Source organism: Rhinatrema bivittatum, chromosome 1 (assembly GCF_901001135.1).
Source record: "Rhinatrema bivittatum chromosome 1, aRhiBiv1.1, whole genome shotgun sequence".
Taxonomy (NCBI): Eukaryota; Metazoa; Chordata; class Amphibia; order Gymnophiona; family Rhinatrematidae; genus Rhinatrema; species Rhinatrema bivittatum.
Window position 1 is genome coordinate 419031291 of NC_042615.1, and position 204213 is coordinate 419235503.

The following is a 204213-nucleotide window of genomic DNA, read 5'->3' on the forward strand; positions in this document are numbered from 1 at the left end:
GAAACGACCCACGCCTTGGGGATATAGGAGGGGAGAAACAAAATGTAGACAGCTCCAGAACCATAAATTACTTTGCGTGCCCCTGAAGAAATATGCCACTTGAAAGAAAAGGGTTACAAACGCATGTACATATCTCTTTTTTTAAAATATCTCCCTGCTTCAACATGAGAGTCCACACAGTAAGCATGTACAAAGAAGTCTGTGGTGCTAGCAGCCAGCCATTGGTCAGAGAGCTTTATTACAGCTCCTCCCTCTATTTACACAAACCCAAAACTCACTGAACTGGCAGGAAAATCAGTTCCAAAGTCCTCCTCTGCTGGCTTTGGTCTTACAATGCTGACCATCTGTCGTTTTAAAGGACTGAAAAAGCTCCTAGTCTCAGAGTTTTACACTTGGTGCAAACTGGAAGCAATGAAGGCTACAGGAAAGCAGCTGCCGAAGGTTTATGTGACCAGGCGAGTGCCACCGGAGGGGATGAAGATACTCCAGGAGTCTGGAATGTGAGTCACTGCTTATATTCAGTGGAGGTGTATGGTTAGAAGAAAAGCAAGGCAGACCATAAATCCTCCCTTTCTTTTATTTTATTTAACGAAATGTACAGCATTGTGGACCTCAAGTAGCAATAATAATTATAAACCTAAGAAGGTTCCCTTAGAAGCAGTCTGATTGTTCATATAGCTCGTACTCTAAAATAGGAGATGACCAAGAGCTTATTTAAAAGGAGCATGGCAAAAGCACTGGATTTTTAGCATGTCTTCTCCTGGCTAGAATAACTTGATTCACAGAAAGAGAATACAAATCAAAACAGATATTGAAATGCCAAAATGGCATAATTGTATTCAGATAACGTATATATAAGCATTTGAAATCCAATAATTGCTGCATTCGTGCCAAAAGAAATGTACAAAGGTCCTGCTGGAACTGAGCAATCTCCACCTCTCTGCAATCCCAGATGTCAAATGAATAACCTGGTTACCAGGATATTCATGCAACACTTACTCCTAGGGGAATTCTGCGCAAAAAATTTAAACTTTTGTGCACAAAAACTTAAAATTCTGCACATTTCTGCATACTTTATATTGGGTCAAAATAACAAAATACACATGATAATCTTTAAGTAATTAATTTAAAATGTAATACAGAAAAAAGTTATTACTTAAAGATGCAGAGTTTTGAATATTTTGAGCAGAATTTCCCTAGAAGTTCACTGTAAGAGTGTCTCTTCCACCCACTCTCCCTACTCCCCTGGCCAGTCTCCTTTCACTTTGCCCACTCAGGCCCCAACTCCTCCATCTGCCACTTTCTCTCCCTTCCCCCTCTAGACTCAATTCCTTCCACTCTATCTCCACTCCCAGAGTTTGACCCCTCTCTCAATACTGTCCCTATACACCCCCTCATATAGGCTCCCCTCTCTCTCACACACACACACACATCCCCTCATGCATACACACTCTTGTACAGACTCCTCCTCTGTCTTTTTCACACATACCCTCATATTTATTTATTTATTTTATTTTATTTTATATACCGGCAACCGTTTGCACATCGTGCCGGTTTACAGATAACTTACAAACAAGGATATATAGGCAAAGCCTTTACAAAGAACAGTTTGTAACAATAAACTCAGTAACATAGCAATAAACAAGATAAATAGGTGGGGAGGAGAGGTATATAGGTAGACAAGACAAAGAGAGAGGGAGGGGGGAGGGGGAAAAGGATACATGAGGAAAGGTATGTACAGGGGTTTGAGGAAAATGTGATAAACACATAGATTATTTACAGGCTAGTATAAGCGCAGAGGAACAATGATTGGGGGGGAGGGGCGGGTACTAACTGAAATTTTTGGTTTGAAGTTCATTGGGGGGGGGGGGGGTGCAGGGAATATGTCCTGAAGAGGGGGTGTTGGTGGGGGTAGGCGGTTGGGTGAGGATGTTTGTAAGGAATGATGAAGATTGTGATTGGGGGTATGCTTGGAGGAAGAGCCAGGTTTTGAGTTTCTTTTTGAAGGTGGGTGTGGAGGTTTCGGTACGAAGGTCAAGGGGCATGGAGTTCCAGAGGGAAGGGCCTGCTAGGGAGAGGGCCCGTTTGGTGGTGGACATAAGTCTTGTGGATTTTATAGAGGGGTGAATAAGGGTTCCACGGAGCGAAGATCGGGTGGGTCTGGTAGAGGTACGTGGGAGGAAGGGGGGGTTTAGCCAGTTGTAATGTTCATTAGTAATACTTTTGTGGATGAGGGTAAGGGTCTTGTAGGTAATGCGTGAATGAATGGGTAGCCAGTGGAGATTAATGAGGGTGGGAGTAATGTGGTCTTTCTTTTTGGCATTAGTGAGGATGCGTGCAGTGGCATTTTGGAGGAGTTGGAGAGGTTTGATGTGGGAAGCAGGGAGACCAAGTAGGAGTCCGTTACAGTAATCAATCTTTGAGAAAATTATAGATTGAAGTACTGTGCGGAAATCAGAGAAGTAGAGGAGGGGTTTAAGTTTTTTCAGGGTTTGAAGTTTGAAGTAGCAGCTGCTAAGAATAGATTTGATGTATGGTTTGAAGGTAAGTTGGTTATCAATTATGACCCCCAGGTTTCTTGTGTCAGAGAGAAAGTTAGGGGGGTGGAAGGTGGAGGGGAATGGTATGGGTATGGATGCATGTTTGGTGGAGATGAGGAGGAGTTCAGTTTTTTGTGGATTAAGGGCTAGGTGCATGTCAGATAGGAGTTGGTTTATAGAAGCGAGGATGGTGTTCCATTTTTGGATAGCAGTGAGTGCAGAATTTGTGAAGGGTATAAGGATTTGCACATCATCGGCGTAGATGAAGTGTGTGATACCAAGGTTGGAGAGGAAGTTTGTGAGGGGGATCATATAGATGTTAAATAGGGTGGCGGAGAGGGAGGAACCTTGGGGGACGCCACAATCAAGATTAACAGGAGGGGATGTAAAATTGTCAGTGAGTACTGTGTAGGTACGGTTGTGGAGGAAGGATTTAATCCAAGCCAGAGCAGTACCTGTGATTCCTATGTTGACGAGGGTGTTGATAAGGATGTTATGATTTACAGTATCAAAAGCGGCGGAGATGTCGAGCATGGCGATGAGATAGGAGTTACCCGCATCCATGCCTTTGATGATGGTGTCAGTAAGTGAGAGGAGGAGGGATTCCGTACTGAGGTGTTTTCGGAAGCCATGTTGTGTTGGTGGGAGTAAGTTGGATTGTTCTAGGTGGTCAGAGAGATGGGAGTTAACTAGTTTCTCAATAATTTTGGAGAGGAAGGGGAGATTGGAAATGGGACGGAGGTTGGATAGGTTGGAGGGATCAAGGGAGGGTTTTTTTAGGATGGGTTTGACCACGGCTTGTTTCAGGGAGCTAGGGACCAGGCTGTGTTCTAGGGAACAGTTTACGATTTTGGAGAGTGAGGAGGCTATTGTTTTGGGAATAGCGAGAAGTAATTTGGTAGGGATTGTTTCTGAGGGGTGGGAGGAGGGTCTCATCTTTTTTAAAATGTTTTCTATTTCTAGAGTGGAGGAAGGTTCGAAGGATGAAAGAGGGGTGGGAGAGTGGGGGGTGGGAGGGTTTATGATGTTAGTAGTGGGGGAGTTTTTGGTGTTGGGGTTAAATTTGGCGGTGATGTTGGAAATTTTGTTCTTAAAGAAGAGGGCAATTTCATTACATCGTGTCTGGGAGGAGGGGACTTGGGGGGTAGACACATTGGGTTTGGTGAGATTTGAAACTAGTGTAAATAGTGCCTTTGGGTTGAATTGGAGGGGGTGAATTTTTTTTGCATAGTATTCTTTTTTGGTTGTTTGAATGGCGTTTCTGTATGCATGCATAAGTTGGTAATATTTGGTTTTTGAGGCAGGAGTGGGGTGTTTGCGCCAATGTCTTTCTGCTGCTCTGAGCTGGGTTTTTTGGGTTTTGAGTGTCTGGGTATACCAGGGTTTTTTGGATGACTTGGTTTGTGTGATAGTTTTTTGAATGACTGGGCATAATTTGTAAGCGATTTTTTGGGTAGTTTCTGTCCAGGAGGAGATAGCACTATCTGCTGTCTCGAGGTCAATGTGATTAGGGATGGTGGAGCAAGCTGTGGCAAGGGTGTCTAATGGGCAGGTTTTACGAAATTGGAAGGATTTTGACTGAGAGGGAGGGGATGGAGATGGGGTTTGTAGGGAGAGGGTTGTGTTGATGATGGAGTGGTCGGACCAAGGGACAGGGAGGCATGTAGGGGCGTGTATGACTTTGATGAGAGTGTTCGTGAAGATAAGGTCAAGTGTGTGACCGGCTTTGTGGGTTGGGGAATGGATAAGCTGGGTAAGGCCCATTGCTTCTAAGGAAGAGATGACTGCTTCGCATGGTGGGGATTGTGGGATGGAGTCGACGTGGAGGTTAAAGTCGCCGAGGAGTATTGTGGGTATGTCGGGAGAGAGGGAGATGGTGAGGAATTCGATAAGGGGGGAGGGGTCTTTTTCTAGTAGACCAGGGGGGGTATAGATAAGGCAGATTTGAAGAGATTGTGATTTGAAAAGGCCTACTTCGTATTGCTTGGGAATATTACAGGTTTGTGAAGTCAGCTTGAGTTCTTTTTTAGCTATGAGGAGAAGGCCCCCTCCTCTTTTCTTTTTACGGGGGATAGAGAAAAAGTCATAAGTTTCAGAGGGGAGTTGATTGATGAGGGGGGTGTCGCAGGGTTTGAACCAGGTTTCGGTTACTGCGAAAATTTCTGGTTTAGAGTCTGTTAGGATATCATGGAGGAGGTGTGTTTTTTGTTTTAGGGATTGGGCGTTAATGAGCAGAAGAGAGATAAGGGAGATGGTGAGGGCTTGCGAGGTGGGGGATATGGGGATTGGGATCAGACGCCTTTTTTGAGTGTTGTGGTGAGAGAAAGGGGGAGGGGATAGTTTTGAAGTGTGTCCGAGTAGATAGTTGGGGGGAGAGAGGTAGGCATGAGGGGGCATTCTTGGGTAGAGGGCTAGCCGGGGAGTATTGTGAAGAGGGGCGGATTGTGGGATGTAAGCACATTAAAGCAATTGCACAGAACAAAACGGTTGTAGCAGATTAATGCAGAAGCAGACACTGTATTGGGAATGGATAGATTAATGTAATTTAGCAGAATAATTAACTAGAGTAATGTGAGTTAAGAGGAAGACAAGTCATTTAACAATACATAGCAAATACAGAATATAAAGCAAATTTACCAGAGTAGGGCAGTTAAATAACTTAGATAAATTAATTAATGCAGATTGACAAAACTTAATGCAATTGTACAGGTGTGGGTATGCATTTAGAGTGGGTGATTTGAGATATTCAGATGCTGTTACGTAAGTTTAATCAGAATAGTCAAGTTGAGGTCGCACTTACGTGTTTGATTTATCTGGTGGAGGGCTGAGCTTTTGTGAACAGTCTATGGTTTGTCTTCAGTAAGGGTGGTTCTCTTGGCGAGGATATTTGTCTCCATGTGATAGGCGTCGGCTTCTGGAAGTGTGTTCTTGGTTTTAGTGATATTGCTGGAAACAATCACGGAAAGACCAGTGGTGCTGTTCGGGGTGAGCGAGGGGCGAAACAAAGGGGCAGGCCCCTTTGTCACGCTCCTTCGTGCGCGCGACGCCTGGGAGAGGGGCGATTTAAATAGCCCCCGGTCGCGCCTCTGACGTCACCGCAGCGCCGATTTCGTGGGCGGTTCGGAGCGAGGGCTTGCGGCCCGGAACGAGGCCAGTTGGAGGCGAGGACTCGAGGCCCTGATCGGTTGTCGGCTGTAGGAGGAGGTTCGCGTCCCTGCTAGGTAGGTAGCGCCTGTGGACGGCTGCGAGGATGGCTGGTGATCGGCGCGGGAGCTCGATCAGGGAAGAGCGGAACAGGAGGCCTTACCCCGACGGGCTTCAGCGCCGATTGCGCAGGCCAAGTTCACCGCTGGGTCTCCTTGTGTCGCCGAGGGAAGCAAGAGGAGAGAGTCGGGGAGAGCGGCGATTTAAATAGCCCCCGGTCGCGCCTCTGACGTCACCGCAGCGCCGATTTCGTGGGCGGTTCGGAGCGAGGGCTTGCGGCCCGGAACGAGGCCGGTTGGAGGCGAGGACTCGAGGCCCTGATCGGTTGTCGGCTGTAGGAGGAGGTTCGCGTCCCTGCTAGGTAGGTAGCGCCTGTGGACGGCTGCGAGGATGGCTGGTGATTGGCGCGGGAGCTCGATCGGGGAAGAGCGGAACAGGAGGCCTTACCCCGACGGGCTTCAGCGCCGATTGCGCAGGCCAAGTTCACCGCTGGGTCTCCTTGTGTCGCCGAGGGAAGCAAGAGGAGAGAGTCGGGGAGAGCGGCGATTTAAATAGCCCCCGGTCGCGCCTCTGACGTCACCGCAGCGCCGATTTCGTGGGCGGTTCGGAGCGAGGGCTTGCGGCCCGGAACGAGGCTGGTTGGAGGCGAGGACTCGAGGCCCTGATCAGTTGTCGGCTGTAGGAGGAGGTTCGCGTCCCTGCTAGGTAGGTAGCGCCTGTGGACGGCTGCGAGGATGGCTGGTGATCGGCGCGGGAGCTCGATCGGGGAAGAGCGGAACAGGAGGCCTTACCCCGACGGGCTTCAGCGCCAATTGCGCAGGCCAAGTTCACCGCTGGGTCTCCTTGTGTCGCCGAGGGAAGCAAGAGGAGAGAGTCGGGGAGAGCGGCGATTTAAATAGCCCCCGGTCGCGCGTCTGACGTCACCGCAGCGCCGATTTCGTGGGCGGTTCGGAGCGAGGGCTTGCGGCCCGGAACGAGGCCGGTTGGAGGCGAGGACTCGAGGCCCTGATCGGTTGTCGGCTGTAGGAGGAGGTTCGCGTCCCTGCTAGGTAGGTAGCGCCTGTGGACGGCTGCGAGGATGGCTGGTGATCGGCGCGGGAGCTCGATCGGGGAAGAGCGGAACAGGAGGCCTCCCTTTCTCTCTCAAGCATACACCCTCACACAGGCTACCTATGTCTCTCTCTCACACACACCTGCATACTGGCTCCCTCTCTGGCTCACCACCCTACACATAGGTTCACTCTCTCTCTCTCTCACACTCACACACATACACGTCCCTTCACACAAGCTCTCCTTCTTACATATACACACACCTTCAACAGGCTCCCTCTTTCACAAATAAACAAGCACCCTCACACAGGCTCCCTCTCTCACAAACAAGCACCCTCACATACACACAATCCCTTTTTCACACACACACCAGCTCCCAATCTCTCACACATATACACACTCCTTCACAATTTCCTCACATAGGCTCCCTCTCTCTGGCATCCACACCCTCGCACATGCTCTCTCTCACCCCCAAAGCTCGCAGTCTTACACGCACACTCACTGAGGCCTGCTTCATCTTTGCCATGAGCAGAGGCCGGCCCACTTGCAGCATGCCGGGGCCTGCCAAATTCTGCACAGATTCTGTGCAACTGGAGAGGAGGGGAATTCTATGGGAATTCTGCACTCCGCAGTAACGCAGCATTCCCACAGGACTAAACACTCGTGGATCAGTTCCTTAATCCCAAATTAGTATTGCTGCTGGATTATCACAGCTTCTAGATGCATTCAGAAGACAGCCCCAAAAGTAATCTGGAATCTGTCTCCAATAACTGGGGTCAATCTGCAGACTGGCAGGTGAGACAAAACAGTTACCAGGATTGAAGAAAAAGAGAGTTGGATTTACTTAGACTGTTCCCTGAGACCAACCTTTTCACTGAGACAAGCTCTTCACTGTCCCACTTGTTCCCAGGGAACCTCCTGGAATAAAACTCCTTACTCCTCTCCATTCTAGAAGTGGTTCTCTGTCTCTCTAGAGAGGTCCCCATATCCCTTGCAGTAATATACATACCTGGGAACTTTTGATTTCCTATCACTCTGAGATTGTCGCCTGGGGGGCGGGGGTGGTAGCAGCATGAGCACAAACTTTCTCACAATAGCACACTCACATGTTCACTCACACACATACATTCACATACACACACACACACACATGTCCTCTCCCTCTATCATACACATGCACACTAACTTCTCTCCTTCTTCCACACACATACATGCACTCGCTGCTCTCCCTTTTTCACACACACGCACACACACACACACACACACACATTTCTGTCCCTCTATCATATGCATACATGCACTTTCACACACACACACACACATGCATTTCTCTTCTTTTTCTTCCACACACATACATGCACTCTCACACACACACATGCATGTTCACTTCTCTTCTTCCACACACAGTCCTCACCCCAAACTTACCAATGACAGCAGCCTCCTCTTCCAGGGTGGACAGATCTCCTTCAAGCAACTTCCCTTGCATGGGCCCAATATAGCTCCTCCTCTTTCCTACGCGCCTCCTTCTTGCAGCTGCATTGGCAATGGATCTCTTCCTTTTTCAGGGGTGGGGGGAGGGAAGTGCTCCTTGTTCTTCTGCATGTGTTCACTCGCAGCCCATCTTCATTCCGGCGTGGAGCCCATGCTCCTCCTCCTCACGCATATGGCTCGACAGGTCTCTTCCGTCCAGCGTGGGGCCCACACTCCTCCTCCTTCTGGGTTGTTTGGCCCCGATAGATCTCCCTTCAGCCGCACGCCCGGTGACTTTGTTTTCCAGGGCCTGCCTTCAGCAGGACCTGGAGTTTTCTGATGTTGGCCCAGAGACCCAGCAATTCCTTTAGAATTCCGGAGTCTCCGGGCCAAATCTGGAGACTTCCCAGGTATGGTCATATACTAAAAATACACACATCAACAGAGGTTCTTTAAAGTAGGTAATACCATCTGATTCAGCACTATATTTGGGGGGGGGGGGGGGGCAAGCTGAACAATTATCAGGACCTTTGCACCTATGATAAAACTGAGTGATTTCACTGAGAGAATGCATTAGGGCATCTGGCAGTGACTGGGCCCATTCCTAAGTTTTCGCCCTGCACCCCAGAATATGTAATGTTGACCCTGCTCAGAGTATAGAACACATCTCCTAACATACAGATGTGCTGGCTTAAAGGTGGGCTTCATGATTTTGTGTACAAGATTTCTAGACTTTTAATCAGGCGGCTGATTAAAACTGAGGAGTTGCTCTGGTTAATAGTCCCTGTGTGGTGCTCCAGCAGACATTTTACTTCTAGGTAGTTCCAACTTATTGGATTTATTTTCCAGCATTTTTCAATTCAGAATACATTTCCTTCTATGAGTTTTTCAGCACTCAGCTTCACTTAAACTGTTTATATTAGCTTCAGCAGTAACCAGATCTTATAGGATCTTTTGGTACTTGAGAAATGTAGGATATTTCAGAAGCTCCTGCTATCACTGCACTCACACTTCCAGGTGGGTTCTGACAAGGTTTCTATGCCAAAGTTATCATCACAGACTGGGCCATACTGGATGGTGTTTATACCATAGTTCCTCCCTTTGCAAGCCAATCCCTGGACAAGGCTTGCAGTGACATCCTTGATTGGCCTCTCCAACATGCCACTTGTGGTTTTTCTTACACTAGATGAGTTAAAGTGCATTGCTGTATTTTCAGGTGCATGATTAATGTGCCTTTCTGGTTTGCGATATGCTGTAGGAATGGCAGTGTTTATGCATATGTTTGCAGGATCTTATATTTCTTCCTTTAGCAGCATAGTGTCACCCCCTGTTGCCACTCATCCCATGGGCCTCCTTAGGAGCGCCGCCCCTTAAAGGCCTCATGGTGGGAACCAAGACTGCTGGCACTTCTGGATGACGTCACGCGGCTGAGTATAAAAGCCCCAGCCGTGCATCCCAGCATTGCCTCAGCTACGGGTCTCCTGCCTTTTTCACAGTGTGTGTTTCCGGTGTGTTCCTTTCTCCTGTTTCTTGCCTCACCTCGTCTCATCCTTGCCTTGTCCAGCCTGCCTCATCCTTGTCTCTCTGCCTGACCTGCCTTGTCCTGCTCCCCCTGCCTTGCTCCTAAACTTGTCTTGGACCTGGACTACATTGTACTCGCTGCCTGCCCCAACCCTTGGCCTATCCCTGGTGTTTTGCTGGTTGCTACCTGCCCAGATCTCAGCTTGATCCCAAACTCTCTTCTACGCTTTGCCCTTTTTGGAACCATCACCTAAATCCTGCTGGCCCCCAGGAACCCAAGGGCTCAACCTGCAGGAAAAGGTGTTGGTCAAGGTGAAGCTCCTGTTCTGTCCTGTCCCAGGACACATTCGCCAGCTGCTTGTGTGAACCTAGAAGGTTCAATTGCTAAGTTGTGCCAACTGCACCACAGCACAAGGGTCCACTTCCCTTACACATGGAGTGTGCCCTAATCCTGTGGTCTAGTAAGCTCTTACAGGCCAATACAGTACCGGCGCATAGAAAGCAGGTGCTCAACGCTGAGCGCCCATTTTCTTAACGCACGCCCAACCACCTCTCCCGGGGACCCAATGTTATATTCAAATGACCTGCTGCACTAAAAAGGATGCGCTAGGGAAAAAATGTGCATCCCTAGCGCCTCAGGTGCCTAGGAGACATGGCTGGAAGCCCATGTCTGACCTGCACTAAGCTCCCTCTCCCCAAGACCTGGCCTCAGATTGGTCCTTTTCACTGACATGTGACAGTGAAGGGATGACCAATTGGCAGTAAGTAAAGGAATGAATAAATCAATATTAAAGTGTCAGGCACTTTTTTTGGCCACTCAAAAATTTATGCTAGCTTTGTGCTGGCGAAAATTTCTGAGTGTACAAATGTGCGGATTGGGCACACATTTTATTTTTCTGCATTGAGGGGAATACATAATAGCGCTCATCAACATGAATTTACATGGGATGAGCGCTATTATCTACGTGGGCGGGTGGGTGCGCGTTTTGGATGCGCAAACCCCTGTTTTGCATTGGGGGTTACAAGCAAACACATAGGAGCCAACTTTTGAAAATAATTGGGGGTTGTTGAACTCAGTACAGGGCCCCAGCAAAAAGAAAATAAACCACAGTAGTTCATGTGTATGACTGACCAGCAGTCTGTATTTAAACATCCAGAAAGAAGCAGGTAATGTGGACATGGGGGAAGACTCATATGTCCATAATAATAAAGCTAGGGAAGCACTTTACAGTCCCAACAGTCATTCTTCTCCCCAACTCCAGCTCATCTCCAAGTCTCCTCCCCTCTCCCCACCCCATAGCCCATCTACACCACAGTCTTCCCCTCCCACTTTTGCCTCTCCCACTACTCTCAACTCCATTTTTCTCTCATATTCTCCTAATTTTGTCTTTATATAGAGTTTCTTTAGAAATCTGTCACTTTTTAGGGGTGTATTCTCTATCTATGACTAAACCTCCTTGGATATTTGCACTAAACAATACCCTTACCTCTTCTGTTGCAGCTGTGAGATTGAGCAGTGGGATTCAGATGATCCGGTGCCACGTACTGAACTTCTGAGAAAGGTTGCTGGAGTCCAGGGATTATACTGTCTCCTGACAGAGAAGATTGATGAGGAAGTTTTGAAGGCAGCAGGTACAGATCCACACATGGCCATTTAATTTTATTTTCCTCCAGAATAGATACTGGGGGTTAGCAAAATCTTCTTCCATACATATTTTATAAACAAAGATGCTTATATTTGTAGCTCTCATCCCTATCTATGCACTCCTAGATGAAAGTGGCCCTGAAAGAGGCTTTTAAAAAAAAAAAATAATTTGTCGAGTAAGATATATTGTGGCCAAGGGAGATTTTCGCATAATTGTTCAATCGCTTGTGTTCAAGTAACTTAGTGGAATAACTAGTATATTGGATTATCTAAGCATTTGCTATATGCAATGCAACCTTTGCAAAATGCCGCTGCTCGGTTGTTTACAGCAGAGCTTCTCAACCACTGTGTCGCGGAACACTGGTGTGCTGCAGCAAATCCCTACTGTGTTGCCCATGCCCCAAGTCCCAAGCTCAGTGCTCCGAGTCTCAGTGAACCCACTATTTATTTTTAATCCCAGCTGAGCCTAGGCCAAAGAAAGGAGACTGTCAAGTGGGCTTGGGCCCCGCGGCTGAAGACAGAAGACTGCTGCATGGGGCCCAGCTATGTGGCCCAAGAGAAGGCCGCTGCGTCAGGCTCGAGCCACACAGCTGAAAAGAGAAGGCTACTGAATGGACTTGGGCCACGTGGCTAAAGAAAGAAGGTTTCCGGTTGAGTCCAGGCCACGCACCTGAAAAAAGAAGTTTCATGGTCAAGTCCAGGCTGCGCAGCCGAAAAAAGAAGGTTCCAAATCGAGTCCAGGCCATACAACAAAGAAAGAAGGTTCATGGTCAAGTCCAGGATACGAAGCCAAAGACAAAATGTTGCCACATTGGGCCTGGCTACGAGGCCAAAAAAAGAACATTGCCATGCTGGGTCTGGGCTGAGTGGCCTAAGAGAGAACATTGTTGCATCGGACCTGGGCAGCACGTCCAAAAAGACAAGGCGACAAGGTCAATCCATGCTGTGACATTGGCGGCAGGGCCAAAGAGAAGAAACTGCTGCCACCAGCAAAATGCTCATTCAGGGAGAGATAAAGCATATGTGAACTTGTGTGAGTGTGAGCAGTAGTATATGTGAGAGGTTGGTTTGGACAGTAGCATATGTGAGAGGTTGTATGTGTACAGTAACATGTAAGAGGTGTGTGTGTGAGAGTAATAACATGTGTGAGAGCTTGTGTGTGCATGTGAGTGATGCTGCATGGGTCCAAGGAGGTAGCTGATGTTGCCTGCACATCTTAGGGCAAGAGAGAGAACATGCAAGAATATATAGGGGGGAGAGAGCTTGTGTATGAGCATGTGTGTGTGTGTGTATTTGTGTGTGTGTGTGTGAGAGAGAGAGAGATTGAGAACCTGCTTGTGTGTGTGAGTGTGAGAGAGAGCGATTGAGAGTCTGCTTGTGTGTTAATGTGAGAGAAAGAGAGAGATTGGGTGTCTGCTTGTGTGTTTACCTGTGAGAGAGGGAGAGGAATTGGGAGCCTGCTTGTATGTGTTCCTGTGAGAAAGAGAGAGAGAAAAAGAGATTGGGAGCCTGCTTATGATGGTGCCTGTGTATGTGAGAGAGAGAGAGATTGGGAGACTGCTTGTGTGTGTGCCTGTGAGAGAGGGAGAAGCATTGGAAGCCTGCTTGTGTATGTGCCTGCGAGATAGAGCAAGATTGGGAGCCTGCTTGTGTGTATGTGCCCGTGTGTGAGAGAGAGAGAGATTGGGAGACTGCTTGTGTGTGTGCCTATGAGAGAGAAAGAAACAGAGAGAGATTGGGAGCCTGTTGTGTGTGCGCCTGTGAGAGAGAGAGAGCGGAAGGTTGGGAGCCTGCTTGTGCTATGAATTCTTGCTATGAATTCTTGCTATGAAAATTGCTCTAAGCTTCAATGGCAAGAGGAAACATGGAAAAAAGGATTTGCATTCACAAAAAAGCGGGGAGTAGCTTGCTTGTTACGGCAGTTACTACCCCAAACCAAATAAGCCTGATACTTCACTTTCAATGCATATCCAGCATAGCTCTCTGCTTCAACGGCAGGGGAGAAAGTCTCATGATTTACTTTCAATGCATATCCAGCATAACTCTCTGCTTCTACAGCAGGGGAGAAAGTCTGATACTTCACTTTCAATGCATATTCAGCATAACTCTCTGCTTCAACTGCAGGGGAGAAAGTCTGATACTTCACTTTCAATGCATATCCAGCATAACTCTCTGCTTCAACAGCAGGGGGAATGAAGAAAAGTGGATCTATATACAGACAACAACCAACAAGGACTGAATTATTTAGTCTGGGTAAACAAATAAGCATGGGTATAGCTTGCTTATTGCGGCAGTTACTATCGCTAACTAATTAAGTTAGATATTTCACTTAGATGCAGTTCCAACACTGCTCTCTACATTAATGGTGGGGGTGGAAGGGAAACAGAACCAAAAGGTTACTAAGAGCCAAGAGTAACAGATAAGTATGAGAAAAAAAAGCAAAACTTGCTGGGCAGACTGGATGGGCCGTTTGGTCTTCTTCTGCCGTCATTTCTATGTTTCTATGAGAGAGAGAGATTGGGATTCTGCTTACGTGTGTGCCTGTGAGAGAGAAAGAGATATTAGGTGCCTTTTTGAGTGTATGCCTATGAAAAAGAGTGTTGCGAGCATGGACCCTTGGCCCATGGTGGTGTTGGCGCTAGCTATGGGGGAGACCCCCACAGGTCCTCACTGTTGGGAGGCGAGGCCGGACGGGAAGCAGAGGCTAGCAGCCGTTCCCCACAGGTTGAGACCTTGGGTGCTGGGGCCAGCTGGTCTTAGGTGGGCCCCTACGTGGATAATCCTGTGGTGCACGGCCAGGCGAGCCAGGTGGCGAGTCTCGTAGTCGGGTCCGGTCCAGAGGTCAGTGGCAGGCAGTAGCAGTTGTAGTCGGGTCCGGTCCAGAGGTCGGTGGCAGGCAGTAGCAGTTGTAGTCGGGTCCAGTCCAGAGGTCAGTGGCAGGCAGTAGCAGTTGTAGTCGGGTCCGGTCCAGAGGTCAGTGGCAGGCAGTAGCAGTTGTAGTCGGATTCGGTCCAGAGGTTGGTGGCAGGCAGCAGATGTGGTCAGAACAAGCCGGGTCAGGAGCCAAGGTCCGTCTGAGGGGCAAGGAGCAGTAACAGGAATGGGTACTGGAACACAGGAATGGATCAGGAGTGGAGAAGGAACAGGAGCTTCAGGAACAAGCAGCAACACAGGAACAATGTCGGAACGAGCAAGGAGACCAGAGCTTGCCTTAAATACTAAAGGCAGGTGACGTGATCACTAGGGGCACAGGAGTTTTTCCCGCCACAGCCCCTTTAAATTCCAATCGGTGACGCATGTGAATGCCTAGGGGCTGAGAAACACAGAGGAGAATGGCGGTGGCAGCAGCGTCTCTCGTGCAGCAGCGGTCGCGGAAGAGGGAGAGGCAGCGCGGGCCGGCAGAGGGACGTCCCCCACCGTGACAGGAGAGCTGGAGGGAGTGGCAGTGGCCAGCTACCGCCTAGGAAAGTGGGGCAGAGGTTGGGGCCCGGCGTCAGGAAGTAGATCCTCCACGGCCGGGAATTGTAACAGAGAGATTGGGAGCCTGTTTATGTTTGTGCCTGTGTTAGAGAGAGAGAGATTGGGAGCCTGCTTGTGTGTGTGCCTGTGTGAGTGAGCATGGCTGTGAAAGCCTATGTGTTACATACAGGCTCTCACAGGCACGCACACACACACATAATGGGTTTGTGAGGGAGAGAGAGCCTGTGTATGTGAGAGAGAGGGAGTGTGTGTGAAAGCATAGGGATGTGAGATGAAGTCTGTGAAGAAATGAATGTGTTATTGCCGTAACTACATCCTTTGGCAATGAATTCCAGAGCTTAACTATGCGCTGAGTGAAAAAGAATTTTCTCTGATTTGTTTTAAATGAGCTACTTGCTAATTTCATGGAGTGGCACATTTCTATTTATACTTCATGGCCTTTGATTTTGTTTCGGTGAGGGTGTCTTGTGTAACATTAATTCTTGCTATGAAAATGATACTATTTTTCATCACTGGCTTTTAAGGCATAATGGTCACCCCTTCTTTATTTCTATTGTAACAAAGATTTGCTCTTTATTAATTTCACCTGCATGCAGAAAGCAGTTTTGAATGTTAGTGCTGTAAATAATTTTTCATACACATTTTATTTTCACTACTGTTAGTAGATATTAGGCGATAATTTTAAGCAAAGCGATTAGCCAGTGTTCCCTTTAAGGACTGGTTTGCTGTGAGCATAAAAGTGATAGGCTATTTGCATCAAAGAAAGTAGTGCTCACAGGGTAATGTAACAAAAAACTTTAGCTCATGTTCAAAACATTTTGCACATAGCAAACCAATCCTTAAAGGGAACACTGGGAAGGAGATTGGGATAGCATCTTCAGGGGGGTTGAGTTTAGAGAAAAAAAGTGTGCTGTTGGGGTTGGTCCTTGGGGAGGGAAGGTAGTGCTGTTCAGTTTAGTTAAAAGTACATTTCCTGGCATTTTCATTGACATTTGACCAGTGACTAGCAGATATGAATATATGTGATGTAAAATTTGGTTCAGTGCGCCACGAGGATCAAGTAAACTTGAAAGTGTGCCCTGATATAAAAAAGGTTGAGAAGCTATGGATTATAGGATGTTCTATGAGAGAACATAATTTTCCAAGTTTTTATGAATTTCATTAGCTACCCATTACACTTAGGATACATTTTTAAATTGGTTGTACTGGTTTTCAAGACAATTAATGATGATGTTCTAGCTGTTTATCTAATTTAATTGAGAAAACCATTCCTTGGACCCCACTCAGATCAATCGTCACCAATTGGTGATTCCATCTGTAAAAGGGGCTCATCTAAAAAAAACAAAACCTGGAAATGTATCTTTTTAGTTGCTGGCCCGTTATTGTGGAAAGTTTTGCTCTTAGTTACATGTGAAATTACAGACCTTTACTCTTTTAGAAAGCAGGGTAAGACTTTCTATTTTACTCAGGCATATTCAGCCTTGACCTAGGCTTTTTTAGTGTTCTGTTTTATCACCATTTTATCTAAATTTGATGATTGCTTTATTAAATTCTGGTTGATTCAATGTAATCTTTTTATGTTGTTAAGGGTTCTTAAGTTTGTTGGACTTATGTTATCGAAGTTTGGTATATTCGTAATCTATTTAATTGTATCAAGTTTTATCTATGTATGTTTTTATAATTTTGTAATTCTCTTAGAACAAGTTTTATTGTATAATGCAGACTACAAATGGATTACAGTGGGCTCTGGTAGAATAAGACCTGTGAGACAGAGACACTCTCTCAAATGACATAAGTACAAAATGCCTTTTCTCTTAAATGATGAAGAAGCTGTAGCGATGGAGATTGAAGTGGTACTGGAAAGAAAGAAGAAACCCAAGGCACGCAGAAATTAAATTGTACAACCAATAGTCATACGAAAAAACTCATTGTGTTGGGTGACTCAGTCATTAGAGGCACTAATATGGGAACTCTTTTCGAGGGAAACAGTATAGTTAAAAGCCTTCCAGGATCATCGGCTGGTAGAAATGCTATTCAGATAGTGCAATCCAAGAAGAAAGTAAGGACTCTGAAGTTGATATTATCATCCATCTGGGAACCAATGACCTTGCTAGAAACAACATCCAAATAGTACAGAGAGATTTCCAGACTCTGGTGAAGCAGATTAGTCACACGGCGAAGACTGTTGCCTTTTCAGAAGTGTTACCTGTTCATGGAAAGGAGAAAGAGAGGCTAAGCCATATAGATAACTTCAATGCATGGCTCAAAACTTGGAGTAAGGAACAAAGGTTTGTATATATTGGAGGCTCTATGTCAAAGATGGATTACATCTGTCTGTGGCAGGAAAAAGGATCCTAAGAGATAAAATCAAATCCTATGCCATAAGGCATTTAAACTAGAGACAGGAGTGGCAGAAGGAAATTGGAATGTCACCCCCCAAATCTCAAAGAAATGGGTGAGGGGGATAACAAAAGTCAGTTGAATAAGGCACAAAACAAGTCCAAGAAGAGCAGTAAATGAAGGAGAGAAGATGGAAAGCTATGAGCACAAATGCTCATAGTCTGGGCAATAAAATCCCAGACCTGCAAGCCCTAATGGTGGAGGCAGACTTGGACATTGTCCATGGGTTCATGGATTCTCATGATTGGGATATGACCATACTGAGCTATAACTTGTTAAGGAAGGACAGAGAGTACAGAAAAGGGAGGAGGAGTAGCTCTTTATGTCAAAAACAATATCCAAGCAACTGAACTGCAAGGAATGTGGGGTAGAGAAGAAGCTTTATGGGCAGTCCTAAAACAAGATGATGGTGCATCCATTTTTACTGACGTTGTAATCAGGCCTCCAACTTAAACGGAAGAACTAGACAGAGATCTGGTTGAAGACATCCAAAAGTGGGAAAGAAGAGAGAAGTGTTGATTGATGGAGATTTTAATCTGCCGTATGTAGACTGGAGAATAGGGATGTGCAGCCATAAAGTTTTCGTTGCGTTAGCGATTCGGATTCGTGGAGGGTCAATTCCATTCCATACGGACGTATGACGCCCCGATGCGTTAATACGGCGAGTAAATTCGTGTCCCAGCTAAAATTAAAATTAACTACAACCCCCCACCCTCCTGACCCCCCCCCCCCCAAGACTATGTGTGACATAGTATGGGCAAAGGCTATCGGCGCCATTTTGAGTATTGGCATCGGACGGCCAGCATGCACGAGGTCGCTCCCGGACCCCCGTTGGACTTTTGGCAAGTCTTGTGGGGGTCAGGAGGCCCCCCGAAGCTGGCCAAAAGTCCCTGTGGGTCCAACGGGGGTCCCGGAATGACCTCGTGCACGCCGGCCGTCCAATGCCAGGACTCAAAATGGCGCCGATAGCCTTTGCCCATACTATGTCACAGGGGTGCCGGTGCCATTGGTCAGCCCCTGTCACATGGTAGGAGCACAAGATGGCGCCGGTGACCATGTGACAGGGACTGACCAATGGCACCGGTAGCCCCTGTGACACAGGCTATTGGCGCCATGATGAAACCGGCAAACGAGGGTGTGAGAATGCAGGGATGGCCTTTGGACTCGCCGCTGGACCACCAGGGAGTTTTGGTAAGTCTTGGGGGGGTCAGGAGGGTGGGGGGTTTAAATTTTTATTTAGGAGGCCGAATAAAACAGAAATCTGTTTAATACGTGGGGAGTCGCGATGCGTTTTGCCTCCCCACGTATTTAACAGATAGGACAAAATAAGTTGCGGATTACAAATACGTGGAAAACGGATGCACATCCCTACTGGAGAATCCCTTCTGTGGAATCTACCTGAAGTAGAGAAACAGTGGATGCCTTGCAAGGGGCTCTATTCAAACAAATGGTAATGAAACCCATAAGATTGACTTATACTCAACTTAGTGCTCACTAATGGAAATAATGTCTCTAATGTCTGGGTGGGTGCCCAGCTCAGCACCATCAAATGGAATGGTTTGATATCGCAAATAGGATACAGAGAAGTCACACAAAGACCCGAGGTTTGAATTTAAAAAATATGGATTTTGTTCAAATGGGAAGTACCTGGAGGTAGAATTAGAAGACTGGGAGAAAATGAGAGAGGTGGAACAACAATGGGCCAAACTAAAAGGAGCAATTACAAAGGCAACAAATCTATATGTTAGAAAACTAAACAATAGCAAGAGAAATAAGAAACATATCTGGATCTCAAAGGAGGTGGCTGAAAAAATAAAAGCAAAAAGAACAGCGTTCAAGAAATATTAAAGGATTCAAAAAAGAGGAACACAAGGAAGAACATCTGGTGAAACTGAGGGAGACAAAGAAAGTAATCAAGAAAGGAAATAGGCAAAAGAAAGGCTTGCCAAAGAGGTAAAGTGAGGTGACAAAACATTTTCAGATACATCAGAAAAAGGTCCAAAGTGAAATAATGAAATTGAAAGTTGGAAAGGATCAATGTGTGGAGAAAGATGAAGAAATGGCAGAAATTTTAAACCAAAGAAAACCCTGGAGAAGGACTGTCGCTAGTTACGCTAGTTAACAAGACAGTGGATGGGGGTGGAACAGATGAAACTCAGTTTACAGAAGAAAATGCATGGGAAGAGCTAGGAAAACAGAAAGTGGACAAAGCCATGGGGCCTGATGAGGTTCATCCCAGGATTCTGAGGGAGCTCAGATATGTGCTGCTGGTTCTGCTGTGTGACCTGTTCAATAGATCTGTTACACCGGTCGACCACCCAGGCTGTGACCGACTGTGCTTTCCCTCCTTCACGACGGATCGGTGGTCCCGGAGATGCCGAGAGGCCTTTCTCCACGGTAGGAGCGCTGCTGCCGCCGAAGCCACACCCCCTGTCGTCATCTGGATGCATGCAGCGACGTCAACACTTCTTTTAAAGGGTTCAGCGCGGGAAATACCCGGGGCCAGCTCCGGAAGTTCCCCACCTTGTGGGGTATTTAAGTCTGCTATCCTTGCTACAATTCGAGTTAGCAAAGTTCGCGATAGGATTGGAAAGCCTTCGGTCTGAGCTTCTCTGCCGCTTCCTTGCTGCCGCTGGAAGCTACTCTCTCTGCCCTTTGAGGTATTGCTAACTTGGGTATCCGCTCCTCGGGGGCCTGCTCTCCCTGCCTCGGTGCTGCTACCAACTTCTTCAACCTGGTGGAATTGCATACCAACAGCAACCATCTAGTGAGTAATCTAACTCTCACTCTATCTCATCCACAGTGCTGCCTTACTGGGAAACCTACAACGGAATTCCCCTATACCAACGGTGAGTTTGTTGCCGCTTTCAAGGAGGTGTTTGATGAGCCCGGCAGGCTGCCAGCTATGGGCGCAGATCTTCGTCTATGACAGGGCACTCGATCCCTAAGTGAATATGCTATAGAATTCTGTACCATGGCCACAGAACTAAACTGGCAGGGGAACAGTTTAAATACCATATTTCTGGAATGTTTATCTTCACAGATCAAAGACAAATTAGTGGCTCGGGAACTTCCCGTGACTCTGGAGAGGCTTATTAACCTCACAGGGAAGATCGACTGGAGGTTGCGGGAGCGAGCCCGGGAAGCCCATGGAGGGTGACGAGGGCATCTTCCAGACTCACTCTTCCGGCCTGAGGTATCTCCACTTCTCATCAAGGAGCCGATGCAACTGGGTCGGACCCAGGTTTCGGCGGCCATGACTGTACCCTACGGTTGGGGAGCCTTCTCTGGAAATGATGTTCCTTCTGCTTCATCTCCTTTGCCTGTTAAAATGATGCCACTTTGTTCAAAACTGGCTGAAATTATACCCTTCGGCCATGCTGCAGGATCACCCTTTTTCCTTTTGCCCGCATCAGTGGAACTCTCAGCCACCAGGGTTTCCTCTCAGGCTTTGATGGACTCGGGTGCTGGGGTGAACTTTATTCAGCAGGACCTGGTGGATCATTGTGGTTTCTTCACCTCACCAGTGGAACCCCCATTGGTTTTCTCATCTGTACACAGGAATCCTCTTCCGGGTGAGGTTACATGAATCACTCAGCCGTTGTCATTAAAAATTGGAACGTATCATGTTGAGCACCTTGCCTTCTTCGCCTTACCCAAGGCTGTGAGCCCTATAATTCTAGAGTTACCTTGAATACAAAGACACCAGCCTCAATTCGACTGGGCTTCTCCTGAACAGATTCAGTGGGGTCCTCATTGTGCAGGAACCTGCTTTGAAGTTTCAGAACCATTCCGGCCCATGAAGACGGCTACTGTCATAACGGAACCTATAACTCCCCGTGAAGGGCTCGAAAAGGATCCCGGAAGAACCGAATCTTCAGGACTACCTAACCCATTGGAGGTGTGTTATTAAAGCTCTGTTGTTAAAACTGAGAATAGCAGTCTGTTATTAACGGAGTTGCTGGAGATAGCAATCTGTTATTATTTAGAATAGTTGTGGGTGGATCCTTGGACCAGTGGCAGGTGACCATGCCCTCGGGGGAGATCCCGAGAGGGACCACTGGTCAGGCTTAGTGTAGGAGACAGACACACACTAATTCTTTTATTAGACAATATATTAAACCACCAGAGGTGGCAGTAGTGAGCTGGAAGCGCCCGGCTGGGCTGTAGTCCCTCAGGTACTGGAACAGCGATCCCAAGGTGGCTGAGCTGTAGAGAAACTAAGAAAGCGAGTAGATAGGATATGCAGAGTTCTGGGCAAGTCCTTGATGATAACACTCACGCCATAGTCTCTTGAGGCAGCCCAGGAGTTGGAATGCAGTAGGCCCTCGAGGAGCGAGTACCTGGTCCCAGGGAAAGCTCTGAGAGATAGATGGAAACTCACTAATATTGTAAGCAGCGATGACTTCTTAGCAGAAGTGATATTCAGGAGCTGGTCCGGGACATGGGCCCTCGAGGAGAGAGTACTGGTTCCGGACTGCGACCTGAAAAGAAAAAGAGAGAGCGAGGCCCCTAAGGAGCGGGTACCTCTAGTGAAGTCCGAGGAGGAGAGTAGCTAGGGTTGCGGAGAGCGAATCCCATCCGCAGCAACCTGGAGGAAGCTAGGTAAACCTATCCTTTACTAACTCGTCTTGTTAGAGAAACCTGAGCCCTTAAATATCTGGAGATGATGACATCATCTCAGGAGGGACACCCCTGAGTTTCGCGCCAACGCCGGTACATCAGTCGGGCCGCGCGCACGAGCCCTTAGGCATCTGGTCAACATGGCGGCTTGCAGCGTCGAGTCAGTCCGGGAACGCCGGAGGAGGACGGCCTGGAGACGCAGCAGCTAGCCTTCCATCAACCCCAGAGGGAGTTGCCAACGAGGTAAGGTGAGCGGAGCAGAGACGTCTGACAGAGACAGACACAACAAGGTGCTTGCACAGTTAAAAGAACAGTTGAACCACAAGACTTTGGAGAAAGAGGAACTGAGGAAATCTCATGGACAAAGCTAGCCAAGGCCTACTAGCCATTCTGGCTTATAAGGAACAGGAGATGCAACAATTACACACTCGCTTGCAACAAAAGAGTGCTCAAAGGGTTTCCATGGTATCATCATCAATCACCTCGGACTCCATGAACTCCATTCAAGAGACTTTGGAGAGACCTTCCTTTTTGCAGAATTCGGAGATGTCCAGTTTGGATGCTGATGATAGCGAACAGTATAGATTTTGAGTGTCTTTTTTGCGGGGTTTTGTGTTAGTTCACAATGTGTCTGGCAGTGAAAGGTGTTTGTGCTGCTGTTACTGTGAGGTGACACCAGAATTTGAAAATATCTTTTAGTATGATGAGCTGTAAGGGAAACATCCAAGCTCCATTGTTTGGGGGAATTTCAGTGGATGCACAGAGTTACAGAACTGGAGGTGCAGGATTTATATTGACATTCTGTCCCTTCCTATAAATTCCAGGCTTCACTCTCATAGCCATATAGAATTAGTTGAATGAAGCTATCAAATAATTTTATAGTAGTTTTACTAGAAGTGTGAAACTGGCCAGCCTTTTAAAATTACGCGGAAGACCCCTTGGACTTTTTTATTAACACTTTTTTTATAACCAATTTTAAAGCAGGATCCATGCTATAGAGGTGGGTGTGATGAAGAAATGTCATTTTGGCTCCCCCCCCCCCCCAAATTCTTCTGAATAGAGACGCCACTGATTTTCTGTGACCTTAAGCATTAGTACAAGAAGGATTATGGGGGGATGCTGGAGAGTCACACAAATGCATTGGCCCCCAGGCGCCGGAGACCCTTGGTGCACCACTGGGTGTGAGTCATATGGGGCCGCAAGCGGTGGCAAAGAGGAGTGGAGATTTGGTGGGCCATGAGCAGTGCCCAACCTGCTTGCAACCCAGAAAACCACACAGTCAGCGGGCATGATCGAGAATGAGGTAGGAGTTGGGGCCAAGACCGGGGGGGACGCAAGGGAGAAGGCTCGCCTAGGGCTCCAAATCCCCTTGCACCGGCCCTGCATAGAAGCAGCTGTGACTGAGAAATCATCCTCATTTGCATTTTCACAGAGCACCTCCTTTACTGAAGGAGTGTCTTCTGCCAGTCTTTGAAACAATGATAAACACTGGCAGAATTAGGTTACAACTAAGAGTAGCCAGCACTCCTATCTCAGGCTACTGACATAATCACTGCTGGGGGCAAGGGGCCAAAAGGGTTGAACGTTTGCTCCCATGCTGAACAACTGACTTGCACAGCATGAATTATTTTGGAAGGATGCAAGCAGAAAATCAAGTCTGTGCTTTAAACTGCCAGAAAAGAATCTTCTAAATTCACTCTGTAGCCAAGTCCATACAACTAGACTTCTACTGCATCCTTTGATTAAAACCCCTTTAATTTCATGCTTTTTTCATTGTACTGTGCCCACAAATCATTTGCCTTTGCTTGAGTTGCTAAACAATCAGCTAAACATTTTTCCCAGCTTCAGATATCAAGAGAAAACTCAGTTCTTAATACCAATACATTTATTGAATGAGGAACATTTTAACACTCAAAGCGAATGATATGGAATCAAGGATAGTTGCAGAGATAATAGAATCTGGTACAGCTTTGATGAGTATCTTTAAAAACCCAGTAGTCAGATGCAGACAACTGTAGCTGTAGAAAAAGCTGCGGATATTATTGGATGAGGTGAAAAAAATGATACTTCTAGGAACTTGAAGGATTCAGGAAGAGCTGTTAGCTTGCCGAGCCTTTTTCCAATTGAAAACCCCATAGGAAATGAGACAGTCCCAGGCTACTTTTGGTCAAGGGACCAATATGAAGAGGAAAGAGACAGAGAGAGAGAGAGAGAGGAAACAGGAACACATCCAATAAGAAGTTCAGAAACATTCAAAATATTAACCAATCAAGATGGAAAACTTGTACCCTGTAGAAAATCTAAATCTTGCAATCTCTCAAGATGACACAGGATGGCAGTATGCTAAAGAATCATACAAATACACTGTAGAGACAAAACACACACCATGAAATTAATTGACGGCAGATTTAATACAAATTTAAGGAAGTATTTTTCAGTCAGTACACAATTAAATGTGGTATCTGTTGGCAGAGGATGTGATTGAGGGTAGTAGAGTTGGATTAAAAAAAAAAAGATTTGGACAAATTTCTTGAGGACAGGCACATTAGCAATTGTTAGTGGTTCTCAACCTTTTTTCTGTCGGGACACACCTGATAGATAGTTTTCACATGCATGACACACTGAACACATGACTATCATAAGGCTAAATATAAATGTACACTTTGCATCCACAGGAACCCCACCCCCGACCCTCAGCAATGGGTATAAAGCAGAACTAGAACATTCCCCATACAATTCACCATACAAAAAATATATTCTGGTGTTATCTCAATAACAGCAACACAAACTCCCTCTACTACCAGGTGCACTAGCCCTACTTATAAAAAGACAGCAGTTCACCACCAATACACCTATTGAGAAAACACAACAAATAAGGTGAGGTATTTTACTAGTCTACATGCTAGTTAAATATCTCACCTCAGTCATGCACAAAAGAACAACTGGAATGGAAACCCAAAAAAGCCACTGGAGAAATGGAAACAGAAATATAGCACCTAACATAGTACCAGGATCTGCAATAATGCACACAAAGTAATCTGCACAAAGTTACACCTGCAATATGGCATGTATTTATTTATTTATTTATAACTTTTTATATACCGAGGTTCAATTAACAAGATTAATTATCACTTCAGTTTACATTACAACCAGCAAAAAATAACAGAGACAAAGGGCCTCATTTTCCAAGGAGTTACAGCAGGAGATAAATTCACAAATCACGCTAACAGCCGTTAATGCGAATGCAAATTTGTTATTCAGGGGGTGGAGTGGGGGCGGAGCATATGTAAAGCGGGAAACAGTTATCATGTGCGGCTCCTATCACGACTAATAGCTACAACCCATTCATGTTACATTGTGCGCTAGAGGCCAGTAAAGGTTTATTGTGGTGCATGACAATTCGAGAGAGAGAGAGAGAGAGAGAGAGAGAGAGAGAGAGAGAGAGAGAGAGAGAGAGAGAGAGAGAGAGAGAGAGAGAGAGAGAGAGAGAGAGAGAGAGAGAGAGAGAGAGAGAGAGAGAGAGAGAGAGAGAGAGAGAGAGACTTGCTATTATGCCTACTCCCTAGACAACTATTTGTATCCCTATGAGAGGCCCACCTAGTAACTCGAGGTGGGGATTAGGTATGAGTGTAGGGGGTTGGGGGTCGCTTTCACATTCAACATGAGACGTATGAACAGAACAGTGGTCTCCTGTGAAGATTTGATGGGCTTCGGAGTAAGGAAACTCACTCCACGAGGAGATTTGGGCAATGTTCTCTCAATCTAGCTTGATGGACACTCTACCTGGGCAACAACAAGCTAGGTGGAGTGAACATTGTCCAAATCTTTTCTTGGAGTGAGTGTCCTCACTCCGACGGCCAGCAAATCTTCACTAGAGACCACTGTTCTTTCTGTAGGTCTCATGTTGAATGTGAAAGTGGCCCCCAACCCCCTACGCTCATACCTAATCCCCACCTCGAGTTACTAGGTGGCCCTCCCATAGGGATACAAATACCTGTCTAGGGCATAGGCACTATAGCAAGTCTCTCTCTCTCTCTCTCTCTCTCTCTCTCTCTCTCTCTCTCTCTCTCCTCCCCCCCCCCCCCCCCCCCCCCCCGCAATTTGCGAATCCAGTTCCACAAATGGTGAAAACATTGCGTGATGCAATGTTTCCCTGCTGCACAAAAAATGCCTTATTTGCATAGGACACACCCCCTCATGTGTTACCACTGCGATATTGGAAAATGAGGCCCAAAGTCTTGTTTTACAATGAACAGGGTAGAAGTAACCTGGATAAACATAAAATGGGTGAAGCAAGTATAGAGAATTGGGTCTGTATAACTTGGGCAAAAAGCAGGGACATTAAATAGGGGAGGACTATGAAGGCCTCAAGTTGGATAGAGTACTCATGATGCGGATAAGAACCAAGGCTGAAGTGAGTAGTTATGGGAAGGCTTGTTCTCAAATGGAACAATCCTACCTATTAAAAGGCAACACTACTATTAAACCAAGCCCTAAACACCAATACACCTCCAATTAGGGAAACAGAAAAAGTCAAGCTGCTATAGATCCCCACATAGTTTTATAGTTGTAAAACTATATGAATAAATGTGTCAAAAGAGCTGATGAACAGAACAACATCTAACAATTAAAAACTTTAAAAAAATATTAAAAATTCTCTGAACACCAATAAAATATTTCAAAACAGCAGACACATCACATAATACCCAATAATTAAAATGACAATCAAGAAAAATGAACTTAAAAAGCCAGCTCTCCTACTCCTTTCCCTGATAGGCCACACCAGAAGCATCAGTAGCTTCTCTCATGGTCCTCTTCCTTAGGAACCACAACCAGTCTCTGTCTCTCTCTCACATACTCACACACCAGTCACACCCTCAGGACCAGTTTCTGTCTCTCACAAACACACACACCAGTCACCTCCCTGATCAGTCATTCTTACATGAATACACTTCACCTCTCTGACCAGTCTCTCTCAATCACACAATGCTCTCTCTTACTTACATACAGTTTTCACTCACACATGTTTCTCTCTGTCTCACATACTAGGGGTGTGCATTCGTTTTGAACTTATATGTAAAACGCTACTTTTTTTTTTTTTTTAACTTAAAAAAGTGATGAGGCGAAAACGATCGGATTTCCAACTTATTCAACATAGCTATGTTGAATACGTTGGAAATCGCGATCGTTGATCCTAAATAAAAATTTAAACCCCTCACCCTCCTTAATCCCCCCCCAAGACTTACCAAAACTCCCTGGTGGTCCAGCGGGGAGTCAGGAAGCCATTATTCTATTCCTTTGCGAGGAGCACGTGACGTCCGCGTCACGTCGGAGTGACGCGGCCGTCTCGTGGTCCACTGCGGTTCCACTCCCGGACCCCTCGTTGGACACAAACGGAACTTTTGGCCAGCTTGGGGAGGTCAGGAGGCCCCCCCAAGCTGGCCAAAAGTTCCGTTTTCAATATAAAAAATGTCAGATATCTGATTTCCTGATTTAACTTGAAATGACCTATTAGCTAGAAAAGAGGAAAACCATCTGAAAATATTACCATTGATCCCGATATCAAACAGCTGATTATATACCAGGGTATGATCCACGGTGTCAAATGCTGCCGTTAGATCAATTAAGATCAGAAAATAGGATTCACCAGTTTTAAAACCTTGTAGAACAGGATCCATTAGAGAAAAATGTAGAGTCTCAGTAGAATGTTGTTTCCTAAATCCAAATTGATTTGGAAAAAGAATATCTTGGTCTTCCAAGTGATTCACCAATTGAGATAGCACAACATTTTCAAACATTTTTGAGAGGAATGAGAAATTAGATATTGGACGATAATTATCCCAGTCGTCAATTCTACCAGTTTTATTTTTCATAATAGGCTCTATCACCACTTGTTTTAATCCAAATGGAACAATTCAATCTGAAAGTGATAGAAGACAATTTTCAAAGCCATTTACCTGGCTCAGTCTGGCTTGGAATATGTGTGCAGTTTCATAGCGCAAATACATTTAGTTGCATTTTTAGGGACAAGGGATAGCATTGGAAAATAACATGCATAGATTGGATTTTTAAATCTACATGCATTATTTTGCAGCAGATAAAGTAGGTGCAAGTAATTTTCAAGGGAAAGTGCAAGGTTCTTGCAACTAAGTAGGCTGTTTGAAAGTTGCCCACTCCGGGGCAAACCTTAATGAATCATGCACTTGGACTGTAGACTCTGGAGTATGTAATATTTTGGAACATTAAATGCCAAAATAATAATAATTGCATATACAAAAGAATCACAATTTTCCAAGGGGATGCAATAATTTTATTCAGTCCTTAAATATGTTCACTTTACCAAAGATAATGTTCACTTTACCAAAGATAATTTAGTTCCTCTATGCCAGGGGTGAGCAATTCCAGTCCTGGGCCCAGCCCAAACTTGCTAGCAAGTTTAAAAATTGTACTTGCAAAATAATAATTTATTCTCTCTGTAAATTGCAGGACCCAGCCTTAAAGTGGTCAGCACTATGTCTGTTGGCTACGATCATCTTTCACTGGATGCACTGAAGAAGAGGTAAAATAATCACAAGATATGTATGTATGTTTCTAATCTGGGCTGAAAATGTCATGTGTGATCTCCGAATCATATACTTTGACTGTTTTTCTCTGTAAAACACTGAAAGCAAATTATGGAGCTATTTCTCTGCACCCATCAGCTTCCCCCCTTCCACCATTTATTTTGTTATGAAAAACAATGCTCTGAGGTACAGATAGTGAGAGATGTGATATTTAGCACCAAATCCATGGGTACATAATATCTATGCAAAACTCTTTGGATAAAACTCTCAATGAAGAAAAAAGCTCAAGTACAAAGGGACAAAGTAGGAAGTTGGAGGAAATAAGAAGAAAAGGGATCTTCAGTATCAGCACAGGGAGGCGATCTCAGGCATGGGAGATCGCCTCCCTGTGAGAGGGAGGAGGACCAGGACTGGAGTGAGAACATAAGAACATGCCATACTGGGTCAGACCAAGGGTCCATCAAGCCCAGCATCCTGTTTCCAACAGTGGCCAATCCAGGCCATAAGAACCTGGCAAGTACCCAAAAACTAAGTCTATTCCATGTAACCATTGCTAATGGCAGTGGCTATTCTCTAAGTGAACTTAATAGCAGGTAATGGACTTCTCCTCCAAGAACTTATCCAATCCTTTTTTAAACACAGCTATACTAACTGCACGAACCACATTCTCTGGCAACAAATTCCAGAGTTTAATTGTGCGTTGAGTAAAAAAGAACTTTCTCCGATTAGTTTTAAATGTGCCCCATGCTAACTTCATGGAGTGCCCCCTAGTCTTTCTACTATCCGAAAGAGTAAATAACCGATTCACATCTACCCGTTCTAGACCTCTCATGATTTTAAACACCTCTATCATATCCCCCCTCAGTCGTCTCTTCTCCAAGCTGAAAAGTCCTAACCTCTTTAGTCTTTCCTCATAGGGAAGCTGTTCCATTCCCCTTATCATTTTGGTCGCCCTTCTCTGTACCTTCTCCATTGCAACTACATCCTTCCTGAGATGCGGCGACCAGAATTGTACACAGTATTCAAGGTGCGGTCTCACCAAGGAGCGATACAGAGGCATTATGACATTTTGCGTTTTATTCACCATTCCCTTTCTAATAATTCCCAATATTCTGTTTGCTTTTTTGCCTGCTGCAGCACACTGAACCGACGATTTCAATGTGTTATCCACTATCGGGCGGATTTTCAAAGCCCTGCTCGCGTAAATCCGCCCGGATTTACGCGAGCAGGGCCTTGCGTGCCGGCGCGCCTATTTTCCATAGGCCGCCGGCGCGTGCAGAACCCTGGGACACGCGCGTGTCAGGGCCGAATGATGCGGCGTTTTGGGGCGGGGCGCGGCATTTCGGGGGCAGGCCCGGGGGCGTGGTTTCGGGCCGGGGCGTTCCGGGGGCGTGGCCGCGCCCTCCGGAACCGCCCCCGAGTCCGGTCTCAGTGCGCCAGCAGCCTGCTGGCGCGCGTGGATTTACGTCTCCCTCCGGGAGGCGTAAATCCATAGATAAAGGTGGAGGGGGGGGGTTTAGATAGGGCCGGGGGGGTGGGTTAGGTAGAGGAAGGGAGGGGAAGGTGAGGGGAGGGCGAAAGAGCGTTCCCTCCGAGGCCGCTCCGATTTCGGAGCGGCCTCGGAGGGAACGGAGGCAGGCTGCGTGGCTCGGCGCGCACCGGCTGCCCAAAATCGGCAGCCTTGCGAGCGCCGATCCAGGATTTTAAAAGATACGCGCGGCTACGCGCGTATCTTATAAAATCCAGCGTACTTTTGTTTGCGCCTGCTGCGCAAACAAAAGTACGCGATTGCGCAGTTTTTCAAAATCTACCCCTATGACACCTAGATCTCTCTCCTGGGTGGTAGCTCCTAATATGGAATCTAACATTGTGCAACTACAGCATGGGTTATTTTTCCCTATATGTATCACTTTGCACTTATTCACATTAAATTTCATCTGCCATTTCGATGCCCAATTTTCCAGCCTCACAAGGTCTTCCTGCAATTTATAACAATTTGCTTGTGATTTAACTACTCTGAACAATTTTGTTTCATCTGCAAATTTGATTATCTCACTTGTCGTATTTCTTTCCAGATCATTTATAAATATATTGAAAAGTACAGGTCCCAATACAGATCCCTGAGGCACTCCATTGCCCACTCCCTTCCACAGAGAAAATTGTCCATTTAATCCTACTCTCTGTTTCCTGTCTTTTAGCCAGTTTGTAATCCATGAAAGGACATCGCCACCTATCCCATGACTTTTTACTTTTCCTAGAAGCCTCTCATGAGGAACTTTGTCAAACACCTTCTGAAAATCCAAATACACTACATCTACCGGTTTACCTTTATCTACATGTTTATTACCTCCTTCAAATAAGTGAAGCAGATTTGTGAGGCAAGATTTGCCTTAGTTAAAGCCATGCTGACTTTGTTTCCATTAAACCATGTCTTTCTATATGTTCTGTGATTTTGATATTTAGGACACTTTCCACTATTTTTCCTTGCACTGAAGTCAGGCTAACTGGTCTGTAGTTTCCCGGATCTCCCCTGGAGCCCTTTTTAAATATTGGGGTTACATTAGCTATCCTCCAGTCTTTAGGTACAATGGATGATTTTATTGATAGGTTACAAATTTTTACTAATAGGTCTGAAATTTCATTTTTGAGTTTCTTCAGAACCCTGGGGTGTATACCATCCAGTCTAGGTGATTTACTACTCTTCAGTTTGTCAATCAGGCCCACCACATCTTCTAGGTTCACCATGATGTGGTTCAGTACATCTGAATCATTACCCATGAAAACCTTCTCCAGTACGGGTACCTCCCCAACATCCTCTTCAGTAAACACCGAAGCAAAGAAATCATTTAATCTTTCCGTGATGGCCTTATCTTCTCTAAGTGCCCCTTTAACCCCTCGATTATCTAACGGTCCAACCAACTCCCTCACAGGCTTTTTGCTTTGGATATTTATTTATTTATTTATTTCAGAGCTTTTATATACCGAGGTTTAACTATTACCCTTCACCCCGGTTTACAATAGAACAATTTGCTACATAGAACAGTACATGGAACATAGAATGGTATAGGTTACATCAAACTGTTAGGAGATTATCTTAGAACTAATCTTAAACGCTTGAACAAGGTCGCGTCAATTTTGATTAAAACTTTAACAGCAATAAGGAACTGAGAAACGAGTTAGTAAGAACAGGACTATATGGCAAAGAGATATGCAAGAGGTTAAGGTGGGAGGGGAGGGGAAAAGAAGAAAGGACGGTGGGAGCGGGGAGAGGTGAAGAGTGGAGGGGGGGAGAGCATTAGGAACTCATATATTTTTAAAAGTTTTTATTATGAGTTTTTGCCTCTACGGCCAACTTCTTTTCAAATTCTCTCTTAGCCTGTCTTATCAATGTCTTACATTTAACTTGCCAATGCTTATGCATTATCCTATTTTCTTCTTTTGGATCCTTCTTCCAATTTTTGAATGAAGATCTTTTGGCTAAAATAGCTTCTTTCACCTCCCCTTTTAACCATGCCGGTAATCGTTTTGCCTTCTTTCCACCTTTCTTAATGTGTGGAATACATCTGGACTGTGCTTCTAGAATGGTATTTTTTAACAATGACCACGCCACTTGCACACTTTTTACCTTTGTAGCTTCTCCTTTCTAACTATTTTTCTCATTTTATCAAAGTTTCCCTTTTGAAAGTTTAGCACGAGAGCAGTGGATTTGCTTACTGTCTCCCTTCTGGTCATTAATTCAAATTTGATCATATTATGATCACTATTGCCAAGCAGCCCCACCACCGTTACCTCTCTCACCAAATCTTGTGCTCCTCTGAGAATTAGATCTAAAATTGCTCCCTCTCTTGTCAGTTCCTGAACCAATTGCTCCATAAAACTGTCATTTATTCCATCCAGGAACTTAACTCTCAAGCATGTCCCGATGATACATTTACCCAGTCAATACTGGGGTAATTTAAATTTCCCATTATTACTGCACTACCAATTTGGTTAGCTTCCCTTAGGAGGGAAGACTAGGGTTGGAAAAGATCAAAGAAGAAGGGTAGGAAGCATTAATTTGGAATGGAAAAAAAGGAGGGCGGTTCTGGGATTGAAGATGAGCAAAAGAGTAGGAGGAGATCAGAGAGGAAGGATCTTGCATCAGGGCTTGGGGAGTTGGTACCAGGATCTGGGGAGAAGAGAAAAGTAGGAAGGAAAGGAGGTTCCAGGATCTGGGTGATATAATCCAAGATAAAGGGAGAGAGAATCTCAAATTATGATGCAGGTGGAGATGTAGATTGGGGGGGGGGGGGGGGAGTAGGGGGAAGGAAATGTCCCTGCCTTGCTCTGGTTCTGCTCCCCCTTGCATTGCCATCCCTCCCTAACCTCCGATCCAATCTGGCACACTTGCACTTGACACAGATCTCTTTTCTCTCTCACACAGAAACACTGCCCTCCTCTTATTCCTCTGTTTTACACACATAAGCCCACTTCCCTCTCCCCACGATGATCCCCATTTGCTCTCTTAGCTGATCCCCCTCAGTCATCTCTATCTCAGGCCCTCCTCTCCATCTCCATTCCCACTCACATGTTCCCCCTCTCATCCTCAGTTCATATCTTCATCCCTGCAGCTGATCCCTGCCAGCAGGAGGAGCAATGGCAGTAGCACAATAGGAGAGAATAGGGAGCAGCTTTTCTTTGCTCAGTTTGTTCACTCCATCCTCACCCCTCTCCTCTTGTTTCCTGCACACTAGAGTTGGCATTGCTCCGAGTTTGCCAGCTCTGACTCCGGAGAAGCTCTAGTAATCTAGCTCCAGCTCGGTTACAAAGTCAAGATACACCCTGAACTCCAGCTCTAGACTGCTCCAGTGCCAGAGCAAAGATTGCTGGACCTGGATCAGAGGAATTTTATTGGCTTGGGAGCCAGCCTGGAACCAGAGTTAGATTTACTGGAGCCACTCCGGAGTCAGAGCTGGCAAATCTGGAGCATCGCCAGCCTACTGCACTCTATCCAGGATATGGCGCAGGATACAGAAAGTTGTTCTTTGCTGACTGAGATTCAGCACAGCTGGAGGTAGGAAATCTGCTGCACCTCCACCCCAGATTTCTGTCACCTTAGGCACAGGCCTAATGTACTGTTGGCAATTCCAGACCTGAATCTATGTAAAACTGATTTAAAATATCACAATTTGGATGTATCTCCCATAGAGATATGACCCCCGTTTTCAGGTGGCAGAGAGCCACCAATGGGACCATAAAGGAATTTGTACTTGTTGTGGGGGTTGGATCCACTCACGCTAGATCTCTTACAGGTCTCTTTCCCCAGGGCCTGAGTTCTTTGTTGGTGGGGAGAAGGAATTCCTCCTTCAGGGCCTGGACTGACAGGGGTCACACTGTTTTTCCTTTCCTTGGAAGAAGTGTATAAATCCTTTGCCACTGTGTGTTCTGTGCGGTGCCAGTAATTCACAGCAGACTCGTATTTGGAGTGTTCAAACAAAATCTTTTACTGAAGATGAATCAGATAATGAACTGACACAGTTCAGACAGTTCTTAGCGCCACAGATATTATTTATAGCGTTCACAGCCTTTCTTGTATCTATGCAAGTGTTTCTTACTACCAGGCAGGGGAAACACTTACCCTCCAGGGCATGGAATAATGAGGTTCCCAAGCGGACAGGGTATCTTTATGTGGGCAGGAAAAACTCCTCCAAAGTTAATAAAAATTGGTAAAACAGTCTAAGTATCGAGAATCCCAATTTATCTGTCTCCCAAGGGTGAAGACTCCAAGTGGGTGTCTTCAGGATTAATTCAAATTTGGTCTTACAATTCTTCAAATGTCCAGCTTTCTCTCTTTCTTGAATCCTTGATGGATAAACGTCCCCTCAGAAATACGCAGCTCTCAGATGTTTCTATTAGGGCAGGAAGGGGGCAGCAAAACTCTTCCTCCTAGTTCTTGCTACCAAAAATCTCTTTCCCAAACTGAGTCCAAAGATAATGAGAAGTTCTCGGCAGTGGATCACCACCATTCCTCTGTCCTCCAGGAGGTTGCAGAGGAGCAGGTCTTCCCTGTCCTGGACCCTCAGGGAAAGGTTTCCCCGTGACCTCTCTCCAGGCAACATCCAGGGGTCTCGCAGCTTCTTACAAAAGATAATCTCTGAAATCCCCGAAACAACCCTAGAAGCAAACCCAGTCAGCCAGTGAGTGGACTAAAAGGGGGCATCTTCCTGACTTTTCTCAGGGACAACAGGCAGAGTTTGCCTGAATTCTCCAAGCAGGCCCAAAATCCAATGAAGGAAAAAAATCTCCTGCACTTCCTCTTAAATCCACAACTCAAAAGCACTGCCTCCCGAGCTTTCAGGAGAGAGCTGCTTTTATTACCTCACAAGGGGATAGCCATCCCAGCTCCCTAAGGGCACTATTGGTAATGAACCCCAGTGGATCATTTCAGCTGTTTACAGCTGAAATTAATAGGTTGATGTGGTTTAATCTGGCACACAGTTTATTCCCTTCTCTACAAAGCATATCCTCCAGCCAGCCCTGAAAGCTTGCATTGGGTCCTTGTATTTTATACTAACAAAATGTACTTGTAGGTATTAGGAAATTGCCCATTTTGAAAGTAGATTACTACAAATTTTACTCTGGTTTCCCTATACAGTGCCTTCTCATTGCTACCACTTTAAATTATTAACATTGTTATATATTTTATTGTATATACATTTTTTAAGGGAAGAGAGAAGAGGAGATACAGCATGCACACGAGTGAGTGTTTGTGTTTGTTTGAAGTGTGAAGGGTAAAAGGCCCGGCAATTGCAGTGTGCCTGTGAGGCTGAGCCCCAAATCTTTTAAAGTACCTAGCAACATCTCTGACAGAGCTGGTAAACAATCAGAGGAAGGTTGGGCTCCATCAACCTCTTTCAACCTTAAATACTATGTAGTGCACTAAGGATTCTTCTCTTTCTCTCTATGCAGAGGCATCCAAGTAGGATACACACCAGATGTCCTGACAGAGGCAGTCGCTGAGCTCACAGTTGCCCTCCTTCTAGCCACTTCTCGTCGACTGATAGAGGCAGTGGATGAAGCCAGAAAGTAAATTTTTGTTTGATTTCATTTATCCAAATCCCAGTACCTTTCAAAGAATGTTTCTACCAGAATGTAAGAATGGGCTGTTTAATACTAGTCATAAGAGTGGCCAGAAACAGCGAGTCTTCCCGAAAAACTGCTATTCCCTGCACAATCAGGCTAACTGAAATACTGCCCGAGTCACCATCCCAAACCCTTCTGGGGATCCCAAGCACATTGGGAATGACTGAAAAACTATCAAGAGAGCATTACTGAAGGAAATGGTTATCTTCAAAATTGGGCCAGGTAGCCCAATTTCTAGCAACAATCCATGGCTTCCTCTGGAACCCAGTGCTTGTGAATTTTCTGGTCAGTATTTGCTGGGATTTCCATCTTCCAGGGGACTGCCTCTGAGTTACCCCTACAGAAACTGCAATTTTTAATATTTATCTTCAAAAACTGCTAAAAATAGTAAACGAAAATCAGGTAAAAAAGTAGATTAGGCATGATTTATATATAAAAGCCTATCATACTGTTAACTTATCATATTTAGATGGGAATATTATATGGTAAGGCCAAGACTGCACTAACGGTATGGCTTCCAAAATGAATAGCTTATTATAAAAAGCATACATAAAGGAGGCACAAGATCTGTAAATGTTATATCAATGATTTGAAAATATAGAGGTCCATATTCAGTCACAGTCCAGCTAGCAAAGATAGCCAGATAAACTTATCCATTTAACTATGGAGGTATATTCAATAGTGCAGCCGGAGAACTTTGAATGTCAGAGTTAGCTGGATAACTTAGCCAGCTAATTCAATTTCTCCCAGTTATGCCCCTAACTTAGGGGGTCATTCATCAAAATGCATTAGGGCTTTATTGCGGGAGCTAACGCCGACGATAACGCCTTAACGCATGCGATAAATATCACATCACGAAATGCATATGCAAATTTGAACATTTTATTCAAGTGGGAGGAGTACATGGAAATGAGGGCTGTTTAACATTGTGTATGATAACATAATGCACACTATTGCGGGATTTAACGCTGGAAACAACTACACCTTTTTTCTTGGCATTATGCCTGCAATAGCTGTGCTTAATGGATGAAATGGGATTTATTGCAAATCCCGTTTTGGGAAGGGGAGGGGAGAGAAAGAGAGAGCTTCTGTGGAGGCCCACTGATTTTTGAAGTATTTATGCCACTGTAAGAAGGGGCACTAGTAACTCAGGGTGAGGTTTGTGGGGTGAGTTGGGTTTTAGGGGGCAGTTTAACATGCACAGTCATACGTACGAATAGCACAGTTACCATCAGAGAAGATTTAATGTGATTTGGAGGGATGAAAAGTGAAAGAAGAGTAGATTTGTACCAAGTTCTCTCTACCTTGCTTGATTGCAGCTACTCTTCTTTCACCTTTCATCCCTCCAAATCACATTAAATCACTGATGGTAACTGTGCTCTTCATACGTATGACTGTGCATGTTAAACTGCCCCCTAAACACCAACTCAGCCCACAAACCTCACCCCGAGTTACTAAGTGCTCCTTTTTACAGTGGTATAAATAGTTAACTTTTTGGTGAGCCTCTACAGAGGCTTCCTTTCTTCCTTTCTCTCTCTCTCATAACATGCTTTGCAATAAATAGCTATGCAAAGCAGTATCATGAAAATTACCCTAATCACACACCCTTTTTTTTTTTTTATCACGGGTGCTATTCTTGCTAGATTTATCGCAAAATGATGAATCTAGGCCTCAGCCAGCTAAATTCTAGAATTTAGCCAGATAAGTGCTCAGATCTTCATTTAGAGGGATAACTTCTGAGTTATCCCTCTAAATGCTTTTGAATATGGAGTTATGGTAATTATATCTGTAACTATTCTGAATGTTGTTTTTTTCTTAGTGGTGGATGGGGTACCTGGAAACCACTCTGGATGTGTGGCAATGGGCTTACGCAGAGCACAGTGGGAATTCTAGGACTTGGAAGAATAGGTAATTATTAAGATTCCCAGGTCAGATCAATACAATTATATGAACCCATGTAAACTCATAGCTACAGTTTCTCTGCTTATGATTATTATTTTAAGAACATAAGAAATTGCCATGCTGGGTCAGACCAGCATCCTGTTTCCAACAAAGGCCAAACCAGGCCACAAGAACCTGGCAATTATCCAAACACTAAGAAGATCCCATGCTACTGATGCAATTAATAGCAGTGACTATTCCCTAAGTAAACTTGATTAATAGCAGTTAATGGACTTCTCCTCCAAGAACTTATCCAAACCTTTTTTGAACCCAGCTACACTAACTGCACTAACCACATCCTCTGGCAACAAATTCCAGAGCTTTATTGTGCGATGAGTGAAAACGAATTTTCTACGATTAGTCTTAAATGTGCTACTTGCTAACTTCATGGAATGCCCCCTAGTCCTTCTATTATTCGAAAGTGTAAATAACCGATTCACATCTACTCGTTCAAGACCTCTCATGATCTTAAAGACCTCTATCGTATCCCCCCTCAGCCGTCTCTTCTCCAAGCTGAACAGCCCTAACCTCTTCAGCCTTTCCTCATAGGGGAGCTGTTCCATCCCCTTTATCATTTTGGTTGTCCTTCTCTGTACCTTCTCCATCGCAACTATATCTTTTTTGAGATGCGGCGACCAGAATTGTACACAGAATTCAAGGTGCGGTCTCACCATGGCATGATAGAGGCATTATGACATTTTCTGTTTTATTAACCATTCCCTTCCTAATAATTCCTAACATTCTGTTTGCTTTTTTGACTGCTGCAGCACACTGAGCCGACGATTTTAAAGTATTATCCACTATGATACCTAGATCTTTTTCCTGGGTGGTAGCTCCTAAAATGGAACCTAACATTGTGTAACTACAGCAAAAGTTATTTTTCCCTAAATGCAACACCTTGCACTTGTCCACATTAAATTTCATCTGCCATTTGGATGCCCAATCTTCCAGTCTTGCAAGGTCCTCCTGTAATGTATCACAGACTGCTTGTGATTTAACTACTCTAAATAATTGTGTATCATCCGCAAATTTGATAACCTCACTCGTCGTATTCCTTTCCAGATCATTAATATATATAGTGAAAAGCACCGGTCCAAGTACAGATCCCTGAGGCACTCCACTGTTTACCCTTTTCCACTGAGAAAATTGACCATTTAATCCTACGCTCTGTTTCCTGTCTTTTAACCAGTTTGTAATCCACGAAAGGACATCGCCTCCTATCCCATGACTTTTTAGTTTTCGTAGAAGCCTCTCATGAGGGACTTTGTCAAATGCCTTCTGAAAATCCAAATACACTACATCTACCGGTTCACCTATATCCACATGTTTATTAACCCCTTCAAAAAAATGAAGCAGATTTGTTAGGCAAGACTTCCCTTGGGTAAATCCATGTTGACTGTGTTCCATTAAACCATGTCTTTCTAGATGCTCTACGATTTTGATCTTGAGAATAGTTTCCACTATTTTTTCCGGCACTGAAGTCAGGCTCACTGGTCTATAGTTACCCGGATTGCCCCTTGAGCCTTTTTTTAAATATTGGGGTTACATTGGCCACCCTCCAGTCTTCAGGTACAATGGATGATTTTAATGTTAGGCTACAAATTTTAACTAATAGATTAGAAATAGACAGATATGTGAAAGATCAGGGATGGGAAGAGAAGGGAAGCAGACCATGAATAGGGTCATGAGAAGGTGAAAAGACTGGGAATAGAGGGGAGGAATTTGAGAAGGAAAGAGGACTAGAGATGGAGGGGAAAAGAGGGAGAGACGACGAAGATGGGGAAATGAGGAAGAGAGGAAAATCAGGAATCTGGAATGGAGAAAGAGGAGTCTGAGGAAGGGGAGAAGAGGAAAGGAGGGAGTAAAAGGGATTGGGGATGATTTCCATGAACTGGGGAGAAGGAAGAGATAGGAAGCAAGGTTTCCCAGATCTGGGAGATAGAATCTAAAATCAAGGGGGAGAGGATATGAATTGTGATGGTGGGAGTAGAGGAAGAGGCAGTGTCCCTACCATGCTTTGGTCCTATTCCCCCTTGCATCCCTCTCTAACCTCCCACCCAATTTGACATGCACACACAAACACCCAGCACCAATTCCTTCTCTCTCTCTCTCTCACATACACATGCAAACATTGCCCCCCTTCCCTCATCCTTTTCTCTCACACACAGATCCGTCCCCCAGCCGATCCCCTCTCATCTCCTATCCTCTCTCCTCACATCCAGTGAGGGATCCAGTGATCCCTACTTAGCCCCTCCTAACCTTCCCAAAATGACTCCCCTTTAATCTGCTTGCTCTAGACTCACCCCCTCCCATGCATTTGCTTGCACGTTGCCTGGAAGGGGAGGGACTGGATCAGGAAGCAGAAGACTGTTCTGTGCTGAAAAGCAGGAAATCCTCAGCCAAGCTGCTGCCTCCAGATTTTTTTATTTTTTTCCGCCCTAAGCACAGACCTAGTGTGCCTATTGACAAATCTTGGTCTAGCTGCACAGAGACATATAATGGACAGTCCCTACTCCTTGGAGCTTACAATCTAGTCAAGACCTACAAAATAGTCACACACACAACAAAAAGAGATTTTGTTTTAAAACAGCGAGGCCATCACTGGGAAGAACTGAACCAAGTGAGTTATGGTGGGATTAATTGGGAAGGGGCAATTTTAATTTAGTAAGGCTGCATGGAATAAGACCTGTTAAGAGTCTATGTAAGAAAAGCAGCCAGTAGGGTAGATAGGCCTCCAAATCAACTCTTAATTTATGTAATAGGAGCAAACTCAGTTTCTAAGATGCAAACTGAGCCATCGGTTAGAAAGCAGTAAAATTTCACCCTTAAATAAGCTATCCTCTAAAGCGGACACAAATGTTAACCAGTTGGGGGATATGATAGAGGTGTTTAAAATCATGAGAGATCTAGAATGGGTAGATGTGAATCGGTTATTTACTCTTTTGGATAATAGAAAGACTAGGGGGCACTCCATGAAGTTAGCATGTAGCACATTTAAAACTAATCGGAGAAAGTTCTTTTTCACTCAACGCACAATTAAACTCTGGAATTTGTTGCCAGAAGATGTGGTTAGTGCAATTAGTATAGCTGTGCTTAAAAAAGGATTGGATAAGTTCTTGGAGGAGAAGTCCATTACCTGCTATTAATTAAGTTGACTTAGAAAATAGCCACTACTATTACTAGCAACTGTAACATGGAATAGACTTAGTTTTTGGGTACTTGCCAGGTTCCTATGGCCTGGATTGGCCACTGTTGGAAACAGGATGCTGGGCTTGATGGACCCTTGGTCTGAACCAGTATGGTAAAAAAAAAAAAAGATTCACATCAAGATTGCTATCTCCGCAGTCTATACCCTAACAAGATTACTAACTCCTCCCTCTCATGGAGAAGAGCATTACAGATCACTAACTCCTCCCACCAAGGGAGCTGAACTCTACAGATTGCTAACTCCTCCGCTCTGGAGGAGCAAACCATAACAGATTGCTAACTCCTCCCCTCTGGAGGAGCGAACTCATAACAGATTGCTAACTCCTCCCCTCTGGAGGAGCGAACAATTACAGATTGCTAACTCCAGTGGATCCAGCTAAATTTGGAGAAGCAGTACTCCTGGGACCAGTGCAGCTTGCATTTCATCTTACAACCTTCAGTGTTTCCCACAGGTCTCTCTAAGACCACTTACATCCTTTCGTATTTGGATGGGAGAGCCTTGTCGTGGGCATCTACCTTGTGGGAATGCAAGGACCCTATTTTGCAGGACATAGAAGGATTTATGGACTTGTTTAAATCCGTTTTTGATGACCCTGCTCGTAATACTGTTGCCGAATTTGCTTTAGTGGACTTGAAGCAAGGTAACAGATCATTGGCTGAATTTGCCATAGAATTCAAGACTCTTGCAGCAGAACTTCGCTGGGACCCCAGAACCTGGAAGATGTAGTAGGCCAGATTGAAAAACTAAGAGTATTATTAGCCATGGTTTCAGTTGGTGTAGTATTCTCAACTTGGTGTATCCTGATTTAATTAATTTGCTTATATGCTGTTTCATTGAAAAGTTCTCATCAATCTGTATTCCTAGGTCTCGTACTTGATCTGAGGGTGTAATGTTAAAATTTCTTAGGTCTATGGTTGGCGGATTGATTATTGTGGAATTTCTCCTCAACCACATAATTTCAGTTTTTTTTATGTTTAGAGTTTGCAGAGGCCTGGATACCCGCTTGAAAGACAAGCTGGCCGCTCGCCAGACACCTGACACGCTGGAAGAATTGATAGCTTGAGCTACTTGGATTGATTGTCAGCTCCGAGACAAGGTGAAGGAACTCCAGCCCAAGGTGTTAACTGAGTTGAAACAGGCCAGTACCTCTGCACCTCGGATGGGTCCAGCAATTCCTGCTGTTGATAAAGAGGAACAGATGCAAATTGATCGTGGTCACTTGACCTCAAAAGAGAGAAGGTTCCGGAAGAAACGCAGCCTGTGCATGTACTGTGGTCAGCCCGGCCATGATGTCTCTACATGCTCCATACATCCAGGAAACGAACTGGCCTAAGTCCTGTGGGAGGACTGTTCTTGGGCCATACGGTGTTATCTCCTCCGCTCTATCGTTCAGTCTCTGTGACTCTGAACCAGATACGATTCCCTGTTGGACTCTCGGGCAGGAGGCAACCTTATTCTCAGACATCTTGTGGAAGACCTGAGGAGTCCCTTCGTCAAATTAGAAGATCCATTATTGTATCAACTTGAAGTGGGCTTTGGACGTTCCTTTACTTCGCCACTTCTTTTGAAGATCTTATTGATGACCACAGCAGTTCTACTCTGGCTGCTGATATTCATAGCAGTTGCTATGTTCGCCATGGCTAGTTGGTGCTCTATATCTTTACCGTCTTCACGGACTATTTCTCAGAGATATCTGCTATGTTTGTTTCACTCGGAAGTCATGCATGAAGGTCTACAGCACTATTGGTTCCAAAGAAGATATCTCTAGCTACCAGCCTGTTTGATTTGCTGGTGCTGCTACCATCTCTCTTCCAGCAATTCTACGGAAGAGTTATCCAGAAGTGGGTTTTGAACGCACCCCAACCTTGCCACTTTTGTGAAGTTTCATTGAAGTCCATAGCAGCTAAGCTTTGCTGCTGAATTTAACATCTCATCCAGTGACTTACTGAAGAAGTTACCCTTAGAAGTGGGATTAGGCGCACCCCAACCTTGCCACTTCTGTTGAACTTTCAGTGACATTATAGCAGCTGAGTTATTGCTGCTGAATTCAACACTTATCCAGTTACATGACTGAAGAGATTACCCTTAGTAGTGGGTTGGACGTTCACCAACATTTCCACTCAAGATCTATCTGTCACCATTGCAGAAGATGAATTAGAAATCAAGATCAAAGAGATTCTGGATGTTCATAACAGAGGCAAGAATTTTGAATACCTTCTGATTTGGGAAGGCTTCGGCCCCGATTTGATCACTTGAGAGACTCAGACCAATATCTTGGATAAAGAGCTGCTTCATCAGTTTCACCTCGCGCATCCTTTGAAACCTAAGCCTAGTACCTGAAGAGGAGATCGCCCTTTGAAGGGGGGTACTGTTGCGTCCGTCGCTGCTCAATGCCCTCACTCCGCCCTCTCTATATCTGTGGTGACTCCCTCCGGGTCTGATGGATGGCTTCAGCATGGAGTTCCTGAGCAGTGAGACAGGCTGCTGGGCAATCAACAAGAGGCAGTAGGAGTGGCACCCGCAGGTGTTTTCCATATATGACTTGGAAGAGTGAAGAACTGGTGGCAGTGTTTATGTGATTGATGTGGGAGAATTCTGCCCAAGGCAATAGGGGGGCCCAGTCGTCCTGCCTTCTATTGACGTATGATCTGAGAAAGGTTTTGAGGCTCTGATTAGTTCTTTCAGTCTGCCCATTGCCTAGGGGGTGATAGGCCATAGTGAAGTCCAAGGAGATACTGAACTTGCGACAAAGGGCCCTCCAATAACAGGCAGTAAATTGAACACCTTTGTCAGAGAGAATGTGGAATAGTAATCCATGTATCTGAAAAACACGTTGTACAAAGAGGCAGACTAGTTCAGGAGCTGAGGGGAGCCCAGAGAGGGGCACAAAGTGGACCATCTTGGAGAATTTGTCCATAATGATCCATATTACCATAGCGCCATGTGAGAGAGGGCGATCTATTGCAAAGTCAGTGTATATGTGGATCCAGGGTTCCCTGGGGACTGGCAACTGCTGTAACAGCCCCCAGAGTCAGACATGATTGGTTTTGTTCTGTGCATAGGTTGGGCAGGATCTTAAATAGAATTTCACATCCTCCTTAATGTGCAGCCACCAGTAATGGTGTGTTGCGACCATCGCTGCCCAATGTCTCCAATCCGCCCTCTTTACCTCTGTAGCGACTCCCTCCAGGTCTGAAGGACGGCTGGCTGCCGCGGCGTCTCCTTGCTGTCTCTCTCCAGCGTCCCCGGACCGGCTTGACGCTGCAGATCCGCCATGTTGCCTGAAGCCTAGGGCGTGAGCGCACTCCGATTGAAGTACCAGCAAGGGCGCGAACTTAAGGGGCGCCCCCCTGAGATGACGTCATCCGCTTCCATTATTTAAAGGTCTCTGATATCGCTAACAAACAGAGTTAGCAAGGATTCGTTCTAGCTACTCTGCCTCCTCGGACTTACCAGAGGTAGCCGCTCCTCGGGGGCCTCGCTCTCTCTTTGCCTTTCAGGTTTACTGACAGGAACTGGTACTCGCTCCTCAAGGGCCCTCGTTCCTGACTATCTGCTGATTCTCTTCTGCCTGGAAGCCATCACTGTCTACATCATTGTGAGTTACCATCATTCTCTCAGAGCTTTCCCTGGAACCAGGTACTCGCTCCTCGAGGGCCTATCCTTTCCAGCTCCTAGCTCCCTGAGACCAATATGTGAGTGTTGTCATCTAAGTTCTGTTCATGAACTCTGCATACCCTGCCTACTCACGGTCTACAGTTTCTCAACACCTCAGCCATCTAGGGATCGCTGTTCCAGTATCTGAGGGACTTCAGCCCTGCCGGGCACTACAGCTCACTACTGCCACCTCTGGTGGTTTCAAGACATGTTTAATAAAAGAACTAGTGTGTGTCTGTCTCTATACTCTAAGCCTAGTCAATGGTCCCTCTCGGGATCTTTCCCCGGGGGCATGGACATCTGCCACCGGCCCAAGGATCCACCCACTACTGTCTCCAGCAGTCTATACAACCGATTGCTACTCTGCCTACGGAATACATCAGATTGCTATTCCTATCTGATTGCTCCTCCCACCAACATAGCGGATTATGACATGGTGCTGCAGAAGTTTGAGAGTTCTGGATGTTCCTGGGTGCCCTGCTACCCAGGAATCATGTGCCGTTTCAACACTTTTTCCCAGAATCTCTTGGAGACAACAGACTTCCCTGCCGGAATGAGGCCAGGAGGATCATAGCTGGCTTGATGATATGTCATAAGAACATAAGAATATGCCATACTGAGTCAGACCAAGGGTCCATCAAGCCCAGCATCCTGTTTCCAACAGTGGCCAATCCAGGCCAAAAGAACCTGGCAAGTACCCAAAAACTAAGTCTATTCCATGTTAGCATTGCTAGTAATAGCAGTGGCTATTTTCTAAGTCAGCTTAATTAATCGCAGGAAATTGACTTCTCCTCCAAGAACTTATCCAATCCTTTTTTAAACACAGCTATACTAACTGCACTAACCACATCCTCTGGCAACAAATTCCAGAGTTTAATTGTGCGTTGAATGAAAAAGAACTTTCTCCGATTAGTTTTAAATGTGCCACATGCTAACTTCATGGAGTGCCCCCTAGTCTTTCTATTATCCGAAAGAGTAAATAACCGATTCACATCTACCCGTTCTAGACCTCTCATGATTTTAAACACCTCTATCATATCCCCCCTCAGCCGTCTCTTCTCCAAGCTGAAAAGTCCTAACCTCTTTAGTCTTTCCTCATAGGGGAGCTGTTCCATTCCCCTTATCATTTTGGTAGCCCTTCTCTGTACCTTCTCCATCGCAATTATATCTTTTTTGAGATGCGGCGACCAGAATTGTACACAGTATTCAAGGTGCGGTCTCACCATGGAGCGATACAGTGGCATTATGACATTTTCCGTTTTATTCACCATTCCCTTTCTAATAATTCCCAACATTCTGTTTGCTTTTTTGACTGCCGCAGCACACTGAACCGACGATTTCAATGTATTATCCACTGTGACGCCTAGATCTCTTTCTTGGGTTGTAGCACCTAATATGGAACCTAACATTGTGTAACTATAGCATGGGTTATTTTTCCCTATATGCATCACCTTACACTTTTCCACATTAAATTTCATCTGCCATTTTGATGCCCAATTTTCCAGTCTCACAATGTCTTCCTGCAATTTATTACAATCTGCTTGTGATTTAACTACTCTGAACAATTGTGTATCATCTGCAAATCTGAGGCTTCTACGAAAACTAAAAAGTCATGGGATAGGAGGCGATGTCCTTTCGTGGATTACAAACTGGTTAAAAGACAGGAAACAGAGAGTAGGACTAAATGGTCAATTTTCTCAGTGGAAAAGGGTAAACAGTGGAGTGCCTCAGGGATCTGTACTTGGACCGGTGCTTTTCAATATATATATCAATGATCTGGAAAGGAATACGATGAGTGACGTTATCAAATTTGCGGATGATACAAAATTATTCAGAGTAGTTAAATCACAAGCAGACTGTGATACATTACAGGAGGACCTTGCAAGACTGGAAGATTGGGCATCCAAATGGCAGATGAAATTTAATGTGGACAAGTGCAAGGTGTTGCATATAGGGAAAAATAACCCTTGCTGTAGTTACACGATGTTAGGTTCCATATTAGGAGCTACCACCCAAGAAAGAGATCTAGGCGTCATAGTAGATAATACATTGAAATCGTCGGCTCAGTGTGCTGCAGCAGTCAAAAAAGCAAATAAAATGTTAGGAATTATTAGGAAGGGAATGGTTAATAAAACGGAAAATGTCATAATGCCTCTATATCGCTCCATGGTGAGACCACACCTTGAATACTGTGTACAATTCTGGTCGCCATATCTCAAAAAAGATATAGTTGCAATGGAGAAGGTACAGAGAAGGGTAACCAAAATGATAAAGAGGATGGAACAGCTCCCCTATGAGGAAAGGCTGAAGAGGTTAGGGCTTTTCAGCTTGGAGAAGAGACGGCTGAGGGGGGATATCATAGAGGTCTTTAAGATCATGAGAGGTCTTGAACGAGTAGATGTGACTCGGTTATTTACACTTTCGAATAATAGAAGGACTAGGGGGCATTCCATGAAGTTAGCAAGTAGCACATTTAAGACTAATCGGAGAAAATTCTTTTTCACTCAACGCACAATAAATCTCTGGAATTTGTTGCCAGAGGATGTGGTTAGTGCAGTTAGTGTAGCTGGGTTCAAAAAAGGTTTGGATAAGTTCTTGGAAGAGAAGTCCATTAACTGCTATTAATCAAGTTTACTTAGGGAATAGCCACTGCTATGAATTGCATCAGTAGCATGGGATCTTCTAGGTGTTTGGGTAATTGCCAGGTTCTTGTGTCCTGGTTTGGCCTCTGTTGGAAACAGGATGCTGGGCTTGATGGACCCTTGGTCTGACCCAGCATGGCAATTTCTTATGTTCTTATGTTCTTATCTCACCCGTCGTATTTCTTTCCAGATCATTTATAAATATATTGAAAAGTAAGGGTCCCAAAACAGATCCCTGAGGCACTCCACTGCCCACTCCCTTCCACTGAGAAAATTGTCCATTTAATCCTACTCTCTGTTTCCTGTCTTTTAGCCAGTTTGCAATCCACGAAAGGACATCGCCACCTATCCCATGACTTTTTACTTTTCGTAGAAGCCTCTCATGAGGAACTTTGTCAAACGCCTGAGTTTTCACCAGGCGTTTGACAAAGTTTTCACCAGGTGTTTGACAAAGTTTGACAAAGTTTTATCCCATCCCTCCATTAGGAAGGAATGGGATAAAACATCGGCTCAGTGATTCTTCTCGGCAAGTTGGTGGCGAAGTTCAAAATCAAATCAAGAGAAGAAGAGAGTTCAATGGGCCTTCTGAGCCCATTGAGGCACTGAGCCTGTGGAAGGTATTCTAGGTTTTTATGATCTGTGTAGATGGTAATTTTGTGTTGAAAGCCCTTCAAGAGAGGTTGCCACTCTTCCAGAGTGACATTGATGCCCAGAGGTTCTCTGGCTCTGATGTAGTTTTTATCAGCCAGAGAAAATTTTCAAGAGAAAAATGAACAAGGAATAAGTTTACCTTCTGTGATGTGCTGACTGAAGACAGCCCCAGCCCCAAAGGAAGAGGCATCTACTTTGAGTACAAAAGGACGGGATATGTCTGGGTGCTGGAGACAAGGTCCTTGAGTGAAGGCTTGTTTGAGCTTCTGGAAAGCATCGACCACTTCTAGTGGCCAATTTCTAGTATTTTCTCCCTTTCAGGTTAAAGCTGTGAGTGGAGTGGCCAGCATGGAGTATCCACAGATAAACTGCTGATAGCAATTTGCAAATCCGAGAAATCTTTGTAGTGCTCGCAAACCGACTGGCTAGTGCCATTCCAGGATGGCCTTCTGTTTTGCGGGATCCATGCTGAGTACGATACTGGAGATGAAGTACCCCAGGAAGGGCAGGCTCTCATGCTCAAAAAGGCATTTTTCCAGTTTGGTGTATAGATGATTTTCACGTAAGCGCTGAAGAATCAGTTTTACCTGGGACCTGTGAGTAGACAGAGAGCAACAAAAGATGAGGATGTCATCTAAGTACACCACAATGGAAGAGTATAAAAGATCCCGGAAAATATTGTTCACCAATTTTTGAAAGACTGCCAGGGCATTGCACAGGTCAAAGGGCATAATTAAATATTCGCAATGTCCATCCCTAGTATTAAAGGCGGTCTTCCATTTGTCTCCATGCTTGATTCAGATGAGGTTGTATACACCCCGAAGGTCCAACTTGGTGAAAATTCAGGCTCACTATAGTCGGTTAAACAGCTTGAATATCAATGGCAAGGGGTAGCGGTCCTTTTTGGTGACAGATTTCAAGCCTCTGTAGTCTATGCAGTGTTGCAGAGTTCCATAGTTTTTGCTACAGAGAAGAACCCTGCTCCAGCAGCTGAGGATTAAAGCCTCTGGAAAGATTTTCTTGGATGCAATCACTCATAGCCTTAGTTTCTGGTCCTGAGAGTGGATACACCCTGCTTCATGAAGGGTCCTTGCCTGGGAGGAACTCAATCTCGCAGTCGTAGGAGTGGGGAGGAGGTAAAGTCTTAGCCTGCTGTTTGAAGAACACGTCCAAATATTCCGCATATTGGGGTGGCAGCCCCGGCTGGGCAGCAGCAATCATGATGAGAGCATGAGGCGTGACAGAGGCAAGACAGGAGGAAAAGCAGGTCAGGCCCCAGTGGGCCAGTTCCAGTGTGGAACAATCAGTGATGGGTTGATTTGTATTTGTAATTAAGGGAGATCCAGAACAATAGGATTGACTGCTCTAGGTAGGATGTACAGGGTGATCAATTCAGAATGAAGAACACCAGTGTGGAGGGTCAGGTCAGGTCACAGACCACGCTGTCCTGCAGCGTGCCCTACATAACCAGACCACATGGGGAGCAGGACAGAATCATGTCTGAGACTCAAACAAGGACAGGAGTCAGGATATCACTTGGAATGAGGAACATGGCTTGGAACAAGGAACATGGAAATCCTCTGGCTGGACAAGCTCCACGAGCCTGGAACTAGGAACATGACTCAAGACTTGACTTGGAACTTGGAATTCTAAAACAGGATGGACTCCGAGGACTTCACAGAAAGGCTGACCCACCTGTTACAGAATGAAGGACGCATGTGATAAACACAAGTGATTTGTAGTTATGAATGGAAAAAAGCTTGGAGTTTAGTAATATTGGAATAGATAGGAAATAGGGCAGATGAGATGGTCCTTACAGCCTTTATTTATTTATTTTTAATTAAAATTATTAATATGCTGCTATTACACTGTTTGGTGGTCAAAGCGATTTACATAATAAACTAACATACATAATTAAAAGGTATAAAATAACATTAAAACAAGAGCATGAATAAAAACACAATGAGCTTGAACTATTGACAAACTAATGAAAAACATATACAAAATCACTTTGCCGAAAAAAGGTGGTAATGGGGATGATGCTTATTTTAAGTGTCGAAAGGGGTGTATTAGAAGCCAAATTTAAGAGGCAGAAGTAGCATCAAATCACTCATAAAAAGAAAGGTTTTAAGATTCTTTTTAAAGTCTTTGTGGTTAGTAATCTGCCTCAAATTGTCAGAAATTGCATTCCAGATTTGGGGGCCAGCGACAGAAAAGGCACATCTTCTGGTGATATCTAATCTGGCTACTCTAATTGTGGGGATTTGCAGTAAGTTTTTATGCATAGAGCGTAAATTCCTATTGGGTTGATAGATTCAAAGTTGAGTACAATGCCATGTAGAAGCATCATTATATATCAGGTTATGTATAATGGAGAGGATTTTATATCTTATTCTGTAATTAATAGGTAACCAGTGTAAATATATAGAATAGGAGAAATATGATCCCTGCGAGAAGTGCCAGTCAGAATACAAGCTGCAGAATTTTGCACCAGTTGTAAGGGGCGGATAGCGTTATCATGTAATCCGATCAGGAGTACATTACAGTAGTCAAGACTGTTGCAGAGTTGGACCCTTAGCCCGAGATGGAGTTGACGCTACCCATGGGGAAGCCCCCACGGGTCCCCACCGTCAGGAGGTAGAGCAGAATGGGAAGCAGAGGCCAAATGGATCTTCACCAATACCAGCCCTCGTTCCCCCCAGGTTGAGCCCTTGGGTACCAGGGCCGGCTGGTCTTAGGTGGGCCTCCGTGTGGATGATCCCGTGGAGGATGCTCAAGGTAGGGAGCCAGAAAGCAGTGGAGACACAAGCTCCAATGGAGCTTGGTTCAAGACAGGGCCTGGAACCAGAAGCCCAGAGAGGCTGAAGCAGGCTAGGAGTCAGGAACACGTTAAGTCCAGGCTTGTAAGTAGGCAAAAGCCTAAGAAAGGCCAAGTTCAAATTATCCGCTGGAGGCAAAGTCAGGTACAAGCTGGAATCAGGGCAGGTGGCTGGAAACAAGGTCAGGTACAAGCTGGAGTCAGGGCAGGTGGCTGGAGACAAGATCAGGTACAAGCTGGAGTCAAAGCTAGGGAATCTGTCCAAGGCATGGTCAGGAACAAGCAAGGGTCACAGCCAGAGAATCCATCCAGGTCAGGAACAAGCGAGGGTCAAGCCAGAGAATCCATCCAAATCATGGTCAGGAACAAGTGAAGGTTAAGCCAAGGAATCTGTCCAAAGGGAATCTGGAAACAGAAAGCTGGAACTGAAGCACAAGGACTGGAACAAGAAAGCAGGACTGGAACTAGGACAGGTACAGGAACAGGAACAGGAACAAGCAGCAACTAGGCACATGACTGAAAGTGTGGAGACCTGTTGCCAAAACAAAGACTAGATGGCAGAGCCTGCCTTAAGTAGCAGGGCCCAGAGACATCATCATCCGGGGCCACAGGAAGGTTTCCCGACGTGGCCCCTTTAAAGTTGGGGAACGCATGTGTGCCTAAGGCAGACAGACTGAAACTATGTGGTGGCAGTGTCTCCCCTCGATGCACTTTGGGAGACCTTACTGGGACCGGAGGAGGCCGCGGAGCTGCCAGAAGAACCTGGTAGTATAGCAGGAGCACGAGCGCATAGGCAACTGCCTACAGCTGCCAAAGAGGAAGGGCCAGGTCCGGGACCTGGGCATCGGGGGCGAGTAGAGCCGGCCACGGGCCTGCCACAGCCGGGATATGCAACAAAGACCACTGAAGATTAAGGATTGTAATATTGTGAGAAAGTTGTCTGGATACAGTAAAGGGCAAAAACGTTTCAGCATAAGGAGTTTGAAAAAGGAATTTTTCACAATATTGGAAATGTGATGAGACATAGATAGACTAGAGTCCAGTATAAAACCTAAATTTCGTGCTTTGGACACTATTGGAATTAAGGTACCATCTAAGTTGAGTTGAGTCGGGAGACTACAAGTGGATTGAGGAATTGAGAATAGATGAAGAATTTCAGTCTTTGCGGTATTAAGGCGATTATGTGAGAGCCAGCTATTAATTGTTTTAATGTATAGACATACAGTAGAAAGGATATTGGACCACGACAAAGAGTATGGAATGAAAAACTGAATGTCATTTGTGTGGATCTTGAATTGGATGCCTAGGTTGTTTAACAGGTGACATAAAGGTAACAGATAAATATTGAAGAGGATGGCAGAAAGAACAGGTCCTTGTGGTACGCCTGAGGAGATTGTAAACCAGTCGGATGAGTGAGAACCAATGTTTATGTGATAAGAACGATTTGTTAGAAAAGATCAAAACCAGTTAACTACTATGTCTGTTACACCAATAGATTGAAACCTTGAGAGCAAAACTAAATGATCTAAAGTATCGAAATCAGCTGAAATATCTAATAACACCAAGATCTAATCGGTATTGGCATCAAAGCCTCTGATTATTGTATCAAGTGAGGATAATAGTAATGTTTCAGTACTATGGCCTTTTCGGAACCCATGTTGATTGGGATAAAGAAGAACATTATCATTCAAGTAGTTTGTGATTCTGTTATTTTTGCTAAAGTAGTGAGAGAGGCTATTGGATGTAGATTGTTGCGATTTGTGAAATCTTCATTTTTTTCTTTGGAATAGGCAAAAATCGAAGTTTGTTTAAAGAGAACTGGACAATCTCCTGAAGAAAGTGATTTATTTATGAGTTGTGAAAGAAATCACTTGTCAGGTCAGATGAGGCTTTCAGGTATTGACCATGACAGGGATTAAATAGGGATGATGACATTTTGATCTTATGTAATACACATGAAAATGGTAGCTGCATTTACAGCAGAGAAATTTGACCATGTACAGTCTACTGAGTGTGAGGTGTCATCCGGATAAGGAAGAGTTAAAAAAAATTGGAAATATTCAGAATTTTATTTTTAAAATGCATAGCAATTTGATTACATAGAACGTTGTCAACATTTGAATTTGGCAATACTTACATTGTTGTTAGGTTTTTCATTATGTTAAATAAAATGGAAGAATTTCCATTTGCAGCATTGATTTTGCCTGAGAAGAAGTTCTTTTTGGCAGTGTTAATTTCCCTTCTGTATTTCCTCAAACAGCAGAAAAAAGAGTTTTTTGCGGAAATAGTCTTATGTTTTCTCCAATTGCATTCAAGACGCCTTAGTGTAGTCCTTAGCGAATGAAGTGAGGTAGAGTACCAAATGCCAAAGGTTTTGGTTTAGCTGTGTATTGTATGAAAGGGGCAAGGGAGTCTAAGGTATTATTGGTTGCTTGGTTCCATGATAACACAGTGGAATTTATGTCCATATCGACTGTGGGGGGTATGTGAAGTGCAAGGGCTTCCGAAAAGTAATCTAGATTAATTTTCTTTTGTTTGAATGTACAAATCTGTTCATTATTGGTAACGTTAATAGTATTTTTGGTTTCTAGACTAGTATTTAACTGAATAATCTGGTGGTCAGACCAGGGTACGGGATATGATGAAATCATAGTAGAAGGTAACTTATGTACCTCTGCCTCACACGGGGCAGGGGTTTTTTCCAACTCTTAGCTGGATCAGTTTCCAAATTATTCAGCTATTGCCATTTAGTAATTCAGGCATGCATCCCAAAGTTTGAATGCTGCTGGTACATCCTATGTGTTCAGAATATTAGAAACCAAATGATCTTAAAACCAGAGGTTAAGGACCCTTCCCCATCTCCTTCTTTGCTGTCACACCTATTTCTCTAGGCTGCATGTATCTCTTCCCTTACAGGCTGATGTAATACATTTTATCTGCAGTAGTGTGCACAAACTTTATTCCAGATGCAGCATGGAGAGATTGGAAGATTGTGCATCCAAATGGCAGATGAAATTTAATGTGGACAAGTGCAAGGTGTTGCATATAGGGAAAAATAACCCTTGCTGTAGTTACACAATGTTAGGTTCCATATTAGGAGCTACCACCCAAGAAAGAGATCTAGGCGTCATAGTAGATAATACGTTGAAATCGTCGGCTCAGTGTGCTGCAGCAGTTAAAAAAGCAAACAGAATGTTAGGAATTATTAGGAAGGGAATGGTTAATAAAACAGAAAATGTCATAATGCCTCTGTATCGCTCCATGGTGAGACCGCACCATGAATATTGTGTACAATTCTGGTCGCCGTATCTCAAAAAAGATATAGTTGCAATGGAGAAGGTACAGAGAAGGGCAACCAAAATGATAAAGGGGATGGAACAGCTCCCCTATGAGGAAAGGCTGAAGAGGTTAGGGCTTTTCAGCTTGGAGAAGAGACGGCTGAGGGGGGGATATGATAGAGGTCTTTAAGATCATGAGAGGTCTTGAACGAGTAGATGTGACTCGGTTATTTACACTTTCGAATAATAGAAGGACTAGGGGGCATTCCATGAAGTTAGCAAGTAGCACATTTAAGACTAATCGGAGAAAATTCTTTTTCACTCAACGCATATTCGCATAATAAAGCTCTGGAATTTGTTGCCAGAGGATGTGGTTAGTGCAGTTAGTGTAGCTGGGTTCAAAAAAGGTTTGGATAAGTTCTTGGAGGAGAAGTCCATTAACGGCTATTAATCAAGTTTACTTAGGGAATAGCCACTGCTATTAATTGCATCAGTAGCATGGGATCTTCTTGGTGTTTGGGTAATTGCCAGGTTCTTGTGGCCTGGTTTGGCCTCTGTTGGAAACAGGATGCTGGGCTTGAGGACCCTTGGTCTGACCCAGCATGGCAATTTCTTATGTTCTTATGTTCTTAATCAGGGTTACAAAAGATCAGATCCAAAGTGTGACCAAATTTATGTGTTGGAGTTGTAACAAGTTATTCCCATCCAAGACCTTTCATAGCATCAAGTAAGGCAGATGCAGAGGAGTGTGGAGTATCAGAATCAAAATAAATATTAAAGTCACCTGCAATAATGGTTTATGTTAAGTCAAGTCTGTAGGCAGAGTTGCTATAATTTCAAGTAGAGGGGATGGATTTTATCAACCATCATGTTGGATGTTCCCACAAAACCTCAAAAGTTCTTAAGATGTATGGGCCTGATTTAGTAGGAATTCTACTCATTAGGTTTGAAAAAAACAAACAGTCAGAGTTGTTAAGCATGTAACAAGGGCATAGCTTGGTGGATTCACACAGGAATACAAAGTCCTTTACCTCTGGGCCATGGACTGAAATTTGATCCAAGTCCTAATTAAAAATCATTACATCCTAGTGTCATTTGGTGACCTGTACAAAACAAACTTGGTAGTCTTAGTCCTTTTTCAAGGACAGTTTAAAATGGGGAAATGCTTTCAATGTATGCACCAATTAGCACAGACTGAGACGAATTTTCAACATGAATTTTTCTTTAACTGTAGGAGCAAAATTTCATTAACACTAGTTAATTATGTTTAAACCAAGCTTTCAATAAGCAAGTGCTAAATATTTCATATAGTCATATGGTTATAAGCCTGCATTCAAAACTCTTCGTTCATGGATGTTGACACAAACACAGATACCTTAACCAATTATGTATTGTTTTATTTTATGTCCCCTCTTTTCATACATTCATTGTTCTTTCTCTGTACTGTTCACATTGATGTATACACAGTACTAGGCTGTAACAATAATGTAGTTGTTATTCTAGTGTCCTTACAGAAGCAAATGATGCTCACTGGTATTGTTTCAACTTCTAGGAGCGGCCATTGCAAAGCGTTTGAAGCCATTTGGAGTTAAGAAGTTCCTGTATGCCGATATCGGCCCCAGACCCGAGGTGGCTGCCACAATCTCAGCAGAGTTTGGTGAGAAGATCACTTTTCACTATAGTTAGACAGCATTAAGCAAACAGCCACATTCCAAAAATTCAAAAAAAAAAGCACAAAAAAGTCTTGATGAATCTTGCCACTTCTTACAAGTTTAAAATTTGTACTTCTTCAAGCCCTGTGTGGACTTGCTACTATGTGTTTTGTCTAAATAATCCTAAAATTAAATTCTGCCAGGAAATGGAGAATGACACCACAATCGAAACCTACATAACTATGCCTAACATGGTGTAACAAATGTAAAATAACTTTATGTAGGTTTCGATTCTGATGTCATATTTGTAGTAACCGGAAGTTGGTCTAGGGTAGCCACTGATGTGAAAAACAAAAGCAAGACCAATGCCTTGGAAAAAAAATGTATTGAATTCAGTAACACCCAACTCTGGCCGAATTTCACCTTTTCGGCTGCATCAGGGACTGTAAAAAGTAATAATTAAACATTTATTTACATGTATATTAACATAGTTAAGAACAAATTAAAAACAAATTATAAAAAGGATTAAATCAACCCAGTAAATAAATTAAATTTAAAAATCCATACAATCAAAAGCAATTCTGTATACATACACAGAGTGTCACAGTGTGAGGAGGCGAGACAACATAACACATGTATTTGATAGGAACAAAGACAATTTGAAATTAATTAAATTTTTTATCCTCATGTAAACATAATTAAAAGTATGCAATCATAAGGTAACTGTTGCACTCAAATTTTAAATTTTAAATCTTGATCACATTTTTCTTTTGTTCAAATTATATATGTTGTATGACCTTCCTTGTCCCTCCACTGGGGACATGGAGGCAAACGAGGTGGAACTCACTGGAAGTGCAACCTGTAGCACTGGCGCACAATGGATAGGACCCAGAGGTCCAAAGTTATGGAGGTCCATCAGTCCGCACATAACTGGAGCCAACCCCCGACCAGGAGGTCAGTGCCCTGCGGTAAGGGCTGGCTCAAGCTCCCTGGCCGCCAGTCAAAATCCCATGGAGGGGTTCTGTGGTGGAACTGTGGTTACTCGGGGTGCCTGAGGCTGCCTGGGCCTCAGTCTGGGAGGAGGTTATTGAGCTCTGGCCCTCAGAACCAAAAGGGTAGTATTTACTTGGCAGGTGGAAGGGCCTCTTCGGATATTGCCGAGGGGGCTTCATGGGTGGCTGGATATCAGAGGTACTAGCTGACAATTGCTGAAGTGTCTCTTGACAGTCCTTCAGTTGGGCCACCGCTTCCTAGATTCTGTCTCCAAAGAGATTTTTCCCCATGCATGGCAAGTCAGCCAGGTGGTCCTGGATTTCAGGGCATAAGTCTGAGATGAGTAGCCACGCTGCCTGCCGGGCCCCGATGCCTGCCGTGGTGGTTCTCATGTCTGTCTCGAAGTTGTCATAAGCAGAGTAAACTTCATGCTTATCGCTCTCCAGGCCCTGCTGAACAACTTTATGGAAATTTATTTATTTATTTATTTATTTATTTAAAACATTTTATATACCGATTTTCACGGAGGGTATCCGACCAAAACGGTTCACAACTTCAAATTATAAAAGATAAAATAATAATAATACCAAAGAAAATAAAAAACATAATAAATAAATAGGAAATAGTAAAGATTGAAAAAAAATACATTGTATAATTATAATCCCTAACACTCTGCATGACTTAACTAGAAAGAAAATTTTTTTTTTAACAAAACAAGAAAAGTCAGAAATTTAAGAAGAATTACGAAATCAAGGTTCTCATTATCATGTAGTTAGCAACAAATAGTCTATTAAGCTCCAGATATGTATCATAAACCGATACTGATATTATAAGGAGCTTTGAGGAGAGGTATTCACTTCCTCAATTCCTGCATAAGCTATTTTAAATAGATAGGTTTTTAGAGCCTTCTTGAATTCCTTGTGGTCCATAATTGATCTCAGGGAATTTGGAATCGAGTTCCAAAGGATGGGTCCCGCCACTGAAAAGGCTCTCTCTCTTGTTATATTTAGCCTAGCCAATCTGACTGTGGGCACCTCAAGCAGATACTTAGAAGTAGATCTAAGATTTCTAGTAGGCTTATATAACCGCAATGAGGTGCAAAGCCAAGTTGAGTCCGGATCGTATATTAACGTATGAATTAATGACAAGATTTTGTATTTCACCCTAAACTTGATGGGCAACCAATGTAACCCATACAGGATGGGAGAGATATGATGTCTCATGGATGCTCCTGTTAATAAACGGGCAGCAGAGTTCTGAATTTGCTGCAAAGGTCTTAAAATAGAATCCGACAGGCCCAAAAAGAGGCTGTTACAATAATCTAAACCGGAGAAGATGATAGATTGAATAACCGTTTGAAAGTCTGATTTAAGTAGTAGTGGCTTTAATCTTTTTATTGTCTGTAGTTTGAAAAATGAGGTCTTGGTCAGATGTGAAATGTGATGTGTTAAAGATAAATTGGTATCTAATTGTAATCCCAAATTACGAACCACTCTTTTTATCTCGATCACCTCTGTACCTAGTGTGATTGAGGAAGGTGGACAATTAATAGGATTCTCAATCACACTTAACAAAAGGAATTCCGTTTTTTTTGAATTAAGTTTAAGCCTACTATGACTTAACCATTGCTCAATTGTCTTTACATACAAATTACATAATGAGATGGTCTTTGTCCAAGATGTTTTATAAGGAATGTACAGTTGTATGTCATCCGCATAAATTCTAAACTGAACATCCAAGGCTGATAGTATTTGGCACAGTGGGAGGAGATATATATTGAACAACACTGGTGACAGTGAGGACCCCTGTGGAACCCCTGTATTTTGTGTATACATTTGTGACAATTTACCTTTAAAGTTTACTTGCCAACAACGATCTGAAAAGTAACTCTCAAACCTGTTTAATACTGTGCTTTGTAAACCTATCTTTTGAAGTCTGGATAGGAGAATTTTATGATCAAGCATGTCAAACGCTGCGGATATATCCAGCAAGACTAACAAATAATCTATATTGGAATCGAATCCTCTTATATAAGTATCAAATGTAGAGAGGAGAAGGGTTTCTGTAGAGTAACCCTTTCTAAACCCATGTTGGTTTGGGTGTAAGATGTCATAGTCTGATAAGTATTCTCTTAACTGGTATAATACCGAGGATTCGATAATTTTTGATAGGGAATTGCTGTGGTAGGCATTCACTAGATTCAAGGGCCTGTTTCCACAGGTTCCTGGAGTATTGCCCCATGTACAATTGGTAGCAAGCAATTCGGTCAGTTAACATTGCGCCCTGAAACACCCGGCGACCAAGGGAATCGAGAGCCCTATGCTCCCATCCTGGGGGAGCCGAGGCATGGGTATGGATCCTCTTTGCCTTCTTCAAGGCTGACTCTACCACCAACGATTGGTGGGGGAGCTGATGGCGCTTGAAACCGGTGGTAGGCTGGACTAGGTAAACTGCATCCGTCTTCCAGTTCACCACTGGCACCGAGATGGGTTGCTCCCAAAGGCGGGCTACCAGCTCCTTGAAGATTTATATTATTTATTTATATTATTTTGTATTCTGATATTCTGTTATCAATCATACAAGTTCACAATTTTAATATAAAATTAATAAAAAACCATATGACAAAATATAAGAAAGCAGATAAAACCAAATTAAAAATGAAAATCATATTCAAAGAACAATAAAATAACATAAACTATAATAATACAAAATAAAATCAGCAAACACCAGTAAAAAAAAAAAAAAACCTCGCCTCTCAGAACTTCAATAACTCAGCCTTTGATAGATGTGAAGCCCTCAGTTGGTATCCTCTCCAGGAGAGTGAGACTGACAATGCACCTGCTTCTCCTGTAGCTGAATTCTCTCCCTCCTGTGTGTTTCAGATCAGTTGTTTGATCCAAGCAGGAGGAAAAGGTTAGAAGCACATGACTACCACCACCACCTTGGGGGTGCAAGAGAGAGAGATAGGAGGCTTAGAAAGAAGGCAGGCAGGAGGAGAAAGTGAGTTCTCAAGAACTGGAGATGGAGGGTGATGCATGGTAGGAGGGGAAGAGAGTGCCGTGGCAACTTGCCATGACACTTATGTGATGGGGAGAGAGTAGAGACTCAGAGATTGAGCTGGAGAGAGAACAAGACTGGGAGATTAAGTGAAGATTTGGGAGAGCAAGGACTAGGGAATGGGAGGAGAGAGTGGGAACTTTGATTTATAAGAAAGGTGGTTAATCAAAAGTAAACTAAACTTGGGAGCAAATGGAGTTGGGGATTGGTTGGGGGGGTCTAAGTGGGGAGTGAGATGACATAGGGGAGCTAAAGGGTAGGGAAAGAGTGAGAGATAAACAGGGATGAGAAGGGCTGGTGAAAGAATGGGAGAAGAAGGGCAGTAGGAATGGGAGAGCTGGAAGGGGATGTGAGAGATAGAAAGCTGAATGTTGCTGCCTCTGACCAGATGCTGTGTCCTTCCTGTGTGACCCATGTTGCCTCAGGACTGATATTGTATGTATCCTGCTGCATTTTGCAGTTTCCTAGCTGCCCACCCCGTGCTGTGGAAAGGATGGAGAAGGCAAAAAGGAGAGATACTTTGGTGGATATGGTGGGGGGAGAGTGATACACACACTAATGGGTATGGCTGGCTGGTGGGTCAGACTGGGGAGAGAAGGGACAAGCTAAGGGGAGAGAAAGGATGATGATTTGGAAGTACTGAAACAAATCACAGTAAACTTGGATGATTTAATAGAGCAGATTGACAAACTAAAGAATAGCAAATCATGTGGACCAGATAGTTTACACCTCAGCGTTCTGAAAGAACTAAAAATATGAAATTATAGATCTAATATTAGTAATTTGTAACCTATTATTAAAATCGTCTATTATACCTGGAGTTTGGAGGGTGGCCAATGTGACATCTATCTTTAGAAAGAGTTCCAGGGTAATTCAGGAAACTATAGATCGGTGAGCCTGACATTAGTGCCGGGAAAAATCATGGAAACTATTCTAAAGAATAAAATTACAGAATATATAGAAAGACATGGTTTAATGGGACAAACAGCATGGATTTACCCAAGGGAAGTCTTGCCTCACCAATCTGCTACATTTTTTGAAGGGGATAATAAACATGTAGCTGAAAACATGTAGCTGAAAAGATACAGAAAAGGGCAACCATAATGATAAAGGAGATGGAATGAATCCCCTATGAGGAAAGGCTAAAGAGGATAGGGCTGTTCAGCTTGGACAAGAGATAGCTGAATGGAGTTATGATAGAGGTCTATAAAATCATGAGTGGAATAGAAGAGGTAAATATTAATTGGTTATTTACTCTTTCAAAACAATACAAAACTTAAGGGAAACTCCATGAAGTTAGAAAGTAGTACATTTAAAACAAATCAGAGAGCATTTTTTTTTCATTCCGTGCACAATTAAGCTCTAGAATTCATTGCCAGAGGATCTGGCAAAGATAGCTAGCATAGCTGGGTTTAAAAAAGGTTTGGATAAGTTCCTGGAGGAAGAATCCATAAACTATAATCAAGCAGATAGAGAAAACCATTACTTATCCTTGGGTATTAGCAACATGGATTTATCTACTGTTTGTGATCCTGCCAGGTACTTGTGATCTGGACCGGCAACTATTGGAAACAGGATACTGGGCTTGATGGACCCTTGGTCTGACCAATTATTACAATTTCTAAGTTCTTATGACTAGAGGGTCAGACATAGGAGAGAGAGAGAGAGATACTGATGGATCAGACTTGGGGAAGAAGAGAGAAAGAGAGAGACACTGGCTGTTACAGATTTGAGAGGGGAAGAGAGAATGGTGATGAAAGGCTGAGAGACAGGAGAGACAAACTGGAGGGAAGAAAAACTGGTGGGTCAGACTGAGGAGAGAGGGACACTAATAGGTCAGGTTGGTGAGGAAAAGACACTTGGGGGGACAAGCTGAGAATGATAGAGACTACTTGGTTGAGAACTGTTTTTTCGAATATTTTTGCCAGGAACGATAGATTTGATATCGGTCTATAAAAATGGCAGTCATCTACTCTCCCATCTTTATTTTTTAATGTTGGTTTTATGATTGCTTGTTTTAGTCTTTGGTAGTGACAAGTTGATTAGGTTTGTGATTGGTGGTGTAATTATTTGGTTAGTTTGTTTTAGGGAATTGGCAGGTATCGGGTCATTTGGATGCATGGAGGGTTTTAATTTATTGATTATTCTATTTATCTCCATTTTTTATATTATTTCAAAAGAAGTCCATGTATTTTTATTGTTTGTTTCTTCTGTAGAATTTATTGTATCATCAGTTGGTTTATGTTTGTAGTTAAGGTCGAGTTGTTTTTTCAGTTTATTTCTTTCGTTCGTAAGGCGACTGCGTATTCATTGCAATTTTTTTTTAGAGAGGTTAGTGTTCTTTGGCTTATTTGACAAGGGATCTTTTATTAGATTTTTCACTGTTTTGAATAATAGTTTTGAACTGAATAAAACCCCATGGATTTGTTTTGCATAGTATTCTTTTTTTGTTTTGTTGGTAAGGGTACAATATTGGGATAAGTAGGCTTTGTTTTTTTGGTTTTTTTAAGATTCATCCGTTGGGATTTTAATACATACGTGTGGATGAATATTTGTGCAAAACCCGGCGCGCACAAATCTATGCCCGATTTTATAACATGCGCGAAATCGGAGCAGCCTCGGAGGGAACTTTACTTCCGCCCCGCCCCCCCCCCCCACCTTCTCCTCCCTAACCTGCCCCCCAACCCTACCTAAACCCCCCCTAACCTTTATTTTATAAGTTGCGCGTGCCGGCCAATGGCCGGCCTGCGATCCCCTGCACAACAGCAAATGGTCGCTGTGCCTGGAGCCTCCGGCCCCGCCCCGCCACACCCCAGACCTCCCTTTTTTCAAGCCCTGGGACTTACAAGTGTCCCGGGGCTTTACGCGCACTGCTGGGCCTTTTGAAAATAGGCTCGGCGCATGTAGAGCTTTGAAAATCTGCCCCATAGTGTGTAACATTTTATTTTCATTGTTTTGTTTGTTATGATGTAAAGGCCTAGCCTATAATTTCCAAGTTAATTGTGAACCGATACGATGTGCAAACAGTTATCGGTATATAAAAAATGCCAAATAAATAAATAAATGATGTTTTGTGTCATTTTTCATTCGATCCTCATTATTTCTTTGACTTAGGGTAGGCTTAGTTTTCTTTGATCTATTTTCTTTGAGAGGATTACAGTGTATTTAGTGTTATTTAGAGTTTGTGGAAAGTCTTGGAAAACTATTACATTTCCTGTTGAGTTATTCCTTCTACGAGATGAGGTGTCCTGCTGTTTGTTTAGGGCAGGGGTCGGGAACCCATGGCTCGCGAGCCAGATATGGCTCTTTTGATGGCTGCATCTGGCTCGCAGACAAATCTACTAAATCAGTGTGTCGCCACACTTTCCAGTCCCCCGCTGACCCAGCTGCTCCCCGGTCCTCCTCCACCCGGGCTTAAAATGCTGTCAGCCCGGGCGGAACACGGCAGAATAGCTGGAGTCAGCGGCACCGGCATACTCTCTTCTTCCCGCCCCCCGCGGCCCGGAAGAGGAAGTGGTGAGCATCGGGTGCGTGCGCGGGAAGAAGAGACCACGTTAGTGTGGTCAGCGTCGGTCTGACGAAAAGAAGACTGTGCAGCGCGGCTCGGAGGAAAATAAAGAAGAGCTTCAACCGTGGCCGATGGGACTCCTCCTCCGCGAGGGCTGAAAATGAAGGAGGTTAGCGTTGGGAGGAGGCTGCTGCTGCCGCGAGTTCTCGGGGTGGGGGTGGGGGAGAGAGAGAGTGAATGAGCAAGCAAGCATGTGTGTTTGAGATCCTGTGTGTGTGAGTGAGAGATTGCATGTATGTGAATGATTGAGAGCCTGTATATGTGAAAGAGAGTATGTCTGTGATTGAGAGCCTACCTGTGAGAGAGAGAGCATGAATGTAAGTTTACGATTGGGAACCTGTATGTGTAAGTTTGTGATTGAAAACCTGGTTGTGTGAAAGAGTATGTGTGTATGATTGAGATCCTTTGTGTGTGAGAGAGATCATGTGTATGTTTGATTAAGAGCCTGTGTGTATAAGTAAGAGAGAGCATGTGTGTCTGTGTGTGATTGAGAGCTGGTTTAGGTGATGGAGCATGTGAGTATGTGATTGAGAGCCTGTGTGTAAATGAGAGAAAGAGAGGACATGTTTGTAAGCATGTGAATGAGAGTCTGTGTGTGAGAGAAAAAGACAGCATGTATTTATGTGATTGAAAGCCTGTGTGTGTGTGTGTAAGCGTGAAAAGATAGACAGCATGTGTGTAAATGTGTAATTAAGAGCCTATATAAGTGAGAGAGAAAAAGCATGTGTATATGTGAGTGACTGAGAGCATGTGTGTATAGATGTGTCATTGAGAGCCAGTGTGAGAGAGACCGCTGGTATGTGACTGAGAGAGGAGAAAGTTCCAAGCAAACCACCCCTCCTCCTGCTAATTCAGAACAATCTCAGGACACCTGGATATCAAACGTTCTCAGGTATGCAGAGCAAAAAAAATTTTTGTATCCTTATTATTTTTCATTACTGGGTCTTTGTGTCTGCTATTTTGAAATATTTTGTTGGTATCTGGAAATTTTTTATATGAGTTTTTAATTATTGGATATTCCACTCATCAGCTGTTTCGAAATATGTTCTTTTTGTTAGTACAGTTTTACTGCTGATGATTTTATATTTCTTGATTTGTTTTATAAGGATGGGTGATGTTTCTTTTTTCCTTTGTTACACTGCATACAGAGACTCTGGCTTGTTGCAGTTTCCAATTCAGTTTTTGTCTGCATGCTTCTAGTTATGCGTTTTGGTCTCTTTATTCTATGTTAGTTGAGGGTCAGCACGTGATTCAGGTGAGGTTTTCTGCTGGCGTGTAGTTTCTGTGTAGGACTCTATAGCAGCCTGACTTGGTCCGTTTTCCTAATAGGAGATGTATTGGTGTCTTAAGGCCTGGTGTAATATTTTCAGAGACTTATTGTACTTTAAAAGTGTGATCTTACATAAAATGCACACATTTACTTGTATTTAGTTTTAAACATATTGTATGGCTCTCATGGAATTACTTTTTAAAATATGTGGCGTTCATGGCTCTCTCAGCCAAAAAGGTTCCTGACCCCTGGTTTAGGGGGTTCTTCGCTTGTCAGTCTTTCTTCTCGGTTATTCAGCTATCTTTTTAAACCCTCAGAGCTCCCACGCCGCTCTCTCGTCATTCACTCGTCACTCCATCATCGCTCCTTCAGTGCTTCCTTACTGCTCCTTCGTTGTTTCTTCGGTGCTCCCTCATCACTCCCACTTTGTTCCCTTGTTGCTCCGATGAGCAATCAGTAGTTTGGTAGGATGTACAGGTTGAACCAATCAACCTGGTGGCTGCTGGCTGCTGCCGGATCGGTTATTGGTGGAGGAGTTGGCAGGCCTGGTTGAAGCAGGTTGATGGTAGGAGTTGTGACTAAGCAGTTAGATCTGTCTCTGGGCGGTTAGATCTGTCTTTGGAGAGAGCTGGAAGACTGGGCAGTAGTTGTCAAGTGGCGTTAGGTTTCAAGTGTGGAGTATGCCAGCATGCTAGAACAGGTATGCAGAAATCTCTAAGGAGGGGGACAGTCTGCACAGCCGCAGCTGTTTGGGCATCTGTGCAGTGTCTGAACGGCATATGAACGGCAGTAGGTCGGTCAGCTTCTGGTTAGCTCGGCCACTGATGGGGGGCCGGCAGACCAGACAGCAACTGCCTGTGCTGTGGCAGGCTGTGTGGCCGTAGCCTGCGGGTTGGCAGATTTCGTAGTGGGGAGCCAGAAGGTAGCTGCAGACCTCGGTGGTGTCTGTTTTAGGGCAGAAGTTGGGGCCAGGCTGATCAAGTCGGCAGTGCCTGGCAACTGCAGCCTCTGGCGGGTCTGCTTGCAGTGCCGGGCGACTGCAGCCTCTATCAGGACTGTCTGCTGATAGCAGTTTGGTTGGGCGGTCATGTCTTTCGCTGGTGGGAGCAGGAGGGCTGTGTTGAAGCCGGTTGATCAGTGGCAGGTGGGGAGCGTGCTGGCCTTTAGTGAGTTGGGAAGCCACTAAGTCAGGGGAAGGGGACAGTCAGCGCAGAATACAGAGAGACCCACATTCAGTCATTAGTGTGCCTATAACTTCCCTCAGTGTCTTTAACAGAGTATTTTTGGCACTTGAACAGATTCTGAAACAGAGCAGCTGCCATAAGCTCCTGATCTGAGCTGTGCCAACTGTGCCAGTCCTCTGATAGGCAAAGGGCCAATTGACCCTGATTTTCTCCCCACCCCCAAATTAGCTCCCCCTCCTAAACCAGTGCACCCACCAAGCTGGACCTCTCCTCTGAATATTGGGGAGAGGGGCTTATGAGACTGCATCCACTCCCCAGTGAAGTACTGTGCACCAGCATCCCCCCAGAAGACTCCTCCCAGAGGCAGGGCTCAGAGATGGCAACCCACCCCAGCCATAACTCTTTCCTGCCATGAATCAGTTTTCCCCCCAACAATTTCCTATCCCCCAAAGGCCTACCCCTTCTGACACTGTCCAGATGAAGTCTGAGGCAGGATGGAACCTAACTCACTCCTGCCTCACCAGTGCCAAATTCAAAATGGTGCCAGTTGACCACATTCTCTACAGTGCATTTTTTGGTGCTAGCCAGGCTTTTTCCTGTCTTCATTTTCATATGGATGACATCAGAAGGAATGGGCTTGCTGGGGGAGTTTTATGGGGAGAGCTGATTCACGGGTGTTGGGAGTTGCCTCAGGGTGGATGCCTTGAAGGGGCTGTTATGGAGGAGGCTCCTTGGATGGTGAAATTTGCATGGGGACAGAGATGGGGAGATAAGGAGGTGGGAGGTAGTTTTGCACAGTGCTTCATGGGAGGTGGGTGTGGAGGCTCTATCAGATGGGAGTTTGACCTTGGGAGGGACTTACCCTCTGGTGAGGTGGGGAGGAAGGAGGGTTGTCCTTGGGCCTATACCTGAGGAAGGGGCTGACATATGGCTCCAGAATAGGGGGTTCTGGAGACTAGTGGGGAAAGGCTGGTTTTGGGGGAAGGAAGAAGAGAGAATGTTGGGGATGGACTAGGAGGAAGGACTGGGACCCACTGACTCCTTGTTTTTGACTGAAACAGTAAGACCAGAGATTGAGGGCCCATAAACCACATGTGTTGATATTATAGGGGAGGAAGTGAGGCCCCCATTAGGACTAGCATTAGTGTGGATAGCTAATACAAAAACTTAGCTCCAGACTGGCTGAAAAGACTATGGGACAATTTGGACTTACCTGTTAATTTTCTTTCTTTGAGTCCTGCTACACCAGTTCAGACAAGAGGGTTATCTCCACCTACCAGCAGATGGAGATAGAAGGCACACCTTTTTCAGCGATATCATCACTTAGTATATAGGCTGGTGAGCACCAGCAATTTATTTATTTATTTATTTATTAACTTTTATTTACCGACATTCGTGAAGCACATCATGCTGGTTTACAATGAACTCAGGCGGGAAATACAATAAAACAATATAACATTAATAACTAAAAACAAAAACACAATGAACCAAAGGAGCAATAAACATAAGGGAGGATAGGGGAAGGAGAAGTGGGGGAGGATAGGCAGGGGGGGCAAGGGGAGGGAGGGAGGGTAGGGGGGTAGGAGGGGTGAGGGAAAGGGGGGATGAGGAGGGGAAGGGGAAAAGGCATAGATAGATGAGGTAAAAACAAAAAATAAAATAGAATAGAGGGAGACTATGTACAGTTGAAGTATGTACAGGTACCATTAACTTAAGTAGTTAAGTTAATGGTACCTGTACATGCAATGCCAGTATCCTTTGTCAAAGCAATGGTAGAATACCTACAGAACTTGAATATAATTCACTTTGAATTATCTGAAAAGCGGCATATAAATCCAAATAAATAAATAAATAAATACCAATTGCTCCATTATTAAACTTTAAAGACAGTAAATTTCAATCTTATATATAGGAAGGATACTCAAGGACAGCATTACTGTTGGATTCGTGGACCCTTGAGCCTGCTGGGACAGATGATGACATACCATGGGAAGGCCCACAGTGGAAGTCGAAGCCGGGAGGTGGCACAGGGCAGGAGACCAGAGGAGTTTTCACCACTGGAAGCCCAAGGTCCCCCCAGGAGGAGCCCGTGAGGACCCGAGCTGCTTGGACTTATGTGCAGTCTCCTGTGGGTCGGTGTCTGAAGAGGAGTTCCAGAGGATAGAGAAGAGTAGAGCTGAAGCCAGGAGGCCAACTGGAACTTCACCACTGGAAGCCCGCGGTCCCCCCGAATCAGAAGCCAGTGGACGGAAGCCGAAGTCAGAAGCCAGTAATCAGAAGCCGAAGTCAGAAGCAGCAACTAGTGACTCTGAACAAAGAGTGAACCTCGTTGCAAGGCACTGAGACGTTAGTCAAGCCAGTTTAAATACCGGCAGTGTCTGACGTCACGTCCTGCGGCAGGGCAGGGTATTCCCACGCTGGTTCCTTTAAATGGCCGAGCCCCTGCTCGCGCGCCTAGAAGCGGGGCCTGCACCGACGTCGACGGCGTCTCCCTCGCTGAGGGAACGCCGCGAAGGAGGCCGCAGGCCCGACTAGGCCTCAGCCATGCTGCCACTGCCGCCAGATGCCCCGGGGTAAGTGGGGGACCGGCCCGCGGACCTCCGCGGGTCGGGCACATAACAATTACCTCATCAAATTCCCACTGGGATAGAAAAAGAGGAACAGAAGGAAAGCTATCCTGTATGTTTGCCCTGCAACTTCCACTCAGAATGCAACTTCCACTCAGCAAAGACTGTCCCCTGCATTGTACATGCCAAACAGTGCCACAGGAGGGAGAGAGAATTTGGAAGAAAGGGAGATGAAGGCAACCTCAGGTATACCTCTCAAGGTGAGATAGAAATTTCTGCCATTTGAAGGTGTACTGTCCATGGTAACAGTGCAGGCCCTGACATTTTGGGTATAACAGGACTCAAGGAAAGAAAATTAACAGGTAGACCAAATTTATCTTTCTTTATTATCCTGCTACACTAGTCAAAACAATACGACCTTGGTTGGGAGGATACCAGGGCCCGTTTGACAATGCCTGGTCTGAGGGCTGCATCTGATTTAAAGATCTACTCTGCAGTGTTTTGTGAAGAAATGCAATGAGGACCACATGGTCATCCTATTAACTCTGCTAGAGTGAGCGCCATCACCTTCTCCAAAAAAGGAAGCCTGAGCCCAAGTAAAATGTGCTCAAAGAGCCTCCAACCAGCAGAAGCAATCGTTTCCTTAATCCATCTAGCCGAAGACTTGAAAACTGCTTCACCCTAAAGAGGCCCTCCAAATAAGTTGAATAAGCTAATGGACTTGGAGAATAGAATAAGGGCTTTAAGGAAAAATGCTCTTACCCTGATTTTCTCAGTCTGAAGGGGCCAAGAAAGATACTGTTTTATTTTAATGACTTAGGATAAGGATGGAGGTGGTCAAAAAGAGATTATGACCAAAGGAACTACAAAGTAATGGTCTCTGCCAGAAAATCTGGCAGAACCAAGGGTCCCCAGAAAATATATATTTTGAGGATGGTGCCTTTAGAGACGCTGGCTTCAGTAATCCCAAAGAAGAGCCCCCCCCGGCCCCCCTATCCTACCCCATGCACGAACTCCAAGAACTAATTCAAGATACCTTGGAAGAACTACTATTTTAAAGAAAAGTGAGAGACATTGCAGTGTGAAGTCTCAGCTTACCGCTTGGATCTTCCTCTGAAACAAGATACAACTGCAATATGAGAACTTCAGTGATTTTAAGACTAAGTCTTATTCTTCTTTTCTGCAAACATATCCTCTTGCCAGGGTGAAGATGCCCCCTTCCTATGGGAATCCTCAAAATAAAGGTCATACACAAGTGTGAACCCACAAAATAAAGTTTGTATGGGCTTTCAAAGGAATAGAGATCTCTTGCTTCATCACATCCTTCCAAGGTCTAGGCCATCATAGGGGATAACTGAGCCGGATCTTCCATAAAGATCAGACCTGCTGAAATAGAGAATTGTTTGAACCTTGACCTGCAGCCCTATCAGAAAATTGCCCCATAGTCTTTTCAGCCAGTCTGGAGCCAACAGCCATCATACGTCATGCCTAATGGTACAGAGAAGGGCTACCAAAATGATAAGGGGAATGGAACAGCTCCCCTATGAGGAAAGACTAAAGAGTTTAGGACTTTTCAGCTTGGAGAAGAGACGACTGAGGGGGGATATGATAGAGGTGTTTAAAATCATGAGAGGTCTAGAACGGGTAGATGTGAATTGGTTATTTACTCTTTCGGATAATAGAAAGGCTAGGGGGCACTCCATTTAAAACTAATCGGAGAAAGTTCTTTTTCACTCAAAGCACAATTAAACTCTGGAATTTGTTGCCAGAGGATATGGTTAGTGCAGTTAGTATAGCTCTGTTTAAAAAAGGATTGGATAAGTTCTTGGAGGAGAGGTCCATTACCTACTATTAATTGAGTTGACTTAGAAAATAGCCACTGCTATTACTAGCAACGGTAACATGGAATAGACTTAGTTTTTGGGTACTTGCCAGGTTCTTATGGCCTGGATTGGCCACTGTTGGAAACAGGATGCTGGGCTTGATGGACCCTTGGTCTGACCCAGTATGGCATGTTCTTATGTTCTTAGAAGCTCCATCCTTCAGCCATGGCTGAATCTGGACATCGATCTCACTCTTTTCTTTTTCTAATAATATGTTTATTCCAGAGTCAGCAAATACAAACAAACCACAATAAGAATTGAACAGTAACAATATAAAAATCCAGCAAAGAATAAAGCAATATCATCCATGCCTCTGGGCTTTTTCATTTTCATCCAGGATCATAAAACAAAGCCCCTAATTACCACCCTGCACATTATCCCACACACACTCACACACTGGTCAGCGCCCACCACCCTGCACACTATCCCACACACACTGGTCAGCGCCCACCACCTTGCACACTATCCCACACACACTCACACACTGGTCAGCGCCCACCACCCTGCACACTATCCCACACACACTGGTCAGTGCCCACCACCTTGCACATTATCCCACACACACGCACACACTGGTCAGCGCCCACCATCCTGCACACTATCCCACACACACACACACTGGTCAGCGCCCACCACCCTGCACACTATCCCACATACACTCACACACTGGTCAGCGCCCACCACCTTGCACACTATCCCACACACACGCACACACTGGTCAGCGCCCAACACCCTGCACACTATCCCACACACACTCACACACTGGTCAGCGCCCACCACCCTGCACATTATCCCACACACTCACACACTGGTCAGCGCCCACCACCCTGCACATTATCCCACACACACGCACACACTGGTCAGCGCCCACCACCCTACACACTATCCCACACACTCACACACTGGTCAGTACCCACCACCCTGCACACTATCCCACACACACTCACACACTGGTCAGCGCCCAACACCCTGCACACTATCCCACACACTCACACACTGGTCAGCGCCCAACACCCTGCACACTATCCCACACACACTCACACACTGGTCAGCGCCCACCACCCTGCACATTATCCCACACACTCACACACTGGTCAGCGCCCACCACCCTGCACATTATCCCACACACACTCACACACTGGTCAGCGCCCACCACCCTGCACACTATCCCACACACACTCACACACTGGTCAGCGCCCACCACCCTGCACACTATCCCACACACACTGGTCAGCGCCCACCACCCTGCACATTATCCCACACACACTCACACACTGGTCAGCGCCCACCACCCTGTACATTATCCCACACACACTCACACACTCGTCAGCGCCTACCACCCTGCACACTATCCCACACACACTCACACACTGGTCAGTGCCCAACACCCTGCACACTATCCCACACACTCACACACTGGTCAGCGCCCAACACCCTGCACACTATTCCACACACACTCACACACTGGTCAGCGCCCACCACCCTGCACATTATCCCACACACTCACACACTGGTCAGCGCCCACCACCCTGCACATTATCCCACACACACGCACACACTGGTCAGCGCCCACCACCCTGCACACTATCCCACACACACTCACACACTGGTCAGCGCCCACCACCCTGCACACTATCCCACACACACTGGTCAGCGCCCACCACCCTGCACATTATCCCACACACACTCACACACTGGTCAGCGCCCACCACCCTGCACATTATCCCCACACACACTCACACACTCGTCAGCGCCTACCACCCTGCACACTATCCCACACACACTCACACACTGGTCAGCGCCCACCACCCTGCACACTATCCCACACACTCACACACTGGTCAGCGCCCACCACCCTGCACACTATCCCACACACACTCATACACTGGTCAGCGCCCACCACCCTGCACACTATCCCGCACACTCACACACTGGTCAGCTCCCACCACCCTGCACACTATCCCACACACACTCACACACATGTGCGCACTGGCACGCGCGTGTTATAAAATACGTGGGCTGCGAGCACATACGCGCCGGATTTTATAATCTGCACCTGTATGTGCGGGCGGCGCTCGCAAGGGGCGGAAACATATACAAAATTGTGCGGCGACGAGTTCGGGGCTTCCCCAGCTCCAATTAAGGAGCGGACTGGGAAGGAACTTTCCTACCCCCTACCCCTAACCTCCCTTCCCTTCCCCTCTCCTCCCTCTCTCCTCCCTGCCCTCTAAAACCCTTTTTTTAATTTTGCTTACCTTTTGTTTGGCAAGTTACTTCAGGGCCTGACCTGAAGTAACTTGCGTGCACCGGCATCCGGCCGGCGCACGAGACTCTGGGATAGTGAGGAATTCTGGCCTGCCAGCTAGTCCTTTATAGGCTTGGACAGACCATAACGAAAGATAGCACTCAGGCTGTCCTCGCCTCCATTGCAGCTCCAATGCTAACATCCGGCAGTGCACTGCATATGCCCCTACTGACGCAGTACCTTGGTGTATCTGAAGGAGTTCTGCTGTAGCTAACATTGTCCAGTTGGGCTCAAAGATGAGGCAAAACTCCCTCAGGAATTGATCCAGGTCCAAAAGGAGATGGTTATCCCTTTCCCAGAGGGGAGAGGCCCAAGCCATTGCAGACCCCCCCCCCCCCCCCCCCCCCAACTGGGACAGAATGTAAGCCACTTTGGCCTTGTCTGTAGGGAAGAGGACCACCTCGAGGTCAAAGTGCATATGGTATTGGTTGAGAAATCCTCTGCACTCCATGAGTTCCTCATGAAATTGAGGTGGCAGCAGCAGTCATGGAACAAATCTTGAAGCAAGAGTTGGAGTTGGCTAAGGAGGACTACGGGGAGCAGTTCGCCGGTGTGACCGATAGGGCACACATATGTGTGGAGCAAGTCTCTCAAGGATCCCTGCTACCTGGTCCAGAATGCTTTATTGCTGCTGAATCCTTTAAGCCATGTCTGGGATGGCTTGCAGGGCGGCCAGATCCACTGGATCCATGGCCTCAGCAACTTGTACTGGATTTGGTGATAGTGGAACCTTGGTGCCAAGAAGTGGTTGGTACAGCCTAGGGGGTAAACCTGCTGGGCCCACTCTTTCAGCTGGCGGATACACCCTGTGTTGGGACTAACTAGAGCTTCACCTATACCTGCTATTTCCCCCACAGCTTGTGCCCACAGGTTCTGGTGGCTGGCAGGTCTTCGATGGGTCCCTAGGGTGGTAGCAAGAACAAGAGACCAAGGCCAGGTGAAAGTCAGGGAAGGCAGTGGGCAGCAAGAACCAGTACACAGGCCAGAGTTCGTGGCAGGCAGCAGACAATGAGAACCAGTAAAGGGTCGGAGGTCGGGGCAGGCAGCAGTCAAGGCGAGGTCAGATCCAAAGTAAGGATCAGGTCCAGGCAGCAAACAAGAATGTTCAAGGTCAAGAGCTGAGGTCAGGATCCAGGAAATCAGGATAAGGGAAGACAAGAAAGAGTAAGGGCAGTGGCAGGATCAGACAGGAATAGGAGGATGAGGATCGGGCAAGGCGAGGGCATGGCAAGGCAGGAACTCAGGAATGAGGCAGGAGACAGGAACAAAGTAGGAGTACTAGAAAAAAATGTGAACACCAGAATGCAGGAACAAGGCATCATGCACTGATGAGCAAGGCACATCAGGAGACCTCTTGCTGAGGCATTGTAGGGCTGTTCTAGATTCGTTTAAGTAGAGAGAGGACCAGTGGACATCATAGAGGACCGTGGGACATTTCCCACCATGGGCCCTTTAAGAAGCTGGTGATCTGGTGCTTGTGCGCCTAGGGGGAACAGAGCAGGGAGGCGGCATTCAGCATTGGGTGGTGCGCATGCCGCAGAATAGAACCAGCAATTTTGGAGGTGAGTGATGTCAGTCATGATGGGTCCTACAACCGGTGAGCATAACAGTGTGTGTTTGTGAGAAAGAGAGAGCCTGTATGAGGGAGTGTGTATGTGAGTGAGAGTTTGGGAGCCTGTGTGCCTGAGAGAGGGTATGTGTGAGAGAGAGAGATTATTATGTGTGTGTGTTTGTGTGTGTGAGTTGGTGTTTGTATGTGTTAGAGGGAGCCCATGTGAGGGGTGTGAATCAGACAGAGAGAGAGAGAGGGAGCCTCTGTAGGGGTGGTGGGTGTTTGTGTGTGTGAGAGAAAGAGGCACCCTGAGTGTGTGAGACAAGGAACCTCTGTGTATGTGTGTGTGTGATAGAGAGAGAGGTAGAGACTGCGTGTGTGTGTTTGCATATGCACACCTGAGTGTGTGTATGGTAGAATGTGTGTGTGTGTGTGTGTGCGTGAGAGTGAGAGAGAGCACGAACAAGTGTGTGGATAGGAGAGAGAGGATAAAGTTTGTGCACAACAACCCCCTCCTCCCCACTCATTGAGATAATCTACAACAATTTCAGGGCATCTGGAAATCAAACGTTCCCAGATATATAGAGCAGTTGATTTTTTTATCCTTCTTATTTTAATCATTGGGCATTATTTGATGTGTCTGCTGTTTTTAAATATTTTTTTTGGAGTTTGGAACCTTTTACAAATTTTTATGAGTTTTTATTTATTGGATTTTATTCTATTTGTCAGTCATTTTGAAATATTCTTTTTAGTAATATGGTGTTGTTATAAATCTGCTGCTCGGAGTTAGCAATCTGTTATCGAGCTCCTCCTATAGAGGGAGGAGTCAGCAATCTGTTATGGATCTCCTCCTAGAGAGGGAGGAGTTAACAATCTGTTATCAATCCTTGCTGCTAGGAGTAGCAATCTATAGAAACTGCTCCCCAGGGGCGGAGTTAGAATCTGTAATAAATCATCCCACCAAGGGGAGGAGTTGGCAGTCTGTTATAAGTCCGCCAGAGAGTTAGCAATCTGTTATGGATCACCCTGTCAAGGGGAAGAGTTAACAATTGTAATACTCCGTAGGCGGAGTTAATCATCTGTGGTGGGTAGGCTTCCCACAGAGTGGCAGTCTGTATAATACCGCTCTAGTAGTGTAAAGAATGAACACTTAAAGTAAATTGGTGAATCCCTGGGCCAATGGCAGATGACAGCGCCCCCAAGAGGATATCCTGAGAGGGATCACCGGCTAGGCTGGAGTATGGAGACAAACACAGATAGTTCTTTTATTAGACAGGAAGTATAACCACCAGAGGTGGCAGTAGTGAGCTGATGTGCCCGGCAGGGCTGAAGTCCCTCTTATACTGGAATTGCGGTCTCTGGGTTGCTGAGCTGTAGAGAGAGACTATAGGTAGTGAGTAGCCAGGGTATGCTGGATATATAACCAGTAGTAGATGATACACTCACAATTGTAGATATCTGTAATGGCTTCTATGCAACAGAGAGCCTTCAGTATATTCAGGAACAGAAGCTGTAGGCGAGTGCTGGTTCCTATATGCAGTCTGGAATGAGAACTCACAATATCTGTGTATGAGATGGCTTATGGAATAGAAGAAAGTCTTTGGAGGGTTTTAGGAGCATAGGCCCTCGTGGAGCGAGTACCTGTTCCTATCTGCAATCTGTAATAGTAATTCACAAGGTATAGATATATGATAGCTTCTAATATAGAAGAGAGTTGAGAAAGGATTTAGGAACATGGGCCCTTGTGGAGCGAGTACCAGTTCCTATCTGCAATCTGCAATAATGACTCACGATCTCTGTACCTGCGATAACGTCTTAGACAGAAGGGAGTCTTCAGAGATTAGGAATATAGGCCCTCGTGGAGCGAGTACCAATTCCTGTCTGTAATAGAACTCACAGTGTTCACGTCTGCGATCGCTTCTAGGTAGTAAGGAGTCTTCTGAGCATTCAGGGACATAGGCCCTCGTGGAGCGAGTACCGGATCCCATCTTAGCAATCTGAAATCAAGAAGAGAGAGCGGAGCCCCCAAGGAGCGGGTACCCCTTGGTAAGTTGAGGAGGCAGAGCAGCGGAGGATGAAGCGGGCCGGAATGATCCCCGCAATCAAACCCCTTGCTAACTCAATTCGTAGTTGCAAGCAAAGACTTTTTAAGCTGGAAGCGGATGACGTCACTACGGGGGGATGCCCCGAGGTTCGCGCCCTTGCCGGTACAACTCTGGAGCGCACGCGCCCTATGTCATCAGGAACATGGCGGATCTGCAGTGTCAGGCCAGCCCGGGGATTCCAGGAAGTACGGCGAGGAGAAGCCGCAGCAGCATCCGTCTGTCAGACCCGAAGGGAGTCGCCACTAAGGTAGAGAGGATGGAGCGAGGGCGAGAACAGGCACGAATGCAACAGGTGTAACTATTAATGATATTTTATATTTGATTTTATTGTTTGATATTTTATGAAAAATGGCAATGTTTCTGTTTTTCCATTGTTGCGCTTCATACAATCTGGGGTTGTGGTTTCCAGTTCAGCTTTTGTCTGAACATATATGTGGTGAGGATCTGTTTGTGTTCTGCATGGGTAATCAAATGTGAAGTATTCTGCCAGTGTGTAGATTCTGTATAGGGTTCTAAAGCAGATAGTAGGTGTATTGGTGTTTTGGGCCTGGTGTAATATTTACAGTGTTGCCTTTTCAAAGGTAGGATTGTTACTAATTGAGTGATGGCAGCTAGTGCTGTTATGGTATGGGAGGCTTACTATATTGTAATTGTAATTCAGTTTGCTCATGGCTTTGAGTGCCAAGTCCACACCCAACACGTGTTACAATAGGCCTAATACCATAGGGGTTCCAAATGTCTTTTTTTGCCTTTTAGCAGGGTTTTCTGGTTGACATATAAAATATATATTTGCATGCACTGCTGTAAGACCTCCTGCAATTTATCACAATCTACTTGTGATTTAACTACTCTGAATAATTTTGTGTCATCTGAAATTTGATCACCTCACTCAATCTTTCCAGATCATTTATAAATATATTAAAAAGCATTGGATCAAGTGCAGATCCCTGAGGCACTGTGAAAATAGACCATTTAATCCTACTCGCTGTTTCCTGTCTTTTAATCAGTTTGTTATCTACAAAAGGACATCTCCTCCTATCTCATGACTTTTTAGTTTTCTTAGAAGCCTGTCATGAGGGTCTTTGTCAAATGCCTTCTGAAAATCCAAATACACCACATCTACATATTTACCTTTATCCACTTGCTTATTCACCCCTTCAAAGAAATGTAGCAGATTTGTGAGGCAAGACTTCCCTTGGGTAAATCCATGCTGGCTATGAACCATTAAATTATTTCTATCTATATGTCCTGTGATTTTATACTTTATAACAGTTTCCACGATTTTTCCCATCACTGAAGTCAAGTTCAACAGTCTATAGTTTCCAGGATCACCTCTGGAGCCCTTTTTATATATCGGAGTTACATTGGCCTCCTTCCAGTCTTCAGGTACAACAGATTATTTTAATGGTAGGTTACAAATTACTTGTAATAGATCTGAAATCTAATTTTTTAGTTCCTTCAGAACCCTGGGATGTATACCATCTGGTCCTGGTGATTTGCTACTCTTCAGTTTGTCAATCTGGCCTACTATATCTATCAGGTTTACCATGATTCGGGTCAGTTCATCTGAATCGTCACCCTTGAAAACAGTCTCTGAAACCGTTATTTCCCCAACATCCTCCTCAGTAAATTGAAAGTTTCCAGGTATGGAGAGCGTGAATTATTTTATCCTTAGTTTTAATTTTTGGGCGTTATTTTCTGTTTTGAAAGATTTTAAAGGTATTTGGGAAATTTAAAACAAATTTTATTGTTGCGCTGGAGGTGGATTCTCGGGCTGAGGTGGGGTTGACGCAACCCGTGGCAAGGGCCCACGGGACCCCACCATCAGCAGGTGGAGTGAGCAGAAGCTAGAGGCCACTGGAGCTTCACCTATACCAGCCCATGTTCCCTCAGGTTGAGCCTTTGGGTGCCGGGGCTGGCAGGACTTAGGCAGGCCTCGAGATAGTATAACGAAGATAAATGGTTCAGCCCAGAGACAGCAGTCGCAAGTGGAGTAAGTCTATCCAAGACAGGTTGCAGAACTGGAACCCAAGCACCAGAGAACAAGGAGCAACTGAAGGTGCTTGAGCAAAGAAAGACCAAAGCCTCGAAAGTCCACGTCCAGAGGATAGAGGCAGAAGCATAGCTGTCAAACTCAGATGGAGGCTGGCGGCCAATGGAAGCTGTGGCGAGCAACGCAGAACTCTGGACAAGAAAGAGTCTATAGCAAGATTATCCGTAGCAATGATCAGGGCACGAAGAAGGCAGGCGTGGTCAGATGTAGCAATGGTCAGGCATGGAGAATGCAGGCGTGGTCAGGTGTAGCAATGGTCAGGCATGGAGAAGGCAGGCGTGGTCAGACATAGCAGAGGTCAGGCTTGGAGAAGACAGGCGAGGTCAGACGTAGCAGAGCTCAGGCTTGGAGAAGATCACAAGGCAGAGTCAGGCAAAGCAAGGTCAAAGTCCGTGAAGTCAATCCGAAGCAAGGAACAAGGTAGGAACGAAGAGACAGAAACCAGGAACAATGAGGAATCAGGAACACAGGGCAGAGACGAACCTCTAGAAGAAACGAGCACTCGATCAACAGTGAACCGAGGAAACTTGTTGCAAAGGCAACACTTAGGAGCACTGCCTGAGCTTAAGTACACTGAGGGTGATGACATCAGCATCCGGGTCCGCGGCCAGATTCCCACTACGGGCCCTTTAAAAGCATTAGAGTTGTGCGCGCGCGCACCTAGGAGGAGGCACGGCGCTGTCAGTGACGTCTCTCCATGGGGCAAGCAGAGAGGCCTGCTTGGAAGAAGAATCCTGGCTGGAGGTCCCGGGCAGCACAGCAGGAGCAGGGACACTGGCAGGGGCCTGAGGTAGGAGCCGGCGGCCGACTGCCACCAACGACAGAGAACTGAGCGCTGAGGTTTGTCTGGGAAGGTGAGAGGGCCGCAGGCAACAAGCGTAACTTATATTTTAATTATTGGATCTTCCAATCATCAGCTGTTTTGAAATATTCATTTTATTAGCAAATTTATACTATTATGATTAATATATATTAGAGATGTGAATCGTGTGCCCGATCATTGTAACGATCGGGTTTGGCTGGGGAGGGGGGGGGGGGGAAATCTGATCGTTACGAGATGTGAATTGGAATCGATTCCGATTCCAATTCACATCACTAACTTTTTAGTGAGGCCCGCGCCGATAAAAAAAAATCCCACCCGACCCTTTAAAATTACCCCTTAGCCTCCCCCACTCTCCCGACCCCCCCCCCCCAAAACTTTTTACACATACCTGGTGGTCCAGGGGGGCCGCGGGGACCGATCTCCCATTCCCACGCTATCAACTGCGCTAAAAAAAATGGCGCCGATGGCCCTTTGCCCTTACCATGTGACAGGGCAAAGGTAGCGCCAGCGCCATTTTGAATTCTGGCAATACGGCCGGAGTGCAGGAGGTCGCTCCCGGACCCCCGCTGGACTTTTGGCAAGTCTTCTGGGGGTCAGGAGGCCCCCCCAAGCTGGCCAAAAGTCCCTGGGGGTCCAGCGGGGGTCCAGAAGCGATCCCCTCACTCGGGCTGTAATGCCAATATTCAAAATGGCGCCGGCGCTACCTTTGCCCTCTCACATGGTAAGGGCAAAGGGCCATCGGCGCCATTTTTTTTAGCGCAGCTGATAGCGTGGGAACAGGAGATCGGTCCCCGCGGCCCCCCTGGACCACCAGGTATGTGTAAAACGTTTTTTGGGGGGGTCGGGAGAGTGGGGGAGGCTAAGGGGGTAATTTTAAAGGGTCGGGTGGGGTTTTTTTTATCGGGCCATCGGCGCCATTTATATTAGTGGCAGCCAAAATGGCGCCGATGGCCCGAGAGCGGGAGATCGCGCCAGGACCCCCCCACTGGACCACCAGGTAATTTAAAACATTTTGGGGGGGTTCGGGAGGGTGGGGGATTTGTTTTAAAGGGTCGGGGTGGGTTTAGGGGTTGTTTGGTGTGCCGGTTTTCCCGCCCTCCCCCCTCCCCGATTTACGATTTTTCACGATAAATCGGGGGAATTTCTATTGTATCGTGACTCTAACGATTTTTGATGATTGAAAAAAATATCTGATGATTTTTTTAAATCGTCAAAAAACGATTCACATCCCTAATATATATATTATATTTCTTGATTTTATTGTTTAATGACTGCTCTCCCAACGCACGCCCAGACACCTCTCCTAGGCGCACGATTTAGTATTTAAATTAGGGCCCGCTCTAATAAGGAGGCGCTAGGGACAGTAGTGCATCCCTAGCGCCTCCTTATTGGCAGAAGTGGCGGCTATCAGCGGGTCTGACAGTCAACGCTTAATTTTACCGGCGTCGGTTGTCGAACCCTCTGACAGCCATGGGTTAAGAACACGGACGCCGGCAAAATTGAGCATCCTTTTTCCAACCCGCAGGCCACAGGCAGATTTTTTTTTTTTTGTTTAAGAAGATTTTTATTTTTTTTATTTTTTGGGCCTCCGACTTAATATCACTATGATATTAAATCGGAGGGTGTACAGAAAAGCAGTTTTTTCTGCTTTTCTGTACACTTGCCCACTGCCATCTGAAATTAACTCCTGCCTTTGGCAGGAGTTCATTTCTGAGAGTAAAATGTGCGGCTTGGCCGCACATTTTGCTTTCTGTATTGCGGGTGAATATCTAATAGGCTCATCAACATGCATTTACATGTGATGAGCGCTATTAGTTTCAGGGGGGTTGGCCATGCGTTTTCCACCCGCTATTACCCCTTACTGTATAAGGGGTAATAATAGCGCGTCATGAATGTGCGTCCAAATGGGGGCTAACAGTGCACTCGGCCGAGCACACCGTTCTGTATTGGCCTGAGTCTTGGCTAGATTCTGTATCAAGTGAGATATCCAGTGGGCTCTGCTTCTGTCCTCCCTTTTCAACCCAAAAGGATATACTTTCAGCAATTATGGAATGAAGCACCTTAGCCCTAGGAGAAAGACTGCATCATTTATTTTACCTTTTGGAGGGTATTTTCCAACTGGTCTGTGACTGTTCTTTTTCTTTATCAAGTTATATGTAAAAAGATTTTCATTTGGGAATCACAATTTTTATTGTCCTGTGTGATGATTTAAACAGAGGGAAAAGAATTATACATTCACTGAGAGTGCCTAACAGAGAAGTCTGTCCCCTAAGAGAAGGACCCCAGATTCTTGTGTGACTGTGCATGCCAGGTAGTTACATAAAGTTCAAACAATACTACAAAAGACAGTTCAGACTTTACAGTAAAGGGATTACCATAAATCAGTCTCGCAAGTGCAGATGCAGTGTAGTATCAGAAGATGCAAAATAGCTGGGCCCATTCAATTCAGATGCAATAAGGTGTAACAGTTTTAAACTTCAAAGATAGCATTTGTTCCTGCCTTCACATCATAAAAATTTCTGAACCATGACTGAATTAATGCTCTCCTGCAGTGTCTAAGAGAAAAAAATGTACTTGTATGTAATACTGTTATTCTACATTTTATACCATGAATCAACCTGGAGTGGATATATAGATGAGGCCATCCACAAATACAGTCAATTAATTAATCTAATTAGTTAATTATAGTAACAATCACAGCCATGCCAACCCTTGAGACTTCTAGGATTATCATCTTCATCCCAGATAAGCATTGTCATAGAGGCAAGACCAGCCTTGAAGTAGGGTGAGCTGGGCAGTCACCTGGTATGAACATGGGCTAAAGAGGAGAGACTGCAGCTACAGCTGCAAAATATGCAGTATCCTGTCACTAGGGCATTCACATAATCTGACCAGGGATAATATGGACCAGCACCAAAACCTAAGAATTGTCCTTGCTAGTAATATTTCTTTACCCTGTTATTTTAAATACGAACATTAGTACTTTTAGGTATTTTTTTTATCTTCCTTTAATTTTTACAGTTTTATAGGAGTGAGGGAGACAGAGAGAGGAGGTTAGGGATAGAAATATATTTAGAAAACTTAAAGCACCAGCCAAAAAGTTTTAGGAGCCAGGTAAATGTCTTCCTTAGTTTTTTCTCATCTTCTCACTCTTTATTGCTTATTTTGTTGGACTTCTTTTCTTATTCTCTTTTATAGTTTCATTTTATAATTTTTTCTGTCATTTTTCCTTTATTTTTCACTTTTCTGAATTGAAGGCCCCAAAGTATCTAATTTTGGGCATGCAGGTTATTTTTCCAATCTTTGGGGGAGTAGAAAGGAAGGGGAGAAATGGATGGATAGGAGAGAGGAATGGGGTAAAAAAAAGGAGGGAGGGTGAGGGTAGGGGTGAGAAAAAGGGTAAGAGAGGGGCTGGAAGAAAGGAAAGATGACAGGGAGAAGGTGGGGGAAGGGGAGTAGGGCAGGGATTATAGATCTATTATCTAAGCGCTTCTTGATACACCAATTAACTATTGCATTGCTCTATATTTGGGCCTTCCCCAGTCTATAATAAGAGTGCTTCAACTAATCCAAAATGCAACTGCCTGATTACTCTCTGGGGCCCTGCTACATGAGCATATTACCCCTGTCCTCTACCGGCTTCATTGGTTTCCAGTTTCTTGGAGGGTCAAGTTTTTAAAGTTTTAACACTAGTTTTCAAAGCCATCAACGGTTTGGTGCCATATTACTTTACCACGGTTTTAAAAATGTACCGACCTTGTTATTTGCTTCGGTCTCCTTTCTGAACTCTATTAGGTGTTCCCTCTCCAAAGCTTATCAGACTGTCTGAATTGCAAGATCAAATATTTGATGTTGTCAGCAACCTCCCCTGGAATGCACTTCCAGAGGAGTTCAAGATTGAAACCTCTCTGGTCCACATCATTAAGCAGCCCAAGACTCAGGCAATTAGTGATTCTTTCCAACCTATATCTAATGCACTGCCCCTGCTGATGGTTTGGTCCGCAGCTGTCATTGATCAATGGGCTTGTTGCAGGTGCTGGCATTACCGTTCTTATTAACTAAGCACGCAACTACTGATGCATAGTCTAGTTTAGATTTTGGCTGGTATCCTGGCTCTGCTGTGCTATCTCCAGTTTCTGTGGCCCACAGCTATATGTTTATGTTATCTATTGCTTGGTTTATCTGTATATGGTGTTTTGTGCTGTTGAAATTTTATCATTGTAATTTTGGTACCTAGTCAGAGCTGTGAATGGTTTGGGATACACATTTTTTCAAATAAATAAATGATAAGTAAATGCCGGAGGGAGAGTGCAGGAAAAAGAGAGTGCCCACCCCACCCCACATCTCAGTTGCCCTTGAGCCATAATTCCTGCAATGCCACATATACCCAGTGGTCACCAATATGCTCCCTTCCCCTAAGCAGTGAGACACACACATAGAAAGGAAAAGGGACAGTCCCAATTTACTCATTGTCCCCAGTGAATCCTTTACTGGACACGTCAAAGTGCCATCTCTATAAAGCCACGACTGGTGTCTCTCTTCCTACTTCCCTGACTTGGGCTCCAGCAGAGAGGTCTCCAGAGGTGGTGGGCCTTGCTGCCATCGGTCCACTCTGGGGAGGAGGAGCCTCTGTCACAATTGCTGCTCTTCCTCCTGCCTTGGGGAGGGGGAACTTGCCCTGATTACGCACATCCTCCTGGGGTCCTTGCCACCACCGGCCTGCTCATCCTCCTATCTCTGAGGAAGGGTCCTTCCATACTCTCCCACTCTTCCTGTCTCACGTGCATCCTTCTGTGATTGACTTGCTCTTCCTCCTGCCTCAAGGGGAAGAGGGGTCCTTGCCCTGTTTGGCCTGATTTCCCTCCTGCCTTAAGACCGAGTTCAGTAGAATGCACCTTTTAGTCTGCATTTGTGCACATCTTTTCTGCGGATAAAACTTACTCCCGATGCAGGGAGGAGTTTTGCGAGCAGAAAATGTGTGTACCTCAAGGAGAGCAATACTTAGTGCCCTTTCGTGGAAATCCCATGCAAATGAGGGCATTAAGTATTACTTCCCAATGCAGAGAGACTGCATCGGGCCAGTGCACCTTCTTTAGTGCTGGAAACTTAAAGCCTGGGTCATGGAGTTAAGTTTCCAGTGCTATAGAAACAATAATTAAAAAGGTAAAAAAATGTTTGGGTGGATGAGTAGCAGCAGCCGCCACTGCCACGTAGCCAGCTAGGTACCGACTTATCTGTCTACCTAGCAACAGGAAGCAGCTGCCAGATATGTCAGTACTTATCTGGCTATCTGGCACAGTCACCGCCACATAGCCGGATAAATACTTTAGATACCGTTGATTCCTATGGACACATGCAAGGGTTGCCTTTCTCTTATGGCTAACTCCTAATATTTTACTTAAGTCTATTCTCACAAGTGTGTTGCCACATCCCGCATCTATCAAAGCTTGGGAGGGGACTTCATTCTACTCAACGGGATCACAAAGTCTGCCAGCCTTAAATGTGCAATACAAAATGAGTGCAGACCCTCTGAATATATCACATAAACATTATCAAAATGATCAGAGGTACCTATATGTTAAAATATTTTCACAATCACCTAATAATTTTTTATTAACATTCTTATACAAACTATCTTTTTAAAGATCTTATTCATACCCCCATGTGGCATTTTCAACAAGCTGTCCCACAATCTTAATAATTAAAGCATAATCATACCCCCCAATTGAAGCTCACACATTCCCAACCACTCATACCATAATACACTCATTAATACATGTTTCATTTTCCCAAATAAAATTACATGTAGTAAGAGAACAAACCCCCATTACAGTAAATTGTGCCACATAATACAATATGGAAGTTACCCAAAATCCACAATAAGGTTCAATAATAACAATGATAATGACAACCCAGTATCAGTAGATTGAATTCCCAACTTCAATTGGTATATCTCAAACGGCTCCTGATGAGGACCCTCGTTTCACCCTCAACAGGCTTCTTCAGGGGACATTCATCAACGTGAATTTCGGACAAAATCCCTCCAGAACTCCAATATTGTCTTCTAAATCAAAGCACCACTGTTTTCACCAATCTTCCCATACCACTTCTTCACATTGTTCAAATCTTCTCTAAATATGTTCCTTAAATCTATAAAATATACAATAAACCAACCAGTTTCAACCCTCCTATTGGTTTTTAAAATACATTATCAGATGTAAACCATACATACTGATCACTATCCAAAGGTTTTTGGCTCCAATTCATGCACTGCAGTACATATATCACAGCACAACAGCATGCTTAAAACACCTACAACATAAGAAACAATTCTCAAATCTCCACCATTTCCACTACAAACGTTTATAAACAATCAAACCATATTGCCATATTACCAATTATAATCACAATCCTTTTCCATAGAGCTTCACAACAGCTTACTTTCATGGACAGTTAACCTCCTTGTCAGCATCTTAACACATGTACTTCACTACGCCATCTTTATACCTCAGATCAACCAATCCATGCACTGCATGACACTCCCTTTACTCATCTTTACTAATGAAAACTCCTCAATTCAAAACCATTCTACATATTCTAAGACACACCCCAACATCTATCTCTTCCAATAGCACAAAGCACTCTAACACATTACAAAATCCCTACCACTCCTCGGCAAGCAGAGACTCAGAAGCACCTCATTACAGAGTTCACAAATGCATCCAACCCTAGGTACAAACCCCAAACTATTACCCCTACCATACCCCTACCTACCCCTACCCTTCTTTGGTAACCCCCCAGAGAACTATATAGATCATATCCAGAACTCTCAGACCTTCTTTGAATCCTTAACAGACTTAAATCCATTCCCAGATTGATACCTTGCTTCTTTGTTTTAGCCTACATTAGGCTCTGTAGCATTTACGTTATGTTATGTTATTACCCCATATATCTGTATCCAAGTTACTTTTACCTGTTCATTGTAAGACATTAACTTGTCATTGTTCTGTTCAGAATGTAAACCGAATTGATCAGTAGCTCTGTTATTGGAAAATCGGTATATAAAAGTGCAAAATAAAATAAATAAATAAATAAATAAATAATATCATATAAATGAAAATCAAATGAACTCAACACAATTAAAAAAACAAAAGAATAAAAGAAACAGGAAAAAAAAGAAATTCCCCTGGGTTACCACACAGCGGGAATCAAACCCAGACCACCCAGCTAGAAACCATGTAGCCTCACCACTAGACCATAAGGTCCATCAGCTATTATTTTCAACTATATGATTTATGTAACAAATGATTAATGACCATAAAATGCTTCCCACTCTATATTGTCATTCAAGCCATGAGGATGGTAGGTTTTCCACATAAAGATGTATGTCTGCTCTACCCGCCACAATATCTTACTAATACATCCCCTTTACTTAAGGAAAAAATTTGCTGTACCACAAAAAAAAACTTAAATCCTCCACCACATGAGCCTTATCTTGCCAGTGGGAGACAAGCGGAGCTCCCACCTTCCCCGATCTCAATCGACTTTTATGCTCAATAATTCTTATTTTATGTTAAATCTGTTTTTATTATAAATAATGAACATTACCAAAGCATAACATTTGGTACATATTTTCTTAACTCTATCCATATTTTTACCCCTCCTCCCATAACCCTACCTCCCCCCATCCCTCTTTCCCTCCCTGCATCGAAGAAGCACAAGGATCACATATCAAATATCTATACGATTTAAAAAAAGACTTTTAGATTCATGTGGTAAGGTTAGAATAAAGGGAAGCCAGACTGCATTTATTGCTCTTCTAGTCTTGATAGACAGGTGATTAATAGCCAAGGTTTCCATGGTTAGTAGATTTATTATAGAAGAACGCCATAATAATATAGATGGTCCTTCTGAAGTTCTCCAGGCTGTTAGTATGGCTTTGCAAGCTAATAAAAAAACTTTTGTAATCCAGAGAATCGAGACCTTATTTCTTTTGAATGAGTTAGGAAAGATTCCAAAAAGTGCCACCAATGAAGAAAATGGAATTTTATAACCCACAACTTTATTTGCAGTATGATAAACTTTCTTCCAAAATATTTGAATTGTTGGACAACTCCAAAAGGAATGACCCAAGTGTGTTGGTCCTCCTTTGCACCTGATACATATATCAGAGTTAGTGAAACCTGCTTTGAATGCTTGATGCTGGGAAATGTACATTCTATAGATAATTTTATATCTAGTTTCCCGCAAGAGCGTATTAATTGTAATTTTACGCGTACTAACAAATGCAGATTTCAATTCTGCAATTGATATCGGTTGCTCAAGTTCTAATTGCCATTTAAGTTGCACCTTCTCCAAGGACCAAATCTTATATGAAGACTCTAATTGTTTGTACAAATATGATATAGAACGTTTCTGGGGGTTTTCTGGATCAAACCAGTTACTTAAAAATTGCCAATTAGTGTCCATGAAGGTTGGTGAACCAAGCGATTGTATATAATGTCGAGCTTTAAGGTACTGATAATAGTCAATAGCTGAGAGTTTATAAAAAGAACGAAGTTCTTTAAAAGTAAGAAAAGATCCATCCATATGTATTAATTGTCCAATGCATCTGAGTCCCGCACGGTCCCAAAGTCGAAATCGTGATGCATCCGATCCTAAAAAGAACTTTGGATTACCACAAAATGGAAGAAATGGTGATATGTTGTCAGATAATGAATTCTTCCTCATTAGCCATATCCATGTTCTTCTTAAAGGTTGTAAAAGCAGATCTGATTTGATTGTGCGAGATAAAGAAGCGTTAGGAGCATGTAAAGCATAACGAAGCGATATTGGAAGAAGCAATTGTGCTTCAATATAGGTGTCTGAAAAGTATTGTGTGCCCATCAACCAGTCCCCTATGTATCGTAAATTAATCGCATGATTATAGAGTTTCAAATCCGGAAGACCCATACCTCCCATGGATAGTGGTTTCATTAGGATAGATAGTTTAATTCTTGGTTTTTTCCCTGACAAAATAATTCTTATTTTAATTTCTCATTTGGTATGACCAATATACAACAAACTGCACAGGCATATGATGGCACATATTGGGGTAGATTTTAATAGATACCGCGCGCTACCCGGCGCGCACACATGGACATGTGATTTTATAACATGCGCACGCAGGCACGTGCATGTTATAAAATCGGGGGTCGGTGCGCGCAAGGAGGTGCACAATTGTGCACTTTGTGCGCGCCGAGCCGCGCTGCCTTCCCCCATTCCCTCCCAGGCCACTTCGAAATCGGAGCAGCCTCGGAGGGAACTTCCCTATCCCCCCTCTTCACCTTCCCTTCCCCTACCTCCCCTGCCCTTTCCCCCCTACCTGTTTTTTCTTTTTTCTTCTGTTTTAAAACTTACTTCAGTCCTGGGACTGAAGTAAGTTGCGCGTGCCGGCCAACTGTGCCAGGAGCCTCTGACCCCGCCTCGCCCCCTCCCCGCCCCTTTTTGCAAGCCCCGGGACTTACACGTGTCCCGGGGCTTTACTCGTGTCACTGGGCCTGTTGAAAATAGGCCTGGCGCATGTAACCTTTTGAAAATCTGCCCCATTACCCCTATGGTATTACATGTAAAATGACCCCTAATAATAAAAGGATATTTTAATACAGGGGAATTAAATGTTTTAGTCTCCAAAACATTGCCACATACCGAACATCCCTCACATACTTATTGTCCCCATTCACATTCCCTATCACCACTATTGGTTGCTGGTGTCAGCAAAGTTCTTAAATTCCTACCTTTTTTCATAGCAAAGACAGGTACTTCCTCAAATCCAGGCAAAGATCTTAATATTGGCCAATGTTTAAGAATGATCCTTTTAATACCCCCAGATTTAGACAAGAAAGGAATACTACATATTATCCTTTTAAGATGTTTCTGCGGGATAGATAATAATAAATTCTCCCTATTGGCATACAGTGCTCTTTTGTACGCTCGTCTAATGCATTTATAGGGTTAGCCACGTGCTGTAAATTTAGAAATAAGTTCTTTAGCCCGAATCTTATAATCAAAGGTCGTAGTACAGATCCATCTACACCTCAAAATTTGACTAATCGGGATACTCTCTTTCAACTTGCGGGGATGGAAACTATGGAAATGTAAAATGGAATTTTTGTCCGTAGTTTAACGACTATAGAAGTATTGAGTTTATCCTGATGTTTATACACCAAAAAAAGTAGGGGGGGGAGAGTGGGGAGGAAGGGTAGGGGTAAGGGAAGTAAGGAGAGAGTGGTAGGGAGGGGGCAGTTCATTTTCTCAATTGCTTGTTTTCACTTGTTTGGCACATGGTTATATACTCATTGTTAAAACATATTAATTGTGCTGATGTTACCTGTGCATGACTCAGAATCCAAGTCCCACGGGATGATGTTGTTAACTTTGCAAATTGAAACATAACATCCAAATAGGATATATGAGAGTCATTAACTTGAACCATGAAAATCAAATTAGGATCATATGTATTCATTAAAGTAATGAAACTCTCCAAATCATGCTCATCCCCAGTCCATAACCAAAACAGCTCATCAATATATCTCTGCCAAAAAGGTATAATTTAAACAGCGGAGATGGATATATATACTGTTCTTCATAAGATGCAACATACAAACATGCCACAGAAGGCAATCCATTTTGGTATAAGAGATTCTCCATTGAAAATTAATTTTAAATATGTGTCCCTTCACCAAAGGGCTTAGCACAGTACATAGCTGTAAAAAAAACTCTTTTAGCTGAAGTCTGGCCTCTGGTGACACAGCAGCCCACCCTCTCCTGAGGGTATAAAACTTCATCCTCCTTTGGAGGACAGGCTGACAGTCTCTATGCCGGAGTAAGAATCTTCACCCTCCTATGGAGGGCAGGCTAACAGTCTCTGATGAAAAACAGGAGGCTTCACCCTCCCATGGAGGGCCAGGAAAGGTCTATGTATACTGGACCTCCAGTAGAATTCTCTGTACCTGGAACAGCACAAGCTGACTGGATGCCCTGCAATAAAGCATAAGACAAATAACAGAAAGAGAGAAGCAGTGTCCCTTCTGTAACTGGAACAGTCTTTATTTATGGATGATGTCACCTCTCAGGGATCGCTGGGAGTGTCCTCCTTCTTAGGAAGCCTTCTCCTCTCATAATGCTCTGGGCTCAGTTTCCTGACTGTCTCTCCATTGGGCAGGAGGCAATTGATGGAATACGATTTCTGATCCCCACTCCTGAGGTAGTAGATGACAACATGTTTAAAGATGTTCCTGCCCAGATGCAGATTTGCCATTTTCCTTTCTAAGGGCCTGCGGTAATCTGGATGGTCTCATATGTATTTTGGAGGTTTTGAGTCCTTAATATCAGAATACTCTGCGATCCAAGTGTCCCGGTTTTGTCAATAAAGTTCATGTCGTACAGTGGGACGTATAGGTACTGTAGTCCGAAGATTTCTTGGACTCCCCAATCAATGATGCGCTGAGCCTGCAAGAACCTGTAGATTTTTATTTTATTTATTATTTTTATATACGGACATTCAATCTGAGATATCACATCAGTTTACATCTAAGGTTTTATTTTTTTGTACCTGAGGCAATGGAGGGTAAAGTGACTTGCCCAAGGTCACAAGGAGTGGCAGTGGGACTTGAACCCTGGCCTCCTGGTTCATAGCCCACTGCTCTAACCACTAGGTCATTCTCCCAGAACACTTGGCACTACCCAGGATTGGTCCCGCACCGTCAAGGGTAAGGGTTGGTCCAGGAGGTCCCCGTCGATGGATACTTCAGGAGGTGCCCAGATGACTCTGAAGGGCCATCACGTGCCTCTCGATAAGATAGATAAACTTTTTGGTGCCAAAACGTCAGAGCCCTCAACGTCGACATTGGGGGCATCGACACCCTGGGGACATGAGTTGGCGCCCCCTACTCCTGTATTGTCTTCTCCACCGCCGAGTTCTCAGATGGAACTGGACATGGGGGATTGTCTGCTCTCTATTTCCTCTCGTTCCATGTCTAGATCTTCGCTGTCATTCTCAGCTCTGGGGAAGGACTGGCCTGAACATTGGGAGAAATCAAGGAAAAACATCACCATCAATCACGATCTTCCCATGACTCCAAGCTTGGGAAGGTATCGGCAACATCCAAGTTGTCCCTGAAGCAACCTCGGTCCAAGGAGGCTCCACCCTCCCTTGAAACCCGACGGGGATTCAGTTTCGCCTCCCCCTCCTCCTCAAGCTGTCCTCTCATTGTCAGCATTCCAGGAGGAGTTGGAGCACCGTTTACAGGTTGGCAGTCGGTCGAGCCCTACAAGGCATCAAACTGCCGGTGACTTCGGGGCCACCAACATTGCCGAAACTGGCTCCATCAAAGCTCGCTTATTTGCTTGAGCAGGTGGATTTGCTGCTTGGGGCCTTATCGACGCAGCCTATCCCGGTATCCCGGCTGTCCTTGATGCCATATGGGGCATTGAAGCGGCCTCTACTGGAAGCAATTCAGGTTGCCGATTCCTCCAATGAGGAAGGACCATTGGGTTCGGTGCCAATTCCCTCAGTGCTTCCGGTGCCCGCAGGATCACTGACACCGGTGCACCCCTCTGTGCCCGCTACACCACCGGTGCTGGCATCCATACCTTTGGGGCTCCCAGTGCCTTTGGGATCTAGGCCTAGACCCAGCTTAGGGACCCCATCTTCGGTGTCCCTGGGCACTGTATTTATTTATTTATTTATTTATTTATTTTTAATTTTTATATACCGAAGTTCTTGTAGGGACTACAAATCACTCCGGTTTACATAAAACAATGAACTGCCCAACAGAGAGCGGAGCTTTACATAGAACAGTAGAACATATGGAACAATATAACTAGATGACAATTTAACATAGTGATAAATAAATATTATAGTTTAACTGGTAATACTAGATGACAATTTAACTAGATGACAATTTAACATAGTGATAAAATAAATTATAGTTTAACTGGTAATACATAAAAATTATATTTTTTAATATAAGCAGTATAACTATTTAATGTAGAATAAAGGCGTATTAACAGTGCCAAATATATATATAGAAATGAATTTTTTGAACTCAAAGATAGTTGTTCCGTTGCAGAGTCTTAAAAAAGGACTTGGTGTGGTGTCCATGATTAGGAGATACCTAATATATAGGATGTCTGTCCGTCAGAGTAGAATTAAGCGTCTGGGAAGGCTTGTTTGAAAAGAAAGGTCTTAAGTCTTTTTTTGAATTCTTGGTGACTAGTTTCTAATCTTAGATCTGGGGGAAGCGTGTTCCACTGGTGGGGGCCTGCTGAAGAAATCGCTCGTTTGCTCAATGAAGATTTTATTTGCGGAGCATGCAGTGTTCCTCTGTATGCGCTTCTGATTGGTCTGGAAGACGTGTGCGGTTGGAGTTGAGAGGTTAATGTGATGGGAGCTAGTTTGTTTGTCGCTTTGTGGATGATAGTGAGTACCTTATAGAGTATCCTTTGTTTAATGGGAAGCCAATGTAGATTACGAAGGATTGGGGTGATATGATCTTTTTTGTTAGTGCTTGTTAGTATTCTAGCCGCTGAATTCTGAACCATCTGTAATGATTTGATAGTGTTGGTGGGTATTCCTAGAAGCAGGGAGTTGCAATAGTCGAGCTTAGAAAGAATGATGGATTGTAGTACTAGCCTGAAGTCGGAGAAGTAAAGGAGGGGTTTAAGTTTTTTGAGGACTTGCAGTTTGTAAAAGCAGTCCTTTGTGGTATTATTTACAAACTTTTTTAGGTTTAGATGGTTGTCTAGCCATGCTCCAAGGTCTCTGACGTCAGGTGAGAACGTGATATTTGCGTTTGGTAGAGAGAGGCTGGAAGAGATTGTGAGTGGATCCTGGGAGACAATGAGCATTTCGGTTTTATTAGCATTCAATACTAAGTTGAGGCTTGAGAGTAAATTTTTAATAGGCTGAAGGCATTCGTTCCAGTAAGTGATCGTTTTTTGAAGGGATTCTGTAATCGGAAGAAGGATTTGTATGTCGTCTGCATAAAGGTAATGAGTAAGCTTGAGGTTTGAGAGTAGATGGCAGAGAGGGAGGAGGTAGATATTGAAGAGGGTGGGTGAAAGTGAGGATCCTTGCGGGACTCCTTGCTCAGTAAGGATTGGATGCGATTCTTTGTTGTTTATCCTTACTTTGTAGAATCTGTTGCTTAAGAAGGAATGAAACCATCTGAGCGCTGTGCCTTTGATCCCTATGTTGGCTAGTTGGTCTATTAGAGTAGAGTGTTTTACCGTATCAAACGCAGCAGAAAGATCTAGAAGAACCAGCAGGTAGGATTGTTTTTTCTCCAGATTAACTAGTATTGTGTCCGTGAGAGATAGTAGGAGCGATTCGGTGTTTAGGCGTTTTCGGAAGCCATATTGAGCCGGGGATAGAATATTATGTTCTTCCAAAAAATCTGACAGTTGCTTGTTGACAATTTTTTCCATCAGTTTGGCGATGAGTGGTAAGTTTGCGATGGGTCTGAAATTAGCTGGGTCTGATGGGGAAGCGTTTGGTTTCTTTAGTAGTGGTTTCAGGATTGCTAATTTTAACTGGTTAGGAACTAAACCTTGAGAAAGGGATGTGTTGATAATTTCTGCAATTGGTTTTGAGATGGTGTTTGGTATGGCGATGAGGAGATTTGTTGGTAATGGGTCTGATGGGTGGGAGGAAGGTTTGAGTTTTTTGAGTGTGTTTTCAATCTCCAGTGAAGAAGTGAGCTCGAATGAATCCAGGCTTGTGTTTAGTTGTGGCAAGGCTGTGAGATGGTGTGTAAGGGTAAGGCTGTTGGATGTGATTGATTGTGTAAGGTTGGTGATTTTTGTCTTGAAGTAGTTGGCTAGTTCGTTTGCTTTGTTGAGAGCTTGGTGGTCTGGGATAGTAGGAGGAGATGGTTTAGTTAAAGAGGAGACGTACGAGAAGAGAGCCTTTGAGTCGAAAATGAAGTGGTGTATTTTTTTTGCATAGAATTCTTTCTTTGTTCTAAGGATGGTAGTCCTGTAGGTGTTGAGGAGGGATTTGTAGATGGCATGTGTTGAAGCGGTTGGGTTTTTTCTCCAGCATTGTTCTTTTTTTCTAAGAGATTGTTTTAGGGATTTAAGTTCGGGTGTAAACCAAGGTTTTCTATTGTCTAATGTAGGTTGTATAGTTTTGGTTGTGGTTGGGCAGATTTGATCTGCAATATTGTTGTTAATATTGATCCATGAGGTAGTTGCAGTTGTTGCGTCTGTGAGATCTAGTTGGTTTAATGCTTCGGACATCTTTTCGCTGAGTATGTCTGGGGAGCATGGTTTCCTGAAGTGGATAGTGGATTTGGTAGTGGTTTGAGGAGGTGGGATGTTGATCCTGAGGGTTGTTTGGATGACTCTGTGGTCTGACCATGGAACTGGTGAGCAAGTGGGGTTGGTATGAATGTTAAAGGGTTCGTTAATAAAGATGAGGTCCAGAGTGTGGCCAGCCTTGTGGGTAGGACTGTTGATAATTTGAGTAAAGCCCAAATGGTTGAGTGAGAAAAGGAGTGTTTGGCAGTTGATGGATTGTGGAGCAGCATCTACGTGTAAATTAAAGTCTCCGAGGATTATAGCAGGTTTGTCGGCGTTTATGTGTTTGGCTATAAGTTCAATCAGTAGAGAGGGATCTAATTCTAAGGTTCCTGGTGGTGCGTAGACTAAAGCTATTTGGATTTGTTCGGATTTAAAGAGGGAGAATTCTATTTTATTGGAGGAGTTGGTAAGTTGTAGGGTTATATTAAGTCCTTTTTTTGCTGCAAGGAGGAGTCCCCCACCTCTTTTTTTGGGTCTGGGGACAGAGAATAAGTCGTAAGATTGTATGGGCAGCTGCTTTGTGAGTACAGTATCTGTGTGTTTTAGCCATGTCTCTGTAATTGCACAGATATCTGGATTGACTTCTATGAGGTAGTCACTGAGGATGTCTATTTTTTTGGAGAGAGACTGAGCGTTGAATAGTGTTAAGGTAAACAGAGAGAGTCCTAGGAATTGTGTTATCGGTGAGATCATTATTGGTAAAAGTCTTTGTTGTCGTGCGATGTGCTGAATTGCAGGTTTTGTGTGCTTTCTGATATTGTGCCAGATTTTAGGTATGGTGTAGAGGTGCATTATTGTGGCTCAATTGGTTGGGAATAATGATGCAATATTGAAAATGGTGTTCTAAGTTTTAGACAAGCTGGATGAATACTGTCGAGGCTAGTTGAAAGCTGGTGAGTTGAATGCTGGTGAATTGAATGCTGGTGAGGCTGGAGGAATGCTGGTGAGGCAGGTTGAATGCTGGTGAGGCTGGAGGAATGCTGGTGAGGCTGGAGGAATGCTGGTGAGGCTGGAGGAATGTTGGTGAGGCTGGAGGAATGCTGGTGAGGCAGGTTGAATGCTGGTGAGGCTGGAGGAATGCTGGTGAGGCTGGAGGAATGCTGGTGAGGCTGGAGGGATGCTGGTGAGGCTGGAGGAATGCTGGTGAGGCTGGAGGAATGCTGGTGAGGCTGGAGGAATGCTGGTGAGGCTGGAGGAATGCTGGTGAGGCAGGTTGAATCTCTGTAAGTGAGGAGGAATCACTGTAAGTGAGGAGGAAGCCCCCTATGACCCTTGGGAGGGAGAGACATCCCCATCTTCCTCTGAAGTCTCTGAGGTCCTTCCCTGTGAGCCCTCGCCTCCGGAGGAGAGACATAAGTCTCCTCTGGAAGACCTGACGTTTGCCGGTTTTGTGAGGGCTATGTCAGACTCCGTGCCCTTCCAACTTTTAACCGAACAGGATTCCAGACACAAGATGCTGGAGATCCTACAATTTGTGGATGCCCCTAAGGAAGTTGTTGCAGTGCCAGTGCACAAAATCTTCAAGAATCTGTTCATCCGCTTGTGGAAGCACCCCATTTCAGTCCCCCCAGTGAACCAAAGGACCGATGCAGTTTACTTGTTGCAACCTACCACAGGGTTTGAGCGCTGCCATCTTCCACATCAGTCCATGGTGGTGGAATCTGCTCTCAAGAGGGCTAAAAGGGCATGGACCCTTGCTTCAGCTGCTCCAGGTCACAATCACAGGACCCTGGCTGCCCTAGATCATAAAGTCTTCCAGGGGTCCATGCTGGCAGCCAGGATAGTATGTTACTAGTTGTAGATGGGTCAGTACTCCAGGAACCTCTGGAAACAGGTTCAAGATCTGGTGGAATGCCTCCCACAACAGCTTCAGGAAGACTTCCTGAAGGTGATTCAGCAAGGATTGGAGTGTGACAAGCACAAGATCCAATCTGCTTATGATGTCTTTGAAATGGCTGCGAGAGTAGCAGCTGCAGATATAGGCGCCCAGCGCCTGGCCTGGATTCAGGCCTGGGATCTCCGGCCAGAAGTACAGGAGCGCATTGCAGACCTTCCTTGTACTGGCGAAAATCTCTTCAAAGACAGCACCTCCGACCCTCAATCCTCTGCTCGAGGAAATATTATCCTCAATCCTCTGCTGGAGGAAATATTATCCTCCAGTGGGTAGAGCAAGGTCGCAGCATGCTGCACCTAGGATACGCATACAACAGCCGCATGCCACTTGGCCACAACCAGCCCCGCAGCAGAGCACCACCACGGGGTTTTGACTGGTTGGGAGGGATTTTAGGCCAGCAGCCTGTCCCCATGACGAATGACCCTCCGGTTGGAAGCCACCTGTGGATATTTGCACACCGCTGGTGGGCAATCACCTCGGACCAGTGGGTCCTATCCATCGTTTATCAGGGGTGCAGACTAAACTTCCAAAGGATCCCCCCGAGATCCCCTCCATGCCCCTCCTGAGGGTTTTCGGTGAATCAGAAGATACTGCAAGTAGAGGACTCCACCCTTATAATGGCTCGAACTGTTGAGCCCATACCGCTAAATCAGTGAGGCACCAAGTTGTACTCCAGGTATTTCCTGATTCCCAAGAAAACAGGAGGCCTCTGTCCTATCCTGGAGCTAAGGACTTTGAACAGATTCCTTTCAAGGGAATGGTTCAAAATGGTTTCACTGGGGACCCTGATCCCTCTCCTATGGAAGGGAGACTGGCTTTGCTCCTCAACTTAAAAGGATGCCTACGCCCACGTTGCCATCTCTCCAATATCGGGTACTGTCCTTCGGCCTAGCATCTGCACCCTGCAATTTCACGAAGTGCCTAGTGGTGGTGATGCCTATCTCAGAAAGCACCAGGTACAGGTCTTCCCCTACCTGGATGACTGGCTCATCAAGAGCTACACCAGGCATGGGTCCTTGCAGTCTCTCCAATCCTCCATCCGGATTTTGGAGACCGTAGGTTTTCCGATCAGCTACCTGAATCCCAACTGATACCATCATCACAGCTGGACTTCATTGGGGCCAGGCTCAACACGGACCAAGCCAGGACCTTTTTGCCCGGGACCGGGCGCTGACTCTGATGTCCCTGGCGGTGGCAAACTCTCAGAGTCACCAGGTCTCTGCGCTCAAGATGCTGCACTTGCTGGGTCACATGACGGCGACAGTCCATGTTACGCCTTTTGCTCAGCTACACATACACATGGCACAGTGGACCTTCCGGTCCCAGTGATGTCAGGCAACCCAGGACCTTCTGGTATGCATCAGCGTAACACAACCACTTCGAGAGTCATTATCGTGGTGGGAGACCCAGTCCAATCTGTAAATGGGGATACCTTTTCAGGTTCCGTACCCACAGATTGCCCTCACTACTGATGCCTCCCACCTGGGTTGGGGAGCTCATGTTGCGGATCTCCTCACCCAAGGCTGGTGGTCCGCGCAGGAAGAGCGATGTCAGATAAACCTCCTGGAGCTATGTGCGATCCAGTACGCTCTGTGGGCCTTCTGGGCTCACCTCACCAACAAGGTTGTTTTGATTCAGACTGACAACCAGGTGGCGATGTGGTACCTCAACAAGCAAGGAGGCATGGGACCGTTCCTCCTCTGAAAGGAAGTGGTTCAGATCTGGTCCTGGGCATTATCCCAGGGCATATCGCTTTCCACCATGTACTTGCTAGGAGCAGAGAATGTGACAATGGACATTCTGAGTCACTCGTTCTGCCCCTATGAATGGTCCCTCAAACAGGAGGTCACAGATCGACTTTTCTACCTCTGGAGGACCTCAGACATTGATCTCCTTGTAACGTGAAAGTGGATCATTTTTGCTCTCTGGTCAAAGGGGACACTGGACCGACATTAGATGCCTTTGTCCACCATTGGGGCACTGCCCTCCTGTATGCATAACCGCCACTTCCACTAGAGTCGAAGACTCTCCTGAAGCTCCAACAGGATCGGGTAACCATGATCCTAATCTCTCCCTATTGGCCGTGGCAGATCTGGTTTCCCCTTCTACAGGATCTCTCCTTCCAGGCGCCGATCAACTTGGGGACTCCCCAGACCTGATCACGCAGGGGAGCGTACAGCGGACCATAGGCAATCCTCACAACTCTTTGTCTTATTTGACAAAAATTGACTCAGAGTTGCAGTGTCCATGCAGACCTTATGGAACTGGCTAGCAGATTGTATTTCGTTCTGCTATGCACAAGCAAGACTGCAGCTTGGCGGCTATGTTAAGGCTCATTCGGTACGAGCCATGGCAGCATCGGTTGCCCACCTGCGTGCCATGCCAGTGGGGGAGATCTGCAGGGCTGCATCCTGGAGTTCTCTCCATACTTTTGCTGCACACTACTGCCTGGATAAAGACAGTCGACGTGACAGTAATTTTGGTCAGTTGGTCCTCCATAATCTTTTTCACTTGTGAAACCCAACTCTGCCCACCTTAGGCCCTGGGTTGGATTCAGGCTGTCTCCCAGGTTGTCGCAACACGGGTTGTTGTACTCGTTGACACCTGTTAAGTGCTGTCTCCTTATAGTTGGGAGCAGCTTGTAGCTACCATATTCACCCATGTGTGAGGACTAGAATCCTTGCTTGTCCTAGGAGAAAGCAAAGTTGCTTACTTGTAACAGGTGTTCTTCTAGGACAACAGGATGTTAATCCTACAAAACCCACCCACCACCCTGTGGAGTTGGTTTTCATCTGGGTTTGTTATTTTATTTTTGGGAATTCTATGATACGAGACTGAAGAGGGACCCTGTGTGAACGCGTGGATAGTGGCATGCTGGGCATGCTTAGTGTGCCAGTCAAAGTTCTAGAAACCGACAGACGTTTTCCGTGCCGGGCTCCATCTGATGATGTCAACTATGTGTGAGGACTAACACCTTGCTGTCCTAGGAGAACACCTGTTACAGATAAGCAACTCTGCTTTCCTGCACAGTGTGGCTCTCAGACTGAGAGGTGGAGCCTGTGCGGAACTAAGTATGAAACTAAGTATGAAACAACATATATCTCTAAAAGTAAGGGAAGGTTACACCAAACTTATGACTCTCAGAAGACTTAAACCACTACTAACACCAAATGACTTCCGATCAGTACAAAAGCATTAATTTTTTCAAGCACTGATTACTGTAATGCCCTTCTACTAGGATTACCCCACACCACGATAAGACCACTACAGGTATTACAAAACACAGCTGCAAGAATTTTAACTGGTAAAAGTAAAAGAGACCATATCACCAAAACCCTAATTGAACTACACTGGCTACCCATTGAACAAAGAATTCAATACAAGACTCTATGTACCATACATAAATTAATACACGACAAAAAGGCAGAATGGCTGAACACAGCCCTTCACGTACACGTCCCTAATAGAAACCTGAGATCAGCAAACAAAGCCCTACTAACTATTCCCTCAGTAAAAACAGCCAGACTAACTCAAGTAAGGGATATGGCCCTATAATATGTACCAATATGCCTTTAGAAATCAGAACACAAAGAGACATCAAAGCATTAAAAAAAAGTTTAAAAACATGGCTATTTAAGCAAGCATACCACAAAGAGAATGAAGAGTAGAATCCAGGGAATTGTATGATGCAGTCTAAAGAACTCCCACACACACACATCAGCTTACTTGAATTGTGTGTGTGTGTGTGTATATTTTATTTTGTATATTTTATTTTATTTTACCTTTATTAGATTGCAACAACAGAGAACCAGACTTAAGTGTTAATTTATCTTATAGCCGATATACTTAAAGTTGACATGACTTATCACTACCACTAAGTAATATTTAATATGAAACTATGTTACAGTATTTGATGGCACCTGTTTAGTTAATATAATTTAACACATTTAAGTTTGAAATTATGTGCCTTATTGTGAACCGTTGTGACTGCAACTAGCTTAACGACGGTATAGAAAAGATTTTAAATAAATAAAATAAAAATGCTGTTCTGTCTCGCACGACACCGGTAGGCCAATGCAATAAAGTGCACTCAGCCTAGCGCATAGGTTAACCCACAGTTGGAAGCACGTTTTGGATGCACTAGACTTACACCCAATGCAATAAGGGGATTAGCGCATCCAAACATGCATAGCTAATTGCGCTCATCACATATAAATGCCATGTAGATGAGGCTATTAGCTATTATCTCCCAATGCAAAAAATTGCCATACACGCAACGTGTACTTTTTAACATGGCAAATTTAATGAAGTCTTGCCGCAGGTTCAACTAAAAAACAAAAAATACTGCTTTCCTGTGATTCCTCCTACTTAGTATCATCGCAATACTAAGATCCGCCCCAGCGCTGACAAGAAATTATTTAAAAATGGAAGGCTTATATTTACCTGGCAGGGGACATACCACGATCAGGAAGGTGGTTCTCCCAGGGTGAGGCTCATCCGTTGCACTTCAGATGTGCTGACCCCTGCAAATTCCCCAAATGCTGTTTTAGATCAGGATGGCATGATGCAATCTTTTCCCAATTTGTCTCATCAGTATGCATTTGAAGGGGAAGGACTGGTTCTCTTATTTGCAGATGAAGCATTATATAAAAAAACTATTGAGGGATAATCTATTGAAAACACTTACTGATGATATAGATGATTTTTTTCGTATTGATGAGTTACTGAAGTTCTCGCTCGCCAAACTACACAAGACTTTGGTTAAAATGGACAAAACAGATTTTGTGGGGTCTCTTGTGCTTAGCTGGACAAGGGAAGGCCTCACTTCCATCTCAGAAAGCATTTTGATACCTTGTTTTAAATGTCTCAGAGACCTCCTCTAATATGTATCTGAGGGAAATGCAATATAACTTTTTGAGACGAGTTTATGTCACTCCATTCTTAGCTTATAAAGCTAAGTTTTCAGATACAGATCAGTGTCTGAAATGCCATTTGGCAACAGGGTCTTCCTTTCATATGTTTTGGTCATGGCCCAAAGTACAAATATTTTAGTGAAGAGTAACAAATTACCTGGAAATAATCTTTGGTTACCCATTTCCACATATACCAGAACTTATCTTATTTGAATCCATACCTAAAAATTGTTTTCATTCTAAAGGGGAGACATTTTTTGCAAGGAAGGCTTTTGTATTGGGTAAGAAATCCATTTTACTGCACTGGAGAGAGGAGAAGACTCCCTTTTATAGGTGATGGAGGAATTCATGATATGGCATTAATGGAAAGCTTGGCATTTAGGATGAGTATTGCTGGTCAGAAACACTTTTTGAATATCTGGGAACCATTTCTACATGGTTTATCGCCAAGAGCTAGAAATTTGCTGGTTAATTGTTAGGGTCACCATTTGGGATCATGGTTATGATGTAGCGGTCTGTTCTCCTTCGCTTGGAGAGTTTTGAATTACTTGGGGCAGTTCCTGGGAAGGGGGGAGGGATAGGATTAGAGATGGTTAAATTGAATGATCTACTTCCATCCTTATTCTGGAACCTTCTGTTGTCAAGACACAAGGGGCTAATAATAGAAATACGGTAGTCTATATTCGATGTTTAAGTATGTGGGTTGGGAAGAGAATTTGGGTTTTAGATAATATTTTAATACTGGAGCAAGTAAATAGTTGTATGAATTGTACATGTATTTTCTCATGTAAAAAAGTAATTTGAGTTATAGCAGACACTGATGTGCCTTCAGGTTGTGTTTTGATTTATATGCTCAATAAAAAAAATGTTTGAACTAAAAATGGAGGCTTTATGGGGAAAAAAAAAAGGAGCGCACAATATACACACTCCAGGCCGTGTATATTGTATGTGTATTTTGTGCTAGTAAATTATCTGTGGCGGGATAAAACAGACGCTCGTTTTGAACATCCATTTTCCTAACCCGAGCACAGCCATGTTTCCTGGGTGCCCCTTGCTTCTGAGCATTAGGGACACACAATTTATCCCTAGCACATCCTATTTAACTTGGCAGCTCATTATAATATTGCATTGCATGCCCAGGAGAGGTAGATGTGGGTGCATAGAAAAAATGGGTGCCTAGTTTGGATGCACGTTTTTACGCATGTGATATTGCATTGGCCCCTGTGAGAGCAGCCCCCCCACCCCTCCCCAGTGCAGGAAGAAGACAGCACCAGCGCTAGCACCTCCTGCTCTCATGGGTGCCAAAATCTGATCTTTTTCGTGCTGGCTCGCAGAGTATCAATTCTGAGCAATAAAATGCAAATTCTGTGCCCTGGGGGGAATTTCTTGTAGGAGTAGCTGTGTCACTCATACAGGTGTCTTGCTCTGTACCTCATGCATTCTCTTGGCTTCCTCCTTTGCAGTATCTCTGGATGTGCTAGCCCAGCAGTCAGACTTCATCACTGTGTGCTGTGCCCTGACACCTGAAACGCAGGGCATCTGTGACAAACATCTCTTCTCCAAGATGAAAAACAGTGCAGTGTTTATCAATACTAGCAGGTGAGACACATCTGGAATCAGTATTCAGAAAAAGTAATATAAAGACTCTGCACTTTAAAGAATTTAAGTCATGACTGCATTGAAAAAAAAAAGATTTATATTTCCAAATCTTCATGCTATTGTACCTTGATCAAAAGAACATCTGCACAATTTCTTACAGTATAGTTTTGTATAGACTTCTCTATTCAAACGTCTGGATTGTTGGTCAACTTTGAACTTTTGCATGCACAAACCAGAGTATTTTTTTACAGGAGGTTTCATTCTCCCAGTTTGGTCAGGAGAAATATTTCTGTGTCTCCAGAATTGTTGAATGGCAGGGCATTAAGTCCTTCTCCCCCATATTACACAGGTCCTTAATCTCAGCCAAAAGGCCAAGAAGTGACCATCCTTAGCTCATAGCTAAGAACTTATACTAAGCAGTCCCTAGACTTTAAAGCAAGAGGCCTTAACAAATGCCATATGATGAATCCAGCCTGCCAATAATGAAGAATGAAAGTGAAAGTAATGGGGGAAGGGGGTCCAATACATTAAGGAGCGTTCAGCAGATCACATGTATTTTGTGCACAAATGTTATTCCCAATGTAGCAAGCCATTTTGCACACAAGAACTGTGCATGATTCTTAGTGCCCTAGGTTGGAAATTCCATACCAATAAAGACATTATCTATTATCCCCCAATGTAGAGAGGTGTACTGATTTAAGTCATGTTACTCCTACTGAGAAGTGGAGTAAAGGTTTCCAGCACTAGTGTCAGGCCCTGGGCAGAAGCCGGAATACTAGAACAGGTCTTATAATTGGGATTCATGTGAAGAAAACATGCTGTGCGCACACAATCAGGGCCGGTGGAAGCACTAGGCCTGGGCCTAGGGCGCCGAGCAGTGGTATACTGATGGGAGGTCAGGGGGAGCCAATGCGGCCACCGGTGGACCTCAGACCCACACAGCAGGAAGATCGGCAGGGCCGTGGTGGAGCTGATGTCACCACAGCCCAAAGAAAAAGGTCACGTCCAATCCTGCAGGTGCTCCTCCTCCTTCCTGCCCGCGCGGCCCCAGAAGAAAACGTTGCCGGAGCCGCACAGGCAGGAAGGAGGAGGAGCATCAGCCGCGTACAGAAGAAGAGCAGCGAATCTCAAGTCGCAGCGGGCTGAGAAGAGGAGGAGGCCCGGTAGCAGGGCCACCGCCGCAGATCCCACATTGCGGGCAGCCCGAGAAGATCAGGGCCGCTGCAGAGCCCATCCTGCGGCGACCTGTGAAGAGGAGGCCCAGAGGCAAGAGAGAGGCTGAGGGCCTGTAGAGTGTGTGTGTGTGTGTGTGTATGAGATGAGTTGAGAGATTGTGTGTGTGTGAGAGTGAGTTGAGAGACTGTGTGTGGGAGTAAGGACCTGAATGTTTGCAGAGACAGCATGTGAGAACCTCTGTGTGTGTGAGAGAGACAGCATGTGACAGTGAAAGCCTGTGCTTGAGCAAGACAGCATGTGGGAGTGAGAGAAAGCCTGTGTGTGTGAGAGTCAGACAGCATGTGCCAGTGAGAGACTGTGTGTATGAATGTATGAGAGAGAGCATGTGAGAGTGAGAGCCTATGTGTGTGTATATGTGAGAGAGAAAGCATGTGAGAATGAGAACCTGACTGTGTGTTTGAGGGAAGAAGATAGATGGAGAGAAAAGAAATAGAAAAAAAGTCAATATAAAATGAATTGGCAAAAAAATAAGAAAGGGAAGGTGGAACAAAAAAGCCTGTGACCAACCGATTAGAAAATTAAGATCAGACAGCAAATGTAAAAAAAAATAAATTACTTTTTAGTGATTGGCACATGTAATCTTTGTTAATGTGCAAGAGTAGCACCTACTCTATGCGGATCTCACAATGTATGAGATCAGCATGGAGGAAGTGGAAACCCAAGGGGCCTGCACAGAAGAGGCAGCAGAATGGGCTTCAGTGCCAGTAGCAGCAATCAGCGCCTCCCCAATAGCCATGCGGCAGCAGTGACAGTGGCAGCAGAGGAATGAGAGAGGCTCCGAGGTTGCTGGTAAAAGAAAGAGAGGGGGTCTGCCTTTAGTGTGTGCATGTGTATGAATGGGAGTCTGCCTGGGGGTGTATGTGTGTGAATGCATGGGTGCCTACCTGAGGGGTGTGTCTGTGTATGAGAATGAATGGGTGTCTTCCTGGGTTTGTATGTGTGAGAATAGGTGCCTGCCTGTGTGTGGTGTGTGTGTGTGAGAATGAATTGGTGTCTGCCTGGGGGTCTGTGTGTGTGAGAATGAATGTGTGCATGCCTGGGGGATGGTGAGGAAGTGTTGTGAAAATGAATGGAAGCTTGCCTGGGGGTCAGTGTTTGTGTGTGTATGTGTGTGTGTGAGAATGACTGGGAGCTTGCCTGGGTGTGTGTGTTTGTGTGAGAATGATTGGGAGCTTGCCTGGGTGTGTGTGTTTGTGTTTATGTGAGGGAGCTAGTGAGAGTATGAGTGTGTGTGAGAAAATCCAGGGGAGTAAGAGTTTGTGTAGGGTGTGTGTGTGGAGGGGGAGAGAGTGTCTTAGAGCCTGAGAGTGTGTCAGTGTCTGTGAGAGCGAGAGGTTATGGTGGGTATAAGAGCATGAATGTGTATGTATGTGACAGTATATGTGTGAGAGAGAATGGACATTTATTTTATTTATTTATTTAACAGTTTTTTATACCGACCTTCATAGTAATAACCATATCGGATCGGTTTACATTTAACAGGGAATAACTGGAGTAACAATTCAAGTAAACGAGAGCTAAACAATAGGAGGGAATAAGTCAAAGTTACAATCAACAGGGAAAGAGAACTTGGAAGCTTGCGACAAGCTGGAAGGAAGATAAGGCAGGAGAAATATAAAGTGTTACCGTAGAGTGTACGGTTAAATGCTTAATAGGTGCTTTAACCTGGAAGAGTCAGAGTCCATTCTTGAATGTAAATGCCAGGTCGGGTAAGAGTGAGGTCAAACTAGTGAATGTCTGGTGGATCGGTGAAGGCTTGGAGAAAGAGCCAGGTTTTAAGTTTTTTTCTAAAAGTTAAAAGGCAGGGCTCCAGTCTGAGATTTGATGGGATGCTATTCCAGATAGATGGGCCAGCTATCGAAAAAGCTCTGTCTTTGGTTGTAGAGAGGCGTGAGGCTTTAGTGGGGGGAAATTTCAGAGTGCCTTTGAGAATATCCCTAGTTGGTCTATTGGAGGAGTGGAGTTTGAATGGGATTTCCAGGTCGAGTTGAAGATGATGATGGATGGTTTTATGAATTAAGGTGATTGATTTGTATAGAATTCTGAAATGAACTGGTAACCAATGTAGGTTCCTGAGGATGGGTGAGATGTGTTCGCCACGGCTGGTACTGGTCAGCAATCTCGCTGCTGCATTTTGAATCATCTGCAGTGGTTTGGTAGTGGATTTGGGGAGGCCTAGGAAAAGGGCACTGCAGTAGTCTATTTTGGCGAATAGTAGCGCTTGGAGGACTGTCCTGAAGTCATGGAAGAATAAGAGTGGTTTAAGTCGTTTTAGAACCTGTAGTCTGTAGAAACAGTCTTTGGAAGTTGTGTTGACCATTTTCTTTAGGTTTAGTCGATTGTCTAGTATTACCCCAAGGTCTCTAACCTGCTTGCAGGTAATGTGAGAAGAGTGTGGTGATGGTGGGGCGATATTGTTTTCATTTGAGGAGATATGGAGCAGCTCTGTCTTGGAGGCGTTGAGAACCAGGTTTAAGCTGTTGAGTAGATTAGTGATGGAAAGAAGGCAGTTATTCCAGTGAGTGAGCGCTTTTGATATTGATTCTGTTATAGGGATTAGAATCTGCACATCGTCTGCGTACAGATAATGAATTAGGTTGAGATCTGTTAACAGTTGGCAGAGGGGGAGGAGGTATATATTAAAGAGGGTAGGGGATAAGGAGGAGTCTTGTGGTACACCCGGAGTTGATTTTGTTAGGGGTGACTCTTTATTGTTGATTTTGACTTTGAAAGTCCTATTGTTGAGGAAGGACTTGAACCAGTTGTGGGCAGATCCGGAGATGCCGATATCTGCTAGGCGATCCAGCAGGATGGTGTGGATGACGGTATCGAATGCCGCCGAGATGTCTAACAGGACTAGTAAAAAGGAGTGTCCTTTGTCTAACCCCATAATAATATGGTCTGTAAGAGAAATGAGGAGGGTTTCCGTGTTGCGTGATTTACGGAAACCATATTGCGAAGGGTATAGGATCTTGTGGTCTTCTAGATATTCAGAAAGTTGGGTGTTTACCAGTTTCTCCGTTAGTTTGGCAACGAAGGGGAGGTTAGAGATGGGTCTGAAATTAGCTAGTACATTCGGGTCTAAGTTGTGTTTCTTGAGGAGGGGCTTGAGTGAGGCGGTTTTGAGGCTGTCTGGGTAGCTTCCTTGTGTTAGAAGGCTGTTTATGATGCTGGTCAGAGGTCCTGAGATCGTGTCAGGGATGAGAAGCAGGAGTCTCGATGGGATGTTATCGGCTGGATGGCTAGATGGTTTCTGTCTTTTTAGAAGGGATTCAATCTCTTTAGTGGAGATTGATTCAAAACTGTCAAATTTGGGTCTAGTAAGAGACTGGTGATTCTCGCCTGACTTGGGAGGTGTAATATTTGGAGGAAGGAGGGCGAGGGTATTTAAGATCTTCTGTTGAAAGAAAGAAGCGAGCTCATTAGCCTTGGAAAGAGCTTGTTCGTCTGGGATAGGTGGGGAGGTAGATTTAGTGATTTGTGTTACATAGGCGAATAGGGCCTGGGCATCATATTGGAAATGGTGTATTTTGTTTGCATAGTATTCCTTTTTACGCTGTAGAATGGCAGTCCTGTAGTAATGTAAGAATCCCTTGTATGTTGCAAGGGTAGATGTGTTAGGGGTTTTGCGCCATCTATTTTCTTTTTGTCGTAAGTCCTGTTTCATCTGTTTAAGTTCAGTGCTGAACCAGGGTTGATTTCCCTTTTTTGTTGGGTTGATTGATTTGGAGACTATTGGGCACCATTTATTTGCAACTGTTTCTGTGATCTTTTGCCAAGAGGATAGGGCTGAGTCAGGGTTAGTTAGGTCTAAGTTAGGGAGTTCATTGGAGAGTTGATCGCTGAGTGTATCAGCTGGACATGCTTTCCTGAATTGGATGGTAGAAAGGTGTGGGGAGGTGTGTGTTTGTTTGTGTGTGGAGAAGGAAGATTCTATCAGGAAATGGTCTGACCAGGGGATTGGAGTACAGGTGGGTTCTACTGTGCTGGTGAAATTAGCGTTGATGAATATTAGGTCCAGCGTGTGTCCAGCTTTATGAGTGGGGCTGTTGATGGTCTGAGTGAATCCCATAGCTCCAAGGGAGGTGAGGAGGGCTTCACAGTTCGCAGAGCGAGGTGTTGCGTTTGTATGGAGGTTGAAGTCCCCCATGATCATTGTTGGAAGGTCTGAGTTGATATGTTTCACAATGGATTCTATGAGGGGTGAGGGGTCTGTTTCTAGAACTCCTGGAGGAGCGTAGACTAACAGTATTTGTAGATGTTTTGACTTGACTAGGCCCAATTCCAGTTTGGACTCTGTCTTGATTGAATGTGAGTAATGTGTGAGAGAGAGAGGATAACCTAATCCTCGACAATATCAGGGTGACTGGAAATCAAGAGCTCCCACGTATGGACAGCAGGGGCTTTTTAAAATCCTTATTAGTTTTAATTATTGGGTGTTATTTGATATATGTGCTATTTTGAAATATTTTATTGGTGTTTGGGAAATTGTAAAAAAATGTATATGATTATAATTAATAGAAATTCTGTTTATCAGTACTTTTAAAATATTCTTTTATTAGTATGGTTTTACTATTATAACTGATGCTTTATGTTTCTTGATTTTGTTTTATGAGGAATGGTGGTTCTGTTTTTCCATTGTTAATACACAGAGTCTGGCTTCTTGGGGTTTCCATTTCAGTTTTTGTCTAAATTATTCTCCTTTATTTTGTAATCTGTATTTGGTGAGGGTCTGTCTCTGCTCTGTGTGTGTGACCATGATGAGAGATTCTGCTAGCATGTAGTGTCCGTATAGGGATATATAGCAATCAGGTTTGTTTTGTTTCCTCAGTAGGTGGTGTATTGGTATTCTAGGACCCAGTGTAATATTTACCCTTGCTTTTTCACAGGTAGGGTTATTGTTGTTTGAGTCCTTGGTGTTATTACTGTTATGTTATGATGGGATTGCAGTATAGATTTTGAGTGTCTTTTTTGAGGGTTTTTGTGTTAGTTCACAATGTGCCTGGCAGTGGAAGGTGTTTGTGCTGCTGTTACTGTGAGGTGACACCAGAATTTGAAAATATCTTTTAGTATGAAGAGCTGTAAGGAAAATATCCAAGCTCCATTGTTTGGGGGAATTTCAGTGGATGCACAGACAGGCAAATACAGCGTTTGGACGCACGTTTTCGACCTGGGAGTTAGAGAACTGGAGGTGCAGGATTTATATTGACATTCTGTCCCTTCCTATATATTCCAGACTTCACTCTCATAGCCATATAGAATTAGTAGAATGAGGCTATCAAATAATTTTATAGTGTGAAACTGGCCAGCTTTTTAAAATTACGCAGAAGACCCTTTAGACTTTTTTATTAACACTTTTTTTTTATAACCAATTTTAAAGCAGGATCCATGCTATAGAGGTGGGTGTGATGAAGAAATGTCATTTTGACTCCCCACCAAAAAAACTTCTTTTGTCTAGCAACACCACTGATTTTCTGTGACCTTAAGCATGAGGAAAGACTAAAGAGGTTAGGACTTTTCAGCTTGGAGAAGAGACGGCTGAGGGGGGATATGATAGAGGTGTTTAAAATCATGAGAGGTCTAGAACGGGTAGATGTGAATCGGTTATTTACTCTTTCGGATAATAGAAAGACTAGGGGGCACTCCATGAAGTTAGCATGGGGCACATTTAAAACTAATCGGAGAAAGTTCTTTTTCACTCAACGGACAATTAAACTCTGGAATTTGTTGCCAGAGGACGTGGTTAGTGCAGTTAGTGTAGTTGTGTTTAAAAAAGGATTGGATAAGTTCTTGGATGAGAAGACCATTACCTGCTATTAATTAAGTTGACTTAGAAAATAACCACTGCTATTACTAGCAACGGTAACATGAAATAGACTTAGGGGTAGATTTTCAAAAACGGCGCGTTGGCGTACTTTTGTTGGCGCTCTAGGCGCCAACAAAAGTACGCGGGATTTTAGTAGATACGCGCGTAGCCGTGCAAATCCTGGATTGGCGCGCGCAAGGCTACCGATTTCGTGTAGCCGGCGCGCGCCAAGCCGCGCAGCCTGCCTCCGTTCCCTCCGAGGCCGCTCCGAAATCGGAGCGGCCTCGGAGGGAATTCGCTAACGCCCTCCCCTCACCTTCCCCTCCCTTCCTCTACCTAACCCACCCCCCCGGCCCTGTCTAAATCCCCCCCCTACCTTTGTTGGGGGATTTACGCCTCCCAGAGGGAGAAGTAAATCCCCGCGCGCCAGCGGGGCGCTGGTGCGCCTAGACGCAACCCGGGGGCGGTTCCGGAGGGCGCGGCCATGCCCACGGACCGCCCCGGGCCGAAACCACGCCCCCGGGCACGCTCCCGAAACGCCACGCCCTGCCCCGAAAACGGCGCGCTGCTCGGCCACGCCCCCGACACGCCCCTGACACGCCCCCCTCGGAAGACCCCGGGACTTACGCGAGTCCCGGGGCTCTGCGCGCGCCGGTAGGCCTATTGAACATAGGCGCACCGGCGAGCAGGGCTCTTAAAATCCGCCCCTTAGTTTTTGGGTACTTTCCAGGTTCTTATGGCCTGGATTGGCCACTGTTGGAAACAGGATGCCAGGCTTGATGGACCTTTGGTCTGACCCAGTATGGCATGTTCTTAAGAAGGATTAAGGGGGGGGATGCTGGAGAGGCACACAAATGCATTGGCCCCCGGGCGCCGGAGACCCTTGGTGCGCCACTGGGTGCAAGCCATATGGGGCCACAAGCGGTGGCAAAGAGGAGTGGAGATTTGGTGGGCCGCGAGCAGTGCCCAACCTGCTCGCGACCCAGAAAATCACACAGTCGGCGAGCATGATCGAGAATGAGGTAAGAGTCGGGGCCGAGACCGGGGGGTGGCGGCACGACCCGTGGGGGGGCGCAAGGGAGAAGGCTCGCCCAGGGCGCCAAATCCCCTTGCACAGGCCCTGAACACAATGCATGTTTTCTTTACATAAATATAATTTATATGCCCAAATCATGTTTCCTCTGCACTCAAGCAGGTCAGTCCCCACAAGTGGGTTATGCACCTCTACCAGCTGATGGAGAAGAGTAAAAGCTGAGGTCATGTATATATAGCCCTGCCCTGACATCAGCCCACCAGTATTCTCCATCTCCAGCAGATGGTGGACATGCATTTCCCTTCTATGGATTGCATATGGTAAAATATAATGAGAAAAAGGAGAAGATCGAAGATTTTTGAACACTGCTTGAGCTCCTGAGGTGACATCAGTAGGTCCTGCCCTCAGTTGAGCGTTTTCATTCCGGTAGCCTGCCTCAGACGTGGACTTAAAAAAAAATAAAAATAAGCAGTTGGAACCAGAGTGAGGACTCAGCAGTGATGGCTTGTGCCCTCTTTCCATGTAGCCAGAGACCCGTTCGTGTTCTCAGCCAGGGAGGGCTGAGCTCAGGTACGCAAAAAAAAAAAAAAGAAGAAAGTGTAGGGAAGTTTTAGTTTCCTTCTTCCTTTCTTACTGGGTCTCCTTCCCTCAGTGCTGGGTGTTCGGCGTCCTTCCCTCCTCCCCTCTCACTTCTGAGGAGTTTAGTGTAGAACAGAGGCGGTGTGGGCTTGGCGGCTTGGCAGTCCTTGGCTAGCCCCACTTGAAAGGCTCAGTTTCTTCAGCCGCACGGTAGGCCACGGCGGCTTTTTTTTTTTTCCCCACACACCGGCAGGTGAGCACGCCACATTGCAGTGCACAGACGTAAGTACACATGTGCACATCTTCTTGGGCATGTAAGGCCACGGTCTATATTTGTGTGCATTATTGAGCGTGGGGATTTTGTGCACGTAGATTATGCGCACGCAGGAACTTGTTCCCATACTATGTGTATCTTCATGGGCGCACACTATATGAGCACATACTATCTGGCGCATACTCCATGGCCCTCTGGCATGTATTGTACATGTACTCCTGGACACTGTTGGTGTGCGCAGGCGGCTATCTCACATGCAATGGTGCTGGGGACATGGAGGTCTCAGAATCTAACTATCTATGGAATATCGCCATCGCTTTCTCTGTGTCAGCACTGTTTGGACTGGGCCATCCCTTCAGACTAAGGGAGTGGGGCAGAAGGTGATATAACGAATGTATCCCCTTCTACTTTATTTCCTGTGACAGAGACATCTTCGACAGACGTGGGTCAGTTGGCAATGTTAAGTCAGGGCCTATGGGCCTCACTGTGGATCCATCCTCCTTTTCCTGTGTGGAATATTTTTTACAGGGTCTTCAGAGCCGTGGATCCCTTCTATGTTGGGTTTGTGTCCTTAGGACTCCCACTATTCAACCTCTGCATGCAAACGCTGCAGTGAAGCAGTCCTGGTGATGTTCAGGAGGATGTGGATAAGGATATGTTGGATGGCTCCGACTGGGATTTGGTTTTCTCCCCTCTGGAAGAGGGGGAAATTCCTCTGCATTTGTAGCCACATAGGACTCTGCTCCATTTCTTTCACAGAGATGTGTTGTCAAGCCTGTTGTCTTAGACTGGACTGCAGGCAGCCTCCCACCTGTTCGGAAGTAGCTTTGATACATCCCACTTGTAGGGATGGACCTGCCTGAATGCAGAGGAAGGAGAAATTACTACTTACATGATAATTTCCTTTCCTCTAATGAAGGCAGGCTAATCCTCAATCCACCCTCAGCTGCTGAATTTTGCCTTTGGTTCAGCTTTTAGTACAGATGTTGCAGAGTGTTGTTCCTGCTATTCGTTGGAGAACTGGTAAGTGTCTTAACCGGTCCCTCAGTTTAGTGAATGTTAATTCTTTTGTCTGAATTCACGATTCCCTATTGTTGAAAGCATGAGTGGTTGATTGTTAATAGTCATGTTCAATTATAATCAGGTTTGTCCACAGTTTGGCTTTTCCAGAGAATACTGGCAGGCTGATGTCGAGGCAGGACTATATATCTGTGACGTCAGCTTTTACTCTGTCTCCATCTGCTGGTAGAGGTACACAACCCACTTGTGGGGATTGGCATGCCTTTATTAGAAGAAAGGAAATTATCAGGTAAGTATTAATTTCTCCTTTCTGTGCATAAATCACATCTCAGAAACTCTCCCACTCCCCTGAGATAAAATGTGTGATCAGCCTGTGCTGAGTGCACATTCTAACTTGGGTTTGTGCGCAAATTTTCCAGTTTGTGCACTTGTTTTAAATTCCCAATGCATTAGCATAACATTAACTTATTGCATTGGCAGTTTAAATTTTTTTGAACCTGCGCATTAAGAAAGTATGTGATGAGTTTTAGTACATGCTTTTAAACCATACCTTATTATATCGGGCCCAAAGTGAGCCAGAATTAGCTGGTAGTTAAAAGCAGAGGGTTTGCAGACCTCTGTCTCTTTCACATCAGAGGGCTATGGAACGTTTTTTGAGAAGGGCTAAAGGTCAACTTTACCTTAGGCTCAGGTGCACACCATTGAGACATCATCAGCACACAGCAGTGGAAGTGCCTTGTTTATATCATTGAAAAAGTGTAAATACTGGCCAAACACCTTCATTACACGCTATCTATAGAAACCACTTTTGCATTCAGCTCAACTCAACTAGCAGAAGCAAATAAACCTACTTGCATCGTCTCCCTGGACTCATAGCCAGCCCCTGACTATTTTTTTCTTTAAACTTTAGATAGCAAAGATCACTAGGGATGTGAATCATTTTTTGACGATTTAAAATATCGTCCGATATTTTTTAAATCGTCATTAATTGTTAAAGAGTGTGATACAATAGAAATTCCACCGATTTATCGTGAAAAAATCGTTAATTGGGTTAGTGCACACTAACAGGAGTTAGGACACAACCTAAAAACCCACTCCGACCCTTTAAAACTGCTCCCTTAGCCTCCACCACCCTCCCGACCCCCCAAAAACTTTTTAAAATTACCTGGTGGTCCAGCGGGGGTCCCGGGAGCATTCTCTCGTGCTCGGGCTGTCGGCCGATAAACAAAAAACCCACCCATACCCTTTAAAACCGCTCCCTTAGCCTCCACCACCCTCCCGACCCCCCCCCCCAAACATTTTAAAATTACCTGGTGGTCCAGTGGACCCCGGGAGCGATCTCCCGCTCTCGGGCCGTCGGCTGCCACTAATAAAAATGGCGCCGATGGCCCTTTGCCCTTACCATGTGACAGGGTAACCGTGCCATTGGCCGGCCCCTGTCACATGGTAGGAGCACTGGATGGCCGGGTGGGTTTTTTGTTTATCAGCCGACAGCCCAAGCGCAAGAGAACGTTCCCGGGCCCCCCGCTGGACCACCAGGTAATTTTAAAACGTTTTGGGGGGGGTCGGGAGGGTGGTGGAGGCTAAGGGAGTGGTTTTAAAGGGTCGGGGTGGTTTTTTGTTTATCGGATCGGGCGCAGCCTATAAAAAGAAACAAAAAACGATCGGGCAGGACAAAAAAAATGCACAATTTGAATCGGAACCAGAACCGAACCGATTCCAGTTCCGATTCTCATCTCTAAAGATCACTGCTAAAGCAACAATGTCCCTTCACTGTGGAGCATACAGTCTCTTTCATGTGTCTATACAGCGCTGCATACGCCTTGTCATTGATGCTATGGTAGGGAGAGGCAGGATGGTTTGCAACATTTGTTCAGGCACGGTAATTGTCTGTCCAAAACAGCTAACAATCTTGGAAGGTAACTTTCAAACCGGCACATGTGGACACATTTGTGCACATTCGTCAGGCCGTTCTATAACATACACGCACATATGTCCGCATGTTATAAAATAACCTGGCCGTTTGCACATGTGCGCCAAATTTTAAGCGAGCGCGTGCATGTATGTGCAAATCCCACTTCTACCACGAAAATTGGGGGATTTTAAAGGGGATGCAAGCTGACGCCATTCCCAGTTTTGCCAGTTCATCCCCAGTTCACCCAGTTAAGAGATAGGTCCTCCAACCCCCCCTTGGTTTGATAGCCTTCACTCCCCCAAATTAACCCCAACCCTTAAAACTCTTTAAATTTAACTTACATGGCATCCGTAGCAGAAGTAAAGTTATGTGGCAAGGGATCTCGGTGCGCGCCAGGTTGCGTAAGTATTTTACGTCCACAGCTCAGGTTCTCGCCTAAAACGTACATGCCCCAGCCAGACCATGCCCACGCCCCACTCCTTTTTGAAAACTTTCAAGATGTGCGAGCTGTGGGAGATACGCGTGTATCTCAGTGGCATTTAAAATCTGCTTAGTGTGCCCGAGCCCGTCTTATTCACACATCCCCTAATTAATGCATGTACTGGGCTTTTAAAATTCACCTTTAAATGGGTATCTGAGGCAATACAAGATAAAGTGACTTGCTCAGGTTTGTAAGGAATGTCAGTGGTAGAAGCAGGATTTAAATCCTGGTTTATTGCTCTAATCACTAGGACACTCTTCTCCCTTGGTGAGAAGCTGGCTACAATCCACTGAGGATCAGAAGGCCACTCAGCCACTGAAGAGGAGGCGGCTAGGGACAAGTTACCACAACCGCCAAACAGCTACTGCAAGGAACCCTATGAGGCAGACCCCACGTAGACAGGAGGGAAAGCTAGATATATGGAAAGAACATGAGGCAGATGATGAGTGTCCCAGTGTGACAGGGGTGACCTTTTTACACATTCTTTTTGTCCTTTCTGAACCCCTGGGAAGGGATACTCTGTTCTCAACACTGTAGATGTTGTGAGTACCATAAATAAGTCAATATTTTTACTGATGGGTAATCAGATGGAAAATGGTAAAAGTCAACTTAATCCTTTCAGTCTCTACAGGTGACTGTTACAGTTTTTTCTCGTTCTATCTGTGCAAGGGTCTCTTTAGCTGGAACCAAGGGCAAAGGATACACCATCCAGGGCTTGAATTAATGAGGTTCTCAGGTGGTCAGGGACCTCCTTGTTGGGATGGGAAAACCCCTTCCAACTGGCCAAAAATATATTACCCAGTCTCTCACAGGATTCTCAGTTATCTCTCTTCCCCAGGCGAAGACTCTGAACTCAAATTTAGTATTATTCAGTTTCCTCAGTCCTTCTTGATCTCACTTACTTCACAGATCCCAAGTTGGGAAGGGATCCTGGAACATGCAATTTTCTATGGTTCTTACAAGGGTAGAAAGAAGGGGCAGCAAAACTCTCCCTCCCAGATCTTCTAACAAAATGTCTCTTATTCCCAAAAAACTGATATTAACACCATAATTGTTCCTTCCAAGGAGTCACCACCACTTCAAGTGCAGGTCTTCCCTATCCCTGGGTGTCTCCAACCCAGGGTTCTCCAATCCCTGAGTCCAAAAAGGCCCAGATATTTCACAAGGCTCCTACCATGAAAATTACAAAAACCCAAAAACAACCCAGAGGGAAAATCCCAACTAGCCAGTGAGTGGACTGGAAGAGGAAATCTCTCCAGACCTTCATCAGGACCGCCAAGCAGGGCTTGCCTGGCTCTTCTGACTGGACCTGAAAAAGCAACTTAGAAAAAACACTCCTCTCTACCTCTGAACTCTTTACAAATGAAGCTGCTATATAGACACTCAGGGGCCGATGCAATACTGTGCACTCAGCCGAGTGCACAGTATAACCCACAGTCGGACACGGGTTAAATAGGCGCTAATTCATCCCCTAATGCAATAAGGGGATCAGAGCCTATTTAACGCGCGTCCTACGCGGAGTGAATCTAATAGCGCTCATCACATGCAAATGCACGTGAATGAGCCTATTACTCATTCACTCCGCATGCAAAAAGATAACTGTGCGTCTCAGACACACATTTATCACTCAGAAAAACTGCTTTTCTGTACTTCTTTTAAAAGTTTAAAAAACATAAACAAAAAAAACTCAGCCGGCCGCATTAACAAGACCGACGCCGGTTTTCATAACCGGCTGGCTGCATTATGAAAACTGATGCCGAAAAACTCGTCATCTGTTTTCATAACTTGAGGACTGCAGTTATGAAAACCGATGGCGAGTTTACCGGCTTGCGCGACCCTAGCGCCTCCTTGCTAACACAACTCCCTAATTATAACATAGCATGGCGCCCCCTTGTGGGTGCCATGTGCACATTAAGAAAACAGGCGCTAACTTTTTAGCTCCCGCTTTCCACGCTTTTTTTTTTTTTGCTTCGGCCCTTCAAGGGAGCAGCCATTCCAGACCTCTCAAAGGGCGGGGCTGCATTTGAAAGGTAACCTTCCCTTCACACTAACCTGTATTTCTCTAGCTGAACTAAGGGCTCACCCAGGTCTTAATGGTGACGTGACTGTAGGGTCCATCACAATAATATTTCTAATGATGACTGCTACTGAGATTGGAGCTTTGTGCCTTAAAAGAAAAAGAGAGAAGGTAAGGAAGGGTTTAAAAGCAATGACAAATCTGAAAATAAAAAAGGACAAGAGACCAAACCATTCCAGGGTTTCTGATAGCCATCCAAAAGTGATGCGCAGTCCTCGGAACAAGATCTCTAGCTTGCATCCCTAGACAGTCACTTAACTCATACACTGTTCCTCTGAAGGGAATTCCTCCTTTTCCCTCATCCCCATCCTTTGGTTGTTTCCTCAGAAGGAGAAAACCCCTTTTCCCTTTCTCCTGGCTATGGGCCTCTCCCCTTGAGTGGAAGAGCCTCTGCGGGGCCCACTCCATACTTGAAGGGTTGCTGGGCCAGCCACTCCTGGTTCCCTAACCTGGAGGTCCCTTTCTTCTTTTCAGCTTCAGCCAAGAGAAGGCGATTCCTGCCAGATTGACCCAGGTTTTATACCCTCCTAGGCCACTTCCTTATCAATCAGAACCCTTAACCTTCTTAAGGAGAAATCCATGCCAAAACCCTTAATAACATTCAGGTAAAAGCATCTCAGTGAAACAACACAATTTTTTTTTACCACTATACTAACTGCCATCTGGTGGTCACTTAGTAGTACTGCCAGCACATTATATTTTTTTTTCACAACCAAGGAGGTCCTGGGGTCTCCCCCAGCCAAGGCTCCCTATACACCGAATCGTGGGTAGAGACACAGTTGGTGATCCTTCCACACAACCTTAGCTCATGGCGGGAAAGACAGACATCCCCAGTTTGATATGACATTTGGGGTAGCCTTAACATTTGTGACCAGCTCATACTATTATGGTAGCTTTATACCCTTCATCCTTCTGGGTTCCTATTCTGAGCGCTACCTCCTCAAGAAAGGCTGCAGTGCCTCCTTAACTTCAGAAAACTGGCTTTAATGTAGCCCTTTAAGCCCTAGTGTTCCTCTGTGACAGAACCCTCTCCTTACCACCAGGCACATGTTGGGTGAGGGAAGACAAGCTTCAAGGCCCTAACTCTGAGGATTTCTCATGTCCCTCTTTGTCAGCAAGCACAGCCACTACTCAAATAAGCAAATGTCCAGACCAGGGTTTTGCTGTATAAGCAAAAGTACATTTACTAAAAGCTGTTACAGGATCAGTTCACAAAAAATAAAAAATACTAAAAGATGGGAATAGGTTGCAATTCAGTTATGTCTGAAAGATCCTCAAGCCTTGTGAGACTCCTTCAGACTTTCTTTGTAGTTGGATGCTTCAAAACCACAAGCAGGCAGTCTCCTTTTTTCCCCCCTCAGAGGTGGTTGCTGCCCATCTGGTTAAATGCTAGCTCTTTAGCCAGATTCTTCACTGGTTCGCTGAAGCACTCACTGAATCTGTAGTGAGCACCGACTCTCCACAGCTACACTGGGGAATCCATCACCCTGCAGCCCAGATGCTCCCAGCTTTGGAGTCCTAGCACTCCCGGGGGTTGGTGGCATGAAAAGGGCTCCATCCCTTCCCATACATTGGGTTTCAATTTCGAGCACAAAGACATGTCCCACTATTGTGGTGTCACTATACCTCCACAATGTCATAATGCTCTTCTTTGCTGACAGAGATCTTTAGAGATTTGCAGCCACTCTATTAAGTGAGGAAACGTTGTGACCCCTTTACATTAACTTCAGGTAGCTGGCTAAAATCAACAGTCCACTTTAGCTTCAGGGATTTACAAAAGTTATTTACTGCTTTTGTTTTAGGCTTGGTCCCTTGTAGGAAATAGAGATGTGCATTCGTTTATCACGAATTAGGCCATCTTGTGCTCCTACCATGTGACAGGGGCCGACCAATGGCACCGGCAGCCCCTGTGACATCGTAAGGGCAAAGGGCCATCAGCACCATTTTGATTCGTAGCAGGCCCGACCACCCGATGGCACGGAGGGAGAGATTGCTCGCGGGACCCCGCTGGACCACCAGGGCTTTTAGTAAGTCTCGGGAAGGGATCGGGATCGTGGGGGGGGGGGGGGGGGTTGTAAGAAAGTAAAATTGAAGGGTTAGGGTGGTTTTTTTTCCGATTCGGGTTTTTTATTTTTTTATTCATTTTTCCGGGTTCAGGTCGGGTTCCAACTTTGTTTTTGGCGAAAAACGATCCGTGGGAAAACAAGTTTTCCCATGAAGCACCTGAACTGAAACCCGATCCGAGCCAGAACAACGAAGCTCAACTCTAGTAGGAAATAGTTTGGATTCACTTTCTTGATATTTTCCAAACCATTCCTGTGTCTGACAGTGTTCTTTTCCCTGGAGTTCAGTACAAAGTTCAAAGCAAAAATCTCTTTTACCTTGTTTTATGGCATATGCAGCCATGGCTCCTGTCTGTCCCCCATGTAGTTTTATTTCTTTTTGGTCAGCTAGGAATTTCCAGACCTTCTCCTGCTTGCTTACCCAAAAAAATTCACCCTTTTTTGAATGCAATAACCAAGCAAACCGTGGAGAAGAAGTGAGTCACACATAACGGGAGGTGTGTCGCAGGCAAGTATATGATTTGAAAGCAGACTCAAAATATTTCACCAGCATCTTGAAGACAAAACAGAATTTTAATGAAGAATCAAAGTGAAGGCAGCAGGCATGAAAACATCTTAATGCAGCTCAACATAGTCCAATTGAAATTCCACGATAGGTCCCCCGACACGGGCCCTGTTTTGCAGATAGCTGCGTTGGGAGGGCAGGAATGACCAACCTGCCTTATTTAGAACATCAACCTAATAAATGAAGCTTGACCGACGTGCCGCAAATGCGCAGTAGAGAGCAGCTCTACTGCGCATGCGTGAGAGCATGTCGGTCAGAGGGGAGCCCAGCGGACGGCTGTCTTGGAAGCGGCGAGGAGGAGCAGCGGCGGCAGCACAGAAGGTCTCCGGGGGGGGGGGGTCTCTCTCTCTCACGCGCGGGAAGAAGCAGCGACGGCGGCACAGATATAGAAATGGGAGGTCGCCGAGAGTCTCTCTTGCGCGTGCGCCTCATCACCGAGCCTGGTGGAGTGGCGCGCACGAGAGAGAGAGATCCCCGGAGACCTCCCATTTCTGGGCAAGACCATTGTACCCAGTAACCTAAGGAAGAAACTGTTAGAATGGGCTCCCGATTCGAAACTGGCTGGACATCCTAGTCAACGAAGAACTCTGGCTAAAGTACAGAAGTCTTATTGCTGGCCCACCATGAAGGAGGACACGTTCGCCTATGTGACTTCTTGTTCCAATTATGCCAGACAGAAACCTCTGCCCGGACATCCTTGGGGCTTGCTTCATCCTTTGCCAGTACCAGATGAGCCCTGGACTCACATTGCTACAGACTATGTGGTAGACTTACCACTTTCTGGAGGTAACAATACCGTCTGGGTTACAGTGGATCGTTTCTCGAAGATGGCTCACTTCGTGGCTCTCCCTGGCTTGCCCTCAGCCATGGAGCTTGCAAGACTTTTCATCACCCACATCTTTCACCTACACAGCATGCCAAAGCACATCGTCTCTGACAGAGGAGCTCAATTTACAGCAAAGTTCTAGAAAGCTTTGTGTAAGAAGTTTGACATCTCTCTCGACTTCACCTCTGCATACCATCCTCAGTCAAATGGCCAAACTGAGAGAATGAATAGAACACTCAAACAGTTCCTTTGAGCCTATGTTGGTTCACGTCAAAATGACTGGGCTCAGATCCAAGATGGAGTCCTAAGGAGAGGTCGCAGTGAAGTGAGCTCCGTACAACTAGAAACTTTTCGGCGTCTATTATGCCCCATACTAAGAGAAAGGGGCGAATACGTCAGGAAACCTCTGTTCCGGAGGTAGTAACCCCCTCTCAATTAACAATACCGAGCTTCTTCACTCCGAACATTGTTTCGACTCCGGGAGGGAGGTCCGCGGAGGTGCTGGGCGAGGGACGCGCTGACTCACCTCAGGACATACAGACATCAGTGAGCCCCGGAGAGCCCGAGAAGCCTACTCCCCCAGCCCACAGCCACAATCTTGATCTGGGTTGGGTTAACTCTCAGCGAGGAGCAGAGAGTGAGCCCGCCGCAGAGGAGGAGAGAGGAATGGCGGCTGCGAGTGTACCGGTGGACCGCAGCAGCATGGAAGTAAGGAGCCGTGAAGATCGGAGGGCTAAAATGGAGTTGAATGTCGACTTGGGGCTGACTGCTGCCCGCATAGAGCTAATGGAGGAAGAGGACTCGACAAGCGAAACCCTGAGGGTTTCAGAAGTTTGCCGAGGGGATAAGGTAGGCACGATCCCCGTTCAAAAACTGATCAAACCTAGAGAGATAACATTGGAAACGGTTTGGAGTGCCTTAGTGATATTGGAGAAATCAATTGCAACGTTAACACAGGCATTAGTAAATAATCAAGAAGCCATAAAAAAGATAGAACCATGTTTAATTCAACATGAAGTTAAAATAAAATAAATAAATGAAAAAGTTTCAGCTCTTCAAGAAACCCAGACAAATCTGATTAAATCTGATTTAACAACTATTCGCAAGATTGAAAACATGGAAAATACTCAAAGATACTTAAATTTAAGAGTTTTAAATTTTCCTCAAATAAGATTGATCTCCTTGAGGGATCAATTTAAAAAGTATCTTATAGAGAATTTACTAATGCCGGCTGAAACTGTTCCCCCCATTGCAAATATTTTCTATGTTGGCAATAATAATTCAAATAATCCAATCTTGAATGATGGTGATAATCTAACAGCTTTTCTTGAAACATCTTCGGAGGAACAGGTCGAGTTCCGTGGAACTGTCTCTGTAACATTTGTCTTCCCAACAGACAGAGAAATGGTGTTAAAGCTATTTCTGAGAAACAGGGAGAAAGAGTTCTACGGACAAAAGATTTGGATTTTCCCGGACATTACTAAGGCGACGCAAATTAGGAGGAAAAAAATGTTAGATATGCGCCAGGAAGCAAGATTGTTGGGAGCCAGAGTTATGATTAGATACCCCTGTAAATGCATTCTAATATGGAATGATATTCGCTATGTTTTCTTCGAACCAGATCCAATGCGTGTGTTTCTTAATAGTCATAAGTTAGAGGGAGTGCCACCTGAAAACATCTCGAGCTTGAATAATAACATAAATCCTCCTTAATTACTTATAATTAAATATTGCTTGTTACGTTCCTAAAATTTATCTTGGATCTCCCTGTATTCCGCTTAAATATTCAGATATGATAGAGAAGCTAAGATAGGAACAAATGATGTTTAATTTGTTTCCTAAATATTTTTCTTATATGCTTTATGATTGTCCTAAGAGAATGAATAATTTCAATGTGAATTGATTTCTGTATATCATATGAAAATTAATAAATAAAGAATTATAAAAAAAAATGACTGGGCTGAACTGTTGCCCTTGGCTGAATTCGCCATCAACTCTCATCCAGCAACATCAAATGGATCTACACCATTTGAAGTGGTTTACAGATGACTACCTTTACCACCCTTACCACTTCCACTTTCAGTGTCGTCCCTGGCAGCTCAATCTACTGCCAAAGATATCCAACTACTCTGGAATAAGACTAAAGAGATGCTCCAAAAAGCAGGACAAAGAGCAAAGAAAGGCTATGATGCTCACCACAGCAAGGCTCCTGAATTCCAGCCTAGTGACAAAGTCTGGCTGTCTACTAAACATCTAAGACTCAAGCTACCATCAGCTCATTTTGCTCCACGCTTTGTCGGACCCTTTCCCATCCTCCGATGACTGTGTACTCTCACATACAGTCTGAAACTTCCACCAGCGATGAAGATTCATAATGCGTTCCATGTCTCTACTGAAACCGCTAGTCCTTAGCGATTTTTCCACCAAGACACCTGAACCTACACCTATTGATGCAGAAGAATGGGCTTGATGCTGGGCTTGATGGACCCTTGGTCTGACCCAGCATGGCAATTTCTTAAGAAGACATCGAGTACAAGGTTGATGCCATCCTTGATGTGAGAAGAGAGGCAGAGTTTGGGAATACGTCCTGTCATGGGAGGGTTACGGACCTGAAGAAAACTCTTGGGAACCTTTGGCTAATATCATGGATAAAGAGATGCTTCAGCAATACCACAGATTGCATCCTCAAAAACCAACACCAGGTAGGAGGTCTGGAGGGGGCCCTTTGAAGGGGGGTACTGTTGCATCCATTGGTCTCAGTCGGCTTCAACCTTTGTGCCTCAACGTTTTCTCAAATCTCCCTGCTAGCCTTGGGAAGTTGGCTACCGCCACGTCTGCATGCCACTCTCTCCGGCGTCCCTGGAATGGCTATGGCAGAGCCTCACGCCATGTTTCTTCTGAGGGCCTCCTAGGGTGCGCACGCCACCCACGTCTTTATCCACGTCATGGCGGGAACCTCGGGGGCGTCCCCCTCGAGTGACATCATGCCATCCGGGTATTTAGCCTGCCCTTCCTTTGCTAGCTATCGAGTTAGCAAGGATCGTGAATGGATGGAAAGCCTCCGGTCTGAGCTATTCTGCTGCTTCCTTGCTGCCGCTGGAAGCTCTCTCTGCTCTTCGGGGTATTTCTCTAACTTGGGTACCCGCTCCTCAGGAGCCCTTTGCTTTCTTTCAGGTACCTATCTGGTATCAGGTACTCACTCCTCGAGGGCCCTGCTCTCCCTGACTCTGTGCCCTTATACAACTACTTCTGCCTGCTGGGATCTCCACCTATACAGCTACCATCTAGTGAGTAATCTATTCTCAGTCTGTCTCATCTACAGCTCTGCTGCATTGGGAACCTGCATCCGGATCTCCCTATACTATCTCTGTGAGAAGGGTCTCCTCTGCCAAGGGCCCCTGGACTGCTACCTCTGGATCACCTCACTACTGCCACCTCTGGTGGAATACCTCAGCTGTATAATAAAAGACAAATCTCTGTGTTTGTGTGTCTTGAGTCTAGCCTAGTACTGTGGTTCCTCTCGGGGCTTCTTCCCGTGGGCGTGGTCATCGCCACAGTACCCAAGAATCCACTCAAACACCTCAAAACCATATCACTACGTAAACGAGGTTACCCGCCAATTAGCTAATTCTGACTTCTATGTACCTCTGAGCACTGACTCTACTCCTGCACTAAAACTAATCTCGTTACCTGTCCAGGAGGGTTTAGAAAAACATTGTATCATGACTTGTGAAGGGGACTTCCTGTTTGAAAAATTCCAGTTGATTTACATGCTCCCTTAAATTCATAAGAAAATACTTAACCCCCTGGTTGCCCTTTAGTGTCTGGCATGGGCTCTCTCTTGGAGCCCCTTTCAAGTTCATTGAAACATTTCTACAGCTGTTTGTCTTATTAATCCCCTCCTATGTCCAGGGCACTTCATCACCATTCTTCAAGATTTGCACCTACCTACTGATTGTTTCTACTTAGTTACATCAGACATTGAATCCTTGTATACCAACATTCCCCAGGAAGAATCCCTTGCAGTTATTCAACATACCCTTGATCAGCGTTCTGTGAACTCCTGTGTCCCTACCCACTATTTATTTATTTATTTATTTTTATATACCTGTGTTCGATTTTACATATCACATCGGTTTACATTCAAACAAAAATGCAGGAAATTAGGCGTTTCCTTTGTCTAATACATTGAACATTTATAATATGGAAATTGTTAACAAGGGATATAAAAAGAACATGGAGCTGGTTAACACTACGGGTTGCATGAAGGGGTGCACAAAGGGGAGTGCCCCTTTGTCACGCCCCTTCAGCGTGCGATGCACGGCGTGAGACACCTGGTGTTCTGGCGCCATTTAACGGTCCTGCGCTGTCATCACGACTTTTCTTTCCTTTCTTATCACTGTGAGTTGTAGCAGGGTGCCCTTTTACTATCTCCTCAGTCTTACACATATTGCACTTATTGAAAATTTTTTCTGTTTTCGGGATTCTTTTTTAAAGCAGATTAAATGCACGACTATGGGGACCACAATATTGCCTGCCTCTATGTGACACAGTTTAAATAAGAACACAGTTTAAATAAACACAGTTTAAATAAGAACAAGAAACCTAATCTAGATCCTAATGACCCAAACAACTACCGACCGATCGCCAACCTCCCCTTCATAGCTAAGATTATGGAGAAACTGGTGAACACCCGACTCTCAAACTACATTGAAGAAAACAACCTCCTATTCCCATCACAATACGGTTTCCGCAAAACACTAAGCACGGAGTCCCTCCTCATTTCCTTAACAGATCACTTCATCCTGGGCCTCGATAAAGGTCAAGCCTTCTTACTGATCCTACTGGACCTTTCTTCCGCCTTTGACACCGTCAATCATTCCTTACTCATTCACCAGTTAGCCTCCATAGGTATCTCAGGCACAGCACTATCTTGGTTCATATCATTTCTCAGCAATAGAGGATACAAGGTCAAGATACAGAACAAAGAATCCTCTCAACATCCGTCGTCAGTAGGAGTCCCACAGGGGTCCTCCCTGTCTCCTACTTTATTTAACATTTACCTTATACCGTTATGCCAACTTCTCACCGACCTCAACCTCAAACACTTCCTTTACGCGGACGATATACAGGTCCTGATACCCATTAAGGATTCCTTCGCAAAAACTCTGGCTTACTGGGAAACATGCCTTCAAAAAATTAAACTCCTCCTCACCAGCCTAAACCTGGTATTAAATTCTGGCAAAACTGAACTCCTGCTCATCGCCTCAGAAAATAGCACCATCACCTCTGCACAACAAGCCACGCCAACAATCACACAAGTGAGAGACCTAGGAGTCCTAATTGATAATCGCCTGAATTTCAAAGCCACCATTAACAAAACCACCAAAGACTGTTTCTACCAACTACAAGTGCTGAAAAGAATTAGACCTCTTTTCCATGCCCAAGATTTCAGAACCATTCTACAAGCAATCATTTTTTCAAAATTAGACTATTGTAACACCATCCTACTCGGCCTTCCCGCTTCATATACCAAATCGCTTCAGATGGTGCAAAATGCAGCTGCACGAATTCTGACAAATACCAAGAGAAGGAACCACATAACCCCCATTCTAAAGAGCCTCCATTGGCTACCTATACACTTTAGAATAATATACAAGGCCATTCTTACCACATACAAAATCATCCACCAACTGGCTACCATTGACCTACAGATCCCTCTCCGACTACACAATTCGTCAAGACCGACAAGAGATGCATACAAGGGATCGCTACAGGTACCACCGTCCAAATCTACTAGACACTGCACACTAAGAGACCGGGCTTTCTCTACAGCCATTCCACCGTTATGGAACTCCATCCCCTCAAATCTCAGAACAGAACCATGCATCTCAACCTTCAAAAAAAGACTAAAGACCTGGATATTCATACAAGCTTTCCCGGACGCCAACATGGTCAACTAATCTCCAACTACACCTTGATTAACCATATCTTCTATCGTTTACCTGTGTGAATTAATAGCCTGTCCTTTCTCTTCCTTCTCAGCCAAGTTCTTATCACCCTGTTATATGTAACTGCCTTTTCAGCACCATTGTTATAGTTATGTTTACTATGCACCCCTGTTCTATGTGAACCAGCATGATGTGACTGCTGTCTCGAATGCCGGTATATAAAAATCTGAAATAAATAAATAAAAAATAAGACTTGCCATACTAGGTCAGACCAAAGATTCATCAAGCCCAGTATCCTGTTTCCAACAGTGGCCAATCCATGTCACAAATACCTGGCAGGATCCCAAGGGATAGATAGATTCCAAGCTGCTTATCCCAAGAATAAGCAGTGGATTTCCGCAATGCCACCTTAATAATGGTTAAAGGACTTTTCTTCCAGGAACTTGTTCAAACATTTTCAAAGCTTTCACCACATCCTCTGGCAACAAATTCCAGAGCTTAATTATTCGTTGGGGAAAAAAATATTTTCTCTTATTAGTTTTAAATGCATTACCTAGAATCATCATTGTGTGTTCCCTGGTCTTTGTACTTTTTGAAAGAGTAAACAACTGATTTAACGTTTACTCGTTCCACTCCTCTCATGTTATACACCTCTTTTATATCACCACTCAACCATCTCTTCTCCAAGCTGAAGAGTCCTAACCTTTTTAGCCTTTTCTCTCTCTGGAGTCCCTCTAAGCACTGGCGCGCACCTCTCCTCTCTATTTAAAGGGCCAGAGACAGAAAGTATTCTTTGGTCCTCCGGATAACATCTTCTGGGCTCTTTCTTGTCCTGACCTATTTAAAGGCCCTGCTTCAGTTCCTCAGTGCCTTCGGATGGCGTCACATCTCCCTTGGATTTTCTCCAGCTTCCAAGGAGTCCATCTTCTGCTCCTGTCCAGATGACTTCATGTTCTTCATGTTCCTGATGTCTCTCGTCCGATGCCCTGGGTCTTGTCCCTCGTCAGATCTCCTGTGTGATATGTTCCAGTCCTCGGCTTCCCTGCCTGAAGTCCTGGAATTCCTCATCTGTGTCTAGATGTCCTGATGTCCTCTCGTCCAGATGCCCTTTCATCCAGATGTCCCCTTGTCCGCTTGTCCAGATGTCCTGATGTCCTATCGACATCTCGTCCAGATGTCTATGTGTCTAGATGTCCAGATATACCGATGTCTGTGCATCCGGAGGTACCATTTTCCTTTATTCCTTATCTCATTCCTGAAGAACCCACAAGCAGCCTTGCCATCCACTGGACTCCGTCTCAGTTGTCCTTCGTGGGAGTAAATCCATCTCATCCGGTGTCCATCTTCGGGTGACTGGAGTCTCCTTCCAGCTGGACTTCTCTCAAGGCTGTCTGGAACCTCTTCTCCATTTTCTGCATGTTCCGCTCCCCACGTGGTCTGCAACCAGCCTTCCAGGCGTACAGCAGGACAGGGTGGTCCGTGACCAGTCCACGTCGGACTGTGTAGGGCGCCCTGAGGGACAGCACCTTTCAACTCCAAAGAGTCTCAACTCTCCCAAGTTCCAAGAATCTTGTCTCATTCAAGTCTCCAAGAGTCTTGTCTCTTCCAAATCTCCAAGTGTCTCATCTCGTCCAAGTCTCCAAAAGTCTTGTCTCATTCAGTCTCCAAGAGTCTCGTCTCGTTCAAGTCTCCAAGAGTCCTCATCTCTTCTATGTACTCTGACTCTTTTCTTGTTTCCAGGATCCAGAGTCTTCTGTTCAAGGTCCTAGTCTCTTTGTTCCCAGCCCTCTGCCTCTGTCTGACTTCACTGGGGTGTGTAGCTCAGACGGGGGCTGTCACTGTTCGTCCAGTTCCAGTATACTTGCTCCACCTGTGTCTGTACTCGCTCACCTCCCCTGGGGCCTGTCTTGGGGCTCCTCCCTGAGTCGCCTCATGGGCCAAGGGCTCACTCTCTCCCAGGAGCAAATGATCGCACCTCCGTGTCCCTCCTCAGGGCCCGCAGGGTATGTTCATAACAGTATCTGAAAGCCATGAGCTTGATGAGCCTGTGCCTGTGGTAGGCGTGAATTTTCTGGACAAATTTTTCCAATGTGTCCGGCCTAACTTTTACCAGAGATTTTTTCTATAATTTCTTGGATACATTTTTTAAATTTTTTGTCTGGCCTAAACTTTTACCAGAAAATTTTCTCAAGTTTGCTGGACTTATGTTACCTGTTTTTTTAGCAGAATTTAAAAAAAATATTTCTGGACTTGTGTCTCCTGGTTTTTTGCAGAAATTATTTCTTCAAGTTTCTGGACTCATGTCTACTGGTTTTTCAGAAATGTTTTCTCCAAGTTCTGACTCTCGTTTCTCGTTTTTAAACAATTTTTGTCTACTTCTTGGACTCACGTTTCCTGTTCTTAAGCAGGATTTTTCCTTCAAATTCTTGAACTTAATTTTTCTGTTTTCACTCAGAATTGTGTACTAACTCGCTTGTCTTGTTTCAGTATGTCTGGATTCCACGACCCACAGGAGGTGCCTGCATCCAGACTTCTTCAAGCTCAGTCCAGTCCTGGAACCTTCTTGACCTGCAGGAGGTGCCTGCCACGGTTCCTAGGACCATCTCAGTTCCTCCCACTGCGATGTTACTCTTCTCCCTGGGGTTCATATGACTTGCAGGAGATGCCTGCGCCCAGGTTTCTGCATCCAGTATTGTTTGACCCTCTCGTCGAGTACCTTCAAGCTTCAAAGAGGATACTCTACAGCACTTCAGGTCCCTGGGGTTACACGACCTGCAAGAGGGGCCTGCACCCTAGACCTGGTTCCATTTCATCTTGCTCACCTCGCTCCTTGCTGGTGTAGTTACTAGCCCTGGACTTCTCTCCAGTCTTAGAAGTTCACCTTTGAGACCTTATCTCCTTGATTTCAACATGGCTTGTTGCCTTGGATCCTCAGCTATGATCCTGTGTTGCTCTGTACAAGTGGAGATTTCAACCTCTCCTTCCAGATGGACTTCTCTCAAGTGCTGCCTGGATCCTCTTCTCCGTTCTCTGCATGTTCTGCTCCCCGCGTGGTCCGCAACCAGCCTTCCAGGGTATGTAGGGCGCGCAGCAGGACAGGGTGATCTGTGACCCTGTCCACGTCAGGCTGTGTAGGGAGCTCTGAGGGACAACACCTTCCAACTCCAGAGTCTCGTCTCGTCCAAGTCTCCAAGAGTTTTGTCTCGTCCAAGTCTCCAAGAATCGTATCTCTTCCAAATCTCCAAGAGTCTCGTCTCGTCCAAGTCTCCAAGAGTCTCATCTCGTCCAAGTCTCCAAGACTCTCATTTCATCCAAATCTCCAAGAGTCTTGTCTTGTCCAAGTCTCAAAGTCTCATCTCGTCCAAGTCTCCAAGAGTCTTGTCTCGTCCAAGTCTCCAAGAGTCCTTGTTTCTTCTATGTACTCTGATTCTTTTCTTGTTTCCAGGATCCGGAGTCTCCTGTTCCAGGTCCTGGTCTCTTTGTTCCCAGCCCTCTTCCTCTGTCTGACTTCACTGGGGCATGTAGCTCAGCAGGAGGCTGTCCCTGTTCGTCCAGTTCCAGTATACTTGCTCCGCCCATGTCTGCACTCGCTCACCTCCCTTGGGGCCTGTCTTGGGGCTCTTCCCTGAGTTGCCTCATGGGCCAAGGGCTCACTCTCTCCTGGGAGAAGACAATCACGCCTCCGCATCCCTCCTCAGGGTCTACATGGCACGTTCGTAACACTAAGAAAACTAAAAAGTCATGGGATAGGAGGCAATGTCCTTCTGTGGATTACAAACTGTTAAAAGACAGGAAACAGAGAGTAGGATTAAATGGTCAATTTTCTCAGTGGAAAAGGGTAAACAGTGGAGTGATTCAGGGATCTGTACTTGGACCGGTGCTTTTCAATATATTTATAAATGATCTGGAAAGGAATTCAACGAGTGAGGTTATCAAATTTGTGGATGATACAAAATTATTCAGAGTAGTTAAATCACAAGCAGATTTTGATACATTACAGGAGGAACTTGTAAGACTGGAGGATTGGGCATCAAAATGGCAGCCAGAGTGACTCACTGCTCACTTGATTAACAAATGTTGGTACCTATTCAAACCAAATCACACTACCTCAACACCTTTCCAAGGTGAGTAACTGAACTGAACTTTTCAACCTTTTTACTTAGGTATACACTGCTCCTAGCTTATTTCTAGCTTCTGGCTACTTTTTTTGTGGTTTTTTTAAAAAATACAAATACTCAGTTCTGCTTACTAGCTGCCTTACAGACTTTTAAAAATAAACACACTACCTCCTGCTTACTAGCTGCCTTACAGACTTTTAAAAATAAACACACTACCTACTGCTTACTAACTGCCTTATTGACTATTTAAAAATACAAACAGTCTAACTTGTTTATTCACTGCTTTACTGATTATTAAAAGCACAAACACACTAAATAATATTCCCAAATAGTTAACTTTGCCCCAATACTTTTAAAAAGGACAATGTCCCAAGCAAAAACTTACTGATTCTTTTCAGCCACCAGCAAGGTGATCCTCTCCTCTCAGTGCTTATTGTGTGCATTAAGGTGTTTTTCGCATGCATAATACAATTTGATAAATGACCTTGTAAGTTTGGTTGTGGCGTAGAGTTGCCCTACAGTTAATAGGATAAACCTATCAGCTAACTTTAACATAGTCGGTTATATTCAATAGTGCAAGTGACTTATGAGGAGAGGTTGAAGAACCTAAATATGTATACCCTGGAGGAGAGGAGATATGGGGACATATGATCCAGACCTTCAGATACCTGAAAGTTTAATGATGCACAATTGACAAACCTTCCTCGTTGGAAAGAAATCAGTAGAATTAGGAGCCACGAAACAAAATTACAGGGAGTATGATTCATAACCAACGTCAGGAAATATCTCTTCACAGAGAGGGTAGTGGATGCCTGGAATGCTCTTCCAGAGGAGGTGGTGAAGACAAAAACAGTGAAAGATTTCAAAGGGGTATGGGATAAATACTGTGGATCCATAAAGGCTAGAGGATGGAAATGAGGAAATGAGTGCATGGGGGTAACTTGCTGGTGTAGCAGTTACTACCCTTAACCAATAAGCCTTCATAATGTTGATGCAACTCCATTATTGCTCTCTGCTTTAACGGCAGGGGGGGAAGAGGAAAAGGAGAATTAGTTTCAGAGAGCAACCAACAAGGACATTGAATTTTATGATCTGGGAAAACAAATAAGCATGGAGGTAACTTGCTGATGTGGCTATTACTACCCTTAACCAATAAGCCTTATACTTTTGATGCAACTTCAACATTGCTCTCTACTTCAACAGCAAGAGGTAATGGGGAATTGGTCTCAGACAGCAACCAACAAGGGCTTTGACTTTGACATTTTGGGAAACTAAGTATGGGGGTGACTTGTATGGCGTGGCAGATGCTTCCATAGGCTTGCTGGGCAGACTGGATGGACCATTTGGTCCTTTTCTGCCATCATTTCTATGTTTCTATGAATATACCTCCAAAGTTATTCAGTAAGATTCTCCCAGCCTAGGTAGCCTTGACAGGGTAGTTGTATTAGTAGAGGAGTAAGCAACTTCAGTCCTGGAGTGTCGCAAACAGATCTAGTTTTCTGGACATCCACAATGAATTTGCATGATATAGCTTTGCATACAATGGATGCAGTGCATGCAAATTCACCTCATACATATTCATTCTGGATATCATGAAAACCAAACCTGTTTGCAGCACTCCAGGACCAGAATTGCCAGCCCTGCATTAGGATCTGTTAAGGTTTCACTTCTCTTCTCTGTCCAATTCCTGTTCTACAGACATGTCATTCCATGTTTCATCTAAACGTGCTATGTTGATACTAATGACATTCATCTTAAGATTTGCTTGATCCTGCCAGATCCTGTATGACTTCTCCCAGGAAATTATTTTTCTCTGGGACCTCCACAGTACTGCAAGATCTTACTCTCAAATTTTAAAACAAAGGCCCCTACCTCCTAAACATTTTTCCCTGAGACACAAGGACGCCCGTTTCAAAGCAATTTGCGCATAGACTTTTAGCTGCATTCCAGAGGAGTTATTCCCAAGGGCGTTTGTAGGTCAGGTAGAGGAAAATAATGTGCATAGATTGCATTTTCAATTCTGTGCACATTTATATTCCATGAAGAAATTATATGCAGAAAAGGCAGGTGGAAATGTCCTGCAACACTTTTTCAAGGGAAAGCATATGTGGACTTTCTCTTTGAAAACTAGTACAAAGTCCACAAGTAAAAAGTACACGTGGACTTTGTCCCATTGTGGACAGCTTGAAAATCGCCCCTAAAATGGAAAAAAAAAACATTTAGAATGTAAGCTACTGTTAGCATTTGTTTCTTTAGTGGTCCAGCTTTGTCACTGAGGCTTTTACTGGGTAACAGAGTTCTGATCACTAAAGCACCTTAGCAGATAAGATGCAAAGAAAAAACTGATGAATTCTTATTGTGTTTTCTCTTCTCCCTATAGGGGTGCTGTGGTGAACCAGGAAGACCTGTACCAGGCTTTGGTCAGTGGTCAGATTGCAGCTGCTGGCCTGGATGTCACAGTCCCGGAGCCATTGCCTGTAGATCACCCTCTTTTTAAACTGAAAAACTGTGGTGAGTGGCTTTCTCTTGATCAGCTACAGCTTCAGACCTTAATGTCTACACTAAAAGCTATGTATAGTACTGCAACCTCAAACCATAGTCATTATAATTTAACATATTAATATGTTCCATTATCCTAAGTCATGTAGAAGGAGGCGATTGGATAAAGAGATTGAACACATCCACATTTGGCTCTGGCACATCTCCCATTGAAAGTATTTGGATGTTTTCATTGATAATTATGGAAGAAATTTTGCACAGGAGCAAATATTTGATAAAACTGAACCAAAATATCCTTCTACTAATAGGCAAGAATGTGTCCTTCTGTTTATAAATTGACTCTAAGATCAAAACAGAGAATACAAAGAATACAACAGAGAATACAAAGAATACAACAGAGAATACAAAGTGAAAATACACAATAAGGAATCCTGTTTCAAGGCCCCCATAGGAGTACCTCAGGGATCCTCCTTATCTCCTACCTTGTTCAACATATACTTACGCCCACTGTGCCACCTTCTAACGGACCTCAATCTCAAACACCTTATTTATGCAGACGATGTACAGATAGTGATTCCCCTTAAAGAATCACTAGGCAAAACACTTGAATACTGGGAATCTTGCCAATCAAAAATCAATGACCTCCTCACCAGCTTAAATCTCATCCTAAACTCCGCCAAAACCGAACTAATTCTCATTACTCCTGAAAACAATAATCATCACTCTCATACTTCAAACATCCCCCTATCTTCTCAAGTCAGAGATCTAGGAGCCATTATTGACAACAATCTGAACCTGAAAGCTTTTATAAACCGCACCACCAAGGAGTGCTTTTATAAACTACAGGTATTAAAAAGAATTAAGCCTCTATTCCACTTTCAAGATTTCAGAACCATACTTCAAGCAATAATCTTCGCAAAATTAGATTATTGCAATGCCATACTCCTGGGACTTCCATCCTCATACACCAAACCACTGTAGATGGTACAAAACACAGCAGCCAGAATCCTTACAAATTCCAAAAGAAGAGACCACATCTCACCCATCTTAAAAAATCTTCACTGGCTCCCCGTCCAAGCCAGAATCCTCTACAAAACTATCACCATCATCTACAAGTCAATCCATCACTACACCTCCCTGGAACTTCAATATCCGCTCAGCCTTCATATCTCTCAAAGACCAATCAGAGAAGTATACCGAGGATACCTTCAGATACCGAACACAAAATCCACACGAAACACAACAGCAAGAGACCGGGCTTTCTCAACAGCCGGACCCTCACTTTGGAACTCCATCCCCACTGATCTGCGACTAGAACCCTGCCTACCAACTTTCCACAAAAGATTAAAGACCTGGCTTTTTAAACAAGCCTTCCCGGACAACTCATAACCATCACCTGCTACTGTAACAATGTTACTGTAAATATTCATTAAGTTATTATTATTAAGTTATTAAGTAATTATCTCTTTACAAATCTTTACGCCCCACCGTTCCTCTTTTTTCTCTCTCCCAGTTATCTTACCCCTGTTTTTGTAACTGCTTCCCTTGCACAAGTTTAGTTCTACTGTTCTATGCACCCCTTGTTTCTATGTAAACCAGCATGATGTGACTTGTTCATGAATGCCGGTATATAAAAAACCTAAATAAAGAAATAAATAAATAAATAAATAAAACACCAAAAACACAAGGGCCTTTGCATGAGGTTACAATTAAAACCTGTTGGTTGATGTGTATTCATTTTCACCTGCCACAATAGAACTATGTGTTTTAATTTATCTGCCTAGCATGACCAATCGATATAGACGGAACAGAGAATTTTGCAAATAAATAAATATATATCCAAATATATAAAAGCAGATGTTTTGCATGGTAGGATAGTGGGAGGGATATAACCTAATGCCAGATGCTCTGTTATTGCTATTGGTTCCGTTGTCTGCTAAGTCATTTACATCCAGAGCCCCTGGTCTCCCAAAATTCCATGACTGTGGGAAGGGCTGCAAAATCCTGCCCTGGCCACAGAATTGCCCAATCCCAGAAAAATCCCCATGGAATCACAGGAAACTAGCATGAGTGACATGGACTATATTCCTCCCTTGCTGAGATCACTCCTCCACAATGATCCATCAACAAGAAGAGGAAGAGAGCGACTGTGCTTCATGCTATGTCTGCCTCTTCCTGCCTCCCAGCTGAGCCCCAACTTTTACAGTCTGGTGTACTGATACGTAGATATTAGGCAAATAGTACAGGACTGCTTCTACAGCCAAGCTCAAAAGCATAGCACATTAAAGCAGCATTGTCTGAATTATCATGAAAGCTGCCCACCCCATAAAAATGTTACTAGCATTAATTTTGTTATGAGTTTGACAGTTGCGTGGTGTTTATTTATTTATATATTTAGTGCTTTTTTATACCGGCATTCATGATACAATCATATCATGTCGGTTTACAAGGAACCGGGGTACAAAAACCTTAAACATTAACGTAGCGAGAGAGGCAAAAGTTACAATGAAACAGGGGTAATGGAACTGGGGGAAGAAGAAGACAAAGCAGAAAGTAACTCAATGACCATAACAATTATTTACAGTGTGCTGAATGTTCAGTAATGATAGCTATGGCGGATCTGTGAATTTAGGGAAAGGCTTGTCTAAATAACCAAGTCTTAAGCCTTTTTCTAAATGTCAACAGGCAGGGTTCTTGTCTGAGTTCAGGGGGAATAGCATTCCATATGGTTGGTCCCGCTGTAGAGAAGGCCCGTTCTCTGGTGGCTAGATGATGGGTGGATTTGATTGGGGGGGGCATGCAGGGATCCTCTGTAGGCTTCTCTGATAGGTCTGGACGAGAAGGCCGCAGGCGAGCGGACACGCCGCCGAGAACCATCGGGAACCAGATCAAAGCCTGCCCCGCCACCTTCAAGGCCCGACTTCACCGCCCTCAAGACCTGCCGACTCCCATGCAGGACGCGTCCGGCCGAAGACCCAGCGGACACCCAAGTGGCTACCAAAGCCCACCGTGACCGGCACGGACCATCCCAAGGCCTTCCTGATCGCCGCTGAAGTGCCACTGAACCAAAGGAGTGCCGAGGACAGCCCCCTCCTGACATCAGAGGAGGCGCCGGGTGAGTGATTTAAATCTCACCTCACCCCAGGCACCCTCCTCTAACTTGGGAAGGCCGCAGGCGAGTGGACACGCCGCCGAGAACCATCGGGGACCAGATCAAGGCCTGCCCCCACCGCCCTCAAGGCCCGACGCCACCGCACTCAAGGTCTGACACCGCTGCACTCAAGGCCCGATGCCACCGCACTCAAGGCCCAACCCCACCGCCCTCAAGGCCCGCCGACTCCCATGCAGGCCGCGTCCGGCCGAAGACCCAGCGGACACCCATGCGGCTACCAACGCCCACCATGACCGGCACGGACCATCCCGAGGCCTACCTGATCGCTGCTGGAGCGCCACTGAACCGAAGGAGCGCTGAGGACAGCCCCCTCCTGACATCAGAGGAGGCGCCGGGTGAGTGATTTAAATCTCACCTCACCCCAGGCGCCGCGCACCATGCGGCGTGCACTAAAGGAGCACAACCAAAAGAGCAGGCCCCTTTATGCGCCCCTTCACGCTGCCCATTCCACACTGCCACTACTCCCCTCAACCGGACATGCAGCCCTAGCACAGGATAACCCTGACAAACCACCACACCAACAAAAAGTCAGCAAACAGCAAAAACAACCAGCAAACGATACAACGGACTCAGCCACAAATTCCCAAAGCTCTCCCATTCTTCGAACGAGACCGCCCTACATCAATAAACATGCACTCATTCCTATTTAACCCAACCCTACCATTCTACCAAAACATCACGAAGAAAGAACAACACTACTCCAAAAGACCTTGCTTCCTGACAAAAGTCCCAACCCAAAACAACTCATACCTCACAGCTCTAACATTCCTCACACTCACACTAATCAACGCACAATCAATCACAAAAAAACTACCAATAATACATGACCTCCTAATAGACAAGCACCCTGATCTCCTCTGAATCACTGAATCATGACTCAAAGCCACCGACACAGTGCTTATCAACCAGCTACCCACAAAAAACCTACAACATATTCTCACTCCCCAGACTGAAGAAAAAAGGCGGTGGCCTGCTCTTCATTTCATCAAAGAAACTCAAGCTTAAACTTCACCACACCAACATTTCCCCACCACTCGAAGCAGGACTCTTCAAATCAAAGAAAATACAAATCCTCCTCATCTACTCCCCCCAAGGTCACCTTAAACATAATCTATCCCCACTAATAGAAACCATTGCCAACAACATTGACATGAACGTCCCAGCAATAGTGCTGGGAGACTTCAACATACACATGGACAGAACTCCACCTACAGCCACCTGCCAACTCCTCGGATGCAATGAATGCAATTGGATTCCAACAAATAATAAAAATCCCCACCCCCAAAGCAGGCCACATACTCGACCTCATTTTCACAAATGAAAAAATCGCAAAACACACAACGCCAACACAACGACCATTCCATGGTCAGATCACAAACTAATGCAAACCAACCTACATCTGAAAAATCACCCAAGAGGTTAAGAAGCCAATCAACTAATTGAATTCAACAAGCCATGCACCAGCGAAGACCTAATCGAAACACTTCCAGACTCCTTGATGTGTAGGCGGCCTCGAAAGGCCTTGCATTCTATTACATTAGGGGTGTTTTAGTGTGCCCTTGGGCCTCAGCCCAACCCCAGACAGATCCAGGACTGAACTGAGGGTTGGCGATGTGTCCCATGATGGCAGAGACACGGTCTTACCCTCTGCCGGGCCTGCAAGCTACCAGCACCAACAACAAGATGATGTTGGTAGGTGAACGGTCCTCCGGCCGTTCTGAGCCCTTTCGGACCTGCCGCTTGGATCAGCATGGAGCAGCAGGCCAGCCTGAGGATGAGGGCAGACTCGAAGACATGACACCAAGGCTGAAGTGAAGGCATGACACCAAGGCTGTTGAAGACATGACACCAAGGCTGATGCAACAGCATCAGAGACGATATGAGAAGCTGAGAAGGAAGACATTGGCACTGTCTCTCAGGGTGCCCTACTCAGCCCACCTTCACAGGCAGACCCAATGAGCTGGTCGCGGACCACACTGTCCCACTACATGCCCTACACAGCCCAAAGAGGCTGGTCACGGACCACGAGGAGAGCAGAACGAGCGCAGGAGAGGATCCAGTCGAGGAGGGACTTCAACGACGAAGCCAATGTCATCCAAAGCATCACAAAGGCTGGCAGGACAAGACAGCTCAGGAGCACAGGACATCAGTCCACTGCCGGCATCTCCCAAGACGGAGAAGCGTCACCTGAAGATCCACGGCCGGCAGAACAGAAGGCTCCAGAGCAAGAACAAACACCAAGGAGGGCTGGAACACTAGGAAGCGATACACCAGGAGAAGAGACACCAGGACACCTGGACGGGGACCTCAGGCAACGAAGACTTGGCATGACACAGATGTGACGAGACGAGGAGCTCCACGGAGAAGACAAAGGACCTGTCGGAGCACTGGACATCAGGAGCTTCCAGAGACAAAGTAACTCTGATGCAAGTCAATGAGGAAATGCAGAAACAGCCCTTTTATAGGGCTGGCACAGGAAACAGTCAGAAGGTGGAGCCCAGGGCATATCCGGCCATGGGCCCTTTAAATCTAGAAGAAAGGCACGGCCACATGCCTAGAGGAAGTAGAAAGCTGTGCAGAACTGTGGACAATGGTTCTGCACTGATGTCAACATCGAGGACACGCAGGGCTGGGCCTGGACGCAGGCCCCGACAACAGCAGCGGCTCCAGCCACTGCAGGAGGCCCCGAGGGCAGCTCCAGCCACCAATCCAGGCCGGGGCCTGCGGCCTCCAGCCACGAAGGTGACGATGAAGGTGGCGGCTGTTCCCGCCGCGAAGATGGCAGGAAGTCCGTGGCTCCAGCCACGGTGAAGAGGACCATGAAGGGCGGCCTCCGGGCCGCAAAAGGTAACACAGTCCATGGCTCCGGCCGCATGGGAAGGCCTGATGGGCGGCCTCTGGGCCGCGAGAGGAACTTGAGTCCACGGCTCCGGCCGCGAGGGAGGCCCAACATTGGCGGCGACCAGCCTCGTCGGGAAGGCAGCAGCACGGAGGTAAGGAGCCTGCTCGCGGGGACACCTGCGGACAGGGTTCATAACACTCCCTCAAGTCCCTAAACACAACAGACACCAACTCCGCCATAACCCCATGGCTCAACATCAACGCTGAAGTCACCAAAATCAAATGCCCAATCATCAAGAAAGAACTCAAACCTTCCACCAAACACAATGCACCATGGTACACCCCTGAACTGAGAAAGACCAAACTTCTGCTAAGACGAGCTGAAAAGAAATGGAGACAAAATCCCACCCCCAGCTAAAAGACAGCTACAAGACTATACTATACATCTACCAGACTGATATCGACACAGCCAAGTGTAACTACTATGCCGTCAAAATCGACAAATACCAACACAATCCAAGAATCCTTTTCACTTATGTCAACGAACTCACTCAACCAATCCAAAACTCAATCACAACAACCAAGCCAACACACACCAACACACACCAGCGACCACCTGGCATAATTCTTCAATAACACAATCCTAAATCTACTTGCAAAAAACCCCATCCCAAATTTTGAGGTCACCACAGATCCACACACAAACAGCAACAAATGGACACACTTCGACAACATTGCATCAACTGAAATTAAATCCATCATACAAAACATGAACCCTGCAGCCCATCCCATCGACCCAATTCCTATAAAATTCCTTAAACAAATACCGAGCCACATTGCCAAACCAATTGCATCCATAATCAACCTATCACTTGAACAAGGCACCTTCCCCAAAAACCCAAAATGCACCATCATCAAGCTGATACTCAAAAAACCACATCTTGATGAAACTGAACTAGCAAATTTCAGACCAATATCGAACATACCCTTCTTAGCCAAGATCCTTGAAAAAATTGCAAACCAAGAACTCGTTGACCACCTGGACTCCCACAACATCCTCTTCCCCACAGAACACGGCTTCAGAACCTCCCTCAGCACTGAAATACTATTACTCTCCCTATCAGACACTATCCTCAAAGGACTCGACTGCAACACCTCCTACTTACTCATCCTCCTTGACATATCAGCCGCATTTGATACCGTCAACCAGAAAACGTTACTACACAGACTACAAGAAATCGGACCACAAGACACAACTCTCAGATGGTTCGAATCCTATCTATCAAACAGGTCATACAAAGTCAAATTCAACGACACCGAGACTGGGTAGATGGACTCTCTACCTAGGTAGAGAGTCCATCAAGCTAGGTTGAGAGAACATTGCACAAATCTCATCTTTGAGTGAGTTTCCTCACTCTGAGGGTCATCAATTCTTCACAAGAGAGCACTGTTCTGTTCGTACGTCTCACTTTGAATGTCAAGTGGCCCCTAACCCCTACAATAATACCTAAACCTCACCTCGAGTTACTAGATGGGCCTCCCATAGAGATATAAGTACCTATCTAGTGTTGGGGCATTATGGCTAGGTGCTCTCTCTCTCTCTCTCTCTCATAAATCAGGATTAAAGCCATGCACCACTTTTTCAAATTTGCATCACACCATATGTTATGGTGCTTTGCACATGCGATAAACCCTTAATGAATGCAAAAACGCCTTATAGTATTTTGATAAATGACCCCCTTAGTTTCTTCTTTTTTTCCTTTTTTGAACTATTGATAATTTCCTTGATGTCAGAATTGTTTTGACTGAATTTGTTGAAATTTGAATTAAAAAAAGGGGAAAGAGAGGAAAAAAGGACTGGAAAATTTTGTAAGAACTTGGGTGCCCAACAAAAAGCTTTAGGAGTCAGGGGAAAACTCCACCATGCTTGGCCCAACATATTTTTATCTTTTTTTTTAATTTATACTTATTAACTTTCTCATACATTTTACAATGAAAAAGAAAATAGGCAATTTTGGATTCCATAGCAATAAATCTCAAAGAGAATAGGAAAATAAAAACCATATACATTTCCAATAATTAAGTCCACATTATTGGGAAGCCATAACTTTAAAGAAAATTATTAAGACCACAGTCATAACTCTTTATGAACATATGGAGACTCTTTCTTAACAACCAGTATTCAATTTATCCATACTAGCTAATTACAATACCCTCATCCACCTTTAGCCATCAGAAATACTTCCAGGTGAGAAGGTTCAAGGAATACAAACTTGTTTTTTTGTAGTGTAATAATACAATTACAAGGAAATTTGAGTGAGAATGTGGCCCCTAGGGCCAATACTCTCTGCCTCATCAAAAGAAATTGTTTCCTTCTCAGCTGTGTTCCTTGACACATCCGGGAAAACCTGGACTAATTTACCACAGAACCGGCAGGACCGGGGGCATGGTGGCAGTCCAGAGGTGGGATCGGGGGTGTGGTGGTGGTGGCACAGGGGCGGGGCTGGGGACGTGGAGGCGGGGCTGGGGGTGGTTCCAAGTCCTCCGGCACAGCGGCTGTGCCAGAGGTTCGCTCGCCAGCAGCTGGCCAGCACGCGCAAGTTATGCACAAATAAGGTGGGGGGGGGGGGGATTTAGTTAGGGCCAGGGGGTGGGTTAGATAGGGGAAGGGAGGGAAAGATGGGGGGGATCAAAAAAAAAGTTCCCTGCAAGGCCGCTCCGATTTCGGAGCGGCCTTGGAGGGAACAGGGAAAGCCATCGGGGCTCCCTTTGGGCTCGGCGTGCGCAAGGTGCACAAGTGTGCACCCCCTTGCGCGCACCGAGCCCGGATTTTATAACATGCGCGTGGCTGCATGTGCATGTTATAAAATCAGGCATAGATTTGTGTGCGCTGGGTTGTGCGCACAAATCTATGCCCGCGCATAAGTTTTAAAATCTGGCCCATATTTTTCACAGGTATACAGCTAAATGTTTACAAAAAACTGTCTAGTCCATTTCAATATTTAATCCATATAGTACAAATCAGGGAATACCATTTCTGTTCACATTTCACCTATTCAGCATTTTGGTCCTCACCTCACTAATATGCATCAACTCAACTTATTGCAAAACTCCTCAAATGTATGGTTAAGTACATAGCAACATCACAATAGAGGGGCTCTTAATACAACTCTTGCACTTAATCAGTCTAGCTTTTAAACTTTTAAACTTATAGTTGTCTTTCCCTCATAACCTAGATCACAAGAGCAAATGATCATGTAAACTAAACCCAAAGAGTAACAATTAATTAAATATTTCAAACCGATCACCTGCTGAGACAGTGGGGCTTTCTAGCAATCCAAACTATGAGTGGGGACATAAAACGCATGATCCGCATTGGAAATTCCAACCCTGTACAATTTCAGTTCAATTCTAGTTCACTCGGTGTAGAAGATACCACTACATCCTTGATGTTCTTACCTCTCAATAATGAATTTACAAGAAGGTCTTGAAATACTTCATGAAGATGCAAAGCATGCCAGTGTCTTCTGATAATGGCTCTCACTTCATTACCCATTATGGAAAAAACAAATGAACACACTAGGTCATGGGTGGCCCATTCCAATGCTTAAGAGCCACAAACAGGCCTGTTTTTCAGGATGTCTACAATGAATATGCATGAGATTCATTGTGAATATCCTGAAAACCTGGCCTCTTTGTGGCTCTTGGGGACCGGAGTGGGCCACCTCTGCACTAGGTTACCTTGTGTCTGACTCCTTGCCACTGATTGCTTCAAAAGGTCTTTACTCACATGAAGTATATATTTAAAAGCTCTCCTAAAACACCTATCAGGGCTAAGTGAAAGTAGCAGATATCTTTCCCTGTGAAAATCAGTCTCTGCTGCGAGAGTGTTCAGTCCTCTTGGGCATGTTCAGGAATTTTGTTTAGCCCACTTAGAAACAGGAAATGTGGTTCAGTATGCCTATACACATGAGAGCTGTGTGAGGAGCAGTAGAATGAGGCTGGTGTGAGTAGGTGGATTTTCTGGACAAGAGGGTGTGTGAGATCATGATCGTCAGGGGAAGTGATGAGAAAACAGTACGGTCCTTACCTCCTTGAAAACAATGTTAGGTCAGCTGGGATAGAAAGAAAGGCTCGGTGTTCTCTTTAAAGCTTGGTGTGTTTTCCTGCTTCTTACTTTAGCTTTGCGCTTTTGTGAGAGTTTTGTTGAGACCAGCCAGTAGAGTTTTCAGGATATCTGCAATTAATATGCATGGGATACATTTAGATGTAGCAGTGGCTATTTTCTAAGTCAACTTGATTAATAGCAGGTAATGGACTTATCCTCCAAGAACTTATCCAAACCTTTTTTAAACCCGGCTCCACTAAATGCACTAACCACATCCCCTGGCAACAAATTCCAGAGCTTAATTGTGTGTTGAGTGAAAAAGAATTTTCTCCGATTAGATTTAAATGTGCCACATGCTAACTTCATGGAGTGCCCCCTAGTCCTTCAATTATCTGAAAGAGTAATAACTGATTCACATTTACCCATTCTAAACCTCTCATGATTTTAAACACCTCTATCATATCCCCCCTCAGCCATCTCATCTCCAAGCTGAACAGCCCTATCCTCTTTAGTATTTCCTAATAGGGGAGCAGTCACATCCCCTTTATCATTTTGGTCGCCCTTTTCTGTACCTTCTCCATTGCAACTATATCTTTCTTGAGATGTGGCAACCAGAACTGTACACAGTACACAGTACACAGAGGCATTATGACATCCTCTGTTTTATCCACCATTCCCTTCCTAATAATCCCTAACATTCTGTTTGCTTTTTTGACTGCCACAGCACACTGAGCCGACAATTTCAAAGTATTAGCCACTATGACGCTTAGATCTCTTTCCTGGGTGGTTGCTCCTAATATGGAACCTAACTTCATGTAACTACAGCATGAGTTATTTTTCCCTATATGCATAAACTTGCACTTATCCACATTAAATTTCATCTGCCATTTGGATGCCCAATTTTCCAGTCTCACAATCCTCCTGCAATTAATCACAATCTGCTTGTGATTTAACTACTCTGAATAATTTTGCATCAGCTGCAAATATGATTACCTCACTTGTATTCCTTTCCAGATCATTTATAAATATATTGAAAAGCACGGGTCCTAGTACAGATCCCTGAGGCACTCCACTGTAAAGCCTTTTCCACTGAGAAAATTGTCCATTTAATCCTACTCTCTGTTTCCTGTCTTTTAGCCAGTTTGTAATCCACGAAAGGACATCACCACCTATCCCATGACTTTTTACTTTTCTTACAAGCCTCTCTTGAGAAACTTTGTCAAACGCCTTCTGAAAATCCAAATACATTACATCTACCGGTTCATCTTTATCCACATGTTTATTAACCCTGTTATCGCCGCGGTCGCCGCGTCAGCGACCGGGCTCCTACCTCCTCAGCTGGGTCCGGGGGTCTGCCGCAAGCCGCGGGAGCCAGGGCCGGCCTGGCCGCATGGCGGTGATCCTCCCTCGTGGAGGACGCTGCCGAGCTCGGGAGATGGCTCCGCCCCCGAAGGGGAACGCGCGCGCGCGAGGGGCCGGCTTTTGACAGTCCAGCACCCGGATGTGCTGAACCGCCCCCTCTCTGACGTCAGCACCGGCGGGGAATTTAAGTCGCCTTCACTCCTTCCTACTTTGCCTTGCAACGAGTTCACTTCGGTGGATTAGTTGCTGCTCCAGGTGCCCCTGTTTCTGCTTGTCAGTCTCAGCATTCCAGTTTCCAGTTTCCTGTTGCCTGCTTTGATCCCGGATTGTCTTCTCGCTTCTGATTCCTGCTGCCTGCCTTGACCACGGATTGTTTCTTCGCTTCTGATTCCTGCTGCCTGCCTTGACCACGGATTGTTTTCTCGCTCCAGTCTCCAGCTGCCTGCCTTGTTCACGGTGCGTCTCTCTCTCCTGCCTTCACGCCTGTTCCAGTTCCGGTCCGGGCCTTCCACGCCAGTCCTCGCCTAAGTCCCAGCGGTCCGGGTCCCTACGGGCTCCTCCTGGGGGGACCTCGGACTTCCAGGGTGAAGCCACCTAAGTCCTAGCGACCCGGGCGTTCACAGCTCCTCTGGGGGCGTCACGGGTTTCCAGGCGAAGGTTCATCTACGGCTGTGCGTGTCTGCCTCCCGACCACTTCCCAGCAGGGGTCGGCCCAAGGATCCACTTTCGGATTTCAACAGTTTGCAAGGCCATGGATCCGGCAGACCTCGCCGGCTTACAGGCCATCCCGGGTCTGGCTCAGCGTCTGGTCCAGCAACAGCAAGTGTTAGACTCCCTGGCCGCCACCGTGGAACATTTGGCTATGCGCCTGGACGCCGAACCTCAGGCTCCGGTTTCGGTACCTGTACCCGCACCAGTTCCAGTGGTAACACTCCATTCGCCCACGCAGCTTCCGGCTCCGTCCAGATATTCCGGAGATGCCAAGGCTTGCCGCGGTTTTTTAAACCAATGTTTCGTGCGTTTTGCTCTCCTGCCCAATCAGTTCCCATCGGATGGCGTCAAAGTGGCCTATATCTTTTCGCTCCTGGATGGGCGGGCATTGAATTGGGCATCTCCCATGTGGGAGAAGAATGATCCAGCATTGAGTAATTTAAGTCGATTTGTGGAGGATTTCAAGGCAGCCTTCGATGAACCTGCACGCCTGACCTCTGCGACCTCTGAACTGCTCCAGCTCCGGCAGGGCTCGCGGCCTCTTGCAGATTATGCTTTGGAGTTTCGCACGCTCGCCCTAGAAGTAGGCTGGCAAGATGATGCTCTCCGAGGCGTGTTCCTGGAGGGTCTGGCAGCCCGGATCAAGGACGAGTTAGCGGCCCGCGACCTGCCGGAGGACCTTAAAGACCTCATCGACTTGGCAGGACGCATTGACCGTCGGCTTCAACAAAGAGCTAAGGAGGGGCGTCCTTCCCGACGATTGCCCTCATTCTCTTCTGTGCCCTCCAGGTCAGCGAACTCGGGGTCTCGGGGCCCCAACGCTCCGACTGACACTCCCACGGAGGAGCCCATGCAACTTGGGAGGTCTTCTTTGTCACCCGAGGAGAGGCAGCGTCGTCGCGACCTGAGGCTGTGCCTGTACTGTGGCGGTAAAGGTCATTTCCTTGCACAATGCAAGGAACGGGCGGAAAACACCCGCGCCTAGGGGTTCGAGAGGAGTGCTCCCTAGGCTGTCTCCATGCAGCTCCTCAATGTACTGTACCAGTGACCTTGAGATATCCCGGTGGTTCTTTTCAGATCCAGGCCCTCATCGACTCCGGGGCTGGAGGGAACTTTATTACAAAGGAATTGGTACAACAGCTTCAACTCGCCACACAGCTTCGAGAACCCCCCTTAAGGGTTACTTCGATTCAGGGCACACCCCTGTCTGGTCGTATTTCCACGGTTACCACACCACTTATTCTTCAGACTGGCTTGTTTCATACCGAGAAGATTTCATTTTTGATTCTGGAAAGATCGGTACACCCGGTGGTTCTTGGCTTACCCTGGCTTCAGCAACATTCGCCTGAGATCCGCTGGAAGGATTTCCAGATCACCCGATGGAGCTCCAAATGTTTCCACTCTTGCATTCAACCTACGAAGGGACAACAGATTCTGCTGGCAAATACCGGACTCTTATTACCGTCTCCATATGCAGACTTCGTAGATGTGTTTTCCAAAGAGAAAGCGGAACTGTTACCACAGCATCGACCTTTCGATTGCGCTATCGACCTGCTTCCAGGCTCCACCCCTCCTCGTGGAAGAGTATACCCCTTGTCTCAGCCTGAGACTCGGGCTATGTCAGATTATATTGCCGAAAATCTTGCGAAGGGGTTCATCCGGCCTTCAAAGTCTCCCGCAGGGGCGGGTTTCTTTTTTGTTGCCAAGAAGGATGGTACCTTGAGGCCGTGTATAGATTACCGCGGACTCAATGCCATTACGAGGAAGAATCGCTACCCACTTCCTTTAATTCCTGAGTTATTGGACAGACTTCAAGGAGCCCGAGTTTTCACGAAGCTGGATCTCCGAGGGGCGTACAATTTGGTCCGTATCCGTCCCGGGGATGAATGGAAGACGGCGTTCAATACCCGGGACGGGCATTATGAATACCTTGTGATGCCATTCGGCTTGTGTAATGCTCCCGCCGTGTTTCAACACTTAATGAATGAGGTTCTTCGGGATTTACTGCACTCATGCGTAATCGTGTATTTAGACGACGTCCTCATTCACTCTCCTGATCTGGTCTCCCACCGGCAACACGTTAGGCAAGTCCTCCAGATCTTGCGGGATATATTGCCGAAAATCTTGCGAAGGGGTTCATCCGGCCTTCAAAGTCTCCCGCAGGGGCGGGTTTCTTTTTTGTTGCCAAGAAGGATGGTACCTTGAGGCCGTGTATAGATTACCGCGGACTCAATGCCATTACGAGGAAGAATCGCTACCCACTTCCTTTAATTCCTGAGTTATTGGACAGACTTCAAGGAGCCCGAGTTTTCACGAAGCTGGATCTCCGAGGGGCGTACAATTTGGTCCGTATCCGTCCCGGGGATGAATGGAAGACGGCGTTCAATACCCGGGACGGGCATTATGAATACCTTGTGATGCCATTCGGCTTGTGTAATGCTCCCGCCGTGTTTCAACACTTAATGAATGAGGTTCTTCGGGATTTACTGCACTCATGCGTAATCGTGTATTTAGACGACGTCCTCATTCACTCTCCTGATCTGGTCTCCCACCGGCAACACGTTAGGCAAGTCCTCCAGATCTTGCGGGATCATCAGTTATACGCAAAGTTTGAGAAATGTCTCTTTGAACAAGAGGCCTTGCCCTTTTTAGGGTATATTGTCTCTGCGACTGGATTCCGTATGGATCCCAGCAAAGTGTCCGCCATCAGGAAATGGCCCCGGCCGGTGGGTCTAAAGGCTCTACAACGTTTCCTAGGATTTGCAAACTTCTACCGACACTTCATTCCTCAGTATTCCCGATTGGTGGCGCCCCTAACCGCTCTAACCAGAAAGGGTGCGGACCTTCGAGTATGGCCTCAAGAGGCTTGTAGAGCCTTTGAAGATTTAAAAGAGGCATTTCTCCAGGACACCTGTTTACGACATCCAGACCCGACTCGGCCTTTCTTCGTTGAGGTGGACGCCTCTAGTATGGCCGTAGGGGCAGTCCTGTCTCAGAACTCTAGTGCCGGTCATCTCCTACCCTGCTCCTACTTTTCCAAGAAGTTCTCTCCAGCTGAGGGCAACTACGGGATAGGGGACAAGGAATTACTAGCAATTAAATTGGCGCTGGAGGAATGGAGACAATGGCTGGAAGGGTCTCTTCATCCGGTGACCATTTACACGGATCACAAAAATTTAGAGTTCCTGAATCAAGCCCAACGCCTAAATCCCAGGCAAGCGCGTTGGTCGCTTTTTTTTAATCGCTTTGATTTCGTTTTGAAATATCGTCCAGCCTCAAAGAACGTTCGGGCGGATGCCTTGTCCCGTTGCGAAGTAAAGGAAGAAAAAGAAGAGGTTCCACAGCATATCATCGATCCTGCCAGGATCCAGGTAGCCAGTATCACTGTATCTGCTCTTGGGCGAGTAGTGGTGGCCCGCAGAGATCGCAAAAAAGTTCTCGTCTGGGCTCACGACTCCCTCTCCGGAGGTCACGCCGGAAGAGAAAGGACTCTCGATCTACTAAATCGCTACTATTGGTGGCCCAAGATACGACAAGATGTACGGTTATATGTAGATTCCTGCCCGGTCTGTGCAAGACAGAAACCTCTCAATGGCCAACCCTGGGGTCTTCTGCAACCACTGCCCATACCCACGGAGCCGTGGTCCCATATCGCCACGGATTTTGTGGTGGATTTGCCGGTATCTGAGGGTAACTCGGTAATATGGGTTACCGTGGACCGCTTCTCAAAAATGATTCATCTCGTTCCTCTGCCTAAATTACCTTCAGCACCAGAGCTAGCGCTACTATTCACACAGCACATCTTTCGGCCCCATGGTCTCCCGCAGAGTATTGTATCGGACAGAGGGCCACAGTTTACTGCCCGTTTCTGGCGTGCTCTTTGCAAAAAGTTTGGGGTGCAACTGAATTTGTCCACAGCGTTCCATCCGCAGAGTAATGGACAAACTGAACGCATGAACCGGTCGCTAAAAACTTTCCTTCGAAGTTTCATCTCCGAGAGAGGGACTAACTGGGTTTCCCTGCTACCTTGGGCCGAGTTAGCCTACAACAATCATACTCATGCAGCTACTGGACAAACCCCCTTCCAGATAGTATTTGGTCACCATCCGAGGCCTCCTGTACCTGTTCCTATCTCTGTTCCTTCGCCAGCCGCTCAGACTGTTGCCCGTCAGTTCCATCAGCAATGGAGAATAATTCAACAGAGACTTGTCACCGCCTCGGAGAAATCCCAACGGAGTGCCAATCGCCACCGACGGCCAGCCCCAGTGTTTCTACCTGGCACCAAGGTATGGTTGAGTACCAGAAACCTCCAGTTGCCTAACCGAACTCGTAAGTTGGCACCTAGGTACTGCGGTCCCTTTCAAATAGCAGAACGTATTGGACTAGTTTCTTACCGGCTTCGCCTTCCCTCTTCTCTCCGCATACATAACGTGTTCCACGTTTCCCTGCTGAAGCCTGTGATACTCTCACGGTTCCATCGTCCAACTACGGATGCCCTATCTTCTTCCTCTGAGGATCCTACTTACCGAGTACGGGAAGTCCTGGATACCCGCTTCCACGGCCGTCGTTGGGAATACCTCTTGGCTTGGGAGGGTTGTGGTCCCGAGGAGAATTCTTGGGAGCCGGCTCGGAACATCTTGGACAAGTCACTGCTACACCAATTTCATATGGACAATCCCGGAAAGCCAGGGCCTCTGCGGAGGGGGCGTAAGAAGGGGGGTACTGTTATCGCCGCGGTCGCCGCGTCAGCGACCGGGCTCCTACCTCCTCAGCTGGGTCCGGGGGTCTGCTGCAAGCCGCGGGAGCCAGGGCCGGCCTGGCCGCATGGCGGTGATCCTCCCTCGTGGAGGACGCTGCCGAGCTCGGGAGATGGCTCCGCCCCCGAAGGGGAACGCGCGCGCGCGAGGGGCCGGCTTTTGACAGTCCAGCACCCGGATGTGCTGAACCGCCCCCTCTCTGACGTCAGCACCGGCGGGGAATTTAAGTCGCCTTCACTCCTTCCTACTTTGCCTTGCAACGAGTTCACTTCGGTGGATTAGTTGCTGCTCCAGGTGCCCCTGTTTCTGCTTGTCAGTCTCAGCATTCCAGTTTCCAGTTTCCTGTTGCCTGCTTTGATCCCGGATTGTCTTCTCGCTTCTGATTCCTGCTGCCTGCCTTGACCACGGATTGTTTCTTCGCTTCTGATTCCTGCTGCCTGCCTTGACCACGGATTGTTTTCTCGCTCCAGTCTCCAGCTGCCTGCCTTGTTCACGGTGCGTCTCTCTCTCCTGCCTTCACGCCTGTTCCAGTTCCGGTCCGGGCCTTCCACGCCAGTCCTCGCCTAAGTCCCAGCGGTCCGGGTCCCTACGGGCTCCTCCTGGGGGGACCTCGGACTTCCAGGGTGAAGCCACCTAAGTCCTAGCGACCCGGGCGTTCACAGCTCCTCTGGGGGCGTCACGGGTTTCCAGGCGAAGGTTCATCTACGGCTGTGCGTGTCTGCCTCCCGACCACTTCCCAGCAGGGGTCGGCCCAAGGATCCACTTTCGGATTTCAACAAACCCCTTCAAAAAAGTGAAGCAGATTTGTGAGGCAAGACTTCCCTTGGGTAAAGCCATGCTGACTTTGCTCCGTTAAACCATGTCTTTCTATATGCTCTGTGATTGTGATTTTTAGAACATTTTCCACTATTTTTCCTGGCACACATACTTTCTCTTTGAAAATTGGTGTATTTTTGCAGGATATTACAATATTATCTGCTTACTATGCAGCAGAGAAATGTATAATACCCTAATATATGAATTATTTTTTTAAGTAGAAGGAAATAATTTGTTTCTAAAAATACATTCTTGTAAGAGATTTTTTTTAACTTTATTAAGTTTTATTTCATAACATGAGATAAGATAAGAAGCAATGATATATAATAAGAAAATACATTTTAAAGCCAAACCAAATACTAGAAATGAATCACAAGTCTTCATTTTTTAAAAAGAACTAGGGGGAGATACAAGAAAAGAAAAAGAAAAAAAGACAATTCCTGTCACATGCTGACCAAGCATAGCCCACCAGCCCAGAAAAATAACCTAATTTACCTGTGTCTTATCCATTAAGAAAATTTCCAGATGAAGAGGATCAACAAAACCAAACCTATGTCTCTGAAACACCACCTCACATTTGCAGGGAAATTTCAGATAAAAGGAAGCACCAATGTGAAAAACACATTGTTTTAAGATGAAGAAATTGCTTCCTTCTTACTTGATTTTCCTGGGAAATGTCTGGGAATATCTGAATTTTCTGACCACAAAATAAACTACTTTTATATCTAAAGTACTGTTGAAAAACAAGATCTTTATCAGAATCAGGTAGATAAGAAAACCCCAAAAGGTAAATTTGAAGAAAATGCGACATATCCGTGCTGTCAAAGGGAGCAAGTTCAGGGGAGCCCTCTTCTAAATTAGGAAGCTTTTTAAAACTAGGCATATAGTAACAATTAGAAAGTAGAAAACTTTTTTTTAGAGAACTACAAAACTTTTACCACATACATATCTTTTAAGAACTCTACAGCAGACAGAATTCTTTTTTGGGAAAATTCAAGAAACAAAGGTTCTTCGACCTTATTCTAATTTCCAAAAGTTTTTGCTTATAGCTCAGATTGTCTTTGATTGCAGCAGTAGCACTAGATTGCAGCATGTTAATAGCCGCTGAATAAGTTGAGACCTATGTCTCTAAATTTTCAGTTGTTTGAACCAAATCCGAAAGGTTAGCTGAAGCACCAGAGATTTTTTTGATCATCCACTCTGGATTAATTAGTTACCATGCTGTGAGAAATTTTTTTGTATGATATGTTATAGCTGATTACTTTGACAATCTGTTTCCTTCCCTTATTTATCCAGTAGGTTGTTTTGAATTGGGGATGGTTACTTTTTGTTTCTTTTGTATTGAATATTTTTTATGTATCCCATTACACAATTTGTATTATGTAAAGTTTCTCAGTAACAATGCTATCTTAGTCATAGTATGGCAACTTGGAGATAGTGCAAAAAGGGTGAATGTGGCACAAAAAATTCTGCAGCCCATCAAGATCCCAGTATAATCTTGCTGCATTATAGTATTACTGTGAGGATAATTTGTTATGTATATTTTCATTGCATGTTTGTCACAGTTATCATGAAATCCAGGGAAAAATCTTGAATTTAATAGAAAGGCAGCAGGGATCTTCTATTACCCCTCTTCTTCTAGCTCCATGTCAGTGCTGTTTCCAAAATTTGTAACAGGTATGAAATACTTCTGCTTGATACTGTGTGAGGTAAATGCAACCAAACAAAGAAGACTAGAGAAGCCCTTAGTAAACAGGATCCTTATTACTTGGCATCAGTGACAAATGGGAGGGAGAGGGCCTTTTAGGTATTATGAGATTAATCCCAATATGATAAGCATCTAAGAAAATTCTTGTGTGTTTCTTGTAGTCATTCTTCCCCACATTGCCAGTGCCACAGTGGAGACTCGAAACGCCATGGCTGCCTTAGCTGCAAACAACATATTGGCAGGCTTGAAAGGTGAAGCCCTGCCCAAGGAAGTACCTCTGTGAAGCTCCAGAACTACGTACCTCTTATGAAACTGCTCCTCACCTATCTTCCTTGGCAAGAGGCTATGTGAGCTATTAATCCAACTTCATAGAAAGGTGTTGGTAATTTACAGTTTTGGTTCATTAAAAAGATGTGTGACCAGCTGCTGAAAAGAGGAACTAATTGTGTTCTTAATCTAAGTAAAGAAATTGACAATCCTAATTGGATCTGAAACTCCTAAAACCCTAGGAAGGTCTTCATATGTGAAACAGGCTTTTGAAATGAAACACTGAGGAAACCCAATACTCTTTGGAAATGACATCTATACTATAAAGTTGTTCCTAATTTTGGTATTCTGATATTAATAATGTGCAGGTTACAATAAATTAATGGCACGTGGACAGCAAAGAAGTATGTGTAGAAGCTGGAAGTTGATTTGTGTCAAAAAGCAAAGCTGTCTCTTGCAGTGGTATAGTTTATATGGCACCCTGCAGCAAATTTTGAGGTTAAAAAGGCCCTATATAAAAGAAGCTGTCCTCTCCATTCCTACCGGTCAAACAAAGAAGATAGATGCCAAAAGTCTTTATCCAATACTTATTGAGGTGGAGACGTATTTAAAAACAACTGCCCTACTCAGGCAAATGTGCCCGAGAGAGTGGAGACCACATATCCGTTCGTGGAGTGCACGGCACCATTATGTGAATGGAGTCTACATGAATGTTTTTTCAGATACAACTTAAGATACACTTCCATTGCGGATGACTTTCAATTGACATTGCATCACAAGTCTTGAAAAAAATTTTATTAATATTTTTCAATCCAAATGAACACTCAAGCCCCTGAGACAGCTGCTGAAAGAGCGGCGAAACTCGGCCTGAGTCGGGCAGTTGTTTTTAAATACTTCTCCACCTCGATAAATATTGGATAAAGACTTTTGGCATCTATCTTCTTTGTTTTACCTCACGGCTTTTTTAGATGGCCTACCTTCTTGTTTCTTGGGTCTCTCCATTCCTACCTCCATGAGTCTTTCCATTCCCATTCAGCCCCATGGAGTCTCTCTGACCCTACTTACTGGCACCCTGGCTCAAAGCAATCTGCTGCCTGAGGCGAAGGTTGATATTGCGCTGTATTGCGCTCACACCCCTACTCAAGGCATAGAACAGATCAAATCATCAAGATGGCCAAGAGGGGGTCCCTTGGAATCTGGCCCTTTCAGTGATTTGAAATGCTGCAAAAGGGGGAAAAGCAGGGTCAGAGTCCCAGAGGAGTGGCAGATAGTGTGTCTAGGAAGCTGGCAACCTTGCCACACTCCCAGGATCCCTACAACCTGCCTCCCATGTTTCCCCAGCATTTGCCCCTTGGGGAAATGAGAGTTGGTTGAATGGTTGGGGTCTGTATGTGGTGATTTCTTTCTGGGTCAGTGCAAGGATATTAGGTGCCCTAGAGTCTTGCACCCCCTCCCTCCAAGCCCTCACCACACACAATTAAAAGCATTATGCATTAAAATAATAGATTTTACATGAAAAAAGACATTTATAGTCTTCTGAGATAAAAATATCACAACATATATATTATTTTTACATGCACTGCTGTGGTGCCAACCATAAAACTCTACATAAAAGACACTTGGACTCATATGGTATTAAGTCTATTGTGAAGTGTGTTCAATGTGGGCAGAAAGCCATAAGTAATCTGAATTACAATTATAATGTAGTAAACCTCCCATAACAAAACAGCACTAACTGCCAACACTCAAACAGTAACAATCCTTCCTATGAAAAGGCAACGTTGCAAATATTATACCAGGCTCTAAAACATCAATACTCCTCCTATTAGGAAAACAGAACAAGCCAGGTTGCTGTTGACCCCTACACAGGAACTACATGCCAGCAAAATACCTCACCTTAGTCAAACATGTAGAAATCAAATGGACCCACACCAAATATAGAATAAAGGCACCATAAAATATAAATAGGAATGTGCAGACAAAATGAAACCACAAGAAGCCAGATTCTGTATGCGGTGCAACAATGCAAAAACAGAAACACCATCATTTCTGATAAAATAATAAAATCAAGAAATATGACACATCAATCATAATAGTAAAACTATACTAATAGAAAGAATATATAGTTCAAAAAAGCTGACAAATAGAATATCATTCAAAAATTAAACTCAAAATTTATTAAAAAGTTCTCAAAAAATAATAAAATATTTCAAAACAACAGGAATATCAAATAACACTGAACAATTAAAACTAATAAGAATAAAAAAATTCTTCACTCTCTATACCTGGGATCTTTTGATTTCCAGTCACCCTGAGATGTCGTGCATTAGGGGAGAGGGGCAGCACATACTTTATCATCTCTCTTTCACACATACACTTACACACTCCCCCTCTCATACACACACTCATGCTCTCACATACATAGGCTTTCTCTCCCTCACACATGTACACACACACACATGTACATAAGCTCTAATGCACACCCTCTCTCTCATACACACATTCACATGTACAAAATCTCTCTCACACCCTCAGTCTTTCACACACACACACATAGGCTCACTCACACCCTCTCTCTCTCTCTCTCTCACACACACAGGCTCCCACTCACACCCTTTCATACACACAGACACAGCTGGACACAGGCTCTCTCTCACAAACACAAGCTCTTATTTATGCTCCCTCGAACACTCACACACACACAAGCACACACTCAGGGCCTCCCTCTCTCTTTCTCAGGTCATGGCCACACTGCTCTTCAGGCTCTGCTGGGCCTTTCTTCTCGCCTTGTTTGGATAGGTTCTGCCATGGCCATGCTATTCTTCAGGCCCTCCCTGGCCTCTTCCTGCCATGGCAGGATGGGCTCCACCATGGCCACTTAGGCATCACGTCTGCAGCAAGGTGAGGCAGCTGCTGCAGGAGTGTTTTGTTTTTTTTTGGGGGGGGGGGGAGGGGTCACATTTTTCCACTTCTCAAATTTTGCCTAATGAAGTGGCTGCCTCACCCTGCCTCATGATAGAACCTACCCTTCTTGGAGTCTCTCTACTCCTGCCCTGCCTTCCCTTCCACCCATCTCTCTATTAATTAATATTTTGGCCTGCCATTTGGCTACACTGATTTGTGGGCACCCCTGCATTGTAGAGCCTGTTAGGATATGTGCTACATGCCTGGTCCCTTATTTCAGCAAATAGCTATGTTCTATCTGGAAATATCAGAAAGACAAAAACAAGAATTAGGTAGTCATATGCTTATGCTTACCTCTGAAGTGTGCAAAGGCACTTTTTTTATTCATTTTAATTGTTTAGCAGGTCTATTGAGCAGGTCTAACTTATCCGGTTAACATAACCGGATAAGTTTGAATATTGCTATTTATCTGGCTAAGGGGGTCATTTATCAAAGTGCTAATTGGCATTTTCGCATGCGTTAAGCACCATAACACATCAAAAAGGGGAAAAGTGGGATTTGTGGCCAAGTTTCATAAATAGTGTTTTAAGCTGCTGGAGAGAGAGAGAGAGAGAGAGAGAGTGAGAGAGAGACAGACTCAGACTCTAACTATAAGGCCCTCATATTAGGTAGGTATTTATACCTCTATATGAGGCCCACTTAGTTACTCAAGGTGAGGTTTGGGTATTAGTGTAGGGGTTAGGGGCCACTTGACATTCAGAGTGTGATGTACGAACAGAACAGTGCACTCTTGTGAAGATTTGATGACCTTCGGAGTGAGGAAACTCACCCAAAGATGAGATTTGTGCAATGTTCTCTCAACCTAGTTTCTGAGTAACATCAAGGTAGGTTGAGAGAACATTGCACAAAAATCTCATCTTTGGGTGAGTTTCCTCACTCCGAAGGTCATCAAATCTTCACAAGAGTGCACTGTTCTGTTCTTACATCGCACTCTGAATGTCAAGTGGCCCCTAACCCCTACACTAATACCCAAACCTCACTTTGAGTAACTAGCTGGGCCTCATATAGAGGTATAAATACCTACCTGGTATGAGGGCCTTATAGCTAGGTGCTCTCTCTTTCTCTCCCCCCCCCCCCCAGTGGTTGTAGGTAGGAAATACAATTCTGGCACTTATCGCAGTTTGCGCTAATACCTATGCGAAGCGCTATGATAGCGCACTTTGCGATAAACAGCCTATTACCATAAAACACACCCCTTTTCCTATCACATGTGATATTTAGTGCATTTTGATAAATCCAGGCCTAAGTTAGCTAGAAAAGTAGCTTCCCCGGTTAAGTGGCGGCCACTGAAAAGGACCAGATATTCAGCTGATACCACTTAGCTGGATAATTTTCTTCTTATCTGGCTAAATAGCACTGAATATCAGCCTCAAGGCAGTTATTCATGATGTGAATATTACAATTAATATCTAACAATGTACATAACCATGTTGCAGCAGTAGCCACAGAGGCCAAGTTAGATTCCTGTCGCTGTCAGCATGTGTAAAATACCCACTGAAAAAAAGCACTTAAAAGATCAAGCTGTGTTTAGCTGGAAAAATGCATTTTCCAGCTAAACGCAGCTTGATCTTTCAAGTGCTGTTTTTCAGTGGGTATTTTACTGACAGTGACAGGAATCTAAGTTGGCCTCTGTGGCTGCTGCTGCAACATGGTTATGTACATTGTTAGATATTAACGCCAGGGACAATTAATATATTGTAATCTTTGTTAGAGTGTGACCTTTTTCTAAGTTGGCATTTGTTAGAAGAGGCTTATTATAATCATTTTGATTTACTATGCATTATACAGTGTAATTATTTTTAGAAGCATCTCAAATTCACATTTGTAAAATAATCTAATTTCAAGAAATAAAATGTGTACCCCATTTATCAGTCTTGTTTGTTCTGAGTTGCATTTTCTGTAAAAGGGCAACAGCATAAAGCCTAGGGCCAATTTACTGTGTATATTCATAATCAATGTATGGTGGATTCAGCAGGGAGTCTTCAGTTTGGTTAAATGTACTTTGGGCTGGAGCCGGCTCTGTGGCACATGAACGGGAACTGGGTCAGGTCTCACTGCAATGTCTGGCTTGGAAAAGAATATATTTGCATATTAACACACACACACACACACACAAATACAAACTTTGGGCCAGATGCACTAGGAATGTTTCACATAGGGCTGGACAAATGGCTCAGCAGTAATGCTGCACATCAGCATGTGGGAGATCTTGTGCCGACTCATAACCTCGGCTTCTGCTCCTTGTGCTGGCTGGAACTGGGGGTTCCTGTCGAGGCATGGCAGTCCCAGCCATCAGGGACAGCTACTGATCAGACTCGGGGGGTATACATGTCAGGTTCTTGAAGGGGCCATGATCTTTCACTTCTGGCCAAAGACTTTCACTGCAATGGCTGAGTTAAACAAGGGGAGAAAAGGGGATTAAAAAAGTTGAAATTCTGGGTAGTTGCAAATTAAAGCTCATGACAATGGGGGGGGGGGGGGGGGGGGGGGGAGGCATTTCCAATAGAGCAAAAAGCCTAAAAGAGCATGAGGAAAGTTCTAGATTTTAAAAAGTTGCCTATAGACAGCCATTACAAAGCAACATAGTAGATGATGGCAGAAAAATACCAATTGGCCCAAACGGTCTGCCCTGTTGTTCCTGTCCACACTACTAAGGATATATCCCAGCCGCCAGCTACAGAAGCTTCAGCACTTGGAGGATATCACTTCTTATCCAAGTCAGACTTGTTGTCTTTCCTCTTTGGTTTTCTACTTAATCCATCTATGCCTCTCCACCATGCCCCATGTCTTACCAGCAGACTTTGTGATAACAAGCAGCTATCAAAACTAGATTAAGACATGTCAAACCCCTCCTTGATCCAGTTCACTTTCATACAGTAGTTCAGTCATTAATCCTTTCCGGTATTGATTATTGTAATTCCTTGCTCTTAAGCCTTCCACAAATCTCTACTTGCCCGTTACAACTATTACAAAACTCAGCAGCACGGTTTCTCCACAATCTCAAATTCTATGACCATATTACTTCAGTACTTCATTGGCTTCCTATCAAGTGGCGTGTACAATATAAACTTTAGCGATTCTCCAAACACTTATTTACAGTAATAACACTTCCTGGCTCTCTGCATCATTACATATCTATACCCCATGCAGAAACCTTCATTCTAAAATCATGCAATTACATACTTCGCTTCTCAACCTACTCCTGATTCCTCTATTCTACCTTGCCTTTCCCATTCCCCACTGACTTCCCTTCCTCCCTCACATGGGGGGGGGGGAGGATAAGAGAGTCAGACCCGCGCTGCGGGTCTGACTCCCTTCCCCCCTTCTATGATTCCCCCTTTCCCTTACCCTCCTTTTCCTTACAAATAACTCCCTCCAAGACAGACTTTTGTTAATATTGTTACACATATGTATTTGATATGTATACTCCTAGTTTTTCTGTTTAAATTAGAAATTTGCTTTTTCCACTTATGTTCATTGTAAAGCCTTTGGCTGAATTACTGTTTGCTGTAAACCGAGGTGATGTGCATTACGTACCGCGGTATATTAAAAACTATAAATAAATAAATAAATAAATAAATAAAAACTCTTACTCTTAAGTGCCTTCGCCAAAAAGCACCAGATTAGTTTCCATTAGAGAATGCACATTCTCCATAGCCAGGTCCATTCTTTGGAACTCAATACCACTCAAACTACGTTTAATTCATGATAAAAACGCATTCAAGAAAGCCCTCAAACACCATCTCTTCCTCCTAGCATTCCCTGACTTGTGTAAATCCTGAGATTTTATTTAGTTTCACCCTAATGCTTTTCTATTTTATGTTCTTAAATTATTACATTATTTTAAGTAACCTTCTTTTATCTTAATGTGTCAATATTATGTATGATTTGTTATTTGTACTTTTATTTTATTTTTATGGAATTATGAATGTTTTGTTGTAACCCACCCCGAACTTTGGAGGGGCAGGATATAGCAAATGTTGCTTACCTGTAACAAGTGTTCTCACAGGACAGCAGGATGTTAGTCCTCACATATGGGGTGACGTCATCAGGTTGGAGCCCAATCACGGAAAACGTCTGTCAAAGTTTCCAGAACTTAGACTGGCCCCTACTGGGCATGCCCAGCATAGCACTAACCCTGCAGCCAGCAGGGGTCCCCTTCAGTCTTATATGAAAGCTACAGGCAGTGCCAAAAAATAAAACAACAAAACATTACGAACCCAACACCGTGGGGCGGTGAGCAGGTTTCATGAGGACTAATATCCTGCTGTCCTGTGAGAACACCTGTAACAGGTAAGCAACATTTGCTTTCTCACAGTACAAGCAGGATGGTAGTCCTCACATATGGGCGAGTACCAAGCTGAGGATGTCCAAACATGCACGAGATATACTCAACAGGCACAACAACTGGGGTGGAATTTGGGAGAGGACATCCTGAATCCCACCGGGCAGGCAGAAGGGTGTAGGTACGTCACATTGTAAATAGGTTGCGAAGGACAGACTGGCCGAAGATGGAATCTTGTCTTCCGGCTTTGCCCAAGCAATAGTGGGCTGCAAAGGTGTGGAGAGAACTCCAAGTGGCAGCCCTGCAAATGTCAGGAAGCAGCACCGATCGTAGGTGTGCTACTTAAGTCGCCATGGACCTCACAGAGTGTGCTTTAACACGGTCTTGAAGTGGAATGCCCGCTTGCTGGTAGCAAAAGGATATGCAGTCCGCTAACCAGGAGGAGAGAGTCTGCTTACCCACAGGCTTTCCCAACTTGTTAGGGTGGAAAGAGACAAACAATTGAGTGTTTTCCCTGTGGGCAGCTGTACGGTCTAGGTAGAACGCTAGAGCCCATTTACAGTCAAGGGTATGCAGAGCCTGCTGTCCTGGGTTGGAATGGGGCCTGGGAAAAAAGGTAGGTAGTATGATGGATTGATTGAGATGATACTCCGAAACTACCTTAGGTAGGAATTTAGGGTGAGTGCGGAGTACCGCCCGGTCCTGCAGAAGTTTAGTGTAAGGTGGATAGGTAACTAGAGCCTGCAATTCACTAACTCTGTGAGCTGAAGTGATTGCCAAAAGGAAATTCACTTTCCATGTGAGATATCGAAGTTCACAAGAGTGAAGAGGCTCGAAAGGCGGTTTCATGAGCCGACCGAGAACCAGATTAAGGTCCCAAGAAGGGGCCGGAGGACATAACGGAGGCTTGATGTGGAGCAAGCTTTTTAAAAAGCATGTTACAAGGGGTTGTACTGATAAAGGGACATCCCCGATACCTTTATGGACATGCATTCTGATGGAAGAGGTCTTTAGACCTGATTCTGACTAATGTCAAAGATAGTCCAGAAACTTCGGGATTGGACAGGAAAAGGGGTCAAGGGACTGAGAAGAGCACCATGACGTAAACTTTTTCCATTTGTAAGAGTAAGATTTTCTCATGGAAGGCTTTCGTGAAGCAATCAAGACACAAGAAACTGGATCTGAAAGGTTAAGTGGTTGAAGGATTAACCTTTCAACATCCATGCCGTCAGGGACAAGGCTTGAAGATTGGGATGGTGTAGGCACCCATCATTTTGAGTGATCAGGAGTGGGTCCTTTCCCAAGGGAAGGTGCCTGCGGATGGAGAGATCCTGAAGTATTGGAAACCACACTTGGCGTGGCCAGTGAGGTATTATCACGATCATGGTTCCCTTGTCCTGACGTAATTTCTTGAGAGTCTTTGAGAGAAGATGAAGTGGAGGGAATGCATAAAGCAGACCGGTTGCCCACGAGAGGGAGAATGCGTCTCTGGGCTGAGAGTGGTTGCTATGAATGAGGGAGCAGTAGTTGTCCACTTTGTGGTTCTGAGGGGACACAAAGAGGTCTATCTGAGGATATCCCCATTGTTGGAAGATGGAGTTCGCTACCGAGCTGTTGAGAGACCACTCGTGCGGTTGAAAGATGCGACTCAGCTTGTCTGCCAGCACATTGTCCACTCCCAGCAAGTAGGTGGCCCTGAGGTACATCGAATGGGAGAGGGCTTTCGCCTAAATCTGCGCAGCTTGATTTGGGCAGAAGAAAGGAGCCTGTGCCTCCCTGCTTGTTGATGTACCACATGGCCACCTGGTTGTCCGTCTGAATTAGGATGACCTGATTTGACAGGCGATCCTGAAAGGTCCTGAGAGCATATCTTATTGCTCGAAGCTCCAGGAAATTTATTTGGTGTTTGGCTTCCTCTGGAGACCAAGAGCCTTGTATCTGCAGATCGGCTATGTGAGCTCCCCACCCGAGGTTGGAAGCGTCGGTGGTGAGAATGATTTGAGGATTCGGAACCTGGAAGGGCAATCCCTGGAGGAGATTGGTCTGATTTTTCCACCAGGCGAGGGACAGATGGAGTGAGTCAGTGACGTGGACAATGGTTGACAGAGGCTGAATAGCGTGAGTCCATTGAGACCTCAGAGTCCAGAGCATGAGCCTCATGGCCATGCGGGCCATTGGTGTGACATGGACTGAGGACGCCATGTGTCCCAGGAGGACAAGAAATTGGCGTGCAGTCGCACGATTTGAAGCTCCAGGGAGGAAGATTCAGAACCAATGTCAGGAAGTATTTCTTCACGGAGAGGGTGGTGGATGCCTGGAATGCCCTTCCGAAGGAAGTGGTGAAGACCAGAACTGTGAAGGACTTCAAAGGGGCGTGGGATAAACACTGTGGATCCATAAAATCAAGAGGCCGTCAATAAAGAGTGGGTGGCTCGCCAGAATGACGGCTACTGCCTGGAGATAATACCCTTATTCAATAAACATACACATGGTTACTGTGACTCCAACATCACTCTAAGCTACAACAGCAAGAGGAAATGTGGAAAAAAGGATTCGCACTCACAAAGTGGGGAGTAGCTGGCTTGTTACGGCGGTTACTACCCCAAACCAAATAAGCCTGATACTTCACTTTCAATACATATCCAGCATAGCTCTCTGCTTCAACAGCAGGGGAGAAGAAAAACTGATACTTCACGCATAGCTCTCTGCTTCAACGGCAGGGGAGAAGAAAAACTGATACTTCACGCATATCCAGCATAGCTCTCTGCTTCAACGGCAGGGGAGAAGAAAAAAGGATTCGCACTCACAAAGCGGGGAGTAGCTGGCTTGTTACGGCGGTTACTACCCCAAACCAAATAAGCCTGATACTTCACTTTCAATGCATATCCTGCTTCAACCGCAGGGGAGAAGAAAAACTGATACTTCACGCATATCCAGCATAGCTCTCTACTTCAACGGCAGGGGAGAAGAAAAACAACCAATAAGGGCTGAATAACACAGTCTGGGTAAAACAAATAAACATGGGTGTAGCTTGCTTATTGCGGCGGTTACTACCCCTACTACCCCTAACTAATCAAGCTTGATATTTCACTTGGTTGCAGCTCCATCACTGCTCTCTACATTAATGGTGGGGGTGGAAGGGAAATAGAACCAAAGAGCTAAGAGAAACAGATAAGTATGAGAAAAAAATGTGAAGCTTGCTGGGCAGACTGGATGGGCCGTTTGGTCTTCTTCTGCCGTCATTTCTATGTTTCTATGTTTCTATGTATGTTGAGACTGCAGTTGGTGAGCAAGAGACACGAGAATCAGTGCTCGTTGTCGAGGCAGGAAAGCCTTTTCCTGTAAGGTGTCCAAGTCTTCCCCAATGAACGATAAGGTTTGAGATGGGACTAAGTAGGATTTGTCATAATTGACGAGAAATCCTAACGAAATTAGAGTGTGTAAGGTTAGATTGAGGGTCGACAGAGCAGCTTGCTGAGTGGAAGCCCTAATGACACCGAAGGGTCACAAGGCCAGAATTCAGAAGATGGAACTTCTCTTCCGTGCTCAAACCCTGACTCCGTCCATTGCATCCACGTCATCGGAACTGGCACCGTCAACTTCGCGCCAGCATCGACCATCAACCGGTGACCGACCGGCATCGACGACTTCTCGGCCATCGACACCCTCTACTCCCCCTCAGGATCGAGGGGATCGCAGGGAGAAACATTGCCATCGACACCGTAAGACTCGCTATCGTCCGAGCCGCTGTCGAAGAAGCCCCGTCCAGGAAAGGCACCGACCATTCCTATCTCCAGATAGGGGTAGACATGAACACCTTGTGTCCTGAGGAATGTTGCGACGACTACAAGGCATTTTGTAAAGACTCGTGGAGCAGACGCTAGGCCAAATGGAAGCACTCGGTATTGATAGTGCTTGAGGCCTACAAGGAATCTCAGGTATTTGCAATGAGCTGGACTTATCGCAATATGGGGGTATGCGTCCTGGAGGTCCAGAGAGCAGAGCCAGTCTCCACTTTGTAGAAGAGGTAGAAGCGAGCCCAAGGTGACCATCTTGAACTTTTCTCGCTGGAGATACTTGTTGAGGGCCCGTAGATCTAGAATAGGATGGACGCCTTCCGATTTTTTGGGGATTAGGAAGTACCGGGAATAGAACCCTAGGCCTTGCTGAGAGTGTGGAACGGGTTCTATTGCTCTTGACTGGAGAAGGAGGGAGACTTCTTGATCCAGAAGAATGGAGTGGTTGGATGTTCTCCACGTCTACAGAGGTGGGGAGTCCGGTGGCAGGGCGAGAAAGTTCAGATGGTAACCCTGAGCAATGATTGCCAATACCCATTGGTTGGATGTGATTGAATGCCACATGTTGTGGAAGTGGCACAATCGACCTCCCACTGGTATGTGCAACAGAGGAATCTGGCTACTGCTCTCCAAGTGGAAGTCAAAAACCTGAAGCAGGCCCCAGCTGGGGAGCTGCTTGTGGTTTCTGCTTTCAGGTTTGGCGAGACTGAGGTTTTTGCTAAGGTCTCGTAGTACGGGATCTGGCTGGTGGCGGGTAGGACTTTCTTAGACGGTAGAACGACTTCTTAGAGTCCTTTCTAAAGGGCTGCTTTGAGGAGAAGTCGGAAGGTATCGAAGAGAGCTGTTTTAGGGTCTCATGATGGTCTTTTAATTCGGCCACCGTCCGTTGGATCTGTTCACCGAACAGATTATCTCCTACCCAAGGCAGGTTGGACAATCGGTCTTGCACTTTTGGGCGAAGGTCAGAAGACTTGAGCCAGGCCCACCGTCTCGCCGAAATAGCAGCTGCAGACACTGGTAGAGGTGTCAAAAATGTATTAAGATGTTCTGATATCATGCTTGCCTGCCTCAAAACCTTTGCTTACAAGGGTTTGTAGTTGGTCTTGGAATTGCTGAGGCAGGGAGTCTGAGAAGTCCTGTATCTGCTTAAAGATGACCCTGTTATATTGGGTCATATAAAGTTGACAGGCAGCAATTTGGGAGATGTAGCATGACCCCTTGAAATACTTGGCGACCAATGTTGTCTAGGAATTTTTGTTCCTTACCAGGAGGGGTAGATGAGTGAGGTTTTGACCTTTTTGCCCTCTTTTGTGCAGACTCTACCACGACCGAGTGGTGATCAAGCTGTGACTTCTGAAAACCTGGGGCTGATTGTACTAAATAAGTAGTGTCAGCTTTCCTGTGTACTGGAGCAACTGTTCCTGGATTTTCCCAGTTCTTTCTGAGGAGATCAAGAAGAACCTGGTGGAGGGGAATAGAGGTTATTACCTTGGGGGCATCCAGGAATTGGAGCAACTCCATCATCTGATGCCTATCATCCTGTTCCATCTGCAATTGAAAAGGAACCAATTGAACCATTTCCTTCACAAAATTTATAAATGAGAGGTCCTCTGGAGGAGAACGCTTTCTACTCTCAGTGGGTAAAGGAGGTGAAGGTAAGTCATCGGTGTCTGATGAGGTATCATCTTCCCAGGTATCATAAGGATCAACACCCTTTCCTCTAGGAAGTAGAGGGGGAAAGGGTGGTTGGATACCTGAAGGTCCTGGTCTAGGCTCCGAAGGAATCGGAGGAATTATCGGAGGCACCGACGATGGCATCAACGGCACCGGTATAGGCATCGAGGGCATCAATAGATGGCTCGGTGACGCCGATGGATGTATCGGCACCGATGGTTGGATTGGTGGTGAGGGACGTATAGGCATCGTTGGCTGAGGCATAACTCCAGATGGAGGAATGCAGAACGGTGTTTCTCCTCCCGATGATGCTGTCAGTGGGGAGGGCATCGGAGACCCAGGATCCATAGATGGAAAGGCAGCCATCAGGGCTTCCATCCTGGATAGCAGCGGTGCCAGCGCTGCCGGAATCGGGTCGATGATCGGTTCCACAGTCGGTGCCGGTGTCAGTGCCTGAGGAACCTGAAGACGTTGCATCACCTTGTCGATGGCCTCCTGGACCATCCGGTCCAGCTCTTCTTGGAGACCTGGAGCAAGTAGCCTTGGCTCCGGAACAGAAGAAGGAGGCAGAGGCATAGCCGGAGGGACCACCATTAAAGGCAGAGTCGCGGCTCCCGATCCCCGATCGTGTGAGGGTCGCCTCAGAGACCCGGTCGCAGGAATGGTCGGTGCCTTTCCTGGACGAGGCTTCTTTGACAGCGGCTCGGACGATGGTGAGATCGATGATTTCACTCCCTTGATGGTCCGAGTCTTACAGTGTCGATGGTGATGTTTCTCCCTGTGATCCCCTCAATCCTGAGGGGGAGTAGAGGGTGTCGATGGCCAAAAAGTCATCGATGCCGGTCGGTCACCAGTCGATGCTGGTGCGAAGTCGACAGTGCCGGTTCCGATGACGTCCATGCAATGGACGGAGTCGGGGTTTGAGCACGGAAGAGAAGTTCCATCTTCTCCATTCTGGCCTTCGGTGTCATTTGTGCACATTTGGTGCAGGTCAAGACATCGTGTTCGCATCCTAAACACATTACACAGACTTTATGGGGGTCTGTGATAGACATGGTGTGGGTACAGTCCAGGCACCGACGAAACCCCGACGCCATGGTCATGGAAAAAAATTTAGCCGTGGTACGGTCGACGGCCAGTAGGCCGCGAAGGCCAAACTCGACGGTAATCGACTGGAAACGGGTAAAAACTTACCAGAGTACCGCGGACTTATAAAAGGTAGAGGAGGGACCCCTGTGGGGCAATTTAACTTTTAGTAATTCCGTGAGGAAAATTCCTGTCAGGAATCTCTTCAGAGCTCCTTTACCTGGAGGCTACTGCTGCACGGAAAAAAGAAGACTGAAGGGGGACCCTTGCTGGCTGCAGGGTTAGTGCTATGCTGGGCATGCCCAGTAGGGGCCAGTCAAAGTTCTGGAAACCTTCACAGAAGTTTTCCGTGATTGGGCTCCATCCTGATTATGTCACCCTATATGTGAGGACTACCATCCTGCTTGTCATGTGAGAAAAATACTTTTAAATAAAATTAATTTAAATAATTAAATCATCCTGAATCTGTTGGATTTTATTATCAAAAGCAGAGGTGAAAATTTGAGCTTTTAACATTGTATTGTCTTGTATTGTGTCATCATTAATATGCGCAAATTTCTTTATACTTGAAACAGTCTTCTGACTCTGTTATCAAAATTCCTAAGATGCTCTCAGGGAATATGAAAGTGGCTGAATGACAGGAAGAACACTTTGAAGCTCTAGAGTTATGGACAGGGCAGAAGACAGAATGGCTGGTAAAATGAAGAATATAGAGAAGGGTAAAGTGGACTCATGGCAGATTGCTGTAGGGAATAAAGAGACATAGGAAACAGAGAGAGAAAAAATGTACTCTGCTGAGATGATAGTATGGTACATGTTTCTGGCAAACAGGTAGAAGGTGCGCAGGGAAGCAATACTCTAAGCCCAGATGGGTTGTGATAGATTCAGGGGTTCACCACTGAGGAAGGTGGGAGACAAGTTGCAACTGCTCCAGTACCTGGCAAGCAACTGGAAGGATCACACAGTGGCACTAGCCAAAGCATGTTGTGGTGGATTTACCATGGAAGAAGTTCAGAGAAGTATGCAGATGAACTGCAAGCTCTTCAATACCTGGCAAGTGGTTGAAAGGAGCAGCTTAAGCCCAGGTGGTTTGTGGTAGATTCAGATAATGGTGGAAAGCCAGACAAGCTCAGTTTAGTTTAATTTATTTACTTAATTACCCAGTTTAGTTTAATTTATTTACCTTAATTACCTTAATTACCAAGGTGATGTACAATAATTATAAAATTCAATAACAATAAAACTCAAATACAGCATTTGGGAGAAATAAAATCACTAGTAAAGTAAATATATGCAATATTAAATAACATGATTAAAAATAATAAAATAGCTTATAACATCTAAAACAACAGAAATTATGAGCTGTGTATCTAAGCAGGTTTTGATGTGTTTGCTAACTTTAAAATATTCTTTTACAAGGCAAATGCCTAATGGTAGAGAATTCCAAAGAAGAGATGCCTGATAGGAAAATCTTGTGTCACGAGTTCCTTCTAACCTAATCAATTTGGGGAAGGGAGTCTTAATAATTCTTGTTGTGATGAACATAACATACGACTAGGTAAATTTTGAACTAGAAGATTTGCAAGATTTGCAAGATAGGAAGGAGACTCCCAATGTAGAGCCTTGCACATAAGGTATTAGATCTTAAATCTTATTCTGCAAAAAACTAGAAGCCAATAGAAGTCCTGTAATAAAGGAGTTATCTGGTCATATTTTTTCTTTCCAAAAACCAATTTAGCAGCTGTGCTTTGACATATCTTTCTCAAAACCCCGAAAGATAGGCCCTGAGAAAAACTGTTACAGTATATGGCTTATGACTAATGCATGTTAATGTTTTCACCGAGCCCCGTCATGAGGAGAGCTGGGAGGTAGAAGGCCCCGAAGGGCCTGCTGACGCCGCTACACGGCATTGCGGACACAGGGGACTGGCTGCGGCAGAGGGAGAGGTTGGACCGGGCCCTGCTGGAGCGTGAGCATGGTGAGCAGGCCCGGGCACGGGGCTAGCATGGCCGGGACACGCAACAGTACCCGCCCCCCCAGGCCTCCCCCTCATCGGTTGGGGTTCCTTGGGGTGAGACCGGTGGAATGCCCGGAGGAGATCCTTACCAAGGATGTGCTGTGACGGCTCCCACGAGTTCTCCTCGGGTCCAAATCCCTCCCATGCAAGGAGATACTCCCCGGCGGCAGCAGATGTCTAGGACTTCTTTTACTTGTAAAATATTGTCAGATTCAGTGGCCACTTGAGTAGGCGGAGGTGGCCAACGGGAAGGCCAGGAGAGAACGAGTGGCTTGAGGAGTTGTGTTGTGAATTCCCATACTAACAGGCAAGTGTAACTGGTAAATGACAGCCCTGACGCGATGCAGGATAGGGAATGGACCCAGATACCTGGGTGCAAATCGTTGTAATGGAAGGTGGAGCTAGATATGGCGAGTGCTGAGCCATACCTTCTGACCAGGGAGGAAAGTGGGTGCTGCGCCGGTGGGCGTCGGTGGTCTTCTTGGCCCGCTTGGCCGCTTGGCAAATGTATTGGGTCACCTGATCCTATATGAGTCAGATCTCTTGGGCCGTGGCTTGAGCCACAGGGGAAGGAACCCTGAGTGGAATAGGTAGTGGTAGACGGGGCTGTCGTCCAAATACCACGAAGAATGGAGAGGTCCCAGTAGCTGCTGATAAATGCCTGTTGTGGGAAAACTCGGTCCACGGGAGTAAGTCCACCCAATTATCCTGTTGGTCATTTATTTAAGGAATGTTTTTAATGACAGGTTAGTCCGCTCGGCCTGCCCGTTGGCCTGAGGGTGGTAGGCCAAAGTGAGGTTAAGTGACATGTTGAACTTTTTGCATAAAGCTCTCCAGTAGTGGGCAGCGAATTGTGGACCCCGGTCAGGAAGGCCGTGGAGGTGGAAGACGTGTAGCAGGAAGAGTCGGGCCAGTTCTGGTACTGAGGGTAGGCCTGGTAGCTGGACAAAATGGGCCATTTTAGAGAAACGGTCGATGATGACCCATATGACGATGTTCCCCTTGGAAGGAGACAGGTCCACTATGAAATCCGTGGCCAAATGGGACCACGGTCCGGTGGGAACTGGTAAGGGTTGCAGAAGGCCTCATGGATGCCCTGTGGGCAGCTTCTGTTGCACAAAGGTGGGACAGGAGTCGAAGTAATCACGTGAATCTTTAACCATGGAAGGCCACCAATAATGGCGACGAAGCATCTCTAAGGTCTATGTCCGACCTGGGTGGCCGGCGAATCTGGAGTCATGGGCCAAGCGTAATACTCGCTCTTGGAGGTGATGAGTCACCACGGTTTTACCGGGTGGCAGAGTAGTGATGGCTGCGAGAGAGTTGCAGGCAGTGTCAATGATGTGGGATGGACCTTCGGGAATATCCTCTGGCTTCGTCACGAGATGTTTTGCAGCAGGGCGGTAGCGCAACTGGAAATTGAACCATGTGAAGAAGAGGGCCCATCGGGCCTGCCGTGCATATAGTAGCTGGGCTTCTTTAAGAAGTTCCAAGTTTTTATGGTCTGTATAGATGGTAAACTTATGTTGAGCCCCCTCAAGCCAGGGGCACCACTCCTGGAGAGCCAGCTTCATGGCCAAAAGTTTGCTGTCCCCAATAGTGTAATTGCGCTCCGTAGGTGAAAACTTATGGGAGTAAATGGAGCATGGGACTAGGGCTTCCTTCATGGAGTACTGGCTGAGGACCGTCCCTGCACCAATGGGGGACACGTCAACTTCTACAATGAAGGGGCAGTTTGGGTCCGGGTGACGGAGACAAGGACCAGTATGGAAGGCCTCCTTCAGAGCTTGGAATGCAGACTGGGCTTTGGGACTCCACTCCCGAAGGTTGCATCCTTTCTTAGTCATGGAGGTGAGTGGAGCTGCTAGTGTGAAGTAGTCTGCGATAAAGTGCCGGTAGTAGTTCATGAATCCCAAGAACCTTTGTAGAGCCCGCAGACCAACAGGCTGGGGCCAGTCGCGAATCCCCTGGAGTTTGTCGGGATCCATGGTGAATCCCTGGCTGGAGATGATGTAGCCCAGGAATGGGAGATTGGACTATTCAAAAAGGCATTTTTCAAGTTTAGCATAGATATGGTGGTCCCTAAGCCGCTGGAGGACGATCCTGACATGAGAGTGATGGGATTCCAGGTCCTTAGGGAAGATCAAGATGTCATCTAAATAGACCACGATGAAGGAGTATAGAAGATCTCGGAAGATCTCATTCATCATTCTCTGGAAGATGGCCAGAGTGTTACATAGCCCAAAGGGCATCACTACGTACTCGTAGTGTCCGTCTCACGTATTAAGCGCTGTCTTCCATATATCTTCAGGCTGAATGCGGACTAGATTATAGGCCCCACACTGGTCCAACTTGGTAAAGATCCGGACCCCCTTGGAGCTGGTGAATAGCTCACTGATGAGCGGAAGTAGGTACCGGTCTTTGTGGGTAACGGCGTTAAGACCGCGATAGTCGAAACAGGGCCTTAGGGTACCGTCCTTTTTCTTTACAAAGAAAAATCCAGCACCAGCTGGGGACATGGAAGGCCTGATGCATCCTTTAGCCAGGTTTTCCTTGATGTAGGTGGACATTGCCTGGGGTATGTTCTCCCTCAGGAGGCATGGTACCGGGCAATAGCTCGATAGGGCAGTTAAACTTCCGAAGAGGCAGTAAGATGTCGGTTTGTTGCTTAGAGAAGACATCTTGGTAGTCATCGTAGTATGTAGGTAGTCCAGGAAGGGTCATAGAGGTTAACACAGGTACGGATGGGGACACCTGCCATAAGCAGTGTGTTTGGCACCGGGAACCCCACTCGATGAGCTGAAGCGACTCCAAGTCGAAGTGGGGAGAGTGCAGTTGTAGCCAGGGTAGACCGAGGATGATGGGGTGTACTGACCATTTCAGGACCAAGAGAGGAATCTCTTCATCGTGGAGAGTCCCTACATTCAGCCGGATGGCTATGGTACAATGGGTGATGCGATCTGGTAAGGGTTCTCCATGGATGGAGGCAATTCGCAGTGGAACCTCCAGGGGTTGAACAGGAACATAAGAACATAAGAAAATGCCATACTGGGTCAGACCAAGGGTCCATCAAGCCCAGCATCCTGTTTCCAACAGTGGCCAATCCAGGCCATAAGAACCTGGCAAGTACCCAAAAACTAAGTCTATTCCATGTTACCATTGCTAATGGCAGTGGCTATTCTCTAAGTGAACTTAATAGCAGGTAATGGACTTCTCCTCCAAGAACTTATCCAATCCTTTTTTAAACACAGCTATACTAACTGCACTAACCACATCCTCTGGCAACAAATTCCAGAGTTTAATTGTGCATTGAGTAAAAAAGAACTTTCTCCGATTAGTTTTAAATGTGCCCCATGCTAACTTCATGGAGTGCCCCCTAGTCTTTCTACTATCCGAAAGAGTAAATAACCGATTCACATCTACCCGTTCTAGACCTCTCATGATTTTAAACATCTCTATCATATCCCCCCTTAGCCATCTCTTCTCCAAGCTGAAAAGTCCTAACCTCTTTAGTCTTTCCTCATAGGGGAGCTGTTCCATTCCCCTTATCATTTTGTTAGCCCATCTCTGTACCTTCTCCATCACAATTATATCTTTTTTGAGATGCGGCGACCAGAATTGTACACAGTATTCAAGGTGCGGTCTCACCATGGAGCGATACAGAGGCATTATGACATTTTCCGTTTTATTCACCATTCCCTTTCTAATAATTCCCAACATTCTGTTTGCTTTTTTGACTGCCGCAGCACACTGAACCGACGATTTCAATGTGTTATCCACTATGACGCCTAGATCTCTTTCTTGGGTTGTAGCATCTAATATGGAACCCAACATTGTGTAATCATTAGAGATGTAAATCGTGTGCCCGATTGTCTTAACAATCGGGTTCAGCTGGAGGGGGAAAAAAATCTAATCGCTGGAGATGTGAATCGGAATCGGTTCCGATTCACATCGTTAATTTTTTTTTTAGTGAGGCCCGACCCATTAAAATTGACCCCTTACCTTCCCCCACCCCCCTGAACGCCCCCAGAGATTTACGATGGCGGCGGCCATCTTTAAAGATGGCACCGGCCAGCCGGTGCTCCTACCATGTGACAGGGGCCGGCCAATGGCACGGATACCCTGTCACATGGTAAGTGCAAAGGGCCATCGGCGCCATCTTTATGATTGGCAGCCGACGGCCCGAGAACAGGAGATCGCTCCTGGGACCACCACTAGACCACCAGGTAATTTAAAAATGTTTTGGGGGGATCGGGAGGGTGGGAGAAGCTAAGGGATCATCTTTAAAGGGTCGGGTGGGGTTTTTTTTAATCGGGCCATCGGCGCCATTTTTGAGTGGCAGCCAAAATGGCGCCGATGGCCTGAGAGTGGGAGATCGGTCCCCATGCCCCCACTGGACCACCAGGTTCTCGTAAAAGGTTTTGGGGGGGTTCGGGGGGTGGGGGAAGGTAAGGGATTAGTTTTATAGGGTCGGAGTGGGTTTAGGGGTTGTTTTGGTGTGCCGGTTTTCCTGCCCTCCCCCCAAATAACTCCCGTTAGTGGACACTAACGGGAGTAACGATTTTTCATGATAAATCGTGAAAATTTCTATTGTATCGCGCACTGTATCGATTTTTGATGATTTAAAAAATATCGGACGATTTTTTTAAATCGTCAAAAAACGATTCACATCCCTAGTAATTATAGCATGGGTTATTTTTCCCTATATGCTTCACCTTGCACTTATCCACATTAAATTTCATCTGCCATTTGGATGCCCAATTTTCCAGTCTCACAAGATCTTCCTGCAATTTATCACAATCTGCTTGTGATTTAACTACTCTGAACAATTTTGTGTCATCTGCAAATTTGATTATCTCACTCGTCGTATTTCTTTCCAGATCATTTATAAATATATTGAAAAGTAAGGGTCCCAATACAGATCCCTGAGGCACTCCACTGTCCACTCTCTTCCACTGAGAAAATTGTCCATTTAATCCTACTCTCTGTTTCATGTCTTTTAGCCAGTTTGCAATCCACAAAAGGACATCGCCACCTATCCCATGACTTTTTACTTTTCCTAGAAGCCTCTCATGAGGAACTTTGTGAAACACCTTCTGAAAATCCAAGTATACTACATCTCCCGGTTCACCTTTATCCACGTGTTTATTAACTCCTTCAAAAACGTGAAGCAGATTTGTGAGGCAAGACTTGCCCTGGGTAAAGCCATGCTGACTTTGTTCCATTAAACCATGTCTTTTTATATGTTCTGTGATTTTGATGTTTGGAACACTTTCCACTATTTTTCCTGGCACTGCAGTCAGGCTAACCGGTCTGTAGTTTCCCGGATCGCCCCTGGAGCCCTTTTTAAATATTGGGTTACATTTGCTATCCTCCAGTCTTCAGGTACAATGGATGATGTTAATGATAGGTTACAAATTTTTACTAATAGGTCTGAAATTTCATTTTTTAGTTCCTTCAGAACTCTGGGGTGTATACCATTCGGTCCAGGTGATTTACTACTCTTCAGTTTGTCAGTCAGGCCTACCACATCTTCTAGGTTCACCGTGATTTGATTCAGTCCATCTGAATCATTACCCATGAAAACATTCTCCATTACGGGTACCTTCCCAACATCCTCTTCAGTAAACACCGAAGCAAAGAAATCATTTAATCTTTCTGCGATGGTCTTATCTTCTCTAAGTGCCCCTTTAACCCCTCAATCATCTAACGGTCCAACTGACTCCCACACAGGCTTTCTGCTTCGGATATATTTTTAAAAGTTTTTACTGTGAGTTTTTGCCTCTACAGCCAACTTCTTTTCAAATTCTCTCTTAGCCTGTCTTATCAATGTTTTACATTTAACTTGCCAACGTTTATGTTTTATCCTATTTTCTTCTTGAGCAGTGTGTTTAACTTCTCGAGAATAAAATTCCCACTGGCCCCAGTATTCACAAGGGCGGTGATAGAGAATGAACGTGCCCCCTGTGCGCCTAGGGGCAGATCCGATGCCAAGGAGGATACCGAGCCCCATCATTTGGAGAGCTGGGAGGTAGAAGGCCCGAAGGGCCTGGGGACGCCGCCGCTGTGGCAGCGGGAGAGGTCAAACCGGACCCTGCTGGAGCATGAGCGAGGTGAGCAGGCCCGGGCACAGGACTAGCACGGCCGGGACGTGCAACACTGATTTTGGATCAAGGTAGCCAGGGGTGTCAAATATATGTTAAACAATATAGGAGAAAATATTGATCCTTGCGGAACTTCACAGGTTAAATGACATGGTTGAGACAGATTTGAATCCCAAGTTACCTAATATTTTCTAGCTTTGAAAAAAGAGATAAACCAATATAAAGCTACTCCTTCGATTCCAGTTGCTGTAAGATGGTAAACAAGTAATTGATGATCAATAATGTCAAAAGCTGAGCTAATGTCTAAAAGAGCCATAAGAATATTCTTAACTTTGTCTCATTTAAAAGAGCAGTTAGCACAGGCTAACAGCATGGAAGTTAGTCCCGGGTATGAGAAAAGACCGTGAAAATATAGGAGAAGCCATTTATTGAGTATGCTGATGAAAAGTTGATGAACTTCATGGATTCTTATGGATGAAAAATATTGAGGAGTCACACCCCTGAAGCAGGACTTTTGGAGTCTGAAACACGATCGTGTCGGGATAACTAAATGGATGAGTATACTCGTTGTTCGGGACTATGATTTTTGGGACTATTACTTATGACTCTCAGTTCATGATCTGGTGGAGTGGTTAGCCGAGTACGGCATTAAAGTCGATAGTTCGTCAGCACATTTTATTAATTTATAAAATATAAACAATAAAAAGTATAAAAGTTAATGAAATAAATTAATGTGACCCTATACCATATTGGAGTCTGCTGTGGATCACAGACCCGAGGAATAAGGGGCCTACAAAAATTTGATGGCTATAATATTTGTGTAATTATACCAGTCTTACCAAAAAATGTTTGAAGCGATTTAAATATGCCATCTTTGGGAATGTGCATTTCTTATATTTTTGTATTTTGCTCTTTCTTCAGTATTCCTCAGTTCAGAGACTTTAGTTTCTCATGCTTTCTATTTTGGTTTTATCTGCATGTTTCTGTTTCTTATTTGTAGACTCTTATTTCTATATTAGGTAAGGATCGGTCTCTGTTTTGCCTGTGTGTGACTGAAATGCAGTATTTCTGCCAGCGTGTAGTTTCTCTGTAGTAGTATAGCTTGTTCTGTTATTCCAGTAGGTGATGTATTAATGTTCTAGAGCCTGGTGTAGTATTTGCATTGCTGCTTTTTCATAAGGTTGCTGTTATTTGAATCCTGATAGATAGTGCTGTGACTGTATGGCAAGGTTCTAGAATTCTTTCTTTGCCGGAGTTTGTGTTACTTCACAAAATAGCAGTGGAGGGATATTTTTTGCTGAGGTGGCAACAGAATTTGAATTTTGTTTTTCATGTTAATTGTAATGTGAATTATCCTAGCTCTGCCCTGCACCTGTTCTGATGATTAATTATATTTTATTGTAGTTATGATGATTTCTGGCTTTCTGAAAAGAAGATTCATGAAAGAATACATTAATTTTTGTTTTATTACGTGATTGGATCTGATTGTTTTCTTTGCTTTTTACACAATATACTTGTACATTTATAAACTGCAATAAATATAAAATAAATTCAGATTAATAAGGAATCTTAATTCTGGTAAGTGCTTGAAATAATTGAGGTAAATTATTTTAAAGTTTCATGCATGATGCATAATGGCTGTTGCAAACTACTTAGAAAGCCATTCTAGGGTGCAGTATATGGCATTATTTATCAATAAGAATACAACTAGTAGGTCTCAGACCTGCATACCTTCTGCCCACCTATATTAATCATGTGCCCACCCAAAAAATCAATTCTGGCTACGCCACTGCCTAAGGTGAGCTGTATTTGTTTGCCTGACTTTTCTTTCACTGTAAAAGAAAATGCACTTAAAGGAAACAGCCAGAGTCTGCCTCCTTATTCCTTCTGGCTGTTTCCCAAGCGGTTATTGCCAAGTTACCACACCCTCACTGTTGGGAATGAAAGAGTAAGGTACTCTGACACAATATCTATGACATCATTTATTAATGTGACATCATGGTAATAGACGTTATTTACAGAAAGTTATTTACATACCACATGATTGCATATGCCATCAAGCACCCTTCGTGTCATCAGCCTTGTATCGAGGAGTCGTCAGGTCAGCAAAGGCGAGAAGGGGGTTTTCAGTGTCCAGCACTCTATACGTCTATAGAGGCAATATCTCTTACTCCCACTGGACACTGGAAAGTCCAGCTCTTTTATACCATGCCGTAAACAAGTGTGCATGCGAGAGAGAAATGATTGATCACTATCCTCCCATGTTATGTATCAACAGTTGCTAGTACCCAGTCTGACTCGCCTGTCCCTGGCATGCAAGCGGCTGATCAGACCGCCGTATTCCTGACAGGGAGCCAGAAAGCTGAGCTGCACAACCTGTTTAATAAGAACATGTTTATCCTACACTCACTATCAGAATTTGTTTGTTTCTCCTTTGAATGCATTTGCCATCTCTTGTAAGGTCCTTTCTATAGTTAACTCCCCCATTAACTTTAATCCCTGTTTCAAATACCCCCAGAGATTGCTTTCAAACAACAATAGGCCTATGCAATACAGGGCATTCAGCCTAGCGCACTAATTAACCCGTGGTAGGACGCGCGTTTTGGACACACATCCACAACCCCTTACGCTACAAGGGGATTAGCATCTCCAAAATGCGCGTCCAACTCCCCCGCAAGCTAATAGCACTCATCACATGCAAATGCTCATAAAATTAAGCGTATGTTTTCCTAACTGGCTGACAGCCACTTCTCCTGGGCACTCGTTGCCGAGGAGGTGCCAGGAGCGCACAATTTCCCCTAGTACCTCCTTTTTACTGCGGCAGCCAATTTAAATATTAAATCGGGCGCCTCGGAGAGGTCGATTGGCGCGTGTTGGGAGAGCAGGCACTCAATTATGAGTGTCTGTTTTCCCTGCGCCGATATTGCATCAGCCTGCAAGTGTGTGATTTCCTTCCTGTAGCAGAGCAGAACATGGCAGGTAAGTGGATTCATGGTTTGAGTTCTCCCTGAGCCTGCAATAAGATAGTTTTTACTCCTTTTTAAGGTTTCTTTGTCTATGGAAGCTGACAGAGTGGTGCAAAGAATTTTTTTTTTAATAAACTGTCATTCATCCCTTAGGTCATTTCTGTCTTTAAGCCTGACAGCTGGGCACAGAGAGAGCAACCTAAAAATCTCCTACAAGGTTTGTATGAATACCGCAGACCGCCGGATATTGTACCTGTACTATTCCCTTCCACTAACCCGTACGCAGTTACAGGAAAAGAAAGTAATACCAGGGATTCTCATGCCCTAAATAAGATGGTATGGTTGAATTCGTACAGCCAATCAGGCATCATCATTACAGGGACAATTTTCATACTGCTCACATCGGTGCAAATTCAGCACACATTCTTCACCCACGGACTTTGCACAATTTACAAAGTGAAAGTGCGTGCCTATTTTCACTTTAAAAATTGCCTAAGGAAAAAGTAACCGCACAGATTAGCACCTGGTTCTTCACGAAGTTACTTTTTCTGATGAAAGCCATGCATGCAGTTTTCTCCCTGTCCTAACTCCGTGCTGGGAATGCCTCCATTACATTGCTGATAAAAGCTCACACCTTATGGAAATGCACATGTATTTTTACCCACATAGGAGGTGAACAATTTTTATACTTTTTACCCACAGAAATCCCTTTGACAATTGCCTTTCATATAGGAAGTGAAAAGCAGGGTGTATGTTTAGCAAGCTTTAACTGCAGACCCCCCTGCAGATCTAGGGAAAAGGTCAGTCCACTCAGGAAAAAATTGAACTTCCTAAGCAAGCAATGAACCCTAATTCTAGTGGATTTCTCTGCAAACGCTGCAGAATCTTAGTTCCAAACTCCTTATCTAAAAAAGGAGAATTAAGTATTACTATATGCAAATAAGAAAACTTAGAGGAAGGAAAGCTGTTCTCAATTATATAAGAGGATTTGGAAGTGAGTTAAAGCAAGTAGGATAGGGTGTGCAGAAATATAAACTTTAGTAGAGCCCAGCAGATCTAAACAGCCAAGGGCAGATTTTAAAAAGCCAAAAATACTTTTAATAATCCAAAAAGTTCAAAACTGGGGAGCTCAGGGTTCTCTTTGGAGAAAGGAAACAAACATCACTGATTCCCTAGTAACTATAATCCAAATACAATTTTAATTCAAGTAGCCAGCCTTTCCTTTAACCCCTGCTGCAAGAAAAACATAGAAGCAAGAATGCATACAAACAATAGCAAATTAAGGGCCTGATCTGCTAAGGCTTTTCTCTCATTCTGGGTCTATGAGAAAAATGCTTAGTAAACGAGGCCCTAAAGCAGATTTAAATAGCAATGATTTAAAGCAGCCCAAAATACTTTTAAAATCAATCCAAATTGTAATTATCCCAAGATTCTCCTCTGGGAGCAAGGAGACAATAAGCACCAATTACTTAGTAGCTATAACCCAAATGCAATTTCAGATGAAATAGCAGACATTTCTTTAAGCAACCGTTGCTATGAGGAAAAAATGATAAGCAAATACACATATAAACCACAGCAAATTAAAGCAGAATTAAATAGCCAGGAGTAGATTTTAAACAGCCAAAAATACTTTTTTTAAAGGGAAGTAGTTTTAAACAGCCAAAAGCAGATGTAAAAAAGCCCAAAATACTTTTATTTTAAAGAATGTCGACATACTGGTTTCAAAAGTATCAGTTTCAACATTGCTTCGTGTACATCCAAATGCTCTTGTGGGTTGAAAAGGAAGAGTCAGTGCTAGTGTTCTGACTCTTTCTAATGTTTCTATAAGGAGAAACTCAGGAGCTGAAAAGCTTGCAAGCCTTGCTGACCTGGAACCAATGTTCCCTTTAAGCTGTGCGCGAGTATATGCGCACACGGCCTGTTCACATGGTACAAAGTTTAGCGCACAGAGTTTTTAATCCTAGAGTTTTTCCAAAAGCTAGGCATAAAATCATTATACTTGCACAGCAATGATGGGAGACACCTAACGTGCGCTACATAATGTCTGTTACTTAGAACTGACTGCTAACCTGCTAGGTCATTAATGGGATGAGGTCAGGGAGAGTTCATACTCCCAACCTCCAAGGCCATGGCATAGCTGCAGCAGTTCAGGGTACAGCAACACAGTGTGGATGGGATGCTAGTATTGATAGGTTACACAATACAAACGCGTACCCCGTCCGGTCCTGGATCCCGCTCCGTAGTCCGACCGGTCTGGTGCAAGCACGTAAACCCAGCACCGATCCGTTCTCTCGGGCGTACGCACGCACGCATCCCCACCCCTGGTTCATCCCTTTCCATCCCCCAGATATTCTCTGTCCGCGACGATCCCCCGCAGCCCCTGCCGATCTCTACCCACTCTGCGAACAGGACGCAATAAATGGCCGTAGTGGGTTAGCCCGAGGGTCCGTCGAGCCCAGCAGCATCCGATACAGGCTGTAAGCTCCCAGCAAGCACCCAAAAACTAAGTCTGTCCCGTGCCGCCGATACTAGCGACACGTACAAGAATCTATGCTCTGCGTCAGCAGCTAGATGACAGAGTGTATATGACGCCATGTGGTAATATAAATCATTTATAAAGAACATTAGAAAAATATAGTGTCAACTGCTTGTTTAAATAAGTTGATAATATTTAAGTAATTACAATTAAGATAATAAAATTTGAACACATAAAAACTGAAATGAGTAAAGGTGTTAAACGCAAGAGAACAACTACATCATTTAAATCCGAATGGCTAGATGAGACTGTTGAAACTAATACCATGAAGTCGCACGGCCTAACTCGTGTAGCTCTGCGAGAAATTTTTTTGTATGATGAAGATAAAGGAGTCATTTGTCTGATCTGCGCTGAAGCGAAAGCTGTAGGAGAGTTTTCTATGGGTAAAAGTTGGAACAAGGTCTGGAAACTGGATTTCCTCAAAAGACATCTAGTAAGTAAATCTCACATTGACAGTGTAACAAAATTGGAAAATATGAATCCACTATTTCGCGGTGGGTTGAAGAACCTGTTATTAGAGACTCCAGAAGAAAAGCAAAGGAGGTAAATCGCTGTAGAATGGAAGCATTCAAACCAGATGAGATAAAAGTCCTGATTGACAGCGTCTTGCTAGCCATCAAATTGAACTCCTCTAAGCTGGCTGTTACATATATAAATGAACATATGGCCAAATTTGTAAAGCTGCCAGATAGTTGGAGAAGTATAAATTACGCATTTGAATTTCTTGACGTCATCAACAGCGTTGTTCAAAATTATATAATGCAAGAAATTTCTACGGCATTGTTCCACACTTTAACCGTTGATAAAAGCACTGACATATCTTTGACCAAATGCTTAATACTTTACTTTAAGTATCGGCCTAGCAATGCTTTGGATTACAAAGTATCGTTTGGTGGCATTTTGCAATTAGAACATTGCAATGCTGCTTTAATCATATCTGCCATCAAACTCTTTTATACAGCAAACAAGCTTGATTTAAGGAAGATGTTATTTTACATCCTGTTATTTTAACTTCCTGTTATATTAGGAATAAAAAATGGAGTAGCAGCAGAGGTGAAAAAAAAAATCCCACACCTAACTCAGCAACACTGTGTAGCACAACGTGAAGATTTAGGAATAACTGATACTGTTACCTGCCGTTAGCATCGGCGTTCTCCTGACGCTGGCGTTTCCCGCGGAGTGGCTCCGCGCGAGTCGGAGCTTTGGCCACGCCCCCTTTTGACGTCAGGCGCCGGGCAGCGCGGGAGATCTGGCTTATTTAAGGGAGCTTCTCCTCTCCTGTGTTGCTTTGGCCACAAGTGTGTTAGGAGAGTTTCGTTGCTGTGTTCCTGCTACTTGCTGCCTGCTAGACCCGGACTGCCCTTTGGATTATTCTGCCTGCCGCCTGCCTTCAGATTTGTTGCCTTGGTTCCTGCTTGTTTGCTACCTGCCCTGACCTGGACTGCTTTTGGATTATTCTGCCTGCCGCCTGCCTTCGGATTAGTTGCTTGGTTCCTGTTTGTTTGCTGCCTGCCCTGACCTGGACTGTTACTGGATTATTCTGTTTGCTGCCTGCCCTGACCTGGACTGTTACTGGATTATTCTGTTTGCTGCCTGCCTTTGGATTAGTTGCCTTGGTTCCTGTTTGTTGGCCGCCTGCCCCAACCTGGACTGTGACTGGATTGCGTTACCTGCAGCCTGACCCTTGGACCACCCTGCCTGGATCCAGTCTCGCTGCTGGGCTACCTGGACTATCAGAAGTCTTCTACCCAACGCTACTCGCTGAGTCTCCAGTTCCGAGAAGTTCTACTACTCAAGGTAAGCAGCCATCGGCCTTGGTTCCATGTACCGGTATAACAGTTGGCCGAAGCCATGGATCCAGTCGATTTGACCGCTCTGCAGGCCATCCCAGGTTTGGCCTCCCGGCTTCAGCAGCAACAAGGGGTCCTCGATCAAGTAACGGAGGTACTCGATCGTCTAGTCGCCTGTATGGATGCACTGGCTCGCGCTCCTGCCGTCCCAGCAACGAATACCACTGTGCCTTCTAATCCTATTCGATTATCGCCTCCGCCACGATTTAATGGAACGTCAGCGTTGTGCAGGGGCTTCATTAATCAATGCCGAATGCACTTTTCACTGCAACCATCTTCGTTTCCATCGGATAAGACTAAGACTACCTTTATTTTGTCATTGCTGGAGGGTCCAGCCCTGGCTTGGGTTTCCCCTCTGTGGGAGAGAGACAATCCTTTGCTTAATAATTTGGATGGGTTCCTGAAAGAATTTCGAATCATCTTTGATGAACCCGGGCGTTCTACCTCGGCAGCCAATGACTTACTGCAAATCAAACAAGGTTCCCGTTCAGTGGGGGAATACGCCATTCAGTTCCGAACCTTGGCTGCAGAACTCGCATGGGGTGAGGATAGTCTCACCGCCATATTTCGACAAGGGCTGGCCAAAAATATAAAGGATGAACTGACTGGCAGGGATCCTCCAGAATCTTTGGAGGAACTCATCCGACTAGCCATTCGACTGGACTTAAGGTTTCAAGAAAGGGCACGGGAACGGACTGCCATTTGAAGGACCTTTCGTCTGGCTCCCACATTTCAGCAACCTGTCGTCACTCCGCGTCCGACTGAAGTATCCAGGAGCACTGAGGAACCCATGCAGATCGATAGATTTCGATTAACTCCTGAGGAACGCCAACGGCACATGTATTGTGCTGGTTCCAGCCATTTCATTAGCAAATGTCCCAACAAATCGGGAAACTCTCGGACCTAGGTCAGGTAGGAGAGGCCTCCCTGGGTCCCACTATTCCCTCTCCTCAACTACTAGTTCCAGTAACCATTACCATTAAGGACCAACCGATTCAACTTCAGGCCTTCATTGGTTCAGGGGCGACCGGCAATTTCATTGAAGAAAGTCTGGTAAAAACCCATCATATACCTGTGGAACCGTTACCTATTTCCCTCTCAGTCACCTCGGTAACTGGACAGCCTGTGGGAATTCGGATATCTCACATTACCAAACCCATTTTGTTAAATTCCGGAGTTCTTCATCAAGAGAGCATTCAGCTGTATGTTCTTCCAGCCTCGGTCAACCAAATAATCTTAGGGTTACCTTGGTTAAGGACACACCAACCTCGACTGGCTTGGGCCTCTTTACAACTTGGAAGTTGGAGTCCATTCTGCTTTCAAAATTGTCTAAAAAAAGTTCAGAGGTGTCGAATCCAAACTACACAGCTCTCGTCCTGTATTCCCGTTCCCTATGAAGACTTCGCGGACATCTTCAGTCAACAACAAGCTGAGTCCTTACCACCTCATCGACAGTATGATTGTGCAATTGACCTTCTTCCCGGGAAGATCCCTCCCAGGGGTAGGATTTAGACCCTATCAGAACCCGAATCATTAGCCTTGAAACAGTATATCGAGGAGAACCTAGCACGAGGTTTCATCAGACTTTCCACATCACCAGCCGGAGCGGGTTTTTTTTTTGTTAAAAAGAAGGATGGGTCCTTAAGACCCTGTATTGACTACCGTGGGCTTAACAACATCACCAAGAAAAATAGATATCCTATTCCTCTTATTTCAGAACTTTTTGACCGGATTAAAGGAGCTCAAATCTTCACCAAATTGGATTTAAGAGGAGCCTACAATTTGATTCGAATACAAGAGGGAGATGAATGGAAAACGGCATTTAACACTCATGATGGACATTACGAATACAGGGTAATGCCGTTTGGGCTTTGTAATGCTCCAGCTGTATTTCAAGCCATGATCAATGACATTTTTCGCGACATCCTCTATTCTCATGTCATCGTCTACCTGGATGATATATTAATCTTTTCCAACAACCTGCAACAGCATCAGCAATATGTGAGACAGGTCCTGCAGTGCCTCAGGGAAAATAAACTGTTTGCCAAATTAGAAAAATGTGTGTTCCATAAAGATCAGTTACCATTTCTGGGATATATCATCTCCAACAAAGGATTATCCATGGACCCGAGCAAACTTAAAGCCATTTTGAATTGGCCACAACCCATACGCTTAAAGGCTCTACAAAGATTTCTGGGTTTTTCCAAATATTATAGACAATTCATTACGAATTTTTCTTCTCTAGTGGCCCCCCTTACTGCCATCACTAGAAGAGGAGCGTCTATTCAGAAATGGCCGGAGGAGGCCGTCAATGCCTTTCTTCAATTAAAAAAGGATTTCACCAAGGATACATGTCTCAAGCGCCCCGACTCCTCCAAACCTTTTATCCTAGAAGTAGATGCCTCTGCAGTAGGAGTGGGTGCGGTCTTACTACAAACGACAGACGAGGAGAATCTGGTAACATGTGCTTTTTTTTCAAGAAAGTTTTCATCGGCGGAGAGAAATTATACCATAGGAGATTGGGAACTTTTAGCGATTAAATTGACCTTTGAAGAATGGCGTCATCTGTTAGAAGGCGCTCGACATACTGTGACTGTTTACACGGACCATAAAAATCTAGAATACCTGGCGAAAGCTCAACGACTAAATCCTCGACAAGCCCGCTGGGCACTTTTCTTTAGCAGGTTCAATTTTGTTCTGCATTTCCGACCTGCTCAAAAGAATCTGCGGGCGGACGCCCTCTCGAGAAACTTTGATTGCGAAGATATACCTGAATCTCCTCGATACATAATAGACCCTGCACACATACAGTTGGCTGCCACCTTCACGGTTCCCATTGGGAAGACAGTGGTTCCTAAACGATTGCAATTGAAAGTTCTTCGTTGGGCGCATGACGTTCAATTAGCTGGGCATGCGGGAATTTCGCATCCCAAGGAGCTGGTGTCCAGACATTATTGGTGGCCCCGGTGGGAGAAAGACATTAAGGTCTATGTAGATTCGTGTTCGTATGCGCAGCCCAGAAGACTCCGCGACGAAAGCCCTTTGGTCTTTTACAACCATTACCTGTTCCCACGAAACCTTGGACTCACATTGCCACCGATTTTATCACTGATCTTCCAACTTCAGACAATAATACAGTCATTTGTGTGGTGGTGGACCGTTTCTCCAGAATGGCTCACTTCATCCCGCTGCCTGGCTTACCTTCTGCTTCAGAGTTAGCTCATCTATTTCTGCAACACATTTTCCGTCTTCATGGGTTACCTCTCAGTATTGTCTCGGATAGATGGGTGCAATTTACAGCTCGATTTTGGAAAGAACTGTGCAAACTTCTAAAAATCAAACTTGAATTCTCCTCTGCCTATCACCCCCAAACCAATGGACTCTCGGAATGGACGAATCAATCTCTGAAGACCTTTCTTCGATCTTATGTCAATCAGCGACAAGACAACTGGGCTTCCTTGTTGGTCTGGGCAGAAATATGTCATAATAATCATTTGCACCAAGCCATGGGGAGGTTTCCCTTTTTTATAGTCTTTGGTAGACATCCACGACTCCCGTTACCTATTGCTACATCTTCAAATTGTCCAGCTGTCAACACAACCATCGCCTCTATGACTAAGTTATGGGAGGAAACACGAACCTTATTATTACAAAATGCAGCCAGAATGAAGATCCAAGCAGATAAGACAAGATGTCCTGCTCCTCGAATCAAGGCAGGAGATCTCATTTGGTTGAGCACGCGCAATCTTCGTTTACGCATGCCGTCATTAAAATTTGCTCCTCATTTTATTGGCCCTTTTCCTATTGAGAAACAGATTAATGCTGTCACCTATAGACTATCTTTATCTTTACAGCCCTCCTTGCGGATTCACAACACCTTCCACGTGTCATTACTCAAACCCACAATTATGTCTTGGCCTTCCAGAAAGAGAAGACCTAATATACACTTAATTCAGAATGATAATCAATTTGAAATAGAGGACATTCTGGATTCCAGAAGATGTAGAGGACAACTTCAATATTTAATTTCCTGGAAGAACTTTGGACCTGAAGAGAACTCTTGGGAACCTGCTCATAATGTACAGGCACCTCGTTTGCTTAAAAAGTTTCATCAACGTTTCCCTCTCAAACCCAGACCTCGGGAGAAGAGAGGAGGGCCTTGCAGGAGGGGTACTGTTACCTGCCGTTAGCGTAGGCGTTCTCCTGACACTGGCATTTCCCGCAGCGCGGCTCTGCGCGAGTCGGAGCTTTGGCCACTCCCCCTTTTGATGTCAGACGCCGGCGGAGGCGCCGGGCAGCGCGGGAGATCTGGCTTATTTAAGGGAGCTTCTCCTCTCCTGTGTTGCTTCAGCCACAAGTGTGTTAGGAGAGTTTTGTTGCTGTGTTCCTGCTACTTGCTGCCTGCTAGACCCGGACTGCCCTTTGAATTATTCTGCCTGCCGCCTGCCTTCAGATTAGTTGCCTTGGTTCCTGTTTGTTTGCTGCCTGCCCTGACCTGGACTGTTACTGGATTATTCTGTTTGCTGCCTGCCCTGACCTGGACTGTTACTGGATTATTCTGTTTGCTGCCTGCCTTTGGATTAGTTGCCTTGGTTCCTGTTTGTTGGCCACCTGCCCCAACCTGGACTGTGACTGGATTGCGTTACCTGCAGCCTGACCCTTGGACCACCCTGCCTGGATCCAGTCTTGCTGCTGGGCTACCTGGACTATCAGAAGTCTTCTACCCAATGCTACTCGCTGAGTCTCCAGTTCTGAGAAGTTCTACTACTCAAGGTAAGCGGCCATCGGCCTTGGTTCCACGTACCGGTATAACAGATACATGGAAAGAAGTCAAACTGATGCAAGACATTGAAACTCTTATCAGAACTATGTACTCAATGTTTAGTAGATCTATTTTGAAAAGAGTTAAATTTCAAGAAATCGTTGATGCCTCAGAGCATGATTCAGTAGCATTCTGTTATGGAAGCTGAGAAGATGTGGACCCTTAGACCGAGGAGGAGTTGGTACTACCTGAGGAGCCAGCTCCTCAGGTTCCTCTGTTGGGTGGCGAGGCTGAATCGAAGCAGGAACTGGTTGGATCTTTGCCACTGGAAGCACACGACCCCCCCCCGGGAGGAGCCCGTAGGGACCCGGACCGCTGGGACTTAGGTGGCCATTTGAGAGGTCGAAGGTGTGTGGAACAGGAGCAAAGGCCAGCTGGATCTTCACCACTGGAAGCCCGTGGCCCCCCTGGGAGGAGCCCGAAGAGACCCGGACCACTGGGACTTAGGTGGGCCCTTGAAGATGGAAGAACCATCGAAGTTCAGTCCGAGGTCAAACACCTGAGAATCGCTGCTTGCCAGTCCGAAGTAAAACACCGGAGAATCGCCGCTTGCCAGTCCGAAGTCAAACACCAGAGGTTCATCCAGGAACAGAGACAGGAACAAGGATACCAGAGGCACCAGAAGACTCACAGGAGTGAGCAGACTCATTGCCAAGTCGAAGAAGCTGAAGATGAGGCTCCCTTAAGTACTACCCTGGTTAGAGATCATCCGGTGCAGCTGGGGCTGACTAGACTGTGCTGGGGGCGCGGCCGTGTGCCTAGGTGGAGTAGGCCTGGTGTCGAACCAGGAAGTGCAGCCGTGCAGCCCGACGCCATGAGGAGCGCATGCCCTGCCCAATGAGAGCACGCTCAGCCCAGAGGAGGGTTGAGCCTTCCCCGGGGACGCTTTCCTGCTGTCGCCATGGTGCCGGTGACGGTTCTGGCGTAACATTGAAGGTGATCGGGGGCCACCCATGGGCAGCCGCAGCTGGAAGCTCTAACACATTCAGACCTTTAAATGAAGTGCGATGGCTGTCAAGACATTTTGCTGTGCAACTATAGTTCGAAACTATGCTGTTTTGTTACAATATTTCGAGGAAGAGCGGGAAAAAGACCCAAATGCCAAATACCGTTTCAAGAAGCTGAGCACTTCTGAGTTTAGGTTAGCTCTGGAAATTTTGAATGATGTTCTATCAAATTTGGCTTCATTGTCTCTTGTTCAGTAGAAGAAGGGTTTAACAACTCTAGAAGCTCACCATCTAGCTCGAGGCAAACTGAAGAAGATCAGAAGTCAATATTTAACAAGCTCACCTCAGTGGAGTCAAAGTGTTAAAACACTATTACAGGTACCAACCAATAGTGCAGTTGACACAAGCTCGCTGATCACATTTATCAATCTTTTGTGTGTCCATCTGGATGAAAGGTTTCCAGAAGAGGAAGTACAGGCATGGGCCACATTTGATATTGGGTCACTTATCAATTGTGACTTTGATTTCGGAATTGATAACATAAAATCACTTTGTGCTCAATATAAAGAGTTTCTGCCTGAGGAGTTAACAGTAGTTGATCAATACAATGACTTCAAATTTGTTGTTGCTGAGAAAATCAAAGACAAAGTTGTTTCAAATTTGTCATCTACATTGTCGTTTGTAACTCAAAATGAACAATTCAAAGACCTCGCTGTGTTGAATGATATTGGAGGAACATTCATGGCATCCAGTGTAGACTGTGAACGTGACTTCAGTTTAATGAATGCTACGAAAACCAAATCGCGGAATCGGTTACAGACGGAGCATTTGGATATGATCATGTGTGTGAAGAACTATCAACTAGATGGCGGAAATATAGATCTTGACAGAATCTATAACGAATGGACAAATGTCAAAGACCACAGGGAAAACATGTAAATATTATGGACTGTAAAGTTGTGAACTGAGTTATGAGGCTAAGTCACCCAGTATATATGATATAAAACAAATAAACTGTTACGCTTTCTACTTGCTATACCTTAATAGCCTCTTTAGTTAAGAAGTATATAAACATGTTAACATTTCACTTGGTCTTCACTTCTTTGTTAACTCCAGTAGGCTGAGTTGTAAGTTTGGACGCACAACATTAAGTTAAGTTTTGGAAAAGTTGCACACAACAAACTTTTTGCGCACATAGGGGTAGATTTTAAAAAACTGCACCCGCGCGTACATTTGTTCGCGTGACCGGCGCAAACAAAAGTACGCCGGATTTTAATAGATATGCACGTAGCCACGAGTATCTTTTAAAATCCGAGTTCAGCGCGCGCAAGGCTGCGCAAAATCGTCAGCCTGCACGCACTGAGCTGCGCAGCCTGCCTCCGTTCCCTTCGAGGCCGCTCCGAAATCAGAGTGGCCTCGGAGGGAACTTTCCTTCCACCCCCCCCTGCACCTTCCCCTCCCTTCCCCTACCTAACCCACCCTCCCAGCCCTATCTAAACCCCCTCCTACCTTTGTTGGAAAAGTTACACCTGCCTGAGGCAGGCGTAATTTGCACGCTGGGCCGGCCGCCGGCACGCAATTCCCCGGCCCGGGAGCAGTTTCGGAGGCCTCGGCCACACCCCTGATATGCCCCCAGGCCGGAACCACTCCCGCGGCCCCGGCCCCGGATGACGCACCGCCATGACATGCCCTCTGACACGCCCCCCCCCCCCCAGGAAAGCCCTGGGACTTATGCGCGTCCCGGGGCTTGCGCGCCCTGCCAAGCCTATTCAACATAGGGTCAGCGTGCGCAGGGGAAGCTTGGGGCAGGTTTTCAGGGGGTACGTGTATATCCCTTTGAAAATCTGCCCCATAGCATGTCAGAAATTAGAGGAAACATTGCCTGGAACCATTTTGTCCCCCCTTGTTCTGTCCATGTAATGAAATCTGCTCTGCCCTTGGAGCAGCTAATTACTAAAACAAAGAGCAGAATACGTACAGCTCATTACTGAGCCTGAGGATCTGAGCCATTATGTACTTGGCAGAATTATCTTGTAAGTACTGTGCATGTGAATAAGCTCTTGTTTCTGACATTTTTAACTCACTGATACCTGCCAGATTCCAGTATCTCCTTACTCGGTGCTATCTTTCTGGAAAAAAAAAGTGCCGGGATTCACATGCAGGATACTTGGTTTTTGGTTTTTTTGAGGGACGATAGGGCAAATCAAACAGCTGCAGGAAAACGGTGTAGGTACTCAATACTGGCAGTTCCCCCTGAAACAAAAACTATGTTACTACAACTCTTAGGATTAATGAATACTGAGAGGATATTTTACTTTTCTTTACTGAAAGCAAGCGTAACTGCAAAACAAATGTAACCAAACTGTGGGAGAGCAGAGGGTGAGAAAGTTGGATATGCAGACAAAGGTTTCCACAGTGAATTAAATCATCCATTTTATTTTTTAGGGATGTGGTAATTTCATGGAGACAATATCACTGTTACCTAGGTGGAAGCTGCGGTCCTCCAAGTGCAACATCAGCAAACATATCCAGACTCAGGACATTATAATAATGCTGCACTTATAAAGGTAAGGAGCTATGACACTTCTACTAGCAGCTCTGCCAGTGTAGGTGAGCAGGAAAAACAATCCACAGCACCTGCACTTCTCAGGTGACTGACTGTAAGTAACTATAGCAGTTATCTGATTACTCTCTGGAATCACTATTGGATCTATTTAGTTACTATTTAGTTCAAACTGTGTGTAATTTATTTGTCTAGTTGCTGCTCCACTCAGCACAGTGCCATAATCCTAACAGCACACTCAACAACTCCAAGGACACATACTCTAGAGCTCAGATGAACAGTAATTGTCACTGTTAGTACAGTACTGAAGTACAGGTAACAATATTATTAACCTAGTTCAACCTTTGCAAGCCAAAGCACACTTACATTAACAAAAATGTTGTGTGGAACATCAGCCTCCAAGGGCAAGTAAAGCAGACATGGAGAGGATTCATATGGCCAAAAGAAAAGCTAGAGCAGCACCGAAAGCTCCATTAGTCTCTTCCAAATTTTAAAACAAAGGGAAAGGGGCCAGAGACACATAAACTATTGTGCTTGGTGGTCTGCAGGGCAGGCCTTACCTCCAGCCCCGAGCCCGAAATGACACCCTCCAACATATTAAGAAAGGTGGAAGGAAGGCAAAACGATTACCGGCATGATTAAAAGGTGAGATGAAAGAGGCTATTTTAGCCAAAGAAACATCCTTCAAAAACTTGAAGAAGGATCCATCTGAAGAAAATAGGAAAAAGCATAAACATTGTCAAGTTAAGTATAAAACATTAATAAAGCACGCTAAGAGAGATTTTGAAATGAAGTTGGCCGTAAAAGTAAAAACTCTTAATAAGAACTTTTTAAAATATATCCGAAGCAAGAAACCTGTGAGGGAGTTGGTTGGACCGTTAGATGACCAAGGGGTTAAAGGGGCTCTTAGGAAAGATAAGGCCATTGCAGAAAGACTAAATGAATTCTTTTCTTCTGTGTTTACTAATGAGAATGTTGGGGAGTTACCGGTTCCAGAGATGGTTTTCAAGGGTGATGATTCAAGATGAACTGAACCAAATCAGTGTGAACCTGGAAGATGTAGTAGGCCAGTTGGACAAGTTAAAGAGTAGCAAATCACCTGGATCGGATGGTATGCACCCCAGGGTTCTGAAGGAACTCAAAAATGAAGTTTCAGATCTATTAGTTAAAATTTGTAACCTATCATTAAAATTATCTATCTACCTGAAGACTGGAGGGTGGCCAATGTAACCCCAATTTTTAAAAAGGGCTCCAGGGCGATCCAGGAAACTATAGACCAGTGAGCCTGACTTCAGTGCCAGGAAAAATAGTGGAAACTATTCTAAATATCAAAATCACAGAGCATATAGACAGACATGGTTTAATGGAACAGTCAGCATAGATTTACCCAAGGCACGTCTTGCCTCACAAATCTACTTTATTTTTTTGAAGGGTTAATAAACATGTGGATAAAGGTAAGCCAGTAGATGTAGTGTATTTGGATTTTCAGAAGGCATGTGACAAAGTCCCTCATGAGAGGTTTCTAAGGAAACTAAAAAGACATGGGATAGGAGGTGGTGTCCTTTCGTGGATTGCAAAGTGGTTGAAAGGAAAAAGAGAGTAGGATTAAATGGTCAATTTTCTCAGTGGAAAAGGGTAAACAGTTGAGTGCCTCAGCGATCTGTACTTGGACCTGTGCTTTTCAATATATTTATAAATGATCAGCAGATGATACAAAATTATTCAGAGTAGTTAAATCACAAGCGGATTGTGATAAATTGCAAGAGGACCTTGCAAGACTAGAAGATTGGGCATCCAAATGGCAGATGAAATTTAATGTGGACAAGTGCAAGGTGATGCATATAGGGAAAAATAATCCATGCTGTAGTTACATGATGTTAGGTTCCATATTAAGAGTTACCACTCAGGAAAATGATCTAGGCATCATAGTGGATAAATACATTGAAATCGTCAGCTCAGTGTGCTGCAGCCGTTAAAAAATCAAACAGAATGTTAGGAATTATTAGTAAGGGAATGGTGAATAAAAGGGAAATGTCATAATGCCTCTGTTTCACTCCATGGTGAGACCGACCTCGAGTACTGGGTTCAGTTCTGGGCGCCGCATCTCAAAAAAGATATAGTTGTAATGGAGAAGGTACAGAGAAGGGAGACCAAAATGATAAAGGGGATGGAACAGTTCCCCTATGAAGAAAGGCTAAAGAGGTTAGGGCTGTTCTGCTGGGAGAAGAGATGGCTGAGGGGGGAGGGGGTATGATAGAGGTCTTTAAAATCATGATTGGTTTAGAATTGGTAAACATGAATCTGTTATTTACTCTTTCGATAATAAAAGGACTAGGGGGCACTCCATGAAGTTAGCAAGTAGCACATTTAAAACTAATCAGAGAAAATTCTTTTTCACTCAATACACAATTAAGCTCTGGAATTTGTTGCCAGAGGATGTGGTTAGTGCAGTTAGTGTAACTGGGTTTAAAAAAGGTAAGTTCATGGAGGAGAAGTCCATTAACTGCTATTAATCAAGTTGTCTTAGAGAATAGCCACTGCTGTTACTGGCATCAGTAGCATGGGATCTACTTAGTGTTTGGGTCCTTGTAGCCTGGATTGGCCACTGTTGGAAACAGGATGCTGGGCTTGATGGACCCTTGATCTGACCCAGTATGACAATTTCTTATGTTATTATGTTCTTGTACTTATGAGGCAAAGTGGCAGATGAGTGGGAAATGTATTGATCTGAGAGGTTATCAGTGGCCATACAGCTGTGCTGCCAAAGTGAACCACACCTTGCTCCCAGTAAAATTCATCCGAAGCCAAATAGCCCTAGCTTCTCTTGTGCAATGGAAGTATACAGTGTGGGATAAGCACACCTGTAGCTACAGCTTTCATTGTGTTGTAATTAGGCTGAAATATACACAAGTCATAGCTACTATTGTGTGTGGTGTCTTACTGTTGTGGAACACATTGAAAGCATGTAAGTTTTGCCTGCATCAGAGACAGGTATTTACATGCTACGTGGGTATACTATACACCACCTTCATTATATATCTTGAGGTCCATCATCAAAAGCCATTGTATAATTCTGACTGCTGAACTAGGTCTTACTAACCCCATTATTCATCAAAATTGCGTTATGCAAATTTTTCAGGGGGGGGATCGGGGAGGAGTTTGGGTGGGATTTAGTTAAATTAGGGGCAATATCAGACTGTGCGATATTGGAGTTCCCCAGAGTTCGGCCCTATCTTATATGTTATTCAGTGTTTACTTAGCTCCTATTTGCAAGCTTCTCGCTACTCTTACTGACTCTTATAAACGTTACGCTGATGATATTCACTTCGTTATTCGTGTTCATCCCTCCTGGAATCAAACTCTCACTCACATCAATTATTGTTTCACTGCTATCAAGTCTTGGTTAAAACATAACAAACTGTCACTAAACATGTCCAGAACCATCTTTCTTTCTCTTTCTAGCACATTCAAGCCTCTTAAAGAAACTTCCATCTGCCTCGACAGTAGGGATGTGAATCGTGTCCTCGATTGTCTTAACGATCGATTTCGGCTGGGAGGGGGAGGGAATCGTATTGTTGCCGTTTGGGGGGGTAAAATATCGTGAAAAATCGTGAAAAATCGTTAAAAAATCGAAAAATCGAAAAATCAAAAAATCGAAAAAACCGGCACATTAAAACCCCCTAAAACCCACCCCCGACCCTTTAAATTAAATCCCCCACCCCCAAATAACTTAAATAACCTGCGGGTCCAGCGGCGGTCCGGAACGGCAGCGGTCCGGAACGGGCTCCTGCTCCTGCATCTTGTCGTCTTCGGCCGGCGCCATTTTCCAAAATGGCGCCGAAAAATGGCGGCGGCCATAGACGAAAAAGATTGGACGGCAGGAGGTCCTTCCGGACCCCCGCTGGACTTTTGGCAAGTCTCGTGGGGGTCAGGAGGCCCCCCACAAGCTGGCCAAAAGTTCCTGGAGGTCCAGCGGGGGTCAGGGAGCGATTTCCCGCCGCGAATCGTTTTCGTACGGAAAATGGCGCCGGCCATACGCGTATGGCCCGCGCCATTTTCCGTACGGAAAATGGCGCCGGCAGGAGATTGACTGCAGGAGGTCGTTCAGCGAGGCGCCGGAACCCTCGCTGAACGACCTCCTGCAGTCGATCTCCTGCCGGCGCCATTTTCCATATGGAAAATGGCGCCGGCCATACGCGTATGGCCGGCGCCATTTTCCGTACGAAAACGATTCGCGGCGGGAAATCGCTCCCTGACCCCCGCTGGACCTCCAGGAACTTTTGGCCAGCTTGTGGGGGGCCTCCTGACCCCCACGAGACTTGCCAAAAGTCCAGCGGGGGTCCGGAAGGACCTCCTGCCGTCCAATCTTTTTCGTCTATGGCCGCCGCCATTTTTCGGCGCCATTTTGGAAAATGGCGCCGGCCGAAGACGACAAGATGCAGGAGCAGGAGCCCGTTCCGGACCGCTGCCGTTCCGGACCGCCGCTGGACCCGCAGGTTATTTAAGTTATTTGGGGGGGGTTCGGGAGGGTGGGGGATTTAATTTAAAGGGTCGGGGGGGGGTTTTAGGGGGTTTTAGTGTGCCGGCTCACGATTCTAACGATTTATAACGATAAATCGTTAGAATCTGTATTGTATTGTGTTCCATAACGGTTTAAGACGATATTAAAATTATCGGACGATAATTTTAATCGTCCTAAAACGATTCACATCCCTACTCGACAGTCATTCATTCACAAAACAAAAGCAAGCAAAAAGCTTATGTGTCATAATTGACAGTTCTCTCTCTTTCAAACCTCAAATTAAACAAGTAACTCAACATGGCTTTTACAGACTAAGAACTCTTCTTGGTCTAAGAAAATTGCTTCATCCTCCTGAATTTCGGACTGTCCTCCAGGCATCTATTGGTCTGTCTATTTCGGACTGTCCTCCAGGCATCTATTGGTCTGATACAGTTCCAGTCCCGGAGGAATTTCCCCATCTTCCAGGGAATCAGGATCCACCTCATCACCCATGCTACCTGGGTTTCTGTCGGGGATACTCGCTGTGAACCGAGGTGAGCCCCGGTGCTTAACCATAGGACTGGAAGTGGAAGGAGCCACCGGCTGAGGGTCCGACCTGACAAGATTGGGCGAAGCGGAGGTCTGTGCCTGAAGAAAGACTTAAAAGCCTTGAAAAAATTCCACCCAAGAAAAAGCAGTCAGATCTTAGTGAAGTCAGAGGAAGACAACTCCTCCTGAGCATCCAAACAGCGCTGACACATGTTAGAGTCCAAGTCAGGCTGAGAAGGCCGACTATGACAAGTAATACAGAGGGAATGGTGCTTAGGCTTCCTGGTCACCGGTGCCATCGTGGCGGTGAATGTGCGTCCAAACAGCTTGCGCTCAAAAATGTATACACAAAAATTAGGCGGCTTAAAAGTAAGTGCCGCCAAAACACACGCATAGCTTGTGCGCCAAGACTTGAGAGTATCACCAAGCCAAAAATGTATGCGCACAAAAGATGCGCCCAAACTGAGTGCACAATGCATGCACAGGGCCAATGCACTGCGCACACCGATATCCTGTAGAGGGCAATAAAGAACCCACAGGAGCGCACAAAAATCACTGCCACAGCCTACCATGCGGCGTGCAGGCAAGAAGCCTAACTGCGGGGCCTAGCCCACCGGGACTGCTCAACCAGCCAATCTGCCCAGTTCTCCAACCCTAACGAGAGCGTGAATGAAAGTCGAGATGGCGTACTGATCATGAAGACCGGAGGAAATCCTAAAAACTCTTCTAAACTGTCTCTGTGTCTGAAGATAAAAACTTTTTCCTTTTTTTTTTTTAAACTTACCTGAGCTTAGCACTTACCGGCTGAGTACAGATACGGTCTCCAGCTGCGGGAGGAGAGGACAACTGCCGTCACCGCGTTGCTCAGCCTGCTGCACCTGCTGCCTTTAAGCTGTACAATCAACTAAGTCCACGCTGGGAAACCCAGCTACCAGACCAAGGTACACATCTGAGGGATCACAGAAATCACTTCAGGAATTCTCAACTGAGGGAGGGACCACTTGGTATCACCACAGGAGAACGGGGCTTTTCTTTATTCAATTTAAAATTCTCCTTCAAAATCTGAAGCAATCCCCATAGGGAGATGACCACCCATTATCTGCTTGAGATGGAGAATACTGGCAGGTTAGGGTCACTGCAGAGATTATATATACTGTGACGTGAGCTTGCTCCATCTCCATCTGCTGGCAGGGGAGCATAACCCACTGGTCCTGAGTCCATCTGTCTACATGCTAGAAATGTATTGCAGTATACAGAGAGAACTAGGGAAGGGGACATGTCCAAACTGGCTGTTTCAAGGCAGCTTTCGGGATTTTCTTTTTTCATGTAGGCGCATGGTTGGGGTTTCTCTGTAGGGCGTTTTTTGGTATGTTGTCTTTGATTGGGTTGGTTAAGGGGTTCAGTTAAGGCACCAGTTGGGCGGTTGCCCATCATGCATGATATTTTGCTGAAACTGAGGTATATACTCCTTAAGATATGTGTTTCGGGTTTTGAAGCGTCTTTGTTTCATTTGGCATTTGTGCTGGCATTTTTAAATGCCTTTCATGTTAATGAACTGATGGCTAGGCGGGTGTCTGGGCAGAGTTGACTGGTCTCAGCATGTACAGTTTTGAAAAGAAAGTATTACCCTGTACATCCCATGGTCTAAAACTGACCAGGCAGGTAAGGGAGCTACCTTGGTTTTGCGGGCAGTGAGGGGTTTGCACATTTGTCCAGTGGCCAATGCCGAGGTTTATATATCTATTCATTCTGTGGGTGGGACCCCGTTCTTGGAGCATGAGAATCTTTGGACTTTAACCAAGTATCAGCTAGAGATGGTTTCAGGGCATGTTTGAAGGCTATCAGTTTGAATGTGGATCGATTTGATACTCACTCCTTTCAAATTGGGACCACAACTACAGCAGCACTTTCAGGTCTTTCTGGTGGGGTGATTCAGAGGATTCGGTGGTGGAGGACCGATGCTTTTGAAGCCTATGTTAGGCCTGGGTCTAGCAATTGTTGAAATTGTTCACTAACTGTATTTTTCTTTTCAGATCTCATTGGGTGGGAGCACAATGTATGGATAGTTGGACATTTGTACATTGCATGGACGCATAAACATGCCTGTGGGTGTCCTTATGGGGTGTTCTTTGGCCAGGCTGAGCTTAGACAAGTCGATTTTAAAAGGCCCCCATGCGCAAATACCGGGGATTACGTGCGTGGCCGGGCCCTGCGCGCACCAAGCACATTTTAGAAAGGTCCTGACCACGCACTTAACTCCCAATACGCGCAGAAATACTAGGCCTGAAGAAAGGGGTGGGCCAGGAGGCAGGGTCTTGGCAGGGAGTGGCGGGCCGGGACAATACCATTAGATGCTGTTCCCAGGGAAGTGTGCGCCGGCTGCTAGCCGGTGAGCGGAGTTTGCTTCTGCTCTGGAGGAGCAATAAGTATAAAAACAAAAAAACTGGGGTTAGCTATGGTAGGTTTAGGGGTCAGGAAGGAGAGGGGAAGAGGGGAGGAAGGATAGGGTTAGGGAAGTTTCCTTCTAGTCCGCTCCTTTATTGGAGAGAACTGGGAGGGAACTGGGCAAAGGCCCAATCGCGTCACCGCGCAATTCTTTTAAACCCCCCCCCCCTCCACGTGCAGAGGCCGCACATGCGCACGTGGACATTAAAATCTAGTGCGCATGTGCACGTGGGAATTGCATTTTATATCTACCCCAGTGTGACTGTTGTCCACTGGCTGGGTCGGTGTGACATGTTATGGGACAAATTAATTCCTTGCATGCAGGATTGGCTTTGGTGGATGGTTAAGCCAGTTGTATTGATTGTGCATTTGGGTGGGAATGACTGGGACAAGTTACCTAGCTGTCAATTCATTAGCACAGTTCGGAAAGACTTAATGACAATTTCTGCTTGGTTGCCCAAAGTGATAATTTGTTGGTCAGATATTATCCTCAGGCCTGCTGAAAGGGAACACTTTGTTTGGAGGCAGAGCAGAGACAAGTCTAATCAGCAGATTGGTTCTTGGTTGTGCTTGCTGGATGGATGACATATCAAACATGCCTGGCCTAGAGATGATCAAACTGGCTTTATTAAATGCCGCCTATCGACTACTAACACCAGACAGCTTTTTAACATCATTGCTCTGGCAAATAAAACTAACACCGCTGGTTTGGTGGTTGCTTTGGATGCGGAAAAGGTGTTTGATTGCCTTCAATGGGCCTTCTTATTCAGGGTGCTAGTAAAGGCAGGGCTCTCTCTAGAGTTTAGGGAATTAGTGCATATTCTATACGCACATCCCCGAACCCAAGTCTATACTGATGGCTATTGCTCTGGTCTTTTTCCAATCTCCTGCGGCACAAGACAGGGTTGCCCCCTTTCCCCACTACTGTTTGTCTTGGCGATTAAGGTCTGCAATGATCCTGGGTTGATGGGTTTTCATTGTGCAGGAGTAAAACACGTTATCTCCTTATACGCAGATGACATTCTGTTCTATCTTACTAGTCCCAAACAGTCAGGTCCCCATCTCTTGAATGTTCTGCCTCTTTATGGCAGACATTCAGGCTCAAGACGTGACGTCACATGCCATGACACCAAACGTCGTGACGTCACGCCTTGAGCGGCCCAATTGCACGCACAGGGGCCGCTTTCGCCCGTACGATGCGTCCGTCTTCGCGGGCAGCTAGAGGCAGGGGAGCCGCGGTCGTCCTCGCTGATGTCCGTCTCCGGAGGGGGGTGCAAAAAAAGTAAGTCGCTTCGTCGCTTTACACTGCCAGTCCTCTCTCCCCTCCTCCCGGAGCAAGGCTGCTTTTTGCGCCTTGCTTTGGGAGGAGGGGAGAGAGGACTGGTAATCCCGAGCGTAGGATTGCCCGTCCTCTCTCCCCTCTCTCTCTTGCAACTTTTTTTTTCGCTTTTTTTCGCTTTTGTTGCTTCGGGAGGAGGGGAGAGGACTGGGGCTGCCCCGGAGACCAGCACCCATGGACGCAGCCAGGGCAGGTGAGCAGGGGCTGGGGGAAAGTTTGCCGCCTACCCTTACCCCTGCCTCTAACGCAGGGGTAAGGGTAGGCGGTAAGTTAGCAGGTTAAACGCGCGGCAAAACGGCAGGGTAAAAAAGCAATAGTCGGGGCGCGCGTTACTGGATGGTAGGGAATAGCTAATTCGATCGTTTACATGTAATAAACATGCCGCGTGCGGAAGGGGTTACCCGGGGATTTAAGGACGTGGTAAGAGTAGGTTAAAGGGGATTGTGGATCGCAGGAAGGGCTAACGCGGCCAGAAAGTGAGTAGAAAGCGGGTTAGGAGCAGGGTAAACGCGGCCGCACTTTACTGGATTGACCTGTAAATCGGAAGTGTTCCCCCTTGGCCCCCTGTTATTAGAAGGGTTACCCCATTGGTTTTTCCCCTTTTAGGAAAGCATGGACGGGATTAAATTATTTATCTGGATCCCTCGGGAGACATCTGATCTATATAGACTCAATTACACTCCAGTTGTCACAAAGATTCGTCAGGATATGGAAAGATGGGATGACCATGTTCTGTCCTGGGCAGGCAGAATTAATGCTCTTAAAATGAATATTTTGCCACGCCTGAATATATCTATTTCAACATATTCCATGTTATTTACCAGAAGACTTTTTCACATCACTAAACGGGGCTTTGGCATACGAAACCTGCGCGTATTAAGCTTTGTACGTTTTGGAGCCCTAAGGCAGCAGGCGGAATATCCCTGTCTAACTTGCAGAGTTACCATTGGGCCTGTGGTCTTGCAGGTGCCATGGTGTGGCTCCATAGGGATTACAACACACCTTGGTACATATTGGAGCGCACACTTCTGGGTGACACCAATTTATCTCTGTTATTATTGCAAAAATCTTCACCTCAGGAGGCCAGACGTGCAGGAAGAGCTAGTCCACACATAAGTTACACTTTAAAAATATGGAAGATATTAGCGCAATGGTAAATCGTCCTGAATGAATTAAATGACCGGCTAGTTTCCTTTGTGTAGCAGTAAGGGTATGTTTCTTCCATAAACCAAGTAAACACAGCTCAGGGGTCTGGATTATTTTCCAGAAGAGATCGATATGTTTACAAGTCCACCACATGTGGAAATCACCTCCTACGTTGGAACTATGGTTGAGACAGGTGCATGAGACTGCTCTTGTGAAGAAGCTCACTTACACCCTTAAACGAAAAATGTCAGTATATGACACAATATGGTCACACTATTGGGTTTATAGAAGGGCGTTACTTGTGCAATAGAAGTACTATAGCTGTCATTGATAAAGGTCATGTGCTGCTGGGTTAAGTCTGGGTATAACTGCATAATATGCTTATTCTACTCATATTGTGCTCTTGGTTTGGTGGGTAAAGGAGTTACTATTGTTCCTTCATTTATGTTTCAAGATTCTACTTTCTGTATTGTTAAAAATCCCTAAATAAAGAGTTTAAAAAAACAAAAAAAAAAAACCATGCGTGGCATTGGGATTTGGGTAGTGGTCTCTTCCAAGGAGATGGGATGCATTTGTCTTTTGTTGAACAGGATTTGTTGATTAGTTCCTTTCAGGAGGCCTTAAAGAGTCTATTGCTGTAGGAATCTGGGCTGCATCTTTGGGGAGCAACGGATTTCTCCCTTCTGTGCCTGTGGCAGTTTGCCCAAGCTGTTTTTAAATTTTAATGGTATGCTGAAGAGTTGGTGACTTGATGGTATAGTCAAGTCTGGGAATCCTAGGGCTGGAGCAATTGGGTGCAGTTGCTGGGCAGTGGCAGGGGCCGAGTTCTCTGGTGGCTTGGAAGCTACCTATGGCCCCAGCTTGCTGGGGGCGTGGCGGATGATCACCGGGGTCCAGTTATTGATGTTGCTGTTGGCTAGGGCTGATAGTTTTGAATAGTAATAAAGCTGCGGCCTGTTTGATTCCAAGCAGGTGACTGTGTGTTTATTATTTGAGAAATTATTGTAAAAGGGTGGAGGATGGGAGAGGCTGAAGTACTGGTTACCTATGTTATGAGCCTACACTGTTTGATTTAAGTGCCAGCATATGATGGTCCACTCGATTAAATTTAATATAATTTTGGATTTTTCTTCATTGTCTACAATTTCCTAAAGGGACATTTCTGTGGGTAAAGACCTTTCAAAAATAACCCTCTCAATGTACAAGTAGACATGAAAATTAGATTTTCTCTATTATTTATTTTTGTTTTCTTGATTGGGTGTTTCTCATACTGCCCTGGTCAAGCATGACATAATTTTCAAAACACACTCCTAGCTATCGTATTAATTTTCCTTAAGTCGGAAAACAAATCATTTGTTATGAACGCGCCCAGCGGGCCCTGGGAAGGGACGCAGAGACGTGATTGCTTGCTCCTGGGAGAGAGTGAGCTCTTGGCCCACGAGGTGACTCAGGGAGGAGCCCCAAGACACACTCCAAGGGAAGTGAGCGAGTACAGGCATGGGCGGAGCAAGGACACAGGAGTCAGCCCCCCGCTGGGCCAACATGCACCAGTGAGGTCAGACGGAGGCAGAGGGCTGGAAACTAGGAGGCAAGGAATCGTAGCAGGGGACTCCGGATCCTAGAGCATAAAAGAGTCAGAGTACATAGGGGAAACGAGGACTCCTAGACTTGGACGAGACGAGACTCTTGGAGACTTGGACGAGACGAGACTCTTGGAACTGGAAGGTGTTGCCCCTTCGGGCGCCCTACACAGCCCAACGAGGACTGGTCATGGACCACCCTGCCCCGCTGCGTGGACTACACAAACTGGGAGGCTGGTTGCGGACCATGCGGATAGCAGAACATGCACAGAACGGAGAAGAGGGTTTGGGCAGGGCTTGAGAGAAGCCCAGCAGGAAGGGGATTCCAGTCATCTGAAGACGGACACCGAATGAGATGGATTTACTCCAAGAAGGTCGGCTGGAGACGAAGTCTGGTGGACGGCAAGGCTGCTAGCGGCTTCTTCAGGATCAAGATAAGGAGTGACAGGAAATGGTACACGAGAGAATGGTACCTCTGGATGCAAGGCCATCTGGACATCTGGACACTTAGACATCTGGATCTCTGAATGAGTGGACATCTGGACATCAGGATGAGTGGACTACTGGACGAGAGGATATCTGGACATCTTGGACAAGTGGAAGAAAGGACATCTGGACGAGACCCCAAGGCTTACAGGAAGGGAAGCCGAGGGCTGGAACATACCATGAGGACGGTCCGACGAGGGACGAAACCCGGAGCATCGCACGAAGACATCGAGAACGAGAAGACATGGAACATGAAGTCATCCAGACAGGAGCAGTTAGATGGACCACGATGGAAGCGGTGGAACTCCGTGGAAGATGGAGTAGCTCCATGGAGTGTGTAACTCCATCTGAAGGCTCTGAGGAACTGAAGTAGGGCTTATATAAGGCAGATCCAGGAAGTGCCCTAAGGACGTCATCCGGAGGGGCCGAAGGGTGCTTCCTGCTTCTGGCCCTTTAAGGCAGGAAGAGAGGCACATGCCCGCGCCTAAAGGGAGCCCCGGAGAAAGCAGGCGGAGCTAAGGCCTGCAGCGGCATCCTGCCGCGTGGAGGAAGAAGGGACAGGCTGGAGGTGGCTTCTGCCGCAAAGAGGAGCCATGCTGGGGGTGACCTCCTGCCCCGAAGAAGGAACACGGCGGCAGCTCCGAGCTGCTGAAGAGAAGCTCCGACTCCTTGGGCTGCGGAGGAGGGGGAATCCTGGCGGGGACTTCCCTTGTAGGAGGAGTCGGCGGCGTGGCTCCAGCTGCGCAAGAGGGAGCAGCAACAACAAGACCGTGAAGATGAAGAGAGGCGTGGCTCGGCGGCGGTCCGGGCCGCAATGAAGAGCGGCAGCGTCGGCCGGCACAGGAGGAGGTGAGAGCCTGTTCGCGGGATGGAGTCCTCGGGCAGGATCATAACATCATTAAGTACAAAGGTTGGAAACTATGGTGTACCAGTTCTCACTTAGCTATACTTAGCATTTGCTCATGTTTTCAGATATTGTTGACCATTCTTAATGTCATTGCATCAGACTATCCTCTATCTCTGCTGCTCTCTGTTATTCCTTCCAATACTAACAGGCCAATATAGAACGGTGCTTTTCTGTACACCTACCAATGTATTAAGCTTCGGTTGTCGGATCCGCTGACAGCTGCAGCTTCTACTAATAAGGAGGCGCTAGGGCCTCATTTGAATACAAAATCGTGCACCCAGGAGAGGTGCCTGGGCGTGCTTTGGGAGAGCGGGTGCTCAACTTGGAGTGCTGGCTCACCCGCACCTCTTATTGCATCTGCCTGTTTATTGGCTAATTTGCCAGCTGAACCTCTGAGTACATGACCAACAAATCTCATTTTCCTTTTGACCAGGTCATCTACCAGGGTTCTTCCATCTCCCACTTTCTCATGCAGCCTTTCATTTGAGATCGTGTCTTGACCTTCACAATTCTTTTATAATACCATATGTCAAATACATGTATGCTCTTTATGGTCTCTTTACTATTAATCCATGTTTAACTTCAGACTGGGCAGACTGGATGTGCCACTTGTTATTTTTCTGCTATCATCTATGTTACTATAAAAAGTTTTTATAAAGTAAAATAAAATGTTTATTATTTAATATGCAAATCTATACAAATGTGTTGCAGATTTTTCTAAGTCGCTGCAGTGCAGAATCTAACCCAATTTACCACAGGGGGCTGTGCTTTAGGCGTTGTGAAATACATTATGGAAATAAAATATATGACGATAAAGTAAACAAAGTAGTTTCTGTCTTCCTTTCTAGATCAATGATATTCAAACTGGTCCTCGGCCACGCACCCAAT

The 204213-nt window shown here is 45.3% G+C and overlaps 1 protein-coding gene and 1 pseudogene across 1 annotated transcript; both read left to right on the forward strand.

Moving 5' to 3' along the window:
• The first annotated feature begins 306 nt into the window (after window positions 1-306).
• On the forward strand, window positions 307-154815 carry LOC115092267 (glyoxylate reductase/hydroxypyruvate reductase-like). Its single transcript, XM_029603014.1, has 9 exons — window positions 307-500; window positions 11287-11417; window positions 28420-28492; window positions 35445-35561; window positions 37438-37526; window positions 55366-55470; window positions 102441-102576; window positions 132901-133031; window positions 152656-154815. The coding sequence occupies exons 1-9, from the start codon at window positions 334-336 to the stop codon at window positions 152775-152777; spliced, it is 1071 nt and encodes a 356-aa protein (XP_029458874.1). The 5' UTR covers window positions 307-333; the 3' UTR covers window positions 152778-154815.
• LOC115082747 lies at window positions 100500-100641 on the forward strand (annotated as a pseudogene).
• Window positions 154816-204213: the final 49398 nt, after the last annotated feature.

What these genes read in the sequence shown, in the direction of transcription:
- LOC115092267 (XM_029603014.1), top strand. Translation starts at nt 334, where the DNA reads ATGCTGACCATCTGTCGTTTTAAAGGACTGAAAAAGCTCCTAGTCTCA. An exon ending in GGAAGTTTTGAAGGCAGCAG is followed by an intron (nt 11,418 to 28,419) that starts GTACAGATCCAC and finishes TGTAAATTGCAG; the next exon opens with GACCCAGCCTTAAAGTGGTC. An exon ending in TCTAGGACTTGGAAGAATAG is followed by an intron (nt 37,527 to 55,365) that starts GTAATTATTAAG and finishes TTCAACTTCTAG; the next exon opens with GAGCGGCCATTGCAAAGCGT.